Here is a 288358-nt window from a genome sequence, read left to right as displayed (position 1 = left end):
ATCATATGGAAACATCACCTTTACTTTATAATGAGGAAACAAGCTGAGAGCTCTTCCATGCCTTAATTCCTATTTCATTGTTATTTATGCTAAAGTATGACACTGTCTATCATTTATAATTTGACATCCTGTACAGATGTACAATCATGCCTAGCTTAATAATGAGGAGACATTCTGGGAAATGCATTATTAGGCAATTTTGTCACTGTGCAAACATCATAGTGTACTTACACAAACCCAGATCATATATACCCTACTACACACTTACACTATATGGTATTGCCTATTGTTCCTAGGCTACACAGCTATACAGTATGTTATGGTAGTAAACACTGTAGGCAATTGTAACATAGTAAGTATGTATCTAAACATATCTAAATATAGAAAGGTTGTAGTACAAGTATGGTAAAAAAGATAAGAAATGTTACCCTTATATAAGGTATTTGCCATGAATAGAGCTTGAAGGCCTAGAATTTGCTCTGGGTGCGTTTTGAGTTGAGTGTTGAGTGAATGTGAAGGCCTAGGACACTGCTGTGCAGGACTGTAGACTTTATAAACACATTAAATTTATTAATTTTTTTATTTCTCCAGAAAGAAATTAATTAGCTTACTGTAACTTTTTTACTTTATAAAATTTTTTAATTTTTCAAAACTTTGTGACTCTTTTGCAACATTTAGCTTAAAACACAAGCCATTGTATAGATACACAAAAATGTTTTCTTTCTTTATATCCATATTCTATGATCTTTTTACCATTTAACTTTTTAAAATACTTTTTAAAGGTTTTGTTAAAAATTAAGGCACACGTGCATACACACACACACACACATACACACACTAACCTAGACCTACTCATGAGTCAGGATCATCAATATCACTCACGTCATTCAACCTTTTGTCCTACTAGAAGGCCCTCAGGGCCAATAAGAAGCGTAGAGATGTAATCTTCTATGATAACAATAGCTTCTTCTAACATGCCTTCTGAAAGACCTACCTGAAGTTGTTTTATAATTAACATTTTTAATAAGTAAGAGGATTATAGTAAACAAAAAATCAATAACAGAATTTTTTTATTATCACAAAACACTATGTGTTGTACAGAATTATATGTGCTAGACATTTATACGACTGGCAGTGCAGTGGGTTTGTTCACATCAGCATCACCAGAAACCTGTGAGTCCTGCATTGTGCTATGACATTTGATGGCTATGATGTCACTATACAATAGGAATTTTTGAGTGCCATTAAAATCTGATGGGACCATTGACTTATATGCAATTCATCATTGATCAAAACATCATTTTGTGACTCATGACTGTACCTGGTCATTAACAGCTGCATCTGTGAGAAAATAGAGAGTATTTTAGTTAAATTTATGTCTTCTTAGATTTAAATTTTATTGTTTGTAATTATGTCTTTCTGGTGCACTGACTCATATAATCAACCGTCTAGATTCATATTCTCAGAATACTTAGCAGAAATTGAAATGTTATTACTGTATATTAAATGAAATTATTTTGGGGGAAATATTTAAATATTATATTATTTCTCTTGCACACTGGGTTGACCATTGATATTAGGGGCTAGTTTAATTATTTTATCTCTAATACCTAAAATCACAAATTCTCATGCAATTTACCCAATAAATTAGCTGAGTATATGTAGCTGATTATTTGAAGCTGTCAGTTTTCCATCCTGTTAAATTTGGTGATGATATAAGAGAATGTAAATGTATATTTTATATGAATATGGAATTGTGTAAGCCTAGGGATACCTCTCTATCACTGAAACTATTTTACTATGCAAAAATGGTTTCATTTAGTATGTATTTACTATGAGTTCACTATATTATTAGCCCCAAACTAGGTGTAGCTGTATTAGTAAGAACAGCATGAGAAGCATGTTATTTTTCTTCACTGCCTCCGAGTGAAATCTATAATGACACCAAAGCCATACTTTAGTTATTTCAGAGAAATACTATTTAGAAAGACAGTTCCATATTTTCAGGCAACTTAGCAGTTCAGATGCCTTTAGGCTTTTTGCATAACTGAATTAAAGAGCTAGAATGTATATGAAAGCTTAGTAAACTATGTTTGTAGTTTCACGGAACGGCCATAAGCAGTACCTCACCTTGTTGGGATTCAAGTGTAACCACTGGAGTGATCTCTTGTGATTAAATCACCATTCTGTTAAAGTACACGAGTAAAGATGGACATGTAGTTGGTATGGCATGTATGGGTTACAGCTTGGCTATGATGTTTGTCCACATGAAGTCTCTCCCTTTATATGTATCACATCCAAATGTACAATTAAGCTAGGATATAAAATTGAATTATTTGAGGAAGGAAATTAACTGCTAATAAAACAAAACTTCTACCTATGATTAAATCAATTCTAAGCCACTCTTTATTAGTGAAAAATTCCCCTTAAAAAAGCCAAAGCTTTTAAATTTGTTATACTGATGAGCTAACTCTATGAATCAACAAGAAATTTTTACAAAAATCCATGAACAACTAATAGTATTTAAAGATGTCAATGAAAGTGAAATTTTTAAAGGCAAAAATTCTCTATTTATTGCTGAAACCCTAATTAACATGAAATTATAGAAGTCTAAATAGCACTTGCTGATTCATCATCTGGGACATATTTTCCCCTGGCTATGTTTGCTACCACTGCTGGATGAATAGTCAATAATTATTATTTGGTATCACACATTTCATAGAAACTGTCAGAACATGCAATTAGTCAGGAATGATAAAATGGCAACAAAAGTGTTGGAAATAATGAATTGGTGATATAAGTCATTAATGTGTGATACATGTATTTCTTAAAACTTGTCATAGTCTATGGGTTATTAAATGTAATCATGACTGGCAAAGCAGATGAACTGTGATTTAGGGACTCTGAAATGTTTAACTGTCACTTGAAAATGAACTCACATTCTTTTGATTATCTTGGTCTTTGCTACACAATCAATCACTGCAGAACAGAACCCTCTGTATGAAAATCTACAGATCTGGGGCCATTATCTGAAGGCATTTATTACAGAAAGTTGTACAAATGCCTCAGCTATAATATGATTTCACAGCATGAATGGCATGAACAGTAAGTCTCCAGAGATGCTGTAAAACGTTTGTGGCAGCTGAGATCTAAATTTAGACACAATTGATTGCAAAACTTTAACTTTTCATAGAACTTCTAGCCTTTAGCACACCACTTAAGTGGTCAAAGAATGTTAAAAATAATTTTAGTTAAAAGTCATTTTTTATTTCCTGCAAATAAACATATGAGTGACAAACAAAAAGTGATGCCAAACATCCCTATTATTATCAGCACACCCTTTTGTGTTTTTCTGTTTTGTAAAGTCACACATATACAGCTGTATAGCTGTAATTTAGACTGTTCGGCTCCTAAAAATAGGACACTGCAATTCTCATTTTGAAAAAGGCTCAAGTTTACCAGCCATACCTATTGAAATCATTAATTAGTAAGAAGTGATAATCCGTTATGCTCCATTTCACCTTCGACTGTTGAAATCACCCCCTGGAGGTAACCACATTATAGTGATGGATGAAGTATTTGGAAAATTTCTGTGATCCAGAGCTTCTGGGAAGCAAAAGAATATTTTACAAATGTGTAACCAAAGAAGAGTGGTTTAACATAGTATTTCTTGTCTTCTAGTTCATATTACATTGACTAGAGGAAGATTACTGCTCATTTATGATTCTTGAAGGTGGTGACATCTGACATATATCTGAAATGGGAGACTGAATTTAATATTCATAATTAAGAGTCAACATTCATACTTCACTCTCCTGCTTGGCAACATTACACTGACAATACAGAAGAGTGGTACAGAACCTGCTGTTATGTAGCAGATTTTTAAATGAGCATATTTCAAAGCTCCCTATGAAGTAATGAATTAGAAATTGGCTTTGAATTCATCTTGATTGGCAGCTATTATTTGGTACATAGATCTCATGAGGCAGTAGTATGCAGTTATATGATAGCTACTAGGAACTCTGCATGACATTACATGGTGATATTGAAAATAATTCTAAGGTTTTTCTACTTAAATAAAAAATTTTTGAGGATTTACTTTCACATTTATGATGTAAAGCTGGAGCCTTCCAGTATACGGTGGAGAATGCAGAATTCAGGATGGAGTGGATGTGTTTTTGACCTTATCCAAGGGGATTTATTATTGGCAATACTAGGAGAATCTCATTGTACCAAGGCTTCATTTATAATAGAGTCCCATGGCATGGATCTTGTGGGTAGCATTACAGTATAGTTTCAGGTTTCTGGGAAAGAGCGGAGCAATTAGATATAGAAGAAAGTCACTTTTAACACGGTGTTTGGTTATGCACAGTGATTTCTTGTTAGAAAAGTCAATTGAGCTCAGCTATCTTGAGTATATTACAGGTACTTGATAAATATTTGTTTTGAAGTGTATCAGGCTGTAGCATATTTAGAATTCTGCCTCTGAGAGAGGCAAGAAGGTGATGTTATAAGATTTCTCAATTATTTTCCTTGCGGCAATCTCAAAAGGTTAGCCTTCTACTATAAAAATATTCACTTACACTATGCAGGTATCATTCATAAATCTGAGTTCTCCTTGCATTTTTATTTAGTTATATGTTAATTTTATTTTGGCATCCAGTACCTCTTGTCTCCAATCACTGAAGTGCAAAGTGCTAATTTTTTTTTATATTATGGGACACTACATCATTCAATCAATATTAGATAGTCCTGAAATTCTTTGAGCCAGGGTTTCTTCATTTGAAATGTCATAATAACTAGTTGTATTTTCAAAGTAGAATAAATTACAGCATATACAATTTTCTAGCACATAATAGATGCTATTCTATCTCAGAATCTATTCCCTCTGTGTCACTTTCACTCTTTCATAAAAGTTAATTATATTCCCCTTCAAACTTAGTTTTTAGAGATTAATGAAGCTCATGTCTTCATATCAAAATTTCTGCAAATTCTTGATTTTAGCTACTTCTTGTCCCTGCTTCAAACTTTAAGTTGTCCTTCTTCAGCCATGCCATAAGAATTGAACTCAAGTCCAGCTTTTTAATCAACTCCCTCTAATGTTTTTTATCTCAAAGGAAAAGCAAAATCATATTAAAACTGGAGCAAATAATGACTTGCTCACTATATTACTGCTTCCCTTACCATGGAAGAATTGAGGATTGATGGAAGCAGTATCTGTGATGTTCATGGCTGTATCTTCTTAATCATCAGTATTATCCTCCCCTGCACTGTGGCAGATAGGTACAAAGGAGTGACACAAAGATGCACTGGGCAAATGTTCCAGTGGTCTTAGGCAGTCATTGTTAATGAAGGCATGACATTAGTGTAAGTTTGATTGAACAACATATTAAAATTACTTCCACTAAGATAATAAAAGAGTCTGTTCAAATGTATGGTGTATATATTTATTCCTTTATAATGTTTCTTAAATCTTTCCTTCTGCTTTCCATCCCTAATGACAACAGTTTTGGTCATATGCTTTTTTATCTAATGCATGAATCACAAAATTAGTTTTCTAACTAGCTTTCATTTCTGTAGTCATATTCCCTTTTATTCATTGTACATGCAGCTACTGTATTAATTTTCATAAAATATCGTTTTTTCCTTATGCTACGTTCATGATCATACATCTTTGTAAGTTTCCTATGGATTTCAGCACAGTTACCCAGAATTTTTACTCAAGTGGCAGATGAAAAGGAACTGGAAGACCCTGAGAACATAGAATTAAACAACTCTCCTCAAACCCCATCCTATATCTTAAAATTCAAATTAAATTTTTATACCCTTCTCTTTTCTTTTTCCAAAAATGTGATTTTAGTGTGACAAAGACTCTCTCCTAGAACAAACTTTATTCGGGCTTTTCTGAACTTGCTTTTCAACTGGGTACTGTCTTTGGCTTGCTTAGCTCAATTTTGGCAGGAATCTTTTTCATGTCTCCTTTTAGTAGTTTTTAGCAGTACCCACTGACCCCCTCATTCCTTCTCCTTGACTTTAAGTCCCCAGCTGTCTTTGCTGTATTTGCAGTTGAGCCCCATTTCTCCCTTACTGTGATAGTCATAACACCTGTGAGTCATATTGCATAAAATCTCCCTTACCATTTTAGCAAGTGTCAGAATAATTTTTCTTTAACAGCAGGGAGTGCCAGTCATGTTAACCCACACCCTGGAAGAGAGGAGGTCAATATAACACAAGTTTGACCAGTCACAATGTTATTCTCAACTGCAGTTCTCTTTGTGAAGTAATATGGGTGTGAGCCCTAAGCCACTCAGTACCATGGCCTGCTACCACAATATAAAGAAGGTGATATTAGACAATGAAGATGTCACGTGGACAGAAACGGGGTCCAAGACCAGCTGCTCTCAAGTCCCTGTTTACAGTTCTCCTTAAGGTCAGCTCTATTCCTGCCCTTCCTGGTTGTGTAAGCCAGTAATTTGCCCTTTATTTTTTTTAGTACACTCAATAATGTTTCATATGCTTGAAGCCAAAATGTTTTGACACATATATTCACTCCAATGATACTATTCATCTACCCTGCTTTATCTATAACCTTAATTTCTTGATTACACTATGTACAGTTATGCCTTGTGTAAATCCACAGAACTTAGGCTTTTAATAACCGTTTACTAATTTCTCTATTCTATATGCTTTAAAATTAAGGAATTACACAATTTGTAATATTTAGAACTTTAATGTTCTAATTCATCCATCCATTCATTATTTTCCATGGGATCTTAATATATGTATCACTCTGTTCATTTTCTTTAATTTATTATTTTGCTGAACAGTATCTTGTGAGCATCATTGTGTCAACAGCAACATTTTATCGCATAAAAATATGGCCACTTATGTAATCCTCTATTTTAAATTATCTAGATTGTTTCCACAGATTCCCTATGCAAAACACAATCAAATAAAACAAAATTTTAGGTTTTCTTATTAGCACATTTCTTACATGCTTGGTTATTTCCTGATGATATATACATTTTGAATCTACATTTTAAAAAAATCCTTTTTTTAGGGGATACATTTTGCTAAATAATTCTTCAGAAATATGGTTCAAATTTATACTTCTAAAAGAATTAATTAACCAATCTTTAATTTTTTTCTCAAAAACTAGAACTGTTGTTTTTGTCATTTTTAGCTTATAGTTAATTGCATATAAAAGTAAAAGTGTTTTTCGGATTTTTAAATTAAACTTGTTCTTTGTTTAATTTTTATTCCTTCACATATAAAATTGTGTTTATCTCATTTTTGTGCCATTCTATTGTAGCTATCTTTTTCTAATTGATTCGTTAGAACTGCTAACATTAAGGAGGTTAGCATTTGTCATTGATGATGATTATAATGATGATATTTTGGAGTTATTAGCTTTTTTACTTATTCTTTCATATATACTGAAAAATTGTGTTAAATTTTGTTTGCATTTAACTTTTAATGAAAGGTATTTAGAAAATTGGTCCATTTTTGATCATCATTTTCCTATTACTGTTAATGTTGACCAACTTCTATATTTTGGTCCTTATTTATAGTACAGTGGAAGAAATAGTTCTACTTTTTAAAATGATTATCCAAATACATTTTGCTTTTATATATGCATGTATTATATATATTTATGTTTAAAGTTCTAGATTATCTATAAAGAAATATACAAACATTTGTCTTACAGTGTGGTTTAACTGAATATATGCCATGTTGTAGCAATTTGACACTAAGTTTAAACTTACTGGAAAAGCTTAGAAGTCAAAGTGAATGAGTAGAAAATTAATGTCACATTAAAATGTTAAGAAAGCCCTGTAGAAAGCAATTCTAGACATTTGTTATCTGGAGAACATCATCCTCAGCAAACTGACGCAAGAACAGAAAACGAAACACCGCATATTCTCACTCATAGGTGGGTGATGAAAAATGAGAACACATGGACACAGGGAGGGGAGTACTAAACACTGGGGTCTATTGGGGGGAAATGGGGAGGGCCAGTGGGAGGGGGAGGTGGGGAGGGATAGCCTGGGGAGAAATGCCAAATGTGGGTGAAGGGGAGAAAGGAAGCAAAACACACTGCCATGTGTGTACCTATGCAACTGTCTTGCATGTTCTGCACATGTACCCCCAAACCTAAAATGCAATAAAAAATTAAAAACAAAAACAAAAACAAAACAAAACAAAAAAAAAAAAACAATTTTTCGTTAAATTCTTTAAGTGATTTCAATACGTTTTTGGTATAAAACCAACTGCTTTTCCTAGTGTTTGCCAGAAGATGGCGCTATACTAATAAAGTATGATCTCAGTGTTCCAGGAAATAACAGCTAAATATTGTCAAAGTATTAAAATAAAAGCAGCTCCTAAAGCTTGACAAATAACTCTCTAATGATATGCTCATTTTATGTGCTCATATCTTAAAAAGAAAAGTTTGTTCTGCATTTGGAGGTAAAAGGAATAAAAAGTATTATTTTTTTCACATATTTTTATTGTTTTTTCTTTTCAAGTCATAAGACAATTTGGGTATAAGAAGGCTGCTCATTAGCGGTTTTTAAATTAGAGCTACATAACAAATCTGAAATAATTTTAAAGTCGTATGCTCATACAATACACACACACACACACACAATAACTTCTGTGCTAGGTTTGAAAAAATGGAACAGAAGAAAACAAAACCAAAACTTAAAATTGTGATAATTCCATGTAACTAACCACAAACATATCTTAGATATATTATAATTATTTATATTTTAAAACAGTCAACTAAAATTCATCTCAGAGACAGGTTTACATTGAATTTATTTACAGCAAGACCCAGTCATTCATCAGAATTCTGGCAAGCATTCCTTCAACCACTGATTTTAGTTAATGTCATTAAATATAGATGTCTTTTAAAAGACAGCCAATTTGGTATAAGGGGAAATGCCTCAATGCGTACTAATAATGAGATTTTGTTCAGCATAAAAAAATGAACCTTAATAAACTCCTTTCATTCTCCATTGCCCTGGCTCCAGAATTTTCTAATGAGTAGCAACAGGAGCTCAGCAACCACTAAGGCCTCTTAACCTGACAGTAATTGTGTCTAGTAAGTAGACAGACAAGAATATTCAGCAAAAGTTCAATTGAGGCATTCGGTATTACCTTACCAATTCTTACTAATGACTGGGAAACAAATTGTATGTCTTGAGCTTGTCCATGGGGCAATGGTTTAGGTTCTGTAGGGAAGAAAGAACCATGGACATAATATAAAACTTTACTAATGAGCAGAAAAAGCATTGGTACATATGTTACTTTGTTTTATTTTTGGTATGATCCTTTCAGCACCTTCCAAATCTATACAAATAGATAGTTGAAAAACAGGGCACTCTTTTCTTTCTTTTACTTTAAGTTCTGGGTTACATGTGCAGAATGTGCAGATCTGTTACATAGATAAATGTGTGCCATGGTGGTTTGCTGCACCCATCAACCTGTCATCTAGGTTTTAAGCCACACATGCATTAGGTATTTTTCCTCATGCTCTCACTCCTCTTGGCCTCTACCTCCCTGGCAGGCCCTGGTGTGTGATGTTCCCTCCCTTTGTCCATGTGTTCTCATTGTTCAATTCCTACTTATGAGTGAGAACGTGTGGTGTTTGGTTTTCTGTTCTTGTGTTAGTTTGCTGAAAATGATGGTTTCCAGCTTCATCTGTTTCCCTGCATAGGACGTGAACTCATTCTTTTTATGACTGCATACTCTTTTCTTTATAATACATAGCTGGATAGTTATGCATTATGCTTATTGAGTTCCTTCTATGGACAGACTATCTTTAAAGTATTCAGAACTGAAGGAGGCATTTAAAAGAAAGTAGAAAGCAATGCTTTTGAGAAATAGCCATTTAATTAGTGAGATTGAGTAAACATATTCAGGCAGGCAGTAGCAAATTAAAAAACATTTAATAAAACTAAGTAATATAATATAAAATAATTGTGGGATTGATTAGTGCCTGTTTGATTTTGGATCAGTGCTTTTGTTAGAACTTTTTTTTTTAAGCCTAAAATTTTCCTGTTTAAGACTGATAACAATCTTACTATGTAGATACTGTTATCTTTTCTTTTTGATAAATGAAGAAACTAAGTCCTACAGAGGTTGACTAATCTACCCACTCATATAGCTAATAAGCCACGGGACAGGATTTGGATTCAGATCCATTCTGTCTCCAGAGCCTGAGCAGTTTCCACTATGCCAAACAGAACTCCAGAACCTTTTCAAGACACACCTAGCTCCAAGCTTGAGCGTACCCTCATTTTGTCTGTCACCTAAAGTGAAATTTTAGGTTGCCTGTCTTGACTCTCTTCAAATAAAAATCCCTCAGAAAGTTTTTCAGAGCCAGAATTGAGATTGATTTCTGTGATTCATTTGTCACTGTGAAAAGAGATTAGGGCTGAAAGAAAGTGACTCATATGATGGCTTATGTTCACTGCTGCATGACTGGCAGCTTCTAGAACAGAGAAACAGACTTTTCCTTTTCTTTGGGGAATAAGCAGCATAAGGAAGTTTTATTCAGCAAAGACGATGACAATTTTCCTTTAAAGTGGACACTAATTCTCCCAGGAGCATTGGATGGTAATATTACTGTGCTCATAAAACTTCAAGATAGCCTTTTTGAAAAAGGAGTGCATTCTTTTTTTGCTACTGTTTACGTTATTTTTATCTCATCTAATAATTTCTACAAAATTATATTACATTAGGCTTTTAGAAAAGATAATTTGCTCTCTGAAGACTCTGAAACAGAACAATAAAATACCTCTTCCCTTGATTTGACTCATTCCTTCAAATATTGCTGATGAAATAAGTTAGTTTTCAACTGTCCTCAGATTGTATATGTGATTTGAAATTTCTTTTGAATTTACTAGTTTGTTAATTATTTCTAAAAGAGTATATTATTATTAGAAAGTGTTTTATTTTATCTAGATTAGTAGTTTCTAATAAATGACGTCAAAACCAGTTTGGGGTAATAATTAGTGATTACTCTAGAAACTGTATCTAAGTCACTGACCAAAGCATCTGTTAATGAAGTTGTAGTTAAGAAATGCAGAGGCTTTTCAAGTTCTGAATAAATCTATATTGAAAGACAGAAACTCTGAAAAGTTGAAACAAAACTTTGGAGTCACATAAAACTGAGCACAGATCACAGTGATAAGTTAGATGTGACTTAAATTCCCTCAGCTTTGTCTTCTGATCAATTTCTGTAAAGACTTATAAAAATTTAATGAGATTACATATGCGTGTAGGGGGTGTTACATATTTGTATGTATCTACAATATTTAGCTTAGTATCTGGTACTTAGTAATTGCTCAAATGGTAACTTGTTATTTTACTTTTTTTTTGATGTTTTTCAAGTCTTTATCTCCACTCCTTTCATTAAAGATGTATTCAGTTTCTTATATTACACAGAGAATGGACAATTATCTGTTGTCACAGTAATGCTGTGTAACAAACAACTAAAACATTGAGTGACATACAGCAATAGATGTTTTTGCTTACAAGTCCTTGATTTGTTGTTTCAGTTGATCTAATCTGGGCAGAACAAATCTCTACTGTTGGGAACAGACTTGTATAGGACTATTTCAGTTGGGTCTTCTTGTCTCTGATTCGTATATTCTCTCAACCTTCAGCTAATCAGCCTGGGCTGGTTCTTTTTCAAGAAAGAGAATGAGGAAATGTGCAAGGTCATTGAGGCTGAGTTTTGGAACTGGCACATTGTCATTTCTTTATTCTTGGTGGCCAAAGTCTCTACCTCATGAAGGAAGAAGCTGAAAAGTCACAAGATGAAAGATGTGGACAGAGAAAAAGGTAGAAAATTCTGGCTTTTTTTTTTCAATTAATCTTCCATAATGATGAGAAGATGAGGTAGGACTTCTTCAAGATGTTTTATTAGAGTTCTCCAGAGAGACAGAACCAATACTATATATTTTGATCTTATATATTGTTTATATATTATATTATTGGTTCTGTCTCTCTGGAGAACCCTGTTTAATAAAACATTTCTTTGAAGCAGTCCCTTTTTCTTAGTCACCTCATTTTACAGATAGATAGAGATAGAGATAGAGACGTATGAGAGGGGATTTACTAGGGGAATTGGCTTACATGATCATGGAGGCTAAGAAGTCCCAGAATAGGCTGCCTGTAAGCTGAAAATCCAGGAAAGATGGTGGCTTGGGTCAGTCCCAGTTCAGAAGCCTCAGAACCAGGAAAGCCAATGACGTAAACTCTCAGGCTGAGGCTGAAGGTCTGAGAACCTGGAGACCATTGGTGCCAGTTTCAGAGTTCAGTGGCTAAAGAACCTGGGGTTCTGATGTCCAAATGCTGGAAAAAAGGGTGTCCCAGCTCCAGGAAACAGAGAAAGAGAGAAGTGGAGGGAGGAATTTGCGTTTTCTCTTCTCTTTTTGTTCTATTCCATCCCGTAGCCAAGTGGAATGGATGATGCTTGCTCATATTGGTTGAAGGTGGCTCTTCCTTACTCAGTTCACTGATTTAAAAACCAATCTCTTCCAGAAACATCTTCACAGGCACTCCTAATGATTCTCCAGCTATCAGAATATGCCTTAATTAAGTCAAGCTGACACCTGAAATTAACCATTACAGATGCTAATCAGTTTTTTGACATTTAAAAAAATCTGTTACTTTGGAATTCTGATGACTTTTAGCTCCAGAATTATTAGAGGAAATTAGTATTTTAGATGAACAATAATAATAACAGCTAATCATTATTGACTATTACTATGTGTTAAATAAATTGGTATTTCACATGCCTTCTCTTATTTACATTTCAAAGGTGGCTCTTCAAAGTAGATATTGTTATCATCTCTATTTTAGAGGATAGTGAGTCTTCGAGAAATAAGTTGCTTATTCACAGTCAGATAGCTAATCAGTAGCAGAATCAATATTTGAAGCCAGGTTGGTTAGACTATAGAAATTGCTCGGCAAATATCCTCCTTTATTAATTCTATTTATTGGCTCTTGCATGTGTCAGCCAAAACAAAGAAGCAAACACTAACTAGTTAGGTAATTTTTACTTTGTATTAAATACAAATAAATTAGTTAATGTCAGAAGCAATAATTTTGAGACATAATTATTTTATGTCTAATTACCACACCAGGTAAGCTGGAAGATACCTTGGAGGGCTGCTTCCTACCTTCTGCTTTCAGAGCCTGTATTCTAATTGGTAGCCCTGCTCCCATGGCAGAATGAACCAATTAGCTAAGTTTCCATCCAGCTTCTTGCTAAAATGTCAAAAGTAAAACAGGATTCATTTAAAGGCACACAATAGTAATTGTGGTCTATTTAAAATAAGACACCATAGCCTATATTTTTAATTAGAAGACTGAAAAGATTCTTATCCTTGAAATTTTAACAGATTCTCAGTATTTTCTTCATTTTATCAGTGTTGTGATGTGTAATATCACCTGAGTGATGGAGGCATTTTTGGAGGGTTTTTGAGTACATGAAAACACCTTCACACAGAATAAAAATAATTGGCTTGGATACATGTGCACAATACATAAATTGAAGGATAACTGTTAATCTAAATATTCTTTAAATCATCCTTGGTTTCTCTCTTTCTTTGATTTCGGTTGCCTCTCCCCCTCCTTCTGGTGCCATTTTCTTAGTTTATGTTTGTAAATCTATATATACACTATCTTTACTTTTTCCTCTTTTTTTTTCCATTGTCCCTGCCCCTGTCATGGTTCTGATTTTCATGATCTTTCCTTTAGGGTGATGCAATAATGTTCAAACAGACTTTCTTTAATGCCTCTTGTCTTCTATTGTCTTTACTGCCTCACCAACACTGATTCTAATTAAAATGTCAAGAGAAACATCCCCAATTTTCTTATTTTAACATGGCTTTAAATACTATTGATTAGCCTTATTTTTCTAGAATTGTCCCTCAGATTATTAGGTATCTCGCAGAGGTATGTCTGAGGGAAAAATCCCTTTTCCAGTACAATCAAGGTTTGGTGACAATAGGACATGGGTAGGGAAGTAGAGCTAGTGAAGGAAAAAGTGACCTGACATATAATTCTAATTAGGTATACAAGGTCTTGACTGTCACTTGACATACCACAATGGAGGGAACAGATGCATGCTGTAGGCCAGGTGAGCTGGAGACTAAATTCAGAGAAAATGTAGTATTTCTGCATAGGAACTATGCAGTGGTCTATGAGCAGTCAGCTGGAGAGGCACCAGGCAATGGTATCAAAGTCGCTTTCCCCAAAACTTTAATGAAAAGTTATGAACTTTTTTTGATGATCTCACATACACACACACACACACACACACACACACACACACACACGTGAAGGCTGGTACAACATCATAGTGGATGGTTCTATGCTATGTTTATGTGATCAGGTCTCCATTCATTATTGACTTTTTAGAGCAGTTCACTCATTGATTCTGTTCATCTGATTTCAGTAGAGAAGTTGTGTATGTGGAATTTCTTTCCCATTCTTGTTGGGGTTGGCACCAGTGGGGTTCACGTCAGAAAATGACAAAGATCAAAGAGAAAAGACATAATAGCAAGGAAGCTACTCAAATGTTCAGTGAAAAATGTTCAAGCTCAGTAATAAACAAAACATTGTAATTAGAAATTAGACATTTTTTGATTGATAAAATTAACAAATATAGTTAATGTTAAGAACAAAAATGGATGTGTGCGTTATCTGTAATTTTCAGAGAATTCTTAATTATCCATTGAGGTTTTAGAGAGCTTGACTTTAGTACCATCTTTTATACTGTTTGTGACTTTAGTACAAAATGTCAAAATTTGGTGTATGTATATATATTTATATAAAATTTGAGACGGAGCCTCTTTCTGTCACCAGACTGGAGGGCAGTGGCATGATCTTGGTTCACTGCAACCTCTGCCTAAAGAGTTCAAGCAATTCTCCTGCCTCAGCCTCTCAAGTAGCTGGGACTACAGGCATGTGCCACCATGCCTGGCTAATTTTTGTATTTTTAGTAGAGATGGAGTTTCACCATGCTAGCCAGGCTGGTCTTGAACTCCTGACCTCATGATCCTCCTGCCTTGGCCTCCCAAACTGCTGGGATTACAGGCGTGAGCCACAATGCCCAGCAAGGTGATACATATTTAAAACTTAAAAATATCCATATAATCCATATACTTTGACCCAAGACTCTACTTCTAATAATTTATCCTATGAAAATAATTGAAGATGTTTACAAATATGTACAAATAAGACATTTATCACAGCATTATGAACTGTAGTAAAATTTTGCAAAATAGCTTGAATATACAACAATATGAAATTGGTTAAATGAATGTTGGTACACCAAATGCAGCAGGCTACTATTAAAACGTATAAGATATTTAACTTTACAGAGGGAAATAATCATAAAGCTTTGTTATGAATATAACAGAGCAGATTAAACAACTGTGTCCTTGTGATAATTTAAATGTATATGTATGTATATACATGAAGAATCCTGAAAGTCTATATTAAAAAATGTTCTTAGTGATTATCACTGTGGGTGAGATTATCCAGGATATTAATTTTCTTCTTGGTGTTTTTCTATATTTGAAAATATTCCTCAAGGTTTATATTTGCAACTAAAAGAAAACCTGTATGATTTATGTTTTGAATTATTGACTAATGTTTTATGTTGGTTGTCTTCTTAATGAATATAATTATTTTTCTTTGCTTGTGCTTATCTATTGATTTTTATGAAGAATTGTTTTCTATTAAAACATATCTATATGTTGCTACTAATTCTTTGAATGACAGTACCACTATTTAATTATTAACACAGTACATCTAAGTAGTAGTATTATTAACATATGGCATTTAAGTAATACCATTAGGATGGAAATTATTCCCAGAAAACACAAAGATATTAGGAGTAAAGAATAGCTACAGAAGAAGTTATAATAATGCTGCAGAGGGCTCCTTAGCTAGCCTCCCAAGTCTCCCATCAATATCTGAAAAATCAATTTTCTTACCATCAGATTTCTTCTCAGTCTTAACACTAAGACTGGCTTGAAACTGGATGAGTTCAGAGGTTTTGGAGGATTACCTTATCAGAGTAAGTTTATCCAGTTGGTAATATGTGAATGTTTACAACAATATATTCATAAACTTAAAATCATAAAACTGAACAGAAAAGTTTGATATTTATGAATTTAAAGACAAGTTATTAATTAACTGTTTATTCAGTTAGAATATTCACATGGATAAATTTTCCAGGATAATTCTAGTTGTTCTGAGTGCCTCTCCATTCAGCAGTGTCTTCCATACAGAAAAGCTGTACAAAGGAACAACAGCAAGGTAATTTTATCAGGTTGTAATTGGGAGACAGGAAATTTCCCTTGAGCTTCTCATGGGACTTGTGACAGAGGTGGCTTCTTTACTCAGCAGCTGCACTCAAACCTCTTGTGGGAGGGAGAGCACACAGGAGGTAGGGCAAGTGGTGGCAGGAACAAACCCTGTACCAACCTGCAGCACCCTTTGGTGCTGGCGGGAACAAAGCATGTACCAACCCGCAGCAGTGTCCTGGGGTGGCCCACAACCTCTGAAGCGGCAGAGGACATGTGTTACAAGCAGTACTGTTTTAGCTTTGCTGTCAGCTGATGGCTTAAGTGTTAAAACTGCTCAGTGATTAGACAATGTGACAGCTTTTTTGGGTTCCTGCACCCAGTGCCTCCCAAATTCTTGTCCAGCATCCAGGAAGAATCAGTTCATATGAATAGATTGAAGGGTGGTGGGCTTGTATTGAGTGATGGAAGTGGTTCTCAGTGGGATGTGGAGCTGGAAAGGGGATGCAGTGGGAAGATAATATTCCCCTGGAGTTCAACCATCCCTAGTCTCCAGTGTCTAGCTGCCTCTTCTGCTCTTGACATTTAGACACTTCTCTTCTTCTCTGCCACTCTGTCCTTCTGCCAGTGGAGTTTGGGGTTTGTATGGATACACATTGTGGGACATTGTGAACTAGAATAGTTTTGGAAAAGGCAACATTAAGGCAGGAAAACAGGAGTGCATATTCACATTTATGGTGGTGGGCCCACACTTGACAGCAGAACCCTTGCCAGGGACCCCACCCTTTCTGCCTAGTATTTCCCTGCCTTCTTTCTGTATTAATTGTAGTTACATCTAAAGATGTATTCAGCTTTGAAACAAGGTTAGTGGTTTGTAAGAGGAACCTGGAACTCAGATTAAGCATGGCTACCGAGGATGCTGTCCAGCTTTAACGAGTTTTCAGGAGACTGTTAAGAAAATAGCAAGATAAATATTAAATATGCAAAGCCACTGAAGCCACAGCTTCTGATAAGTTCTTGATATGAAAGTATTTATAAATAAATTTGAGAGGCAAGTCTATATTTCTTTAAAAATTTGATTTAAATTACTCATTTCAACAATATTTTTTAGAAATAGTATAGTCAAATTAACATAATTGAACTCTTAACTAGGTTAAACCAAGGTATAATTGTACATTACTATCAACATTTAAGTCAAAATCCTAATCTGTTATCAGGAAGCTTTATTAATTCTGGAAACATCTCATCATCCATGATTAACTTACCATATTAAAGTGATCAGACATACAATTATGCTAAACACAAAATGCTGGGTAAATTTTCTTATTTTTATTATTCACAGATATTAAGACACAAAAAATATTTTAAATTTTATTACATCAAGGCATATAGTCTAATGTTTTTGTAACATTTTGAAAACTCATAATTGAAACTTAAATAGGGAAATAACCATAGACATTTAAACAAGTTTTCACAATAAAAAGTGTAAATTACAAATGTCTTTATGTTATACTATAAATGACCATAGTTCTCTAGAAATATGACCCATTAAAGGTATTATACTATGATATTCAAGTATTCAAGTAAATGTTTATGGGTACAGTATTAGAAAACTAATCAAAATAGTACAATATTCATTCTTATGCAGACACAAGGTAAGATCCATCAATCCTTCCAAAATGTCTTAAGATTAAGCTATTCCATTATTCATTGAAGAAGACAATTGTGAACTTCCAGTTTGGACTTCAAATGGGTGAATAGAGGCTATTAAATAGAATTAAAACTTTCAATAAATTGTAATCAAATGATACAAATTGCTGAAAATTATATAATGAAAGTCAGAAGTTCCATTACATTCATTTTCCTTTTAAAGCTTTAATATGACTCTTTATTATTCAATATCCTGCTAACAACAAGAAAGAATTCATGAGGCCAGTATGCATCTAGTGTAGACTTGGGCTTAAACAGGCCTTTATGGCAAGGAACACTCTCTGTTATTTCAGCATTTTCTATACCACAACCAGATGGGCAGCTTTGCCATCCACTGTCCCTGCTGCCCTCTTTGAGCTCTCAGCTAGCTCATGCCACTTTTTAATATCCTACCATGGACACTGACACATTCTATCACCCATCACTCAATTAAAATTTAATAAGCTACCTTTACCTGTAAGACTCAGTAAGTTGCCTATATAAAAAGGAAAAGCTTGTAGATTATATTTCACATTTTTACAGGGAATAAAGGACAGTTATTATACCATTTATATAATCATTAATGATTCTATTTATGGAAGTCCAAATAGTGGCAGACCAAGAGGAAAGATCTTTTCATATATTCATTCATTCAATAGATACACACATACATACACACTCATGAATTTAGTAATTAAGTACCTACTGTATATTGGGCATAGTGCTACTATTGGCAATGCATTGAGGAACAAAACCACACTATTCCTACCCTTTGGTAGCTCACGTTCTGAACGACAGAGGCATTAATCAAATAATATAAGAATAAATATGTAATTTATAGCTGGGTTAAGTGCAATAACAAAGAACATAGTTGTGCTATGACAGGATGTAATTGGAAATTTGAACTAATTCGGGGCATGATGACTGAACTGAGAGAAGAATATGTAGATACTCACTAGGCAGCAGTGAGAGGGATGGGGGAATGAAAGTGCTCTAGGTAAAGGGACCAGAAAGGGCAAAATCCCTTTGAGGAGTGCATGTGTAAGTATCACCTCTGCTTCAAGCTCTCTGAGAGTCGGAGCCAGAGGTCATGGTGGCATTCTTTACTTTACATCCCACCATTTTCCCACACATGGCACCAACTCACCAGCTTGGTCAATGAATCTATGCCATAAGACCGAGGGACAAGAAGAAACAAGCAAAGCCAAACAACACAAACAACGAACAGAATAAACCAAGTTATTTGTAAAGTAACTATGATAAATAAAAAAGGCAATTTCCTAGCTTCTTTAGGTAAAGATCTTTAACAATTTAAGCACTCATAATGTGATGCTGATCATTTCTAACTATTTAGCAATAAATCAATTAGATGGTGTACTCTAAAAGATTTTTAAATTTCTGAAGCAAAGATCTATTTAACCTATATGGAATTTAGATATTATTGATAATATGATGATTAGCATAAATCTTTTTGGATACTTAATATTGCTTTGACATTTTCACACATCAATTTCTTTGCATAAACAAGTTTTAATATAGCGAGCATAAAGCATAAAGAAAAAAAGGTTAGAGAAGTCTTATGGCCACAGGAGTTAACTAGTTTGCTTTATCTGTCAAATGCTTTTTTTATCTTTCGTGGTATTATGCTCCAAATAAATAGTAGACCTTGATCATGATTATTCCCTCATGCCAGACCTGGAATGCTCTCTATCACAGTTACAGGTGAGACAGTCCAGAGTCCAAGTCAGAAAACAATGCATTTTAATCTTGAGAAACAGGTAGTTTCTGGAAAATGATAATCAGCAGTGATTCTTTAGGCAAGATAAGAAAGATAAGGAAAAGAAAGAAAGAAAAAACAAATGCTTCAGAAATACTATAGTAGACAGACAAATGTTTCCATCTGGTGTGTGTATCTAGTATCTATCTATCAATCTATCACTACATTTTCTGGCAGTGATATCATATGTGGTATCAATAACCTGCCATGTTATTTCCTAGGGAGAAAGAATATGTATAATTATGTATAATTATAGTGAGAAATAACATGGCAGGTTATTGATACTACATACGATATCACTACCAGGTACTATATTGATACTCCATACAATATAACTTTTATCTTCTGGGTCTGAAGATAAAAGCGATAACCATGATTATTTTTACCCTAATCAATGTTGTATGTCTTACCAAGAGGTAAAATCACTTTATAGATAGACAATAGCATGAAGTTCAAGGCTGCCTGAGTTCTAATCCTAGGACATTGATAAAATTATGTAATTCTTTTGAATATTTTAATTCTTCATCTGTAAAATGGAGGTATTGCCTCATAGGGGAGTTGAGAGAATGAAATGTTATAGGCTATGTATATATATGTACATATTTTTACATATATAAAGTATTCCATTATCATGTATAATATTAAGTACTTTATAAAATATATACAGGTACATATACACAAAATTATGTTTCTATACTTATCAAGTGCAACTTGATGATGCATAGAAAAAAGACAAAGTCTAGATATCATAATCGGACTAACCAATGGTACGAATATTTTTGATTTCCCGTATCATCAGCCTTATGTAACCTAAAACATGATGACACAAATTATCATCTATTACACCAAAAAGATTCCTCACTCTTTATCCGTTACTGTTTTTGGCTTGGAAACAGGTCCCTCATGGCCTTCCTCTCTGGGCGGCTCATTTATTCATTCTTTCTTGGCCATGCTGTTTATTTCCTATTAGGTGGCTGTGTCACTGTACCCAGCGATCTTTCCCAGGACTCCCACTGGCTTGTATCCCAATATTGAATCAAATTCTACCATTCTTTCCTGGATTCTAACTGAAACCAGGCTGTCATTCCTGAGGAATCAGTGATAAAGGTTGGGATATAATGGATAAAAGAACAATGTATAGAATGTTTTTTCTCAAGTTCCCTTGTAAGTTCTGCTCCCTCCTTGTGGCTAGGGTTAGAAGGCTTCCTCTTTATCACATTCAAAATGTTAGTTACCTCCTTGCCCAACAATCCAGGCCAAATCAAGCTCCTGCTATTGAGATGGAAAAACACTTTCTACTCACTCCTGCCTAAAGCATGCTTCTCGGAGACATCGATCTGATTTTTTCCAACGTGTTTGACCCTGGGAATATCTATTCCCTTTCACCTGTATGGTCTGGTCATGTGGTTCTAACATGACAGTCACATAAAATCTGGTCAGCCAATCTTAAAAACACCATGTGTGTTAATCATAACCAGGCCAGGTATGGATTGCCAAGCTTAATTCAGTTCATTTTCATTGTCTTCTCTTAAGGTTAACAATGTTTTAGGATTATAGTAAATTATTTTGGCATCCACTCAACAATGGGTCATAAATTTAGATGTCTTTAGGAGTTTGACAAACACTGTAAATGCAGAAGTTATGTAGGACAATGTTGTACTGGAACCAGAAGCATCAACATCAATCATCTTGGAACTTATAAAAACACATATTCTCAGGCCCCACTGAATATGCAGCAGATCAAAAACTTCAGGAGGGGTCCAGTTATATGTTTTAACAGTCCCCACTGGTGATTCTGAATCATGCTTAAGTTTGAAAACCACTGATATCAAATCATGGGGACTTGTGGGTGACAGTAAACTAGAAAGTGCTAATGCTTTAAAATCTAAGGTCTGAGTTGCCCCAAACAAAATAAAAACACCACATCTGACAGGAGAATTTGTCCATGAAACACTAGTTCATATATGCAGATTTAAAGGATTAGAAACCTTTAATTTCTAAAATGCCTCAGGTTTTAGTTGGTAAATTTTGAACTGTCTAGAAAGCACCTTCCCTGTGGTTATCCATCTTGCTACGTTCAATTATTTGTTCTCTAAATAGCACAGTCTTTACCACTGAGATCCTTTAGAGTCAATGGGACAGTCTCATAAAATAAGAATACTAGACCATATTTGCGTATTCTGTGGAATAGAATGATCTGTCTCAATCAGTTTTCTTATTAAATTGAAAATCTATAAGGCTTATAAAAAGTCTTGCTGAATCTGTAGTCCAACATATTTGCTTTACAGATAAAGAAAAGGAGGTTGGGAGAGGCTGAACAATGTGCTGAAGATCAAACATTGAATCCATGTAAAAGAGTTTATGTTGTAGTTATCAGAAGAAATCAAATGCATATATACTACACACTGGAAGAGCTGTATTCTCTTTGAAATTAATATTCAAATTTATAAATTATGAATATATAACATATATGAAACAAAAATTCTCAACATATTCTCTGTGAAATTATATTTAAGGCTGGGGTGAAAATGATTCAATGTAAAATAAAGTGATTTGCTCTACAAAAACGTGGTATGTATGAGGAATTCTTTAAGTATTCCTATTCTAATTAATACTTTTTGAATATATGCAGCATGACAAAATAACTCAGTTTTATTTTCTCTGTCTGATTCTCTTATACATGGATCATAGGTTAGAGTGCCATATGTACTTAAATCTGCCTTTACTAAATGACAGATTGATAAGAGAATGGTTCTTGTTTGCCAGGGTCCTGTGGTATCCCACTTTCCAGAGTTCTTGGCACGCTGTCAGTTTTCAATAAATAGTTGTTGAACAAATGAAAGTGAAGAGAAGCTATTTATTTTTCTTGCCTACTCACATCCCTTTTTCTGAAATTATGCTCCTTTAGCCTTAGCTGAGTATACAGAAATACCAGTATGTCAACCCTTTCCATCATGCCTAATGGAATGCATACCTGAGAGAACCAGGGATAAATTGGGCCAATTACTTCTCTGTCTGGAAATATATAATTGGCATATAGCAGCATTATGAATCTGTGTTCAGCACTTCAACTGGGTGACTATTAGATTGACTATTTTCTGTGAATTTTTTTATGGTCAAGTGATGATTAACCACTTATAATCTCTCAGGTGATTAGAATACTGCAGTCAATAAAATATGCGCTTATGCTTGTATTTATAAGAATGCATAGATTACAAAATAATTACATAAATCATGTTAAGAAAAAATTAGTGTTATTAAGAAAAACAAAGCAGAGCAAGATGATAGATTTTAAGCAGGGTAGTCGGGGACTGACTCTGAGCTGATAACATTTGATCAGAGACTTGAACGAAGTGAGGAGCAAATCATATGGAGAGTTGGAAGAATAATGATCTAGGAAGAAAAACATCAAGCACAAACACTTGAAAGCACAAAGATGGTGGAGTGGAGTGAGATAGATTATAATAGGAGATGAGACTAGAGACATATTTAGGAGCAGGATTGGAGTGCCAAAGTAAGGACTTCAGAAATTGTTCTAAGAGCTCTATTAAACATTTGAAGGTTTTTTAAAAAAGGTATGACTTATGCTGTCCAAAGGTTGTTCTGTGTGCCAAAAAAAAAAAAAAAATGGAAACAACAAAAAAAATTAAGGTGCTAATGCTGGTGAAGAATTAGATAATGGCTTAGCTTTAGGTGATAGTGGTTGATAGGGTTTGGCTCTGTGTCCCCACCCAAATCTCATGTTAAATTATCATCTCCAGTGTTGAAAATGGGGCCTGGTGGGAGGAAATTGGATCATGGAGCAGAATTCCCCCTTGCTGTTTTCATGATAGTGAGTGAATTCTCATGAGATCAGGTTGTTTAAAAGTGTGTAGTACCTCCCACTTTGCTCTCTCTGTCTCCTGTTCTATCATATGAAGATGGTGCCTGCTTCTGCTTCTCCTTCTACCATAAGTGTGAGTCTCCTGGGGCCTCCCCAGAAGCAAAAGCCTGTACAGCCTGTAGAACCAGGAGCCAATTAAACCTCTTTTTAAAATAAATTACCCAGTCTCAGATAGCAGTGGAAGAATGGACTAATGCAGAAAATTCTTACCAGAGAAGTGGGGCATTGCTATAAAGATATCTGGAAGTGTGGAGGTGACTTTGGAACTGGGTAATGGGCAGAAGATGGAACAGTTTGTAGAGTTCAGAAGAAGACAGAAAGATGTGGGAAAGTTTGGAACTGTCTAGAGACTTGTTAACATGTTGTGACCAAAATGCTGATAGTGACATAGACAATGAAGTGCTACAGGCACTCAGTGCCAGCCCTTGAAATTAACTTTTTGAAAAAATTTTACAGATTCTTGGGCAGAGGGGAGTCATCTTCTCTTAGATGAGATTTTTGACTTGGACTATTGAGTTAATGCTAGAATAAGTAAAGACTTTGGGAGATTGTTGGGAAGCCACGATTGTGTTTTGAAGTGTGAAAAGGACATGAGATCTGAGAAGGGTCAGGCACAGATTAATATATCTCGGCTCTGTGTCCCTACACAAATCTCAGGTCGAATTTTAATTCTCAGTGTTGAAGGGGGGCTTGGTGGTAGGTGATTAGATGATGGGGCAGACTTCCCCTTTGTTTTCATTGTTATAGTGAGTGAGTTATCCTGAGATCTGGTTATTTATGATCATGTAACACCTCCCACTTTGCTCTCGCTCTTCCTCCTTTCCCGCCTTGTGAAGACGGTGTCAGCTTCCCTTTTGTAAGTAAGTTTCTGCCATGATTGTAAGTTTCCTGAGGCTGTCTAGAAGTAGAAGTCTGTACAGCTCATAGAACTTTGGGCTAATTAAACCTGTTTTCTTTATAAATTACCCAGTCTCAGGTATGTTTTTATGGCAGTGTGAGCATGGAATAATAAAGTGGTGGATGTGTTAATGCCTAGATTCAAAATATATTCTGTAAGTAGAGCTGAGAGAATTTATCGATGGTTTAGATGTGAGGTGTTAGCAAATTTACTGGGTGAATCTATAGTAATGAATACACTTGGGGAAAAAACAAGTTAGCAGGAGGTGAAATGGGCAAAAGAATCAAGAGTTTGGTTTTCAGCATGCTAAATTTAGGATGCCTATTAGACATAGAAATGAATATATTAAGTAGATATCAGGATATGTTTCTAGAGTTCAGCAGAGTGATTTATCAACACTGTTTTACTGGATTAGTGAAGACATATGATGTTTTAGGTGAGTTCAGGAGTGATTCAGAAGGAAGGAAGTATAGACAGTGGACATAGAAAACTGGTACAATGAGTTTTTTTGAAAGGAGATGGAGAGAGGTTAAAAGCTATAAGGGGATTGTGAGTCTAAAGAATTTTTAAGATGGAATATTTTAAAACATTATAACTTCAATATATGTTCAACTATGGGAATAATTTAGAAGAGTATAGGAAAATGATGACACAAGAGAGAGGGGATAATTGTTAGACTAATGTCTTGAGAGTGGAAGTGATTTTGTTTACTAAGGAAGTGGGTGGCTATAGACAGGGAACAGTGTATCCATTGTAACAAGAATGGAATCAGTATATATGGAGACAGACACAGGACAGTTGGTTAATATGATGGTACAGTAACATATGCTTTTCTGATTGCTTTTATCGTTCAGTGAAAGATGAGGTAAGTTTATCAATTGAGAGTAAGCTATGAGGTGTTGGGGGTTTCTAGAAAGATGAGGTATAACATTGTTCCCTCCAAGTGTATAAAAGCAAATTAACTAGGAAAATATCTCGTGCACAAGAGAAGACTGAAGGAAGTGTAAACCTAAAATCTAGAAAGAAGATCAAGTGTTACAAGACAGACGGAGAGGGTAATCTTGGTTATAGCCCCACAAAAGGCTCATTATACTGTTGGCCACTGGCAATGTCTCTGTTGCAAAAATCCTTTTCCCCTCCCCGCATTTTTTTCTGAAGCTGGTTTGAAAATAGCTTGCAACCATTATTGATTCTTGATGAAGACACTGAATAAAGATAGAAGACATTAGCTTCATATACCTAATGTCTGTATTTGGTTCATGGCAGTTCCTTTGAAATCTTCAAAGCCTTTCCTACTCAGTCAGTGAAAATTATCTCCTCAAAAAGTCAGAAAACAAAGTTAATTTTCAGCTTTAGAACACAGTCCTAGAGGACACAGACTGAAGTTTATGTCATTAAAAGGTAATTTTGAAGAACATGAGATCAGTCAGTGTCTGTTTGTTTCTTAATTCCCTTTCCTTTCTACACTAGACAAAGATTCCACTCGCCCAGGAAAATGGAGAAAATTGGGTATGAATACTTCCAAACTTCTTACTAGCTATGGCATTCCTAAATATTTAAAATATTTGCAGAGGCAACAGACTAAGGGCATCCTACAACAAGCTGTAGCCAGCCACTCCAACGAATGAGTGGATCAAAGCCTTATTACACTTGCACATTGCATGCTTGTATCAAAATATTACATGTACCCCATAAATAATACAACAATTATATATTCATAATAATTTAAAATTTAAAAAATTTAAAAATCTGATTACACCTGTAAGCCATTTCCAGCACACGTGTACTGTGATACAACTGTCTGGAAGTTCTGGTAGAAGAAAGGGGAGGGCACAGATACTGGTAGCAGTCCACTGGAGAGTTCTGAAAAGAATGAGTCATAATCCTTACACATAAACTTCTGGCCTGAAGATTGTGATTCTTTAAAAACAAAGAAGAGATGAGGGCCATAAAGGGGGAAAGAGAGAAAAAGAAAGAGACGGAGAAAACACTTTATGAACTTATGAAGAGATAAGAGCGTATGGCTTCTTATTCTCATTTCCTCCTCTTCAGATGCCTCTGTTTCGGGATTGGACAAAAGAGGCTTTCCTTCCTTTCAGAAAGTACATTGATATGTACTATACTTTTCCATTGAAAAGAGAGAAATGAGAGCTGTGTGAAATCAACTAGCTTTCAGGTGTATCATAATATCAGCTTTAGAAGTTTGCTGAGTAAGTTGAATGACTGAAACTTTAATGACTAGTGTAGCTTAAAAAGTCCTGATTGGGAATGTCCTGTATCTTTGATTTGCTTCTGCTGACATGGATTTGAGCCTTTTCATGTTGAGTGTGACTTTTTATTTTGGGGGGACTTAAATGAATTTATACAGCATTTGAAACCTCCCCAAACAATTTATTAATGATCTTTACAATGGAAATTTTAGGGTTTTTTTTCTGAGATGTTTTCTCTGGGCTATGAAGTAATTCAAGTGAAAATTGTATTAAGAGAGTTAAGTGCACATGCTGCTGCTAGTGCTGGAAATAAACATCCTTCAAGGTCCATTATCAGTAAAAGAGAGAAGGAGGTATTGGGGATGGGACTTCTCTAAATAACGTGTACTAGATGGCTCAAAATAAATACATCACATGACTGTGTGGGAATCAAGTAAGAAATAAACATAACTGAGTCACTACAATATTGGTCCCAATTTGGAGATGATAACTGTCCTGAGAATTAAATCTACTTAGTACACAGATTCATCAGAGAAAATCTTGTTGGTAGATAAAAGAGAACAAATTTAACAAGTAAATAGAAAGAAACATTTATATGCCTATTATTTTGTAATGATTTCTTGTAGTATGTGAAGTAGAAACTTGAATAATTTTATATGTAGCAAAATTTTTAAAAAGTGATGGACCTTGGGAGGAATGTAATTGTGATTTCTGGGAATGTGGTATATAAAACTGAGGATCAAACATACATACTGGTATATAGTGAGATGATACAGGAAGAAGAAATATGTGTATTTGGATGATTATCGTAAGCAGAAGCTGAAATAAAGTTAGAGAAGAATATTCAAGATTCTTTAATCTTGCTGTTCAAAATATATTCAGTATTTTGAGAAACTTGAAGATTTTGTCGTATTCTCCCATTAATCATTAAAATAAGAAATGAAATTTAGAAATGTTTTTATATGCAGTCTGTCTAGATAAGCCACAGCAATTTAACTGTCTATTCTTCTAAACTGTGGTAGCATGTCTTGTGTTCTGTTAATTTGGTGTGAAGATGTAGACAGCCTTCTGTTCTTTTGTTTACAGAGTCTCTTAACTTTGTGGCTCCCCTGACACTAATTTTTTTTTTTTTTTTTTTTTGCTAAAAGGTAACAGAGATACAAGTGCAAACATTTATTTAATTTGTTTAGATTTGTAAAAACCATGCTCATTCTCTAGTCCTTTGGGAATATGAACCACATAAGAACATATGGTATAATCTATTATTTTCTCAACTCTAGTTATGTGGAAATACATTGTTTAAATGTCAATGAGGAAATCTCAGATTGCCCCTCTTAGAACAGTGATTTCTTGGATAGCACTTAGGTAAGTTTAATACAGGTACATTTAATTTTCTTTAAATAATTCATCAAGATGGTGATTTTCAATGTTTTTAGAGAGTAGGATTTGTTCAGAATTCTCTTCTACTCTGGTAAGTTCAACTAACCTTTCAGTTATTGCCATTGGGTATATTATTTTTTTAAATATCTTTGTAGTAAACTCTAAGTGATTTAAAAATATATTCAGCTTGCTACCAGTCATATTTTTCACCACCACCAATAGTCTAAATTCCTAAATGAAAAGTACTTTTTAAAATGTGACAAGTCAGAGAATATATTTTTAAAGCATATGAATTTATTCACATTCAGTTTATATTTAGACGATTATTGTTGACAGAATGGTTTAATTATTTTAGATGGTATAAAAGTGACTTCTGAACAGGGAAAGAATGGATGAATCATGCCATGCCAAAGTTTCTGAAAACAAAAAATTTATTTATTTTTTTATTTTTACCAGAAACCAAGTCCAGAAATATGGATTTAAGGTTTACCTATATGTCCAATACAGGGTATAAATGAATATTCCACTTATTTAGAAGATTTTACTTCAATCTGCTGGCAAGTAGTTGAGAACAATTTTGAAATGCTGGTTGATTTTTTCCATTTTTTTTTCAGCTTCTTTTCTTCTAAGATGCTAATGTTGTTCATGTGCTTGAATACACACACACACACACACACACACACACACACACGCACTCTTCCAGGGTGGGTGAATTATTGTTTTTTCTCCTAATTTATATCTTTTTTTTTTTTTAGACAGAATTTCGCTCTTGTTGCCCAGGCCGGAGTGCAGTGGTGCAATCTCGGTTCACTGCAACCACTGCTTCCTGGGTTCAAGCGATTGTCTTGCCTCAGCCTCCCAAGTAGCTGGGATTACAGGCATGTGCCACCACACCTGGCTAATTTTTTTGTATTTAGTAGAGATGGGGTTTCACCATGTTGGTCAGGCTGGTCTCAAACTCCTGACCTCAGATGATCCACCAGCCTTGGCCTCCCAATGTGCAGGGATTACAGGCATGAGCCACCACACCGGGCTGTATCTTGATTTTACTGCTATTTTTATCAGAAAGTCTTAGGTGAACTCTTGGGGTACTCATATTTTAGGGATCTGTACTGTTTTAGTTAGAAAACTAATACCACCAAGAATCTCAAATGTGTTAGGATTACATTATCCTTCCTCTGTGTTCTTGAATAGGCCTACAAGGCCTACTGATGATTTTTGAAGAGATCTTCTATTTGTCAAAAACTACATATGTCCTATACTGTTATCATAGAGTGTCAAAAAATGTGACACAGCGTGGAGACTTCTAGCATCAACTCTTTGAAAACTGGCCTACAAACATTTTTCTCATGCAAAACCAGCACTATTAACATTCAGGATACAACATATAGTTGAATTAAGAGAAGAAAGTTATGAAAGAATATGTAAAGATATGTATTTTAAAGAAACTAGAATGGATGTTTACCATTTCTAGTGGTTTACATGTATTATATCACTTATTAATAATGCGTTTTTAGTCTATTAATTCGGCAAATAGACTTAAAGACTGTGACCCTACCTGAAGTTTAATAATGAATTTCCTGTGGGTTCAAGACATTTTATTCTAGGCAGTTACTTGCTCAGTATTTCACAGCAAAAGATAGACAGCTCTAAATGCTCATGGCTTCCTAAGCAGTGTCTCCAGCCCCTATTTCCTTCTGAAGCCCCAGATTTTCAGTGATTGCTTCCACTTGTCTATTATATGGGGAACAAAAACGCAGTAAATTCGTAGTGGAGCTAATCATTTTGAATCTACTCTTACAATTTTGTGTATTTCACATCTCACAAAATATATACTTTGTTTTCTTCCTCCTCTTCACCACCATATTAAACAATGATAAATCTTTTTGATTCTGCCTCCTCAGTATCTCTCAGATACAGTCAGTATCCCAACTGCCTCTACTTTTTTTTTCTTACTCTTAGATTATAGCAACATATCCCTAGTTTCTTTTCCTGCCTTTAATTTACAGTCTTCCAGTTTGTCAAAGTTATTATTTGAAATGCCAGTCTGAACCTGATATAGTGTACTTACAACCCTTCCATGGTTGGCTGTTGCCCCTATTATGACATCCAAACACCTTAGCACAGGACACAAAGTGATTGGAGATCTAGCCTTTGCTGACTCTCCACTCTCATTAATCTCATACATAGCTCAGCAGAAGTCATTAGGAGGATGGTTTATGTTATTATAATGCTGTCTCATCGATCTTATATGGAAGATAGCTTTCCACTGAGTGTCTACAGTAGCCAATGTTCTAGTTATTAAGAAAAAAATGGGCGGATACCTAAACATCTCAGTCAAAATTCAAGGGTGAGATAATTTTGCTGATGGAATTCTCTTGTGTAATAAATAATCCTTTAGTATTAAAGGATATTTTTTGCACTCATGGTAGTGAATATTTGAGTTGCTTCATTTAGCAATTATGAAAAAGCTGCTATGAACATTCTTGTTGAAGATTTTCAGCAGGTTGAAATTTTTATTTTGTTCGGGAAATGCCTAGGACTGGAAGTGCTGGGTAATAGTGTGGATTTAATGTTTAACTTTGTCAGAAGTTGCCAGTCCTTTCTCAAAGTAATTTACACTCCTTCCAGGAATTTATGAGTTCTAATAGCTTTATATCTTTTCCAATTTTTGTTGTTATGTTATTTAAATTTTAGGACTCTTAGACATTATTTATTAATATCTCATTGTAGTTTTAATTTGCATTTCCCTAAAGACTAATGATTGAGCGCCTTTTCATGTGCTTTTTGGCAATCATATTTCTTTTTTGTTAAGTATCTGTTTAAGCCTTTTTCCCACTTTTTATGGAGTAGTCTGCTTTTTTATTTCTGAATGGTAGGATCTATCTATCTATCGATCTATCTCTCTATCTCTATCTAAAGTGAATTTAAGCCTTTGTCAGTTATATGTTTTCCACATATTTTCTACTTATCTAATTGTCTTCATTGTATCTTTTTTGATGAACATACATTTTTAATTTTTATGAAGTACAGTTGAGCATTTTTAAAATTTTGTGCCTTTTCTTTCTGTGTCTAGTCTAAGAAATCAAGATTTAACTCTAAGTCATAAAGATATTCTTCTGTTTTCCTCAAGAAGCTTTAGGGCTCTAGCTTTAAATTTTAGGTTTATGATCCATCTCAGGATAATTTTTATATATGTTATAAAATAGTGGTTGAGTCTCACTTTTTTTCCACATGAATATTCAATTATCTCAGAACCATTTGCTGAAAAGATTTTCCTAATTTAATTACTTTGATACATCTGTTGAAAATCAATTGAATGAGATTTCTGCTTCTGCCTGGCATGTAGAAAAATGGAAAGAGTGCCCTGTCCATTCTAACAACTATAAGTAGCTAAATAAACCATAAAATCTTAACTTTTTGAGCCTATCAAAGAACTGAAGTAGCAGGGCAATCAGGTAACATGAAGCGAAGGTGGAAATGGCCCATCCAGGGATAATGGCACAGTGACTTATGTGTGGCAGAGTGTGGGAGAAAGAATGGCGACCAGATAAGCAGATAAGAGTCAGTTAAAAATGTAACATATTTGAGGCCAAGAGTGGGTTGGAATGTCAGATCTTAATTTGTCACAGATATCTGTTTCTAGGTGTCGTGAAATTTCACCCAGGGCATGTACATGCAGACTCTAGCCAACTTAGTGACTCAGAATGGTAGTCTTGGTTTCCCCAGCTAAGCAGAATTTATGTGCTCTGTTTGGGTTTCACCTCTGTGCACTGCTGTCTAGAAAGCGTTTCCAGGAAGAAAGCCAGTGTGATTGTTAGGCTTACTTACGTCTTTTCTACCTGTGTTTTTGTTTCATGTCTGCTCTCCTTTGAAAAGAATTACCTTATATATTTCATAGTTTTACAGTTGTTTTGGCCAGAGGACTAGTCTGGCACTGGTTACACTTTTATGGCCAGATAATATTCTATTCAAGATCTTCTGCTTGTTAGTGGAAAAAAGGACACAGATGCACAAACATTCAAACACACAATACAGAGAGGAAAAGTTTTTTTAAAGTGAGTTGATTAAGTAAATTTCAATCTTAATATAACTACATCAAAGATGGATTCTGAATTTGAAATGTTTCTCTTTAAAAATTTTATTTTAATATATTTAACTTAACTTTATCTCTTTATACTGCATATTCTCTGCCTTATGACCTTACTTTTTCTTTTCTCTTGATAAAGTATTTTAAACTATACAGCAGTAGCCAATGAGAGATATGACTAGTCCAGGGTCCATCTCCCAGAGTGTTAATGGGACCCCAGTCTATATAAAGAATGTGAGTAAAAATCTGTTGCATAATTCATAGGCTTTTGTGAGGTATAGTGATTTTCTGATTACGATTTGTAATTATGGGTAGAGAAATATTTAGATTTTTTATTGTTCAATCAGTGAACAATAAATGTTTTCAAAGTGTCCAGGCACCATACCTTCCTGTTCAGGTCCAGAAATAATCATTTTTGGTTTTTATTTTCAAAAGTACTATTCACGCACCATTTAATTTCTGTTACCATCCCATAATAAGATAGTTAACAATGCTTTTCTATCTCACAATACTATGCTCTTTGAAACGTATTTGTATTGAAACAATATAGGTCTTTTTGCTTCTGCAGTTAGTTTTTTATTTCTATTCATGTAATACTGATTACTCTGTAATAATGATGGTCTGTTATGTATTGTGCTGCCCATAGACACTGGCTTACAATGATTCCCTCAAAGACTGTTGCTGTGTTCAATTCATAATGACCACAATTGCTAGTCTTACCCAGAGTATGCAGGGAAATCTGAATAAGAATTCATTTTCACTTTAAATTTATCTTTCAAAATTTTCTAGTATAATGGTAGAGCAATGCAACCTTCAAACATGTATTATTTTGGCTGTAATCATTGCATTCGCTACATTTCTAGAAAGTGATCTTTCAAGGTGGACTGGACCTCTGCCTTTACATCTAGTGGGCTGGGTACGCAAGAGACCCAGGGAGGGAGAAAGAGTAGTGTCATTAGTTCAAGAAATATTCATCTGTGTCTGGCATAGTGTAAGACTGACCCAGGAGCTTATAATCTATGACATTTATCAGAAAAAGAAAGAACCAAAGAAAGATTGATATTATGGGCATGAGTCTCTAAAGCTTTTGCAGAAGACAGTGCTTCACATGTGGCACAAAGCCTGCTACTAAGGGCTGGAGTGATCTCCTTGAGTGTCAGCAGAAAGGGGACATAGGGTAAAAGTCATCTGCTACCCTCTAGGTACTACTGGACTAGAGGTGATACTCTGGTTGGAACAAGGACAAGAGCTAATGCATGAGTACGCATATGTCACGTGTGGCTCAAGCCCAAGGCTCAGTGATGGTCCATCAGCAACCCACAGCCTTTAACTCATCCTGTCTCCAATGTGAGTGAGAATCATCAAGTTAATGTGCCCACACCATTATGGTAGCTCCCATGGAATAAATACCTTGCCAAACAGCTGAAACAGTCTTTACAGACCTGAGGCTCAACCAGAAAGACCACATAGATTGAGTGAGTGCTAGAGCTTCTCGGGGCATCCAGTTGAGTCTATATACTGAATAGAGGGTTGTAAAATGTTTCAAAAAAGTAAAAAATTATGTGGTGGGGTTTTTGTCCATGCTCGGTCTGGACAACACTGAGATGGTGCTGGCGGGTTATCTCATCCCAGGAATAGGAGGAGGACTTAGAAAATGTTGAGGAAGGCACTTGGAAGCATGCACTTCTTACAGTGTGGAGTCTAAAGCAGAGGCCTAATGTTCATATCTAAAGGCAGTACTGAGGCAGACCTGAGTTAAAATGCCTAGGACATCGAAACTTTCAAAGTCGTTTAATGAAATATTTTTTTTAATGGAGATAACCTAAGCTGATCTAATTAAGAATGACTTGTATTTTTTAGCATGCAGTGTGACTATAGTTAAGTACTCATAATAATTTAAGAATTAATAAAGCTGTATATATACACATATGAACTGATTCTTTTATTTGAAACTTTGTAAATTAAGGACATTGTCTCCTAAACTAAGTGATAGAACACTAAGGAATATTGTATATAAGAAAATTTTTTTCCTCTATAATATTATCCACAAAAGTTGGATGCTATAAAACAACACATTAATTTATTTGTCCTAGATTAATTTCCTTGAGTTTGAAGAAATAGGAAAGAAGGGCTAGTATTCCTGACTTTGTGAAACAGATATTTGATTACACTATTCAAGCAATCTATATGTTCAGAAGTTTCAAGGAGCTTCAGTTTTCTGGAACTATTCACAATTCTGTACAGCATGTCCCTATATCTCTATATTCTGGCATAATTATTTTTTAAAGTTAATAACATAATTTTAAAAAACTCTGGATTTCCAGACCTTCTAAATGCTAGAGATTGCATGTTGCCAAGAGTAAAAAAAAATTCTCATAAATTCATCTTTGGCTAAAATATATAATTTTTCTCTTTTAAGATCTTTTCATTTTAGAAAGATGGAAAAGCCTGAAATCTTTAGTTACCTTTGAACCACAAGTATTCTTGGGTTTGTAACTACCATTTAAATAATGTGAAATTGCATATATCCTGCATCTACGTGGAGCCTAAATAAACTGGAAAAAGTCAAAAATTCAGTGAATGTAATTTAATACTATTCACAGAAACCAAACTAAACAAACAAAAAACATAGAAAAATATATAGAGACAGCAGTAGATATTTGAAATAAGTTAAACTTTCCCAACCCCGCACGTAAGGAATAAATTGAGTGAAATTGATGGTGTATTTGGTCCTAGATTAAGATGAACTGAAATTTTTTTTAATTGCATTTTAGGTTTTGAGGTACATGTGCAGAACATGCAAGACAGTTGCATAGGTACACACATGGCAGTGTGTTTTGCTTCCTTTCTCCCCTTCACCCACATTTGGCATTTCTCCCCAGGCTATCCCTCCCCAGCTCCCCCTCCCGGTTGCCCTCCCCTTTTCCCCCCAATAGACCCCAGTGTTTAGTACTCCCCTCCCTGTGTCCATGTGTTCTCATTTTTCATCACCTGCCTATGAGTGAGAATATGCGGTATTTCATTTTCTGTTCTTGTATCAGTTTGCTGAGAATGATGTTCTCCAGATTCATCCATGTCCCTACAAACAACACAAACTCATCATTTCTGATTGCTGCATAATATTCCATGGTGTATATGTGCCACATTTTCCCAATCCAGTCTATCATCAATGGGCATTTGGGTTGGTTCCAGGTCTTTGCTATTGTAAACAGTGCTGCAATGAACATTCGTGTACATGTGTCCTTATAGTAGAACGATTTATAGTCCTTTGGATATATACCCAGTAATGGGATTGCTGGGTCAATTGGAATTTCTATTTCTAAGGCCTTGAGGAATCGCCACACTGTCTTCCACAATGGTTGAACTAATTTACACTCCCACCAACAGTGTAAAAGTGTTCCTTTTTCTCCACATCCTCTCCAGCATCTGTTGCCTCCAGATTTTTTAATGATCGCCATTCCAACTGGCGTGAGACGGTATCTCAATGTGGTTTTGATTTGCATCTCTCTGATGACCAGTGATGATGAGCATTTTTTCATATGATTGTTGGCCTCATATATGTCGTCTTTCGTAAAGTGTCTGTTCATATCCTTTGCCCACTTTTGAATGGCCTTGTTTGTTTTTTTTCTGTAAATCTGTTTGAGTTCTTTGTAAATTCTGGATATCAGCCCATTATCAGATGGGTAAACTGCAAAAATTTTTTCCCATTCTGTTGGTTGCTGATTCACTCTAGTGACTGTTTCTTTTGCCGTGCAGAAGCTGTGGAGTTTAATTAGGTCCCATTTGTCTATTTTGGCTTTTGTTGCCAATGCTTTTGGTGTTTTGTTCATGAAGTCCTTGCCTACAGTAATCAAAACAGCATGGTACTGGTACCAAAACAGAGAAATAGACCAATGGAACAGAAAAGAGGCATTGGAGGCAACACAGCATATCTACAACCATACAATCTTTGATAAACCTGACAAAAACAAGCAATGGGGAAAGGATTCCCTGTTTAACAAATAGTGTTGGGAAAACTGGCTAGCCATGTGCAGAAAGCAGAAACTGGACCCCTTCCTGACACCTTACACTAAAATTAACTCCAGATGGATTAAAGACTTAAACATAACACCTGGCACCATAAAAACCCTAGAAGGAAATCTAGGCAAAACCATCCAGGACATAGGAGTAGGCATGAACTGAAATTTTTAAAGTTCAAAATTCCTCAGTGTAAATGAGTCTGATGCTTGTCAGAAGTCATTAAGAAAATCTGACTAATTCTAGTGATCTCTTTTTTTTAATTTTATTTATTTTATTGCATTTTAGGTTTTGGGGTACATGAGCAGAGCATGCAAGACAGTTGCGTAGGTACACACATGGCAGTGTGCTTTGCTTCTTTTCTCCCCTTCACCCACATTTGGCGTTTCTCCCCAGGCTATCCCTCCCCACCTCCTCCTCCCGGTTGCCCTCCCCTTTTCCCCCCAGTAGACCCCAGTGTTTAGTACTCCCCTCCCTGTGTCCATGTGTTCTCATTTTTCATCACCCGCCTATGAGTGAGAATATGCGGTGTTTCATTTTCTGTTCTTGTGTCAGTTTGCTGAGGATGATGTTCTCCAGATTCATCCATGTCCCTATAAACGACACAAACTCATCATTTCTGATTGCTGCATAATACTCCATGATGTATATGTGCCACATTTTTCCAATCCAGTCTATTATCAATGGGCATTTGGGTTGATTCCAGGTCTTTGCTATTGTAAACAGTGCTGCAATGAACATTCGTGTACATGTGTCCTTATAGTAGAACGATTTATAGTCTTTTGAATATATACCCAGTAATGGGATTGCTGGGTCAAATGGAATTACTGCCCAAAGTAATTTACAGAATCAACACTACCCCCATCAAGCTACCATTGACTTTCTTCACAGAACTGGAAAAAACCACCATGAACTTCATATGGAACCAAAAGTGAGCCCGCATAGCCAAGTCAATTCTAAGCAAAAAGAACATAGCGGGGGGTATCACACTACCAGATTTCAAGCTATACTACAAGGCTATAGTAATCAAAACAGGATGGTACTGGTACCAAAACAGAGATATAGACCAATGGAACAAAACAGAGGCACTGGAGGCAACACAACATATCTATTGATCTCTTAAACCTTAAGAATATTACAACTGTACCCAGTGTCCCTGAAATATGCAATATACAGTTCTATAGAAAGTATAAGCAACTAATTTATAGTGATTATGAATTAGAAAATGCAAAAAACTTTTCAAGTAAGAGATATGACCCATTAAATGATTCCTGAGCTCAAGTGGAGCAAGAATGCTGGACCTATACATACTGGTTATGTATCCAGAAACCAGAAACGTTTTTTAAATTCACCTCACACGTTTTAATCTAATTATCTCAATTCCATTTCTCATACATGCATTTCTTATGCTTCCATAGGGATTTTAGGAAATACTAAGGATCTGGGAGTCAGATAAACCATTATTTCTCAACTTTAGTACTACTGATATTCAGTGCTGGATAAGTCTTTGTTGTGGGGCTGTCCTGTACATTGTAGAATGATTAATACTGTTCCTAGTTTCTACTCACTAGATGCTAGTAGTGTCCTGGCCTTCTTCCCCTTATTAAGACAACCAGAAATGTCAGGAGACATTACCAAATGTCTCTCGGCAACGCATTCCTCCCAGCTGAGAATAAATGCTATGCATCAAAATTATACAGGGTTTAGCTTCATTGTTGACATGGAGCAACTGCAGAATTTTTCTGCTTCCCCAGAAAAATAAATACTTTAATATGTGGGAAGAATAAAAATGATGTAATTGTATACATTCCACTGATTATATCCATAATACATACCAGTAAAAAACTTAAGACTGACTACAGCACACAAATATATATCATTTAATCCAGTATCATCCTGCATACTGCAGTTGTTTATTTCCTACTAAGTTTCAATTTGTAGCCAGCATTTTCAATTAAACTATTTCACTGAAAAACCAGCTAATTACTGACATAATTATGACTTCTCTTGAAAATTAAGTTCTAGCAAATCTGTGCCCCAATTCTCAAAAGAATAACTCATTAGATGTTGCCCTCTTTAGATATGCCATGTGTTCTCTATTTTATCACACCTGACCTATTTTTAAAATTTGCATTACTTTACCTACATAGTCCTGTAATCATTTGAATTGAAAAATAAGTCAGAAAATTTAATGTTGAATGAAAAGTTCAATTAAATTTAAGGAATACTGTCTAAGCTCTAAAAATAAAGAAGAAAAAGAAGAGTATTAGTGGAGAGGAGCAATTCGTATGAGGAAGAGAAAGATTGATTCATTATTTTCTGCAATCCAGTGGACCTTGGCATTACATATTGTTATAGCTGTTAGCAGTAAATTCACTTATGAGGAAATTATTTGGACTTTTCAGAATGAGTTTTGAATTTTCAGTCAGATAACAGACAATGTAAAAATGGTATTATCTGTCTTAGATGTCATCTGTCTTGAGTTAATTTTTGTATATAGTGTAAAGAAGGGGTCCAATTTCAACTTTCTGTATATGGCTGGCCAGTTATCCCAGCACCAATTACTGAATAGGGAATCCTTTTCCCGTTGCTTGTTTTTGTCAGGTTTGTCAAATATCAGATAGCTGTAAGTGTGCAGTCTTATTTTTGGGTTCTCTATTCTGTTCCATTGGTTTATATGTCTGTTCTTATACCAGTACCATGCTGTTTTGGTTACTGTAACCCTTAGCAAACTAATGCAGGAACAGAAAACCAAATACCACATGTGGTCACTTATAAGTGGTAGTGAAATGGTGAGAATACATACAGATTAGAGGGGAACACCACACTGGGGCTCTTTGGAGAATGGAAGGTGGGAGGAGGGAGACGATCAGGAAAAATAACTAATGGGTACTAGGCTTAATACCTGAGTGATTAAATAATCTGTACAACAAACTCCCATGACACATATTTATCTCTGTAACAAACCTGCACATGTACCCCTAAACATTAATTAAAAGTTAATAAAAATAGCATTATCTGGACTGCATTCTTAGTACTGAAAAGATCAGATAAATCAAGTTGTGGGCCAGACACATTCTATCAAATAAGTTGAACTATAGGTCAATTCTCCATGGCACCTTAGGAATTTGCATTTTTCTCTGAAAATTTATAGGGATGATTATATTACGAATGTGTATTATATAGCTAGTAATAAATCCAGTACAAATTGCCATAAACAATGAGTCATCTCCTTTTGTTATTTTATTTTAGATTCCAATTGTGAAAAAACTGTGGCTAAATAATATACTCTCTTTATAGAACTGTTTTGAAACCTACCACAGGTATTTCTACCTAAGTAGATATAGAGTTGTACCCTGGGGACTATCGAGTATAGTTTGGTTTCATTAGTTCCATTTTTTATTCGTACTACCCTGGAAAAATGCCTTCCAAATTACCATAAACAGAGATACTTTAGAGACCCAAATTGACACAGAGCGATTGCTTCAAATAAGCATAAATGTAGTATTTAAAGAAAAATTTTAAATATAATTCTTTATGGATCCAAAAATTCTGGGAAAATAATTTTGTCTTTGAGAGGTGATTCTGTTGCAACTTTTCAAATAAAGATAAATTCTTCTCTATAAAATATGTATTAGTCCCTGGATGCATTTTACTTTTATTTAGCATGCTATTTGGAATTATTTTATTTTTATTTATTTATTTTTTTGATGCAGAGTGTTGCTTTATCCCCAGGCTGGAGTATAGTGGCGCGATCCCAGCTCACTGCAACTTCCGTTTTCTGGTTTCAAGCAATTCTCCTGCCTCAGCCTCCCGAGTACCTGGGACTACAGGCATGCACCACCATACCCAGCTAATTTTTTGTACTTTTAGTAGAGACAGGGTTTCTCCATGTTGGCCAGGATGGTCTCGATTTCTTGACCTTGTGATCCGCCCGCCTTGGCCTCCCAAACTGCTGGGAATACAGGCATGAGCCACCATGCCCATTCTGGAATAATTTTAAAAACACTTTGTTATTTTCGTCTAGCTATAAAATGTAAGCAAATAAAATATATATCAAAATGCTTCAAAATATTAATTTTAAAAATAGTTGAAAGCAGAAGTAAGTAATAGTTGGTAAGTCACTAATTCATTGTAATGAATATTTAAAGTAAGAACACTGTTTACCACCCATAAGAGTTTTTGTTTGATTTGTTTTAAAAATCAAATAGGGATATTGGGAGTAACCCATAAAACTTTTAGTCAGAAAAAATATTATAGTTCCTTTTTGGAGTCAAACAAGACATTGCAGCAGGAATCAATGTTTTAATAATTTTTAATGTATGTAGATTTTATAGATAATCCAGAAAAATAATATTATCATTTAGATTAGTTATTTAGTAGTTATAATTTATAGTAGAATAAAAGCTCTGTAATTTTTTATTAAAAGTTTTAGTTATAAGAGACCACATAGATGGAAAAAAGGTATAGTGTTTAATATGGTATTTTCTTTTTTCCCCTCTGATATTGATATGTTAGTATTAGTTGGCAGTAGATTCTCCTTAGATAACATTCACTTGAATAAATAAGGTTTTTTTTTTTTTTTTTAAGGTAGCAATAACTTGAAGGTAGTCCACAACTGGCCTTGGTTTGGTTCATTAGTGTCTGGGTTGGTAATTTCTTCGGATGGTGAGTAATCACTCCAGCATTTAAGGCATAACAAAAAGAAAAATATAGGCTAATAACATGTCTTCCTTTTTATTAAGGCTGTAAAAGACTTTTTAGTTTTCCTTTTGTGTTCCATAAGGCAGCACCATGTCATATGGTGTTCCTGGCCATAGAGGAAGTTAGAAAATTTAATATTTGCATTGATCAACTTTTACAGTAATAGTCAAACAGGGAGGTTGGGAGGAAGTATTGAGCACAATCTGTCTAAATAATAATTTAATTTAATTTGATTGTGAAATGATGTATCATATAAATGGAATGGAAGATAAAATATTTTTAAGAAATCAGTTTTCTCCAATATACTCCAATCACAATTCTAGCAGGGTTTGTCTGTGGGAAATTGACAAGTTATTTCTAATGTTTTCACAGAAAATCAAAGGCCATGAATAACCAAAGCAATCTTGAACGAGAACAAAGCTGGAAGGTTTATATACCAGATATAAGATTTATTATTTAACAATAGTAGTTAAGGCTAAAGTATTAACAGAAGGATAGAGAAATTGAGCAATGGAGCAGAATAACTATTTGAGAAATCACATGTATATGATCGCTTGATTTATAACAAAGGTGACATGGCAGTGCAGAGGGGGAAAAATGGTTGTTTTACCACATGGCACTGGGTTAGTGAAAGGTCTAGGTAGAAATAAAAATAAGTGGCAAATCTCTACTTATACCATACACGGCAAATCATTTCAAGGTGGACTGCAGATTTAATATTAAAAAGAAAACAATGATGCTTTCAGAAACTATTAGAATCTCTCTCTCTTTCTTGATGTCTCTCCAGATTTCTCTCTCTGCCTCTTGCTTTTATGAAGTACCTGAGAATAGTCCCTAACCATTTTGTTAGGAGAAACTAGATTTAGATCCTTGGAAGTTGTATAATTAATTGCTTGTGTTATGAGAGTTGGGTAGGTCTGAGAGGAATGAGAGGATAAAGTGAGTCTCTAAAATCAGCCTACTGATTGCATGTAGGGAAGTTGCCAGCCATCTCCCTGCTCTTACTCCCATTCCATGTTTAAGGAATTATACAGAAGGAGATTTTGTAGAACTTGGGCAGCATCAGTTGGTAACAGATGTCTGAAGTAGTCATTTGTTTAAATAATCTAAGCTTTTATAATTGTCTGCTTAATTTAAGCAATATGTTCAAAATAACATTTATTTCTGGCCACTGCTTTTCATGGTTAGGATACAAGTGTATGGATTTTTCAAGTGTCTGTTTTTCCAGAGATTTTCTTATTCCAGTAGAATAAATACCTAAGTTTAAATGTGCAAATAATGAAATCTTCTTTTCTCAGAGGGATTCTAGGACAAAGTGCAAGATGGAAAATGATGGGTGTCATTTCGGGTGACAAAGCTAGACTGCAATGAGTTTAGGGACAGGGTAAAATTCCTTTTGGGCTGAGGGATCAGAGGTGATATTGTGGAGAAACTGACAGTTTACTAGGAATAGGTAGTCAGGATTTAGATGTAGTTTGAGGCATTCCTGACAGTGAAAAGACCATGAGCAGAGTGATACAGGCATGAAATCAATATATTCCAATCATCAGATATAATTTAAATAATCAGTAAACTGGCTAAAATTATTATAGGGAAAGCCCATAGCTTACAGTAACAAAATTATAGAAATAAAGTGGTATAAATTTAATAAAGAAGAAGGGTTTAAACTATCTACAACCAAATGCCATCCTGGAATTTCTGTGATTAAACTGCTGGAAAACAAATATAGGTTTGCATCATTCACAATTGTTAAAAAATGATACATGATTTAGAAATTATTCTCTCAACACCATAAGAAGCCTCAATACAAAAATTCCATACCTAAAATAAATATCATAATAAAAATTACACATAATCTTGTATAGCACATATGTTTCAATTAGTGTGACTATGAACTCTAGTTTCTCTGATAAGAAATCATCCAGAGAAGCTCAAAGTCAAAGTAGGTTTCATGGGACAAATAGGCGTTTTATATTGTCTGACACTCATCCCTGCAGTAATTTAATTTAATTTTATCTGAACTAGGTCATTTTCTACAGATATCAACTTTCTGTTGTGTACTGTTCTCCCTTGACATCCATGTTATTTGACGTTGTAATTTTTTCTCTCGTTATAAGCAGTGTTTATTCCACCTCAATTTGTAAAATGAAGAGGTTTTACTTCTGTTATATTGCAGATAAATAATAGCAATGATTGCCTAGTTACCTATACTAGTCTATTTTTAATACCCATAGGTATAAAAAGAAATTTTTTCTTTTTATATTTCATTCAGAAGCATAAGGACACATTTATTTATTTATAGCATTATATCAATCTTGTTTAATGTAAATCTTTATGAAGTAGGTCAAAAAGAAAAAACTTGCTAACAAGTATGAAGATAATAATATATTGGTTTAGAAAAGACTCAATAATATGGAACCTCATCTATCTCATTGCTAACTTCTTTTTTTGAGACAGAGTCTCCCTTTTGTTGCTCAGGCTGGAGTGTAGTGGTGCAATCTTGGCTCATGACAACCTCTGCCTTCTGGGTTCAAGGGGTTCTCTTGCCTCAGCCTCCCGAGTAGCTGGGATTGCAGGTGCGTGCCACCATGCCCAGCTAATTTTGTATTTTCAGTAGAGACGGGGTTTCTCCATGTTGGTCACACTGGTCTCAAACTCCCAACTTCAGGTGATCCGCCCGCCTTGGCCTCCCAAAGTGCTGAGATAGCAGATATAATCCACGGCACCTGACAAACTTATTATTTTTCGTATTTTTAGTTTTTCCCATCATTGTTAGATAAACATAACTAGGACAGAAAAATTCTGATGTTGACATCTTATAACTAGGGCAGATTGATGCAGTTTATTGGAAGTATGTGGAAAAATAGGTTTATCAGAATTTATCTTGGAGGCAGAGTCTGACATAGAATAAAATGTCATTTGGAGTTTCAGATTTTGCACACTGTCCTTTTGATCCTTCTATTCTTTTTGAGAAGCCATTAATAGGCCAGAAGATAGATATAATTAAAAAATTAGAATTGGATGAGCACAGCATGTAAATAGAATTTTTTGTATTTTGTAGTAAGACGCATCCAAATTTCTGAAACTCTTGTATTCTTAAATAGCGTTTTGTTTTCCTTTGGTTCAATAATTTTCTTTTTTCTTTGCATAATTTTTAGTGTACATAGCACTTAATCATCTCTGAACTGTTTCTGAGAACAATAAATTTATTCCAAATATGTTTTAACTTTCAGAATTTATCTTTAGAGCCCCTCTTTCTCATCATCCTGGGATTTTGTTTACTTCTCTCCATGCAGCATTCTTGGTGTTCTGGGTCTTTTCTTGATTTACTTCTTTATTTTGTTGAAATATATACTTTAGAAGCTTCCCAATAAAGGATACACGGGAGATTAATCTTTTGAGAACTTGATAATTGCATATTTAAAAATGTACATATTCTACTTTCTTACTAGATTGAGAGTACAGTTCAGTATGGACTTCCAAGTTGAAAATATAGTGACTGAAAGCATGTTACATTGGTTCCATTGTCTTTTTTCTAGTGTGACTGCAGAAGAATCCAATGCCATTTCTTTCCTCAACTTTGTTACAGCATGAATTTATTTCCATCTCTCTTACTGAACACTTGGTGAGTATTCTAAGGAGAAATCTCACATCCTTCAGATATCCTTCTAGAATGTTTTGAAATTATTTTCATGCTCAAAAGTGATTTTTTGGTTTGATCGTTTTGCTTTGAACTTACTAGTTGTTTATGTTTAACTACTAGGCATGTTGCAACTCAGAAGTGGGTAAAAATCCAACATCAGAATAAGTGACTGAAACACAGCAGCCAAGATGCTACCCAAAGGGAATAACCATTAAGCCTTTTATTTACCCTCAGATATTTATAAAGCATTATGACTCTGCTAAGTACTGGAGATTCAGATGTAAAATACATAGTCCTGATTTCAAGAAGTTTGCAATAGAGTATATGTGTGTGGAGGGGTGGGGGAAATACAGGTTAACCAGTATAATTGAATAGTGTAAATGCTGTCATGTGTGGTATAGACCTAGAGTGTCAGCAACTCACCCAGAATGGCTGTAGGAAGTTAGAAAACAGAGCTATCACAAATGAATATCGATTCTGAGTTTTAAAGCATATGTATAATTTAACCAAATGAAATTGTAGTTTTGGGCCTATACTGGAGCAACAGGAATCACTACAGAATTTTGAGCAGGGGAAGGTCATAGTAATATTTCTACTTTAGAAATAAAATGTATTTTCTTAATTTAATCTAATAACATTAAAGGGATTCTAGGAACATGGTGTCTGAACTCAGGTCTGTAAAGGCCTCTCTTTTAGACCTTTCTTGGAGTAAGACCATAGAAACGATGGAGTGGAAAAATTGATGTTAACTGGAATTAAGTAAGTTTACTAGGTACCCTTAGTTGTGGTTTTCTTTGTTAGTGTCCTGTCTGGGTTCTTATGACTTCTCTAATTGGTGTCTTAGTCAGTTTGCAGTGGTATAAGTGAATACCACAAACTGGGTAGCTTAAACTCCAAACACTTATTTTTCACAGTTCTGGAGCTGTAAGTCCAAGATCAGGGTGGTAGCATAATTAGTTCTTGGTGAGGGCCCTCTTCCTCTTTTACAGACAACTCATTTCTTGCTGTATTCGGAAACTGCAGAGAGTGAGAGGGAGCAAGAGCGAGAGAGAGAGAGAGGAGAGGAGAGAAGAGAGGGAGATTGAGAGAGAGAAAGAGAGCTCTGGCCTCTTTTCCTCTTATGAGGATGCTAATCCATAATGAGGGCATCATCCTCATGATTTTGTCAAACGTGATTACCTCCAAAAGCCTGTGCTTCAATACCAGTACTTTGGGGATTTGGGATTCAACCTAAGAATTTATTGGGGGTATATAAGCATTCAGTCCAAAATATCTGGTTTTGAAAAGTTCTCAGTCATCATCTCTTCAAATATTTCTTCTACTCTTTTATATCTCTCTCCTCCTCTTGAGTCTCCAGTTATATATATGTGAGAACATCTATCAATTTCCCTGCTAATTTCTGTAGTGCATTTAAAAATGTATTTTTGATATTTTCCTTTGACCATTTTTACACATAATAGAGAGCAGATTACTAACTTGTGGTGTAGTCACACAATTTAGTACTATCCAAAAATGTAATGAGTAAACAATAGCCATCGCCACCCTTATGTGAAGATTTTGAGATTTAACCTGAATTTATCTCATACACTTGCTGTATGCACATAAAAATGCATATGATATAATTTCATGTGTATAAGACTGAAGAATGAACAAAAGTTAAAACCTATAGATGCATTTGATTATTCATAGGTGGTACAACAAAGATAAATGAATAGAAACAATGTGCATGGGGTGGTGGTGGGTGCTGCGAAAGGGATATGATGGAGATGGGCACACAACTGGCTTTAAGGAAAGATCCATTTCTTAAGCAGAGGTTGGTGTATAGGTGTTCATTATATTATTCTTACTGAAATGAATAGAAATAGTGTAAGCATTATTTTGTCTGTAAGATACATTTTCTCCACACAATTAAGGATAACAAAGAAACTGAGAGCACAGTATGTTGGATTTCTTGTGTAAGAGGTAGATAGATCAAAACCCAGCAGAAGACAAGAAATAACTAAGATCAGAGCTGAGCTGAAGGAGATTGAGACACGAAAAACCCTTCAAAAAATGAATAAATCCAAGAGCTGGTTTTTTGAAAAGATCAACAAAATAGACAGACCACTAGCCAGATTGATTAAAAATAAAAGAGAGAACAACCAAATAGATGCAATAAAAAATGATAAAGGGGAAATCACCACAGATTCCACAGATATTCAAACCATCATCAGAGAATATTACAAACAACTCTATGCGCATAAACTAGTAAACCCGGAAAAAATGGATAAATTCCTGGACACCTGTGTCCTCCCAAGCCTAAACCAGGAGGAAGCTGAAACTATGAATAGACCAATAACAAGGTCTGAAGTTGAGGCAGCAATTAAGAGCCTACCTCACAAAAAAAGCCCAGGTCCAGATGGGTTCACAGCCGAATTCTACCAGACACACAAGGAGGAGCTGGTACCATTCCTTCTAAAACTATTTCAAACAATCCAAAAAGAGGGAATCCTTCCCAAATCATTTTATGAGACCAACATCATCCTGATACCAAAACCCGGCAGAGACCCAATGAGAAAAGAAAACTTCAGGCCAATATCCATGATGAACATAGATGCAAAAATCTTCAATAAAATATTGGCAAGCCGATTGCAACAGCAAATCAAAAAACTTATTCATCACGATCAAGTAGGATTCATCCCGGGGATGCAAGGCTGGTTCAACATACGCAAGTCTATCAATGTAATTCACCACATAAACAGAACCAAAAACAAAAACCACATGATTATCTCAATTGACGCAGAGAAGGCATTTGACAAAATTCAACAGCCCTTTATGCTAAAAACCCTCAATAAACTCGGTATCGATGGAACGTATCTCAAAGTAATAAAAGCTATTTATGACAAACCAACAGCCAATATCATACTGAATGGGCAAAAACTGGAAGCATTCCCTTTGAAATCTGGCACTAGACAAGGATGCCTTCTTTCACCACTCCTATTCAATATAGTACTGGAAGTTCTAGCCAGAACTATAAAAAGAAATAAAGGGTATTCAAATAGGATAGGTGGAAGCCAAATTGTCTCTATTTGCAGACGACATGATAGTATACCTAGAAGACCCCATCACCTCAGCCCAAAAACTCCTGAAACTGATAAGCAACTTCAGCAAAGTCTCAGGATATAAAATCAATGTGCAAAAATCAAAAGCATTCGTCTAAACCAATCACAGACTTAAAGAAAGCCAAATCAAAAACGAACTGCCATTCGCAATTGCTACAAAAAGAATAAAATACCTTGCAATACAACTCACAAGGAACGTAAGAGATCTCTTCAAGGAGAACTACAAACCACTGCTCAACGAAATCAGAGAGGATACAAACAGATGGAGAAACATTTCATGTTCATGGTTAGGAAGAATTAATATCGTGAAAATGGCTATACTGCCCAAAGTAATTTACAGAATCAATGCTATCCCCATCAAGCTACCATTGACTTTCTTCACAGAACTGGAAAAAACCACCATGAACTTCATATGGAACCAAAAGAGAGCCCGCATAGCCAAGTCAATTCTAAGCAAAAAGAACACAGCGGGGGGCATCACACTACCGGATTTCAAATATACTACAAGGCTACAGTAATCAAAACAGCATGGTACTGGTACCAAAACAGAGATATAGACCAATGGAACAAAACAGAGGCACCGGAGGCAACACAACATACATACAACTATACAATCTTTGATAAATCTGACAAAAACAAGCAATGACAAAAACAAGGATTCTGTGTTTAACAAATGGTGTTGGGAAAACTGGCTAGCCATGTGCAGAAAGCAGAAACTGGACCCCTTCCTGACACCTTACACTAAAATTAACTCCAGATGGATTAAAGACTTAAACATAAGACCTGGCACCATAAAAACCCTAGAAGGAAATCTAGGCAAAACTATCCAAGACATAGGAGTAGGCAAGGACTTTATGAACAAAACACCAAAAGCATTGGCAACAAAAGCCAAAATAGACAAATGGGACCTAATCAAACTCCACAGCTTCTGCACGGCAAAAGAAACAGTCACTAGAGTGGATCGGCAACCAACAGAATGGGAAAAAAATTTCGCAGTCTACCCATCTGACAAAGGGCTGATATCCAGAATTTACAAAGAACTCAAACAGATTTACAGGAAAAAAACAAACAAGCCCATTCAAAAGTGGGCAAAGGATATGAACAGATACTTTACAAAAGAAGACATATATGAGGCCAACAATCATATGAAAAAATGCTCATCGTCACTGGTCATCAGAGAGATGCAAATCAAAACCACATTGAGATACCATCTCACGCCAGTTAGAATGGCGATCATTAAAAAATCTGGAGACAACAGATGCTGGAGAGGATGTGGAGAAAAAGGAACACTTTTACACTGTTGGTGGGAGTGTAAATTAGTTCAACCATTGTGGAAGACAGTGTGGCGATTCCTCATGGACTTAGAAATAGAAATTCCATTTGACCCAGCAATCCCATTACTGGGTATATATCCAAAGGACTATAAATCGTTCTACTATAAGGACACATGTACACGAATGTTCATTGCAGCATTGTTTACAATAGCAAAGACCTGGAATCAACCCAAATGCCCATTGATAATAGACTGGATTGGAAAAATGTGGCACATATACACCATGGAATATTATGCAGCAATCAGAAATGATGAGTTTGTGTCGTTTGTAGGGACATGGATGAATCTGGAGAACATCATTCTCAGCAAACTGACACAAGAACAGAAAATGAAACACCGCATGTTCTCACTCATAGGCAGGTGATGAAAAATGAGAACACATGGACACAGAAAGGGGAGTACTAAACACTGGGGTCTATTGGGGGGAAAAGGGGAGGGCCAGTGGGAGGGGGAGGTGCGGAGGGATAGCCTGGGGAGAATTGCCAATTGTGGGTGAAGGGGAGAATAAAAACAAAGCACACTGCCATGTGTGTACCTTCGCAACTGTCTTGCATGCTCTGCTCATGTACCCTAAAACCTAAAATCCAATAAAAAATTAAAAAAAAAAGAGGTAGATAGGAAGGAGTGAACCCAGCTGTGATAGAGGAATATGAAGAGGAAGAAGAGAGGGAAGCCTCGAGAAGGAATGAGTTACGAAGCACAGAGGCATCATGCACAGTGGTCTGCACAATGAAATAGAAAGGAAGAACACTGACTCCATTACTCCATTACAGAATAAATATCCTATGAAAATGCTATGGAAACAGCCATGTCATTCAGGTATGTTTTGAAAGCGGAAGTCAGTGGTATGAGCAGGCACAACATAGGATGGTAATATTTTGGAAAACCATAGATGGGAGGTATAAACTAGTTGTGAAATAAGATAAACACATTTAATCTAGAAATCTTTGGCAGGACAATGTTCAATTGCCCTGTGTTTAGATTGAGGAAAAGTGACCATTTCTGTGATCAAATAAGAGAAAAAGTGACCACAAAGTGAGTGGTTATCTCTGTGGGGAAGGATGAGTTTTTGGCAATTTTCTAAGCTGATGAGTTTGGGCCTCTGACTTAGGCATTTATTCCTCATGGTCCTAATGGCCTCATGGTGCTAGTGAGGTCGTATTTCTGTTAGTGGCATATTTCTTTGAATTTGTAATCAATGCACATTCAATGACCTTAGATAATTTATGTTGGGAAGTTGAGGGCAGGGGAGGGAGCACATTAGGACAAATATCTAAGGCATGCAGGGCTTAAAATCTAAATGATGGGTTGATGGGTGCAGAAAACCACCATGGCACATGTATACCTATGTAACAAACCTGCACGTTCAGCTCATGTATCTTAGAACTTAAAAAAAAAATTAAAAATAATAATTAATACTGTCTCGGTTCTTATCTAAGCTCTGTGGGCATCTCTGAGGGCATAGATGATTTGCATACTCTTTTGCCCTTTCATAGCTCTTCATTTGAAAAAGGAGGTTGGGGGAGGTAGATCATCAATAAAAGTCTCCCCTACCTCTTTACTTAGCTAAATCTTGCCCACCCTTCATTCAGGTTTTAGTTTATACATGACTTCATGAGGGAGGCCAATCTTCATCTCTCATGTCTGATTTAGACACTTCCCTTATGTCCTCTAGTATTCTGTCCTCTGTCAGAACACTAATCATACTCAACTGGCTTGCTGGCTTAACGATATTTCAATATTTAGTGAAAATCCTCTAGATAACTTAAAATGTCGTTCTCCAGTAGCCATGAACTTCAGCAGCTCCAGGAAACATTGTTCTCAAATGTTTTATTAATGCCCATCTTTGCACAATGCTGTATTAGGACAACTTTCTCATATACCACTTGAGAAGGTTTTCTTTTATGATTGACAGCTGAAGCCTGACAAGGGCCAGCCAACCAGTCAACACTGACTCATTCAAAGAAGAACTTCATCTTAAGCTGTTGAGAAGCAGAGGTGACAGCAGTGTGTTTCCACACGATTGATATGTTAAGAGAAGGCAAGTAGGATATTCCCCCCAGCTAAGGCAATAAAACTACTGAATACTGAAACTGTCAGGCTAAGCTAAGCAGGAATAGCCTGGGTCAGCATTTGGTGATGTCTCTGAGGAATACCGTCTGTAGAACAGCTATTTAAGAAGTAAATCAGCAACATGACTATCTTGGAGTCAGTTCTGCACTAGGCTTCTGGTTCAGAAAAAGCCATACCAATGGAAATGCTGCCTTAACAATGATTCTTACTTTTGGTCTGTCATACTTGTGATTATTATTCATCACAGGAGACTTTCCCATGCAGCGTGAATCATTCTCTGCAGTCCTAAAAGTGGGTGTATTCAAACTGAAACCTTTTAGGGGCAAGCAGTTTACAATTCAGTCAGTAAGAGCAAAATTTATAATTCATCCACTTCCTCCACTCTCCCAACACGTTATGAAGATGTTCTGAAGTAGGAAGGCTGGGCAGAAAGGTCACTGTCTTATGCCAGGAAGGTAGGGTATCGTATAAAAATTATAAATGCCTAACAAATGCTGAGAAGGAACAAAATTCACTAAACTGGATATTTGATATCTTGCGGAAAATAAAGTTGAAGTGAGCTTTTCTTCCGAAAGAGTGGACAGAGAAGTTTTAAAATCACCAAATACAGGCTGGGCACAGTGGCTCAAGCCTGTAATCCTAGCAGTTTGGGAGGCCGAGGTGGGCGGATCACGAGGTGAAGACATCGAGACCATCCTGGCCAACATGGTGAAACCCTGTCTCTACTAAAAATACAAAAAAATTAGCTGGGCATGGTGGCATGTGCCTGTTTTCCCAGCTACCCGGGAGGTTGAGGCAGGAGAATTGCTTGAACCTGGGAGGTGGAGGTTGCAGTGAGCCGAGATCGCACCACTGCACTCCAGCCTGGTGCCTGGTGAAAAGCGAGATGCTGTCTCAAAAAAAAAAAAATCCACTTATTAAGATATTGCAAATGGATCTTAAATATGGGGGGACTTAGGAAGATGGCGCTATAGGACCAACTCAGGATTATAGCTCCCAGTCAATCCGCAGAGGGTGAGTGGATGCCGCATTTCCATACAGATCTTTATTGTCCACAGACTAGGAGATTCCCAGGTGTAAGAGCCCCATGGGCCACAGGGCAGTTTGGGCTGGCACGGAAATTTGGGCCGGTGTGGCTGTTTGGTTGCCCTGTTAAACCGGCAATTGGAGATTTTGGAAGGCAGATTAGCACATTCATCTGATTAAACGAGACTTAAACAGAAAGCCAGCCCAGGAGATTCCCAGGCAGCAAGGGGTTTGAGCCAGTGCAGTGGGTCGCTGCACGGAAATCACACAGATCCCGGCGCTCTTGTAGCAGGCGACTGGAACACCTGGGAGATAGTCAACTGCTCAACTTAAAAAAAAGAAAAAAAGGGCACTGAGGCAGGGAGCAAGGTGATCAGGCTCAGCGGGTCCCACCGCCACAAAAACAAACAAAACAGCAATTGGAAACACTCGATATTGAGAGTTTCATGGCAAGCACAGCAGAACCGAGGATGGTGAAGCTCAGAGGGGGAGGGGTGTCCACCATTACTGAGGCACTTAACCCCTACGGAGATACACTGCCATTGCTGATGCAGCCTGCCGTTGCCAAGACAACACATCGTTGCCGGGGCAACCCGCAATAACAGAGAGAGTCCGCCACTACAGAGGTGAGCACACCCATATAAACAGGAATACAGGGAATTACACAGGACAGCAGGGCAGAGCCCACGACACCAGCGCAGAGCCCACGGCAGCAGGGCAGAGCCCACGGCAACAGGGCGGAGCCCACGGCCGCTCAGCATAGCCACTGCAGGCAAGCAGTGATTAGACTGCCCCCTTGCTGGGTAGGACAGTGCAACGGATACTCATAAATGGAGCCCTAACGCCCTGGGACAGAGCACCTGAGGGAAAAAAAAGGGGCTTTATGAGTTCTGCTGCAGCAGACTTAAACGTCCCTGCCTAGCAGCCCTGGATGAACAATGGAGCTCACAGTTCAGCACTTGAGCTCCTATAAAGTACAGATAGTCTCCTCAAGCAGCCCCCTGACCCCCGTATATCAAAAGAGTCTCCTCACAAAGGACTGATCAGACTGACATTTGGTGGGCATCATTCAGGGACAAAGATAGCAGAAGAAGAATCTGGTAGCAACCCTCACGGTTCCGCAGCTGCTACAGGAGTTCCCCAGGCAGGCAGGGCGTGGAGTGGACCTCAGCAGTCCTGCAGCAGTGGGGCCAGACTGTTAGAAGGTAAACTAAGAAACAGAAATACTTCATCATCAACAATCTGGACGTCCACTCAGAGACCCAATCGGAAAATCAGCAACCACTCAGATGACAGGTGGATAAATCCACAAAAATGGGAAGAAACCAGTGCAAAAAGAGGAAAACACCCAAAACCAGAACACCTCGCCTCCTACAAAGGACCAAAACTTCTCAGCAGCAAGGGAACAAAGCTGGACAGAGAATGAGTGTGATGAAATGACAGAATCAGACTTCAGAAGGTGGGTAATGAGAAACTTCCATGAGCTAAAAGAACATGTTCTAAATCAATGAAAAGAAACAAAGAACCTTGAAAAAAGATTTGAGGAAATGATAACAAGAATGGACAACTTAGAGAGGAATATGAGTGAATTGAAGGGGCTGTAAAACACAACATGAGAACTTCATGAAGCATGCACAAGTTTCAACAGCTGAATTGACCAAGCAGAAGAAAGGGTATCAGAAGTCGAAGATCAACTCACTGAAATAAAATGAGAAACCAAGATTAGAGAGAAAAGCATAAAAAGGAATGAACAAAGTCTCCAAGAAATGTGGGACTATGTAAAGAGACCTAATCTACATTTGATAGGTGTACCTGAATGTGATGAATAGAATGAATGCAAGCTGGAAAATACTCTTCAGGATATTATCCAGGAAAATTTCCCCAACCTAGCAAGGCAGGCCAATATTCAAGTCCAGGAAATACAGAGAACACCTCAAAGATATTCTGCAAGAAGAGCAACTTCAAGGCACATAATCGTCAGATTGACCAGGGTTGAAATGAAGGAGAAAATACTAAGTGCAGCCAGAGAGAAAGGTCAGGTCACCTACAAAGGGAAGCCCATCGGACTCACAGCAGATCTCTCGGCAGAAACTCTACAAGCCAGAAGAGAGTGCGGGCCAATATTCAACATCCTTAAAAGAAAAGAACTTTCAACCCAGAATTCCATATCCAGACAAACTGAGCTTCATAAGTGAAGGAAAAATAAAATCCTTGGCAAACAAGCAAGTACTCAGAGATTTTTGTCACCACCAGGCCTGCTTTGCAAGAGCTCATGAAAGAGGCACTACACATAGAAAGGAACAACCAGGACCAGCCATTCCAAAAACATACCAAATGCTAAAGAGCATCAACAAAATGAAGAATCTTCATCAACTAATGGGCAAAACAGCCAGCTAGCATCAAAATGGCAGTAGCAAATTCACACATAACAATATTAACCCTAAATGTAAATGGGCTAAATGCACCAATCAAAAGACACAGACTGGCAAATTGGATAAAAATCCAAAACCCATTGGTGTGCTGTATTCAGGAAACCCATCTCACAGGCAAGGATACACAAAGGCTCAAAATAAAATGATGCCGGAAGATTTACCAAGCAAATGGAGAGCAAAAAAAAAGCAGGAGTTGCAATTCTCATCTCTGATAAAATAGACTTTAAAGCAGCAAAGATCAAAAGAGACAAAGAAGGACAGTACATAATGGTAAAAGGATTGATACAACAAGAAGAGCTAACGATCATAAATATATATGGACCCAATACAGGAGCACCCAGATACATAAGGCAAGTTCTTAACGACTTACAAAGACACTTAGACTCCCACACAATAATAGTGGGAGACTTTAACACTCCACTGTCAATATTAGACAGATCAACCAGACAGAATATTAACAAGGATATCCAGGAATTGAACTCAGACCTGGAACAAGCAAACCTCATAGACATCTACAGATCTCTCCACCCCAAATCCACAGAATATACATTCTTCTCAGCACCACATCACACCTACTCTAAAATTGACCACATAATTGGAAGTAAAGCACTACTCAGCAAATGCAAAACAACTGAAATCATAACAAACAGTCTCGCAGACCATAGTGCAATCAAGTTAGAACTCAGAATTCGGAAACTAACTCAGAACCGCACAGCTTCATGGAAACTGAACAACTGGCTCCTGAATGTTGATTGGATAAACAATGAAATGAAGGCAGAAATAAAGAAGTTATTCGAAACCAACGAGAATGAAGACTCAACAAACCAGAATCTCTGGGACACATTTAAAGCAGTCTCTAGAGGAAAATATATAGCAATAAGTGCCCACATGAGAAGAGTGGAGAGATCCAAAATTGACAACCTATCGTCAAAATTGAAAGAGCTAGAGGAGAAAGATCAAAAAAACTCAAAATTTAGCAGAAGACAAGAAATAACTAAGATCAGAGCAGAACTGAAGGAGATAGAAACACGAAAAACCTTCAAAAAATCAATAAATCCAAGAGCTGTTTTTTTTTGAAAAGATCAACAAAATAGACCGACCACTAGCCAGACTGATAAAAAAGAAAAGAGAGAATAACCAAATAGATGCAATAGAAAATGATAAAGGGGAAATCACCACAGATTCCACAGGAATTCAAACCATCATCAGAGAATATTACAAATAACTCTATGCACATAAACTAGTCAACCTGGAAGAAATGGATAAATTCCTTCACTTGTGTCCTCGAAAGCCTAAACGAGGAGGAAGCCGAAACTATGAGACCAACATCATCCTGATACCAAAACCCGGCAGAGATCCAACAAGATAAGAAAACATCAGGCCAATATCCGTGATGAACATAGATGCAAAAATCTTCAATAAAATACTGGCAAACCAATTGCAACAGCAAATCAAAAAGCTTATCCATCATGATCAAGTAGGCTGGTTCAACATATGCAAGTCTATAAACGTAATTCACCTCAGAAACAGAACTAAAGACAAAAACCACATGATTATCTAAATTGACGCAGAGAAGGCCTTTGATAAAATTCAACAGCCCTTTATGCTACAAACCCTCAATAAACTCGGTATTGATGGAACGTATCTCAAAATAATAAAAGCTATTTATGACAAACCAACAGCCAATATCATACTGAATGGGCAAAACCTGGAAGCATTCCCTTTGAAATCTGGCACTAGAAAAGGATGCCCTCTCTCACCACTCCTATTCAATATAGTACTGGAAGTTCTAACCAGAGCAATTAGGCAAGAAAAAGAAATAAAGGGTATTCAAATAGGAAAGGAGGAAGCCACATTGTCTCTATTTGCAGATGACATGATGGTATATCTAGAAGACCCCATTGTCTCAGCCCCAAAACTCCTGAAACTGATAAGCAACTTCAGCAAAGTCTCAGGATATAAAATCAATGTGCAAAAATCACAGGCATTCCATACAACAATAACAGACTTAAAGAGAGCCAAATCAAGAATGAACTGCCATTCACAATTGCTACAAAGAGAATAAAATACCTAGGAATACAACTTATAAGGAACGCAAGGGACCTCTTCAAGGAAAACTACAAACCACTGCTTAATGAAATAAGAGAGGATACAAACAGATGGAGAAATATTTCATGTTCATGGTTAGGAAGAATCAATATCATGAAAATGGCCATACTGCCCAAAGTAATTTACCGACTCAACGGTATCTCCATCAAGCTACCATTGACTTTCTTCACAGAACTGGAAAAAAACACCTTGAGCTTCATATGAAACCAAAAGAGAGCCCACATAGCCAAGTCAATTCTAACCAAAAAGAACACAGCAGGAGGCATCACACTACCAGACTGCAAACTATACTACAGGGCTACAGTAATCAAAACAGCATGGTACTGGTACCAAAACAGAGATATAGACCAATGGAACAAAACAGAGGCATTGAAGGCAACAAAACATATCTACAACCATACAATCTTTGATAAACCTGACAATAAAAAGCAATGGGGAAAGGACTCCCTATTTAATAAATGGTGTTGGGAAAACTGGCTACCCATGTGCAGAAAGCAGAAACTGGACCCCTTCCTGACACCTTACACTAAAATTAACTCCAGATGGATTAAAGACTTAAACATAAGACCTGGCACCATAAAAACCCTAGAAGAAAATCTAGGCAAAAGCATTCAGGACATAGGAGTAGGCAAGGACTTCATGACCAAAACACCAAAAGCATTGGCAACCAAAGCCAAAATAGACAAATGGGACCTAATGAAACTCCACAGCTTCTGCTCAGCAAAAAAAACAGTCGCTAGAGTGAATCGGCAACCAACAGAACGGGAAAAAATTTTTGCAGTTTACCCATCTGACAAAGGGCTGATATCCAGAATTTACAAAGAACTCAAACAGATTTACAAGAAAAAAACAAACAAGCCCATTCAAAAATGGGCAAAGGATATGAACAGACACTTTACAAAAGAAGACATACATGAGGCCAACAAACATATGAAAAAATGCTCATCATCACTGGTCATTAGAGGGATGCAAATCAAAACCACATTGAGATACCACCTCACGCCAGTTAGAATGGCGATCATTAAAAAAATCTGGAGACAACAGATGCTGGAGAGGATGTGGAGAAAAAGGAACACTTTTACACTGTTGGTGGGAGTGTAAATTAGTTCAACCATTGTGGAAGACAGTGTGGCAATTCCTCAAGGACCTAGAAATAGAAATTCCATTTGACCCAGCAATCCCATTACTGGGTATATATCCAAAGGACTATAAATCGGTCTACTGTAAGGACATATGCACACAAATGTTCATTGCAGCACTGTTTACAATAGCAAAGACCTGGAACCAACCCAAATGCCCATCAATGATAAACTGGACTGGGAAAATGTGGCACATATACACCATGGAATATTATGCAGCAATCAGAAATGATGAGTTTGTGTCGTTTGTAGGGACATGGATGAATCTGGAGAACATCATTCTCAGCAAACTGATACAAGAACAGAAAATGAAATACCCCATATTCTCACTCTTAGGTGGGTGATGAACAATGAGAACACATGGACACAGGGAAGGGAGCACTACACACTGGGATCTATTGTGGGGAATAGGGGTGGCACAGCGGGTCGGGGGAGCTGGGGAGGGATAGCCTGGGGAGAAATGCCAAATGTGGGTGAAGGGGAGGAAGGCAGCAAAACACACTGCCACCTGTGTACCTATGCAACTATCTTGCATGTTCTGCACATGTACCTCAAAACCTAAAATGCAATTAAAAAAAAGATATTGCAAATGGTGATATATGAACAAATGTGTTAAGTAGCAATTTATATGTGTGTGAAGGGGACAAAATATTATATGTAAGTGTTTAAAATTGTCATTCTCCTCATTCAGGAAGATTTCTATATTTGTGTCCTTGACTCTTGAATTTTATTGTTGTTCATATCAGATAAGGAGGAGACAAAATGATTACTTCTGAAACTGCACTGCCAAGCAAATGACAGGTGATGAAAGAGTCCTTTCAAGGAGGATGGAGAAACGTTGGCACATATTCTAATCTGAAAAAGACTCCCCTGATGGGTGTCAAGCAGAAAAGAGTTCTCTGCAGGTTTGGAGCAGTAGGCAGGAGTGGAGGAATACCTGCTTAGACAGAGAAATGTGAGAAAATATGCATGGCCAGAAAGGGATGTAGCAACAGAGAGATTTGACAGCATAGATACTGTCTGCTTGGTTGCATAGATACTGTGAAAGACACAATTAGTGGCATCACTGTACACTGCGGTTAACATTACTTTTTAGTACGTTTTGGATGTCAGATTGATGAGTTTCAGCTTGTTTGTTCATGAATCAACACTTTGTCGACACTGGCTTAGGGGAAGTACTGTTCTATTCAGAGATGACATTCAAAATAACGTATATGAACAGAGACCAGTAAGACAGTTACCTGACCAATTAGGATGGAGGCAAGCCTTCATGTAAAATGCTATATAGCCGCTTGCGACCAGTTTTAAATTTCAGGTTACCATTGTCAACTCTTAAGAGTATTGTTCTTAATTACTTTAAACAGAGTCAAACAGAATAATGAATACTTTTATTTTATATATCACATGATCCATATTACCATTTTCACAATCTTTAAAAGTTAGAGGCCACGGAATTAAATGAAACTGCATTAAACCTTTGGACTATAATGCTATATTAGGGTACTTCATATAATTTAGAAAAAATTTTAAAGAAGCTAGAGACACAGAGGGTAAGGCTTAAATATTTAACCCTGATTATTTTTCCAGTATTAAAAAAAGCAAAAAAAAATTTTAAGTTATTAGAAATATAATCATTAGACCAGTTCAATAGCAAATGAAGATTTATCAACTTTTATTTGTTATTTTATTCAAGTTCGTATAACCTTTAAATAAGGAGAAATTGCTTTAGATTGTTCATTGCATAAAGATTTAGAAGAAAATAATTTTCTCATTATTAGTCGATAACAAATCTGATAATTCTTAAAACCTAAATAATTTTGAATGGAAACTTCTCATGTAGTATTGCAACACCTTAAAATGAAATATTAGTAAAATAAATTTTGAGATATAACTATGGGTGTCATGTATTCCTGGAACAAATTTGCAAATTAATTTCATGGTAGAATAGGAATTACTAATAGAGTAGGAGGAATCACTAAAAAAATGCATGGTTATTTATAATACAATTTTGTACCATTTTTTCCAAAGATACTAGATTCAGTGGATTAACATAGATATTTTGGGCCCATACTGTTTGCCTGGACTCTTACTAAAATTTAATTTATTTTAATAAGCAAATAGTGGTATTACAATGTGCAACTTTTTTGTAGAATGTTAGAAAACGATTCTAAAAAATACTTTATGGCAAGTTACAGGTAAGAATGGGGCTGTTTTAAAGGTAAAACATAATTGGAGGAATCCAATTTAATATTTTTGTTTCTCTATATCCATGTCTGAACTCTAAAATTCTGTGGATATATAATTTGGCCCTAAGTTGTAATTAGTTGATCATTGTAAAAGGGTGGAAAACAATGACAGGGAAATAATTTTTGACATTTGCTAACATTTACATAGGTTTGGTTATTTTGCCAAATTCCACAATTTGTTGTTATCTCAAGACACATGTAACTGACATTTGTACAAGTCACCACTGGATAATGTGTATGTAAAGTGAACTGTTAGGTATAGCAGAGAGAGCAGTTCTCCACAAAGCTATCTTCAATAGGTTAAGGTAAACAACTCATTAAACTCTGAAATCCATAAACAATGTAACTATAAAAAGAAATTTCCTTATATAGCAAGAATATAAGACACACATTCAGTTTATTTTATGTTTCTACTTACCTTCTCTCATATATATATATATATAATCCATTTGGATGTTTGTTCCCTCCAAATATAATGTTGGAATGTGATTCCTTCAAAGTTAGAGGTGGGACCTGGAAGAATGTGTTGGGTCATGGCAGTGGATTCCTCCTGAATGACTTGGTGTCCTTCTCATGTTAATGAGTGACTTCCTCCTCTGAGTTCGCAAGTTGTTTAAAAGAGTGTGGCACCTTAGGCCCCTCTTGCTTGCCCACTCTCTCTCCATGTGATGCACCTTCTTCCCCCTTCACCTTCTGCGGTGACTGGAAGATTCCTAGACCTTCACCAGAGGCTGAGCAGATGTTGGTGCCATGCTCTTGCAGTCTGCAGAACCATGAGCCAAATAAACCTCTTTTCTTTATAAATTACTCCAACTCAGGTGTCCCTTTACAGTGATAATATATGAATTAATACAGTATATAAACAGCAATGAAAGGCATTTTTGATTATATTACATTTTGATATTACATTATTGAATTTTTTCTAAGCCACAGTAAAGCCCTCATCCTATTAAATACTATTAGTTACTTGCTAGCTGCAGACCACAAGTGATATGTTGAAGTCACATATGAAGTCATACTTCTATTCTTATATTTAAGTACCAATCGTTTATTTTTTTTATCAAGGCCAGGGTTTAGTGGTAGCTTAATGAAAATAATATATCATTAGCTTTCATTTTCATTGAAAACAGGTAATTTCTAAGAACAAAATTGACCTCGACTAAACTTAATGCAAAATATAAGTCTGATGAGTTTTACTTGCTCCATATAATAAGATTTTTCAAGACTCATAACATTTCTAAATTCAATTCCCAGATTCTCTTCAATCTCAATCTTAAATCAAATTCTAACTGTAGACTAGGCATACTGGCTCACATCTGTGATCCTAGCACTTTGGGAGCCTGAAGTGAGAGGACTGTTTGAGTCCAGGAGTTTGAGACCAGCCTAGACAACAAAGACCCCAACTCTTTAAAATATTTTTAAATATAAAAATCAATAAAAGTAAAAAATTCTAACTTTAAACTCTAATAATTTTATGGTTTTATGAAATTAAGAGAGTGCCAAGTCAACTCCTTGATTATCAATTCAAACTGAGATCTCTTGCCTAATTTATTTTATGGCTTGAATATTTGGAGCATTACTTGGAAACTTTTGGTGAGGTAGGAGCTCCTGGGATAGAGTCTGGCCCCCCTAGATAGGTCATATGGAAAACTCAGTCTTCCCTTTCCCTTCTAGATATTCTTCCTTTCTGTTAAAATTCTGCCTCACTTTCCTACTCCTCAGTCACTTTCAAGGAGACGATTGGGTCCCATATATCTTTGGTTATAGCTTTTGATATCAAATGAGGGGAAAGGACTCTAGTGTCTATGACTATTTCCAGCTATTAGTAGAAAATAGCTATTAAAGAGAAGAAGACTTTGTTCTTCCTCTGTCTTTTACATCTTTTTCTTTTCTGTAAATGCATCCTATGGTGGAGGAATTCATTCTCCCCTTTAATGCTTACATGCTGTTACAGGAAGAGATCATTGCAGGTAGTTATTCATTGACATTTCTTTTATAATATAGCTCTCAGATACAGTTTTCTGACTGGAAAATGAACAATTTATTTCTTATTGATTAAATGAGTTTCACTTATTTCTTATAACTGACACAAATATGAACAATCTCTATTCTACAATAAGTTGTAATCTTGCTGTGCACAATTCGTAATTTTTCCAGCATACACAAAAACAATAAAGGAGGAATATGTATACATTTAATATACTCTAAAAATATGAAGAAATAGATATCACTAAAGGTGAAAATTATATGCCAGCATAATGCCAGCAATATCCTAAGTCTTACATTAGCTTTGGGAAAGCTTGGTCTGGAAATACCACTGTTGAATATGGTCATAGGAGGCAGAGGTAGTTAGAAGAGTCAGAGTCAAAAGCAAAAAAGACAAATGCAAATCAAAAACATAGTGAAAACCATCTCATGCCAGTTAGAATGGTGATCATTAAAAAGTCAGGAAACAACAGATCTGGCAAGGCTGTGGAGAAATAGGAATGCTTTTACACTGTTGGTGGGAGTGTAAATTAGTTCAACCATTGTGGAAGATAGTGTGGCAATTTTTCAAGGATTTAGAACGAGAAATACCATTTAGTCTATCATTCCCATTACTTGGATATACCCAAATGATTATAAATCATTCTGCTGTAAAGATACATGCAACGTATGTTTATTGCAGCACTGTTCACAATACAAAGACTTGGAACCAATCCAAGTGCCCATCAATGGTGGACTGAATAAAGAAAATGTGGCACATACACACCACAGAATACGATGCAGCCATAAAAAAGGATGAGTTCATGTCCTTTGCAGTGACATGGTTGAAGCTGGAAACCATCATTCTCAGCAAACTAACACAAGATCAGAAATCCAAACACCTCATGTTCTCACTCATAAGTGGGAGTTGAACAATGAGAACACACGGACACAGGGAGGGGAACATCACACACTGTAGCCTGTTGGGGGTTGGGGAAAAGGGGAGGGAAAGCATTAGGACAAATACCTAATGCATGTGGGGCTTAAAATCCAGGTGATGGGTTGATGGGTGCAGCAAATCACCATGGCACAGGTATCCCTATGTAAGAAGTCTGCACATTCTGCACATGTATCGCAGACCTTAAAGAAAAAAAAAAGGAGAAGGCAGTGGAGTCATTGAAAAAGTTTGGAAAGCGAACTTGCTGGAGTACTTGAATTTGTGCAAGGCAAACTATAGACCTTCAAATACTTAAAGATGCTCTATTTCTAGATATTCTTGGAGCAGTATTCAAGTAGTTGCCACTGTTGAGATACTTTATATATAAACCTTTTTGCTAGGTCAGTCCTCTTTAATAATGTTTTCATTTAGAAACATTCATTCAATACATTTATTTAAATACATTTCAAGAAGACAGTTCCACCTTGACCAAGTATCTGTGCAGCTATCAAAAATGTTGTCATTGAAACATTACTCATACCTAAATTTTGCTTGATTTGCATAGAATATACCTGTAGGCATGGTTGAATTAATTTGAGAGGTTACTAGCTCAACGATTTTTTAGGTAGATTGTTACTAACTAAAATGAACAATATATTTTGAACAGCTTGATATTTAAACCATTTTAGACAAGAACAAAAGTATTTTTTTTTTCTTTCTGAAGTACCTAAGGCAATGCTAGGAGTAAAGAGTTAGAAATAGCAATAAATATAGTAGTATAGTCAGATGTATGGAGAATCTGGAAGCCAGAGGTTGCATTGAATAGCTTTCTTTGAAGCAAGGAAACCTGTGAAAGCTACAGGTATTGTTTAAACAAACGGGTTTTAAAAATTTGATGCAAACAGGTATCTAGCAAGCTGCCAAGTCTTGGCGTTTGCACTCTTTAAAGCCATGGCCTGTATTTTGATCACTTTTAGCCACCAGCTGGAGTGGCAGTACAAAACCCCAAGTCCCTAAACTGTACAGAGCAGTATGTCCCTGGACCAGGCCCACAAAACCAATTTTTCTCACCAAAGCCTCCAGTCCCATGATAGAAGGGGCTGCCAGGAAGTTCTCTTACATGCCTTGGAGACATTTTTCCCATTGTCTTGGTGATTAACATTTGACTCTTTGTTAACTTATGCAAATTTCTGCAGCACACTTGAATTTCTTCTCAGAAAATCTTTTTTTCTGTCACATTGTCGAGCTGTAAATTTTCCAAACTTTTATGCTCTGCTTCCTTTTTAAATGTAAGTTCCAATTCCAAACCATATCTTTGTGAATAAATAAAACTGAATATTTTAAGAGCACCCAAGTTACATCTTGAGAGCTTTGCTGCTTAGAAATTTCTTCTGCCAGATACCCTAAATTATTTCTCTCAAGTTCAGAGTTCCACAGATCTCTAGGGCAGGGGCAAAATGATGCCATTCTCTTTGCTAAAACATAACAAGAGTAACCTTTGTTCTAGTTCCCAAGAAGCTCCTCATCTTCATCTCAGTCCACCTCAGCCTGGACTTTATTGCCATATCACTATTTACATACTGGTCAAAGTCATTCAGAAGTCTCTATGAAGTCCCAAGCTTTTGCACATCTTCCTGTCTTCTGAGCCCTCCAAGTTTCTAGGAAGTTCCAAACACCCCCACATTTTCTTGTCGTGTTCTGAGCCCTTCAAACTGTTTCAACCTTTGCCTATTACCCAGTTCCAAAGATACTTCCATATTTTCAGGTATCCTTATAACAGCACCCCACTCTACCAGTACCAATTTATTATATTAGTCTGTTTTCATTACTGCTATGAAGAAATACCTGAGAATAGGTAATTCATAAAGAAAAAAGGTTTAATGGACTCACAGTTCCACAAGGCTGAGGTCTCACCATCATAGTGGAAGGCGATGGAGGAGCAAACACACGTCTTACGGGGTGGTAAGTGAGAGAGCATGTACAGGGAAACTGTCCTTAATAAAACCATCAGATCTCATGAGACTTACTCACTATCAGGAGAACAGCATGGGAAAACCTGCCCCTGTGATTCAATTACCTCCCATCGGGTCCCTCCTATGACACATGAGGATTATGGAAGCTACAATTTAAGATGAGATTTGCATGAGAACACAGTCAAACCATATCAGATTTCTTGTCATTCATGCATTCACTGGAGTAGCACTTTCAATTTTTTTCAAAAACTTTTCCTTTGCATTCACAACTTGGCTAAGTGTTTGACACAACAGATTTACCTTTTTGTCTGTCTCAGTTTTCAACAATCATTAATCACTTAGCTGATTATTTATCAATAAGCTTTTGATATAAAAATGAGAGACATGCCACTGTTCCTTTCACTTGAACACTTGGAGGCCATTATATTGTTATTAATTTTCATTATTTCAATATTGTTGTGTTTCAGGGAATAGGGAAACCCATGGATAGGGATCTACATGGGGGAACAGCCAGTTAGTGAAGCAGTTATTACACACACAACATTTATCAATTAAATTTGCCATTGTATATGGGCTTGATTCCTGGCACCCAAAAACAATTACATAATAACCTAAAAGGAATAACAGATATAATCACAATAAAAAAGTTTTAAATATTTTGAGAATTATTAAAATGTGACACAGAGACATGAAGTGAGTATGTGCTGCTGGAAAAGTGGAGCTAATAGACTTGCTTGATGCAGGTTAGCCGCAAACCGTCAAAGTGTAAGAAGTGCAGTATCTGCCAAATATAATACAGTGAAGTGCAATAAAATGAGGTATGCCTGTACACAAAATATACTCCAGCCATTATTCCTTTTTTGCACACTAGGTGATGGTGCTATTATTTTATTTCCAGCCTTTTCTCTATTTTCCCAGCAAAATTGACAAAGTGCTGTAAAATTTCAGGGTCATGCTGACTGTGTTTTGTTAAGAACATCTTTGTAGGAAACCAGCCTTCTGTTCTCAGGAAATATTGAACATAGAATTGCTAGAGCTCAAAGCTAGTGTGATTCAAAGATTACCTAGCCTAGTTCTTATATTACTGGTGCTTATTCTTCTCCCCTGTGCTTTTATCAATTTTGTATTTATTTCATTCCACCAGCAGACACTTATGGCACTATAAAGAGTACAATCATAGGTCACCTAACGAAGAAGAAGATAGTTTCTGAGAAATGTGTCATCAGGTCATTTTGTCATTGTTTGAAAATCATAGACTGTACTTGCACAAACCTGGATGGTATAGCCTACTATCTACATAAGCTATATGGCATAGCCTATTGCTCCTGGCTAAACACCTCTACAGCATGTTACCTTACTGAATACTATAGGTAATAGTAATACAAAGATGAGTATTTGTGTATGTAAAAATATTTAAGCATAGAAAAGGTACAGTAAAAATATGATATAAAAAATTAAAAAGAAGTGGACTTGTATAGCGGACTTACTAGGACTGGAAGTCGTTCTGGGTGAGTCAGTGAGTGAATGGTAAGTAAATGTGACGGCCTAGGACATGACTGTTTACTACTATAGTCCTTATGAACAACGTACACCTAGGCTACACTAAATTCATAATTTTTTTCCTTTCTCGATAATAAATTAGCTTACTGTAACTTATTTTATAAGCTTTGAATTTTTTGAACTTTTTTACTCTTTTGTTATAACATCTTAAAACACAAAACACATTGTACCGTTGTACAAAAATATTTTCTTATAATCTTACTCTATAAGTGCTTTTATTTTTTTAATTTTATACTTTTTAAACTATTAAAAAAAAAAAAAACTAAGGCACAATAGCTGCCACAGGTGGCATGTGCCTGTAGTCCCAGCTACTCCAAAGGCTGAGGTGGGAGGATTGCTTGAGGCCAGGAGTTGAAATCCAGTCTAGACAACATAGCAAGACTCCATCTTTTTTTTACAATAAGAAATCTAACCCAGCTACTTGGAAGACTGAGGCAGTGGGTGTAACACTTGAGCTCAAGAATCTGAGCCTGTAATGAGCTACGGTTATGCCACTGCATTCTATTCTGGACTGCAGAGGGAGACTGTATGCAAAGGAAACACATTAGCCGAGGCCTACACAGGGTTGAGATCATCAATATTACTGTCTTCCACCTCCTTATCTTGTCTCACTGGAAGGTGTTCAGGGGCAATACCCATGCATGGAGCTGTCATCTCCTATGATGCCCTCTTCTGGAATACCCCTGAAGGACCTGCTTGAGTCTGTTTTAAGATTAACTTAAAAAAATAAGTAGGAATATACTCTAAAATAATGATGAGGTGTATAGTATAATAAATACATAAACCAGTAACGTAGTCATTTATTATCATCAAGTGATATGGTTTGGCTGTGACCCACCCCAAATCTCATCTTGAATTATAGTAATCCCCATGTGTCAAGGGTGGGACCAGGTGGAGATAATTGAATCATGGGTCAGTTTCCCCCATACTGTTCTTGTGATAGTGAGTTCTTATGAGATCTGATGGTTTAATAAGGGCTTCCTCCTTGGCTTGGCTGTTATTCTCTGATTATCTCTCCTGCCACCCTGTGAAGAGGTGCCTTCTATCATGATTGTAAGTTTCCTGAGGCTTCTCCAACAATACGGAACTGTGAGTCAATTAAACCTCTTTTCCTTTTTTTATTTTTGAGACGGAGTTTCACTCTTGTTACCCAGGCTGGAGTGCAATGGTACGATCTCAGCTCACCGCAACCTCCACCTCCTGGGTTCAAGCAATTCTCCTGCCTCAGCCTCCCAAGTAGCTGGGACTACAGGTGCATGCCACCACGCCCAGCTAATTTTTGTATTTTTAGTAGAGACGGGGTTTCACCATGTTGACCAGGATGGTCTTGATCTCTTGACCTCGTGATCCACCTGCCTCAGCCTCCCAAAGTGCTGGGATTATAGGCATGAGCCACCATGCCAGCCTAAACCTCTCTTCTTTATAAATTACCCAGACTTGGGTATGTCTTTACTAGCATGAGAACATACTAATACACCTCGTATTACATACTGTACATAGTGATACGTGCTATGCTTTTATACGACTAGCAGTGCAGTGGGTTTGTTCACACAAGGATCCCCACAAACATGTGAATAGTGTGCTGTTCTATGACATTATGACAGTTACTATATCACTAGGTGACAGGAATTTTTCAGCTCCATTTTAAGCTTATAGGACCACAGTTGTATATATGGTCTGTTATTGATGGAAACATCTCCATGTACATTTATTGCTTAAACAGCAATGTCCCTTAAAACCACTCCCAAATTAGTCTCATTAAGTTTATATGAGTCTCAGTCATAATACCCCCAAAGATCACAGTGATTATGATATACTCTCTGTGTTTTTATCCTTTTCTTCCTTTCCCTATATTTACATCCACAATTAACTTATTCCAATATTTAAATTTATGTCATGAAACCATCAGTATAGGGCTCTGAAGTGAGGAATGGCTACAGTCTTTGAGTGGCACTCAGCTGACTATAATTTTTAATGATTAAATGATCATAATAACAAGTTAAGTGCATGTGCTTAAGAGTATAAAAAGTTAAGTTGTGGATAACCTGCATTTATTGTTATTAAAGATAGAAGACAGGGTTATGAAATTTTAAACAACGTAGGATAATATTCATGAGAAATGAAGTGTAATAAGGGGTAATCTAAAATGATTACTGATAAATCATTTTAAGACTGAAAATCATTTAAAGACTGAAAATCATCTCAATGAGATGATTCAAGAATCAGAAAATTACTTTGGATTTTGGTAGAGTTGGCAAAATGACGTATCTATTTTGCTTAGTTGGGTTTCACTATGTAGTGACTATTAGTAAATTAATTATTTTTATATTTAGAAATTCAACTAAGTATTTAAAAGCTAAAGACATAGGAACAATGACAGAGTGAGAGAGTGGTAAAGAAGAGAGAAGAGAATGAAGAGGAACCAGGTGCGGTGGCTCATGCCTCCAATCCCAGCATTTTGAGAGGCCGAGGTGGGCAGGTCACCTGAAGTTGGGAGTTTGAGACCAGCCTGACTAACATGGCGAAACCCTGTCTCTACTAAAAATACACAATTAGCCGGGCGTGGTGGCACATGTCTGTAATCCCAGCTGCTCAGGAGGCTGAGGCCAGAGAATTGCTTGAACCTGGGAGGCTGACGTTGCAGTGAGCTGAGATCACACCATTGCACTCCAGTCTGGGTAACAACGGAAAAACTTCATCTCAGAAAAAAAAAAAGAGAGAGAGGGAAGAGAGGGTACCAGTAGAAAAGAAGAGAGGAGGGAGAGAGGGAGAAAAAGAAGGATTGCAGATGCAGAATGCTGAATAACTTGATTTATATTCACTCAATTGTTTTTAACGATCAAATGGACCAAACAAAAAAAAAAACAACAAAAGTCTGATGAGTGTTTAAGGTTTGTACTTTTTAAATGTTTATTCTTGGAGTTTGCAGTCATACGCAGAGGAAAAGTCACAAAGGCCAGAACTAGCTATCAATTTCTAAAATAATTTAAAAACCTGTGAGTATACATCACGCTATAAACTCTCAGGAAATTGGTCTCTCATTTTGCAGCTAATTTTTCTCAGCTAATTTTGATGCTGAATTAACATTTTCTTGAACTTCTATGTAGAAATGCCATCTGCTTTATAAACGTAAAGCATGGAGAAAAGCTCTTCAGTCATTCCCAATGAACCCCTATCTCATTATTTATATATTGTAAATATATATGTGTGTATATGTACATATGTTTATATATAAACATATGTACATATATTTTTATATGTACGTTCATATATTTATCTACATATATATATTATATACATATATAGACATACATATACATATATTTATTTGTTACTCTGTCACCCAGGCTGGAATGCAATGGCGCTGTCTGAGCTCCCTGCAACCTCTGCCTCCTGGGCTTAAGCCATCCTCTGAAGTCAGCCTCCCGAATAGCTGCGACTACAAGCATGTACCACCACACTCAGCTATTTTTTTTTTAATTATTTTTCATAGAGACAGGGTCTTATTTTGTTTTCTGGGCTGACCTCTTGGGCTCAAATGATCCTCCTGCCTCCACTTCCCAAAGTGCTAGGCTTACAGGCATGAGCCACTGTGCTCCACCCCTACCTCATTAGTGAATCATTAATGAAAAGTATTTATTTCCGCCCCACCTCATTAGTGAATCATTAATGAAAAGTATTTATTTTTTCTCTATTAGGAAAGGAGAACTATACAGAGAGGAAAATATAATAAAAATATCATGTTTCAGAAATGCAGCCATTGACTGACTTACTATACTATGATAACCCTTGAGTTAAAGATAAACAAATAATGTATTTAACTGGGAAGCATTTTCTTTTGGTTAAGACTTTTAGTATCATTTAAAAATCAAGGCTTAGTGGACCCTGAGCAAAAATTAGTGGATCAAGGCTGTCCTTCATAACTTCTTAGTTTCTGCTGTCTGTTCTCCATTAAATAAGGTCTCTTCTCCCTCCTTTCAGACCCTGGCTGCTCTAATGATTCCAAGGCAATTCTACACCACCTTTGTAGGACTTATGTGACTGTAGGGTATTATCTGCCCCGTGTCTATTAGTTGCTCAAGGCTACAAGCTCCTTGAGGACAGTGCCTACTTGTTTACGATTGCATATTTAATACCTTTAACCACTGTGCAGTGAAGGCAGACTCCCCAGTTCTGGAATGCAAGTTACACCACATAATAGCAGAGTGTCAATGAATTTTTCATAAATTAACTTGACCCAACACAACTTACACCAACCATGCCATAATTTATTAATTATTTATTGATCACCTGCTTGAGTCAAGTGCACTTCCCAGAAATGAGGACAGCTTTGTGAATGAAATTGACCATGTCCCTGACCTCATGAAACTTGAATTCTAGTAGGAACACATATGAACAAATAAAGATATAGTTATACAAGTATAAGAATAAATAGAAGACAAAATAAAAACATAAATTGTCATCAGGGTAATATTTCAGTTAGATGGTCAGATTAAGTTGAATGATCCTATTTTTCTGGATTTCCGGATTTACTTTCCACTAATGCCTTAGTTGCCTATCTTATTAGGTGACAAGTTCCACATATTTGGTCTAAAATTTTCTGTTGTTTCTTTTTGACTCTCCTTTGGCTAAGGTCACCTTTAGCTATAATACAAACCTCCATTACATCTAGTTTGAGCTGTCTTCAGGACAGCATTTATCTAACTGGAAGGGGAAAGGACTCCAATGATGAAGTATGTAGTGGTAATCTGTTTGTGGATCTACCCAGTATCTCTGCTTCCCTTTTTGTGAGACCTCCACTTCTCTTGTAGGGATGTGCTTTACGTTAAATTTAACTATAGCTTCTCTTAAGAATTGATGCCATTCCATCTAATCCCTGTGCCAGTCACAGAGTGGGGCAATTATACAGGCTAAGATAATCACAGTAGTCTATCTTTCTGATTACAGTGATTAGTATGAAGATGGCCTAGCTCAAGTTAGGCCAGAACCATTCAGGATTTTAAAACTAGAACAAGTAGGTAAGAATTTCTTTTTTCTCTGATCACAGAGTCCTAGGGTGTTACGTTATTAAAGTTATTCATAAAACAGAATCCATTCTAGGCATTCCTGATGTTAGGTGTTTGAACATAGAGAACTAGGAGTTTACACTTACTGGAAGAGTTGAGGAGTTAAGGTTAGAGACACCACCACTGTCTTTTTCCACTACGGAACTGCAGCTCTTCCAGAATTGGGGATAGTCTCTGGGAATTTCCCACCAATTGCTGCAGTCTGCTGCAGTAAAATGGCAAACCAGGGTGCCCATATGAATCTTACTTTGTTCATCTGTACTCCTTCTCTCCTACCACCCAAATTTTGTGTGAGTGCTTCTCATGGACGATTTAACACCCATACTATACAACAAAGGAGATTCTTGGAAACGTATTGCCTAGATTTTCTTCTGTGTTTCAGAGTCCTCAAAAAAAAAAAGATAGTGGTAATGTAGAATTGTTAACGCAGAATGCAGCACTGTGTGGTCCTTGTAACTGGGCTGGCCATTACCCCTCCACTTGGAAATAAAATAAACTGAGTTAAGCAGTGAGAATAGAAAAAGGGAGAGGAAGATAAGGCAGAAACAGAGAGAGAGAGACCCAAGAGTACATATTAAATTAGGAGGGAGTTCCTGTCATTTTAGGGGGGATGGCTAAGTCTTTTGAGTCTCTTTTAATGTATAGATCACCCCCATTTTAAATTTTTTCTTATATTTCATTTATTGAATAAATGAAGTTGATTTTTGACCTTGGGCTTTCCCAAATTCTTGGATCTGTTGCATCCCCAGGGGATAGTTTAACATGCTTCTCTATCCTTTGTGTTTGAAATTGGATCTAGAGGCTGGATTCCAGTTATTTTGAATTTATTTGGCAAAACTACTTCAAAGCTTTAATGTGTTCTTTCAAAAGACATAAAATATTTGGTCATCTGTCTTTTTGTTATGGTAGAATGGATATTTAATGTCTATCACATTGACTTCATCAAGAATATGTGTGGCCAGGAACCATGGCAAATGCCTAAATTTCAAGCACTTTGGGAGGCCAAGGCAGGTGGATCACCTGAGGCCAGGATTTCAAGACCAGCCTGGCACACATGGCAAAACTCCATCTCTACTAATGTGTGTGTGTGTGTGTGTGTGTGTGTGTGTGTGTATCTCCATATATAGTGTATATTATATTATGTATTATATTATATTTGTGTGTGTGTGTAATATATATATATATATATATATAAATTAGTTCAGCATGGTGGCACAGTCCTGCAATCCCAGCTACTCTGGAGGATGAGGCAGGACACTCGCTTGAACTCAGGAGGTGGAGATTTCAGTGAGCTGAGAGAGTGCCACTACACTACAGCCTGGGTGATGGAGCAAGATTCAGTCTCAAAAAAAGTAAATAAAAAAGAAGAATATTTATTTGTTCATATGGCAATTTCTTAAAGAAAACCTCTCATATAAAAAAGGAAAATATGTAATCACAAAAATTAATTGCCTACAATCTTCCAAAGGACAATATTAGATTTTTAAAGTATAACTTTTGAAGTACTGTTTTTCAAATACCTCAGGAAAGAGAAATATTATATATAGTCATACACACATGTGTAATTCAGACCATGTCAGAAAACCTATACATAAGATGCTCTCATTAATCCTTCCTTATTATTTATTTGATCTTAATTTTCACAGCCTAAATTTTAGTTTCTTAATAACTGTTAGTGAATTTGTGACAGGAAATTGTCTGGAAGATCTAATGATCTAATGATAATGATAGCCTAGAAAGAGAAATTTTTTCTTTCACTATAACTATTTGTTGCGTTCAATACACCCAAAAGTGAGTATGTTTGAATACACAGAACATTTTTGTATTCAATAAAAATATTTCAATAATAGCCCAATAAAATAGTTCTACAGAAATGTGCTACACAGTCTTAATTTCACTAAAGAAACAACATTGCGCTTAAACCATTCAAGGCAATGTTACCAATATAGAGGATTTTATTTATTTAAGATGATATAAAACTTTTATTTATTTAAGTTTTATTTATTTTATAATATAAATTTTTTTTAATTTTTTTTTTTCATTTCTTCATTTTTATTTATTTATTTATTTTTTTAAATTTTTTATTTGATTATAGGTTTTGGGGTACATGAGCAGAGCATGCGAGACAGTTGCGTAGGTACACACATGGCAGTGTGCTTTGCTTTTCTTCTCCCCTTCACCCACATTTGGCATTTCTCCCCAGGCTATCCCTCATTGGCAACAAATTTTTTTTAATTTAAGATGATATAAAACTTAATTTGGGGGCAAGTTTTTTATATAGTTTGGATATTCATCCCTGCCTGAATCTCCCCACAGTGTTAGAAATGAGGCCTGGTGGAAGGTGTCCGAATCACAGGGGTGGATCCCTCATGCATCACTTGGGCCTTCCCCTTGGTGCTAAGTGAGATCTAGCTCTGAGTTCACAAAATATCTGGTTGTTTAAAAGTGTGTGGCATCTCCCCGCCACTCTCTCTCTCTTGCTTCTGCTTTGGCTATATGATGCGCCACCTCCCTTTTTCCCGTCAATCGTTGAGTAAAACTCCAGGAGACCTCTTCAGAATGAGCAGTGTCTGTGCCATTCTTCCACAGCCTGCAGAACCATGAGCCAATTAAACCTCTTTTCTTTATAAATTGCCCGGTCTCAAGTATTTCTTTATAACAATGCAAGAACAACCTAATACAGTGATCATGGAGAATTTATTGCAAACTATGTGGTAGACAGACTCTTTTTGTTCTTGTTACTCAGTGAAATTCTTTTTTTTTTTTTTTTAATTTTTTATTGGATTATAGGTTTTGGGGTACATGAGCAGAGCATGCAAGACAGTTGCGTAGGTACACACATGGCAGTGTGCTTTGCTTTTCTTCTCCCCTTCACCCACATTTGGCATTTCTCCCCAGGCTATCCCTCCCTACCTCCCCCTCCCACTGGCCCTCCCCTTTTCCCCCCAATAGACCCCAGTGTTTAGTACTCCCCTTTCTGTGTCCATGTGTTCTCATTTTTCATAACCCACCTATGAGTGAGAATATGCGGTGTTTCATTTTCTGTTCTTGTGTCAGTTTGCTGAGGATGATGTTCTCCAGATTCATCCATGTCCCTACAAACGACACGAACTCATCATTTCTGATTGCTGCATAATATTCCATGGTGTATATGTGCCACATTTTTCCAATCCAGTCTATTATCAATGGGCATTTGGGTTGATTCCAGGTCTTTGCTATTGTAAACAGTGCTGCAATGAACATTCGTGTACATGTGTCCTTATAGTAGAACGATTTATAGTGAAATTCTTAATCATCTCTTAAATTATCTACCGACAAGAAATCCTGGAAGTGGTCAATGATCGTAACTAAAAGTAAGGATCCTACTTTAAGGACAGCGGCATCAAGTATACCACTTTGAAAATGATTTTTTTGGTTTGAGATTTTTGTAATGATTGTGTGTTCATATCCTAAAATTGTTCCATAGGACTCCTGGGAAATAAACATTGTCATTTAGGGTCTGCTGTAGCCTTATTTTAAGGGTTCCCTCTCAACAGTATGTAGCAAAATTAAAAAAAAAACAGACCACTAACAGGATATCTCACTATCTGTTGATATTCAGAGCAGCAAAGCTTAAAAAGGATTTTGAAAAGGATGTTAGAAAGCAAGAATTTCTAGCACATACGATGACTAGCCTATATAGTTGAGTGCCTTATAAATCACCTAAAAGGGCATTGACGTGTTTCGAGAGATTAACTTTTATTTAACTTCTTATTAAGAAGTTTTAAAATCAAAGATTAAGCTGTAAGATGATGATAAATTTATCTACTAGTGAATCTTATTTATAAAGCCAAGCAATAGCACATTTAAGAACTTGTAAATTTAGATTATCCTCAGATGTGAAGACATTAACACTACGCTATGATTCAACAATTAGCATATTACAGATATGTTACTTTTCAGATATTTGGATGCAATAATTTTTTTGACATTTGAACAATAGTAATTTTTTGTCATAAAGTATATATTTCAAAATAATTTAAATTTTCAATATGTGGTAATCTCATTTTTTTCTGCCTTTTTCTCCCTTTCTGGACAAAAACCCAAAATATGAATTGATTTATATTTAAAAGTTGAAAATAACGCTTACATAGTTGCTAATCAGCAGGTTTTTGCTTTCTCGTGAAGAAGAAAGATAGTTAGCTTTCACTCAGTATCCTCATGTCTTCAGGCTGTTGCATTGTTCACTGGGCTAGAGCATCATGCTCTGGTTAAGCTGACATTTAGGTAAGCTTCTCAAGGGAAGTGTACTTCCCAGATACAAGGAGATTTATGTAACCACATGGCAATAAAGCATGTGTAAGGACAACTTAGGAAGCCCACGTGTGGGTGCCATTCATTTGAGTTAAACAGTTACTAAAAATATTTACTGCCTTGTGAATTGAAAACAAGATACTTGAGTTGGATGAAAATATTGTCTGTCTGAATATCATAAACAGAATTTGAAGCTACATGGGCTAACAAGTCTGTCCTGAACTGAGTTTCTGGGTGGTAGAGCCTAATTAAAACACTTGTTTACTTTTTATTAGGTAGTGAATATATTTGTTTTTAAGCTTAGATTTCAATTTATTATATGGTTTGCTTAATAAAGTCCCACATATTTTTACAATATAAGCTAGTTCTTTCGAAAAGAAATCATCTCTATGGTTAATTTTTAGATTAAAAATACTTTAAAACCATAGGGATTATATTTAATTCGTAGTGCTATGCTGAGAAATTATTTTTCTATTATGTTTAAGGTAATGTAATTTACTGAAATTTGAGTTGGATATAATTTTTCAGGAATCAAACTCATATATGAGGCAAGGTACTAAAAGAACATAATGTAGACATCAATCTAAATAAATAGAAAAAGTTTAAAAATTATTTCCTTATAGTAACATATGATCAAAATTGGCAGTTTGACATAGTCAAAGAATTAACCAATTATCAATCAGTCAAATAGACAAATGGTTCTTATAGTCTGAAATCTGTTAGGCAATTCTGTGGCCATAAATTATTACAGAGTTTCCAAATGAATTTCCAGACCCTAAATCAATAAACACCATGTTTGTGACCATCAACAATTGAAAATGGAGAATGAGATAACCAATATAGGCTTTATTAAAAGGGCTTCGCCATAAAGGTTATGAAAACAGGCAATATATGACTGCTTAAAGCTACATACGCATGTCTGAGGGTTCTCAGCAGGGATTATGTGTGGGTTTAGTACCATTTACAATTTATATCAGCAAAATAACTTTTGAGTAAATGGAATAATTTGTTTTAGGAATAAAATAATTATCTTATTGCATTATATTGCTTCTCTTTGGTGCTTATTATCATAGGGAAAAAAACAAAGTTTGGGCTTTGGCCCAATTCTAAATCCATTTTTCTCTGAAACAAAGATTCTGTGTTATGGAGTGAATTTTAGAATGTTGACAAAACAAGCAAACAAAAATCTAGAACAGTGTCATCTCTGATCACATAACAAGTCTCAACAAATCAGAGACATGAGCAACTTCACTAAATAATGCAAATTTTCTTTAACACAAATTATCATGGAAAGGGGCAGCTCAGGAACAGAGTGAAAAGATAAAAATTAAATCCTAGAAAAATGTACATGTGCTGTTCTGAGATATGGAGCAAAGAGCTGAAATTATTTCCTGATAACTTGGCTTCACCTGACAAAATCATCTAGCCAGAAAAAGAGAATTAGAGGGTGAGAGACAATTCATTGTAATATTCTGTTCACTATCAAGAGTCAAAAGTGAAAATAGCAATTTTAGTCTCCTGTAATTTTTAATAGTATAATAGTATACTTTATTTTTCTCTATGTAATAGATTCTCTGCATGCACTAAACAATTCCATTAGAAAAATGTTAAAAATAAATGATATAAATTACATATTGTTATTATTTCTGTATTTATGCTAACAGAGTTGTTACTGATTATGGATTTTTTTTTTTGGTCTATGACTGTAATCATCTACGATTTCTATCTTTTTGACAAGAGGCCAAGGACAATTTGATGCCACCATTTCTTCTGGATCAGTTACCATTAGTGACCTATAAATATGGTGAAATAAGTTACTATTACCCTGAGGCAGCAAGGATTTTTAGGACTCAGGCTGTCTTCCTGTCCTTTGTCCTACCTCACCTGAGTGGAAGGGAATGCCTCAGTACATTTTGTGACAACCTATATAGCTTGATGGGTTAGTTTGCTCACTGGGTAATACAGTTACAATAATTTATACCTCATGTTGTCCTACAAATGCCCTGGCTCTGGACTCCACTCTACTTACACTTCTTCACATAAACTTTCAAGGCCAAAATGTTTCTTAAGATATTCATAAGCAACTTCCACCAAAAATGATAGTGCAAATATTCATTTGGGGTGAGAGAGTATCTAGCTTTCTTTTTTAACCTTTTCAGAAAAAATTGTCTCACTGTGATTGCAGTGAAGTTAAAAGTTGTTATCCAGTTGGTGCTAGCTATCACATCAAAAAGATTTTATTTTGGACCTGGATCATTTCCATTCCAATAAATAAATCGACAAGCACATTTTTGTGTTTCTGTCTTTTTAAGTGTGCATGCCATAGTTTTGCTAGGGTTGCTTAGCAACCACAAAGTAGTGAGCTAGCAGGATTGAAGAGGGCAATAAAATAAGCAGTTATATTTACATACTTAACGGTGAGAAGGACCATGTTGGTATGGTCAGCCTACAAGCCTATGAAATTTACAGCATTTATTGTTACAGTTGTGGGAAAATTTTATAACAGTGTCTTTAGTCATCAAGACCAGTTGTATTACGGTGCTGAGGAATACCATCTGCTGATTTCTTACATAGTTATTCATTATATTACCACCCTGGCTTTGTATAGATTATAATGAGCAGTTTACTGTTAAAATCGATGCTATACAAGAAAGATTTAAGTTCCCAAGCATCCTTTTTCAACATTTTAAAACTTATCGGAGGATTTAGTTTCTTTTTCTTCTTTTTTTTTTCATGAATTTTATTTTAATTGTTAAAGTGGAAAACAGTGGGTGTACTATGTTTTAAGAGACACAACAGAAACTTTTGTCTGTATAAAGTCAAAGGAATAAAATATCCAGCTCACTTACAATAGCAAGTATGCTACAAATATATGCTAATTGAATAGTTATAAGTTTAATTACTTTGGATCAGAAAATTATCTCTTATTTACATCAAGAAATGCACACTGAAAGTTTTAGAAGGACATGGTCTAAATGCTATAAATGAGTCTGATTTGGGGGCCACTAATAAATCCATTTATTCAATCATCTTTTTTTTTTTTTTTTTTTTTAGCATTTCTAGTAGTTATATTTTGAGGAATTAGAAACTAAATATACTATACAGTAGTTTGATAATGGCTAACATTAGTTTAGGATATGAATAAATACTTGTTAATTTGAAATTGGTAGAATAACCGACTAGCATTTCAAAGTCTTACACATGAAAATGTCACCAAATGTAGTTTGCAGTCAGGGAATTTTTTGGAATGTTTACATAGAAAATTATGTATCAAGCCTGTCAGACAACCATATTACTTTTACATATTTAACAGAATACACATCAATCATCTTTTTTTTAAATTATACTTTAAGTTCTGGGATACGTGTGCAGAATGTGTGGGTTTGTTACATAGGTATATGGGTACCATGGTGGTTTGCTGCACCCATCAACCCATCATCTACATTAGGTATTTCTCCTAATGTTATCCGTCCCCTTTGTCCCCAAACCCCAACAGGTCCCAGTGTGTGATGTTCCAACCCTTATGCCCATATGTTCTCATTGTTCAACTCCCATTTATAAGTGAGAACTTGCAGTGTTTGGTTTTCTGTTCCTGTGAAAGTTTGCTGAGTGATGGTTTCCAGCTTCATCCAAGTCCCTACAAAGGACATGAACTCATCCTTTATCATGACCGCATAGTATTCCATGGTGTATATGTGCCACATTTTCTTTATCCAATCTAACATTGATGGGTATTTTGGTTGGGTTCACGTCTTAGCTATTGTGAATAGTACTGCAATGAACATGTATGTGCATGTGTCTTTATAGTAGAATGATTTATAATCCTTTGGGTATATACCCAGTAATGAGATTGCTGGGTCAGATGGTTTTTCTAGCTCTAGATCCTTGAGGAATCACCACACTGTCTTCCACATGGTTGAACTAATTTACACTCCCACCAACAGTGTAAAACCATTCCTATTTCTCCACATCATCTCCAGCATCTGTTGTTTCCTGACTTTTGAATAATTGCCATTCTAAATTGTGTGAGATGGTATCTCATTGGGGTTTTGATTTGCATTTCTCTAATGACAGGGATAATGAGCTTTTTTCATACGTTTATAGGCCACATAAATATTTTCTTTTGAAAATTGTCTGTTCATATCCTTCACCCACTTTATGATGTTTTTTTTTTTTCTTGTAAGTGTGTTTAAGTTCCTTGTAGATTCTGGATATTAGCCCTTTGTCAGATGGATAGATTGTAAAATTTTTCTTCCATTCTGTAGGTTGCCTGTTCACTCTGATAATAGTTTGTTTTGCTCTTTATTTTAATGAGGTTCCATTTGTCTATTTTGGCTTTTTTTGCCATTGCTTTTGGTGTTTTAGTCATGAAGTCTTTGTCCATGTCTATGTCCTGAATGATATTGCCTACGTTTTCTTCTAGAGTTTTTATGGTTTTAGGTCTTACATTTAAATCTTTCATCTATCTTGAGTTAATTTTTGTATAAGATGTAAGGAAGGGGTCCAGTTTCAGTTTTCTGCATATGTCTAGCCAATTTTTCCCAACACCATTTATTAAATAGGGAATCCTTTCCTTATTGCTTGTTTTTGTCAGGTTTTTCAAAGATCAGATGGTTGTAGATGTTTGGCATTATTTCTGAGGCTTCTGTTCTGTTTCATTGGTTTATATATCTGTTTTCGTACCAGTACCATGCTGTTTTTTGTTGTTGTTGTCATTGTTGTTGTTTTAATTGTAGCCTTGTAGTATAGTTTGAAGTCAGGTACCATGATGCCTCCAGCTTTGTTCTTTTTGCTTAGGATTGTCTTGGCTATATGGGCTATTTTTGTTCCATATGAAATTTAAGGTAGTTTTTCTTTTTTTTCTAATTCTGTGACACTAATTCTGTGTCAATAGTAGCTTGATGGGAATAGCATTGACTCTATAAATTACTAGGGCAGTATGGCTATTTTCATGATATTGAATCTTCCTATCCATGAGCATGGAATATTTTTCCATCTGTTTGTGTCCTCTCTTATTTCCTTGAGCAGTGGTTGGTAGTTCTCCTTGAAGAGGTCCTTCACATCCATTGTAAGTTATATTCCTAGGTATTTTGTTCTGTTTGTATCAATTGTGAGTGGGAGTTTGCTCATAATTTGGCTCTCTGTTTGTCTATTATTGGTGTATAGAAATGCTTGTGATCTTTGCACATTGATTTTGTATCCTAAGACTTTGCTGAAGTTGCTTATTAGCTTAAGGAATTTTGGGGCTGAGACAATGGGGTTTGCTAAATATACAATCATATCATCTGCAAACAGAGATAATTGGACTTCCTGTCTTCCTTTTCCGATACATTTCTTTCTTTCTCTTGCCTGATTGCCCTGGCCAGAACTTCCAATATTATGTTGAATAGGAGTGGTGAGAGAGGGCATCCTTGTCTTGGCCAGTTTTCAAAGGGAATGCTTCCAGTTTTTGCCCATTCAGTATGATATTGGTTGTGTATTAGTCCTAAATAGCTCTTAGTATTTTGAAATACGTTCCATCAATACCTAGTTTATTCAGTGTTTTTAGCATGAAGGGCTGTTGAATTTTATCAAAGACCTTTTCTGCATCTGTTTTGATAATCATGTGATTTTTTTAGTGGTTCTATTTATGTGATGGATTATGTTTATTAATTTGCATATGTTGAACCAGCCTTGCGTCCTAGGGATGAAGCCTACTTGATCTTGGTGGATAAGCTTTTTGATGTGCTGCTGCATTTGGTTTGCCAGTATTTTACTATTTTTGCATCAATGTTCATCAGGAATATTGGTCTGCCATTTTCTTTTTTTTGTTGTTGTGCGTCTTTGCCAGGTTTTAGTATTGGGATGATGCTGTCCTCATAAAATGAGTTAGGGAGGAGTCCTTCTTTTTCTATTGTTTGAAATAATTTCAGAAGGAATGGTACCAGCTCTTCTTTGTACCTCTGTTAGAATTCAGCTGTGAATCCATCTGGTCCTGGGCTTTTTATAATTTGGTAGGCCTATAAAATTGCTGACTCAATTTCAGAACTTGTTTTGGTATTTCAGGGATTTGACTTCCTGGTTTAGTCTTGAGAGGATCTATGTGTCTAGGAATTTATCCATTTCTTCTAGATTTTCTAGTTTATTTGCATATAGGTATTTAGGGTATTCTCTGATGGAATTTTATATTTCTGTGGGATCAATGGTGATTTCCCCTTTATCATTTTTTTATTGCATCTATTTGAGCCTTCTCTGTTTTATTCTTTAGTTGTATGTTTGTATGGCTAGAGGTCTATTTTGTTAATCTTTTCAAAAAACCAGCTCCTTGATTCATTGATTTTTTTGAAAGAGTTTTTTTTGTGTGTGTGTCTCTGTCTCCTTCAGTTCGGCTCTGATCTTAGTTATTTCTTGTCTTCTGCTAGCTTTGGAATTTGTTTGCTCTTGCTTCTCTATTTCTTTTAATTGTGATGTTAGGGTGTTGATTCTAGAACTTTCTTACTTTCACCTGTGGAAATTTAGCACTATAAATTTCCCTCTAAACCCTGAGGTAACTGTGTCCCAAAGATTCTGGTATGTTGTGTCGTTGTTCTTACTGGTTTCAAAGAACTTATTTATTTCTGCCTTAATTTTCTTCTTTACCCAGTAGTCATTCAGGAGCAAGTTCAGTTTCCATGCAGTTGTGTGGTGTTGAGTGAGTCTCTTAATCCTGAGTTCTCATTTTATTACACTGTGGTCTGAGAGACTGCTTGTTATGATTTCCATTCTTTTGCAGTTGCTGAGGAGTGTTTTACTTTTAATTATCTGGTCAATTTTAGAGTAAGTGCTATGTGGTACTGAGCAGAATGTATATTCTGTTGATTTGGGGTGGAGAATTTTGTAGATGTCAATTAGGAATGCTTGCTCCGGAGCTGAGTTCAAGTCCTGAATATCCTTGCTAATTTTCTGTCTCACTGACTTGTCTAATATTGATAGTGGGGTATCAAAGTCCTCCACTATTATTGTGTGGGAGTCTAAGTCTCTTTGTAGGTCTCTAAGAACTTTATGAATGTGGGTGCTTACGAATATATATGCACATGTATTGGTTGCATATATATTTAGGATAATTATCTTCCTTTTTCATTGATTCCTTTACCGTTATATAATTCCCTATTTGTCTTTTTTTAAATCTTCCTTGGTTTAAGGTCTGCTTCCTCAGAGACTAGGATTGCAGCCTGTGCTTTTTTTGTCTTTCATTTGCTTGGTAAACATTCCTCCATCCCTTTATTTTCAGCCTATGTGTGTCTTTGCACCTAAGATGGGTCTCCTGAATACAGCATACCAAAGGATCTCGATTCTTTATATAATTTGCCAGTCTGTGCCTTTTAATTGGGGCATTTAGCTTGTTTACATTTAAGGTTAGTATTGTTATGTGTGAATTTGATCCTGTCGTTATAATGCTAGCTGGTTATTTTGCCCATTAGTTAATGCATTTTCTTCATAACATTGATGCTCTTTACATTTTGGTTTGTTTTTGCAGTGGCTGATACTGGTTTTTCCTTTCCATATTTAATGCTTCCTTCAGGAGCTCTTGTAAGGCAGGCCTGATGGTGACAAAATCCCTCAGCATTTGCTTATCTTTAGAGGATTTCATTTCTCCTTCACTTACGAAGCTTAGTTTGGCTGTATATGAAATTCTGGTTTGAAAATTCTTTTCTTTAAGAATGCTCTTCTGGCTTGCAGGGTTTCTGCAGAGAGATCTGCTGTGAATTTGATGGACTTCCTTTTATGGGCAACCCAACCTTTCTGTCTGGCTTCCCTTAACATTTTTTCCTTTATTTCAACCTTGGTGAATCTGACAATGATGTGTTTTGGAGTTGCTCTTCTCGAGAAACATCTTTGTGGTGGTCACGGTATTACCTGAATTTGAATGTTGGTCTATCTTGCTAGGTTGGGGAACGTCTGGATAATATCCTGAAGTGTGTTTTCCAACTTCACATTCAGGTACACCAATCAAATGTAGGTTTTGTCTTTTCAGATATTCCCATATTTCTTGGAGGCTTTGTTTGTTCCTTTTCATTCTTTTCTCTCTAATCTTGTCGTCAGACTTCATTTCATTAAGTTGATCTTCAAACTTTCATATTCTTTCTTCCACTTGATTAATTCAGCTATTGATACTTGTGTATGCTTCACAAAGTTCTCATTCTGTGTTTTTCAGCTCCATCAGGTCATTTATGTTCTTCTCTAAACTTGTTATTCTAGTCAGCAATTCCTTTAACCTTTTATCAAGGTTCTTAGCTTCCTTGCATTGGGTTAGAAGATGCCCCTTTAGCTTGGAGGAGTTTGTTATTACCTACCTTCTGAAGCCTACTTCTGTCAGTTCATCAGACTCATTCTCCATCCAGTTTTGTTCCCTTGCTGGTGAAGATTTGTGATTCTTTGGAAGAGAAGAGGCATTCTGGTTTTTGGAATTTTTAGGCATTTTGTGCTTGTGTTTCCTCATCTTTGTGGATTGTTTTTTTACCTTTGGTCTTTGCTGTTGGTGCCCTTCAGTTGAAGTTTTTGCATGGTCATACTTTTTGTTGATGTTGATTGCTTTCTGTTTGTTAGTTTTTCTTCTAATAGTTAGGCCCTTCTTCAGTCAGTCTGCTGGAGTTTGCTGGGCTTCCACTCCAGACGCTTTTTGCCAAGGTGTCACCAGTGGAGGCTGCAAAGCAGCAAAGATTGCTTCTTGCTTCTTCCTCTGAAAGCTTCAGCCCAGACAGCACCCACAAGAGGCCAGCCGGAGCTCTACTATATGAGGTATCTGTCAACCCCTGCTGGGAGGTATCTCCCAGTCAGGAGGCACAGGGGTCAGGGACCCATTTGAGGAGGCAGTCTGTTTCTTAGCAGAACTTGAGCACTGTCCTGGGAGATCTGCTGTTCTCTTCAGAGCCAGCAGACAGGAACCTTTAAGCCTGCTGAAACTGCAGCCACAGCTGCCCATTCCCCCAGATGCTCTGTCCCAGGAAGTTGAGAATTGTATCTATAAGCCCCTGACTGAGGCTGCTGCCTTTCTTTCAGAGATGCCCTGTTCTGAAAGGAGAAATCTAGAAAGGCAGTCTGGCCACAGCAACTTTGTGATGCTGGGGTGGGCTCCAACCAGTCCAAACTTCCTGGTGGCTTTGTTTACACTGTGAGAGGAAAACTGCCTACTCAAGCCTCAGTAATGGAGGACACCCCTCCCCGCACCGAGCTGGAGTGTGGAATTCAGACTGTTGTGCTGGCAGCGAGAATTTCAAGCTAGTGGATCTTAGCCTGCTGGGCTCTGCAGAGGTGGGTTCTGCTGAGAAAGACCACTTGGCTCCTTGGCTTTAGCCCCTTTTTAGGAAAGTGAACAGTTTTGTCTCACTGGCATTCCAAGCACCACTGGGGTATGAAAAATACATTTGCAACTAGCTCAGTGTCTGCCCAAACTGCCCAGTTTTATGCTTGAAACCCAGGGCCCTTGTGGTGTAGGCTCCGAAGGGAATCTCCTGGTCTTTGGGTTGTGAAGACTGTAGGAAAAGCATAGTATCAGGGCCGGATAGCTCTATCCCTCATGGCAAGGTCCCTTATGGCTTCCCTTGGCTGGGGGAGAGAAGCAATGCCCCACCCTGCTTCTGGTTCCCATCTGTGGACTGTGCTGACTGTCTTACCAGTCCTGTTGAGATCAACCAGGTACTCATTTGGAAATGCAGAAATCATCCACCTTCTGCTTTGATCTTGTTGGGAACTGCAGACCAGATCTGCTCCTATTTGGCTATCTTGCCAGGGAATCACTCAATCATCTTTTGAAAGCTTATTATTTGTTATTATACACTGACCTGATCATTAGGGGACTAAAAAAAGGGTTTTTTTTTTTGCTGTCCATAGAATCACATTATAGTAAAAGTGCTAATATCAATATATTTTAAACAGGTGCTACTGGGGAGGTACATACCCAACAGATTGATAATGTAGAGGAAGTGATAGCTTGCTTTGTCTGCCAGAATCTGGGTAGACCTCATAGAGGAGTTGTTATGTTCTGGGTATTGAAGGATTCAGTAGGTAGAGAACGAGGTGAGGGAAAGTATACTCAATGACACTGAGTGCATTTATGTGTGGATGGATAATGGGGAGCTGGGCTCAGAAGCACTTTTAGAGGACAACCACTTTGCCCCAGCTGTTTGGAAGTGATACTGGGTCCTGTGGAATGGGAAGACACACAACCAGAGAGGTAGATTCAGTCCAGCTGGTTTTGCAAAGAAATTTATTATGAAAAATTTAGAGTGTTTTAGGCTATTCATGCATTGCTATAAAGAAAATACCTGAGATTGTGTAATTTATAAGGAAAAGAGGTTTAATTAGCTCATGGTTCTGCAGATTACTGACATCTTTCAGCTTTTGGAGAGCCCTAACTGAGCTTTTATTCATGGCAGAAGATGAAGCAGAATCAGACACATCACATGGCAAAAGTGGGAGCAAGAGACAGACAGTGGTGGGAGGGAGGTGCCATATACCTTTAAATGAACAGATCTCGGGAGAACTCACTCACCATCTGGAGAACAGCACCAAGCCATGAGGGATCCACCCCCATAAAACAATTGTCTCCCATCAGGCCCCACCTCCAACACTGGGCATTGTATTTCAGCATAAGATTTGGGTGGCAACAAATACCCCAACTATAGCACAGAGTGAAACCGTCAACATAAATAATGGGTCTAAAGGGCCTAAGCTTTCTCTAGGCTTCCCTCTAACTTGTGGGCTTTCCTGAAAGTGTTATTTGTGCATCACCAACTACACAAATATGCTGAATGCTCACACAAAAGAATTTGTACTTCATACAATTTCTGAAATTCAATTTGCAAAGGTTTTACATATTGGGTGCCAGATATATTATTGCCACAGTTGTCATCAGCTTAAGCAAGGAATCTTCCTAAAATCTGTCAACTTCCACATCTCACATATCCCCCTCTACATGCTCCCCATAGCTTCTAGTTCAAAAAATACATAGTTAATAGCATATTAGAAACTTAGCAAGATTTGAAAATCTTTTTCTTATTAATTTCACACAAATTTCCTAAATTGTTTTCAGAAAACAACATATTTGGGAGAAATAACATTTGACCATCTCCCTGGGAAAACAAGATATTAGATGTGTGATACCCTCCAGAAAACATGTTGTTTGGATATTCATGTCTGTCTGTATGTATATATATGTCACCCAACTTAGAAAGCCAGATTTAAATCTTCTGTGGCTATTCGACTTCCCAGGTTTACTATTTCTTGTATCCAGTAAACGTTTGGAAACAGTATCACTATCACTGTGCACTGAGGGTATATTCAGAGTAAGTTAGCGCTAACAAGCTGGATATGTGAACAATCAAATAGAAAAGATCCATGTAAGACAGAGAGTCATCTGAAAGCTATTGACATGGCAAAATGAAGACAGGCAACTGCAAGCAATTGAGCAGAATAAAATCGATGACAAGAATACTGTGAAATACTTCACTACTTGACTCTGAGTGACACGACCATTTATTCCTGGGTAGTGACAGAAACAGGTGAATCACCAACAGATTCCTTTAAACAAATGTAACATGAAGTCAGAGTCAAGAAACAGAGCCATGGGCAATAGGACTGCAGCCACCTCACTCCTATACCATGGAAGCCCTTTTACCATCAATGGGAATTTTATCAATTTGCTAGCAAAGGTAAAATATAGAATATTGGCATACCATTATGAGTTCTAAAAGAAGAGCTTTAGGAAGAAAGTGGATGGCTTTATACACTACTCTGAGCAATTCATGTTTCCAAGTTTGAATCCTGTATCTGAGAAGGAAATGGATATGGCATCTGCTCTCTCACATGTTTAATTTTTTGTGAAACCTTTTTAGTTTGAGATAATTGTAGACAAAGTAATAATACAGGAATCTTCTCTATTTTTTACCCAGTTTTCTCCAAAGGTAACATCTAGCAAATCTGTAGTACAATATATGAGTCAGGACACTGACATGAATACTATCAACAAAGAGAACATTTGTGTCACCATAGGAGTCCTCATGTTAACTTTTCATAGCCAGACTACCTTTACCTCTGCCCCCGTCCCCATTTTAACCCTTAACAACCACTGATATGTTTTTCCAGTTTTATAATTTTGTCACTTCATGAATATTACATAAACGGAATCATACAGCATGTGTGCTTTTACACTGACCATAATTATCTGGAGATTCATCCAGGTTGTTGAATGTATCAATGGTTCTGTTCTATAATATGAATGTACCATTGATTATGTAAGCATTGAAAAACACCTTAGTTTCTTCCAAGTTTTAGTAATTATGAATAAATCTGCTATAAACACTGTGTACAGGCTATTGTGTGGGCATAAGTTTTCAACTCATTAGGGTAAGTACCAAGGAGTGTGAATGTTAGATTATATGGTGTGAGTTTGCTTAGTTTGTAAACATCTTTCAAAGTGGCTGGGCCATTTTGTATTCTCACCAATGATGAATGGCAGCTCCTGTTGTTCTGCATCCTTACCAGTATTTGGTGTTGCCAGTTTTTTATGTTAGCCATTCTAATAGGTAGGTAGTGGTATCTCATTGTTTTAATTTCCAATTATCTAATTACATATAATGTTGAGCATCTTTTCATATGCTTATTTTTCATCTCTATGACTTCTTTGGTGAGATGTCTGTTCAGATGTTTTGCTAAATTTTTAACTGAGTTGTTTGTTTTCTTATTGCTGAATTTTAAGAGTTCTTTGTATATTTCAGATATAGGTCCTTTATCAGATATGGGTTTTGCCAAGATCTTCTCAGAATTTGCCATTTGGCTTTTCATTCTAATACTATCTTTCACAGAGCAGTTTTTAATTTTAATGAAGTCTAACTTAAGAATTTTATCTTTCATGTTTATCCTTTTAGTGTGATATCTAAAATGTCATCACCAAACCCAAGGTCACCTAGTTTTGTTCCTATGTTGTTTTCTAAGAGTTTTATACTTTTCTTTCTTACATGAAAGTCTCTGACCCCTTTTTCACATAATTTTTTGAAAGGTGTAAAGCCTGTGTCTAGATTCATTCTTCTTGCATGTGAATATACAGTTTTTCCAGCACTATTTGTTGAAATGACTGTCCTTTCTCCAATAAATTTCTCTTGCTCCTTTGTCAAAGATCAGTTGTCTCCTTTATCATGGAATAAACGTCTCTGTTCTTTCATGAACAACTCACTTTCTTGAACCGTAGCTTTGTCCTAAGTCCTGGAGTCATCTAGTGTCAGTTCTATGATTTTGTTCATCTCCTTCAATATTGCATTGGCAATTTTTGCTTTTCCATATAAACTTCTGATTTTCTGTATAAACTCTCTGTATAAAGAGAGTTTAAACTGATTTCTTGGATACCTTTCTGCCACTCCATTACTGCCTGGTGAATGTAGAAGTCCAGTTTCACCATTAGGTCTTTGTTGACATCTGAGTTATACTTGGACTACTCACAATTTCTATGTAAATGTGAGAGTTTGGTTCCCCATTTGTTTTCTACTAGCATCATTATGGTGCATTATTGTGAATTCTGGGTGCTGGAGAAGGTCCTGGCTTTTAACTGAGTCTTCTCTGATATCATTCTGGTATATGTGTTTATTACAGCCTCATGAATGTGGATGTCTAACGTCTGTACTCAGCCTTTGCTGACATGGAAAGGGGGACACAGTTTTGTTCTGTGGTATTTGGCTGGAATAGAGTGACTATTGTCTACAAGCTTTCTGCCTTTGCTAGGTTGACCCTTGCAGTCATACTTTTTGGGGGCTTTTCTTTCTGTGGCTGTAGGTATTTTTGCATTTCTTGTTTCTTCACTTTAAGTCTAGGCTACATGAGGCAAAAAGAAAACACAGAGATCTTACCACCATGTTGTTCCTTGGGTCTTGAGGTCCCTAAGCATTCTTATTTCTTCTTTCTGCCTTTCAGATTCTTCTCATGTTTGCTTTATGTGTATGTTTGTCCAGAGTTTAGGTCAGGAGGAACAGGGAAATGAATGTCCACTCCATCATATCCTGGAAGAGGATGTCTCTCTCTCTCACTGTATGTTTAAAATGCTGCATATTTACCATTTGAGAGACAAACAGGGACTATAAGGAGAATATTGTATACTAGGGAATTCCAACTAAATAATGAAAAGGCACCACTGGATAATTTTGGAAAAGAAAATTGGTATGACCAAACAGTATTTTATACAGTTTTTTTGGGATAGGGTTTTAGTCTATAGGAGCAATTAGAAGGAGAAGTAATAAGAAGCCAGTTATAAAGCTGTTACAGTAACTAGATTAGAGTAGTTGGGATGGTGAAAAAAGAAAGATTGAGTTCACATTTTATTTTGTTATTAACAGCAATAACAAACATGTACTGTGAAGTGCTGTGAGCAAGGTGATGGCATAGATAGTGGACATTACAGATGAAGAAGATGGGGGGTCCTTTTTTAAGGAGTTGAAGTCTAGCAGAGAAGAGATGAGTATAAGGATAATGGAAAACTTGTAACAGGTCAAGAGATTGAACTGTGAATTGACAGAGAAAATGATGGCATAGTCCAGTATTGAAAAATTGTGGGGAAAGAGTAGTTTTTTAGAGGAAGATCGAGTTTTAGATGTGTTAATTTTAATGTGAAGTGAGATATCCTAATACAGATGCTCTGAAAGCAGCTGATTGATGAAAGACTGGAATTTAAGTTAGAAGTAATGATCAGAATTAATGTACAGCTTTAATAGAAAATTTTTCCTCAAAGGCAGTTTTGTAAAAGTTCTTGATATGATAATTTTAAAACAGAAGAGCCCTACACCATGACTTAGTGAAACTTTGAATAGAATCCATCATAGGGTGAGAAAAGCATGAATTTTGGATTCAGAATTAGCTGAGTTTAAACTCCAAACATTGCCTACTAGGATTTAGTTTTAGAGCTTCAATTTCATCTGTTAGATGGGATTCTATTACTAAGTAATTAATGTTATTATGTGGTTTATAATAATGTGGTTTATGACATGTGAGTTAAAATGCCTGAAACATTGAAAGAACTTACAGGTATTGATTCTCTTCCCCTTTATTGACCTTAAGTTTGTTTTGGAAGTAAATGCCACATTCAAAATTCATTTTAAGTTCTTTGAAAAATCTTCAAACTTCTTTCCACAGTGGCTGAACTAATTTACGATACCCCCCAATAGTGTATAAGCCATGTAATAAACCTGTACGTGTACCTCCTAAATCTAAAATGAAAGTTGAAGACAAAATTCAAAAAAACAAGAACCACAAAATTTGTACTTTGCTTTTTATATTTTCTTTGACGTGGTTCCCATTGTTGTTGTTGTTTTTTTTTTACTATTGATTATAGTTTCAAACATAATAAGAGTGAAAATTTTATTCACTGTTTTTGGGTTTTAATTGCTCATTACATGACAATGTCAAGCTATATAATTTTACAATATCGATATCAAATGCATTACTTAAAATTGCAAGTAATCACAGACGACACAGTACAACTTTTGTTAAGGCTGAGAGCTGATAACTCAAAGAATTTTGTCCCAGCGAGATGTCAAGTGAGCTAATAGCTTGAGCAAGAGTTATGCAAGGAAGGCTTTTATGAGATGGAGGAAATTCGCATTGCCTCTATTTTCTCTATCTTGTCACCTCTCATCCTCCCTCCAAACCAGTAAATCAGGCTTTTATCCTTTTATTGGTTGACACTGTTTGATATAATAAAACATTCACGTTCTCATCTACATTTCGCAACTTCCAAAGCCATGTCATTGGATTTTGGTCAATGTGCATGGAAATGATGTAAACTGTTTTCAGACAAGGTCTTCAATAATATGCCATTCTCTCTCTCACTCTCTTCTTTTACTGTAACAAACTTGGAGGCCATTTGATTAAAATGGCATTATACAAGATGAGTGAGGGCTGCCAAACTGGATGAGTTCAACGGTTGACCCCTGGAAATGGCATGTTTAACAAACGAACCTTTATTGGGTTAAGCCACTGATATTTGGGAGTTTATTTGTTACCACACCATATCTTGACCATCATTCACTAATACATGTTCTCACAACCCCACCTGTTCAGCTCTTATTAAATTCATTAGTGCCTTCCATCTTTCTTCTGCCCTCAATTCTTTGACTTCTTGGTGTTCAGCAGTTACTCACTGTCTCCTTGAACTACTTTTCTTTGGACTTTCACAGTGCACTCCTTCTTCGCTTCCTTCGCTTTGCTCCTTTTATGGTCACCTTGTAAGTGTTAGAGTATCCCTGGTCTGCATCCTTTATTATCTCTTCTTACTTTAATATCTAGTCCTATAGCTTTAAATAACAGCTCTATGTCTATGACTTTCACATTTGTTTCTCTAATTCATGCCTTTGTATCAGTTCTAAACTGGTGTAGCCAACTTCTAAACTGAAATATCTGCATGCATGTCAAAGTTAATATTGACATAGGAAGTCTTTAGTTTTTATCCAACAAAATATTTTGTTTACGCAAACCAAAACCCTAGAGGTCATTCATTGATTGAGCTCTTTGTTTGTCCAAATCATCTCTCAGTCTGTGTCCTATCCTTTATGAATGGCCATGCTCATGAACATATTCACTGCTGTCACCCCATTAGAGCCTCCACCCTTTCTCACCTATCTTGCTGTGGTTTCTCTCATGTTTATTATTAACAGCAACAGCATTGCTTCTCCTACTTGGCTATAATCCATTTTTCATTCTCTAGCCAGGCTACTCTTTTTTTAATGTATAAGTAAGTTCATGCCATTCTCTGTCTTATAATTCTACAGTTATGTATTACCAGACTTAAAATGGAATTTCCTTATGATCTTCAAGTCTCTGACCATTTGCATTCTACCTACCTCTCCTTCACCTCTGCCTCAATCCTCTTTATCTCCTGTACTCCAGCCATACTACATCTTTATTTTTCTCAAACACACTTAGCTGCTGTTTTTTATTTCCTAGATTTTTTCCAATCACCTTCTTCCTGTGTCAGCCTCCTTGAGGTTATTCATGTTTCAGACTCCAGTTTCACCTGCTCAGAAAGTGCCACAGATGCTTTTAGTTTTACTTTCTTTTCCTAATGTTTTTATAATCTTCACAACATTAATAATTATTTAAAATCATCTTGTTTATTTATATGTCAATATATCTATATTATTTCTTTCTAGTTTCCCTCCACTGTGGTCTGAATGTGTCCCACCTCCTTTCCAAATTTATTGCTGAGACTTAGTATTCAATATGGTATTAAGGCGTGAAGCCTTTGGGGAATGATTAGGTGGTGAGGACTCTGCCTTCACCAATTGGATTAATGTTCCTATAAAAGAGGTCTGAAAGGCTTGTTTGTTGCTTCCCCTTTGACCATGTGAGGATGAAGTAAGAAAGCAGCATCTGTAAAGCTGCCCTCACCAGATACCAAATCTTCTGGCACCCTCATTTTGAACTTTCAAGCTCCAGAATGGAGAGAAATACATTTCTCTTGTTTATAAATTTCCCAGTCTAAGGTATTTTGTTATAGCAGCCCAAATATAGTAAGAAATTGGTACTGAGAAGTGGGGGTGTTGCTATGTGTGTGTGTGTGTGTGTCTGCATATGTGTGTGTGTGTGTGTGTTTAAATGTGGAGGTGGTTTTGGAACTGGGTAATTGATAAAAGTTGGAAGAGTTTTGGAGTACATGCTAGGGAAAGCCTATACTGGTATGAACAGACTGTAAAGGGCATATCTGGTGGAGGCTCAGAACAAAAAGAGAGCTGTAGAGAAATCCTCAATATGCTAGAGATTACCTAAGAGGCAGTGAACAGAATACTGGTAGAAATATGAACATTAAAGGCTATTCTGATAAGGTTTCAGATGAAAATGTGGAACAAATTATTGGAAACTGCAGGAAAGGCAATTATTGTTTTAGAGTGACAAATAATTTGGCTGATTGTGTTTGTGCCCTGGTGTTTTGTGGAAGGAGAAACTTATGAGTGATGAAATACGATATTTGGCAGAAGAAATATCTAAGAAAAATGTTAAAGGAGCAGCATGGCTTCCCTTGACTACTTATTGTAAAATGCAAGAAGAGAGAGGTAATTTAGAGACATAACTTAACAAGCGAAAGGGAAGCAGAACTTGAAGATTTGGAAAATTCTCAGCCTTCTCAGCCTACCTTGTAAGAAATGAGAAATAATGTCTGAAAGACTGCCTCAAGGCTGCAGATGAAGAGATCAGTATTGGTCATCCCTGTGCTACTCATCAAGGCAATTGAAGAGTTATCCTGAAGGCATTTTGGAGATCTTTAGGACTGCCATTCTCATCACAGAGTCAAAGTTCCAAAATGTTGAGAACAGAATGGTTTCAAAGGAGGGATGTAAGAGTACCTGTGGGACTGCAGGGCTCACTGCCAAGCACTGACTCAAGTCTCTGTTCACTGAATTCAGGTGTAGCACTCGCTGTCCAGCCACCCCAGGTGTGGCTTCAGTGGACCCAGGTGTGGTGTGAGCCACAGTAGCTGTCCTTCTTGGGGGAAGAGGTGATAAAACTTGGCCACATACACATGGTGCCAACTCTTCTAGTATATATATTACATGAGCTGTGGGGGTATATTTGCCTCCACCTAGGTTTCACAAGGTGACCTGGAGAGCCTCAGGCCCCAAACAGAGAATATCCACAGTGGTGGGCTTACTGCAGAGCTTCCCAACTAGGGCAATGTCTAATGGAGCTGTAGGGGCAAGGTCACCACACACCCCTACTCCTACAATATCTAGTGGAGCAGTGGGTAGTGGAGCCCCCTCCAAAACTCCAAAATAGTAGAGCCACCGGCATGCAACTTTAGCCTGGAAGAGCCACAGACACCTGACATCAACCTGGCAAACCAAGGGAATAGACTGCCTGTAGTCTTAGGAACCAAACACTACTCGAATTTGTCTGTAAAGCAAGACATAGAGTTAAAGACAAGACATATTCTCAAGTTTTAAGATTTAATGTTATTTGCTTTGCTAAATTTTGGACCTACTTGAAATATTACCCATTTTTTCTTTCCTATTTCTCCCTTTTGGAATGATATTGTCCATCCTAGGCCTGTCCCTTGTCCCACAGTTATATTTTGGAAGCATGTAACTTGTTTGATTTCATAGGTTCCAGCTGGAGAACAAATTGTGTCAGGATGAATCATACTTTGAGTGCTATCCAAATCTGATTTAGATGATATTTAGATAAAACTCTGGACTTTAGACTTTGGAGTTAATATTGAAATGAGTTAAGATGTTGGAGTGTTGGGATGGAATAAATGTATTTTGCATGTGAGGACATGAACTTGGGATGTTCAATTATGGAATTGCTATAGTCTGAATGTGTCCTCCCAAATTCATATGTTAAAACATAATCCCCAATGTGCTATTAAGAGATAAGGGCTTTGGGAGATGACTAGGTCATGAGGACTCTGACATCATGAATAGAATTAGTGCCATTATGAAAGATGCTTGAGAGAGTTTGTTCAGCCCATCTTCTTCTACCATACAAGGATGCAACAGGAAGGCACTATCTCTGAAATGGTGCTTACCAGATACTGAATCTCCTGGTGCTTTGATCTTGGACTTCCCAGCCTCCAGACCTGGTAGCAATAAATTTATGTTGTTGATAAATTACCTAGTGTAAGGTACTTTATAATAGCAGCCTGAATGAACCAAGATACCCTCTAAGAATATGTAACCTACATTGATGTCAAGAAGCTTGCCTGCCTCTTATAATCATGTATCTCACTTTCTGAAATAGTGCTTAATGCACACCTAATACTCAATAATTTAATAGGTAAATGGATGAAAGATTGAATGAATGAGTAAATGTCATTATCTTTGGCAGAGGGCATTTAGCATATTAACTTATGTAGTTCCATGGAACAGTTTCATGGGCTGCATTTTGAGGCTTCAATTTTTTAAAACCTCTTCAAGATAACTGTTTCTTATTCATGTCATGCAATATTAATTGTTGTGGCAGAAACATTTAATCAAATTCTCAGTAGCCTCCTCTCCTATGGGCAAAAATAAGTACTCTCCTTCTTTGTGTCTTCTCATGTTTTCACGCTGTGCTATCATGGGTTTTCTGACATCAGAAATCTCAGGGAATCTTATTACATAGCTCCTTACTGGCAGTGACTGTGTTTCAATACACCCCAAAGGGAGATACTGGGTAAGAACCATAAGCACCTTGCATTCTTGTCCTCAGGAGACTGATTCCTGAATTGTGCATGAAAGAGTGTTAAGTAACTCCAAACGGGAAATCTGTTTAGCTAGGAATTTTGTGTGTTCCACAATTAAAGCTTCTTTCTTAAGTCTTTTTTCCTATGTCATTTCTATCCAATATTTACTAAAGAAGAAAAAGTGCTTAGAAAATGAATACAACAAATCTGAATGGTCTTCCCTTTGTCATCAAAATAAATGTTTATTCTTTTGCCATTTCCTTTCAGTAATTGTTTTTTTTACTTTGAAAATGAAATACTCAGTAAGAGATGAATAAGCCTAATAGAAGTTGGGAATAGGAGGTAAAACATTTTTTGGGATGAGTGACTTTATTGTTTTAAAATAAAATGTTTAGAATAATTTATAAATTCTACTCCTCTGGACAGGGAGAGAACAATGCTGTGACTCATGCATATTTTTCCTAATATCTGTCTCTAACAAATGGTTTTTTTGTTTGTTTGGTGACCTTTGCTGAGAGCCTTTGATAATAAGGTTAAGAATTAAGACATCATCAGACAGTGGTGCACAGATGGGCTTTAGCTGATACTTCTGAAAAAGAATATCTTCATCCTCCAGCTATTTATCCATAAATCCAGGCCATCTTTCTGTTCTATAAATAACTTACTTTTTAATGCTACTCCTACTTTTTGCCATGATTAAAAATTGTCCTGCTATTCCTGTCCTCTGAGTAATTGTATAAATAAAAGGCACGAGGTGAAGTGACTGAAATCAGATCAAACATGCTGAGTTTTGTAAGGGTCACTTTAAGTTTCAGGTAAGCTTCTTTACATTGTACCACCACAAGTCTGAAAATGAATTAGCTACTGCATTGAGTCACCTGTGGAAATTAAGTTTCTGTGTTTGTGCTATCTCTGGGACTTGAGCAATAGGTTTCATTTTAGTTAGAGGAGACTATACTACCAGAAATAAGGTTCTCTCTACCATTTTCCCCCCAGAGCTATTTCAGGTGATCAAAAATAACTAATAACAGACTTAAAGAAAGCCAAATCAAGAACGAACTGCCATTCACAATTGCTACAAAAAGAATAAAATATCTTGGAATACAACTCACAAGGAACGTAAGGGACCTCTTCAAGGAGAACTACAAACCACTGCTCAACGAAATCAGAGAGGACACAAACAGATGGAGAAACATTCCATGTTCATGGTTAGGAAGAATTAATATTGTGAAAATGGCTATACTGCCCAAAGTAATTTACAGAATCAATGCTATCCCCATCAAGCTACCATTGACTTTCTTCACAGAACTGGAAAAAACCACCATGAACTTCATATGGAACCAAAAGAGAGCCCGCATAGCCAAGTCAATTCTAAGCAAAAAGAACACAGTGGGGGGCATGACACTACCGGATTTCAAACTATACTACAAGGCTACAGTAATCAAAACAGCATGGTACTGGTACCAAAACAGAGATATAGACCAATGGAACAAAACAGAGGCGTCGGAGGCAACACAACATATCTACAACTATACAATCTTTGATAAACCTGACAAAAACCAGCAATGGGGCAAGGATTCCCTGTTTAACAAATGGTGTTGGGAAAACTGGCTAGCCATGTGCAGAAAGCAGAAACTGGACCCCTTCCTGACACCTTACACTAAAATTAACTCCAGATGGATTAAAGACTTAAACATAAGACCTGGCACCATAAAAACCCTAGAAGGAAATCTAGGCAAAACTATCCAGGACATAGGAGTAGGCAAGGACTTCATGACCAAAACACCAAAAGCATTGGCAACAAAAGCCAAAATAGACAAATGGGACCTAATCAAACTCCACAGCTTCTGCACGGCAAAAGAAACGGTCACTAGAGTGAATCGGCAACCAACAGAATGGGAAAAAATGTTTGCAGTTTACCCATCTGACAAAGGGCTGATATCCAGAATTTACAAAGAACTCAAACAGATTTACAGGAAAAAAACAAACAAGCCCATTCAAAAGTGGGCAAAGGATATGAACAGACACTTTACGAAAGAAGACATATATGAGGCCAACAATCATATGAAAAAATGCTCATCGTCACTGGTCATCAGAGAGATGCAAATCAAAACCACACTGAGATACCATCTCACGCCAGTTAGAATGGCGATCATTAAAAAATCTGGAGACAACAGATGCTGGAGAGGATGTGGAGAAAAAGGAACACTTTTACACTGTTGGTGGGAGTGTAAATTAGTTCAACCATTGTGGAAGACAGTGTGGCGATTCCTCAAGGCCTTAGAAATCGAAATTCCATTTGACCCAGCAATCCCATTACTGGGTATATATCCAAAAGACTATAAATCGTTCTACTATAAGGACACATGTACACGAATGTTCATTGCAGCACTGTTTACAATAGCAAAGACCTGGAATCAACCCAAATGCCCATTGATGATAGACTGGATTGGGAAAATGTGGCACATATACACCATGGAATATTATGCAGCAATCAGAAATGATGAGTTTGTGTCATTTGTAGGGACATGGATGAATCTGACGAACATCATCCTCAGCAAACTGACACAAGAACAGAAAATGAAACACCGCATATTCTCACTCATAGGCGGGTGATGAAAAATGAGAACACATGGACACAGAAAGGAGAGTACTAAACACTGGGGTCTATTGGGGGGGAAAGGGGAGGGCCAGTGGGAGGGGGAGGTAGGGAGGGATAGCCTGGGGAGAAATGACAAATGGGGGTGAAGGGGAGAAGCAAAGCAAAGCACACTGCCATGTGCGTACCTATGCAACTGTCTTGCATGCTCTGCTCATGTACCCCAAAACCTAAAATCCAATAAAAAATTTAAAAAAAAATAACTAATAAACCAGGAAAGGAAATAAAACTACTAATATCACCCAAGGCTGTAAAGAAATTAGAGGAAATTATCTAATTAGTCAGCAAAACTGAAAACAAATGTTTGAACATGTCCACTCTCAATCTTGTATATATATGAATGCACGTGTGTGTATATGTGTGTGTGTACTGAATATTTCTATCATATGTGCAAATTTGATCTTTGAAAGAGGCAGAATCACCAAAAATCTTTATGATTTGCATTTAGAAATTCCAGTTTAGAATGTTCTACCCTTTTCCAAATCTCTATCAACCTATACCCTTAGTTGTGTGGCATCATTTTATCATGTGAAACACTTTTAATTATGCTCTTGCACTTCAGGATTAAAATGCAAAAACAGATTGATTTAGGCTGAGATAATAATATAAAATATTCTACATTAATATTGAAGACACTTGAAGATAAATCATTTCACATGTGTTCAGTGACAATTACATGATGAATATATTAATGGTAGTGTTTTCTTATTTTGCACTGATGATATTAAGATGAGAGGTTAAGCAACTTTTCTAAGATCACAGAGTCAGAATTATTGGAATAGAAAATCAAAGCTAGACCTATTTGCACTACAAGGGCCCTGGGCCTTATATTATTGCTTTGTTTTGCATGGATAGAAAATATGGAACAACTGTTGGAGGAAGAAGAGAGAAGAGAATTAAAGGTGAGCTTTTGATGCTTTACAATTTTAAATAAATGTTGTTATTCATTGAAGCTATAATTACATATTCTTGGCAAATATTGGATATTTTAAGAAGTCTTAGGAACTGTTTAACATATGATATATATATATATATAATTGATCACTGATATGTTGCTATGTATGATATGTAATATATATTATATGAAATGTGGTATATATCTTGTTATTAATGATATATATATTATTTATTTAAAGTAACCGAGGATATGTGTTCCATTGAGAAATAAAGTTTATAAACTGTAATTTGTCTTTTAAAGACAAATTAAGATTTTAGTGCAACATGTTATACAAGATGGCCCCAAATGTAGTTGACTTTTTATTTTCAGAAGAGCTTAATACATTGAATATTGTAAGTGCTCATTAGTTCACTCTTTTTCACCATCTGTGGTCCTTGCACACACATATATTTTCATATATTATTTAAATAATTTATTTAGTATGTGTTTGTATACACATATGCATTTTTCTAACCCATTGTAAGATAGTTCTTCACTAGTGGGTCTATACCTGATATCAAAGGTCAGGTTATATCCTTTTCATTGGTGTTTCCTCACTCATTTTATTTTCCTTTTGATTCCTCATCGTACTTGTCATTATTGGTTTAACATTCATCTTTTTTGGCAAAAAGTCATTTTCTGGAAAATAAGGCCATGACTGTCTTGATCACTGTCATATCATCAGCCTCTAACAAAAGGAGTGATATATAGTAGGAATTTAAGAAGTATTTAATGAATTGAATTGGTATTAAAATGAAGTATTTCTCTTGTAGACTGTAACTGTCATGGTCAATTAAAACTATACATATACATGTATATATGTATATATATACATATGTTTATATAATATTTAATATATAAATATATGTATTTAATATATGTTTAATAAAATATTTTTATATATTAAATATATGTATAATATATAAATGTATATTTAATATATAAATGTATATGTATATATATTTAATATGTATAAATATATATTTCATATATAAATGTATGTGTATATATATTTAATATGTATAAATATATATTTAATATATAAATGTATATGTATATATTTAATATGTAAAAATATGTATGTGTGTGTATATATATATATATATATTTGGATGGAGTCTTGCTCTGTCCCCCAGGCTGGAGTGTAATGGTGCAATCTCAACTCACCACAACGTCTGCCTCCCGGGTTCAAGTGATTCTCCTGCCTCTGCCTCCTAAGTAACTGGGATTGCAGGTGCCTACAATTGCACCCAGCTAATTTTATATTTTTAGAGATGGGGTTTCACCATGTTGGCCAGGCTTCTTTCAAACTCCTGACCTCAGGTGATCTGCCCATCTGGAGCCTCCCAAAGTGCTGCGATTGCAGGCATGAGCCACCACTCTCGGCCTGTATTTTCAAACAACATCCTAGAAGCCAATGTTGAACAAGTAAGTGATCTATAATGATGTAAAGATGTTTCAGAAAGTAAGTTGCTGAAATTCCAGTTTTGCTTAGGACTAATTTGTGCTTATAATGCTATTTATTCTCTTGGAAAATACTTTTGAGCACCAAATATCTTCCTGGCATTTTGTTAGTGGTAAGAATTGAGAGGAAAAATAACATAGACTAATTAAGGGATTAATTCTTCAGGCAGATCAGAAAACCTCTGTGAAGATGCCTATTACTTAGACCAGAGGTCTCCACAGTTTGGGTTATGTATACTCATAGAGTATTTAGAAAAAGTCTGGGTCTCTTTACATATTTAAAAATTGCCATTAAGATTTTGTCATATGTTTAAAAAAGTAAATAATGTTATTTCAGGCATATTTTAAATGTTAACACTTAAAAAATAAAAAATATTGCATAGAACCTTTACCTTTATAATTTCAGTAGACTCTAAATACCGTAGCACTTAAAATTTTTTTTTAATTTAATTTTAAGTTCCAGGATACATGTTCAGGACATGCAAGTTTGTTACATAGGTAAACTTGTACCATTGGTGGTTTGCTGCACCTATCAACCCATCACCTAAGTATTAAGCTTCACATGCGTTAACTATTTATCCTGACAGTCTTCCTCCACTCCCCCTCCCCGCCCACTACAACAGGCCCCAGTGTGTGTTATTTTCCTCCTTATTCATGTATTCTCATTGTTCAGGTCTTACTTATAAGTGAGAATGAGCGGTGTCTGGTTTTCTGTTCCTGCAATCATTGCTGAGGATAATGCCTTCCAGCTCCATCCATGTTCCTACAAAGGACATGATCTTGTTCTTTCTTATGGCTCCATAGTATTCCATGGTGTATATGTATCACATTTTCTTTACCCAGTCTTTCATTGCTGGGCATTTGGGCTAATTCCATGTCTTTGCTATTGTGAATAGTGCTGCAGTGAAAATGTGCATGCGTGTATCTTTGTAATAGAATGATTTATATTCCTCTGGCTATACACCTAGCAATGGGATTACCACAGCACTTTTATATGCACAACTAGCCATTTAAAAATTCATTAGAAAACTCTTCTTTCAATAAAGTGTTAAATAATTTCTTTCATTTCTTAAATTATATTGACATTTCATTTGCCTTAGATAATTTTATAATAAAGTAATAAATATTTATATATATTTTTTGAGTTAGGGTCTTGCCATGTTGCTCTGGCTAGAGTACAGTGGCATGATCATGGCTTACTGTAGCCTCAACCTCCAAGGCTCAAGCAATCCTACCATCTCAGCTTCCCCAGTAGCTGAAACCATAGATACACACCATCACAGCCAGCTAATTGTTAAACTTTTAGTAAAGATGGGTTCTTACTTTATGCCAAGCTGGTCTAGATCTCCTGTGCAGTCTGTCCAGCTCAGCCTCCTTAAGTCCTTAAGTCCTAGTATTACCTATGACCCCAAGATTCTGAGTGCTAAAATGTTTCTTCTGAACTGAGGTATATTTGTAATTATAATTAATACACAATTGATCAAATTAACATATATATATAAATCTTGACAAGTATAAATGTATAAAATAAAATTTTAAATTTCTATATATCATATAAAATACAATTTTTGTTATAAATGCAACTATTAATTTTTTAAAGGGACTATATTTTTCACATAGTTCATATGCTCAAAAATAATTTTTTCTTAGCCATAATTAAAAAATAAAAAACATAATAAATGTTAGCATGAATATGGTGAAAAGAGAACATTTTTAGACTGCTGGTAGGAATGTGAATTAATACACCCACTGTGGAAAGCAGTAGGGAGATTCCTCAAAGGACTAAGAGTAGAACTGCTATTAAAATTCCCCAAAGTAGAACTACCAGCAATTCCATTACTGGGTATCTACTCAAAGGAAAAGAAGTCATTATATGAAAAAGACAAATGTATATGCATGTTTATGGCAGCACAATTTACAATAGCAAAAATATGGATCCAGCCTAAATGTCCATCAGTCAAAGAGTGGATAGAGAAAATGTATGTGGCATATGTACACCATCAAATACTACTCAGCCATAAAACAGAATGGAAATAATAGCTTTTGCACCAACTTGGATGGAATTGGAGGCCATTATTCAAAGTGAAGGAACTCAGAAATTGAAAACCAAATGTTGTATGTTTTCATTTATAAGTGGGAGCTAAGCTATAGGATGCAAAGGCATAAGAATGATATAATGAACTTTGGGGACTCAGGGGCAAGGAAGGGAGGGAAATGAAAGATAAAAGACTATATATTGGGTACAGTGTATACTGCTTATATGATGGGTGCACCAGCATCTCATAAATCACCACTAAAGAACTTAACTGTGTAACCTAAAACCACTGGTTCCCCAAAGCTATTAAAATAAAATTTAAAAAATGATCCGTTTAAAATGTTATAAGGCAGGATTGAAAATCCATTCTATTCCATTCTTTCATTTTTTTAAAATAGATGAACACATTATGTTTTCTACTTAACTTTGGAAATTATACATACATCACATATTTTTCTGAATTACTTTTAAGTTGTTATTATTTTTGATACTGTATCAGCTGATGATTCAATTATGTCTTGCATATTTGATGCAAGCAAAGAGTAGAATACAATATGACTTACAAATTGCACCCTGAAGGTAGACTCAACCTCTTCTTTAATTTCTGGAGAGAATATCAAAAATTCACCAAAATTATTCACCAGCAGTTGTCATTTTACTTCATAATGTAGAGGCACCTTGTTTAACCTGATTTACTCAGGAAAGGTTAGAAAAATCCAAATATTGTTAGTTTCAACATAACTTTTCTAATAAAATAGTTTTGGTAAGACTAGTTTATTTTAAATGTTTTGAATGAATTATCAAACCTTTGGAGTTACTGATTTTGTTTATTTAATTTATGAGAAATATTTGCTATGAATCCTCATTGGAAAAGCCAGTTCTCTTTGTGAACTCACCAATCAAATTAAAATTACTTATTATTATTAAAATTCTAACTTCATTTCTCATTTTAAATAAACATGTTAATATAATGCCTGTGACAATCATCTTGAGTCTGAATTCTAACTCTAAGATGAATAGATGGAGGAGGTCTAAACTTTTTCTTTTGTAGGTTGTACCATAGATGAAATAAGGTTCCGTTGCTTTTAATGTTTCTTACCAACGTTCCTTCTGTTTTTTATTCATAAGATTGTCCCACAGGAGAAATGCATGAAAAAAGTTGGAAAAGAGAAATTGAGTTACATCCTAATTGTAGTATTTTCTGGAGCAGATCAATTTTAGAAAGAGAACATTGACTTGGAAAGCTGAGGAATAATTATTCTAAAATGGTTGTAAAGTTTACTCCTTTTATCTTTGTTTGCAAACTTCCAGGATAAGTGACTTGCATAAAGTCACATAATTTATTGGGTTGGTGCAAAAGTAATTGTCGTTTTTACAGTTAACAAAACCACAATAACTTTTGCATCATCCTAATATAAATGAATAAATTAATATTAGAACACAGGTCTAATTAAAAGGTTCTGCCATGTTGTGTTCTGTGAAACAGAAAACAATTAAATGGATAACTACAGAAAAATTTTGGATATAAGATTAGGAGATAATTGTCTCCCTCCTTTCCTCCCATCCTTCCTTGCTTCCTTTGCTTTCTTATTTTTTCTTTCTTTTTTTATTTCTTTCTCTCTCTCTCTGTTTTTTTTTTTTTTTTGCAATGTGCACTGTAAAAGGAAAATTAAAAGGCAGACATGGCATGAAGCCTAATTGCAAGATTTTTTTCAAACATCTTAACTTTAGGAAATAACATCTGAATTTAAATCCCTTAAAATTGTCTACGTCTTTGTTTCCAAGTCTCTGTATATCTGCAGGGCTGTGTACAATCTAGACTGCACATGCTTGATCTAAAAACATCTGGAAGTAACACCTGGGACAAAGCAAGATATCCACCATAGTCTTCTCTCCTTAGTGTGTTAAGATAGAGTTGGTCCCCAGAGTAGCCTGCCATCACTAACTCTGAGAGATGGTGGGCTAATTTTGATAGAAGAAGCAGAGGTGGTGGTCAGGAGGAAGGTGACTCATTGTCATTGTATCAGCAGGCCTTGATGATTGGAAATATCAGAGGGCACAGCCTGAAAAAAAAGGGTTAATTAGAATCTATAATGGGATCTTGGAAATCAGTATGTATGTATTGAGGAGAAAATGGTATGCTATAATCTACCATACACTGTATGTGAAACCCAGGCTCCAAATTTTCCAGCCCATACAATGCCCCATGAAGTTTCTCTTAGTTACCTTTTAATTGCAATTTAAATGTATTCTAGAAAAAAAATGAAAGAAAAAGTAACTAAGGAAAAGTGGAAATGTAAAACTTTGTCTTTATTAATCTTAAAATATATTTTGATCAACTTGCTATTCTTAAAATTGACTGATCTTCCCTCCTTTGCCTTTTCCATGGATTATAGGATTATTTCTAGGGATGAGTGATTGGTGTTACATTTGGCTACTAAGCTGAATGCTGTTTGGCTTCTACCTTTAAGCACTGAATAAGAAAACCTCATATTTCTCAGTGTGTGATTAAACTGAGATGACATCCTAAACCTCCTCATTACATAAAACCTTAACTTCTCCAGAAGCAGCAAATAGAGATGCCAATAGCATATGTTACTTCTCAGCCATATCCTGTAGCCTTTATTCCAACATCTTTTTCCAAAGTTGCCCCTTTTCTGAATCCCTTGAAAGCAATCAAGCAACAAAACAATGTGTAATGAAAGATTTTTTTAACTCATTTATGCTCTAAGATTTATGTCATTTTGATAAATAAGTAAATAAAAAGACAAATGGGAGTGGTGCTCTCATGAAAAGCCCATGCCTCTGCCCATGGACTATGTGACTTGGCCTGGAGCTCTGATTTTATTTATAGACTTCTAAGCAGAATAATTCAAGAATGTCTCTTACTTCAGGTCTTGCAACTTGGACAGCTAACAAAAAGGAAGTTAACAAATAAATTTGTCAGAACATGATTCTCAGTTTCACTTATTTCTAATTAAAGGTAAGCTGAATAATAAATTAGGAAAACAGCCTATAATCAGAGGAGTGACCCCAGTGAGACCTTGTCATTAAAATTTTAGTGTTGAGCCTGCAAACCTCTTTTCCTCTGATTAGGCAATTTACTCCATTTTCACCTTTCTGTCTGCCAAAACATTGAGTGGCAAAACATTTTCTAATTCTCTAGACTCACAAAATGTTGTTTTGAAGAAAAGTAAAACAGAATGAATTATGTTTTTAAGCTATCATAATATAGTCAGAAAAAAAGAGGAATTTATAGATAATATTGTAAAGAGGCAAAGGCAGCAGATTTTATTTAGGTGAGCAGAAGGTCACAAACCCCTGCTGAGGATTGAAAGCTTGAGGTACATGCCTTTGTTCCTCAATGTATGTGGATCAGAGTGTACTGATATTAGTTAACAACATGTCAGAGGGGACAAACTGGGGCTGTATTTTCACTATTTTTATTATTGATCAAGGTCAAAAAGTGACTGTGTGATGCCTCAATTTTTACATCTTTGTGTTATGAATAATTCTTTCCATTACCTTACAAGTTTATTTTGATGCTGTAATGATGAGACAGTGTTTTGAAAGGTACTAAATAAATAAAAAGATATTCTCTAACTTTTAAATTCTGACTTCGATATTTTAAAACCTAGCTATGTTGGGGCATTATTATTATTGAATGTAGTCAACAAGTATTTAATGAACTTACTGGTTAAAGATAATACTGATTCAAGAATTCTAGAGCAAGTGCAATTATTGAGTAATTTGTATTTATATCTTTCATGAAAATTCCCAGAAACTACGTTTTATTTCCATTAGGGGTGATTGGGGACATTAGAAAGGACTCTATATTTCCTCTCATCTTATTTTCTAGGCCTATATAGGAAGCTACACTCAGAAACACCAAAAATTATAGATTATAGAATCTCTCAGATGTGTTTTCTTCTCTGTTGGTTTAGATGAACTACAGCTAGGGTGTTTATCAAAAACATGATCACAGTTTGATTGTTAAGTATAATAGATTTTCCAGTCATTTTCCTTAATAATGTAAATAAAATCCCCTAGCATCATACTGGTTAATCTGATCAGATGCCAACCCTCAGCTTCTAGGGGACATTCCACTGGCTGTGAGGAGTGAACAATGAAGGAGACAAGGCCAACTTGTCATAGATACAAAACACAAATAATGAGCAAAGATGAAACACAGTTGAGAAATATGACAAAGATATCAGAGGGTCACCTTTCCTTGGACTAATAACATTCTAAACTGTTCTACAAAAGCTTTAACCTTTCCAGGAGAGGTGGCTATAAAAGAAGTGTTGTTTGTGACCCTCATTCATGATGATTCTATAAATCAAGAAAATATCTTCAACAATGGAAATGTCATACCTGCTTATGAGCCATGTTTAGTAGAGTTTGTTTTTCATGCTTTTTTAATTAAGTAATTTGTTCACCTCTAACCTGGCTTTGGATACCATAAATAAAGCATTAATATTGTGAAATGTTAAGAAGACTTTTAGAGTAGCGATTTTGATATGTTAAAATGTAAAATGTAATATTTGATGTTTTGTGAGTGGTTCTTTCAGATGCAATTTTAATAAGAAATAAGATGCAAACATATAGTATATTTAAAAATTAATGAACATTTTAAGAGGGTAATTTTTTGGGTTGTAACCATAAATTGCCCACCTATCAATTGCTTCAAGAAAGCAATAAGTTCTGGTGTTCTATTACATAGAAGGGTGACTATAATTAACAATAGTGTATTATATACTTTGAAAAAAACTAAAAGAAATTTGAACGTTCCCACCACAATGAGTGGATAAATATTTGAGGTTATACATATGCTAATGATACCATTCTAATCATTATGCAATGCATACATGTATAGAAACATCACTGGGTAATGTCTTAAGAGAAACAGAAAATGGAATAGGCAAACATTTTAAAAGAGTTAAAGCAAAATTATTAATGAAGAAATTATAGACATAGAATATTGGCAAGAAGATAACACATATTATGAAATTATAGATACCAAAGGATGGCATTCCTTATTAATCCTGCTTGCTCTTTCATGATTAAATCTGATTACATTTCTTCAACACCAATGAGCTTCACCTTTAACATACGCTTTAATATACACTCAGATGTTGGTGAGAAGACAACTACAAAGGAAAATTTAAAAGTCTGTAAAATCAGATAAATATGTTGCTATGACAGAATTTAAATATATAGAGACAGACAAACAGAGCATTTAGGGTAAGTTATACCAGCAGTGGCATAAATTTGACACCCTCCACTAAAAATAATATTCACAAAAAAAGAACGATCAATATCTACAAAAAATGTGTTTAAATTCTAAGAAACCAAAATGCAAATGTGCCAGCCAATACACGAAAAGCAATAATTTACTTACGATTAGAAGCCACGCAGGAGAAAACACAGCAAAGAAAAGGGACTCTGAATAGGAAATGAACCCCCAAATATCAGTTATCCAGGAAAGTTCAGTGAGTGCATTTCAGGAAAGCAGTGTAAACTAAGATGATGTGTGAAAGCTTCAATTCAGAAATGAATATAGAAAGATTATAGAACGTTTAAGTGTTACAGTTCAGCCTGGGCAAACAAACTGTTGTACTAACCAACTGATGCTCTTTTCCACTACCAAGCCCTGCAATATAGAAATATTGCTGAAACTAGAATCTGACTGAAAAGAATAGGAGTAAGGAAAGAAAACATCCAGAAAAGATGGAACAAGAGAGCAAAGCAGGCAGATCTCAAAAATACTCATACCAAATTTTTGAAGCCTTCATAATTTTAATACTAATAACACAATACTATTGAAGCTATTATTGCCCAGTTTCCTCTATTATCATTGTAGGAAAACCTATTTTGCTAAAATATAAGCAAAATAAAATGATTAAAGTAAAATCCCATCCAACTTACAAGGAAGAACATAATAATGATTAGAACAAAATTCCTATGAATAATGAAAAATGAATGTTTCAATATGATCTAACAGGACATAAGAAATATAAGTGGAAAGAGAATCAATCAATTGGACTTAGATCAACATAAATGAGAAAAAAGATGATTGGAGAAAAGGAATATATCTAAGGTGATCTGACAAAACTTGTAAAAGAATTAAAAATCAAATATAAAGTCATTTAGGAAATAAACCCCTGACAAAACTTGTAAAAGAATTAAAAATCAAATATAAAGTCATTTAGGAAATAAACCCCTAAATACAATTAAAGAAAGCAAGCAAATACATTGGGTAATGTCTTAAGAGAAACAGAAATGGAATAAGAAAACATTTTAAAATAATTAAACCAAAAGTATAAATGAAGAAATGATAGACCCAGAAGATTGGCAAGGAGATAAAACATATTATGAAATGATACCACCTGTAAGAAGACAAAGCAATGAGAAAAAACAAATCATAAAATTCAAAAAAACGTGCAATAAAACATGCTGAACCTATATATTGAAAGAATGTGCAATGTACTTTGGGAAAGCAAGTAATAGGCTAATTTGAAATAAAATCTAGTAAATTCTTTGTGTTTAAAATAAAAAAAATACTTTGGAAATCAGTCTGAAAGTCCAAGTTACTAATAAAAAATGAAAAGTAAAATCATCACATTTTGATATCATCATTTTTGTTTAAGAATATTGAAAACCATTTTTAAGATACTCAAAGGAAGAGCAATGTAAACTAAGAATTTTATATCTACCTAAACTGACCCTCATGTGTTAAAAACAGCAAGCTGCTAAAATCATTGAGAAAATAAAGAAATGATGATTTCATAAGAACCGCCTTTAAAAATGAATAAATTGACCTTCAGAAAACAAAATTGACTGGAGAGCATCTGCATAAATTGAAGTAGCGAGAACTGTGTATGTATATATATTAACCTGTAGAATTAAGGCTAACTTATGGATAAAAGGAAGACAGTATAATATGTAAAGGGCACATATTCTAAAAACATAGCCATGGTATGACTAAAATTGAGGGGAGAAGCAGGCAATATATGGAAAGTAGAATAGGCTCACCTATTATATTCCCTTATAGGAATTAACAAGGAGTAAAGGAATATTATTAACATTTAAATGCCTGAAAGACAGAAGAGAAGGATAAGAGGGGTTTCTAGTTAATTTTCATTTTGCTTATAGTAGGGATATCAATACAGAATACTTAAGTGTATCATGTAAAGGCACAGATATAAACTAGTAGTTGGAAGGAAAATGCAGACCTTTCCAAAGAAGAAAAAATATATTCCCCTTACCCCCACAAAGGCAGCAAATAAACTACATAGGGAAATACACACAGTAGGACGGAATGTGCCCAAACATATCAACAAAGCTAAAGGGATCAAATAGATATGTCATGCAACAGTAAATATACGGAAACTGATACGTATATTTGCTATACTGACATGTAAAGTGTTCTTTGAAACTGTATTATCTCACATAAAGAGAGACACGGCATAATGATAAAAGAGTCCATTTATCAAAAAGACATAGCAATCCTAAATGGTTGCACACTAATAACAGAGTTTCAAAACCTATGGAGAAAAAAACCAAATAGAACTCAAAAGACAAATGGACAAATCTGAAATTTCCATAATTACTGGGGATTTCAGCACTCCTCTTCCAGTAGTTAATAAAACAAGCAGACAAAAATTTAGAAAGACTATAGAAGACTTGAACATACTATTGACCAAATTGGCTCAGTCCTCCAGTAATGGAAATAAAATGAAATATTAGAATAGTCAAAACAAAATAAGACAGGTCAAGAGTTGAACAATAATAAAGAATAGATATGAAAAATGAAACAAATAACAATATGGTAAAGTGAAAACCAGCTATATCAATAATATAGTAAGGGAAAAATACTCTAAACATAACAGAAATGTTTAAGATTTGAAGATTGGATATAAACCAAGCCTCAATGTGATGATATATACAAGAAATATATTGCCAACATAAAGATATAAGCAATTAAACATATAAGTGTAAAAATCTATGTAATACAAACACTAGCCATAAGAATGTGGCTATATTATATCAGACACAGACAGAGAATATTATAGTAGACATAGAAGAACATTGCATATTAATAAAATAAAATGCCAGTTAGATCAAGTTATTGATGGTATTCATCAGACTTTCAATATTCTTCCATATATATGTGTATGTATATATACACATATACACATGTATATATGTACAATATACTTTGGGAAAGCAAATAATAGGCTAATTTGAAATAAAATCTAGTAAATTCACATATATGTATATAAAAATATATAATACAAACACTAACTGTATATATTTTCTCATATGTATATATATATATAGTGTGTGTGTGTGTGTGTGTGTGTATGTATATACAACTTGTATCGAATACAGATACTCCTTGATTTATGATGGAATTACATCCAGATTTTAAAAAAGATACTCTTTGACTTATAATGGGATTACTTCCAGATAAAAATCTCTTTATGTTTGATAATACAAAAAAATCCTAATTTAAAATGTATTTGATATTTTGATGAACAAATTACAAAGTGAAAAAAATCTAATTCAAATCATCACAAGTAAGAGACCATCTATATAAATAATTTACAGTTCAGTAAAGGGACAAACAATAAAATGATGCAAGATTAGAATATACACTGTACAAAAAACTTACAGGAGTGTCCAACAATTACATTAAATAATGCTCAATGTTAACATTTAACAGAGAAATTTAAATTAAAATCACAATGAGGCCGGGTGCGGTGGCTCAAGCCTGTAATCCCAGCACTTTGGGAGGCTGAGATGGATGGATCACGAGGTTGAGAGATCGAGACCATCCTGGTCAACATGGTGAAACCCCGTCTCTACTAAAAATACAAAAAATTAGCTGGGCATGGTGGCACGTGCCTGTAATCCCAGCTACTCGGGAGGCTGAGGCAGAAGAATTGCCTGAACCCAGGAGGTGGAGGTTGCGGTGAGCTGAGATCACGCCATTGCACTCCAGCCTGGGTAACAAGAGCGAAACTCCATCTCAAAAAAAAAAAAAAAAATCACAATGAGCTAATGTTTTAAATTCTCTGTAACAGACACAATTCAAAAAATTGACAGTGCCTGTGTAGGTGAGGAAACAAAGGAGCTAAAATATGTTATAGATTGCTGTTGTTGGTATAAAAACACTTTAGAAAATGTTTGGTAACACTTGGCAAGTTAAAAATACTCTTATCATGTGACCTAGCAATTCCTAGTTATTTGCCCAAGAGAAATGAACATATGTGTTCATAGAAGCAGGATTATTAATAACACAGTGTACTCTCAACCTGGAACCATCCAAGTGACCATTAACAAGTGATTAAATATATAAATTGCTTTACATTCATACAATGGAGTACATCTCTACAATAATAACCACTGATATACTCAACAAATGGGAGGGATTTCATAGACATTGTGGTGAGTGGAAACATCCAGACACAAAAGGTGACATTCTTTGTCATTTCATTTAAATGAAATTCTTAAACTGCTGAAACTAAACTACAGTGTGTCATATTACAAGAACTCTAGTGCCAACATGTAAAGGTTTTCCATTAGCTAAAAATGGGCATCTATGATAATAACTGCAATTGATTGCAAACACATCAAATATGTTTATATATAAGACTTTCAAATGACAACAAAAATAATTTGTTTATAATTTGGAGAAGGCTAAGGAACAAACTTGTGAATGCTTTTAAACAAAAGAGAAACTATCAAGGACTTATTCTGCCTTTCCTATATCATCGGTACTATATAATCACTAAGAAGAGGTTCCTTTTCACAGAAACGTTATAGCTAATACATAAAGAAAATGTGATCGAATTAGTGACCATTTTGAAAACACTACAGAAATAATGTGTTTTGACACTGAGCATCAATGACTGCTAATATCAAACACAGGCAAACAGAAGACAGCCAGATGTTATATTACTTATGATGGATCTGTGCTCTGACATGTATGAAGTATCCTTGACAAAAAAATAGATCTGAATAGGCACCACCTCTCTATTTATCACATTACAGAAAATATAGGTAACACAGGACATGTTAAATGACCCCGGAAGACTGCTATCAGAAAAATTAAACCGTGGAAAACTACCAAAAAATACTGTTTCTTCCATACGTAGATTGCAAGAATAAAATAATGTTTGGGAGAATTTATAGATTAAAAGAGACTTAAGAGATATTTCTGTCATTTACAATGTATGAACTTTACTAGGATTATGATTTGAACAAATGCTTTGTTAAAATTCTATGTGGCAGGACAATCAGGAAATATGAATGGTGGCAGAATATTTATTCATGTAAAGAAATGTTTGTGAATTTTAAAATTATTCTAAGTATATTGTGGTTATATTTTTAATGTGTTCTTAGTTTATACAAAAACTACTAAAATACTTATATATATTATGTTATTTTATATTATGTTAGGGATTTGCTTCAGAATAATTTGGTAAGTGGTGTTAGTGTGGTGCTGGTTATAGCTGAAACAAGATTGTCTATTAGCTGCCAATTATTAAATCTTGGTTAATAGGTAGTTTGAGGTCTTTTACACAATTTTCTCTACTACTGTATATATTTGAAATTTTTTACAGTAAATTGATTTTTTTAGAGTAATATGTCACTCTATTCCTGAAGTCAGGCATGGATTTCAGTTGGTGAATCACTGAGCACCGTCAAAGCAAAGTGCTAGCTGACAGCAGCATGTACAACGATATAATTCCAAGTGGATGTCCAACAGATACTTGCAGATTTTATTCACTGCTTTCCCTTGACTTTTAAGCAATGACACATTTTGCATCACATAGTTCTCATATACAGATTACTATTCATAGAGAGCTGATCTGAATTGTTTAAAAAAATGTGTTATGTCTTTGTTGATATTTCAAAGATGACAGAAGACATAAATGCCAAACTTATTTCTTCTTAGTGATCAGTATAGTCAATATGATCATTGCCTTCTTGAAATAAAATTTTATCCATTTTAGTAAGACATTCTGTTCATTCTGACTTAATTGCTTTTTTTCCTTTATACCATCTTGAAATATAAGTGTTATCTAAGAGTTTACCCAGGCAATCTTGTTGAATATACACTGTGAGACAACACAAGCCAATGAAGAAGTCATTTCAGGAACATTCAAAAAGGTTATTGTGGAGATTCAACATGACAGAAAGGCTGTCTTTGGCTATTTACTTTTGGGCAGGGAGGAGGAGGATGGTAGAGATTTAGTGGGTTTTCATTACTGAGACCCAGCAATGATCAGATACTCTGTAAATCACTGCAGAAGGAAAGAGTAAAATACAGGATAATTAATAGTGCCATATATTGAGGAGACAGTGAATATAAGCATAAATATCTGTTGTAAATTATATTTAGATACTCCTCAATTGTTTCAATAAATATATTGCAGTGAATAAAATTAGCATGAGTATTGTGTGAGACTGTGGTGAGGTAAAAAGCTGATTACAGTTGTTTGAGGAATAATCAGGAGTTAAGGAGGTCTATCCTGAATAAACGAAAATAACCTAATGAGTCAACTTCTCAACCAAGAAGATATAGTTTCTATGGATATTTATTAAGTTTGCTTATAAATACCTACACCTAAATATATTATTATTGTGAAACTTTCAAAAATTCCCTCAGGCAGAAAGGATATTTTTTCTTTGATCCGTCAAAGGTAATTGCCTATTGCTATTTAGCTTTGTTCTATTTTGTCTTATATGGTATTTACTAACTCATCAAGTAAAGATGAATTCTTTGTATGTGTAATACAGTTCTTCAGTACTGTACTAAATGTCCAAGGAAATAAATTTAATCAAAGAAATTTTATACCTATGAAAAGAACTCCTAATTTTAAGGTCTCCAGAGAGAAGATTCTACAGATTTTCTTAAAGTAAACAAAATAGCTAATGTCTGTTTATCTAGCTATCTTGTTTGCACTGACACCCAATAACAGTTGGCAACTACTTAGTTTAAAAACCTGTAAGGAAGGCTGCTAGTTGCTTACTAGCCATCTATCTCCTCTTTTTCAGTAACTGAACCTCTGTGGTATTTTGGATAACAATGTGCCCAGTGGTTAGCAACTACCGCTATAACTTTCTCCTGCATAATAGGGTTTGCATGGAATTTAAGTAAAATTCTGATACAGCATCTAAGAAAACTCACTTCATTCTTTCCTTCATTGACTATGGACATGATGGTTGGAGCTCCAAATATATCTGTAAGGTAAACTTGAGAACAGAAGCCAAATGCTAAGGATGGAAGAGGACAGAGATAGAAGGAGACTGAATTCTAGCTTATATTGCAGTTACCATACCTGATCTTGACTACCTACTGTTAAAATTTGTATATATAAAAGAAAAATAGATACTGAGTTTAAGGCATTGTGTTGGCAGGGAGGAAGGGTTTGACTACCCATTAAATGAAATTCCTCTGTAATATGCCCCACATGTATTTTAAGATATAGTAAATCAATTATATTTTCCTTAGAATTATTACTTCTAGCTCTTTAAACCTTAACTTGATGATTAATTTACTGGCTATTAGCATTTCTAGGACTGTTGCAGAATCTATCCATATTTTCCATTTTGATGATGGCTCTGTAAAAGACATAAAAGTACCAGGAGGCTTTCATGTAGAGAAAAGAAATGTGTAAGCTTATATAATGAGCATTTTTTTCTTATTATGATATGGATAGCTAGTCATGTTATTTGCCATTCAAAAATACAAGAAACGTTGCGTTGTTCTTAAAGACTGAAAGAAAAACTAATGCAACATTTTTGAAGATAATAACATCAAAAGTAACTATGCAATTTCTCTAAATATACATTAGGCCTTAAAGACTGAAAATGAACAACATGAATTTGGCTCCTGGTTGCAAATCTCATATTTTTTTTCCAAATTGGAGCCAGATGTTTGTAAATATCTGTCCTCACAGAATATTCCCAAAGATTTTTATATGTGTAGTTTTTTTTTTTTTTTTTTTTTTTTTTTTTTTTTGCTGTAGTTTGAAGTGAATTAGATTTCTTTTCTATACTGAATGCAATTAAACTACATTCTGGGCATACATAATTCAGACTTTTAGAAAATTAATCCAAGTTAGCCAGTTTATGGATTAGTTGGCATTTAATATATTTTATAAAATAATCTATTAGAGTTTACAGAAAGCATTAAAGAGTAAATAAAATGCAGATAAGGGGGTTAGGGAAAGAAAAATTTCTATGCACTTGAGATGATAAAAAGTAAACTTAGAAAAGAATCAGCTTTATCAGTAATGCCTGTTCAAAATGATTTGCTTTTTATGGTTCAAAGTTCACTATAAAGGATCTTTGAAGAGTCAATAACATCTGTTAATGATTTTCATATTTTTAACAAGGATGATGTGGTTCTATTAGTGGTCATGCTATTAGGTTTGTATATTTAAGCATACTTTAATCCCCTATTTCAAGATATACCTTGGGCTTCATTTTTTTCATTTGCAAAATAGTTATCAGAATAATCCTTCTGAACCTGCCTCAACAACCAATTTTCTGAGAGTATTTTGTTTTTCTCTGGTAGGTACTTCCATGAAACTATCTTTTATTCTCCTAAAAATATTGGTGTAAAGTCTTTGGAAGGAAATGAAAAGAGTAGATAAAATGAGAATTGAAGTTGACAGCTGGGGACCTAAGGGGATTCAGGACTGTCTGCAAGCTACAGGAAGGAGGAAGGAGTTCTCCTTCCAGAACAAATGTGAGATGAACTTAATGTTTTCTTGCAGTTTGTTTTCTGTTTCTAGTCTTCAAAGTTGGAAAAGTTTTCTGTTTTCCAATTGCAAAGAATTGGCCTACAAAATTAATGAATTATAAATTAAAGTACATAGTTGTAGTGTTTAGTTTTATTTTTGAGTTGTGCATTTTATAACACAGGTTATTTACTCCAAACTTATTTGCTAAAGTTTCTCAAGTAGTGTGCCATGACTTACACATTTACCACGGTTGTCCTTAAAATAGGACAAATTTGAACATCTACGTTTATTTTGAGGCACCAACATTTATTTCCTCAAGTGTTGTGCCATGACTTGCACATTTATCACGAGGAAGGGCATGTAGCTGAAGCTGCCTTCTTCAGCTTTCAGGCAGCAATCTTCCATTTACCGTTGGCAGATTGTCAAATGCACACCTGAGTTTAAAATTTGGGGATAATTCGGAAAAAATTGCAAGGTGTCTATCTTTAAGATGTCATATTATTTACACTTATATAGAGGCAAATTAAACCTAAGAGTAATCATTAAACAAAATAGTTCCTGGGATCTGCTATACTCAATTAAATAAATCCAATTCATTTTTCTCCAGTTCTACATCAGATTGTTGGGGAAGAGTGAGGACTTCTGGATTTGGAGCTTGAGATCCTGGATTCAAGTTCCAACTCTGCAGCATATTACCTCTACCACTTTTGAGGTACTGCTATGTCTCAGCATAATTCTTATCTAAAAGGGAACGATTGAATGTTGAATGTGTATAAATAGCACACTTTCTGTGTTCCCAATGTTCAAAAGTTCACAAGTATTTTGTTTGTATGTTGCTACCATGAATCAATATTAAGTTTGATGTAACATTAACCTTAACATTTCCAAACACTTTCTGAGTTACACTTTAAGCCTTGGCTCTAAATGCATTATTGTGAAGTAATATCCATGTGCTAATTTTCTCATTAATTAGTATGCCCTTAGCATATGGCACCATATGCTGCAATGTTACAAAAAATTACCATGGCATAACTTTATTACTGCAAATCATAACATTGACAATGCATGATTTAGTAAGCACAGTGATATTTAACAGAACCTTCAAACAATTATTATAGCATATTTAGTATGTACTTCATCATATCCTTGTATGTAGTTTTAAAGACTGTAACCAATTTAGTTATACTAAAAAACCATGTAAGGCATGACAAATATGGTCAATAATTGCTGTACATATGTACTTTCTATGTGGTATTTAAGAAATGTGTGTATTACTATTTTCATGTAGTCTGGTTAAAATGATGCCCTATAAAATATAAGATCACCCCAATCATAGAAAGAAATAGAATATACCTTTCTAAAAATGTTTAATTACAATTTTGTGCATATCCTAGAATTACTTAATATCTATGTAAACATATTTTATTAAAAACCCATTTGCCTATTAATTTCTTTTCTTGAAATACTCATTAGACTTTTTCTACAAATATAGGCTTCCATACTCCTGCAGGGGACTGCCACTTTTTATCCTTGCTTTTTAGACATAGATGTATTCTGTTAAAATTAATTGGATATGGTTTCTAATTAGCAAATTGAAAAGTTTGAAGTGACAAGAGTAAACGATCACATTATATCACTAACCACCTGATATGGTTTGGATGTTTGTGTCCTCCAAATCTTATGTTTAAATGTGATTCCTAATGTTGGAGGTGGGGCCTGGTGGGAGATGATTGGATTAAAGGAGCAGAACTCTCATGAATGAAAGCATATCTCTCATTAGTGAAAGCAGATCTCTCATGAATAAAAGCAGATCTCTCGGGAATAAAAGCAGATCTCTCATGAATAAAAGTAGATCACTCATAAATGAAAGCAAATCTCTTATTAATGCACCATCCCCTTGTTGATAAGTGAATTCTTGCTCAGTTAGTTCACAGAAGATCTGTTTGAAAGAGTCTGGGACCTCCCCTGTGTTTCTCTCTTACGCTCTCTTTGGTCATGTGATGGCAGTTACTTTCCTTTACCTTCTTCCACCAAGAGTAAAAGTTCCCCAAGGGCTCACCAGCAGCCAAGAAGATGCTGGTGCCATGCTTCCTGTATAGCCTGCAGAATGTGAGCCAGTTAAACCTCTTTTCTTTATAAATTACTCAGTCTCAGGTATTTATAGGAACTCTAAAAACAACCAAATACCATCTGCGATCTTTTCAACTTGTAAGTTCTTTCAGAGTTTGTTGCTTCAGTTACATGAGCCTGTTCCCCAGGTGTAGTCACTTACATACCTCCTGTGTATCTATATATTATAATTTATCCAGCTTTAAATATTTTTCTAGGGTAAAATATTGTTCCTTTGTATGTTTCTATATCCTAAGGGGAGGTGGAACTCCATGTCCATAAACTTTTAATTGAAAAATCCTTAAAACAAAGCCAAAGATTCTTTTAAAACAATATTTTTTTAAACAGATGGAAACAGTCTTAGGAATAATAAAATTTACCTGGTCAATTTTACTTTTGACAGGAATAAAATCCCGTGAGATTCAATGAATCGTCAAGTTACACACCACGGAATGACAGATTTGGGACCAGAATAGATCTCATGTATCTAATGGTGTTCTTTGAACTGCATCCAAGTATTCTTGTTCAATAAGAAGGAATGTGGAAGAAATCAAGTAGGTAGGCATGAATATTTATTATTAACAGAGAGTAAGGGATCCAAAGGTTCTGAGGTGTTATCTCTTTTTGACACTTACTGCCTATTATTGGAACTCATCTTTTGAATAAGGTATGAGAATGGCAGTATATTCTCTAAATTTTTGTCCTTTTTAAATAAATTGTTTAGCATTCTCTGTTACACATTGATTTTGTAGAAAACATAAAGGTTCTGTGTCATATCAACCAACATTCTATCAGTTATGTTTATATAAATGTACATGACTAAATTGATAATAAAAATTTAAAAGCTAAAAGTAGCCGTGATTATCCTAAAATAGGACAGATTTGAATATCAATGTTTATTTTTAACTAAATGATGATTGACACAATGACAGACAAATAATCTAATATTATAGACTATAGGAATAGGTGTACACATGTGCAGTGACTCTTGATTTTTGATAAAGATGTAGCTCCAAATTATAGGACAAGAGTGGTCTTTCCCCGTGAATAGTGCTGGGTCTAATGTACATACAAAAACAGAGGAAAATCCTTAACAATAGTTGACACACTAGACAAATTTCAATTCCAGGTCTATTCTGTATCTAAATATAAATGATAAATAATAAGACTTCTTAAAGGTAATAATAAATATTTTTATGAATGATTACAATATAGGACACAAACAATGCTAACAATATTAGTAATGCTTTCATTAAAATTGAGAATTCCCATTTATCAAAAGACACTATTATTAACAGAGTAAGAAGTCAAGTGAAATATACCTATTATATTTCAGTAGGTAAATATATTTTCAATATATGTAATGGTTAGAAGTTTCATGTTCAATATACATTAAGAGCTCCTCCAAATGAGTAAATATGAGACAGATGGTCTGGTAGAAAAATGTATGAGAGAACTGTACAAACTCTTCACACAATAGGATATCAAAATGGCCAATAAATATAGTAGAAAATGCTTAACTTCATTCCACAGCAAATAAATGAAATCTCAGTACAATAGCCTGCATATCAACTATAATGACTGAAATTAAAAATACTAATAATACCAAGTGCTCACAGTAACGTAGAGCAATCCTATTTCTAATGAGACAATAACTTGTTAAATCTTTCTAAAGCTTAATATATATGCACTCTATAACCTAAGAATTCCATTCCAAAGTATACTCTCAACAAATATGTACATATGTGCACCAAAGGACATGCACAAAAGTGTCAGAGAAGCATTATTTTTTTCTATATTTTTATTGTGGTGAAATAACATTAAATTTACCATGATAACCATTTTTAAGTGTAGAATTCAAAGTATGAACTATATTTAGATTGTTGAGCAACTGATCTCTAGAAATTTTTCATCTGAAACTCTATACCGATTAAACACTCTCTCTTCCATATGTCCCTCCCCGCCACGCTTGGCAACTACCTTTCTGCTATTTCTATCCCTCTGACTAATTCAAATATTTTGTAGGAGTAGAACCATATAGTATATGTCTTTTTGTGACTAGCATAATTTGCTTAGCATAATATGCTTAACTTTGGTCCTGTTGTGGCATATGATAGGATTTATTTTCTTTATTAGGCGAAGTAATCTATTGTGTGAACATATCACATTTTCTTTGTGTATTCAATTGTTGATGAACATTTGATTTGCTTCCACCTCTTGCCTATTGTGAATGATAATGCTATGAATATGAGTGTGCAATTATATCTTGGAGATCCTGCTTTGAATTCTTTTGGTAAATACCCAGAAGTAGTATTGCCAGATCACATGGAGCTTCTATACTATTTTTTATAGTGACAAAACCATTTTACATCCCCACCAATAGTGCACAAGGGCTTCAGCTTCTCCACATTCTTGCTAATCCTTGTTCTTTTCTTTTCATTTATTTTTTTGATAGCAGCCATCCTAATAGATGTGACATTATAACCTCATTGTTGTTTTGATTTTGTTTTTCCCACAATTAGTAATGTTAAACATCTTTATATTTATTAACTATTTGTATATCTTTTGGATATTGCTGATTCACATTCTTTGCTCATTTTTAATCAACTTTTGTTGTTGTTAAGTTGCAGAAGTTTCTTATAAATTCTGGATATTAGTCTCTTATCAAATATATGATTTGCAAATATTTTTTCTTTGTAAATCACCGTTTTACTCTGTTGACCGTTTCTTTTGATGCACAGAAGTTTTTGAGTTGGTTGTGGTCTTGTTTGTCTATGTTTGCTAACAGCAGCATTATTTTCACTAGCTCCAAAGTGAAAACCTCCAAAATACCTGTTAGTGGATGAATAAATAAAGGGTGGTATATTTATATCCTAGAATAATATATAACAAGAAATATGAAATAACTGCTGGTAAATCAATAGTATAAATCTATTCCACAAACATATATTCAGTGAAAGAAACCAGCCAACATCGTGTACTGTGTGCTTCATTTATTTAAAGTTTAAAAATAGGAAAAATTAATCAAGTCTCTTATAATTCACAGAGAAAATACCTTTAGTGATAAAGAAAGGGTTGCTATTATAAAAAGGGCATGAGGGAGGCTTCTGGTGTGGTTGCAATACTAGCTATTTTTCTTGACTTTGGTGATAATCATCTTTGTATACTTATTTTGTGATAATGATTTGATCTCTGCACATGTGAATTGAACCTATTCTGTGTGTCTATGCTTCACTGAAAAATATTAAGAATAAAGCTTATCAAGAAATGAAAAGTTGAGTATTATTTCCATAGCCTGCGCATAAACTCTGAAGCTCTAGTCCTTTCCTTGTTTAATACAATTTCCAATTCAGACAAACTTTGATTTCTCTGTATCTATTTTTACAACCACACCTTATATAAAATTAATCCTATTGTTGATATCTATTACTATCAGCCAATTCACAGTATCACAGATATTTGTAGCACTCGGAAGAAAGAAAAATTTGAAACATTCCTAGAAAAAATTTTGTTTAGCTGCATTTATGTCACTTGGAGAAGAATATAATCATTTCTCTGCTAAATTACCTACACAGATAATTTAAGGCCTAGAGTACAATTAAATTAGCTTTGTAGACATTTAATCACAGGAATACAATATACTTGGAGATTTGACAGTGAGTTGAGAGCCTTATTTGCAGCCTTATTTCTAAAAGCTTCATTAATTTTAAGCCACATTCTGGTGAGTTTGGCTGCCTAGTTGATATTGGGAAAGGAACTGAAGGAAATGGCTTTTATTTACTCTGATCCATCTATATCTGAAATGGAATTATGATAATATTCTTTAGTATATTTTTTATCTCCAGGCATCTAGAAGTGATTTCTCTGAAGCAGTACCCAGACAAAAATCAAATAGATGATGTTTTTTAAAAAATGTTCTATCTCAAATAAATAACCCAAATGAACAGAAGTTTATTTAAGGAGCCTAAAGACAACATTTAGGTCATCAACTAATATATGAATAAATTGCGAATACCTAAAGCAACTATTTCTAAGCAAGATGAATTATATATTGGTATAAATACTAATGATATGGATGGAGATTTTTAATTTTTGATGAGTTCAAAGTAAATGGTACTATTCAACTTCTCTCAATAGTTCATGTTTGCTTCTATGGATAATATTTATATTTGCTATTTTTGTGGCAAGTAATAGAAATAATTATGAGCTTAATATAGTTTGTGCAGTCCCACATTTTGTTGCCTTATATTTCACTTGAGTTCATTTCATCTGCTAATACATACCTTGTATTTTTCTTCATTTCTTTGTTCTTTACTGCAAAAATAACATTTTTGAACAGATAAATACAATGGCACACAATCAAGGTAGAGTATAACAATCTACATGTTGATGCTGTATTAGAAACATCTTTTTGTAGAAGTGATAAACAAATAATTTTCTTAACAAAAATTACAACTGGCTTGATATGTGTAATTGTAAATATCTGAGGATATTCATTTATTTAAATATCTGAGGTATTTAACAAATTCTTAAATATGGCATTAAGAATTTTGTTAAATAACATATATGTTGGCATTGACATGTGATACAAATTTAAATAAACTGTATGTAAATCATTGTGTAAAATCATTTTTTACAAAGTCTTAGGACTGCAAATGCATTTAATGATGTTATACTCTACCATTTTACTGAAATGACAGATTTTTAAAACTCATTCATCTAGCATATTGCCAACTGTAAAAGTACTTGAAAGACAATGATTAAGGAAAAGTAAGATATATATCAGAGGCAAATTCTATCAGTTTCCTTCCTCTGCAATGCTAATAATAGAGCTTTAGATCAGTGTTTGATTATGTTAGTAAGAATCTGGATAGGCTCTGTGCCTTTAATGTACTCCTCATATTACTTGAGGGGATTTTAATTTTTGCTTAAGTAAAAATATAATTTTTTTTTCACGACTGGTTCAAAATGTACTTAAGAAGTTAGGATATTTGTAGTCAATTTATCAAAGAAAATTTAGTATAAGATTGCTGAGTTGGATATAAAACTCTTCAATTTTGAGTAGTTTATAAATTTTGGGGTCTAGCAGACAAGTTGTTTCCAACTTTATCAGACAAAATCTGCAAAATTAGCAAGTAACCAAGTCTGTGACCATTAATAGCAAAATGAACCAGGCACATTCTCCTGGACAATGCTTGCTTAGCTTTTGCCTTTGTATAAAACTGAAAGGATGCATGACTGACCCACATTATTTGCCCTATTACTAAGTTTTGGAAAATTTTCTGTTATAAGGTAGATATGCAGCTTATCTTCATACAATATAGAATTTAAAATGGACAAATAGAGTTTTCTCCACTTAAGAATATTTGGGCAGAAGAGGTAAAATTATTCCCTAATTCAAGTGACAGGCTGCAGGTTATTAACTACCAAGAAGGAAGAGGTGTAGTTTTAAGAGGTGCAGAGAGAACTGAGGGCAGTTATACTTCAAGTGATGCGGTGAAATTGACTGTAACTAATAGAGTGTGAAATAGTCTCCCAAAGAACATAATGAAGTCCTGAAGAAAACAGTTGAAAGCAGGAGTGGATGGAGGTCTTGAAAATACAAGCAAAGAAAATCACTGCATTGGAGGTTGATTTTAAGTTGTTACAAAATGTTGCTGCATCTAATTTTATTATTTTTATTCATGACTGGCCATGTGTCATCTTAGTGCTGATTTACCTAATTTATATGTACTCCAGAAAACAAAATGGAATCACAGAACCCAATGCTTATTGGATTCTGTAAATACCAATAAGTTACAGCAAATATTTGCTACTTAGATAGAGTGTTGTCTGGAGACATGCATTATGGGGAAAGTTGCTAAGCTGGTTTTCTTAACTGATCTCAACACTGATTTGGGGCATTATTGATATTCTTGTCATGTAACTTATTAAACATAATGGATGGCATAATAGTCTTGTGCTGTGGACAGTTACTCCTGAGGGTCTTTACTAAGAGCCTAAACTACTTCAAAAACCAACAGAATTAGATATAAATAAGTTTCTGTTATAAACAATATATATTAATGAAAATAAACTCAGTACACTATAATAAATATAGTGAAAATAATAGGAAGACACTCCTAAGTGTTAAATAAAAGCAAATTTTATATTAGAGGTAGACTTATTTGTATTTATTATTAGCATTTCACTAATATTTCCTTTAAAATGATTTCTGTCATATATCAGTATCTTTTAAAAAATAAATTTTATTATCAGACTATTTTTTCATCCTAAAATCTATTTTTTAATTAAACTTGTTTATCTCCCAAGCATGGGTTTAATGTATATCAGCTAAATTTTTTCAGAACTACTTAAAACACACATAGTTAAAGGTGAATAAATCATTAATACTATGAATGTTTCTGTGATCGATGAATTTCCTCAGTTTATCTATATTTAATTCTATTTGACCAATGATGTTGCAATTTTGTAGTAATTTCAGGAAAGTTGCTCTTGTTTCCATGTTTGATTTAGTAATTAAGCTTGTATTGATTAATATGACTATATACATATAGTCTTTTAAATTTATGTGGTATTGAAATACATTTTTTGGAAGTTGAGTTTTGTATATATGTCTTTTTTATATAACTAATACTCTTTTTTATTATACTTTCAGTTCTAGGGTACATGTGCAGAACGTGCAGGTTTGTTTTTGTTACATAGGTATACATGTCCCATGGTGGTTTACTGCATCCATCCCCTCGTCATCTACATTAGGTATTTCTCCTAATTTTATCCCTTCCCCATTCCCCCACCCATGGCTGTCCTGCCCCTAGTCTCCCACCCCCCACTATTACTCTTTATAAAAATTGTGATAGTCATGCTCATAAAAGTTTGATCTATGGCATCTAAAAGCAAACATACTTTGAATTTATTTTAAAAGGCCCTTTTAATATTATAGCACAAAGGTCTGTGCCTATTTGCAGTGCTCCACGGTGCATTACAGTATTAAGGCTAATTTTGAATACAAAGAGTTATGAGTGGAGTCGTGAACCATTGGACTTAATACACATCATTTTTTTAAATTTATTTTTTATTGCATTTTAGCTTTTGGGTACATGTGAAGAACAAGCAAGATTGTTTCATAAGTACACAGATGGCACTGTGACTTGCTGCCTTCCTCCCCATCACCTATATCTGGCACTTCTCCCCATTTTATCTCTCCCCAAATCACCACCCCCCGCTGTCACTCCCCTGTTTCCACCTGACAGACCACAGTGTGTGATGCTCCCCTCCCTGTGTCCATGTGTGCTCATTGTTCATCACCCACCTATGAGTGAGAACATGTGGTGTTTGGTTTTCTGTTCTTGTGTCAGTTTGCTGAGAATTATGGTTTCCAGGTTCATCCATGTCTCTACAAAGGACATGAACTCATAGTTTTTGATGGCTGCATAATATTCCATGGTGTGTATGTGCCCCATTATACCTGGCCATCATCGATGGGCATTTGGGTTGATTCCAGGTCTTTGCTATTGTAAACAGTGCTGCAATGAACATTCGTGTGCATGTGTCCTTATAATAGAACGATTTATAATCCTTTGGATATATACCCAGTTAAGGGATTGCTAGGTCAAATGGAATTTCTATTTCTATGTCCTTGAGGAATCACCACACTGTCTTCCACAATGGATGAACTAATTTACACTCCCACCAGCCGTGTAAAAGTGTTCCTATTTCTCCACATCCTCTCCAGCATCTGTTGTCTCCAGATTTTTTAATGATCACCATTCTAACTGGTGTGAGATGGTATCTCAATGTAGTTTTGATTTGCATTTCTCTAATGACCAGTGATGATGAGCATTTTTAACTATGTTTTTTGGCCGCATGTATGTCTTTCTTTGTAAAGTGTCTGTTCATATCCTTTGCCCACTTTTGAATGGGCTTGTTTTTTTCTTGTAAATCTGTTTTAGTTCTTTGCAGATTCTGGATATCAGCCCTTTGTTAGATGGGTAGATTGCATAAATTTTTACCCATTCTGTTGGTTGCTGATTCACTCTTTTTTTTAATGTTCATCTTTATTTATTTATATATTTTTATTGCATTTTAGGTTTTGGGGTACAGGTGAAGAACATGCAAGATAGTTGCATAGGTACACATGTAGCAGTGTGATTTGCTGCCTTCCTCCCCTTCTCCTATATCTGGAATTACTCCCCATGCTATCTCTCCCCACTCCCCACCCCCCCACTGTCCCTCCCCTATTCCCCCAACAGACCCCAGTGTGCAGTCCTCCCCTTCCTGTGTCTATGTGTTCTCATTGTTCAACACCGCATATGAGTGAGAACATGCAGTATTTCATTTCCTGTTCTTGTGTCAGTTTGCTGAGAATGGTGGTCTCCAGGTTCATCCATGTCCCTACAATGGACATGAACTCATCGTTTTTGATGGCTGCATAATATTCCATGGTGTATATGTGCCACATTTTCCCTAGCCAGTCTATCATCAATGGGCATTTGGGTTGGTTCCAGGTCTTTGCTATTGTAAACAGTGCCACAATGAATATTCGTGTGCATGTGTCCTTATAGTATAACAATTTATAATCCTTTGGATATATACCCAGTAATGGGATTGCTGGGTCAAATGGTGTTTCTATATCTAGGTCCTTGAGGAATCACCACACTGTCTTCCACAATGGTTGAACTAATTTACACTCCCATCAGCAGTGTAAAAGTGTTCCTATTTCTCCACATCCTCTCCAGCATCTGTTGTCTCCAGATTTTTTAATGATCACCACTCTAACTGGTGTGAGATGGTATCTCAATGTAGTTTTGATTTGCATTTCTCTAATGACCAGCGATGATGAGCATTTTTTCATTTGTTTGTTGACCTCATATATATCTTCTTTTGTAAAATGTCTCTTCATATTCTTTGCCCAATTCTGAATGGGCTTGTTTGTTTTTTTCTTGTAAATCTGTTTTAGTTCTTTGTAAATTCTGGATATCAGCCGTTTGTCAGATGGGTAAACTGCAAAAATTTATTCCCATTCTGTTGGTTGTTGATTTACTCTAATGACTGTTTCTTTTGCTGAGCAGAAGCTGTGGAGTTTGATTAGGTCCCATTTGTCTATTTTGGCTTTTGTTGCCAATGCTTTTGGTGTTTTGGTCATGAAGTCCTTGCCTACTCCTATGTCCTGAATGGTTTTGCCTAGATTATCTTCTAGGGTTTTTATGGTGCCAGGTCTTATGTTTAAGTCTTTAATCCATCTGGAGTTAATTTTAGCGTAAGGTGTCAAGAAGGGGTCCAATTTCTGCTTTCTGCACACAGCTAGCCTGTTTTCCCAACACCATTTATTAAACAGGGAATCCTTTCGCCATTGCTTGTTTTTGTCAGGTTTGTCAAAGATCAGATGGTTGTAGATATGTTGTGTTGCCTCCAAGGCCTCTGTTCTGTTCCATTGGTCTATATCTCTGTTTTGGTACCAGTACCATGCTGTTTTGATTATTGTAGCCTTGTAGTATAGTTTGAAGTTCGGTAGTGTGATGCCTCCCGCTGTTTTCTTTTTGCTTAGAATTGACTTGGCTATGCAGGCTCTCTTTGGGTTACATATGAAGTTTAAGATTTTTTTTTTTCAGTTCTGTGAAGAAGGTCATTGGTAGCTTGATGGGGATAGCATTAAATCTGTAAGTTACTTTGGGCAGTATGGCCATTTTCACGATATTGATTCTTCCTAACCATGAACATGGAATGTTTCTCCATCTGTTTGTGTCATCTCTTATTTCGTTGAGCAGTGGTTTGTAGTTCTCCTTGAAGAGATCCTTTACATTCCTTGCTAGTTGTATTCCTAGGTGTTTTATTCTTTTTGTAGCAATTGTGAATGGCAGTTCATTCTTTATTTGGCTCTGTTATTGATATATAGGAATGCTTGTGATTTTTGCATATTGATTCTATATCTTGAGACTTTGCTGAAGTTGCTTATCAGTTTCAGGAGATTTTGGGCTGAGACAATGGGGTTTTCGAGATATACAATCATGTCGTCTGCAAATAGAGACAATTTGGCTTCCTCCTTTCCTATTTGAATATGCTTTATTTCTTTTTCTTGCCTAATTGCTCTGGCTAGAACTTCCAGTACTATATTGAATAGGAGTGGTGAGAGAGAGCATCCTTGTCTAGTGCCAGATTTCAAAGGGAATGCTTCCAGTTTTTGCCCATTCAGTATGATATTGGCTGTTGGTTTGTCATAAATAGCTTTTATTATTTTGAGATACATTCCATCAATAAACTAAAATCCCTAGTTTATTGAAGGTTTTTAGCATAAAGGGCTGTTGAATTTTGTCAAAGGACTTCCCTGCATCAATTGAGATAATCATGTGGTTTTTGTGTTTGGTTCTGTTTATGTGGTGAATTACGTTTATAGACTTGCATATGTTGAACCAGCCTTGCATCCCCAGGATGAAGCCTACTTGATCATGGTGGATAAGCTTTCTGATGTGCTGTTGCAGTCAGTTTGCCAGTATTTTATTGAAGATTTTTGCATCTATGTTCATCATGGATATTGGCCTGAAGTTTTCTTTTCTTGCTGAGTCTCTGCCGGGTTTTGGTATCAGGATGATGTTGGTCTCATAAAATGATTTGGGAAGAATTCCCTCTTTTTTGATTGTTTGGAATAGTTTCAGAAGGAATGGTACCAGCTTCTCTTGTATGTCTGGTAGAATTCGGCTGTGAACCCATCTGGATCTGGGTTTTTTCGGTGGTAGACTATTAATTGCTGTCTCAACCTCTGCCTTTGTTATTGTCCTATTCAGGGCTTCAACTTCTTCCTGGTTTAGGCTTGGGAGGATGCAAGTGTTCAGGAATTTTTCCATTTCTTCCAGGTTTACTAGTTTATGTGCATAGAGATGTTTGTAATAATCTCTGATGCTGGTTTGTATTTCTGTGGACTCCTTAGTGATATCCCCTTTATTGCTTTTATTGCTCCTATTTGACTATTCTGTCATTTCTTTTTTATTAATCTGGCTAGTGATCTGTCTACTTTTTTTGATCTTTTCAAATAACCAGCTCCTGGATTTATTGATTTTTTTGAAGGGTTTTGTGTCTCTATCTCCTTCAGTTCTGTCTGATCTTAGTTATTTCTTGTCTTCTGCTAGGTTTTGAGTTTTTTTGATCTTGCTCCTCTAGATCCTTCAATTTTGACTACAGGGTGTCAATTTTAGATCTTTCCTTGCTTCTCATGTTGGCATTTATAGCTATATATTTTTCTCTAGACACTGCTTTAAATGTGTCCCATAGATTCTGGTACGTTGTTTCTTCATTCTCATTGGTTTCAAAGAACATCTTTATTTCTGCCTTCATTTCATTGTTTATCCAGTCTACATGCAAGAGCCAGTTGTTCAGTTTCCATGAAGCTGTGTGGTTCTGAGTTAGTTTCTGAACTCTGAGTTCTAATTTGATTGCACTGTGGTCTGAGAGACTTTTATGATTTCCGTTCTTTTGCATTTGCTGAGGAGTGATTTGCTTCCAATTCTGTGGTCAGTTTTAGAGTAGGTATGATGTGGTGCTGAAAACAACATATATTCTGTGGATTTGGGATGGAGAGTTCTGTAAATGTCTATTAGGTTTGCTTGTTCCAGGTCTGAGTTAAAGTCCTGGATATCCTTGTTAATTTTCTGTCTCGTTGATCTGGCTAATATTGACAGTGGGGTGTTAAAGTCTCCCACTATTGTTGTGTGGGAGTCTAAGTCTCTTTGTAAGTCATTAAGAACTTGCTTTATGTATCTGGGTGCTCCTGTATTGGGTGCATATATATTTAGGATCATTAGCTCTTCTTGTTGAATTGATCCTTTTACCATTATGTAACGTCCTTCTTTGTCTCTTTTGATATTTGTTGGTTTAAAGTCTATTTTATCAGAGATGAGAATTGCAACTCCTGCTTTTTTTTGCTCTCCTTTTGCTTGGTAACTCTTCCTCCATTTTTTTATTTAGAGCCTTTATGTATCCTTGCATGTGACATGGGTTTCCTGGATACAGCACACCAATGGGTTTTGGCTTTTCATCCAAAAAAGCCAGAATCTTTTGATTGTGGCATTAAGCCCATTTACCTTTAGGGTTAATATTGTTATGTGTGAATTTGATACTGCCTGTTACATGTGAATTTGCTGCTAGCTGGCTGTTTTGCCGTTAGTTGATATAATTTCTTTATTGTTTCAATGCTCTTTACCATTTGGTATGTTTTTGGAGTGGCTGGTACTGGTTATTACTTTCTATGTTTAGTGCTTCTTTCAGGAGCTCTTGTAAAGCAGGCCTGGTGATGATGAAATCTCTGAGTACTTTCTTGTTCGTAAAGGATTTTATTTCTCCTTCACCTAGGAAGCTTAGTTTGGTTGGATATGAATTCTGAAAATTTGAAAGTTCTTTTCTTTAAGGATGTTGAATATTGGCCCCAACTCTCTTCTGGCTTGTAGGGTTTCTGCTGAGAGATCTTCTGTGAGTCTGATGGGCTTTGCTTTGTGGGTAACCTGACATTTCTCTCTGGCTGCCCGTAGCATTTTCTCCTTCATTTCGACCCTGGCCAATCTCATGATTATGTGCCTTGGAGTTGCTCTTCTTGAATATCTTTGTGGTGTTCTCTGTATTCCCTGGACTTGAATATTGGCCTGCCTTGCTAGGTTGGGAAGTTTTTTTCGATAATATCTTGAAGAGTATTTTCCAGCTTGGATTTGTTCTCTCCATCACATTCAGGTATACCTGTCAAACCTAGATCCGGTCTTTTCACATAGTCCCATATTTCTTGGAGACTTTGTTCATTCCTTTTTACCCTTTTTTATCTAATCTTGCCTTCTCGTTTTATTTTATTGAGTTGGCCTTCAACCTCTGATATCCTTTCTTCTGCTTGGTCGATTTGGTTTTGCAACTTGTGTATGCTTTGTGAGGTTCTTGTGTTGTGTTTTTCAGCTCCATCAATTCACTTACATTCCTCTCTAAGTTGTTTATTCTCGTTAGCATTTCATCAACTCTTTTTTCAAGGTTCTTAGTTTCTTAGCCTTGGGTTAGAACATGTTCTTTTAGCTCAGCAAAGTTTCTTATTCCCCACCTTCTGAAGCCTGTTTCTGTCAATTCATCACACTCATTCTTCATCCAGCTTTGTTCTCTTTCTGGTGAGGAGTTGTGATCCCTTGTTGGAGGAGAGGCATTCTGCTTTTGAGTGTTTTCATCCTTTTTACGTTGGTTTCTTCCCATCTTTTTGGAGTTATCCACCTGTCATCTTTGTAGTTGTTGGCTCTCAGATTGGGTCTCTGAGTGGACATCCAGTTTGTTGACGATGAAGTTATTTCTTTCTGTTTCTTAGTTTTCCTTCTAACATTCGGGGTCCTCTGCTGTAGGACTGCTGAGGTCCACTCCAGGCCCTGCTTGCCTGGGGATCACCTGCAGTGGCTGCAGAGCAGTAAGGGTTGCTGCCAGTTTCTTCTGCTATGTTTGTCCCAGAAGGATACCCACCAGATGTCAGTCTGAGCTCTCCTTTATGAGGTGACTCTTTGGATATATGGGGGTCAGGGAGCCGTTTCAGGAGACAGTCTGTCCTTTATAGGAGCTCAAGTGCTGAGCTGTGAGCTTCATTGTTCATTTAGAGCTGCTGGGCAGTACGTTTAAGTCTGCAGCAGCAGAACTTATAAACTTTCTTTTTTTTCCCCCAGGTGCTCTGTCCCAGGGAATTAGGGCTTTATTTATAAGTTTCTGTCATGCTGTTGCCTTTTTTCAGGGCTGCCCTGCCCAGTGAGGAAGCAACCTAGTCACTGTCTGCCTGCAGAGGCTTTGCTGAGCTGCTGTGAGCTCTGCCCAGCTGCCATGTTAACTTCTCTGCAGTCCTGTTTATACGGGTATAGTTAGAACTGCCTCAGCAATGGTGGCTGCACAGGCTGGAGTGCAATGGCTTGGTCTTGGCTCACTGCAACCTCCCACTTTCATGTTCAAGTGATTCTCCTGCCTCAGCCTCCCAAGTAACTGGGATTACAGGCACCCTCTACCATGCCCTGCTAATTTTTGGTAGAGATGTGGTTTCACCATGTGGCCAGGCTTGTCTCGAACTCCTGATCTCATGATTTCCCTGGCTTGACCTCCGAAAATGCTGGGTTACAGGCCTGAGCCACCATGCCTGGCCTACACATCATTTTATAATTTTTTTGGCATTTTTTTTTTAATTCAGGAATCCTCCATTTCCTCAGGGTGCTCAGTAGCTTGGAGTCCTGCAGCAGATTCTTCTTTTCCATACTGAGTCATTTTCAGTGTCATCTGGAGTTTCAGAATCAGATGAATCCTCCCATCATCAACATTAGCAGCAGCAGCAGCAGCCTCTCCAGCTGTATTGCCTTCTTCATCATGATGTACTTCACTGAAGCCAAATTCACAATGTCATCTGTATCTTCCTGAAAACTGACTATTGACACCTGGCTGATGTTGAAACTCCAGTTCTTCCTTAGTTTTCTTGTCTTCTTTCCCCTTTTCAGAAGTAAGATGTTGATTTTTGATCTCTTGCAACAAGACTGTCAGTATGTTCTTTCTTTTCTACACCCATGTCTTAAGATGCTTTCTTTCTTCATTACCTAAGTTTGCTAATTGCCAATTGCTAGATCCAAGATTGTTGTCTGTGAAAACTTAACACTTCACCCTGTAAGGGTAGGACTCCCTTGGCCATGGTTATCATTGTGGGGTCTGGATGGGAAATGCTGTATCTACTTCTGGTTCTTAGCAGTGTCACCAGCAGCTTGCACTCTGCCATGACTTGAGCTGGGCATTCCAGAATTGCTTTCACAACTCATTCATTTTTAAGTCATTATAAAAAAATCATGTAAAGGAAAAGGAAACACTTCTATTAGGTGCAAATTCTCTAATTTAATATTAATATTAACTACTCAAGGCATGTGAAAGCATTGTTTAGAAATATTTTACCATATAAGAAGGATCAACCATAAAAAAGTCTTCCCTTTTAAAAAATGTTGTTATTTAAATATATAGCTATAATCTCATAATTTTTGCATTCAATTGTGATGCAGATGCTTATATTTCATTCATCTACACAAACATAGACATGTATGCTCATTGTTTTTATTAAAGTAAGAAGTACAATATTAAAAGTATAACGTATATAGGTGTTTTCTTCATATTTAAATGTTTTTCTATTGTAACATACTTTTAACTTACTGCAGGTAATTAATCATAAAATATAGCTGAGCAGTTTCCAAAATTTGTAATTATCACTAGAGGAAATCTGACTAATTTGAGATGACTCACCAGAGAGATGAATAAATTTAAGTCTGTCATAATGTTATATATCTATTAAAATGTTTTTAAAAATTCACTGAACACACATTTTAAGTAATGTTCAATTATTAATAATAACCATTAAAATGTTAAAAAATATTCTAAATATCTTAGGGACTTCATTCAAGTTATAAATTAATTCTGAAAGATTATCTTTAAAAATGAATGTAATGAAAGTAGCCTCTGAATTATAATACTTTAAATAAGGCATTGGAATAGCCAATTATTTTTATATCTATTTGCAAATTAAAAGTTATAATGCAAAAACAAATCTGGGTTGGGCATGGTGGCTCATGCCTGTAATCCTAGCACTTTTGGAGGCTGAGGTGGGTGGCTGATGAGGTCAGGAGAGACCAGCCTGACCAATATGGTGAAACCCTGTCTCTACTAAAAATATAAAGAATTAGCTGGGCATGGTGGTGTGTGCCTGCAGTCACAACTACTCGGGAGGCTGAGGCAGGAGAATTGCTTGAACCCATAAGGTGGTGGTTGCAGTGTGCCCAGATTGCACTGCTAGACTCAGGCTGGGTGACAGTGAGACTACATCTCAAAAAAAAAAAATCTGTGGAATAATTATTAAACAGATTTTAATGGTTAGGGATACTCTTAAAACCAGAGTGTCACTAGAACACTCTGTCACATATGAAGTTATAGTGTCACATATGAAGCAAACGCTGCTTTCTAGCAGCAATAGTATTAGTTATAGGTCTGTACTTCATGGCTAGGCATCATTAATTAATAATTGAAGAGGTGCCATTTGGAAGTCGATTTTACTATAACATAGAATGAGGATAGTATTTCTTGATTTTTTTTTTCTCTGAAACGAGAACATTCTATGTGTTTCATCATTGGTGAAATAATCCAATGTGATTAAAGATACAAGTATTGTCTATGAATGATTTTGTATGTAGGGTTTCAAAATGGAATTCAGAAAACACAGTCATTTTATAAACATTTACCTAGCATCTAGCATGTGTACTGTATAAGCACTATGTACCACAAGAACTAAAAATGAAGCCAATATTCTGTCTTCATACAAAATGTATTTAGCACCTATATATATAAAATAGCTAGAAGTGCTATAAAAACAAATGATAAAATAAGTAGATTTATGAACTTATCAGAATAAAATTGTGAATATGTAGTTTGAGAATCAACAGTCACATTTAAGCATATTCACTGATTATCCATGTTTTAAAAAATTTAACAGTCTTCTGAATATCTTGTTATTATAGAATGTATCAATCTACAGCACATATATATTTACATTTAAAAGGGGTGAAGCTGTTATAATTTTTATCAACCTAGATAAAATTAGATCGCATTAAGCCTCAGCATGGTAAAATTTTAATTCTGAGGATTAGTACCACCACTGAATGTGCCTGAAAGCATTTGTATTTCCTTAAACTGAAAGTAATAAAATTTATTTTACTTCCAATCAGATGATTTTCTTTTACTTCCAAGAAATCGCAGACTCTTCAAAGAAGCAGGATTCATGATAAAAATAAGAGGAAAAACGTTCTGTAATGAACAGAGATCAACTTAAAATTGCACAAAACATTTTTACCTTATTTGTTTATTTATGATTAAGTCTCACCCTGTCTCCCAGGCTGGAGTGCAGTGGCCTGATCTCAGCTCACTGCAACTTCTGTCTCCCAGATTCAAGCAATTCTCCTGCTTCAGCCTCTCGGGTAGCTGGGACTACCAGCACACACCACCCCGTCTAGCTAATTTTTGTATTTTTAGTAGAGACAGGTTTCACCATGTTGGCCAGGCTTGTCTCGAACTCCTAACATGAAGTGATCCACCTGCCTTGGCCTCCCAAATTGCTGGGATTACACCATTCCTGGCCCCTATTTATTATATTTTTTAGGAGTTTTGTGAGTTAGCTCTTAAGTAAAGTTATGACTAAATAAATAATATTTTAAAAAGTAATAAACATAACTTTCACCACATCCTAATAATTTTTACCACATTTTACTATTATCTATGTGTTTGAGGCTATCTATGTATTTCTTTCCATAATGAAAGTATTATGTAATTGCATGTTCTGTATTCAGTGGTGTAATATTGAGGTATTCTCACTTTTTCTAAGACCACCATTGTTCTCTAATCACATTAATAGCGTTCTTATTCATCTTCCTTCTTCTTCAGCTTCTGTTCTCCACACAGCAGCCAGAATGATCTTTCTGAAACATAAAGCATGCCTTGTAGACTTCTCTAATTAGTCTTCTTTTTTTTTTTTTTTTTTTTGAGACAGAGTTTCGCTCTTGTTACCCAGGCTGGAGTGCAATGGCGCAATCTCGGCTCACTGCAACCTCCGCCTCCTGGGCTCAGGCAATTCTCCTGCCTCAGCCTCCTGAGTAGCTGGGATTACAGGCACGCGCCACCATGCCCAGCTAATTTTTTGTATTTTTAGTAGAGTCGGGGTTTCACCATGTTGACCTGGATGGTCTCAATCTCTTGACCTTGTGATCCACCCGTCTCGGCCTCCCAAAGTGCTGGGATTACAGGCGTGAGCCACCACGCCCGGCCCTCTAATTAGTCTTCTAATAGCTTCACATTGCACCAAGAATAAAACCAAAAATTGTTACACTGGCCTCCCAAACTCTGCATAGTCTCTTTCACACTCAGCTTTCCATAGCACTCTCCCTCATGCTCACTGTGATCCAGACACACTGGCCATCTACTGTCTATGAGATACACCAGCCCTTTCCTATTTCAGCTTCTGCTTCTTCCTCCAGTTTTGTTTCCAGCCTTCCAGAGTGGCTCCTCCTTTTCTTTCAGACTCCTTGCAAATATCATCTATTCAAAGAGTTATTCTCTGATCCTCTAGCCAAAGTTGATTTCTATCAGTTATTCTCTGTCATCTCCTTTTGCTTTATGTCTTTATTAGAACTTTTTACAACTTCTAATTATATTGTTGATATCTACCATCTATTTTCTTGCTTACTGTCCATATCCCACAGTAGGATGTAGGTTTCATGAGCTCAGACAGGCTATATCTCTTTTTCTATAATACCATTCCACTGACTATAGAAGGGCAGGTGCAAAAGTGTTTGTCCTTAGAAAGCAAGAGAAGAAAGGAAGGGAAGAAAGAAGAAAATAGCAGGATAAAAAAATAGCTCTTACTACCATTAGCTTTACTACTTTTCTTACAGATCAAGTTCAACAAATCAGATCTTTTGTTGGGTCAGGCTGAGCACTGTAAAATATTTTTTATTTAGTGGTACATTTGGAGCCAAATTATTTCTTCATTCTGAATTTTTAATATTAATATTCTGAACATTAATAAATAATTTGCCTTTAGGAGCAAAAAGTTATCTCTAGAGGAAAAAATTCATAACAGAGGCTGAAGCTATTTCATTTTTAAATGTGAACAACAGATTTAAATATTTACAAATATAACTTTTAGAAATACCTTTTACAGACAATCACAATGTGCAACTATTAAAGTAATAGTTAAAGTAAATTAGAGTAAATGCTATCGGACTGACAGAAGTGGAGGTTAACAGACTCAGAAAGAGTTAGGGTGCGCCTTCAGAATGGTGTGGTACCAGGAATCTTTGGTTATGTTAACTAGCTGAGTAATGAATCTCAAGATATTTTGTGACCCTCATTCTCCATAAAACAGACTGAACCAGCTAAATTACTTTTTATTTTCTAATCTGCTAATATAGCATACTGATTTTTAAAATACATAATATGAGCAGAACATCCTGATAATAGAAAAATATATATTAATTTCTTTCTCTACTAATACTTCTTCTACCAGGACCTTCTTCTCTACATACGGATTTATGTAGAGATGAATGCAGACATATGCAACATTGGGCACTCGTTTTTATCCCGTGTTCCTATGCACAGGCCACAAAGTCCCTTCTATTTCATTGTGATTATTAATTTAAAAATGGAAGATCTAGTGTTCTGGATCACCTCTTCTTTCCATATCAAGTAACTTACACATGTGAGGGAGATCATGGCAGACGTCATCTTTCCTAAGACATTTAGAGTTGACTTCAGACTTGCACACAGAAAATCACACACGCCTATTACTTGGGTGAGAATTAATTTCTGAAAAAAAATTATTTATTTATTTATTTATATTATTTATTTATTTTTTATTGCATTTTAGGTTTTGGGGTACATGTTCAGAACATGCAAGATAGTTGCATAGGTACACACATGGCAGTGTGTTTTGAAAAAATTTTATTTAAAAGTTATGTGAACACGAGTTGTGCAGTCTAGTTTTGAAATAACATGTAAATTTTCCATCTTTTCTTATGCCCCTATCTAGGTCTTTATGCTACTCTGTTTAAAAAGTAAATCAAAACTACATTGAGATACCATCTCACGCCAGTTAAAATAGCATTCATTAAAAAATCTGGAGACAACAGATGCTGGAGAGGATGTGGAGAAATAGAAACACTTTTACACTTTTGATGGGAGTGTAAATTAGTTCATCCATTGTGGAAGACAGTGTGGCGATTCCTCAAGAACCTAGAAATAGAAATTCCATTTGACCCAGCAATCCCATTACTGGGTATATATCCAAAGGATTATAAATCGTTATACTATAAGGACACATGCACACAAATGTTCATTGCAGCACAGTTTACAATAGCAAAGACCTGGAACCAACCCAAATGCCCATCAATGATAGACTGGACAAGGAAAATGTGGCACATACACACCATGGAATATTATACAGCCATCAAAAACGATGAGTTCATGTCACTTGTAGGGACATGGATGAACCTGGAAACCATAATTCTCAGCAAACTGGCACAAGAGCAGAAAATCAAACACCTCATGCTCTCACTCATAGGTGGGTGTTCTCACTCATAGGGGTGGAGAGTTGGGGAGAGAGAGCATTGGGAGAAATGCCACATATAGGTGATGGGGAGGAAGGCAGCAAATCACACTGTCATGTGTGTACCTATGCAACTATCTTGCATGTTCTTCACATGTACCCCAAAACCTAAAATGCAATTTAAAAAAGTGGAAGGTAAAAAAAAAAGTAACTCAGTTGAAATCAAACATAATTTTCACCTTTATTATATTAAGTATTAAAATGCTGCATACATTTTCTCCAAAAATAGCAAGCTTCTTAGAAAAGCATTAAACATGTTTAGAATTGATGGAAAATACAAAAGAGGCTGAGCGTGGTGGCTCACGCCTGTATGTAATCCCAGCACTTTGGGAGGCCCAAGCGTGTGGATCACTGGAAGTCAGCAATTCAAGATGAGCCTGACCAACATGGAAAAACCCCAGCTCTACTGAAAATACAAAAGTTAGCCAAGCATGGTGGGGCATGCCTGTAATCTCTGCTATTCAGGAGGATGAGGCAGGAGAATCACTTGAACCCAGAAGGTGGCGGTTGTGGTGAGCCAAGATCGTGTCATCATACTCCAGCCTGGGCAACAAGAGTGAAACTCCATCTCAAAAAAAAAATACAAAAGAACAGTAGTTCTCTGCTGTTTTCAAATTTTTCTGCTTTTTAAGAACTTTTGCCTAGGGTGAAAGTATTTGGTGCTATTTGAAGGAATTTACCAGTAATACATAACTTCTAAACTTCTAAGTAATTTAGAAGTTATGTATTTACCAGGAATACATACTTCTAAACTTTGCTTCTAAAACAAAGCCATCATTGGGAAGAATAGTAGGAAAAATGCAATTTTATAATTGGAGGTTTTTAAAACAATATATCTGAGTTCTCGAGTTATGTTTTAATTGTAAGAAACAGTGAATTATTTGTCATAATTTGGTTAGCAGATTGCCTATAAATTTATTCTTAAGAAGATAGCATGATGGCACTATAATTTAAGCAGCAGCAAGTTTCAGATTGTTGATATCCAAAAGTGTAATTGATATTATTTTCATTCAGTCATGCAGTCATAAGTAGGTAAAATTATCAGAGTACTGGCTCAGGAATCAAAATATTTAACTCTGGCACAAACTGGCTCTGCATCTTTAAGCTAAACAGATCAACTTTCTGTGCCTCAGTTTTTAATCTGCAAAATAAAAGTGTTGGATTTAATGACCTCTAAATAATTCTCTTTCAGCTTTAAAACTGGAGTATTTCATTAATCTCTTGCTTCTCTTTTGGAATAGCTTTGACTCGAGATACACATTGAAGCACTTAGGCTGATTCAGACAAATTGTGTCTATATCTCTTTATCTATCTATCTATATATCTGTCTATCTACATCTATCCTATCAAGTCGGTGCAAAAGTAATTAAGGTTTTTGCAATTATTTTTGTACCAACTTTATATATATATATATATATTCTCTATCTATTCAACCATCCATCTCTCTACAAAGACTGAGACAGAGAGTACCAGAGAAAGGGGGAAAAATTGCAAAATATTAGCAACTGGTGAATAGAAGTAAAGAATTTTCAAGTGTATATTATAACATTCTTGCAACTCTTTTAAAGGCTGAAAATTTTTTAGAATAAAAAATATGAAAAAGAATAAATAATCCTATCAAACAAAAGACAGAAGAGCAAAATTTCATAAAAATAAAAATATGTCACTTGAGAATTAATTTCAAACACTTCTCAATGCCTGACTCTGCTAAGACTTGGAAGGACATTGTTATGAATTACATGTTTCTGTCTTTCAAAGTTCATGTTGAAACCGTGATATAGTTTGGATATTTGTCCCCACCCAAATCTTATGTTGAATAGCTGGAGGTGGGGTCTGGTAGGAAGTGTTTGAATCTTGGTGGCAGATCTTGGATGCTTGGTGCTCTTTGTGAGAGTGAATTCTCATGATATCAAGTAATATAAAAGTGTGTGGCACTTCCTGCACCCCCTTGGTCCTGCTTTCACCATGTGATGTGCCTGCTCCCTCTTTGACCTTCTGCCAAGATCGTAAGCTTCCTGAGACTTGCCTAAAAGCTGAGCAGATGTCAGCACCATGCTTCCTGTAAAGTCCATAGAGTCCTAAGCCAATTAAATTTTTTTCTTTATAAATTACCCAATCTCAGGTGTTTCTTCATAGTAATGCAAGAAAGGCCTAATACAAACCCTAATATGCAATGGAATGACATTAGGAAGTAGAATTTTTGGCAGTTAATTATGTTTAGATGAACTCAGGATGAATCTTCCATAATAGGATTAGTGCCCTTATAAGAAGACAAATATGTGATGATCTATTAAAGATTGCCATCTGCAAACCAGGAAGAGAGCCATCACCAGAGGCTGAATCTGCTGGCATTCTGATCTTGAACTTTCCAGCCTCCAGCACAAAAATACATTTCTGTTGATTAATTACTCTGTCTTTGGCATCTGGTTATAGTAGCTTGAGCTGACTAAGACAGACATTCACATTTCTTACTATTGGAGTAAATCCATATGATGGGTCTTACCATACTCCAGCTGTTTATATAAGAAGAAAGAGAAGTAAGCACAGTGTCAGGACATATCCTGCCTTGTCCTTTGCCACATGTTGACAGAAGAGATAAAGGATCCAGAACATATGAGATTTACATTTAAATAAGCATGGCTATAGTTATAAACACAGCCCCATTAATACTCAACAATCCTATTTGCATTGTCATCTCTCAAGGAGGAGTGAGAAAGAAGATGGGAGTAATGAAAGCAGAAGTTGGCCAGCGCAGTGGCTCATGCCTGTAATCCCAGCATTTTGGGAGGCCAAGACGGGCAGATGACTTGAGGTCAGGAGTTTGAGACCAGACTGGCCAACATTGTGAAATCCTGTCTCTACTAAAAATACAAAAATTAGCTGGGCGTGGTGGCAAGTGCCTGTAATCTCAGCTACTGGGAGGCTGAGGCAGGAGAATCACTTGAACCTGGGAGGTGGAGGTTGCAGTGAGCTGAGATGGCACCACTGCACACTCCAGCCTGGGCAACAAGAGCAAAACTCCATCTCAGAAAAAAAGAAAGAGAGAGGAAGGAAGGAAGGAAGGAAGGAAAGAAAGGAAGGAGTGAGGGAGGGAAGGAAAGAAAGCAGAGACTACCTCCTCACTGTATAGCATCAGCATGGGTAAATAATCTATGTGTTACATTAATGGCATGGCAAGTACAGTAATCTGATGGATATGCAGTATATGTGAATATCACTTGAAAAGTTACTTAACTTAAAACCTTCTGTAACTCTCTGTTTTCTACCCCAGTGTATTAGTTTATTCTTGTAGTACAAAGTCAACTTTAGGTTTTTATTTTCAACTAAAGCTATTCTGGCAAGTTCAATTCCCATATTATGTGCCCCCACTGTCTTTTATCCTCACCTCTAGCTTCTTAATATTTCTAATTAGAATTTATTTATAAAATATATTTCTCAGAGGTTCTGAAGATTTCCGTTTTTTGCCTTTGTGAAGTTTTAGGAAAAGACTGTTTTTCCCTCTGGCTTAATTCTACTTGGAAAAACATCCTTAGAGACAACTTGAACTGCACATTTTACGAAGTCTCTTTGAAAGTTTGTTGTTGGTGAGATTGATAGTTATAGATTATAAATGTTTGATTGCAAAAGTTCTGTATTTTTAAAATGGAATAATTTACAATGATCAAGTATGCAATTATAACTACCTAAAACAAACTTGCAGAGGCAGTTTCTGATATCTTATTATAATCAATTTATTAACATTTTGATTTCTCAAAGGAATGTTTTGTGCTCAAGAAGTACATAGGTTGATTCTAGGGAAAGAGAGCTATTCTACAATACAGGAAAAGGTAACATGCTCTGAGTATAGCTAGCTAAGGAGTACTACTTAACATGTTGAATATTCTGCAGTGGGGTTTTGTACCTAGGTAAAAACTGTTGAGTCAAGAATATTTTAAAAACTGAAGGAGATTAAATAAATTGTAACATAACCAATGCCAGTTTACATATTGACTCAAAAATCATAATTTTCTGTATTAAACATTTTGAGAGGATTACTGTCAGCCAAGGTCTATACAGATCATTGGAATAAAGACAGTGATGTAGACGATGATTCTTTTAAATAACTGGAGTAAAATTTCAACAGTGGGATATTCCACATTGGAGAAAAAAGAATAATAAAATACATACCCTCTAAAAGTATATGTTAAAAATAATCTATGTTGAGAAGTACAATTGCAGAATCTGAGGACTAAGTTGTTATGAGCACAGGTTGGTAATGTTGGAAATGACCTACATTTTATGAGTGTAAGGAGATTTCTGAAGTTGCCTAAAGGGTCCTCAGAGGTAATAAATATAAAGAGGCACTGGAGCTGGTGCCCTCCTTTAGTCATAGATTGGCATGGTTTCTGAAACTCTGAATCTTGGGAGCTCATAAAGACCAATGTACGTGGTCTAGGGGACAATATCTTCTAACGTATTATCTTGTTTGACATTACATACAACCAGTAATATTTAAAAGCAAGTTTTAGTAGTTGAGTTTTACATATCCAGACCCAAGAAAGTCTTGCTATTTTTATTTATTTATTTTTTCATTTAGATTTTAGTCGTTTATTTCTACTGTGTCTGGCACAAAATTCGCCACTTAGATTTGTGTTAACACTTTCTCAGTAACTTAGAGGCTTTCAACAATCATGCAAACAAAGCATCAATTTAGAGTCCACAGCATCCTATGAATGGAGCCCAAATTCTTTCAGCAATTTAATTCTTGATGATTGTGTGTTACTATTCCTTTTATAGAACATTTAACAAGCTTAATGGATGTAATTAGCAATATCTGAATGCATCTGTGTACAAGTGAATTAAAAAAAATTTTTTTCAGCATAGTAAACTCAACCAAAAGCCAACTAAAACAGGTAGAACCAGAGTCAGAATCTCTTAATGGCAAGACCTAGACATGCATATGTTTTAAAATCTCTGTGAGCGATTCTGAAAGCTTTCTTGTGTTCAGAAACTTGGCTTTAGAGGATAGAGAAGTGCATTTCTCATGCCAGGCTCTTAGGTTCATTTCTTTTGCTGTTGTCTTAAATGGCTTCTTAGTTTTTGAACAAGAACAGAAAGCTCTGATGGCAACAACTATGGTTTCTTGGAATTCTCTAATGTTATCACAGAGAGCAATGTAGAGAGTTCCTCAATAACTGCTTGCTACATTTCATTGCCTTTCTCAAATTTTCACTGTAATAATTACATTGTAACTAATTTCTTCAAACCTATAATATAGTTTTCTTTTGTATTTTTCTTTGGATTAAGTTTCATGAGTGAGATTCATAGTTTTTATGGCTCTTGGTGCATTTCATCAAATGGATTTCTAAAAGTTACACCAATTAATAGTGCCATAACAATGTAAAATTACAACAATTTTATTGCACTCTTAGCAGAATTGGTTGAGTTTTTATCAACTTAATAGAAAAACATCTCACTACTTTAATGCACTTTTTCTCACTATCTAGGTTGAGCAGTCTTATGTTATTGTCCAAGGTTGTACAATTTCAAGGGGACGGGATGAACATTCAGACCTACAGATTCTAAATCCAACTTCAATGCTCTTTCTGTTACATAAGGAGAAAAATTGCCACCCCCAGGTATTTCACATCATTTATGTTTCAGCTTTCAATTAGCCTGAATACTAAATTATTCAGAAAGCTTCTTTCCTTAGTAATGCTCTTTAATATTTATATTTTTTTATAGTGGTTTAACTTCTTTTTGGAGGAAATTTAGTAACATATAAACTTTGCATACACTGAATGTAAGTGTTCTTCAGGGCCGCATGGGACATGCCTACTATGTGTGAAAGAAAAAACTGAATATTTGGTGGCAAAATAATTAAGTTGTGCTGGACCCAGTAGCTCCTCCTTCCCCATTTTCTTTCCATTCCTATTCCTAGCACTTTAATTATGGTCTAGTTTTAAATTTAAACCACTCCACTGGAAGTTTTTGTGTACCCCTCCAAATTATCTTAACTGAACATCTTACTACAACCATGATATGGTGCCCTGTTCCTTGAAGATGTCCCTCAACCTCACAGGTGCAATCTGACAGTGTCTCATCTTGTACAAGGGCTTTTTCTGACTTTCTGGCCCATGTCATTTTTGAAGACACAGCTTGGAATTCCTAAGGGATCTTATGGACACTCATGGATAGACAGCTATGAGTGGGTTTCAATGCTGATGGTCCTATCTTCCATCAGTAGGGGGCAATATTTACTGGGAAAAATTTATTCCCTATTGTCCTCTGCGTTGCAAGTTCTGACGTGAATTTCATAAACCTCACAATATCTGGCAAGATCAAATACTATGTCCCAGCCTAATGGGTAATGAACAAGGCAACTTTCATTTACTTTTTCTATTTTCCTTCTAACCTCTTCTTACCCTCAACGTCTTGGATGGGATTACATTTCTTACCTTGCAAGCCTTTGTCTATGGCTCTGCCTTTGAGGAAACTCAAGTTAGAAGCAAACATATAGAGAAGAAGTTCAATTTTCTCCAAATTTAGTGCACTATTTTAATGGTACTGAATAGAGACCCAAAGGACCAAGAGAGAGTGCTTAGTAGTGAACCTTTAATGAGCCTGGTATTCATCAGACACAGAACTTTAAGGAGAACTGGCCCCTAAAGTTTCTGTCCATCAGGATCACAATTTGGCAGGTTTCCTGGCCCAGCATTAAGAATCTAGAGAGGAGCAGATTGTGGATGAGACTTCTGTATTCTCTCCTGCCCCACAGTCACCTGCTTCCTGTCTTACCCCAAGCCTGCTAAGGTTGAACTGTCCAACTGAATTTAATGGAAAGCCCTAACTCTGAAACTGTAAATCTCAGAGCCAAAAGCAAAGCTAGTAATGAGCCCTAGGTGGTATGCCCATTTGCTTCTTTGCTTTGTAAGTTAACCGTGACCAAAGAATTTTATCTTGTGCTCTCACTATGCATTTTTAAACCTGAATTTGCAACTAAATTCTAAATATATTTTTCTTTTGTGTATGTTTTCCTATGGTGTACTTAGTTAGTTATTAAATTACTTATTTTTCCTTTAAGGAATCTGAATGCAGCTCCAAACTTCCACTCTACTGACCAAAATAATGTCCAATTTCATTATGAGCAACAATTGTAGTATGTGCAGTAAGGGATTATGTTCATTTTGCAGACTCACTTTAATTTTGGCCTAAAAAATATAGTTTTCTTTATCAGAGATAATGATTGCTATCAGTGTTTAGATTGCTAGTAAAGTACAAAATAGCATACAGTGAAAATTACTTTTTAAAAGTTTCATTTGATTTTTTAAAAGATTTGTACTGGTAATGAGTATGAAGTTTGGCTTATTAAGAAAAAAATGTTATACAATTAGCTGCAAAATACGGAAGTAGATTATTAAACTAATGTTATTTTAAAATGGACAAGATGACATGCTTTAAACAACTTTTACTGGGTCAAATGGAATTTCTATTTCTAGATTCTTGAGAAATCCCCACACTGTCTTCCACAATGGTTGAACTAATTTACACTCCCAGCAACTGTCTAGAGTGTTCCTATTTCTCCACATCCTCTCCAGCATCTGTTGTCTCCAGATTTTTTAATGATCGCCATTCTAACTGGCATGAGATGATATCTCAGTGTGGTTTTGATTTGCATTTCTCTTAATGACTAGTGATGATGAGCATTTTTTCATATGTTCGTTGGCCTCATATATGTCCTCTTTTGAAAAGTGTCTGTTCATATCCTTCACCCACTTTTGAATGGGCTTTTTTCTTGTAAATCTGTTTTAGTTCTTTGGAGATTCTGGATATTAGCCCTTTGTCAGATGGGTAGATTGCACAAATTTCTTCCCATTCTGTTGGTTGCTGATTCACTCTAATGATGGTTTCTTTTGCTGTACAGAAGCTCTACCCAAAGAACTATAAATTGTTCTACTATAAAGTCACATGCACGCTTATGTTCCTTGCAGCCCTGTGTACAATGGCAAAGACCCGGAACCAACCCAAATGCCCATCAATGATAGACTGGACAAAGAAAATACGGTACATATACACCTTGGAATACTACGCAGCCATAAAAAGCGATGAGTTTGTGTCCTTTGTAGGGACTTGGATGAATCTGGAAACCATCATTCTCAGCAAACTGACCCAAGAACAGAAAGCCAAGCACTGTATGTTCTCACTCAGAGGTGAGTGTTGAACAACGAGAACATGTAGACACAGGGAGAGGAGCATCACACACAGGGGAAAGTTGGGAGGGGTAGGGGAGAGACAATGGGAGGTGGGGAGGGAGGGAAGGGTAGGAAGGGATAACATGGGGAGAAATGCCAGATAGAGTATGCACCAAAAGTAAAATAAATTTAAAAAAACACAACTTTTACTATTATTTTCCTTCCATTAGATGGACATATCTAGTGTTGGTAAGGCTTATTAAAAAGTGAAATTAGTGTATTTTAATGTATTTTTCTTTTCTTTTTTATTTGAACACTAAAGCACCCTGAAGGTAGACTATGATGTATAAGCCATGTCAAGTTGAAAACTATATTTTACACATTGGCCTCTACAGCAGAGACAAGAAATTTGCTAATTAATTTATTGGTAGCTTAATTGCATTTTCAGTGTCATAAGCCTTAAAAATTTAAGTATTTCTCTGAAAACATATGCAAATTTAAATTATATATGGATTTATTGATTTTCAGTAAGAAAATACCATAAATTGAAATATATTACTATCAAAGGTTATATTTAATTTTTTTTCTTGCACACTGCATTTTTGCATCTGTCCTTAGGCGAAGTCAACACGTTATTATCCTGTCACTTGTTGATTCAGAGTCTTACTAAACCTAAATATTTTTGACTTTCAAAACAGAAATTGTCTTTGAATTTTATTCATGGGTATTTTATAGTGCTTCTTCAATGTGCGTATTAGCTATCCTTTGATCATTTTCTCTTAAGATTCATACACATAAAATAGATTCTAAGCTTGAGGGTTGCATAATACTAAATTATACAATATTTAAATTCTTATGGAAATTCTTCTCAAGTTTTTTATCTCAACTGCAATGAACATAACACAACTAGCCTTAAACTTCATACTCATTTCCCTAATGTGATTTCAATTGGCAGTAGAGCATAGTGCTTATGAAAGTAAAGTCACACTTTCAATTCTGGAGAGACCTTTTAACTTTGCAAAGAAAGAAAAAGCTATAATTGACAAGTACCAACTTCATCATCAGCTCTGAAGGTATAAAAATATACCATAGTTTATAAAAAATAATGCTGAGAGGACAAAAATAGCGTTATGTAACCTATTTAATTTACTGAGAAATTGACACTGATTGAAACTGTAATACTGTCAGAAGTAGTCTGTTCACCATCTGTTTCATTTGTTTGATTACATTTTTGAGCCCCTAGAATTAGCCAGGATCATATCACTAGTAATGACCAAGGGGTTATGAACAGAAGTAAACAGAGTAATACATAATTTCAGATAGTGCAACTCACATGGTGGAACCTCTGCTAGCCTGCGTGGACTGTGGAGGACAATTTTGCTACAGAGTTTCCTAGAGGCACACCAAATTTTGTGTGATAGGAAAATAAACTTTTGTTATAAGCCCCTGAAATTGAGGGTTGTTAGTGCAGAATAATCAAGGCTGCCCTGAAAAATACTGACAGTGAAACCAGAACTAGAAAGCTTTTATAACAAAAATCTAAAATACAAACAGAAAGAAACTGATATCAAAGCCTTAAAAAGATGGTAATCCATATTATGGGGTAGTAAAATGTTTGGCAAAATACAAAAACCCTTGCATTTTGCAAACCCCTGCAGGCTTTAGGGAGACAGATCATACACCTAAAACAAAACAAAGTTTAAAAGTGAAAACACCACTAATAACAACAAAATGTGTGGCTTTAGGAGAAGAGAGATTGAAAAATTTATGATTTTGTGTAGTTGTAAATGACTGTATTTGGCAGGATTTTATGAGACAACGGGTTCAGATGGTGGTTTGCTGGTTGGAAAGCAAATAGGTATATTCCACAAAATCTGGGTTGTTCAGTATTGAGAAAGTCATTGTTTCCTTATCCCCAGCAATAACAGATAAGATGGAGAAAACTTTGAAGACTAAAAATCCAGTAATATCTTTAAACTGACTTAACTGACTTAGGGCAAAAATCTGGAATGCAGAAAAGCCCACAGCCTCAAAATTTCCTCTCCTCTCTTACGCGGGGTGCAGTGGCTCATGCCTGTAATCCTAGCACTTTGGGAGGCTGAGGCGAACGGATCACGATGTCAAGAGATTGAGACCATCCTCCCTAACAAGGTGAAACCCCGTCTCTACTAAAAATACAAATATTAACTGGATGTGGTGGCGCTTGCTTGCAGTTCCAGTTTCTCAGGAAGCTGAGGCAGGAGAATCGCTTGAACCCAGGAGGCAGAAATTGCAGTGAACCGAGATCATAGTGAGCCGAGATCATGCCACTGCACTCCAGCCTGGTGACAGAGTGAGACTGTCTCAAAAAATATATATATATTTAAAGTAAAGAAGATGTTGAGGGCAAAAAAGTAAACAGTAAATCTGAAATTTACCTTGGAAAGGCTGTTGTGCATATGAACATACTGGAATTGAGTATAATAAGATGGCTAGTTTTTGAGAGGTATTATATCTTAAGGCAAACATCTTAAGACTAAGATTCAAATCACTCTCAGGTGCTTTGATTTTAGATTAAGCAAATTAGCTGAGATACCTCCTTCACAACCAATTGCCCTCTTCAGACACGGGCAAGGAGGATAAAGACAGGCTCAAGATCCACAGAGAACATTGGATAGTTGCTCCTCCCACAGAATATGATTAGTGATAAATTTTGGTAATTTTTCACTCTCATGGCATGAAGACCTTTATAATGACTGTCCAGCGGGAATGCAGAATAGATTTAGGTGACATTACAAGTATATATAGAGATGTAAAAAAGCAAATAAAATAGTCAGTATTCCCACCTCTCAGGGTATTATATTTTCAGTTTCTTCGTAAATTCAATAGATTACATTACTTTCTGTCTCCCATTCTTCTTCTAAATGGTAGTGATTTTATAGAAGCTTTATTATGAAGCTTGATTGTGAACTTGTATTTTTAGTTCATAGGTCTCCAACACCAAGCACAATCATACCTTGACTTTATGTAGACACTGCTGAATGTCACTCAGAGATAAGTCTTTGAACTGGATGTATTGATAGGAATCTCAATCTTTAAGAATTTCATATCTTAAATCATTCTTAGAATGTTTGCTCAAGTTACATTTCTCTAATTTTTCTTAGATGCTTGTGCCAAGAATATATAAAAAAGAAGCAAGTGCATTTCTAATCTTGGCATAATAAAAAGAGAGTTAAGAAGATATCCAGTGATATTACTTTCCATCCTTGCCCCTATTGATCATAGTTCACTGATACCCAATGCAAATGATATCTCTATGTTCCCAACAGGTGTGTAGGTGGATCTGGCTTTCCAAACTTAGGAATGGATGGTCTGTCATTGAAATCACATTTTAAATGACACAGGAGAGTCATTCTTTTTAAAAATATTGTTTGTGTTGTAACAAATCTCCACTTAGCTTGTTGGTTAAATTACATTTCTAATAATTGCTGTTTAAAGTGGCACTGACTGAGCCTGCATATCAATAATTTAGGGGCTTTTTGAACCGTCTTTGATTGGCTGGGCCTCAATATTGATTTCAAGCAATAATAGTACATAGCGGTCAAAATAGGGATATGGAGTATGACTGACTGAGTTAATGTCTCAGGTTCACCATTCACTACCTGGATGAGCTTGAGCTAGTTACTGAAATTGTCTGTACTTTAGATTTTTCACCTATAAAAATGTACAGACTCTTGTTAACTACTTACATGGTTTTGAAAATTAAATGTTATTATATATAAAATTGCTTACAAAATGTCTGTGATGTACTAAATGCTATACAAGTGTTTGCAGCTTTTATCACTTAGGAACATTTTTGTTCAATGTAAAAGAACTTATTCCCACACAGTAATTTATGTTTGTATGTGGACAATTAAAATATTTACATGAATTAGATTATCTGGAGTAAATGTGATGTCTCTACAAAAGTGATTCTAAAATGTACTTTTAATAATCTTGTATTTGTTTTAACAACTTCACAAAGAAGTTTAAACTGCAATGTAATAAACACATTTCTTGCCGCCACTCTTACATTGGTTAGGGCTGATTAGCCAATTGTTTCTGTTTCAGTCAGGAAAGGCCTTGTAATGCTACAATAACAAAACTCCTTCTTTTATTTCTTGTTTCCAATGTTCTCTGTGGACCTGGACAGCAACCTCTTTCTATATGGCCATTCAGTAATGTAGAATCATTTAGAAACTGAATGTGCAGCCTCTTTGGTCAGAGGAAGAGAAAATAGAGGATCACACCTGTGTCAGTTTTTCAGTGACACAAATCGCTCTGTTCTCACCTGATTATGGGAACATTATTCATATGGCTCTCCCTGTCCGTTACCTGCAAAGAAGATGGGTCATAAGAGAAGGACAGGGTTTATTTGCTGACCATTGTATCTCTGATTTAGTATAACTTTCTGTCTTCCAAATATATCTCCTTCCTTCTTTCACAACATGAGATCTTTCCTCAAGGGAGACAGCCAACAAAGTTAAATAGGAAAGGAAAACTTTATTTGAGGCTATAGTAGAAGGTCTATATGGACACTGCTTTAATGATTGTATTTTTTTAACAGACTCTTTTGGGAAAAAAAAAGAACAGTGATAATGAAAAATATCACAGAGAAGGTGTGAATGGGGAGAAAGGAAAGTAAGACTATTTATAGCAGATTCATATATATAATTTTTCCATGAGAATAATGCAAAGTCTAAACCAGCATGTATTTTTGATACTCCTATTGTGTGCCCTCTTTAAAAGAATATTTGCATTGCACTCAAGCAAAGTCTTCTATAAGAAAGATTTTCTTTAGGGAAGATGGAGAATGTCAAAGTTGACTATAGCTTGCTGGTGCTTGTGTGATAGAACTTTTGTGATATGATGTTTAAACTCTTCCTTCTATTCACTGAATGGTAATGGCAGACATGACTAAAGCTTTAAAATTTTTAGACTATTATATGCCTTACAATGAAAAATGCATAAAAAAATCTTACCTTCTCCTTTGGAAGGCATTTTATTTTGTTAAAATAAATCCCAACTGATTATGTGTCTGGGCAATGATATTTAAAGATTACCTTTAACACAATATCTGTAATAGTAAGATGTTATTACCACCATACTAAAGTATTTAATAGCTTCTTTGCCTAGCTATGAAATCTATTATATCATGTGTGGAGAAAGAATGGGTGCTTTCCTCCTAAGATCAGGACAAAAACAGGGATATCCACTTTAGCCACTTCTAATCAACACTCTAATAAAAGCTCTATCCAGAGCAATTAGGAAAAATAAAGAAAACAGAAAACAAATTAAAAGTATCCATAATGGAAAGGAAAAAGTAAAACTATCCCTATTGACAGGTAACAACCTTGTGTATAGACCTTGTGTATTGATGGATAACATGACTTTGGAACCCACATCCCCCCAAATACTATTAAAATAATAAATAAGTTAAGCAAGTTTGCAAGATACAAGATCAATATAAAAATCAATTTTATTTCTATATATTGTAAATTAACAATCAGAAAGTAAAGAAAACAATTCTATTATAAAAACATGAAAAATAAAATACTTAGGAATAAATTTAACAAAACATGAAAATTTTTACACTGAAAACTAGAAAGCATTGTAGATAAATTTAAGAATTTCTAAATAAATGGAATGACATAGATCCTTGATACCATAGATTCTCAGTATTATTAAGATGGGCACTCTCTCTAATTCAGTCTACTAATTGAGTATGATCCCTAACAGCATTCTGGCTGACACCATGCAGAAAATGCTAATATAATAATAAGATAGGTATAAAAATGCAAGTAATCCAGAATCAGCCATATTTCATCTCAATAGACTGCTGAAACATGCTAAGGATGGATGAACCGTAAAAACACGACGCTAAGTGAAATAATCCATCTATAAAAGATCACATATTTTGTGGTTTTATTTATATAAAACACTGTATTAGGCAGGACAGGGAGTGGCTGCTGACTGATAAACAATTTTCCTTGCTGGAGTAATGAAAGTGCTCTAAAATTAGATTGTCGTGATGGTTGCAAAACTGTGAAATACTGAAATCACTTAAGTACTTATTTTAATGGGTAAACTATTTAGTATGTTAGTTATATCTCAATCAGGCTATTAAAGAAAGAAAAGCAGCTAATTTGTGTTACCCATTCATTAGTCATTTTGATGCTTATTACTTTTTTATGTTAATTAATTTTAAATTCCATAGTATATGTGCAGGATGTGCAGGCTTGTTGTTACACAAGTAAACATGTCTCACTGTGGTTTGTGGCACCTATCAATCCATCACCTTGGTATTAAGCCCAGCATGCATTAGGTGTTTTTCCTGTTGTTCTTCCACCCCCAACCCTCACAGTCCCCAGTGTGCGTTGGTCTCTTCCCTGTGTCCATGTTTTCTCATTATAGGTGAGAACATGTGGTGTTCGGTTTTCTGTTCCTGCATTAGTTTGCTGAGGATAATGGCTTTCAGCTCCATCCAGTCCCAGCAAATGACATAATCTTGTTCTTTTTTATGGCTGCATAGTATTTTATGATGCATATGTATTATATTTTCTTTATCCAGTCTATCACTGATGGAGATTTGGGTTGATTCTATGTCTTTGCTATTGCCAATAGTGCTTCACTGAACATACACATGCATGTATCTTTGTAATAGAATAATTTATATTTCTTTGGGTATGTTATTAGTAATGGGTTTGCTAGGTCAAATAGTATTTCTCTTTTTAGGTCTTTGAGGAATTGCCATGCTGTCTTCCACAATGGTTAAACTAATTTACATTCCTACTAATGGTGTAAAAGTGTTCCTGTTTCTCTGCACCCTGCTGGCATCTTTCATTTCTTGACTGTTTATTAATCACCATTCTGACAGCATGAGATGGTATCTCCTTGTGGTTTTGATTTGCACTTCTTTATTGATCACTGATGTTGAGCTTTCTTCCACATTTTTTGGCTGCATGTATGCTTCTTTTTAGAAGTGGCTGTTTATGTCCTTTGCCCACTTTTTAATGGAGCTGGCTTTTTCTTGCAAATTTAAGTTCCTTGTAGATTCTGAATATTAGACCTTTGTCAGATGGATAGATTGTAAAAGTTTTCTCTCATTCTGTAGGTGGTGTTTTCATTCTGATTGTAGTTTCTTACACTGTACAGAAGCTCTTTAGTTTTATTAGATCTCATTTGTCAATTTTTGCTTTTGTTGCAATGACTTTTGATGTTTTTGCTATGAAATCTTTGCCTTGCCTATGTCCTGAATGATATTGCCTAGATTTTCTTCTAGGGTTTTTATGGTTTAGGGTTTTACATTTACATCTTTAATTTATCTGTGTTTTTGTATAAGGTGTAAGGTGTAAGATGTAATTTTTATATAAGGTGTAAGGAAGGAATCCAGTTTCTGTTTTCTGCAAATGGTTAGTCAGTTCTCCTAGCGCCATTTATTAAGTAGGGAATCCTTTCCCCATTGCTTGATTTTGTCAGGTTTGTCTTTGTTTTCAAAGGATTCAATCCTATATCTAGAAAATTCTATTTTCTCAACCCAGAAGCTTTTGAAGCTGATAAGCAACCTCAACAAAGTCTCAGGATACAAAGTCAATGTGCAAAAATCACAAGCATTGCTGTACAACAAAAACAGACAAGCAGAGAGCCAAATTACGAATGAACTCCCATTCACAATTGCTGCAAAGAGAATAAAATACCTAGGAATACAGCTAGCAAGGGAAGTAAAGAACCTCTTCAATGGGAAGTACAAACTACTGCTGAAGAAAATTAGAGAGGACACAAACAAATGGGAAAACATTTCATGCTCAGGATCATAAAGGATCAGTATCATAAAAATGGCCATACTGACCAAAGTAATTTATAAATTCAATGTTATTCCCATAAAATTACTGATATTTAGCACTTTCGAGTGACTAAACCAACTACTTTCATTAAACATGATTTTTTGGAAAACATATCAAGTGTGAGCTTTACTAGCAACATAATGATAGAAAAGAAAATTGAACTAATTAATGGCTAATACTAAGATATTCAGTGGTAATAATAAAAACAATTCTATTTTAGTCCTTTGTTTTGCAGAGGAAAACACTGAAGTTGTGACATGTGAAATATGTGCTTTTTAATTACAACAAAAGCAAAAATTGACAAATGGAATCTAATTAAACTAAAGAGCTTCTGCACAGTGAAAGAAATTATCAACAGAGTAAACAGACAACTTACAGAATGGGAGATAATTTTTGCAAACTTAACATGTGACAAAGGTCTAATGTCTAGCACCTATTAGGAACTTAAACAAATTTACACAAAAAAAGCAAATAACCCCATAAAAATGTGGGCAAAGGACATGAACAGATACTTTTCAAAAACAGACATATATGTGACCAAAAATTATATGAAAAGGAGCTCAACATGACTGATCATTAAGAAATGTAAATTAAAACTGCAATGAGATATCATTTCACACCAGTCAGAATGGCTATTATTAAAAGTTGAAAATAATAGGTGCTGGCAAGGTTTTTGAGAGAAGGGAATGTTTATACACCATTGGTGGGAGTGTAAATTAGTTCAGCCATTGGGGAAGACAGTGTGGCCATTCTTCAAAGACCTAAAGACAGAAATTCCATTTGACCCAGCAATCCCATGACTGGATATATACCTAAAGGAATATAAATCATTCTATTATAAAGAGATGTGCCACATATATGTTCATTGCAGCACTATTCACATAATAAAAGTCATGAAATCAACCTAACCTAAATGCCTATCAATAATAGACTAGATAAAGCAAATATGATACATATACACCATGGAATAATATGCAGCCATGAAAAAGAAACAAGATTATATCCTTCGTTGGGACATGGATGGGGCTGGAGGACGTTAACCTTAGAAAACTAACACAGAAACATGAAACCAAATACTGCATGTTCTGGACACATAGAGGGGAGTAACACACTGGGTTCTTTTAGAGGGTGGAAGTTAGGAGCAGGGAGAGGGTCAGAAAAAATAACTAATGGGTATTAGACTTAATACCTCAGTGATTAAATAATCTGTACAACAAACCCCCATGACACAAGTTAACCTATGTATAAAACCTGCAGTTGTACCCCTAAACTTAAAAGTTTTAAAATGTGTTTTCTTATTAAATAATTTTTTCTTCTTTAAGTAAATTGTGTTTTTAGTTCAGTGACAATGTTTGTAAGCTAGCATTGTTAAACGTATTCTTCTAATTTTTAATTGTTTATTTTGTTCCTTATGCCCGGAAATGCACAAAGCAGGAAATTTCTGTAGATATTAGTTGAAAATGTAAAGTTATCTGAAAATTATAGCCTATTATAGTAGTTGAAAGTAAAACAAAAATATGTTTTTTCCATTAATATGATACCAGTTAACTGTCTTTGTGGAGAGTAATAGAGTGATAGTAGTCTTAACGCATGAAAAGATAAGGAAATACGGAAACTCCATTGATCTAACACATATTTATTAAATCATTTTATGTGCAAGATGCTGGGCTAGTAAATGTAAAAAAATAAAGGTGCACAGGTGTTGTTTTTGAGGAAATACTATATAATTTGAGAGGCCAAACATACACATATAGGTAAAATGAAAATTTGACTGTATTTGACAAGTGTTCAAGTGTAAAATGATATGCTGACAGTTGAGAAAAGAGATAGATGACTACAGGTAGGGATAGTTTACGAAATTCTCAGAGAAAGAGGTGAAGGTTTGAGCAAAACATTGAAAGACAATATTCCTTATTTATGAATACTAAAACTGAGGCTCAGAGAGTTAAATGACACACTGAAAATATCTGTAATAAGTGATAGATCTGTGGTAAGTGCAAAAAAAGTTTTCAAACTTCAAGTCTGAAATAATCCTCTGTGATTTCCTACCAGCTGGAACTTTCTATCAGTAATTTATTAATGTACATTCATGCACAATAAAACCTTCAGCTTCAGCATTTAGAAATAGCAGCTGCTGAAATATTATATGTGATTTTTTTATTACAAGAAATTTTATTTTATTTTTTATGGTACATGTTCATCAGTTTTTTTCTTCTTTTTTATTGCATTTTAGGTTTTGGGGTATGTGTGAAGAACATGTAAGATTGTTGCATAGGTATGTGATTTTTAAAGGAGAGGCACTACTGCTGAGAACTCACACTAAAGGAGGATGAGCCTGTTAGTGTGGAAGACAGGTCCCAGCTAAAATCACCCTGCCATACCAACTGACAAGAAGCAACTATTTGGCATGGTCTTGAAGCTCCCTGCCTAGAGGCTATGTTTTTCAGGTACTATACCTCTGCTTACCACAAGTAACTGAAATTCTAAAGTTACATAAGCACATCAGGGAGAGAAATGAAGAGTAGGGCTGTGTATCAGACTATGGGTGGGGAAAATATAAACCTTCTGGATCATCTGGAGGTACTTATTGGGTGCCAGATACAGCAGGTGACAGAAGTATGCAATTTTACTGCATGTCATAAGAAAACAATGAACCAAAGAGACAGATATTCCATGTTTCTTGATGAGAATAAGATATTGTAAAAGCATATATTAATTGCCCAACAAATTAATATATGCGTGTAAGTCAATTGCAAATAAAAATCTTAATTCTTTTCAATTAAAATTTAAAATTTCTATGGAAAAAATAAATGAGGTGTCAAAACAGAGATATAGACCAATGGAACAGAACAGAGGCCTTGGAGGCAACGCCACATATTTACAACCATCTGATCTTTGACAAACCTGACATAAACAAGCAATGGGGAAAGGATTCCCTGTTTAACAAATGGTGTTGGGAAAACTGGCTAACCATGTGTAGAAAGCAGAAACTGGACCCCTTCTTGACACCTTACACTAAAATTAACTCCAGATGGGTTAAAGACTTAAGACCTAACACCATAAAAACCCTAGAAGAAAACCTAGGCAAAACCATTCAGGACATAGGCACAGGCAAGGACTTCATGAATAAAACACCGAAAGCATTGGCAACAAAAGCCAAAATAGACAAATGGGATCTAATTAAACTTAACAGCTTCTTCACATCAAAAGAAACAATCATGAGTCAACTGGTGACCAACAGAAAGGGAAAAAAATTTTGCAATCTACCCATCTGAAAAAGGGTTAATATCCAGAGTCTTCAAAGAACTAAAACAGATTTAAAAGAAAAAAAACAAACCCATCCAAAAGTGGGTGAAGGATTTAACAGACACTTTTCAAAAGAAGACATATATGAGGCCAAAAAACATGTGAAAAAATGCTCATCATCACTGGTCATTAGAGAGATGCAAATCAAAACCACATTGAGATACCATCTCACGCCTGTTAGAATGGCGATCATTAAAAAATCTGGAGACAACAGATGCTGGAGAGGATGTGGAGAAATAGGAACAGTTTTACACTGTTGGTGGGAGCATAAATTAGTTTAACCATTGTGGAAGACAGTGTGGTGATTCCTCAAGGACCTAGAAATGGAAATTCCATTTGACCCAGCAATCTCATTACTGGATATATACCCAAAGGATTATAAATCATTCTATTATAAAGACACATGCATACATATGTTCACTGTGGCACTGTTTACAATTGCAAAGACTTGGAAACAACCCAAATGCCCATCGATGATAGACTGGACAGAGAAAATGTGGCACATAAACACCATGGAATACTATGCAGCCCTAAAAATTGATCAGTTCATGTCCTTTGTAGGGATATGGATGAATCTGGAAACCATCATTCTCAGCGAACTGACACAAGAAGAGAAAATCAAAAACCGCATGTTCTCATAGGTGGGTGTTGAACAATGAGAACACATGGACAGTGGGAGGGGAGCATCACACACTGGGGTCTGTTGGAGGGGACTCAGGGAGGGACAGCAGAGGGTAGGGAATTGGGGAGGGATAACATGGGGAGAAATGCCAGATATAGGTGAGGGGGATGGAGACAGCAAACCACATTGCCATGTATGTACTTATGGAACAATCCTACACGTTCTGCACAAGTACCCCAGAACCTAAAGTGCAATAAAATATATATATTAAAAAAAGAAAAGAACCAGAAACATATAAAAAAGGAAAAATGAGAGGTTCTTGCCTGTCAAATATTAAAATGCACACTAACATTATAATAGTCAAATTAATGTAATGCTGATCCCAAAATAAGAATAACCCATAGCACAATGTTTGAATGAAAAAATAATTACAGACTTATCTTTGTTAATTTCTGAGTACTGAAGCTGCAGGTGTATCTTTTCCCCTCCTTCTTTATACTTTTCTGTAATGTATGAAGTTTTAAAATAAACAAGCATTATCTTTATAATAAAACATGAATATTTTTATTCAATTAAAAAGAATTAGTAATTAATAGAATTAAAGACATTAAAGTGTATGTATGATTTTATACAGAAAAAATTATAGATGTAATTACTATTCAAATAAGTTAAAATATAATAGATATGACTATAATATTAAAAACATTTGATCAAAAACCATATTAAAAGGTAAATGACAATTTGGAAAATATTTTAAACCCTTATAACTGACAAAGTATTAATATTAACTTCCAAAAAGTACTTGTACATAATTTATAATAAGAAATACCAATGAAAACAGGTACATAATATGTACAGGAATTTCAAAGAAAGAAGAAATAGAAATGGGCAAAAATAATATAAAAGGTATTTTTAACATCACTAAATTAAAAAAATGCAAAGTAAAGCAACACTAAAACAGTGTATTTTTGTTTATCATACCCATTAGATTAAAAGGAATAATGATATCTAATAAAAACAGAAATGGATACTCTACTTCATGGCCTTTGTGAATTTAATTAATGTAAACTCTGGGTCAACAGTTGATAATGACTCTCAGAACCTAAAAATGTTCTTATCCTTTGGTCAAGTAATTTCTCTTTTAATATTATAATAAAAAAATTAGATCACTAAGCAAAAATATATGTACCAACATGTATATGACAATTATATTTAATACTCTTGGAATATAGCATCAACCTAATATATGACTATGCAGGACTATCAAATAATGTAAACTTACTTCATACAAAGAATATTATGCAGTAAATTAAAATGATGCTATAAACAGAGATGCCTATTCTAGTTTCCCTACAGGTCCCTTGATGGGCTTCAGAAAATTTGCTAATCCCATGATAGCTTATTTAAACAGTTTGTAAAAGTATATGTGCAATTAAAGAGACAGGCTCATAGCATTAGTGCCTTTATTTGGGTTTCAAATAGTTCTGTGGCCCATTGTTTAAGGAACCCTGAAGGTAGTGTTCATAATTTATTGTCAATTAACTATCATTTTATTATCACATAACAGTTCTGTGTATAATGTATATACCCACATATATTAAATGTTCATTGGTAGATTGTAACTTTTCATATTGTTTATCTATTTTGTCTATTTTTTTCCAGAAAATACTATATTAACTTTAAGATTTACAGATAGCTAAGCCTAGACCCACAAGATGGCCATATGAATTTTTTTTTAACTGGGGAGATACGTCCATTTATACAAGTATTTGCTTGCCTGTTTTGTGAATATACAAACTTAAAAAAAAATTCTGAGTAGTTGCCTCATGTATAGTTGGCCAAAGTTTGGTGATTTTAAAGAGGGATTGTAAGTCCCCTGCTCAAATGGATGTTTAGCCAGCCTCCATTTGTAACTGAAATTTCATTAAGACATTATTTTGGTCCATTAATTATCTTCAGAAATTCCTTATTAAAATATATATGACTAGGGAGGAAAGCAAGGGTTTTTAACTATAGTATTTGCATGACTTAAGGCCTTAGAGAAGCTAGCAAATTTTAGGAGGTAGAAGTCTTCCAGTGCATGCAGCAGATAAAAACATTCCTGAGGTTAGGAGAACTCAGAAGACCAGGATAGGCAGACATTTCTTTATTAGTGTAAATTAGGACTCTGCAAGGAAGGTAAGCACCAAAGAGTTGGACAACTCTGAAAGAAAAACTATAATTGATTTGCTGAGACTTTAAAGTGACCTTGAAGTCATGGAGATAGACAGGATCATCAGCCTATTGAAGGTCCTTTCAGTCCCATGATGAAAATTTAAGAAGACTCAGCTGGGCACAGTGCCTCACGCCTGTAATCCCACCTACTCAAGAGGCTGAGGCAGGAGACTCACTTGAATCTGGGAGGCGGAGGTTGCGGTGAGCCAAGACCGTGCCATCTCACTCCAGCCTGGTCAAAAAGAGGGAAATTCTGAAAAAAAAAAATTAAGAAGTCTCATTACAATTTTTATTTTTTCTCATATTTTATGAGGATATTAACAATATTTTTTATTAAGAAATGTATACATTTGCCTTTTAAATAACAAATTTCTCCATAGAAAAGAACTGTGTAACTTAACATATTATGCCCCTAAATAGGTTCTACACAATTTATATGACCTGAATTATATTAATATTTATTGACCTATACACTGAGTTTTCCCTAGTAATTAAAAAAAATGTGTTATCTAAAATAGATATTAATTTTACTATTTAGTTTAATTCCTAATAGTACATGAGAATAAAAGTCTATTGTTATGATGCTCTGGGTGCCAGGAAAGATTTTCACTCTTTCTATTTAGTCAGAAAAACTGAAAAGTATTTAAATTTAAATCTTGATGCTCTTTTTTTTTTTTTTTTTTGAGACGGAGTTTCGCTCTTGTTACCCAGGCTGGAGTGCAATGGCGCAATCTCGGCTCACCGCAACCTCCGCCCCCTGGGTTCAGGCAATTCTCCTGCCTCAGCCTCCTGAGTAGCTGGGATTACAGGCACGCGCCACCGTGCCCAGCTAACCTTTTGTAATTTTTAGTAGAGACGGGGTTTCACCATGTTGACCAGGATGGTCTCGATCTCTTGACCTCGTGATCCATCCGCCTCGTCCTCCCAAAGTGCTGGGATTACAGGCTTGAGCCACCGCGCCCGGCCGATGCTCTTTTTTATGTTCTTTTTTCTTTATTACTTCGTGCCATTCTAAATACAGAACTTTCATCTGGTACTATACTTTTCTCTTTTACAGCTGGACAGGCTAGACTTATGAATGGTCTGTACTGAACTCTTAGATAAAACAAACAAGTCTTCCAGTTCTTATGCACTTTATATTATATTCTCAAGTAGTTTTAATGTTACTAATATTATTAAGGGTAAACTTTTAAATGACATTTCAGATTATTTTTGTTTTAAAAGAACTATAAATTTGCATTTCCATATCCAATATTTGTAAAAAAAAACTAACATGAAATATTGCAGATAACAAACAAATAACAAGAATGCCAAACCTAAGACTAACTTTTAGAAGCAAGAGACCTGGTTATTAGCAATAATTCTGATATTAACGTTCTATGGGTCACAAGGTGTCATGAGTCTATGACACCTTGTTTATATAAATTTAACTTGAGTATATAAAACATAGAGGTTTCCAACTTCTATTCCCTTCACCTTCCGCTGTGTTTCGACAGACTCTTTTGAGGATCTAGTAAAAGCTGAGATTATTAAATACACAAGAAACTTCATATACAAATAATCAGGTCAAGTTTCATGCCATGTGAACTATGTGGTCAAACAGGGTTCGTGCTTAGAAGGACCTCTCAATTGCATTACTGTACTCTTGTTACTTTCTTGGAATTCTTAATTTTTAAACAAGTAGCCCCATATTTTCTTTTCTCTTTTTTTCACTATTGATTTGAATAAACTTTCCTCCCTCCCATTTTTGCTGTGCACAGGATTCTACAAATTATACAGATGGTGCAGCCCAAAGCTCATGGAGCTTTCGTCTAAATGGTCTCTAAGAAAGAAAAATATATACTTCAGATCTGCTCCAATTTTAATATACCATAAATCTTTATTGATGTCCATGGTTGCTCTTGAACTATGGGGAGAAGAGATCGAAATCTTCTTTAACCCCATCTGAAAAAGTGTACTCTGTGTATCAGAAAGCATTTGGTCTCTGGTTCAAAGAAAAGAATTTTTCATAGGAATGGCTTCATTTCAGAAAATTCTATTAGTATGATAATATTCTGTTAATCATTTTTATTAGTTTTGAATCAGAGAGAATTTCTCACTTATAATGATACATTTCAGGATAACTGATTTGTATAGCTAGTATTAGAATTAAAGTAAGAGGTCATATTTTTTCAAAGAGCAAATTTAGATGATGAACAATGTCTGAAGCTATGTTAGTCTATTATCTCTAAGAATCAAATCCTGAGAAAGAATGTTTTAAAAAACAGAATGCTGTTGGGCTTTTAATGATTAAATGAGCAATTTTCTTTTTAAAACATTTATTCTACTTATTTCCAACCATAAGTCTCAATCACAGAAAACTTGCACTGTATAAAAGTGTGATGTAAAAATAACTCTTCATTCTGAAATGTACTCCATAATTGGAAATGGGAGACAGAAGCAACTTTTCTTTGAATTATGCAAAAACAAGTATGAAAAGTGACTAATGCATCTATGGTTTGAGATTTTTATTATTTTAATTTCATGAGTGGTCCTAAAATTCTAGCTGAGTTAATAATAAAATACAGAATTGCATACAAGAAAAAAACGAACATCAGGAACTCATTTGATTGTTAAACTTTCAGACGTAGCCGAGGAAAAGAACACATAGTTGACAGGTTTGGAGGAGATGAAAGGAATCTGCCTCTGTCCATTGCTCTGTGCTATATTATGTGGTGCATTTCAATGAGCTTTAGGGACAGATGATGTTCACAGTTTGAAATCTAAACCTAAATCAGGAGTGGTCATATTACCAGGGCTTGGCACTGTCAACGTGAAAAGTGGTTTGACTACTAATGTTGTAGGAATAAAAGAAATTTGAATTTTTGTCTATCCTTCAGTACTAGGAGTTTCTTAGAGGTTTTTAAGTAACTTTTGGAGTCATGTTTATAATAATGGCATGGGGATTTTTAGATAGAGAGTTTATTCTCTAGCTTATCTATATTCTAGAGTCTTAATTTTTCCTGGATTTTACCATTTTAAATTTAAACTTATATTCTGTAAACTTTTATATTTCTACTTTTCCAAGAAATCTTTATGCTTAAATAAATGACTCAATTACAGATTTCAAAAGTTGTTTCTGAATGATGATTGGATAAACTCATCAAGTTATGTTTGTCACCTAAATTCTGTTAAATCTAATGCAGAACTGGTTTTTCAAGCTGATTGTTCAATCATAAAAAAAAATCAATGACAAAATCTATTAAACTGAAGTGAGAAATAGTTCAAATAAATTTACTAGAAAAAAATAATCATTGTAGTAATCATTAAGAAAATATTAACTTCAATGCGTTGATCTACTAAGAAGCCAACTTCTTATAAATTTCATTTCTTATAATCCTCCTACTAGGAAAGGGATAAACTTAAGTGTATACCCTTGAGTTCATATGCATATTTCCACATGTTAGTAGAGACCATATCAATAAATATTTGTGATTGGCCATTTGATGAGAAAATTGAGACTTTACTATTAAAACAGTTGTATGAACTCCTCTTCCCTGAGGCAGAATTAATAGACTTACAATTCTGTAATTCAGAAACATTAATGTTCACCACTTAGAGGTTTAGCTCTTCTTATAATAGAAACCCATTTTGGAAAATGCTACTAACTACTTTCAATTGTCTCTCTTTGTTTAAGCAGAAGCATATAATTAAATGCAATATTTGAAAGTGTAAATATGCTGTGATTAGAGTACTCATTGTTCTCTATTTTCATAAAGTAAAAAGACAAATGAAAGGAAATATTCTTTTTGAGGTGTTAGTTTTTTTCTAGTGCATACATTTTGAGACACTACAACTCTAATATCTAACCCAGTCTTCAAAAACTTTAAAGAGTAAGAAAATGAGAAGTAAATATATATAAAACAATTTATATGTAAAATTACAGTTTATATGAAAGCAAAAGCTGTTATATGGGCACACATTTGATTGGATTAGAGACGTGAAGTAGAAAAGATATAAAAAGAGGTTGTGAAATTTCAAAAAATATCTGCTCTCTGTTTAATAAATGGTAATTCAGTGTTGTACAATGTTTATTTCTATTAGTAAATTACAAAGCATTGCATTAATCTTCCATCTAATTATATATTCTTAAGTATCATATATATTATGAATATACACTTCAAATCAGTGTTGCAGGATTCTAAAAGAAACTTTAATCTAATAGCAATCAGGTCTAATTAAATCAGGTGAAAATTTATTTGCCTTTCTATTATTTTTTATTCCTGTTTTCTCACTAAAATCTAGGTTTATTTATGAAAAGAATTTGCTTCTGAAAGGTAAATTTAAATACGATCTCAGAAAATGGACTTTAGATGAACAGTAGCTGAAAAAATATGTTTGTATGTGAAGTGATGCTAAAAAAGATTCATATAACTTTGTTGGGTTAAAAGGAAAGCTGAATGAATAGACTGTCGAGAAAATTATTGGCAAGGTTTTGTTATAGTCATGCATAAACCTGCTAAAAGATCCAGATTTATCATTCTCACTGAAGACGAAGAAGTTTGAAGATACACGGTATTAAAGCAAGCTCATGTTCATTTGTCATTGATTTCTGTTTAGTCCGACTATTTTCTGTTTTAGAAAAATGCTAATTTGGTAACTGTAACTATATTCTTTAAGTATTACTAGTTGTAATTTCAAACCCCACAAAACAACAGTACTGTTCTTTATAGAGCCTTGGATATTGCTATGGTTTTCCACTGATCAGCGTATACTCAGATTTTTAATTGTGTTCTTTCTCTAACTTGATCTTCCTGATGGAGTAACAGAACAATTCTCACACAGTACAACAGATTTCCAAGGTTTTATGTCTTTATTATTGAAAATTCTGAAGTTTGCTGTGATAATTTTTATATTTATGGTTTATTTTACAATGAAACTAAAAAATATCTTATAAACATTTTTAGGATCATGTAGATTACATCTTATAAGATCGCCATCCCAGTTTTAATAGCCATGTTTGAAGATGTTAGATGGCATTTTATGAGCTCACTATTCCTAATTTCAATACCCTTGTTTGAAGATTTTGTTTAAATCCTGTTCATACCAGGCACATTAATTTTCTGTGGCTGAGGAGTACATACTGAACTAGGTTTAATGTAAAAATGAGGTAAATGATGAATTGAGGACTAGTAAAAACCAAATGGTATCACAGTGATCTAGTAATGAAAGTTTAGTAAGACATGGGGGAGGGTGGTTGATCACAGCAGTGTAGACAAAAGAAACTCAAGAAAACATGAGATGAATAGCTGTGACCAGTCATCACATGTATGTTCATTTCTATGGTTTTACACCTTTATCTGTGCTTAATTTATAAGCCAGTTTTAAGTTCTTTTTTGTTTGAGAGCTATAAACAATTTCATGTTGAACTTACATGCATTCATATATTTAAAATGCAATAATAATTTTCATCAACTACTGGTGAATCCTTTATATTCTATTTTATCTTACTGGGGCTGTGTATTACTAAAGTTTGGAAAGGTTTTCATACTCTTATAAATGGAGCTTATTTTATCCTAATTTTGGAACTGGATCTCTCATCTTCCTACAGTCTGAGGCATCAATTCCAAATTCTCTGTAAATCCCAAAGTTAAAATGTAGAACATGAATAGGGCCCAAAACAAAGGTGGTGAAAAGATTGCGTTTAAGCCAATTAGAGTGCGTTTGTGAAACATTTTGACAATCACTGCTGCGTTTGTGAAACATTTTGACAATCTCTGTATTTTACAAGAATGGGTTTCTAAATATTTTGAGTAGATTTTTCATTAATTTACAAATATATGTGTGTGTATATACATATATACATAACCTGGGAAAATTACTGGGATAAATCCATACATCTATACTGTTTAAAAGTTGGAAGTTGGAGATACAACTAAATTATTTTTATGGATAAGTCAAGGTAAAGAGCCAATGTGAATTATGTCACAGCCTCAAGATATTCTAGAATCAAGCAAGGTCATTATATATAGTTGTGCAGAATGCATCCTGTACAACCCTAGTGATCATCCTTCATATCGGCTGTGCTAGAAATATGACTCCTCTGGCTAAAAAACACTATGCATAGATATTTTGATTAGACATATCATTTTTCTATTGCAGGTGAAACTATTTTCATTTTAAATTTTTCATAAAAAATTAATGTTTTTTACAATATTATATTGGAGGCCTTTCTCTTTGGAATTGCTGAGCTTCAAAAATCAAACTCTTCAGATTGGTTTTAATTTATAGTCACTTTGTACCTCTTCTGGTGTGAGTAGTACAACAGAGGTGAATTTCAGTTGTTATATGAGCTGATAAAGTTTGGGCATCATGGTGACAGATTCTACTGGTTCTTTTCACAAATTATTTCATTTAATTTGAATCCTCACAAAAATTGTGATTTTCAGAGAATTTGGGTGACTTGCCAAAGTTAGTTTAAATAGCAGATCAGTCAAGCCATAAAGCATGTGATTTTGCCACTTTGTCACATTGTTGAAAAAAGAGTATCTCCATGCTAGTAAAAACTCAGATCATTTTAGTTCAGGAATGATTAACAAGTATTCACGATTAACCTGCAATCACTCATAAACCCTCAGAGCCTGTGTTAGCATGATGAAATTAATCTTTCAAAATTACTTTTTTTCTTCTTTGTAGACACATACTATCCTCTTGTGGAATAAAAACTGTGGCAGAGTTTGGATCTTAACTAGGTACATTCTATTTCACCCCCAAATTATTAATGATGTAAGGGAAATGTTACCCCATAATTATGTTTCAAAACATTTAGAGATTATTATAAAGTATTCCATATTTGGTCTGTTAATGTCTGTGGTGAAATTAAAGCACTATAAATTCAGGTATCTGAAACTTAGTGGCTACTATCCTCCTTAACCTTTGGGGAATTTCCAAACTTTGCTGATTTCACTCTGTTTAAGACAAAGTAGTCATTTGCATCTGATTTTAGAAAGTTTGAGTACTAGGAATTATTCTAGATCACTTTATAAAAGCGAATTATATTAAAAGTGAATTATATAAGCTTGCTAATTTTATTTATATTTATAAATATAAATATATTCATAAAATATATATACTTATATTCTATTAAAGGTAAATTATATAAGCTTGCTAATAATTTTGTTTATATTATATTTATAAATATAATTGATACATTTATAAATTATTTTTTTTTGAGACAGAGTTTAGCTCTTGTTTCCCAGGCTGGAGTGCAATGGCACGATCTCAGCTCACCGCAACCTCCGCCTCCTGGATTCAGGCAGTTCTCCTGCCTCAGCCTCTTGAGTAGCTGGGATTATAGGCACGCACCACCATGCCCAGGTAATTCTTTGTATTTCTAGTAGAGATGGGGTTTCACCATGTTGACCAGGATGGTCTCGATCTCTTGACCTCATGATCCACCTGCCTCAGCCTCCCAAAGTCCTGGGATTACAGGCGTGAGCCACCACTCCCAGCCCTAATTTTTAAAAATACTTATAAAAATATATTTATAAAATACAATATATTTTATTTATTTTATATTAAGGTGAATTATATTATGTAACCAGCTAATAATTTTATTTATAAACAGATGGAATAGAATAAAATTAAGCATACCATTACTACAAACAACAGAAGCCAAGAGGGCTAATCATAGATGCAATGTACCTATTATTCTTAGAATATAGGGCTAATGCTAATTCAGATACAACTGACTTAAGAATATTTAGTTTATAGATATTAAAGATGGCAAGATATTTACCTCACATTCTAAATCCAGAGCAACATTATTTTATTAAGCTACATTTTAAAATATTTAATTGAGGCATTTAACAAAATGATCAGGTTCTTTAATGGTTTTAGAAGTGATATTGTTAGGTTAACAGATCTTGTTTATTTTTCTGTTATTCCACTTATTGAACGTATATACTGTACATTTGTACAGGTCACTGGGGAATAGGATGTAAAGAGGAATTATCAAAACAATCTCATAGGTCAAAACAGTTGAAGAAGTCTTAACTTCAATTTTAAAACTTACTACAGAGCAACAGTAATCAAGACAGTATGGCACTGCTATAAGGACAGACATATATACATGAAAGAGAAATTAGATTTTGGAAATTTCAAAGTGTGTCAAGACCATTCAGCAAGAAATGAGTAGTCTTTTCAACAAATTGTGAGACAATAGATACTCACATGGAAAAAAATGTACCTGGAATCCTACCTCACACCATATAAAAATATTAACTCAAAATGGATTATGCTTGAGGAGAGAAGAGGAGAGGAGAGGAGAGGAGAGGAGAGGAGAGGAGAGGAGAGGAGAGGAGAGGAGAGAGTAAAGAGGAATTTGTCTTGCAATTTGGAATCAGCTTAGCCACAATAGAATAGGGCACCAGGTAGTGTCCTGAGACCTTCATTCCAGGCCAATTCCCAGGCATTTCTAGTCACACCATGGACCATAAGGTAATCTGCTGCCTTGAAGGGAAGGACCTCTTGTTCTAACAAAACTCATCACCTGCTGACTAAAGAGTGCTTGGGTCTTTGATAAACACCAGTGGTAGTAAGGCAGTTTTTGCCATGAGCCTTGGGTGAGACCCAGAGCCATGCAAGCATCCCATGTGACCCAGGACATTTCTAGCTGTGGTAACCACAGAGACTCTTTCTGCCTGAGGAAAGTAGGGGGAAGAGCAAAGGAGACTTTGTCTTGAAGCTTGGGTACCATCTTAGCCACAGGGCAGAAGAGTACCAAGTGGACTCTTGGGGTCCCTGATTCCAGGCCTTGTTTCATAGACAGCATTTCTGGACATGCCCTGAGCCAGAAGTGAGTCCAGTGTCCTGAAGAGAGAGACCCAGATCTGAAAGCATTTACCACAAGCTGATGGAAGAGCCCTTGGACCCTCAAGAAACATTGGTGATAGGCAGTATTCACCATGGGCCTGGTGGGTGGAGGTGGGTATACAGTTTCCTATAGAGAGAGACTTCTTCTGCTTGAGGAAAGGAGAGGGAAAAGTGGGAAAGACTTTGTCTTGTGGCTTGGGTATCAGCTCAATTGCACTAGACTAGAGCACAAAGTACATCCTTAAGCTTCCTGATCCCAGACTGGCTCCTCGATGGCATTCTTTGGACCCATGTGGACTGGAGAGGGGGTTGAACTCTCCACCTTGAAGGGGAGAGAATAAGCCTGGGAGGATTCACCACGTTCTGACTGAAGAGCCCTTGGCCTTAAGTAAACATCAGTGATAGGCAGGGAGTGGTTGCTATGTACATTGTGTGAGAGCCAGTGCTCCGCTGGCTTCAGGTCTGACACAGCACAATCCCAGTGGTGGTGGCCACAGAAGTACTTGTGTCACCTTTGTCCCAGTTCTAGACAACTCATTAGGAGTGTGAGATTCATTTGTTTGGAAAAGTAAGGAAAGAGAACTGGAGTTTTCACCTGATAATTGAGGGAATTATCTCAGATCTTAATTAAGACCACCAAGGTAGTACCTCTAAGAGTCTACAAGACTCATAGTGCTTCTGGGCTTGGGGTATCCCCTAATGCAAATACAGCTACAGTGACCAAAGGCTTAGATAACAACACGCAATACCCTTTGAATACTTGGAAAGCATTCCCAAGAAGGATGGGAAAAAAGAAGCCCAGACTCTAAAGACTACAATAAATACGTAACTCTTCAATGCCCAGACATTGATGAATATTCACAAGCATCAAGACCATCCAGGTAAACATGATCTAATCAAATAAATAAAATACAGCACAAGTGGCCAATTTCAGAGTGACAGGAATATGTGACCCTTCAGACAATTCAAAAAAGCCATTTTGAAGAAGATCAATAAAATTCAAAATAACACAGACAGGCTATTTGAAAATACACAATCAGAGGAAATAAGTATAAAAAAGAATAAAGTATGACTATAATATCTAGAAAATAGCCTCGAAAGAACAAATCTAAAAGTTACTGGTCTTAAAGAGAATGTAGATAGAGACAGTGGGGCGGCAAGTATATTCAAAGGCATAATAATAGAGAGCTTTCCACATCTAGAGAATGATGTCAATAATCAAGTAAAAGAAGGTTGTTAACCCAAATAAGTCTACCTTCAGAAAACTAGTAATTAAACTCTCAAAGATGAATGACAAAGAAAGGATTATAAAAGTGGTAAGAGAAGAGAAACAAACAAAAAGCATGCAAAAGAGTTCCAATTTGTCAGTCATCCAACAGCCAACTTCTCAGTGGAAACCATACAGGCGAGGGGAAAGTGGAATGAGATATTTAAAGTACTGAAGAAAAGAAACTTTTATCCTAGAATGGCATATCCAGTGAAAATATCCTCCAAACGTTTTTCCCAGACAAACAAAAGCTGAGAAATGTCGTCAGTACTAGACCTGTCCTACAAGAAATGCTACAGGGAGTTATTGAATCTAAAAGAAAAGAGCATTAATGAGCAATAAGAAATAATCTGAAGGAACAAGACTCTCTGGTAATAGTAAGCTCACAACACAGGATATTATAACAGTGTATTTGTGTTGTATAAACTATTCATATCTTGAGTAGAAGAACTAAAAGGTGAATCTTTAAAATATAATAACTACATAATTTTTTAAGACACAGCATACTAAGATAGAAATAGCAAAAAGTTAAAAAGTGGGAGATGGATAAAATGCAGATTTTTAAAAATTACTTTTACTTTGCCTGTTTGTTTTTGCAATCAGCGTTAAGCTGCCATTGGTTTAAAATAATGGGTTGTTATTTGCAAGCCTCGTGGTAACCTCAAATCAAAAAACCTACAATAGAAACGCATAAAATAAAAAGAAAGATATTAAAACGTACACCAGAGAAAATTACTTTCAAAAAAAGGAAGCAAGGAAGGAAAGAAGGGAGGAAGAGAAGACCACACAACAACCATGAAACAAATAACAATATGGCAAGAGTTAGTCTTTACTTATCAATAATAACTTCGACTATAACTAAACTAAACTCTCCAACCAAAAGACATAGTGTAGCTGAATAGATAAAACAACACCACACAATCTGTGGCCCACAAGAAACACACTTCACTTATGAAGACACACATAGATAGAAAATTAAGGGATGGAAAAATATCCCCTGCAAATGGAAGCTGACAAAAGAAGAAATAGTTATACCAGATACAACATTTCAAGAAAAGAACTATAAAAAAAAACAGATAAAGAAGATCATGATATAATGATAAAGGGGTCAATTCAGCAAATGGATGAAGTGTAAATATATATGCATCCATCACTGAAACACATAAATATATAAAGCAAATATTATTAGAGCTAAACAAAAAAACCCTAATACAATAATAGGTGGAGATGTCACCACTCTACTTTCAGCATTGAACAGATCTACATATCTTCAAGTCAGAAAATCAACAAAGAAACTTTGGATTTAATCTTCACTGTAGACCAAATAAATGGACTTAATAGCTATTTATGGAACATTTTACACAATGGTAGCAGAATACTATTCTTCTCAGCACATGAACTATTAATAAGGATAGATCATATGTTAAGTCACAAAACAAGTCTGAAAAAATTCAAAAATAATCAAATTATATCAACTGTTTTCTCTAACCACAATGTAATACTGCTAGGGTTCAATAACACGAGGGTCTTTGGAAAGTATACAAACACACAGAAATTAAACACTGTATACCTGAATAGCCAGTGGGTTAATAAAAATTTAAGAAGGAAATTAAAAAGTTTTTGAAAGAAAAGAAAATGGAAACATAATTTACAAAACCTGTGGGATAGAGTGAAAGCTATAGTAAGAGAAAGGTTTATAGCTATAAAAGCCTACATCAAAACATAGAAAAACTTCAAATAAACAATCTAGCAATGTATTTTAAAGAATTAGAAAAGCAAGAGCAAAACAAACCCACAATTAGAAGAAAATAAATAATGAAAATCACAACAGAAAAAAATGACAATGAAATAAACCCAAAAGATTAACAACGTGGAAAAGTTGTTTTTTTGAAAAGGCAAACAAAATCAACAGATCTCTGTAACATGAAGAAATCTAAAACCTGAATAGATTTTTTTAACAAAAAGTAATAAGAAGAAAACTGTAATATAAAGTCTCCTAGCAAAGAAAAGTCTAGGATCCAGTGGCTTTGCTGCAGAATTTTACCAAACACTTAAAATCTACCAACCCTAATCAAATTAATCTAAAAAATAGAGAAGGGGAGACTGTTTACAAACTCATTTTACAAGGCCAGTATTCGTCTGATATCAAAAGCAAAGACACATTTAAAAAAAAAGAAAAAAGAAAACTACTATCCAATATGCCCCTAATGAACACTGAGGCAAAAAAAATCTCAACAAAATATTAGAAAATCGAGTTAAACAACAGACGTTAAAAATATTCCTCATCATAACCAAGTGGGATTTTTCCCAGGGATGCAAGAATGGTTTAACAAACACAAATCAATCAACATGATACATCGTATCAATACAATGAAGGCTAAAACTGTGATCATTTCAATAGATGCTGAAAAATCATCTAATAAAATTCAACACCCGTTCATGATAAAATGCCTCAAAAAACTGGGTATACAAGTAACCTACATCAACACAGTAAAAGCCATATATGACAGACTCAAAGCTAAAGTCATACTGAATGGGAAAAAAAATGAAAGGCTTTCCTCTACAATCTAGAACGAGACAACGATGCCCACTTTCACTCCTGTTATTTAACACAGTGCTGCAAGTGCTATTGCTAACTCCAGCAATCAGACAAGAGAAAAAATAAAGGACATTCAAAAAATTGGAAAAGAAGTCAAACTATCTTTGTTTGCAGATGGTACAGTCTTATATTTGAAAGAAACCTAAAGACTCCACAGAAAGTGATAGAACTGATAAACAAATTTAATTTAAAGTTTCAGGAAAAAAATATCAACACACAAAATAAGTAGCATTTCTGTATACCAACAGTGAACACTCTGAAAAAGAAATGAAGGAAGTAATCCCATTTACAATAGCTACAAATAAAATAAAATACTTAGGAATCAACCAAAAAAGTGAAAGATCTCTATGATGAAAACTATAAAACATTGAGGCAATAAATTGAAAAGAATGTAAAAAAGGCAGAAAGTTCATGGACTGAAAAAAATTAAGTTTTGTTAAAATTTTCATACTACCAAAACCAAACTACAGGTTCAACGCAATCTCTCTCAAAATACCAAGGACATCTTCACAGAAATAATGATAATAATAATAGTAATAATAAGAATAATAATAAAAAATCTTAGAATTTACATGGAACCACAAAAGATCCAGAAATAACAAAGCCATCCTGAGCAAAATGAACAAAACTGAATGAATCACATCCTTGACTTTGAATTGTACTCTGGAACTATAGTAACCAAAATAGCATGATACTGGCATAGATCAACGAAACACAACAGGAGAACCCAGAAATAAATCCATGCAGAAGAGTGAAACTAGACCTCACCATATACAAAAATTAAAAAAAAATGGATTAAAGACTTAAGTCTAAGACATGAAATGGAAACTACTAAAAGAAAATAAATTTTGCTTTTCTGCCACAGAGTCTCAGCCAGCACCATTATCTGGAGGCTTATGATGTTCATAATTCATAGACGTGAATTCCAACTGATATGGTTTGGCTATGTCCCCACCCAAATCTCATCTTGAATTATAAGTCCCATAAACCCCGTGTGTAATGAGAGGGACCTGGTGTGAGGTAACTGAATCATGGGGGGAGTTACACCATGCTGATCTCATGATAGTGAGTGAGTTGTCATGACATCTAACGGTTTTATAAGAGGCTTTCCTCCCTTTGCTAGGCATTTCTCTTTCCTGCTGCCATATGAAGAAGGACGTGTTTGCTTTCCCTTCTGTCATAATTATAAGTTTCCTGAGCTCTCCCAACCATCCAGAACTGTGAGTCAGTTAAACCTCTTTCCTTTATAAATTACCTAGTCTGAGGTATATCTTTATTAGCAGCATGGGGATGAATTAATACAATAAATTGTTACTGATAAAGTGAGGCACTGCTATGAGGAGACTTGAAAATGTGGAAGTGACTTTGGAAATAAGTCACAGGCAGAGGTTGGAACAGTTTGGAGGGCTCAGAAGAAGATAAAAAAAACTGTGGGAAAGTTTGGAACTTTCTAGAGACTTAGAGGGCTCTGAAGACAGGAAGATGTGGGAAAGTTTGGAACTTCCTAGAGACTTGATGAATGGCTATGACCGAAATGGACATATTGGACATTGATATGGACAGTGAAGTCCAGGCTGAGGTGGTCTCAGAGGGAGACGAGGAACTTATTGGGAACTGGAGTAAAGTTGACTCTTGCTATGCTTTAGCGAAGAGATTGTCGGCATTTTGCCCTGACCTAGAAATCTGTGAAACTTTGAACTTGAAAGAGGTAATTTAGAATATCTGGCAGAAGAAATTTCTAAGTGGCAGAGTATTTAAGAGGAAGCAGAGCATAAAACTTAGAAAAATTTGCAGCTTGATGATGTGATAGAAAAGAAAATCCCATTTTCTGGGGCCAAATTAAAGCCAGCTGCATAAATTTGCATAAGAAATGAGGATTCCGATGTTAATTGCCAAGAAGTTGGAAAAAAAAAGTCTCTAGGGCATGTCAGAGACCTTCAGGGCTGCTCCTCCCATCACAGACTCAGAGGCAGAGGAGGGAAAAATTGTTTCTTGGGCTGGGCCTAGAGTCCCCCGTGCTCTGTGCAGCCTCAGAGCATGGTGTGCTGTGTCCCAGCTTCTTCAGCCATAGTTAAAATGGGCCAAGGTACAGCTCAGACTGTTACCTCAGAGGGTGCAAGCCCCAAGCCTTGGCAGCCTCCATACGGTGTTAGGCCTGTGGGTACACAGAAGAAAAGAATTGAGGTTTGGAAACCTCTACTTAGATTTCAGAGGATGTATGGAAAGCCTGGATTTCCAGGCACAAGTCTGATGGTAAATCTCTGTTAGGGCAGTGTGGAAGGGAAATATGAGGTCAGAGGCCCCAGAGTCTCCACTGGGGCAATGCTTACTGGAGTCATGAGAAAAGGGCCACCACCCTCCAGACCCTAGGATTATAGATCCACTGACAACAACTTGCATTGTGCGTTTGGAAAAGCCACAGACACTCAACACCAGCCATTAAAGCAGCCAGGATGGGGACTGCACTTTGCAAAGCCACAGGGGAGGAGTTTCCCAAGACTATGGGAGCCCACCTCTTCCATGAGTGTGAAATGGATATAAGACATCGAGACAAAGGAGATCATTTTGGAACTTTAAGTTTTAATGACTGCCTTATTGAATTTTGGACTTGCATGGGACCTGTAGATCTGTGTTTTGGCTAATTTCTCCTGTTTGGAATGAGTGTATTTACTCAACGCTTGTATCCGCATTGACTCTAGGAAGTACCTAACTTGCTTTTAATTTTACAGGCTCATAGATGGAACGGACATGCCTTGTCGCAGATGAGACTTTCGATTTGGACTTTTGGGTTAATGCTGGAATGAGCTAAAACTTTGGGGGACTTTTGGAAAAGCCTGATTGTGTTTTGAAATGTGTGGACATGAAATTTGGGAGGGACCAAGGACAAAATAATATGTTTTGGCTGTGTCCCCACTCAAATTTCATCTTGAATTCTAATTTCCATAATCTCCACATGTTGTGGGAGGGACCAGGTGGGAAGTAATTAGATCATGGGGCCAGGGATTTATCCTTCCGCTACTTTCATTATAGTGAGTGAATTCTCATGAGATCTGATGGTTTTAGAAGGGGCTTTTCTCCCTTTTTCCAGCACTTCTCTCTCCTGCCACCATGTGAAGAAGGAACTGTTTGCTTTTCCTTCCACCATGACTGTACATCTTCTGAGGCCTTCCCAGACATGTGGGACTGTGAGTCAATTAAACCTCTTTATAAATTACCCAGTCTCAGATATTTCTTCATAGCAGCCTGAGAATTGACTAATATACCAACACAAACATAGTATCTAAAAGGAGACCCAGTTTGCAGCACAAGAGGTATAAAAATGAGCTTAAAACTGAATACTTATTTCAAATACTCAAAACAACTATTTCTAGTAGGAACTTTTTTCTTTGTTTTTCAGATATGTCCTAAGAGTTTCTGAAGTTACTTAACTGGTTCAATGGGAATTTAATCAAGTTCTGCTTATATCAGAATTTATGATTTTTATTCAATGCTGTATATAGAATTTTTTCAGTTACCATCAAACACACTCATGTAAGTAAATTCTATTAGAAAACATGTTTTTCAGTGGGTCAGAATATTCTGGGACTTTAGGTTAAAAATACATAAATGACAAAGTTGAAACTCAGGTTAAAAATATATAAATGACAAAGTTGAAACTCAGGTTGCTATTTTTTTATTTTTAACAGGCACGTGCATGGTCCTACTTCTGTTCATTGAGTCGTTTTTGTTGGTTTAATTTTTAAATAGTCTATAAATTTTCCTCTGGAATAGTTATTGGCTAGTGTGTCAGCCTTGGCAGTGTTTTCTGGGTGAAAAATAGTTTATAGCATTGCCTTTTAATAGTGAGAACCAAATGAACTACAAACCTAGGCAGTGAATAATCTTAGCACATAGCACTCGAATGACATGAAGTCTGAGAAAAATGTGTAGGAGAAACTAAGTCTTACAGGGCTCCACAGCTCAGAGGTAAAAATATAGAACATTTGGGATTGTATAAGACTTTCTAGTGTATGGTGATTATTGAGTGTTTATGATTGGTTATGTAGTGGATGTGTAAATAAACATATCCTGTTGAGTATAAGATGCCACAGGAGAGAATTCATGAAGATGAAAGCCCTAGGAATTGCAAAAAATTAAATGATTTAACTTTTATATTTGTCTATGGGCAGTGTTACTGTAATTACACACAATTAGGTCTGATGTTTTGAAATACTCTTCAAGAACAATGAAAACATCACACTAGAAGTCCAGAGGTTATCAATTAGATGCCTGTTGACAAGTTATTGGAAACACATTTTTTGTTTTGCATGACAATTTTTATTTGATTGGCTATAGTCAGGATACACATTCTCCCACCTGCTGTAGTTCTCACCAATTTCTACTGTATTCATTTATGAATATATTTTATCTGGTCTGTGAATAGGGTTGAGTTTGTTTACTTCAGTAACTTTGGCATATCAATGTGATGCCATTTTATTTTATTTTTTATTTCTCTATAGAAACAAATGTAGGTAATTAGACTGACACATAATATAAGCAGAGCTCTTTTGTTTGTTGATTAGTAGTCTTTTGAGTTAACGTATCTTTGTACAAAATAAGCCAATTGCATTAACAGTATACTATTCTCCCAGCATGGCTATGAAAACATTGGGATATATGATGCACTTGTGAAATGCATGCTTATTCAAAAATTTATTTTAAAAAAAGTTTACAGAAAACAATGTTAAGCAGAACATAAGGAAGGTTATAAAATTATAGATAAAATTATTTTTCTTTTAAAATATATCAGATCAAAATTTTTAGTAGAAAGTAATTAAAATTGTCAACTATGTTATATTATCTCTATATTTCTCTACTTTCTTGATTATCTTTGGAGACCAGATTAAGCAAAAAAGAAAGATCAATTTGCATAAAGAAATACAAAAATATTTATTCCATAAAAATGTAGAATGATGGTGGTATTAACAGAATTTTTTTTTTTTTTTACTTTTTTTTTTTTTTTTTAATTTTTTATTGGATTATAGGTTTTGGGGTACATGAGCAGAGCATGCAAGACAGTTGCATAGGTACACACATGGCAGTGTGCTTTGCTTTTCTTCTCCCCTTCACCCACATTTGGCATTTCTCCCCAGGCTATCCCTCCCCACCTCCCCCTCCCACTGGCCCTCCCCTTTTCCCCCCAATAGACCCCAGTGTTTAGTACTCCCCTTTCTGTGTCCATGTGTTCTCATTTTTCATCACCCACCTATGAGTGAGAATATGCGGTGTTTCATTTTCTGTTCTTGTGTCAGTTTGCTGAGGATGATGTTCTCCAGATTCATCCATGTCCCGTTTGCAGATTCAACGAGAAGAGCTCCAATCCTGGGTTGTTCTCACAGCGCCATCTTGAGTCCTCCTCCCTAACAGAATTTTTTTAATTGGAAAGATTTAAAGAATTCATAGCTCAAAAGGCTGTGAAAGCTAGGCTTCTGGCTAAATAAGATAGAGATAAGCTGTAATTTTAATGTTTTTTCTATGTGTATTCTACTTGAAAATAGTAAAGAATTATCTATGCCTCTTCTGGGGAGTAGATAAACTCTTGAGCTGTGAGGTTTTCTCTCATATATAGTACACAGCCTTGGGGAAAATTCACTCTTCAGTGGCACTGTTACTTCCAGTTGTGCTCTCTGTCTCGTCAGCAACCTAGGCTGTAAACAGCTTTTCCATGATGTCATTCTAAAATTATTTACATAGAAAATAATCTACAGTATTTTAATACTCTTTGTAAGGGTGCATATCATAAATTAGAAAGATTGACAATTATCAATTCAAAGAGAAATTAGAGTATTATGATATTTCAGAAAAGATACAATTGTCAGTGTTTCCATTGAGTATGCTAAGATACGTTAAAAAGCAAGTAAAACCCTTTTTTTTTCAGTCCTTAAAATTTTTGTATTCTTTCCTATTCTTTTTGTTTTGTTTTGTTTTTTTGGTTTTTTTTTAGATGGAGTTTCATGCTTGTTACCCAGGCTGGAGTGCAATGGCGCGATCTCGGCTAACGGCAACCTCCACCTCCTGGGTTCAGGCAATTCTCCTGCCTCAGCCTCCTGAGCAGCTGGGATTACAGGCACGCGCCACCGTGCCCAGCTAATTTTTTGTATATTTTTAGTAGAGACGGGGTTTCACCATGTTGACCAGGTTTGTCTTGATCTCTTGACCTTGTGATCCACCTGCCTTGGCCTCCCAAAGTGCTGGGATTACAGGCTTGAGCAGCCGCGCCCAGCCTATTATTTCCTATTCTAAAATAAAAACAAAATCATTAATTTGATGATTGAAATTAATTACATCTTTACTCTCTCTCTTTTTTTTTTGAGACAGAATCTCACTCCATCACCCAGGCAGGAGTACAGTGGTATGAACTTTGCTCACTGCAACCTCCACCTTCTGGATTCAAGCAATTCTCATGCCTCAGTCTTCTGAGTGGCTTGGACTACAGGCATTTGCCACTATGCCCACCTAATTTTTTTTATTAGTTTTGTTTATTTTTTAAATTTTTTGGTAGATATGGGGTTTTACTACGTTGACCATGCTGGTCTAGAACTCCTGACCTCAAGCTATCCATCGACCTTGGCCTCCAAAGTGCTCGGATTACAGGTATCTCAAAGCCACTTCGGCCAGCCACATCTTTTATTCTTTAGTGTATGAATGCAAATGAAAGATGTAAATATCTTTTGATGGCACAATGTGGAAGATAAATTTTATACTTCATTTAAAGAGTATTAATACCCCAAAATTCCTAATTAAATGCTTTTGCTTTCTCAGTCATTAGTGAAAATAATTAGTGAGCAGAGAAATATAACACCCTTTTCTTTGGGTTGATTTTCATATCCCCACGAAAAGATTGAAGTCTCCCCAGTGTGATCAGCCTCACAGTTTGAGAAACACTGTCCCAGTTAGGTGGAAAATCAGATAATTGCAAGAACAATTTGCAGTCCCCAGGTGATTTTGAAAACAGAAGTAGACTGGAAGCTATATTATTATGTAAAGTGACAAAATATAATTACTGCATGAGAGGGCTTTGCTTTTTGAAGCTGCAGTCTTTAAAAATATAAAGGTGAAGCGAATCACTCTCAGCTTGCTTTCTGTCTCTGAACCTATATCTGTGTTTAGCCTCTTTGATCAGACTGAAGTTGAGAAATAATGCTCCTTTTTATAAACTATGTTAGAAGTCACAATAATGAAACAACATATGTGGCAATCAATCTTTTGGAGATCTGTATTCCACAGTAGCAGAAACACTTTGCATATTGTTGATAATTTTGGTGAAAACACATTATGTCATAAATGTAAAGTGATCACAAGGAATTTTTTCTTAAATACTTACTGGCTATTCAATAACAAATCTATCAATTATATTGAGTATTTTGAGTTGACATTTCACTTCTAGTTTGGAATTAAGCTATTTTAAGACAGAAGTCTTCTGGTTCAGCCTGTCCAATCATGGACTTACTCCTGTCATCATTCCTGTCATGTAGCTTTGACTTTGGTATTTATGCATGGATGAAGTTGTTATTTTGCAAGGAGTTGAGCAATAACTTCCCGAGGAATCTAGGGGAGACTCCACCAGTGTTTTACATCTGATATTTCCTACTTCAGGAAATTAATATTTTCTAATTTAGATTAGAAGCTGCATTACTAAAGATTGTTTGTAGTGATTCAAAGTGACACATATGATTTAAAGGCACGGTCTTTCAAGTTTGACATGGTAAAATTTTATTATTATTTAATTTCTAATACACTCTAACCTTCTCTAATAGTCACAGTATATTAACAAAAGCTGTTTCATTATTTGAACTTTTAATAATTTAATGGAAAATTAAATGCATTGTTTTAGAGGCAACTTACAAAATGCAGTAAAATATTATTTTTAATGGAATAAATAATGACTCCTCAGTTCCATGTCTGTCTTTAGTGTAAGTATTTATTTGCAAATTTAACAAACATGCTTTTCAAAGACACATAGAACCTCGTCTTCATATTGAACAAACTGACAAAATTTGGTGGTGGTTAGAATGAGATAGCATTGTAGAATTACAGAATTAACTCAAAAAGTATTACTATAAATAAATATGAGATAACTTGAGTTACGTGAGAAAAAATAACTCTCACATTGTTTATATTTTATTTTTCTTTTATTCATATGCATAATTTAAAGAGTTAAAATGTCCCCAAAGTCTTAGAACCTCAAAACTACATTCGCACTTTTCCATCTCTCTTCAGCCTAGAATCTGCGGAACCTGACATTTCCAACTCTTTGCAACTTCTTGTATTTAGTTCTGTATTATACATAAAATACTTGATAATTCTTGATTTTTAAAAATGTAGAAAAGATACAATTTTAGTTTGAAGACAAGGGTTTCTCTCTTGTATCCCCTGCTCCTCACACTCTCCTCCCTCTCTCTCCCAGTATAGTTATATTACAATTATTTGTCAAACCAGTATTTATATTATTGTGACTTTGTAGATATTGTTCACATAAATCTTGTAATATGTTTTTACTGCATTTTCTTTCCTGTATAATTGTTTGGCTTTTATTGATGGTGTTAATAGCTACTTGTTTTTCCCTTTGCCTGGTTGTCTATACCTATTACTTGTCTTTTAGAGGCTTTTGAGGCTCTCCTCAAATATTCGGTCATGCTAGCTATCCATTCATATTTGAGAGTGGGGCATTAAAATGAAAATTGAAAACTTCGTATAGAACTTAGCTTAATGGGCCAGGTGCGATGGCTCACGCCTGTAATCCCAGCACTTTGGGAAGCCAAGGCGGGCAGATCACAAGGTCAAGAGATGGAGACCATCCTGGCCAACATGGTGAAACCCTGTCTCTACTAAAAATACAAAAATTAGCTGGGTGTGGTGGTCCAGGCCTGTGGTCCCAGCTACTCGGGAGGCTGAGGCAGAAGAATTGCTTGAACCCAGGAGGTGGAGGTTGCAGTGAGTCGAGATCGTGCCACTGCACTCCAGCCTGGCGACAAAGTGAGACCCTGTCTCAAAAAAAAAAAAAAAAAAAAAGAACTCAGCTTAATGATTCCTCACCTTCACCGTAAGTTGATCAGATGTAAACCCATTTATTTGTTTGAGAGCTGGTATTGGATAAAGTAAGGCCAGCTTTCATAAACAAATAAATCCTAAATTTGTAAAGGCTTAAATGCAACAGAAATTGTTTTACTATTCATGTCTCTGGTTAATGGATTAATGTTCTCTTTTTAGAGATACAAAACCAGATTTTCTTCATCTTGCAATCCTACTGGCCACAGGATGTTGTAGTACCCGCTATGGGACAAAGGCAAAGAGCACTTACGTGGAAGAGGACATACTACTTTTTCCATCCTGGGCCTGGAACTGACACATGTCTGGTCAAACTAGAATGGCCAGAATGGCCAGTACAAGGCTATACATATAGTACAAATTGAGATGGGAAATGCAGTTTCAGCCTAGGTAACTGGTTCCCAATGACAACTCCATGTGATGGAAGAGTATGAATTTTGTTGGCAGCTAGCTATCTCAAGCACAGGAACTTTCCCAAAGTGTCAGCATCTGTAGGTCCTTGCTCAGGGCTGGCCTATTTGCACATTTAATAAATTAATAGTCTGTGCTTCTTAAACAATCAACATACAAACATATGGTAAAATACAGATTCTGATTCCAGATATCTAGTGTAGAATTTGAGTTTCTGAATTTCTAACCAGGTCCCAGGAGTCATGAATTCTGCTAGTCCATGGACCATACTTTGAATAGCAAAACCTAAGTTACAACACTCTTCCTTCAGCTATTCCTTTTCTTTGTTAGTACAGAGCTTTTGATGACATTTGTCCAGAGAATACACATCATCTTTAATGCAAGCGTATATGAGGATGCTCTTCTGGTTGAGGGTAGGGGTGAGGATCTGTAGTTATCTACTGGCTTCCTATGCAGCTTTTCAAATAGACTTCCTATCATCAGCAGCCCTGCTCTCCTACCTTCAGAGAGGGCTTCTACTTCCTGAGCTTTGTAGAATTCTTTGGTGCACACCAACTTGTTTCTTTTAGACATGTAAGGGGAAGAAAATAATATATTCTCTTTATCCTCACAAGGCTTAAGGCTGACACCCCTATAACAAAAGAAAGACTAACAAGAGAAAAGCATTTCGCTCTATTTAATGTAAGTTTTATGAGACACAGGGGCTTCAAAACCAAAGACTAGAAAACTCAGGGAAAACTGTCTTTTGTTACGGACAATCATGCAGGAGTGTGATTGCAGACAATAAATAGTAATAACAATTATAAATTTAAGTTAAACAATGATAATAAATAATAAAAATAATAAATTGAGAGAACTTTGAAAACCCTGTTTTTTCAGATTCTTCTTGGCTTCTGGGTAGCAGGACTCCTCTGGAATAAGGATCTTAGAACCTGTTTTCAAGGCAAGTAGGTAAGAGAGTCTTGTATGACAATGTGTCAAGGGAAAAAAGTGGGAGAAAGTCAAAGAGGGACCTTTCTGCTCCTGTGTTTTCCTCAATTTGTTTTCCATTTTAAATACTTAGTATGTCAAGGTGCCATATTTTGGGGGCATCATGCTCTGAGTCCTGAGCTACTTAGATTTCTATTATATCTGCTCTCATAGTTACTACTAACCTAATTAATTTATAACTTCCAAAAGTCTGTTGACATCTCTTGTTCTAAACTCTGTAGTTGAGTACTTAAAAAAAAATAGATAATTACTTGATAAAAGAAAACAAAAACTAGAACAGCTGATTCTTATTTTGGCTACATAATTTTTCACTAATAGCCTCAATGAATTTTCTTTCATTTGTACTGCATTATCCTGAGTATTTGATTGTCTGTTATGAATGTCGGATCACTATCAATCTTTTTTGTTAGCAAGATTCCTTTGTCTTTGTAGTTCCAGGTTAGATTTTGCCATTAAGAGAAGTCACATGAGGCATAGCAGTCAGAAATAAAGAGGAAGCTATTATTGTTTGGACTAGCCTCCGCGGTCGGATGAGCAGGCAGGCAAAAGCTTTACACTGCTTTCCCAGCAAGCTCTTCAGAACCAACGACTTTCTGGCTGCAGGCTGAGGGGGCTGGGAAAGCTTCTTAAAGATTTTTAAGAATTGCAAAGCTTCCAAGCAAGCTTTTTGTTTTTTTAATTGAGGTAAAATTTAATTACTGTGAAATGTATAATTTGATGAGTTTTGACACATGCACACACCCATGTAACAACAACTCAATCACGACCTAGAATAATTCTATCACTCTTCAAAGTCCTCTGGTGTCTCCTACCAGTCAATTTCTACCCCACAGGTATTCAAACTTTGAATTACCATATAGATTGGATTATTTTTAACTTTGTATAAATAGAATAATACAGGATATACATCTAAATCTAACTTCATTTTTTTACCTTGATGTTTTTGAAATTCTTCGTGTTGTTACACATACATCATTTTCCTTTTATTATTAAAATTTTATCTATTATATTAATATCTCATAATTTACATTATAACACTTCTTTAATGCACAGGTATTAATATTCTGGTACAACTTCTCTGGACATATATTCATTTATCTTGGTTAAATATTTAAGAGAGTAATCATTTAGATAGAGGATAAATATATTATTAGCTTTATAAGAAGCTGCCAAACAATTTTTTATCTCTACCAGCAGTGTCTGAGAGTTCCATTTGCTCCACATTTTCAACAAATTTAATGTTGTCCATGTTTAACTTTTACCTAATCAAGTGTGTATAAAGTTGTCTCAGTGTGATTTTAATTTACATAATTAGAAGACTAATTATATTCAGTCAGTTGTCATATGCTTATTTGTTATTTACATATCTTCCTTTTAACGATTTGCTATCCTTCATGTACAGTAGAACTTGCTGTTTTTTAGCATGCAGTTCTGTGATCTCTGAGAAATGCATAAAATCACGTAACCACCATTGAAGTCAACATATAGAACAGTAGTGTCACCCCCTCAGAATTTCTCTGTGCACTGTTTTGCTACTCAATCTTCATGCCCTAGTCACGGATCTGTATTGTGCCCCTGTAGTTTTCCTTTTCCAGAATATAACATAAATTAGTCATATAATATATAGTTTTTTGGGACTGCCTTCTTTCACTTGACATAATACATTTGAGATCTATCCATGTTGCTTCATGATCAGTAACCTGTTCTTTTCATACCCAAGTAGAATTCTGTTGTATAGATGTATCATAGTCTATTTATTGATTCTGTAGGTGAGAGACAAGTTTTTTTTTTTTACCTTTGGAATTATGAATAAATGTGCTAGAAATATTTATTTATAGTGTTTAATATAAATGTAAGTTTTTATTTCAACTCGAGTGTAATCCTACAGTTAGAATAAATTGCTGGGACATATATTAAGTATGTTTTACTTTATAAGAAACTCTAAACTGTTCTCTATAGTCATTTCATTATTTTGTATTACCACCAGTCAAGTACAGCAGTTCCGATTGCTCTACACGCTCACTATTGTTTGCTATTGCCAGTTTGTTTGTTTAAGCCTATCTGTTTTCATAGGTCAATAATGGCAGATCATTGTGCTTTTAGCTTGCATTTCCCTAGTGACTGAGGATGCCAAACATTTTTCCATATAATTAACTCTTTGTCTGTGAGAAATGTCTATTGAATTCTTTGCACAGATTAAAAAATTAGGTTGTTTGTTTTCCTATTAATAAATTTTTGATAGTTCTTTGAAACTCTTAAAATGTCTTTTTGAGAGCAAAATTTACTACTTTTGATTAAAGTCCAATTTACCAATGTTTGAGTGAATTGTATTTTGTTATCTTATCCAAGAAATCTTTGCTTAATCAAAGATGATGAAGATTTTTCTTCTATGTTTTCTTCTGGAATCTTTTAGTTTTACTATGTCTATGGTCTATGAGTTAACTTTTTTATATGGTGAAAGGTGTAGTTTGAGACTTTTCTTTTTTTTTCTAGTTTTTTTTTTTTAGCCCTCCTCCCTTTTCTTCCCCTCCTTCTTTCCTTTATCCTTTTCTCCTTCTTCTTTTTTTTGTCTTCATTTTGTTTGTTGATTCCAGATTTTGTAGTGCCATTTTCTAAAAAACGTTTTCTCAATAAATTAACTTTTTCTAAAACGTAATTTACCATATATATGTGACTCTATTTCTGGAATCCCTATCTATTCTATTGGTCTGTGTCTGCACTATGCAACAGCATGCCACAGTAGCCATGTGGGACTGGCATTTTCCTCACTGAGAGGGTTTTAACTATAAATGTAACATCTTTCACCAATGTAGGACAGTTCAGATTAGCTATTTTTTTTTAAAATACCTATGGGCAATTTGTGTTAGTCAAGGGATTGGGTTGTTTCATCTAGTTATTTGAATTCATGATCAGAGGGTTTTTAGAATATTCCATTGTTATTATATTAATGCCTCTAAAGCCTGTGGTGGTAGCCCCTCTTTTATTCCTGATATTTGTAACCTTCATCTTCTCTTTTTGTTTTTTTTTTTAACTTTTCTAGAAACTAGTCAATGTTAGTATTTTTGAAGAACTACCTTCTGTTTTAACTGATTTTCTATATATTTTTTGCTCTTATTTTTGTTCATTTCTGTTCTTAATTAAGCACTTCCCTCTTATTTCTTTGGACTTGAATTTGAGGGACTATGTTAACTTCTCTTCCCAGGTGTTAACTTCTCCTTCAGGGTCCATAAGTGACGTGGTTTCAAAGGCAAGAACTTCCTAGCACTATGCCTCTATCCACCTCCCCATCCAGGAGCCTAAAGTTCTTTGTCTAACTTTCCTGCACAAGCTAGGTAGACAGCCCAGGTGAGCTTCCTTCGTTTAGATAGTCCACCAAAATCTCCTAGGTAGGAGGCTTTGATTGTAGGCCAGGCAACCAATCCAATATCAGAGTTGAAGATCAGTCACTCCAGAGGAAGTCTGGAAAAGCTCTTCTCACTGGACGAGAACTTAAATGGGGTAGGAGTAACTCTGGGGTTAAATTCCCCCTACTCTTTTACCTATATGGATTTTCCTCTCTGGGATCCCCTCCCATGGCAGCATGGGAGCCTTCTATCTCTCTCTCTCTCTCTACCTGTGCAGACTCCATCTCTAGATCCCCTCCCATGACATCATGGGAGCTATTTCTCTCTCTGTCTCTCTCTCTCTCTCTCTCTGCCTAATCACTTTCTGCAAAACTCTCTGGGTCCCATACTTACTTAAACAAGCTCACTATGCTGCCAGGTCCTCCTCTCCATTCTTGAGTGAATGAGAGCCCAAGAACCTCAGGACACATGCAATCAGGGAGGGTTCCAAACCTCCCCCCCCACTCCAACGTCCCATGACCATGGTTACAAATTGTTCTTCTTTTCCTAGTTTATTAAGGTGGAAGATTAGTCATTGATTTGAGACATTTTTCTTTTCCAATATAAATATTTACATTTTCCTCTATGCTTTCTTTTAGCTGCATCTCCTAAATTTCAGTATGTTGTTTTCTTCATGCAATTCAAAATATTTTTTAGTCTACCATGTGACTTCCTCTTAAATCCATGGGTTACTTGGAAATATGTTATTTGATTTTCAAATATTTAAGTGTCTGCAGATATCTTTCTGTTATTTATTTCTAGTTGAAATCCACTCCTATCTGAGAACATACTCTGTATTATTTCAGTTCTTTCAAATTTCTTAAGATTTGTTTTATGAGCCAGAATATAGTTTATCTCTGTGACTGTTCAATGTAAACTTGAAAAGAATGAATATTCACTTTTGTTGGATGCAGTGTCCTATAAATGTCAATTAGGTTAAGTTGTTCAATAGTGTTGTTCAGGTCTTCTATATCCTTACTGATTTTCTGTCATCTTGTTCTATTGATTACTGAGTGGGGAGTGTTGAACCCTGGTGATGGTATTAGGTGCAGTAGACTAGGTTACTCTGAGGAAAATTGAAAACTATTAGAGAATTTTGGGGAGTGCAGAGATATAATGTGCCATATATTAAAAAAAAACTGGCTGCTAGAAAAATAGATTCAAGAGAATTGAAGATTGAATCAAAGACACTTGTTAGAAAGTTATTTCGATTGCCCATGTGAGAAAAGAAAAAGATAACATATACCATGGTGGAAGTTGTGACAATAGTTGGATTTTTGATATTCTACAAAAATAAAGTCAGCATAATTTAGAAATAAATTGGATGTAGATTGTGAGAGAAAAGAAATTCTAAGATGAAAGCAAAGTTTTTGTTTTGAATAATTGTAAAGGCAATGCTATTAATATTAATAGGTCAGGGGAATGTTTTGAACAAAATGGGACTTACAGGAATTTTGTAGCTATTCAGTGTGGGAAGCTAATTTGAAATTCAAGAAATCATTAGGCTATATGAGTCTGAAGTGTCAAGGAAAGGCAGGGGCTGAGACGCAAATTTGAGGATTATCAGTATATATTAAAAGTTGAATCTTGAGGCTGAATGATGCGAACAGATATTTTAAAATGAAGAGAACTACATGAACAGAGCTCTGAGGCTCTGCATGATGAAGAAATTAGAGAAACAATTTTAATAAGGAAATGATTTATTGCATCTCATGTTCCTTGAAAGGTTAAACATAATGATAATTGAATAAAAGTTACCCCTAGATTTAGCAACATGGAGTTATTGGTGACTTCAGTAAGAGTAGGTTACTTTTACTATATTTGTGAGGACAAGGATCCAGTTTGTACTGGCTTTAGGGGAGAATTAAAAGATAGTTGAGAGAGCCAATAAATTAACTATAACATGGGGTTATTGGGGACTTCAATAAGAGTAGGTTACTTTCACTGTATTTGTGAGGACAAGGATCCAGTTTGTACTGGCTTTAGGGGAGAATTAAAAGATAGTTGAGAGAGCCAATAAATTAACTATAACATGGGGTTATTGGGGACTTCAATAATGGTAGGTTCCTTTCACTGTATTTGTCAGGACAAGGATCCAGTTTGTACTGGCTTTAGGGGAGAATTAAAAGATAGTTGAGAGAGCCAATAAATTAACTATAATATGAAGTTTGGGGAAAGGAATCAAAGAACTTGTAAAATCAGAGAAATAATGCATATTAATATGGTAAAATACAGGATATGGTAGAAAGACAAAGACAATTATAATTCAGGAGAGAATGAGGATATTTGAGGAAGCAAAACTTGAGCAGGCAAGAGGTAATGGGTTCACCACCGGGAAGCAGGCTTTTTTCCAAGGACAAAGTTTAGTTCACAGCAACAGACGAGAAGACAGGTGCAGGTAAGTAGGTAAATACAGTAGTGGAAATTTGTGAAAATTATCTTCTGATTGCTTCTATTTTCCCAGTGAAATGAGAATCAATAATTTCCACTGAGTGCACATGTGATGGTACTATGGTCTGAATGTTTGTGTCCCTTCTTAAATTTGTGAGTTGGAATCCTAGTTCCTAAGATGATGGTCTCAGGAGGTGGGGCTTTTGGCTGGTAATTAGGCAGGAAGGTCGCAAAATGGCACTCCCACGTATGGCATTAGAGCTTTTATAAAAGAAGGCCAAGGGAGCTTGGTGGCCCTTTCCACCATATGAAAAACATGTAGAAGTCACCTTCTAGGAACTGGAAAGTTGGCCCTTCCCAGAAACCAAATCTGTCAGTGCCTTGATTATGGACTTCTTGGTCTTCAGAATTGTGAACAATGAATTTCTGTTATTTATAAGCCACTCAGTATATAGTATTTTATTACAGCAGTCCAAGTGGACCAAGGCAAGTCTTGTGAGATTTAAAAAGAAGAGGGAATGAATGAAATACTTATCTGGAGGGGTAAGAGATTAAATGGCCTAGGGATTTGTCCTGTGTGTCCAGACAGCATTACAGGCCATTTTAAGAGAAACTCTTATCAACAAATACAACCAGTTTGCATGGCCACTGCTTTTCTCCATCCATGGATACAGAGAAGAAATAGGTGGATAATTGAGTTTTATTAAGGACCAGGGGATTATTAAAAGGGGATGAATGGGAAAGTGGCAAGACAGTTGAGAGGATAAGCAAGTGAGGGATTTGAAATATTGATTCTAAATTTCAAGCTATAGAAATTGGATAATAACATGAATAGTGTGAGTGCTTGTGAAAATTTAGTAAGATAAATGGATTTTAATTCTAGATGGGGTGGAAGAAATGGGGAGGAGGACTAGAGAGCTTGAGCTGAAAAGATATAAAGTGATGATTGAAGTGTGGCAGGTTTGAAACAGAGACTACAGATGGGTTACATTGATTGGTAAAGACAAGGTTTACAGTATGAATATGGTCTGAGTGACTGTGGTGGAGTTAGAAAAAATTAATTTGGAAATTTAGAAGCCAACATATGAAGAAAATTATCTTTGTTATTTGATATCAACAGAAAATATAGAGGAGTGATTTTGAAGACAGTAATTGTGAGTCAGGTGTCAAGTCTTCAAGGGATGAGTAGAAAATGACTCATTTGAGTCATTTGAACTTAGGGTTTTTAGAGAGAATACATTGGAATTGACTATTAGAATAAGATGAATATCTACTACATCTTCAGGCCCAGTAGTTAGAGGTGGTAAGAAAGGAGACAAATAGGAGTTAACTAAGCTGTGTGAGAAGCCAGAGGGCATTAGAGCAGGAAAATGTCAGCAATACTCAAAAAAGTTTGAGAATACAGTGAGGTCTAAAGACCAAAACATAGAAAGGTTTCAGAGTTCAGAAAGGGAGAGAAAACAGATAGAAAAGAGGCTATAGAGCATTCCAGGAATTAGAATGTGGAGAGTGAGAAATAACCCAGAGACCTGAGACTCCTGGTGATTAATATAAAAAGAGACAAAGTTTAATTATTCTGCATATGGCAATCCAATTTTCCCAGCATCATTTGTTGAAAAGGATGTCCTTTTCCTAGTGTATGGTTTGTGATTTTGTCAAAAATCAGTTGGCTGTAAGTATGCAACTTTATATCTGTGTTCTCTATTATATTCTATTGATCCATGTATCCATTTTTATATCAGTACCATGCTGTTTTGGTAACTATAGGCTAGCAGTGTAATTTGAAGTTAGGTAGGTTGGTATGTAAATTAGGATAACCTCTATGGAAAGAAGTATGAAGAGTTCTAACAGAACTAAAAATGAAACTACTATTTGGTATAGTAATCCCACTACTGAGTATTTACCTGAAGGAAAAGAAGTCATTATATGAAAAAGTTACCTGCACTTGTATTTCCATCACAGCCCTATTCACAATAGCACAGATATGGACTCAGCCTAAGTGTCCATTAATGGATAATTGGATAAAGCATATGTGGTAGATATACATAATGGAGTATTATTCAGCCATAAAAAAAGCATGAAAGAACGTCTTTTGCAGCAACATGGATGGACTTGGAGGCCTTTATCTAAAGAAACAAGTCAAACACAGAAAGACAAATACTGCATGTTCTCACTTATAAGTAGTTGGCAAGTAACACATGGACATAGAATATGAAATTATAGATACTGAATATTCAAAAGGTTGGAGGTCTGTGAGGAAGTGGATGATGAGAAATTACTTAATGGGTACAATGTACATTATCCCAGTGATGGATATACTAAGAGCCCAGACTTCGTCCATGATCTAATTTGGCTTTGTTACCACCCTAATCTTATCTTGAATTCCCATATGTTATTGGAGGGACCTGGTGGGAAGTAATTGAATTATGAAAGCTTGTCTTTCCCATGCTAATCTCATGATAGTAAATAAGTCTCATGAGATCTGATGGTTTTAAAAAGGGGAATTTCCCCTCACAAGTTCACTTCTCTTGTTTGCTGCCATATGAGATGTACTTTTCACCTTCCACCATAATTGTGAGGCCTCCCCAGACACATGGAACTGTAAGTCCACTAAACTTCTTTCTTTTGTAAATTTTCCAGTCTTAGGTATGTCGTTATCAGCAGCATGAAAACAGACTAATACAACCCCTTAACTAAATTGCACTTATGCCCCTTAAATTTATACAAACAGAAAACAGAGATAAAGGTTCCAATTAATTTAGGCCCGATGATTCCAAATAGATAGCAATGAAGTTCAGGGAAAGAGGAAATGGAAATAGAGGTTGGGTCATATTAAGAGGAAGTTCTGGACTGACCCTCACTGGTGGAGTTCTACAGAAGGTAAGTCTCACTTTGAATATGTCCAGAAAATTTATGAAGGAAATGAAATAATGTACCTGGCATGAGAAAGAAAATTTAGGTAATGTATACTAGAGAAATCCCTCATACTATACTCATACTATATAAATTACACATCTTTCAGTTTATATTTCATATATTTTCTTTACAAAGGTGAATATTATATTTCATTGAGAAATTATATTTTCTACATGTGGCTAATTTACAACATTTATAATTTAATTTATAACATTTTATAAATTATTTTATTTTATAATATTTGTGGATGATTTTGAAAATGATATGACATTTCTAAAGTTATGTAATCTTGTATAAAATTTAGGCTGAAAATCTTCCAAAACCTAAATCATAACTGATCCATCAGTGTCTGCTGTGTAGTTGGTTATTAAAAAATAAATAAATCATAAATTCTGAGAGCAAAGTTAATATCAAATATAAGGGCTGTGGCAAGAACCAGACCAGCCTCTCTTCTTCTGATTAACTGAGAGAGAGTGATTTAAAATTTATACTATCAAGCAAAAGGCAATTTCTGTATTATCCCCAGGCAGTTAGTTACACATTGGTGAGAACATGGCTGTGCTCCAAGTCTCTCTGTTATACACACTTACTTTGAAATTGTTAGTTCATTTCATCATCAATCACCTACTCTTTCATTCAGGAAACAAACTAGCAATGCAGTTCATTTGTGGAACACTTTTCGTACTTCACAAAGTGTGAAACTGAATTCTTCACATTGCTAAATTCAGCTTCATTTTTCACAAGGGAATTGTAGACATGTGTAAGGAGAATTGCCAAAGTGCTCAACAGAGGATGAACATAGAAATTATTTTCTCGATTCTTCTCTAAGCACAGTACTCTGAAATGATGATTTTTAGTTGTAAACTGTCTTTTTGTTTTCTCCTAATGTAAAGAAAACCCAGGGTTTAAAACCAGGTCTTCTAAGCATTTAAGACAATGAAATTAATATATTGCAAAAAAAAAAAAAAAAAAGCAATCTCTCATTTCCTCTTTATCATTTGTAACTGCTTCTTTATTCAGTTTTTTAACAGGGATTTCCGAAGCACACAGCACATAGCACACACATAAATGAAAGATTATGTAAATTCTAGAATGCTCAGGCAAGGGGAGATGGCTCACGCCTGTAATCCCAGCTCTCTGGGAGGCTGAGGCAGGCAGACTATGAGGTTTAGCGATGGAAACCATCCTGACTAACATGGTGAAACCCCATCTCTACTAAAAATACAAAAATCAGCTGGGCATGGTGGCACGCACATGTAGTCCCAGATACTCGGAGGCTGAATCAGGAGAATGGATTGAACTGGGAGGTGGAGGTTGCAGTGAGCCAAGATTGCGCCACTGCCCTTCAGCCTGGTGACAGAGCGAGACTCCGTCCAAAAGAAGGAAAATTCTAGAACACTGGAATAAAAGGTAGAACATTTTAATTATGTAAAACACTTTCTATCATTTAGAAGCTTGGCTCTTCTCATTATTAAATGGGACTTGTTTAAAAACATTCCAAATAAATTATATGCTTATAAATTTAGTAATCAGTTTGACAAAATTTGAAAAAGAATACATTCAAGTCATACTTTGGTGTGTAGGGGGAAATGTTTCCAAATAATCAAATGAGGAGATTTTTTTTCTCCTTAACAATTGCTTTATATTGAAATTCTTTCCCATATTGAATTGTTTTTTCCTTTGGACTGGTGATCTAATTGTCTGCTGGCATATCCATTATCTTTTATGGTCACTTCAAATAGCAAAAGGATTCGTTTCATATAATTTTCATCACTTCTTCTCTTGGACTTGCAACTAGTTCTCCCTAATTGCTTCATTTTAATAGCCTACATATTACACTAGAAAGCTCTAACACCACATTGGTGCAAGGTGACTGTGACTGATGGAGAAGGCAAATTAAAGACCTTGAAAATGATATTGTGTACCCCAAAGAAAACTGCTTTCCTTGGGGAGAAGCATGAACAAACAAAGTCTGAAGCAGCTAGAATATGGAAAGGCATTATAGGGAGAAAGAAAAACAGAAACGTTTTTATTGAGACTCATGCCATTATTGCAAACTTCTGAAGTTGGTTTGTCAGCCACATATGTGAGATTACGAAACATGTTTTCAAGGGCAGAAAAAAATGCTTTTTTAGCATATCTTTCTATTTGAATAGAATATATATCAGTAGTCACATCTTCCGTGATTCTAAATTATAGAGCATAGTGACACTTTTGAGGATAATAGTCACATTAAAATAATTCTAAATTCCTTTAAGACTATAGCAACTTCAATGAAATATGTCCTTGTGAAATCAACACAAAATTTTTTTTTAAGACTGTGAACTAATAAGGGTGTTTGATGCTGTGTAGACATGAGCAAAGTGCTGTTATTGGGTTATTTTTTTTACTTTTCCAAAATTTCATATACTCTTTCCTTGCGTGACTTGGATAGTTCTATGGCTCAAAAGAATAAATCAGCTTTATTTGCAAGCAAAATGCCTTAACATTGGCTGTACCAACTGGAAGTCAAAGGATATATCAAATATTCAAAGCTATAATTTTTTGCTTCTCAACAATTCCATGAAAATTTCTATTTGATTATTCAAAATAGGAGGCAGAGCATTTAATGGTGGGATCTATTCTTAAAGCAAGATCAGAAACTTTTTAGCCTTGACTCCTAGGGGAAAACCAAAAGTATAGTTGGAGGAGGAAGAGAAAAAGGAATGAAAACAAAATCAGAAAAAGGGAAGTACGACAGCAAGAAAGGTGGGAAAAGCAAATGACTTTTTCAGTATGTTAGTAAGTGAATGACACAAAGGTATCATGATGAAACATGAAAGAGTGCCATTGAGATCATTTCATGCACTTGTATATGACACCAGATCATTCACCCACAAACTTTTATAGTGGGACCAGTATTAGCAGACTCTGCTGCATCAATCGAAGGGGCTTGGTTTCTAGGCTTTTAAGCTTCTGTTTGAGAAACAACTACACAAACAAACAAACAAAATGTCCTAAGGTAGGTGAGAACAGAGCTTAATACAAGTAAAAATGCAATTGACATCAATGACTGAAAATCTAATTAGAGATAAGATAAAAAAGACACAACTGGGAGCTGGCAAAGTTAAAATATGGAATTTAACCAGCAAAAATGGGAGAAGATTGAGTCTAAAAAGCATGATGAAACAAATAAGCACTCTTTAAGATGGAAAGACTGCTTTAAGCAAAGCATGGGATAGCATAGAAATTCAGTTGTCAGAGTTGAAATTTATCACTTATATTTCATCAGCAACTAATTCTTATAAGGAACTAGAGAACTTAAAAGAAATTTAAAAAAGAATGCTTAATGAGAGGGAAGTGCAGAATTTATTGGTCTCTCTGTAGTCATAATATCCAATGGCTTAGGTGATCAGGAAGAGGAATGTGTCAGTTTAAAAATTTGCAAAACAGTGAATTACTTGATATATTTAGAAGAAAAAGTGGCAAATCTTTTCTAATTCAAGTTTTAAAAGTTTTTTTCAGTTCAAACAAAGATCACTTCTAAGTTACTGTTAAGAATTACTTAATATGGCATACTATAATTTACTGGAAAACAAAAAATAAACAAGCTAATTCAATTTCTTAATCAAGTATGTAACAAATATCAACTATGTAATCAACATATTTTTAGAAGGATAAAATAAACTATGTTCTTAAACTCAAAGAGTAACAGGAGATGCATAATTTGTTTTACTGGAAAACTGAGTCAAATATTTTGAAAATAAGTTAAAAAATATTATTTGATGGAGTGTTAAAATCTCCCACTAGTAGGTCATTAAGAACTTGCTTTATGTATCTGGGTGCTCCTGCACTGGGTGCATATATATTTAGGATAGTTAGCTCTTCTTGTTGCATTGATCCTTTTACCATTGTGTAATGCTCTTTTTGTCTCTTTTGATCTTTGTTGGTTTAAACTCCATTTTATCAGAGACTAAGATTGCTCCCCCTACTTTTTTTTGCTCTCCATTTGCATGGTAAATCTTCTTCCATCCCTTTATTTTGAATCTATGTGAGTCTTTGCACATGAGATGGGTCTCCTGAATACAGCATATTAGTGGGTCTTCACTTTTTATCTAGTTCGCCAGTCTGTGTCTTTTGATTAGGGCATTTAGTCCATTTACATTCAATGTTAATATTGTTATGTTTGAATTTGATCCTGCCATTTTGTTACTGGCTGGTTGTTTTGCTCATTAGTTGATGTGGTTTCTTCATTTCATCATTGTTCTTTACCATTTGGTATGTTTTTTCAGTGGCTGGTACTGGTTATTCGTTTCCTTGTTTACTTCTTCCTTCAGGAGCCCTTGTAAGGCAGGTCTTGTAGCAAGGAAATCTCTCAGCAATTGCTTTTTCATAAAGGATTTTATTTCTCCTTCACTTGTGAAGCTTAGTTTGACCAGATATAAAATTCTGGGTTGAAAGTTCTTTGCTTTAAGGATGTTGAATATTGGCCTCCACTCCCTTCTAGCTTGTATGGTTTCTGCCAGGAGATCTGCTGTGAATCTGGTGAGTCTGATGGTTCTTCCTTTGTGGGTGACTTGATCTTTCTCTCTGGCTGCGGGATTTTTTCCTTCATTTCAACCATGGTAAATCTGATTGTTATGTGCCTTGGGGTTGCTCTTCTTGAGGAATATCTTTGTGGTGTTCTCTGTATTTCCTGGATTTGAATGTTGGCCTGCCTTGTTATGTTGGGGAAGTTCTCCTGGATAATAACGTGAAGAGTGTTTTCCAGCTTGGATTCGTTATCCCTATCCCATTCAGGTACGCCAATCAAGGGTAGATTAGGTCTTTCCACATAATCCAATATTTCTTGGAGGCTTTGTTCATTTCTTTTCACTCTTTTTTCTCTAATCTTGCCTTCTCATTTTAATTCATTGATTTGGTCTTCAATCTCTGATATCCTTTCTTCTGCTTGATCAATTCAGCTGTTGAAATTTGTGTATGCCTTGCAAAGTTCTCATGCTGTTTTTCAGCTCCATCAAGTCATTTATGGTCTTCTCTAAGCTGATTTTTCTAGTTAGAATTTCATCTAACCTTTTTTCAAAGTTCTTAGTTTCTTTGCATTGGGTTAGAACATGTTCTTTTAGCTCAGAGAAGTTTGTTATTACTCACCTTCTGAAACCTGCTTCTGTCAATTTGTCAAACTCATTCTCTGTCTTGTTTTTTTTCCATTGATGGTGAGGAGTTGTGCTCCCTGGGAGGAGAAGAGGTGTTCTGCTATTTGATGGTTTCATCATTTTTGTGCTGGTTTCTGGCAATTCCTCAAGGATCTATAAATAGAAATACCATTTGACCCAGCAATCCCATTACTGGGTATATATCCAAAGGATTATAAATCATTTTGCTATAACACATATGTTCATTGTGGCACTGTTTACAATAGCAAAGACTTGGAACCAACCTAAATGCCCATCAGTGATAGACTGGATAAAGAAAATGTGGCAAATATACACCCTGGAATACTATGCAGCCATAGAAAAAGATGAGTTCATGTCCTTTGTAGGGACATGGATGAATCTGGAAATGATCATTCTCAGCAAACTGACACAAGAAAAGAAAACCAAATACCGCATGTTCTCACTCATAAGTGGGTGTTGAGCAATGAGAACACAGGGTCACAAGGAGGGGAACATTATGCACTGGGGCCTGTTGGGAGATGGGGAGGGGTTGGGGAGTGATAGCAGAAGTTGGGGGGTTGGATAGGGGTAACATTAGGAGAAATACCTATTGTAGATAACGGGTGGATGGGTGCAGCAAACTACCATAGCATGTGTATTCTTATGTAACAATCCTGCACAAGCTGCTCATGTACCCCAGAACTTAAACTATTTAAAAAAATACTTCATCCTAGAATGGAATTCAGAATAAGTGAGATCAATCTAGAGCTTCAAAAATAATTTAAATATAAAAATATTAAAATAATCTCATTGTTTTTATCCTATATTGATGTGGTCCACAACAGATTACTCAGGGCATTACATTATAGAATGCCCATTATTTTGTTGTGGCACAAATTTGCAGATAATTCTAACTGTGTTTGCTGAGAGAGCCCCAAATTATCTGAATGTGTGATTTATATGAATTGATTTGAATCCAGAATATAAGCAAGGTGAAACTCAAAGCTGAATGATATAATAATAATAAAAGCAATTGTTCTCAGTTTGAATTGTCCTTTATTTGTTAAATTAAAAAAAATGCATGGGTTACATTTTGAAGCATCAGTAGTGAAAATCCATAACTGAACTACATAAATTACAAATTGATTTAGATGAACCAGGTCTGGCTCTAATGTCTAGCATACATGATATGCTAAAGGTGTTTAATGACCCATGCACAGATGCAGCAGTGAGAGAATTTAACAGAATTGGCATTGGCTTTTATTAGATCTCACATGGTCAGATAGCATTTATCTGATGTGAAGAATGGACTCTGAATTATCAAGTCAACAGATGCTTTTTTTTTTTGATGTGGTAAACCTCTTTGTATTTATAATAGAATAGCTCACTGGAGAACATTGCAACCTCTAAAATTTTGCTACAAGGTGAGAAAATACCAGGCAGAGACATGTTATTAAAAAGAGAAAATATATCACTTTGAACCTAAACACTTGTTCTTAACACATGATGCCTCTTAGAGCAACAAATAAGATGACAGCTGTATATGATTTATAAAACATTTTCTTGTTTAGGAAAACAAAGTGATAAAATTGAGTTGATGGATGTAGTAGCTATGAGACAAAATCATTCTCTGTCTATGTTAGCCATATGCAATAAAAACTCTAAAATAATGTCCTCAATTTTTTAAACTCAGTAGCTGTGCTATTTATATTATTCAGTCATTTGGCAAGTAAATCTTTCAATACTCAAAATCTAAATTATTACTGTTGATAGTCAGGAAATTGAGAATTATTATTGCTAACTCATAGAAAGGTTTCAATTGTGTGTGCGTGTGTTTAATGTAAACTAAAGGAATGTTGTGGTAGGTAGAAAAATGGTTCTCCAAACATGTCCCTGAAACCTGTAATATGTTACCTTACATGGCTGAAAGCATTTAGTAGATGTGCTTAAATTAAGGGTCTTGAAAAGAGGATATTATCTTAGATTATCTGGGTGAAAGTAATGTGATCATAAAGGTCCTTATAAGTGAAAAAGAGATTCAGGAGAGGCAGCATCAGAGAAAGAGATGTGACAACAAAAGTAGAGGTTTGAGTGATTTAATTGCTGGCTTTTATTGAAGATGGAAGGGGCCCATGAGTCCAGAAATAAAGATAGCCTCTAAAAACTGGAAAAGGCAAGGAAACCAATTTTCCCCTAGAGCGTCCAGAATAATGCATCCCTGCTGACACCTTGATTTTAGCCACTGAAAAATGTTTTTTGCACTGTTTTAAGCCATTAAACCACTAGATTTGTGGTAATTTATTACAACAGCTAAAGGAAACAAATATGGTCATTTGCCTTATGGCTATTGTTATATTTGCATAAAGAAGTATCTCATATTTCTCATCATTGTCCTGCTGTACACGGGAATAGTGGAGAATCATCACAGATATGTGCACTTAAATGTTTGATACATCAAGTTCGACATATCAAGTCTAAGCTTAGGCAATGCTTGTATGTACCATAATATTCTGCTGAGAAAATGCTCAACACTTTTTCTGAACCTGCTGTGGAATGCTACCAGGAGATTTTTTTTGTTCCTGATTTTTTGTGTATTTTTTACTTCGATAAATGAAAGACATTCTTTGTGGTCAACAATTGAACGTAGAGTATATACCAACAACATTCTCCAAGTTGACACTTCAACAACAAATAACACCTGTTTCTGATGGATGCATGTTCTTTGAAAAACAATGTTTCTTCTACCCTTAAAACCATCAACTTGGAAGTAACTTAAAAGCACCAAAGGTGTAAGTATAAATATATACTTTCTGTGGTTTAAATATTAGATTGCAATTAATGAGTGAAAATAAAATTTCTTTTTTAAAATTATTGTATAAGCTTCATGCCACTTGACAATAAAGATGAAATGATTAAAAAAAAAAATAAGATGAGTGCTCCCTGAAGTTTGCTAAGAGAAGTTATTCCTAGGAAATTCATGGAAAAAAATGGACTTTATATATTTGGAAATCAGTGCATGCTGGCTTTGCCCTCTTTAACCTTCACAATAGCATAGTAAGTCCCTGTTAAGGCTGTAGGTAAAGAATCTTGTCCAAATGTAACTAAGCTTTTCTTTAAGATATTTAAACATGAGACACTTTTATTTATTGACTCTAAAAAAGTGTTGAGCTAAATGATAATCAAACTATTCTCTAAAATTCATGGTAAACAATATAATGTAGTCATAAACTTGGAATTCCAGAAGGCTTCCTTAAAATTATTGTGATAAGATGTAGTAATTTCGATCAGTTCTATCTTGAAATTATCTTCTTATTCACATTCTAGAGTTGTAAAAACTGAAACACAGGTGGGTTACATACCTCTTCATGATTATCTTATATCTGAATAATGAAGACAGAATTAATGGGAATAAAACCAGTCTATGCCCTTGTATGCTCTAATACCTTGTTTTTTTGTCATTTTGAAGTCTCTGTTGTCTGTCATCCTATATTTTTTGAATCACATGAGTAAAAAACTTTCATTTTATTTTAAAGCAAACAAAATTCCAGGGAAAAGTGAAAAGAAGCATATTGTGTTTCAAGTGATTTGTATGTCCCCTGCAATTGTCAAAAGTAGTCCTTTTCATACTGTAAATTAGGGAATGTGATTAATTTGTTGTGGTTTTGAATAGAAAGTTAATACCAAAGCAGGCAGTTATAATTCATACACTCTAACATAATCAACAATCTGATGGTAACATTTTCTCTATGTGTATTGTAGAGCTGAATTTTCAGTCTTTATGCAATTTCTGTGATTTCTAATTCAGCATTTTAGAATCCTAATCAATTATTTACTTAGCATTTTTACTGTGTTCAATTAATACTTAATTGGTCAAGAAAGGATAGCTAGTTAGAGTCCAAACACTCTATGTTCCAGATGTGAAAAACAGCAACTTTTTATATAAGCAATTTGCATATTTTATGTGGTTCAAGGCAATGACAGCCATATCCTCCTTGCGGGAGGCAAGTACGGATGGCAGCCTTGAGTCTGTTTTCATTCGGGTCCATCAGATTAAAGTGCTAAAGTATAGTAATGGCTATGACAGTTAAGATTGTTTTGCACCAGGTGACTTTATTATTCTTGCAAATATGAAGCTTAAACATTGTACTATATATAGAAAGTTCAGGGAAATTTGCAATAGTATAATACAGTACTTGTTAGTAATAAATGACCATTTGTATAAGATAAAATCATAATGTTTTATAAATACATAATAAAGATACTTTCCATATAAGTTTTTATAAGACTTATGGTGCCACAAGCAGAATTGCTGAAAGTGACCCCACATGCTCACTTTGTGTTGCCTGCAGATTAGCTACCTGAAAGTAGGAATTCCCTTACCAAATTCATCTTCCCATAGGCCTGGGGCTTCCTCTCCAGTTGAGGGATTTCTTGAGATCCAAGATCTCCATGTGTTGAAATAATAGTATTTCCAGAATATCTTTGGAAATAGATGAACGCTAAATTCGTCAATTTATTTATTCCTTCTGTGATGACACTGTTTCCCTATACTTGTTATATAAAAAAAGGAGACTCATAGTAGAGAGGACTCAATGATTTAACAGGCTCAGAGATTGAACATTTTTCTCTGTGGAATGATAGGAGGATAAGGGGCTCCTAAAACTTTGCTTGCTGACCTTGGTCATACATAAATTTTCTCAATAAAGTCTATTCCTTAACTCACGTTATTCTGAAATTCATCCAGACTTCCGTTGCACTACAGATAAAGATGAAGAAAGGATATAATTTGTATAGCAATACGCTTTGTGATTGCTCAAAACTTAAATTATGGTTTCTGTGTTGAAAAACATACTGACTTTTTAAAAATAAATGTTATTGTGAATAAGGTATAAACATGTTGTGGTATACATAAGATAGTAAAGAAATTACTATATTGAAGCAAATTAACGCATCTGTCATCTTAGATAGTTACCCACAGTTTTCTTTTTGTGGCAGGAATGACTAAAGTCTGCTCATTTAACATCAATCTCTTACACCCTACAATTTTATTACCTATGATCCTTATGCTATATATGAGATCTCTAGACTTTTTTCTCTGTATATTTAATTTTTTTTTGTAGATTCTACATGTAAGTGAGATCATGCACTATTTTTTTTACTCTGCCTTGCTTATTTCACTTAGCACAATATTCTCTAGGCTTATCCAGTTTTGGCAAATGGCAAGATCTCATTTTTATTAGGTGTGAATAATATTTTATTGTATATATGTACCACGGTATCTTTATCCATTCATTCACTGATGAAAACTTAGGTTGTTTACATATCTTCACTATTGTGAATAAGGTTTCAATGAACATGGAAATGAAGGCATATATATGAGGTGGTTATTTCATTTCCTTTGGGCATATGTCCAAAGAGATTGCGGGGTCATATGGTAGTTCTCTTTTTAATTCCTTTAGAAGTCTCCATACTGTTTTCCATAATGGCTATGCCAATCTATATTCCCACTGATAGTGTGTAAGAATTCTCTTTTCTTTACACTCTTGCTAATATGTGTTGTCTTTAGAATTTTTGATGATAGCCATTCTAATGGGTGTGAGATAGTATCTGATAGTGGTTTTGACTTGCATTTTCTTGACGATTGATGATGTTGAATACCTTTTCATATAACTGTTAGCTATTTTATGACTCCTTTAGATAAATGTCTATTCATGTCTTTTGCCAATTTTTAATGAGGCCATTTATTTCTTCACAATTTAGTAATATAAATTTTTAATATGAACCATATGTCAGATATATGGTTTGTGAATATTTTTCCCAATCTATAGGTCATTGATTCATTGTGTTGATTTTTTTCTTTGCCATACAGAAGTTTTCAATTTTATGTAGTCTCCTATATTTATTTTTGCTTTTGTGGTCTGACCTTTTGGTGTCATAACCAAAAAATTGTTTTTGAAGCCAATATCCAAGGGCTTTTTTCCTATGTTATTTTCTAGGAGTTTAATAGTTTTTGGTCTTAAATGGACCAAAGTCCATTTAAGTCTTAAAGACAGGTCTTCCATCCATTTTGAGTTAATATTTGTTTATCATTTAAAACGAAGATTGAATTTCATTCTTTTGCATGTGAACCTTCAGTTTTCCAAGCACCTTTGATTGAAGAATTCTCCTTTTCCCATTGTATTCTTGTCAAAAATGAGTTGACCTTATATGTTTGAATGTATTTCTGGAATTTTAATCTATTCTGTTCCACTGGTCTAGTTGGAAAACGTTCTCATTCAAAATGGAGGAAACTGGCCTAAACAAAGCTGCCCCAAGCTTGCCCATGCAAGTCTGAAACCCAGCTGGGCAGTCACTAAATCCACAGTAATTTTAAACCAGGGAGTCTGTTGCCTCCAATTGTGTTTTTCTTTCTCAGAATAGTTTTGGTTATTCAGGTATTTTATGGTTGCACACAAATTTTAAGGTTTTTAAAAATTTCTGTGAAGAATGCCATTATGATTTTGATGGGAATTACACTGTATCTGTATAGTGCACTGGGTACTATGATTACATGAAGAAAATCAATTCCTCTGATCCATGATCATGGGATAGCTTTTTATTTATTTTTATCTTCTTCAGTTTCTTTCATCAATGTTATATAGTTTTCAGTGTAAGAATCTTTCATTTCCTTACTTAGATTGTTCCTTGATATCTTACTTTGTGACACTATAAAACGGGATAATTCTCTTGAATTCTTTTTCAGTTAGGTCATTATTTGTGTATTAAAATGGTACTTATTTGGTATGTTGATTTCATACCCTACAACTTTACTGGATTCACCTACTAGTTCTAACAGTTTTTTATATAAAAGTAAATCAATAAAAAAGATAGTTTCTCATTTTTTTTAGTTGGGGGAAGATGAGGCAGTTGGCCTTAAGTGAAGACCAACATTTAACAATAGCACTTTGTCATATTATTCATGGAAAAGAAATATAAAATAAAATATGACAACTGTAGATTCAAGCAATTTTATGACATACTTCCTTTCATTGAATAAAATCATTCAATATTTTAAGTAAATATTTAAGCCTTGTAAAATCCTCTTCTATGCCTTATATACATTATTTTAAACCTTTTAGATTAAGCCCATAATGCTAGCTATATGAAATTACAGTCAGATTTTTAAAGGACATTATTCAAAATGGTGCTATGCTATATGTAAATGACCAAGTGTAATGTGCTGTTTGTCATGGGTGACTGCACAGTCTGATTTGCCTGGGACAGTTCTGGTTTCTGCCTATTGTTTCAGCAATCATCTAGTTTAACATTTGTCCCAGATTTTCATTTTTTAACCAAGATTTTTTTTCAAGTAAATAGTTGTTTCAGAATAAATAAGGATAAGTGTGATAAAACAAAAACATCTTATTTCTAGCTTTTTTTCATGGTCTCATTGTCTACTTCTTCTTTTTTTCTTTTTTCTTTTTTTGAGATGGAATTTCACTCTTGTTACCCAGGCTGGAGTGCAATGGCACTATCTCACCTCACCACAACCTCCGCCTCCTGGATTCAAGCAATTCTCCTGCCTCAGCCTCCCGAGTAGCTGGGATTACAGGCATGCGCCACCATGCCCAGCTAATTTTTGTATTTTTAGTAGAGATGGTGTTTCACCTTGTTGACCAGATATCTCGATCTCTTGACCTCGTGATCCAGCTGCCTCGGCCTCCCAAAGTGCTGGGATTATAGGTGTGAGCCGCCACACCTGGCCCTCATTGTCTACTTTTAAATTTGGGTTATTTAAGAAGATTGCACACAAAAATGGAAATGCTCCATTTACGCATTTATATATTGTATTATTCCATTTTCACACTGCTATAAAGATACTACCTGAACTGGGTAATTTATAAACAAAACAGGTTTAATTGACTCATAGTTCTGAAGCCATCAGATCTCATGAGAACTTCCCACAGTCATGACAACAGCATGGGGAAAACCACCCCCATGATCCAGTCACCTCTTCCCTGGTCCCTCCCTCATCATATGGAGATTACAATTTGAAGTGAGATTTGAGTGGGAGACCAGAGCCAAACTATATATCATTCCTCCCTTGGCCCCTCCCAAATCTCATGTCTTCACATTTCTAAACCAATCATTGCCTTCCCAACAGTCTCCCAAAGTTTTAACTCATCCAGCATTAACTCAAAAGTCCAAATCCAAAGTCTCACCTGAGATAAGACAAGTCCCTTCCACCTATGAGCCTGTAAAATCAGAAGCAGGTGTTAGTTACTTCCAAGACACAGTGAGAGTACAGGCATCAGTTAAATGTTCCCATTCAAAATGGAAGAAAGTGGCCAAAACAAAGCAGCCACAGACCCCATGCAAGTCTGAAACCCAGCTGGGCAGTCATTAAATTTTAAAGATCCAAAATCTCCTATGACTCCAACTCTTACATCTAGGGCATGCTGATGCAAGGGGTGGGCTCTCACTGTTTTGGACAGCTCCACCCTGTGCCTCTGCAGGTATAGACCCTCTCCTGGCTACTTTTATGGGCTGATGTTGAGTGTCTGTGGCTTTTCCAGGTGCATGGTACAAGCTGTAGGTGGATCTACCATTCTGGGGTCTGGAGGATGATGGACTTCTTTTCACAGCTCCACTAGGCAGTGCCCCAGTGGGGACTTTGTTTGGGGTCTCCAACCCACACATTTCCCTTTCACACAGCCCCGCAGAGGTTCTCCATGAGGGATCCAACCCTGCAGCACACTTCTGCCTGGATATCCAGGCAATTCCATACATCCTCTGAAATCTAGGTGGAGGTACCCAAACCTCAACTCTTGGAAGCTCAACACCAAATGGAAGCTGCCAAGACTTGGGGCTTCCAACCTCTGAAGCAATGTCCCAAGCTGTACCTTGGCCCCTTTTAGCTATGGCTGGAACTGGAGTGACTGGGATACGGGGTGCCATGTCCCAAGGTTGACCCAAGAAACCATTCTTTCCCTTTTAAACCTCCAGGCCTGTGATGGGAAAAGCTGCCTCTAGGATCTCTGAAACACCCTGGAGACATTTTCCCCATTGTCTTGGTGACTAACATTTGGTTCCTCACTACTTACGCAAATTTCTACAGCCAGCTTGACTTTCTTCCCAGGATTTTTCTTTTTTTTTTTTTCTGTTAAATATAACGGCAAAACTCACAATTACTTTTGCATCTACCTAAACCACATGATCAGACTGCCAAATTTCCAAACTTTTATGCTCTGCCTCACTTTAAAACATAAGTTCTAATTTCAAACCACCTATTTGTGAACGCCTATAATTATGCTTTCAGGAAAAGCCAGGTCACCTCTTGAATGCTTTCTTCCAAAAGCCCTAAATCATCTCTCTCAAGTTCAAAGTTCTGCAAATCTCTAGAGCAGGGGCAAAATGCCACCAGCTAAAGCACAGGAAGAGTGACCTTTGCTTTAGTTCCCAATAAACTTGTCATCTCCATCTGAAACCACCTCAGCCTTGTTTATATCATTATCAGCATTTTGGTCAAAACCACTCAAGTCTCTAGGAAGTTCCAAACTTTCCCACATATTGCTGTCTTCTGACCCTTCCAAGCTGTTACAACATCTGCCTGTTAATATTTCCAAAGTTACTTATACATTTTCAGGCTATCTTTATAGCAGTGCTCCTCTTCTGGTACCAGTTTCTTGTATTAGTCCATTTTCATGAAGAACGATATGATAGATGCTATTGTCTTGGCTCCATTAGTGTAAAAGGAACTTAAAAAATAAATTTTTCTAGTTTTCTTTTAAATAGTGTCTTTAAATGCTTCTTTTTCCTATATATTAATTGACTGAAAATATAGATGTAGAAGTTCAATTTGTTAAAAGTGAAACCGTTACCATGCTGTTGGAATTTCAGTAAAAATTGACCATAAATGATAACTATTTTAACAACTTGGCAAAGCAAAGCTTTGTAGTAAAAAATATTTGAACTACAGTAAACCTATGGAGCAGGAGTATAGTTGGAATTGGTTTTTGAATACATATAAGTTTTAATTATATTCAAATAAGTTGCATGTTCTACTAAGGGACATAGAAGCATGAAGTTGTAAACATTTATAACTTTTGCCTATACACACCTACAGTAAATAAACTAAAAACATTATGGCAAAACTGATGTCGTATGAACCCATATACAAAAGCTCAGCATGGAAGTATATGTAGCCTTTCTTTTCACTTTCTATAATACTCCATGTTTCAGGTGTAGTTACAACTTGTTTTATGAGTCTTGCCTTGTGAAAATATTTATTGAAAAAATATAGTCTGATTGGAGATGAAAGGCAATAACTGAAATGTCTTATGCTTTATAGTAGTTTTTTTTTTTTCAAATCCAGGGACTTCAGCATGAAGAGAGATTTTCATAATTTAAAAATAAGTGAAGACTCTTCAATAGAATGTGTTAACAATTTCATATTTGTTAACTATAAAATGCTATATTGAGAATAAGGATAGGCAGTTTTATCAAAAATATTAAGACCATATTTAAAATGTATTTATATTAACATCATTGGCATCATTAGATATGACTAAGAAACTGAATAAAGTATGTAAATATAAGCAGGTGAATTTGTTTGCATTATTTTTAAAGGCTTAGAAAATTAATAAACACTTTCAAAAATTTTCTTTAATGTAAATAAGTATGTAGATATATTTAAACATTTTAAAGAAATATGTTTATTTCAAAAATATTTTAAAATATAACTCTGTTAAGGTCTACCAATATAATAAAACCAATGGCTAGTCAATAAAATTTTTTATAAAATTATATTTTATAATTATTTTAGTAACCCATTCACTATAAAACTTTCCCAATTTGGCTCAGTCATTATTTTTACAAGAATTGCTTCTGTAACATTCCTTCTCTACTCTGCTGCTGGAGCTCCTACTAATGAGTGTGATGGATTCTACCACTGACCAGTATACTCCCAGACCCCTTCTTTCTTTTACTCTTTCATTGAAAAGACCAGAGCCAAAGCTGCTAAATATTCACTCCCTAAGCCTCTCTTAAAGGTAAGGCTTGCCAAGTACAGTTTTAAAGATGAAATGTTAAGTGGAATTGTGTTGTTGGAACTTTTGGGAAGTTCTTTCTTTCATGATGAAAAGAGAGACCCAGTTGGTGGTTTTTCCATCCTTCTTTCTGCTACAAAATGAAATACAATGAGAAGAGCTTTAGCCTTCATTTAGATTTTAGTAGGAGGTCAAGATAACATCGGGATGCATCTATGACGTCTCTGAGACACAGATCTGGTGATTGTTAGCTGCCCTGCACCAAATTTATAATTATGTGATAGTACAACCTCAGCTTCTTTAAACTGAATCCGTGGAAACATCGAAGTGCTAATACTTTACTTAATTGAAACAAACATAGAGTATGTGGGCAATGAAAATATGTCAACAAAGATAAATGAAAATGCCAAGTAAAATAAGGCAATACATCTGTCTCTGGGTATCTGTTCACCAGGAGGCATAGTAACAAGAGACAGTACAATTTTTCGCTTGGCACATAAAAATTTTTGAAAGGATGAAATAGAGGAATCTTACATCAGAGTATTTCACTAGAGGGGAAACGCAGGGAGGGTATTTCCTAGTGTTTCCCTCCTCCTGCTTCCCATGAGATCACATGATGCAAAACACATATGGAGATAATCACCTCTTTCCCTTCTGTGTGATGATGTCCAGCCTCTGGGTGGCCAGTCACTAAGCACTATCCTATACCCTGTAGTATGTTATATGATCCATGTTTAAAAATGGAATGGTAATGCTGTTCTGAAAGGCAGGATGTGGACCAGGAGAAAGAGGAAAGGAAGTAGTTGGAAGAATATTCCCAACATAGAACTTCTTCATTTAAAATTCCAAAGCTTTTTCTGAGACTTCTCATACTTCTTCCTATTTTTTACTTTAGATGATAGAACTTACTTTTAAATAATGCCATGATGCTATATTTATATGATTCGTTTCTTTGTTATCTTTTACTCTAATAGTTTGTCAACTCCATGAATTTTGTCATCGTATGTTAATAAATTGCAGCCATAGTGTTTTGCCCTACCTTCTCAGATATTAGTTTTTGAACCAGATTCATCTTTTGGAGATTTGGTCAGCTTGGACTTAGTCATGTTAGAGATAATTACAGGTGACAAGGATGATTTTTATGTAGTATTCTGGTGGTTAGGAGCATTAAATTTAGAGTATTTTTGAATTCAAATTCTCACTCTGACATTTATAGTTGTGTGACATGGTGAAAAATTTTGAATAAATGTAAAGTTGTTTTCTCATCTACCAAATGATTCTACTGATAATATCTATATTTATGGTTGTTGTAAGTAATATATACAATGACATATATAAATCATTTTTATGGTGCCTGGCACTCAGTAAATACTTGCTAGTTACTTTAATCAGTTCCAGCTGCTATAACAAATTACCATAGATGAGGTGGCTTAAACAACAGAAATTTATTTCTTGTGATTTTGGAGACTGAAAAGTCCAAGATAAGGTGCCAACAAACATGGTGCCTGATTAGGACAGTCTTTCTGATTGCATAACACCTTCTTCTCTTTGTGTCCTCATATAGTAAAGAGCAGAGAGAGAGAGAGAGTGAGAGAGTGAGAGAGAGGAGAGGAGGGAGAGAGAGAGAGAGAGAGAGAGAGAGAGAGAGAGAGAGAGAGAGAGAGAGAAAGCAAGTTTTCCTGTCTGTTCTTATAAGGGCACTAATCCCATTCATAAGGGCTCCACCCTCATGACCTCATTAACTTCCAAAGGCACCACCTCCTAATACCATCACATTGAGGATTAAGATTTCAACTTGTGAATTTTAGGGGGACACAAATGTTTGGTTCATAACTATGGTGTTTGTACCCTCTGCGTCTAATGAGAAGGAGACTAAGCATTCTGTCTTAATGTGTATAGCTTTTAACACAAGTGAAAAAAAAATTGAAAAAATGAATGAGAACTTGTTGTGAGGCAATTAATACATGAACAATAGAAGGATGCTGCTACCACCTCTAGGCCTTCTGGACAAAGAGATCAGGCAACATAAAGGGTGAAGTCACATGATTACAAGCTGCTATCTTGAAGGAGTTGCAGCCACTGCCTGATCTTGATGACAAGATGATAATAAATGGACAACAAATACTCTGCTTTCCTCCATCTTTTCACCTTCTATCCTCCCATTCGATGAGTCCAACTAGAACTCAAGTGATAAGAGAAACTTAAAAATCCAGCTCATGTTATCAGCTTGCCTGTTGTACAGGGCAAGGAAAAGAATAGATCTGAAGGCAAATAGGCACAGACTCTGGCCTGTATTAGTTATTATTGTTAGAATTATTATTGCCAAGATTTCATCATTTCTCCATTCTATTATATATAATTCAAAGGATTTTTCTTATTTCCTTGGGATCACCTACAAATTACTTTTTATACTATTTTAAAGTGAAAACCATACTTACTAGTTTTAGTATAACCCATGTTGCAAAGTGCCTCTCTCATGGAAAACACTCCTGTTCCAGGAATAAATGAGATTGAATCTATAAAACCATATTACTACTTTATAATTAAACCTTGACCAGTTCAACTGCTTAGCAGTTCACCTACATACCTCTAATTTCATTTTACACTTCCCCATTTTAGAATAAATTATTATTTTTATGCAAAGCAAATGAGTGTTTCATTTCCGTTACTGATTCTTTATATCAGAGAAATTGTTTGATGAAGGGTTATTGTCAGAATAGTTTCTAACATTTTTTTCTCTTTATGCTCTTTAGCAGTTGTTACAAACAAATGATTCCTTATATCCAGATACTACTCCATGTGTGTTTTTCAAAAGCTAATTAATTTTAACCTTAGTAATATTTTCTTAATCTCATTTGAAATATTATCTGTGAATTTAAATTCTGTTCATTGAACAAATAGGAAGTTTCAAGAGTACTTCCCTTCCCCATCAAATACTTTCTAACTCATAAAATTTTATGTTGCCTTCAAAAAGCAAGCCTTATTTTTTAATTTTAAATTTTTTTTCAGAATTTACTCAAACATAATTTATTTTCAAATGCAGTACTATTTGTACGTAAGACATTCCACTATAAACCCTCTAACTCTCCAGGTTTTAAATGAAAGTCTGACCTAAAAAAGACACATTTGAATATATGTCATCTGAATATATTACATTTGAATATATTACATCTGAATATATTACATTTCTCAAATTCCTCAGCTGTTCATAATAAATAGTGGTTGTGTGCTTAAAAGTTTTACAGATTGAGAACCTATTTCATAACGTTATGGTCAGCATAGTACACAGTCCCTCTGGCATTTAGACCCCCTTTATTTTACTCACTGCACAAATGCATTAGTTATAATTGTGAGGCTCTTGTGTTATACACCAGATACAGAATTTCAAGGATAAAGAGGTAGAAATAAATAGGAGTTCCAATTTCTTCTATTAAATTGGAATTTATAAGACTGATATTTTTTAGAACAACTACAACCCATATTAACGCATTTATTATAAATGAATCTCCCTCTAAAGACTTTCCAATTCCCTTCTTTATTTCTACTGGGATATTTATAGTACCAGGTATGTTTTGAATATTTCCAGAAAATTGTCACTGTTGCAAACATTACTGGTAATTAGTGATATATAGTGCAACATCTTTCATCATCCTTTTACCATTCCAGTTACCATAGCTATATTTATAGGATAAAGAACAGAGAATCTGAATATTGCCTAGGTGCAAAGCTACGGCTAAGCAAGAGTGTTTCAAGTAAAGCCAGGGAGACAGTAATTAAAGACAAAATATAAGGCCAAGGCAAGGTCATGGATAGAAAACAGATTTTGATTTTTTTTTTCTTAAAGTAAAAATGAACCAAGAGGAAAAATCTAGAATGTAAGAAATGTGTGTAGTAAAAATCAGTAAAATGTTCAAGAGCAAAAGCATGAATATTATCAGTAGAGCATGTAAGGGTCTATGTTGTAGGTTGCTCTGGAATTTTTTTTTTTTAGCTTTCTCTAAGTTTGGTTAAAATTTTATATATTGATGAGCAGAAGTTCTGCAGAATGATGATATATTCTGTGTCCAGCTGACATAATGAAGATTTTGTGAAATCACATGTATTTGTAGTGTAATTTATGTGGATTCTGCCAAGACCAGGAACTGGTTCGTTATTCTGTTGCTACGGGAGGAGAATCAATCCAATTCTTAAAGAACCAATTGTTTTGTTTCGTTCTTACTCTTTGTGGCTCATGTCCTCTGTAGAGCTGTCCGATAGGAATAGAATGTGAGCCACATATTTAATTTTAATGTTTCTGGTAGTCACATGGAAAAAAAGTACAACAAATAGGTGCTATTAATTATAATACACAATGTTTAATCCAATATAAACTACATATTACAATTTAACTATGCAATCAACATAAAAGTTATTAATGAGGTATTTTACTTTAAAAAGTACTAAAGATTCTGTGTAATTTTTCACATTTTAGTAGTGACTCAAAGTGGGACAGAGTCCAGAATTCTGTGACGAGTAACTAATGGAAGAGGTAGGCCATCTCTGGGATTAGTGGTTCAGGAGTTGTTTGGCAGATTGTCAAGTTAAAAATGCCTTTTTAAGAAAAGCAGTTAAAATCTGCTGAAATTCAAAGAAACACAGTGGAGAGCAAGTCCTAATGATGTTAGAACATCTTTACTAATATTCTTTCACAGGCGACACTCCAAAATTATGTGAGCTATCTTGGTGTCTTCTGGTTAATCTCCTGCTTACTTCAGCTCGTTTAAGTTGCGTTCCTGTCAATTGCCACATTTGTTTGCTACAGCTGCAATAATCAAATACCACAGATTCAATGACATAAACAACAGAAATTCATCTTCTCATAGTTCTAGTGGCTAGAGGTCAAAGATCAAAGTGCTGTTGTGAAGCTTGTTTTCTTCTGAGTCCTCTCTCCCTTGCAAATAGGCATCTTTTGTCTACGTCTTTGCCTCGTGTTTTCCTCTTTGTGCACATGTCTGTGTCCTAATCTTTTATTTTTACAAAGATTCTAGTAATATCGCATTGTAGTTCACCTAGATGACCTCGTTTTACCTTAATTACCTTTTTAAAGATTCAATCTTCAAATTCATAGTCACATTCTTATGTGATTAGGACTTCTACATAAAAATTTTGTGGGGGACACAATTCAGTCAACAACACTTAGAAAAAAAGTCTTGACAAATATACTCTCCATGGAAGATACTGAATTTATGCCCGGCTTTGTGGGTGATTTTACTTTTGAAACTTGATTTTTTTAATTGAGTGAAAAAACATGTCTATAACACGTATTTTAAAAAGAAGGAAAATGTCAAGAACTAATTATATTTTATAATACCATTTTTTGAAAGATATGCTGACAAACAGATATGGCTCCAGAAAAAGCACAGTAATTGGGAAAGTTGTCAAAAGTGTGGCCTTTCAGGGGTTGTTAAATTATCAACCTGGACAAGAAAATAAGGACAAAAAGTAAAAGTAACCATCGGCTATTTGAAGGCCTGCCATCTTAATGAAGTTATTAGATTATGAAAAAGAAGATCAAAGGGAAGGAGATATAAGAAGGCACAATTTAGTTCAACATGAGAAAATATTTTATGCCTAAGAATTGAAGCTGCCTTGGAGTAAGTCATTCATAAAATCAAGTGTTCAGAAAATGAATTATCATAAATCAGAGATTTCTATGACTATTTTATATTCATACATTCATTTTATAAATAGCTATTGAGAATCTTCTATGACTTTTTGGTACTGCTTTAGGTAACAAGACTTCATCATAAAAACACATGTTTCAATAAAATTGCTTAACTAGTATAATTTTAAACAAATTGAACTAGATAAACTTAAATGTCTACTCGTTCATTTTGTGATTTCATGAACTTAATCTCTTTTTTAAACAACATTTTTTGGGTAATAATATACATGCAGTAATCTACATTCATTTAAACTCTACAATTTAATGAGTTTTATAGTTATACATGTCCCCTAAACCACTGTATTGAGTACAGATTATTTTCAGAACTTCCAAAAGATTACCTGTGCTTCTTTGCTGCTTATTCTCCCTGGGCTCTGGCCCAAGAGAGGATCTAATCTACTTTTTATCATTATAAACTTGTTGTAACTTTATGCAAATTGAATCATACAGAAAGTACCCTTTTGTATCTTCATTTTTTTTCATTTGGCATAAAGATTTTGAAATTAATCAATTTTTAGTCACACTAAGAAATTTCTTCCTTTTTAAAATGCTGAATGGCATCCCATTACTATATAGAATTATAACAATGTGTTTAGTCAATCAAATGTCAATGGACATTTAGATTGTTCCTTTTTTTTTCTCCTGTTGACTAAGCCACTAGAGTATTCATATGCAAGTACTAATTTTGACCTATGTGCTAATTTCTGTAGGCAAATACCTAGGAGAAGAATGACTCAGTATTATGGTAGCTAAATTTGTAATATTTTTAAAAAACAACTTCTAAAATGTTTTCATCCATAGTTGCATCATTTTATATTTCTGACAATCAGTAAATGAGTGTTGCAGTTGATCCTTGGCAAACTAGGTACTGCCAGTTTTCTTAATATTTGCAATTCTGATGAGATGTTGTATTATCTCACTGTGGTTTTAATTGGCATATCCCTCATGATTAATGATGTTGACTATTGTATAAAATTCTTATCCACATGTATATATTATTTAATGAAGGAGCTGTTCAAATATTTGTCAGTTTTTAAATTTGAACTGTTTGCCTTCTTACTGTTTATTCTGTTAATATAGATGTATTGCATATATTTTCTCCCATTTTGCAATTTGCTGTTTAGTTTTCTCAGTGGGGTCATTTAAACAGAAAAAGGCCTAAAATCGGATACAGTAAAATTTATAAATTTTAAAGATTTATATTTTATTGACCTACCCATTTTACACAATTTTCTCTTGTATTTTCTCATTTTATTTTTGCTTTTATTATTTTTAACTAACACAACATAATTGTACATGTTCATGAGGTACAGTGTGATATTTCAAAACGTATAAAATTTGCAATAATCAAATAATCAGAGTATTTAGCATATCCATCACCTCAAATATTTATCATTTCTTTGTGTTGGGAACACTGAAAATCCACTCTTTACCTTCAATGGCAAAAACCACAATTACTTTTGTGCCAATCTAATATAAGATAATGTAATCTGCAAATGGACAGTTTGACTTCCTCCTTTCCAATTTGGATACTCTTTTATTCTTTCTCTTGCCTAACTGCTCTGGCTAGGACTTCCAGTACTATGTTAAATAAAAGTAGTAAAATGAACATCATTATCTTGTTTCCAGTTCTTAGAAGAAAAGCTTTCAAAAATTTTCCATTTTGTATAATATGGGCTTTTGGTTTGTTATATATGGCCATATTTTGTTGGGATATGTTCCTTCTATACCTAACTTGTTGAGAGCTTTTATTATAAAGAAATATTGAATTATATAAAATTCTTTTTCTGGGTCTATAGAGATGATTCTATGGTTTTTGTCCTTTGTTCTATTGATGTGATGTATTATGTTTATTTATTTATATATGTTGAATCATTCTTGCACCCCTAAAATAAACCCCATTTGATCATGATGAATGATCTTTTTAGTGTGCTTTTAGATTTATTTTGAGAGAATTTATTTGAAGATTTTTGCATCTTTGTTTTTACAGGGATATTGGGCTAAAGTTTTCTTTTTCTGTTGTGTTCCTGTCTGGTTTTGTTGTCAGGGTAATGGTGGTCTTATAGAATGAGTTTGAAAGTATTCCATCTTCTTTGACTTTCTGCAATGATTTGAGTAGGGTTGGTAATAGTTATTCTTTAAATGTTTGGTCGAATTTGGCTGTGAAGCCATTAGGTCCTGGGTTTTCTTTAACAGAAGACTTTTTATTATTGCTTGTGTCTTGTTGCTTGTTATTTGTTTGTTAGATTTTCTAATCATCATGGTTCATTAGTAAGTTATATATATTTAGGAATTTATTCATTATTTCTGGATTTTCTAATTTATTGACATGTAGTTGTCATAATAAGCCTCTAATAATCTTGAATTTCTGTGGTATTCATTGTAAAGTCCCCTTTATCTTGTCTGATTTTGTTTATGTGGATCTTCTCTTTTTTTTTTCTTAGTCTGGCTATAGATTTTTACAAATTTTGTTCTTCTCAAAAAACAACTTTTTTTCATTTTTAAAATATTTTTATCTCAATTTCATTTATTATGCTCTAATTTTCATTATTTATTTTCTTCAACTAATTTTAGTTTGATTTTCTCTTTCTAGTATTTTACAATGTACTGTTAGGTTGCTTATTTGGTCTTTTTATTTTTGATATATTAATAAATGTTTATTGTTATAAACTTTTATATCAGTAAGTGCTTTTGTTGCATCATATAGGTTTTGGTATTTTGCATTTCTATTTTTATTTTGCATTTTCTTTTTAATTTTATTAACTCACTGGTTGTTCAGGCACATGTTGTTTAATTTCTATGAATTTATGCAAGTTCCTCTTGTTATTGATTTCCAGTTTTATTTCATCATGGTCAGAAAAGATATGTGATATTATTTTAATTCTTTGAAAAATGTGCTGTGATTTGTTTTGTGACCTAACACGTGGTCTATCCTGAAGAATGCTCTATGTGCTATTGAGAAGAATGTATTTTCTGCATTTGTTAGGTGGAACAGTCTGTAAATGTCTGCGAGATCCATTTGCTCTAAATTGAAGTTTAAATTCAATGTTGTTGGGTTTTTCTTTTTCTTGTAGTTCATGATTTTCTTTCTACATCATCTGTCCAGTGTTGAGAGTGGGGTGTTGATATCTTCAAATGTTATCGTAGTAGGGTATACTCCGTCTATAAACTTAGTAATAATTGCTTTATATATCTGTATGACCTACTGTTGGGTATATCTGTATATATACACACGCATATTTATATATGTATGTGTGTGTGTGTACATACATATAAAATTGTTAGATCCTCTTGCTGAATGATCTTTTTGTCTCTTCTTACATTTCTTGTCCTAAAGTCTGTTTCATCTGATATAAGTAAAGCTACTCCTGCTCTCTTTTGGTTTTCATTTGTGTGGAATGTTTTTCCATTCCTTCATTTTTACAGATGAAGTGAGTTTCTTGTATGCAGCATATGGTTGGGTAATTTTTCTTAATCCATTCAGCCAGTCTGTATCTTTTAAACGGGGAAGTTAAATTGATTTACATTCACGGTTATTATTGATAGGTGAAGACTTGCTTCTTTCATTTTTTAAGTTGTTTTCTGGTTATTTTGTATATTATTTATTTCTTCCCCTATTATTTATCATTGCATTTACAGTTTTCTGTAGTGTTAAGGTTTAATTCATTTTTCTTTCTTCTTTCAGTATCTGTTCTCCCAGTCATTTTTATACATTCCATATTTTCATGATAGTGATTATTGTCTTTTTACCTCTAGATATAAAATTTCCTAGAGCATCTCTGGTAAGACCTGTCTAGTAGTGATGAATTCCCTCAGATATTGCTTATCTAAGAAATACTTTATTTCTCTCTCATTTATGAAAGATAGCTTTGCTGGGGTCATCGATATTTTCTTTTAGAAATTTTATAGTTGTTCATTTACAACTATTATTTGATTTGTGTTAACATCATTTTTAATTTTGTGTAGGTAAAAGTTAATACTTAATTTTTTCTCAAATGTTTGTATAACCAGTTTTTGTAGCACTATTATTTGTAAAAATATCTCTTTCCTCATTTGAATTAATCTATATTTAAACTTTTCACAAGTACTATAGCTTTGCAGTAAGTCTTGAAATCAGTTATTGTTTTACCACCTACCAAAATTTGTTTATTCACTCATCTATTGATGGACTTTTGGATTATTTCCACCAGTTGGCTATTATGAACAGTGCTGCCATAAACATTTCTATACAAGATTTTTTGTGGAGATATATATATATATATATGGAGATATATATATGTGTGTATATATATTATGGAGATATATATATCTGTTGCCAGTCTCACTCTGTTGCCAGTGGCATGATTTTGGCTCACTGCAACCTCTGCCTCTTGGGTTCAAGCAATTCTCCTGCCTCAGTGTCCCAAGTAGCTGGGTCTATAGTGCATACCACCACACTCAGCTGATTTTTGTATTTTTAGTAAAGATAGGGTTTTGCCACGTTAGCCAGGATAGTCTCCATCTCTTGACCTCATGATCCACCTGTCTCACCCTCCCAAAGTGCTAGGATTATAGGCGTGAGCCACTGTGCCTGGCCATGTTTTTATTTCTTTTGGATATATACCTAGGAGTGGGATTGCTGGGATATATAGTAATTATATGTTTAAATTTTAAGGAATAGCCAAACAGTTTTCCACAGTGGCTGCACAGTTTTACATTTTCACCAGCAAGGTACAAGTTTTCCTATTTCTCCATATCCTCATCAAAATATATTACTTTTTGTTTGTTTGTTTTCATTATAGCTCTTTGAATATGTGTGAAATATTATTGTGTTGTGGTTTTGACTTGCATTTTCTTAATGAACAGAAATGCTGAATATCTTTTTATATGCTTGCCCACTATTTATCTATTTTTATTTAAAAAAGGGGTCTAAGTTCTTTGCCTGTTTTTTGATTGAGCTACTTCTTTTTTTATTGTTGAGTTGTGTTTTTATGTGTTCTGGATATCAACTCATATAACATGTGATTTACAAGTATTTTCTTCTGTTCTGTAGACTTTCTTTTCAGTTCCTTTACAATGTCTCTAGAGGCACAATATCACTAATTTTGACAAACTTTAATTTATGTATTTTTTCTCTGTAGTATGTGTTCTTAGTGTCAATCTTCTCTAAGAATCAATTGCCTTTTCTGAGGTCATAAGGAATTATCTGTTTTCTCCTAGAATTTTATAATTTGGGATGGTATTTCATTAAGAGCCTAATTGACCCTATTTTATTTAGCCATTATTTCATTTTGTGTGAATTTTTGTATATTGTGTAAGACAGGGGTCAAAGTTCATTTTTTTATATATGATTATCTGATTTTCCCACCAACACTTGTTGAAGAGGCTATTATTTTTTCATTAATTGATCTTGGCACTTTTGTCAAAAATCAGTTGTCCATGAATGTTTGAATTCATTTTTGGGCTATCATTTCTATTCCATTTGTCCACATGTCTATCCTTAGGCCTGTGTTACACTGTTTTGATTAGTGTCATTTTTTGGTAACTTTTTAAATAAAAAATATGTGTCTCTTAACACTATTTCTTTTCCCCATTGTTCTTCTCAGTCAGGGTCCCTTGCACTTCTGTATGAGTTTGAGAATCAGCTTTACAATTCCTACCAGGTGTTTGTAATTTTTAACAGGAATTGCAGTAAATCTGTATATTGCCTAAAAATATTGGCCGGGCATGGTGGCTCAAGCCTGTAATCCCAGCACTTTGGGAGACCGAGGTGGGTGGATCACGAGGTCAAGAGATCAAGACCATGGTGAAACCCCATCTCTACTAAAAAATACAATAATTAGCTGGGCATGGTGGCGCCGACCTGTGGTCCCAGCTACTTGGGAGGCTGAGGCAGAAGAATTGCTTGAATGCAGGAAGTGGAGGTTGCAGTGAGCCAAGATCGTGCCACTGCACTCCAGCCTGGCACCTAGCAACAAAGCAAGACTCTGTCTCAAAAAATAAAAAAAAAAAATTGCCACCTTAACAAGATTACCTTCTTTTGGAGATGGAGTTTCTCCCTGTTGCCCAGGCTGAAATGCAGTAGTACAATTTCAACTCACTGCAACCCTGCCTCCCAGGTTCAAGAAATTCTTGTGCCTCAGCTTCCCAAATTGTTGGGACCACAGGCAGGTGCCACCACGCCTGGCTAATTTATTATATTTGTATTAGAGATGAAGTTTCACAGTGTTGGCCAGGCTGGTCTCGAACTTATGACCTCAAGTAATCCATCAGCATCGGCCTCCTAAACTGCTTGGAACATTGCTTTGTAATCCATTGACATGAGATACCTTTTGATAGAATTGTCTTTTTTTTAATTAAAAAAAATGTTTTGTAGTTTTCAGTGTAAGTCTCTCAATACCTGGTTAAGTTTGTTCCCAAATATTTTGTTCCTTTGGGTGTTATTTTAAGTGGAATTACTTTATTAATTTGCTTTTTAGATTGTTCATTGCTGGTGTGTAGAAACACAGCTGAAGTTGTGGACTAGAGGTTTTCGTTCCAAAGGGAAGAATGCTTCTACCAGGAGTTAAACAATATGATTTCATTGAACTGGTGGTAAGACTGCTGCCTGATCACTTTGAACTCCTTGTGCCTCTGAATCAATAGACTAAAAAGGGGGTTATGATGTTGGTGGGGGTGAATGATCCTGACTATCAAGGGGAAATTGGACTAGTATTCCACAATCGAGTTAAGGAAGAGTAATATATATGAATATAAAACATCCCTTAAAGTAGATCTTTCAATTATGTGTATGAAATATATTGATCTATAGTTTTCATTTCTAACAAAGGATCTTTCTGGTTTTACTATCAAGGTTATATTGATTTTACAAGATTAATTAAAAAGTGTTTTATCCTGTTTACTATTCTAAGTTTATGTGAAATTAGTAATATTTCTCTCTTAAATATTTGGTAGAATTAATTAATAAAGTCATTTGGGTCATAAATTTTTAGTGAGTTAAAGTTTAAAATATAGCTTTAATTTATTTAATAGGTATATAGAAAATTAAGACTATACATATTCTTGAATGAACAGGTAATTTCTATCCTTAATTTTTAAAAATTTCACAGTGGTTTCTTATTTTGTTGATGTAATTCTATGCACAATGTTCTTTTATTTACCCTTTAACATCTAGGATGTCCTGTGATATTTCCTTTTTCTCGCCTCAATTGATTATTAAAGTCCTCTCACAGTTTGTTCATCATTTCATATTGCCAGATTGTGGCTTTTGACTTTCTCTATTTTTTTCTTTGTTCTGATGTTTATTGATTTTGGCTGTTGTTTCCGTGTTTCTTTTTTTCCATTCCTTTTTTTGTCTAGTATTATGTGACAGAATTTTAGTTGTTGGTTGTTAATTTCTTATAAAAGTTATATTGTAGCATTAGCATGGAACAATGTAAATTGTCTGGTAAGTAATGCTTTAACTGTATCCCATAGTTATATTTGGTTTTCATTACATTGAAAGTGCTTTCTGATTTTCACAGTAACATGTTATTCTGAGAAATGAATTATTTAGAACCATTTAACTTTTTACTACCTAGGGGTTTGACAAATAACCTATAGTGATTAATTTCTATTTTAAATATTTTATCCTCCTTAAATATATTCTGAATAATCAAAATCTTTTCACTCTTAAATAATTTTGTTTATGTCTAACATATATTTTTTAGTGCATCTACCATGTGCATAAGAAAATAATATATATTCTGCAAGTTTGGGGTATATGTTATATAAATATTAATTAGATCGTGGTGGGTAGTGCTATTTGGATTACTTATTTCTGTATTAATTTTTTGTTTAATTATTTTACTATATCTCAGAGCAGGGTATTAAAATTTCCTGCTTAATGGTAGAATTTTCTGTGCATTTAATTCAAATTATGCTACATGCACTTGAGGCTGTGTTCTTAGATGTTTATACTTTCACAATTGTTATGTTTTCCTGTTGAACATTCATCATTACAAATGTTTCTTTTTTTAAAATTTTTTTATTGCATTTTAGGTTTTGGGGTACATGTGCAGAACATGCAAGACAGTTGCATAGGTAAACACATGGCAGTGTGTTTTGCTGCCTTCCTCCCCTTCACCCACATTTGGCATTTCTCCCCAGGCTATCCCTCCCCAGCTCCCCCACCTGCTGACCCTACCCTTTTCCCCCCAATAGACCCTAGTGTTTAGTACTCCCCACCCTGTGTCCATGTGATCTCATTTTTCATCACCCGCCTATGAGTGAGAATATGCGGTATTTCATTTTCTGTTCTTGTGTCAGTTTGCTGAGAATGACATTCTCCAGATTCATCCATGTCCCTACAAATGACACGAACTCATCATTTCTGATTGCTGCATAATATTCCATGGTGTATATGTGCCACATTTTCCCAATCCAGTCTATCATCAATGGGCATTTGGGTTGGTTCGAGGTCTTTGCTATTGTAAACAGTGCTGCAATGAATATTCGTCTGCATGTGTCCTTATAGTAGAACGATCTATAGTCCTTTGGATATAAACGCAGTAATGGGATTGCTGGGTCAAATGGAATTTCTATTTCTAAGGCCTTGAGGAATCGCCACACTGTCTTCCACAATGGTTGAACTAAATTACACTCCCACCAACAGTGTAAAAGTGTTCCTTTTTCTCCACATCCTCTCCAACATCTGTTGTCTCCAGATTTTTTAATGATCGCCATTCTAACAGGTGTGAGATGGTATCTCAATGTGGTTTTGATTTGCATCTCTCTAATGACAGTGATGATGAGCATTTTTTCAAATGATTGTTGGCCTCATATATGTCTTCTTTTGTAAAGTATCTGTTCATATCCTTTGCCCATTTTTGAATGGGCTTGTTTGTTTTTTTCCTGTAAATCTGTTTGAGTTCTTTGTTAATTCTGGGTATCAGCCCTTTGTCAGATGGGTAAACTGCAGAATTTTTTTCCCATTCTGTTAGTTACCAATTCACTCTAGTGACTGTTTCTTTTGCTGTGCAGAAGCTGTGGAGTTTGATTAGGTCCCATTTGTCTATTTTGGCTTTTGTTGCCAATGCATTTGGTGTTTTGGTCATGAAGTCCTTGCCTACTCCTATGTCCTGGAAGGTTTTGCCTAGATTTTCTTCTAGGGTTTTTATGGTGCCAGGTATTATGTTTAAGTCTTTAATCCATTTGGAGTTAATTTTAGTGTAAGGTGTCAAGAAGGGGTCCAGTTTCTGCTTTCTGCACATGGCTAGCCAGTTTTCCCAACACCATTTATTAAACAGGGAATCCTTTCCCCATTGCTTGTTTTTGTCAGGTTTATCAAAGATTGTATAGTTGTAGATATGTTGTGTTGCCTCCAATGTCTCTGTTTTGTTCCATTGGTCTATATCTCTGTTTTGGTACCAGTACCATGCTGTTTTGATTACTGTAGCCTTGTAGTATAGTTTGAAATGTGGTAGTGCAATGCCCCCCACTGTGTTCTTTTTGCTTAGAATTGACTTGGATATGCGGGCTCTCTTTTGGTTCCATATGAAGTTCATGGTGGTTTTTTCCAGTTCTGTGAAGAAAGTCACTCCACTGTCAATAATAGACAGATCAACCAGACAGAAAATCAACAGGGATATCCAGGGCTTGAACTCAGACCTGGAACAAGCAAACCTGATAGACATTTACAGAACTCTCCACTCCAAATCCACAGAATATATATTCTTCTCAGCACCACATCACACCTACTCTAAAATTGACCACATAATTGGAAGTAAAGCACTTCTCAGCAAATGCAAAACAACTGAAATCTTAACAAACAGGCTCTCAGACCATAGTGCAATCAAGTTAGAACTCAGAATTCAGAAACCAACCCAGAACCGCACAGCTTCATGGAAACTGAACAACTGGCTCTTGAATGTTGACTGGATAAACAATGAAATGAAGGCAGAAATAAAGAAGTTCTTCGAAACCAATGAGAACAAAGACACAACATGCCAGAATCTCTGGGACATATTTAAAGCAGTCTGTAGAGGAAAATATATAGCAATAAGTGCCCATATGAGCAGAATGGAGAGATCCAAAATTGACACCCTATCATCAAAATTGAAAGAGCTAGAGAAGCAAGATTAAAAAAAAACTCAAACCTAGCAGAAGACAAGAAATAACTAAGATTAGACCTGAACTGAAGGAGATAGAAACACGAAAAACACTTCCAAAAAATCAATAAATCCAAGAGCTGATTTTTGAAAAGATCAACAAAATAGACAAACCACTAGCCAGATTGATAAAAAGAAAAGAGAGAAAAACCAAATAGATGCAATAAAAAATGATAAAGGGGAAATCACCACAGATTCCACAGAAATTTAAACCATCATTAGAGAATATTACAAACAACTCTATGCACATAAACTAGTAAACCTGGAAGAAATGGATAAATTCCTGGACCCCTGTGTCCTCCCAAGCCTAAACCAGGAGGAAGCTGAAACTATGAATAGACCAATAACAAGGTCAGAAGTTGACGCAGCAATTAAGAGCCTACCACACAACAAAAGCCCAGGTCCAGATGGGTTCACAGCCGAATTCTACCAGACACACAAAGAGGAGCTGGTACCATTCCTTCTGAAACTATTCCAAATAATCCAAAAAGAGGGAATCCTTCCCAAATTATTTTTTGAGACCAACATCATCCTGATACCAAAACCTGGCAGAGACCCAACAAGAAAAGAAAACTTCAGGCCAATATCCATGATGAACATAGATGCAAAAATCTTCAATAAAATATTCGCAAGCCGATTGCAACAGCCCATCAAAAAACTTATCCATCATGATCAAGTAGGATTCATCCCGGGGATGCAAGGCTGATTCAACATACGCAAGTCTATAAACATAATTCACCACATAAACAGAACCAAAAACAAAAACCACATGATTATCTCCATTGACGCAGAGAAGGCATTCGACAAAATTCAACAGTCCTTTATGCTAAAAACCCTCAATAAGCTCGGTATCGATGGAAAGTGTCTCAGAGTAATAAAAGGTATTTACAACAAACCAACAGCCAATATCATACTGAATGGGCAAAAACTGGAAGCATTCCCTTTGAAATTTGGCACTAGGCAAGGATGCCCTCTTTCACCACTCCTATTCAATATAGTACTGGAAGTTCTAGCCAGAGCAATCAGGCAAGAAAAAGAAAGAAAGGGTATTCAAATAGGAAAGGTGGAAGCCAAATTGTCTCTATTTGCAGACGACATGATAGTATACCTAGAAGACCCCATTGCCTCAGCCCAAAAACTCCTGAAACTGATAAGGAACTTCAGCAAAGTCTCAAGATATAAAATCAATGTGCAGAAATCACAAGCATTCCTCTACACCAATAACAGACTTAAAGAAAGGCAAATCAAGAATGAACTGCCATTCACAATTGCTACAAAAAGAATAAAATACCTTGGAATACAACTCACAAGGAACGTAAGGGACCTCTTCAAGGAAAACTACAAACCACTGCTCAACGAAATAAGAGAGGACACAAACAGATGGAGAAACATTCCGTGTTTATGGTTAGGAAGAATTAATATCATGAAAATGGCTATACTGCCCAAAGTAATTTACAGAATCAACGCTATCACCATCAAGCTACCATTGACTTACAAATGTTTCTTTTATCTTTGACAATACACTTTTTCTTGAAGTCAACTTTATCTCCAGCTTTGTATGTTTATTCTTTGCATGGTTTATCTTATTCGTCTTCTTTTTTATCTTCATATTCAGTTGCATTCCCCATATATATAATATTAATTACCTTTATTTCCTTTTTATTTAACTAATTATTTATTTTATTTACTTTTTTTTTTTTTTGAGATGGAGTTTCACTCTTGTTATGCAGGCTGGAGTGCAATGGCGATCTCAGCTCACCGCAACCTCCACCTCCTGGGTTCAGGCAATTCTCCTGCCTTAGCCTCCTGAGTAGCTGGGATTACAGGCACGCGCCACCATGCCCAGCTAATTTTTTGTATTTTTAGTAGAGACGGAGTTTCACCATGTTGACCAGGATGGTCTAGATCTCTTGACCTCGTGATCCACCCGCCTCAGCCTCTCAAAGTGCTGGGATTACAGGCTGAGCCACCGTGCCCAGCCTTTAGCCTTTTTTTTCTAATCTTCTTGTTTGATTTTATTGAGTTAGTCCTCGAACTCTGATATCCTTTCTTCTGCTTGATCAATTCGACTATTAAAACTTGTGCATACTTCACAAAGTTCTCGTGTTGTGTTTTTCAGCTCCATTAATTCACTTATATTCTTCTCTAATTTGTCTATTCTCGTTGGCATTTCGTCAAACCTTTTTTCAGGGTTCTTTGTTTCTTTGCATTTGGTTAAAACATATTCTTTTAGTTCACCGAAGTTTCTTATTATCCACCTTCTGAAACCTGATTCTGACAATTGATCACACTCGTTCTCCATCAGACCTTGTTCCCTTGCTGATGAGGAGCTACAATCCCCTGTAGGATGAGAGGCATTCTGATTTTGGGTGTTTTCATCCTTTTTGTGCTGGTTTCTTTCCATCTTTGTGGATTTATCCACCTGTCATCTTTGTAATTGCTGACTTTCAGATTGGGTCTCTGAGTGGACATCTAGATTTTTGGTGGTGATGTTATTTCTGTTTCTTTGTTTTCTTTTGGTGGGCGCCCCTCCCCCACAGAGCTGGACCTTCCCAGGTTCAGCTGTACTTGCTGTGAGACTCTCAACCGTCAGTGTTTCCAATTGCTGTCTTTCTGTGGGGGTGGGACCAGCCGAGCCCAATCACGTGGCTCCCTGCCTCGGAGCCCCCTTTTTTTCTTTTCCTAATTGAACCATTGATTCTCTCCCAGGTGCCCCAGTCACCGGCCGAAAATGTGCCAGCATCTATACAATTTCCGTTGCGGTGACCATGCCAACTGAAACAGCTGCCCTGAGATTTGTGGCGCTTTTCTGCCCGGGAATCTCCTGGTCTGGCTCTGGGCTCCAGTCCCCCTCCCAATCTGCTGAATGGGTGACTCTGCCTTCTAGGAGCGCCAAACGCCAACTAAAAGGGCACCCAATCCCCCATACTCCACACTGAGAACTGCTGCACCAGCCAAGAGAGTCACGCTGGCGACCTGTGGGGCTCCTCCGCTGGGAATCTCCTGGTCCATAAGCAAAAAAAATTCGTCTGGAAGTCTGGCATCCACTCAGTCCCTGCTCCTTCACTGGGACCTGCAACCCTGAGCTGCTGTTAGACGGCCATCTTGGATCTCTCTCTATTTATGTATTTCGTTTTTTTTTTTTTTTTCTTTTTTTAAATTGCATTTTAGGTTTTGGGGTACATGTGAAGAACATGTAAGATAGTTGCATAGGTACACACTAATACCTTGCAGTGAGGATATATCACAATCTGTCCTATTAATACTTATCGTACTATATAATGGGCTTTTAACGTGCTTCAGATTTTGACTATTATGCATAAAATTGCTGTTAAAATGGATTGACAAGCCTTCTGTATGCATGTATTTTCATTGTAAGTACATATGTATTTAAAATTTTAAGACACTTGATTGTGTTTTCCTCATATCCTATAGCTAGGATTATTGCCCCTCTGTACAAAATTAGGATTTCTGTTGGTGAGAAAGAAATGAAGAATAACTAGTATTTAGTCATTAAAAATGATAAACCATGGGGTATTTCACCACATGCTGATATAGTCTAATTGATGAGCTTTGAGCCACCATGGATATTTATTTTAAAATTGTAGGTACACCGTACGGAGATTGCAGATTATTTAAGCTGTAAAGCACCCTTAGAATTGAGATAATTGTCCCATTCTCATGTTATTTAAGGAAAAATCCTCATTTTCCTTGTTTATCAAACACCATCCAAGGGTGGTGGATAAATTTATACTGATTTGCCAGACCCTCTTTACTTTTCACTATTATTTTTTGATTGTCAGAAGCTCTCTTTAAAACAATCTCATGACAATAAATCCCAACTGAACATCAGATTGCACTTTATGTTTATAATATTTTAGAATGTTTGCTGATGATTTTCAGCATGTGTGTAGTTTCAGTATTGTCAGTCAATTTTCATTTGTTTCACTTTCAGTTCTCAGAGTGGAATTTTCTGAGTTTCTAAAAGTATGCGCTCTTTCAGGATACTATACTGTTCTATATGATACACAGATGGCTTGCAATTCTGTAGAACAGAAAATCCAGAGCGTGTTTTTGCCCATGATTTGGAGTCATCCCTTTTTCTCATAAGCTATACTATATTCTACTATATTGTTCTATTTTACCTTCTGAGTTTCTAGAGATGACCCTAGAGAAAAGCCAAATGAGTGAAGCCTGCCTTCAATCTATACTTATTTCTTGATTTATATTTTCTCTCTTTCCCTTATGAAAACCTTTACTGTGGAAATACTCTGAGGAGCCTTATCAACAGTAATCACTTTAATTATTATTCTATCAAAGGGAATTTGCTTTACCAGAGGTTAGACAAGTAAAGGAATAATAATAATGAAATTTTAGCACTTTTAAATCGGTTGGAGGAGGAATCCTTAAGAAAATCTAGTGCAAAAGAAGAGAAAGAGGATGATGCTTTTAGAAACATGACATTTGGGAAATTTCCCCATTCTGACTAAACCAATTCAAAAGAATGTCCTACACTAAGCCACTTACCTTGAATCTGTTTTTGCCTTAAAAATAAAAAGCTGAATATATGCAAAATCAAATGTAATGCACAGTCATCAGCTATTTTTATTTATCAATGAAGAGTCTTAAATCATCACTAGATTTTAATATCTAGAATAGTAGTTTAACTGATACAAGATAGTTATTCACTGTCTCTGGATTTAAGGCAACAGAAGGATTTAAGGCTGACTGTACATCAGATACAGTAGAATTACAAAAATCAGAATATAAAATAGAATTCAAATAATAATTTACTGCTTCAATCAAATTCAATTGTATTTTTTAATCAAAGAAGACTGATAAATATTAACTGATTACTTTTATATTATTTTTAAAAACCCATATGGATGTATCAATATGGATACCGCCGGCACTGAAAGATAGGGCAGAAAAGTTTATACCAGAAACCAATTCTTTAAATTCTGTTTACTAGACAATGGAGAAACTATCAATTCGTTAATACATGAGTTTCCAAATACCAGAATGTGGAAATTTATAAAGCTCCTGGGATATGTGTCACCCAGAGAAAACAAAATAACTTGTCTGGATACCAAATACAGAAGAAAAATACAAATTTTGTTTTAAAGTAACATACTATTTTTTTTCCTTTTTTTTTTTTGAGATGGAGTCTGGTTCTGTTGCCCAGGCTAGAGTACAGTGATGTGACCTCAGCTCACTGCAACCTCCACCTCATGGGGTCAAGCTATTCTCCCTGCCTCAGCCTCCCGAGCAGCTGAGATTACAGGCACTGCCACCATGCTCAGCTAATTTTTGTATTTTTAGTAAAGACAGGATTTTACTATGTTGGCCAGGCTAGTCTCGAACTTCTGATCTTGGGTGATCTGCCTGCCTCGGTCTCCCAAAGTGCTGGGATTACAGGTGTGAGCTACCACGCCCAGCCCATTATTAACATACTTGTTACTAATAACTAGTAATGTCATTAGTATGTTACTAATGTTTTAGTATGTTACTAATGTCAATTAGTTTGTTACTGTCAACATATTTTAGTATGTTACTAATATTTAGCATGTTACTAATGTCAATCTGGGATTCATGCATTTATTTCAAAATATATGTTGTTGGATTATCAGTGGAATCCAATGAACCAGCTATACAGTTTCCACGATGCGAACTCTTTCAATAAAAGTGGCATATAATATAGATATAAAATATAAATAACATACATATAAACAATATACATTTTGTTATGTATAAAATAGCTCAATAAACAAATGAATCACTAAATAATGTTTTTTTCTGTGTCAATATATATGATCACATATTTGGCTGATGGCAGAGAAGGTACCATCATGAGATTTCAAGAGTAAATAATCTGTTAGATATGCATCACTTCTTACTTTCTTCACTAATTTTTCCTGTGAAATGGTGCTGGTGTCTTCAAATCCAATAGAGAAATGCATGCAAAGAGAATTATTAGTTACATGTGGTGAAAGCTTAAAGGTTAAATGAGATTATACTCAATCCCTTGAGATAAATCTTAAAAAAGTCAATGGTCTTCACTGATGTCCAGCAAAAGGGGTCAAAACTACTCAGACCTGAGTTTTAGCAGTTTTTGGCAACTGTTTTGATACTGACAGAAAATCTATGTGTGGCAAAGAGAATGATACAAGGAACAACAGCATGGTAAACTACATCAGTGTTTATAAAACTACTGTCCATACCACTGGCATTAACTTCGTGTTCAATTTGTGTATGGAGTCTTTTTTGTGCCAAGATGGAGAACCTGGCTGAGAAGATATGTACCTGTAAAACATCCACTTAGAGGCAACACTTCACAGTGACTACAAAGAAAAAGAACAATGAGCAATAAAAGAACACTGTGTTTTGGGGAAACAGGACTGTTTTTGTTCCTTTTATTTAATTAGATGACTATCAAACTATGTTGGTAACTAAAAAATAGTAATCTGCCAGGAAAGAAAAAGAATGCTGATAGTAGAATTCTGCTAAACAGTATTCAAATACACTTTAATGAAAATATTTCTCAGTTCAGCTGACCTTCATACTTTTTACTGGTACAGAGAAAACATACAGAGTTTAAGCTGCAGTTTTCCCTAACTAGTTACAATTTATGTGTATCTTGGTTATATTTAGCTAATATTATAATTCATTGCATGTAGGATTCCCATTTGTCTGGGACCCATCTCTAAACTGATATTTTGAATTAATAGTTTTGAATTAATTGCCTGATATTTCTCAGGCATCATGATATAAAATAATCAGAAGGCTTGTGCTGATTCTTGAATTTACTAGCAGTCAAAATAGAAAATGTCTCTATTTCTAAGTGTCCTAGTTTTCTCACCTGTTATATGTGAATAATTTGCATTGCCTTCCCTGAAGATAAAATATCATTATAGATGGGGAAATGGCTTTTACACTGCAAAGTGATGTACAAATGTGAGGTCCTATCATCATCATCAACCTGCTGACATAAGCATCTCATTTCAGCCACTCAGTGGCTAAACAGAACTGTTTTCTCTTTTCTTATATTGCTGATAAACTCTCATGCATTGGGGATATTTTCAGGACTGTCACCTGTCATGCATGGGATTGGGACAAATGTCACACTTGATAGGATGTGGTTTAAAGAATTATCTGTGTGGTTTGAATCAACAAGGCAGAGAATGGAAGCAGCCCCAAGTTTCCCATCATCCCATGGAGAGTGATATTTGTTCTAATACTTCTTACTACCTCTGGATCACTTCATACAGAAGACATTCAAAGAAGGATCTCCTCAGGAAAAAATAAGCAGGCTGTTTGGCACAGACAATTTCTATTAGAGAGTGTTGCGTGCTAACAGAGTGTCTGGGAAAGTTAGGTAACCTGCACCTGTTCATCAAGGGACAGCTGAGAAACAAAGTCCTTGGGATGCTGCATGCCAAAGAGAGGGCACCACTGATCCTATGATAAATCAAGTTTGGTTTCTCCTCAAGCTGAGATATTAAGTCTGCTGAAATCCAGCTAGCCCTGGGTTTAAGGAATGTAGAGTGAGCCCTTAAGATCTGAAACAGCCCCGATTCTTGTATGATAAAGTCTCAGTACTCATTCTCTAAGAAGAGACTATTTTACTCCTAAATTCACCAAAACTAGGTTTGTAGGAAAGCATATCTGTCTTCTGCTTCCTGCCAACCTGTGTCAATTCTACCATCTTTGTAAGAGGTGTTTGGCATATAGGGTAAGAGTGTAAAAGTGCATGTACTCTGGAGAATGCTGTGACTCAAACCTGGCTCCTCTGCTTGTGTACTCTGTCATCTTCATCATGTTACTGTCTCTGGACCTCACTTGCAAAGTACAAATAACAGAAATACCTATCTTACAGATTTTTATATATATCAAATGATATAAAGATTTGACACACTGGGGAGAACATCTCCTATATATTATGTACTCAATAAAAGTTGCTATTTTTACGGACTTATACTAATTTGGTCACTAAGCATTTAAGGTCTTAAAAAGCAACACTTGCTGACTGAGGTAGGAACCTTCCATTCATTGATCACATAGATTGATTCCCTACTCTGTGCAAAGCATTTAATCCTCAGATAATTATATGCATATTTTATTTGCAGACAAAAAAAAACCTGAAGCCCTGAACAACCCTTTGAGGTTACATAACCACTAGCAGATGAAGGAGATCACAGGATCATCTGACTCCAAAACACTGGCTTGCTTTCTTATTCTATGTTAGAAGCTCTGTTCTTCCTTCAGTTTTCTGTTTCACTTCCCAGTGAGAATGATTTTAAACCATGCTAGTTTTCATGTGCATGAACAGAGGCACTCTAGGAGAGACATAATTACTGAGAAAAAGATGTGCATGTCTTTTATAATCCTTATATATCTATAAAGAAAAAGTTCCTTACAAATACACATATATATTCCAGTCTTTACAATTCCAATAGTAGATACTCACATAGAGACAGAAGCAGGCATTCTTTCATTCACTAATGTGGACCTGCACATAAGCATATTAGAAGGTGTCTGTCTGTGGGCTAGGTGCAGTGGTTCATTTCTGTAAACTCAACACTGAGAGGCAAAGATGGGAGGATAACTTTCAGCCAAGGAGTCTGAGACCAACCCAATAAACATGGTGAAAGGCCATCTCCACAAACAAACAAACAAAAAACAGGTGTGGTGGTAGATGCCTGTGGTCACAGCTACTCAGGAGGCTGGGGTAGGAGGATCGTTTGAGCCCTATAGGTCAAGGCCACAGTGAACTGTGATCATGCCACAACACTCCAGCCTGGGTGACAGAGTGATACCCTGTCTCAAAAAAAAAAAAAGAAAGAAAAAGGGAATAACAAAAAAATTTGGTGGGAGGTAAACTGGCAGATAAAGCAAAAGTTGATCATAGTATGTGAGATTATGAAACTCAAACTTGGCTGTTTAGACCCGATTGTCATGAAAAATTAGTTTTGAATCTAGTTTGCTGCTTGAATGCTGAGAGAAGTAGCTGACCAATAACTACAAGGAGTAAGAATCCAAAACTGGCTTCTGGGAGAAAGCATGGAGGAGTTCTGTGGAGGACAGTGGGGAAGAAGAACAAACATTGCTTTCCGATCTGTGAAGGTACCAGAAATTAACCAACAACAAAATCCCAGAAAACAAAATCAAGCCAACAGTAACAAAAAAAAACTCAAGTCTGCAGGCAGATACGGTCTGACCTGGGATCTAGGCCTATGTAATTTAACTTCTTTGAGTGACTTTTTAATGTGGGGGGAGGAGAAAGGAAATGTGAGCAAGGGCACAACACCTCTATGTGAGGAGTGGTGTGTGACCCATTCTCGCAATTCCAGTCCAGCAGGGCACAGCGTTTGCTAGCCTTTGTTAGGATCAGTGACGCATATACACCTGTAGGAATTCAGCACCTGCAGTCTCCATAATGGAAATTATAACCAGTGGCATCCTTGCAAGATTAACATGTCAGCTCACTTGGTGCTACATTGCAATACATATGGGACCCAGAGAATGACAGCTTTTAAGAAAATATAAGGACTTTCTTTGACCCACACTATCAACCACTGAATCAAAGTAAATGAATGGACTGGATTGGGTTGGTATTCCTGGAGCCCAGATACAAAGTAAGGCATTTTAAATTGGCTTGTACACTGACTATATACCCTGGCTTTTGTAGCCTGAGGGACCAATTTTTATAAACACACTGTACAATATGGTCATAAATATTCTTTGCAATGCATATATGTCTACTTGAGCCAAGGGTCAGAAGAGTCTTCTACTATAATTTAGAAGTCATCAATGGAAGGCTGATCATGAGGGTCTACGTCAGAGTCCTGAGACGATAAATAAAACTACATTTCAATCTGATTGATTTTTATAATAATCCTTCGTATTTAATTTAGTACAGCTAAAATCAATATTCTGAGAGGAACTCCATAGGCTTTGCCCAACTATCACAGGGTAACAGTGATAAATATATGAACACAGGAAGAGAAATTGGCAGCTATTACAGATGCAACTCAAGCCTCAGAAATCAAGAAGTGATAGGTAGGGCAGGATCTGTGACCGTGGTAGGTACGTAGCATGTTAACAATACTTCCTTTAAAATGATGGCTGGCCCCCACTATTAATATAAACATCTTCTCTCTTATTCTTTCAAATAATCCATATGCTATGTTTACAGTTTTATCTCCTGAGGCCCTCTTTTGTGAAATGAATATTCTATTTATTTCAAATAAAACTCTTTTTAAATTGTCAAATTATTTATACTAGCATATCCACTTATTAGATTTGTAATAGCTCTCCAGAGATGGTTGCAAACATGCATGAGATTAATTTAAGCATCTACTATTTTTCACACCTGTCAAAATAAGTTATATCAGGGAAAATAATACATATTTCTTACCTGATTAGAATTTTCAGTAGCATATATCATCTTCAGTGAGTACTAATTGCTACTAACTGGCATTTGATTGAAGTGATAAAAAGGTGGATTCCTTCCATTTCACTAACTGATTCAAGTTGGATTTTGGCCAAATCTTATAAGCTAAACATCCAATAATAAGGGAAGGATTAATTGAATCTCAGCACATCCATATGACAGAATAATGTGAAGCCATTAAAATGGTATTTTAGAAGAATGCTTATTAAAATTGGGAAATGCTTATAATAAAGTTACTATTACCACATGGAGAATAGAATCTACATTCATCAGTCTGGACTCTAAAGTCCTACATAATCTGTCCCCTGCTTAATTTCCTACCTTACACATCTGTCTCCTCTAGTATCACAATTCAGTATCACAGTTTATCCACATTGGTCTTTGTTTCACTTCTGGAACATACCCTGACTTTTCTGCTGTCAGAACTTCGCATTATCTGTTCCCCATGTCTGGAATGCACCTACCTACATCTTCACCTGAATGATGCCTTCTTTTCACCAAAGAAGTTCCGTCTGTAAGCACCATATTAAGTATAGTAATACACTAGACTAACTTTCTAGTATATCACGTTTTATCTTCTAGTATACTACTTGTTAACTGCTCATTATCTGATATCACCTTACTTATTTTTAGTTTACTTTTCTACATTTCCTACTAAAACGCAAGCTTCTTGAAAGCAGGGACATAGTCTATCTTTTTAAAAAATGTTTCATTACATAGTAGGTATATATATTTATGGGTTATATGCGATATTTTGATACAGGCATATGATGCATAAGAATCACATCAGGGTGGATATAATATTCATCACCTCAAGCATTTGTCCTTTGTGTTACACACAATCAAACGTTTATGTTAAAACATACGATTAAATCATTATTGACTGTAGTCACTCTATTGTGCTATTGAATACTGGATCTTATTTATTCTGTTTTTGTAACCACTAACCATCCCCACTTTCTCCCCACTTGCCCACTGCCCTTACCAGCCTCAGTAACCATCATTCTGCTCTCTGTCTCTGACATTGTCGATCTTGTTCACTGTTTTATTCCTAGTACCCAGAAAACTGCCTGACGCTTAAATAAATACACCTGTAATCTTTTTAAGTTTCAAAAGTAAAAAATCTCATTTTAGAATTCTTAAAAATGTGAAGAAGTAAACAGAGAATTCACAATAACTAATAATAACTATCTGGAGGTACTCATTGTACACCTGTTGGTGTATATTAAGGTGCAGACAAGTAAGTGTATAGCAGTTGGAGTTATCTAACTGCACTTGTGTTTTATTATCTTCTTTTCCTTATATTCTTCCCTCTTTTTTCTCTAGTAAATCAAAATAAATTTCCCTCCTTGACTCGCAGATAACAGTCTAGTGACAATTTCCTGGGGATCACTCTGCATAGTTTGTCAATGTATTTTTTGCCAATAATAAAAAAAGAAAAAGCAAAAAACAATACTCTCCCAAAGAGGAATTTTGGCACTTGTATTTTTCTGCACTTCCAAAACGTGGAGTAGAGCACAATGTGGAGATGGCGTTGAATGCTGTGGGGACAGACAAGAAACAGAAACAAACACCTATGTTCACGAGGAAGTGAGTTATCAGCTGAGACCGGAAGTATATCTAGATCAGCCACACTAGATTCATAAGGTCTGGAACCTGAAGGGTGGGAGAGGCAGGGAATTCTAAACAGAAAGAATTACCGTATGCTCACAGTCCCTGAGATGAGAGAACATTGAACTTTAGGAGAAATAAAAGCTATTCCATGTTTCTGAGGCATGATGTGTGAGGGGACATTTGAGGCATGGGATGTAGGCAGAAGCCAGATAAGGAAAGCTTCTTATTAAGAAGTTTACCTCGAGGGCAATAGAGGCTTTTAAGTGCTTCCAGCTCAGAAATATCATGATGGATTTTGTATTTTACAAAGATAATCCTAATTGCTCATGAAGAAAGATGGAAAGGGAAAAAATATTTGTATCTTGTGCATATTTGTGTGTGTGTGCGTGTGTATGTGTGTGTGTATACTTGTACCTAGAAGGAGAAGACAAGGAAACTTATAAGTGTCGTGGATTTACTTCAACCCTTCAGGCATTCATTAACAGGAAAAAAATGAATGAGTAGGTTGTCCTTGGTGGCTGCTTCTGTTGACACTCTTACTATTTGTCTTAAAAGTTACATTTACTAATTATTATGCCATCACCAAGTTAAGTAGAATGGGCTTCATGATTCACCTGACATAGTGGCTATCATAAGGGATGGTGAAAGATTTTTCTCCTGTATATCAGGACCATATACAGCTTTCCTTTTCTACATGCATGGTCTTTCCATATTCAAAAGCACCAGCAGGACCTCTACCTCCAACCCCATCTCACTGTGCTCCAGAGATGCAAAATATTCGTGCTCCTGGTGACTGTTGCACATGCTGACCCATCAGCATCAATCTTACTACACATGTGATCCATTGCAGACTGACTAAGCTTCCCTCTATGAGTTTTTCTCTGCATCATGGCTTTCGGAATTTATTTGGTATCTCTGGAATCCTGTCTGTCTTTGTTTTTTCTTACTTATTTGCATCTCTCCTTGACTCATTGTTATGAATATTCTTTACTGTTTTTCTAAGACTGTGTCAGCAGGGATTTAAAAGGGACAAGGTAGGCAAATCAGGGTGAGTGTGCAAGTCAGCATCGCGTCTTAGAAATTTACATAATTTTTCAAACTATAGATTGGGTTGGCCTATGATTTGTGGGCCACATATAGCCTTTTATAATCCACCGAATACTTATTGATTTCCTTCTCTATATAATTAGTGAGGGTCAAAGAAAGCAAAAATCTCTTTAAAAGAAAAGCCCATGCTTTTGGTCTGGTGTTGGCTTTCTCACAGCTAATCAAAACCTTCACTCTTTTCACGGCTCCTGTTTTGTGGTAGTTTTCTATGAATGTTATGACAGATTATATAAACTTTGTCATCATCATTGTTCACTAGAGAAATGCAAATCAAAACCACATTGAGATGCCATGTCACGCCAGTTAGAATGGTAATCATGAAAAAATCTGGAGATAACAGATGCTGGAGAGGATGTGGAGAAAAAGGAACACTTTTACACTGTTGGTAGGAGTGTACATTGCTTCAATCATTATGAAAGACAATTTGGCGATTCCTCAAGGATCTAGAAATAGAAATTCCATTTGACCCAGCAATCCCATTACTGGGTATATACCCAAAGTATTATAAATGCACAAGTATGTTCATTGCAGCACCATTTACAATAGCAAAGACCTGGAACCAACCCAAATGCCCGTCAATGATAGAATGGACAAAGAAAGTGTGGCACATCTACACTATGAAGCCATAAAAAACAAGTTTGCATCCTTTGTAGAGACATGGATGAATCTGGAAATCATCATTCTCATCAAACTGCCACAAGAACAGAAAACCAAACACTGCATGTTTTCACTCATAGGTGGGTGATGGTGATGAACAGTGAGAACACTTGAGCATAAGGAAAAGAACAACACTCACTGGGCAACGTGGGGGTGTGGAGGGGAGGGGAGCAGAAGGACAGCGGACAGGGAAGGGATAACACCGGAAGTAATGCCTGATGTAGGTTGGGTGGGGCACGGGGCAGGGGGATGGACAGCAAACCACCATGGCCTTCAGGATGCACGTTTGTACCCCAGAGCCCAAAGTACAATTAAAATTAAAAAAGAATTATGTTTCTGAGAATTTCAAATTCATGAAAAACAACAACAACGAAATTTATCATTTTGCACTTTTAGACATCAGAAATATGAAATGTGTCTTATGGGTTAAAGTGGAGATGCTCCTTCTAGAGACTCTAGGGGAGAATCTGTCCTTTACCCTTTTCGGCTTTCCGAGGCTGCCCACATTCACTGGTTTGTGATCAAGGCACTCTGACCTTGGTTCAGTAATCTCATCTTTTCTGAGCCTGACTCTTTTGTCTCTCTCTTACAAAAATTCTTGTGATTACACTGAACCCACCTAGAAAATCTAGGATAATCTCCTATCTCAAGGCTCTTTAGTTAATCACATGTGCAATATCCCTTTTTAGTTGTAAGATGACACATTTGCAGGTTGTGAGAATTAAGCCATGAACGTCTTGATTGCATGGGGGATGTTATTATTCTGCCTACTTTGGTTCTGTGTCATCGGTCAGATCAATTCAATAGGGAATTCATTTCTTTTACTTTTATGCTGTCATTTCCTCATATGTAAAAGGTAATAAGAGTTCTACAACAACTTAGGTTTGTTCTGAAGAGTAAATGCTTAGAAGGTTCTGGCACGCATCAGATACTTAAGAAGCTATTATTATTATTGTAGTGAATGATATAATTTTACAAATTATCCTCATGAAGTTACAAATTCTACAACCCACATATATTGATGGACTGTAGTAGGACTTATGAGGTGATATATGAGAATTTAATAATATATAATACCTTAGTAATTGATTCTAGGTATGTATATACTCAAATTATGAACTATATGGCTTTTGAATTACCCTTGAAAAGTCATTAGTATTTTAGCAACTCTAGCAGAAAATGAACAAGTTTTTTGGAACATTGGCTTCTTTTCCCATCTTTGACAAGGTAAAAATATCTACATTTGCATGTTTTTAGTCTAGTTTTTTTCTCTATGGTCAAGAAGATTCTTATGTTTTCTGTTGTGATCCTATATCCCCATCCACATCTAGTGAGTACCTGCTTTGTGTCAGCTCTGCCTTTGGGCTTTTTGTCAAATAGATTTTTTTTTTGAGATGGAGCCTTACTCTGTCACCCAGGTTGGAGTGCAGTGGCTCAATCTTGGCCACCTGCAACCTCCACCTCCTGGGTTCAAGTGATTCTCCTGCCTTAGCCTCCCAAGTGGCTGGAATTACAGGTGCCTGTCACCACGCCTGGCCAATTTTTGTATTTTTAGTGGAGACAGATTTTAACCATGTTGACCAGGCTGGTCTCAAACTCCTGACCTCAAGTGATTCACCCTCCCAATCTTCCCAAAGTGCTGAGATTACAAGTGTGAGCCACCGAACCCAGCCTGTGATGTACTTTTAAGATAACAAATAGAGGTAGAAACAAGGAGAGCATCATGAATTTAGGACAAAGAGTAGAAAGAGACACACACATATATTGAGCATCATTGGAAAGGGCCTGTGTACTCCAGAAAGTGGAAAGAATTGTGGCTAAAAAAAAGCAGTAGGGATTCAGAGTAGTAGTCAGGTCATGGAGGACAGACATTGAGGAAATCACTTGTAATTCAAATGAAAGATATTGCTAATGACAGAAGTATAACATTTGGGTAAAGATGTTGAGAGCAAAGACACTATGTTTCTTACCCTTTGACGTTATTTGAGAGGTGACAGTAAACAGCCTTTTTTTTATTGTTATTACTTTCAGTTGCTAGATTCTGTTTTGTTCCATCCAACTTCATGTTTGGGTTGGTCCTGTGAGGTTTCACTTTTGTTCGAATTCTACATTATCCAGTGCATGTGTTATATTCTCTTCAAGTCTCATAAACCCATTGAATGTCATTCATTCTCATCAAACCATTTACAGTCCATCTGTCTTCTCCAGCAATCTTTAATTTTCCCTATACCATTTTTCTCAGCAGAAGAACTGACCTTTCCTCTGTTTAAGTTCACTTTTTCCAACTGTTCAGAAATATTAATCTCACCTTCAATCTACAAACATGTCCTCTAAACACACCTCTACACCTTCACTCTACAAACGTCCTCTAAAACCATGCATCCTTGCAAGCAGTTGCCCTCTGTTTTCTCCCTTCTATAAACAAACTTTGTTAGAGAGCCTACAAAACCACTTATTTTCTTTCATTTCCTATTTTCTAGTAAACTCATTTGGATATGATTTCTGATTTTAATATGACAAACATGCACTTGTAATCATTAAATCCAGTGACTGTCCTTTATTTAGCTAGATTAATTTACACACTGTTAACATTGTTCATGCTTTTCTTCCTTCACCGTAGTACATTATTTTATTACCCGCTCTTCAGCTCACTGATCATTTTTTTTCTTGCTTTCTTCTACCTCTGTCCCAATAGTTGGCGCATCTCATGGTTTCATCTTTGCCCTTTAACTCATATAGACATAATTTGTGTGTGCTATTATTCTCTTATGCAGATTTTTTAACAGCAATGGGCATTCCTAAATAAGCAAAATTAAAAAGGCCAAAGTAAATTCGTTGCTAAAGTTTCCTGTGTTTCCTATTTCTTTAAATGAAGCCAATGACATTATTATTCATTGAGGTGTCCAAACACAAAAGCTCAAACATTTCTGATATGCCTTCCTTCAACCTCATGTCAGTTGGTTACCAAGTCATTCCTATCATTCTGCCTATGTTAAATATGAAATCCCTTTCCTCCACTCCATAGCTCTATCAGTGCTGACTTCTTTTCCCAATTGTCCCAACTGTCCCTGAACTGAAACTTCTTTCAATGTCTCATCCTCTACCTTCCTTTCCACAGATATGAGCACAGTATTTTCTACTTTACACTTATTTCAAATCTTGGACAGAAAAGAATGCTATGTAGAACCTTTATAATATGGCCACTGATATGAATAAATGTTTATGTACCCTTATTTTCTAATTAAAAAATATTATTATACTTTAAGTTCTGGGGTACATGTGTAGAACATGCAGGTTTGTTACATAGGTATACTCGTGGTTTACTGCATCCATCCCCCTGTCATCTACGTTAGGTATGTCTCCTAATGTTATCCCTTTCTAATACCCCCACCCACTGCTATCCCTCCCTTAATCCTCCCACCCCCTAAGGGGCCCCAGTGTGTGATGTTCCCCTCCCTGTGTCCATGTGCTCTCATTGTTCAACAACCTCTGATGAGTGGGAGCATGTGGTGTTTGGTTTTCTGTTCTTGTATCTGTTTGCTGAGAATGATGGTTTCCAGCATCATCCATGTCCCTGTAGAGGACATGAACTCATCCTTTTTTATGGCTGCATAGTATTCCATGGTGTAGATGTGCCACATCTTCTTTATCCAGTCTATAATTGATGGGCGTTTGGGTTGGTTCCAAGTCTTTTCTATTGTAAACAGTGCTGCAATAAATATACATGTGTATGTGTCCTTATAATAGAATGTTTTATAATCCTTTGGGTAAATATCCAGTAAAGGGATTGCTGGGTCAAATGGTATTTCTAGTTCTAGATCCTTGAGGAGTCACCATACTGTCTGCCACAATGGTTGAACTTTTTTGTTTTTTGAGATGGACTCTTGCTCTGTCACCCAAGCTGGTGTGCAGTGGCATGATCTCAGCTCACTGCAACCTCCACCTCCTGCTTTCAAGCAATTCTCCTGCCTCAGCTCCTGAGTAGCTAGGATTACAGGCACTCACCACCATGCCTGTGCTAATTTCTGTATTTTTAGTAGAAACAGAGTTTCACCATGTTGGTCAAGCTGGTCTTGAACTCCTGACCTCATGATCCACCCACCTTGGTCTCCCAAAGTGCTAGAATTACAGGCATGAGCCACTGTGCCCGGCTTTATTTCCAAATTTTTATGTAGTGGTCCTAATCACCAATGTGATCATGTTTGAAGGTGGGGTCGTTGAAAGGTTGATTGGATTTGGATGAAGTCATGGGGATAGAGCTCTGTAATGGAATTAGTACCCTTATAAGAGATGAAGGGATCAGAACTCTCTCTGGGAGATGTGAGGATGTAGGAGAAGGTGACTGTGTATAAGCCATGAAGTGGGCCCTTAGCAGAAGCTGACCATGCTGGCATCTTGATCTTGGACTTCCAGCCTCCAGACCAGTGAGAAATAAATATTTGTTAAACGTTTAAGTTACCCAGTCTATGGTGTCTTATTATATCAGCCTGAGAAAATTAATACAACCAGAGATTCTTTTTCTTAATTTGCCAAGGCACATCTTACTTTTAACTATACTAACTTATTTTTTAAAAGTATGCAGAGCTGGTCGGGTGCAGTGGCTCATGCCTGTAATTCCAGCACTTTGGGAGGCAGGGGTGGGTGGATTACAATGTCAGGAGTTTGAGACCAGGCTGGCCAATATGATGAAACCACATCTGTACTAAAAATACAAAAAAATTAGCTGGGTGTGGTGGTGGACACCTGTAATCCCAGCTACTTGGGAGGCTGAAGTAGAATCACCTGAACCCAGGAGGCAGAGGTTGCAGTGAACCGAGATGGCACCACTGCACTCCATCCTGAGCAACGGAGCGAGACTCCATCTCAAAAAAAAAAAAAAAAAGCAGAGTTGAGGGGTACCACTACTCAAACATCAATAAAAAACTTTCTAAAGCACACAAAATCATGAGTTCAGGCAGTGTACCCCAACTGTAAATGCTGGACAAAAGCTCTAATGGACAAAGCACTTGAGCACAGTAGCAAGAGTCTGGTTGACTCTGTGACACTCTAGAGGCATGGTCATAAACATTTGACAGCACCAATAGTGGCTCAGAAGGGGCTAACCACTGGCAACAGTGGGAAAAAAAATAGTTACTCCACATTTTTACAACCGGCATTGCCATTTCTGAAACCTTCCTCTTCTCTCCCTTTCTCTTTTCCTCCTCTCTTCTCTTTTCCCTAAGAAACATGCATAATATTTTTCCATTAAAGGACTTATAAACTGCCCAAGGGTCCTTTCTATGTATTATTCACCTAGACATTTCTTATTTCTTAATTTTTGCTCAATTCATGTACACAGGATAAGCAGAATACCTTCTGTGGCAGATTACTTACCAGGAATCTTCCCCTTTTATGTGTGGTAAATGGTATTTTTCAAAGATGGGTATATGTTATGTCTGTCTCCTATACGTTTCTAGAAACTTGCTACTCTCCCATTGAAAGATAGAGGTGAATTCTGCTCTTTTGGATACTGGACAGACTTGTGAGTCATGTATATCTAGGAGAGTGTGGTTATATATATATATATATATATATATATATATATATATATATATATACATGCACACACACCTATATGTGTATCTGTGTGTGTATGTATATAGTATGTGTATGTATACACACATATTCATAAGTCACACACTATATGACCTTAGAGGCTGTTTTTTTTTTTTTTTAATTGCATTTTAGGTTTTGGGGTACATGTGCAGAGCATGCAATACAGTTGCATAGGTACACACAGGGCAGTGTGTTTTGTTTGCTTTCTCCCCTTCACCCACATTTGGTATTTCTCCCCTGGCAATCCCTCCCTACCTCCCCCTCCCACTGGCCCTCCCTTTTTCCCCCTATAGACCCCAGTGTTTACTACTCCCTAGAGGCTGGTTTTAAAGGGGTGCAGAATCTATTTTGTTAGCTGAGACACTTATCTTTGAAGCCCTAGGCTTCCATGTTAGCAGTCTAGCTGTTGAGGCTGTCATGCTGTGAGAAGCCCAAAGTAGCCCACGTGGAGAAACCATAGGTAGAGACATCGAAATTCCATGCAGAGAAAGATAGAGAGAAGGTGGGGTGCTTTTTTTAACCTCTCAATGACTTTAGTCATTTGCTCTTATCTTACTACAATGACATGAGACATCCTGAGCCAGAATTATCCAGCTGACCCCAAATTCCTAAACCACAGTAAATGTGAGAGAAAAAATATTACCATTTTAGGCTAGTAAATTGTTTTTGGATAATTTGTGATGTATCAGTAGTAACTGGAACCCTGTCCCAACATAGATTTGATTCATGTGTCCTCTTCTCCATATTGAGAGTAAATGCTGTTTTGTCTAAATCATTTGAGGATTTTCTCTTTCTTCAACTCAGTTTAGGAATAAGAATAATTTAGTAGTGACTTAGTTATTGCCAATAAGACATGAGGCAACATTTGCTGGGGGACTTCTGGGAAAGAAATGACACATATAATTTAAATTGTACTTTCTTCTACCATATATTTTCTCTGAGAAACGGTGCTAATCTATGAAAAGGACACAGGCTTGCAGAATGAAAAGACAGAAGGAAGCTGGGTCTTTGACATTGTTGATCAATTGAATTAGCCAACTCTGGAAATGCTCTATCTCATGCATATTAGGGAATATATTCTAATTTATTTCAGAGACTTGATTTGAGTTTTCTGTGATTTGCCGTTAAATCATCATAACTTCTAGAACACCTCAATATAAATACATGTAGTCGTGAAGGTGTTATCATCATTATCACTTGCCTTATGATTAGGAATAGGATGCATGGAATAAGTAGAGAAAGAAAAATAGTGAGAACTTAGCAAAATAAGTGAAAACTGATAAAAATTTACCAGGCTGCAAACTGACCTGACATATAATCTGCTAGTGCCAGGATATCCAAAGGAAGGCAGTGTTTTTTAATTAGAAAAATCATGAGAAATTATCCAATGACTAGTCCCCAGGGCCGTGGCTTTTCAGAGGGTCTAGCATAATGGGAAAATGGGTAAAATGAAAGCATACACGGAGACAGCATTCTAATTCTGTAAGGTAACCAGGAACAGAGGCAAAATGAGGGAGTTACAGTGAATGAACTGGAGAAAACCGACTCAAGACATTCACCAAAGCTAGGCCGCAAGAATTGGGAAGAGCAATAAGATAGCCTACAAGTCCTGACTACACACAGGCTATAATAACTGATCTTAAATTCTGCTAATTCTGTGTTAGGAATTGTTACAAGAATTTCACATTGGCCAGCTCATTTAATTCTAAGCAAAACTCTGTGAAGCAGGTGCATTCATTCTTTTCCAATTTTCAGTTAAGGAAACACATATAGAGAGGCTTATATAAAGTTTGCTTATGGTCCTACGGCTAGTAGGTGCAATTCCGAGGCTTAAACCCCACACATTCCAGTGCGAGAGCCTATGCTTTAACCTTTGTGCTGTATTTTGAAGATATTTCCATGGTTGAATTTGTCAGAACTTTTCCTGTTTCTGTGAGGTCTGGCTCAGGAACTAGGAATGAATTAACCCTTCAGGTGGTAGATATCATGAATCAAACTGTGAGAAGATAAGGACTCTTACCTTATAAAGCAATTATAACATCCCAGGGAAATGTTCTTATTTTAAACAAAGCCATTTTGAATATAAAATTTCTTATCAGAAAGAATGACTATGTTGTCATAGGAATTCGGGTATTGACATGTCTCAAGTATGATTAATAAGCAATTCATAGATGAAATATTCTATGAATATAAAAATTATTTGAAGGCAAAGAGTGATTACTTTTGTTCTAATTAGTTTATAATGTCAGCCTGTTCTGACCTAAGTTAGCTCTGGCTAGTCTCAATCAAAATATTTTCAGGTACGATTCATGTGAAGTGTTAAGTTACTCTCAAATAGATAATATCATCTATAGTAGCATATTCAAATGCCATAATGCTCAATGAGTGTGGGAGCAATTAAAACTGAAGATGATTCAAGTGAATATATTGCTTGGCTTTAGAAAATGGTGCTGAGAAATGGATTCTTAAGAATGTGAGAGTCTAGTAAAAGAAAGAACAGAGAATGAACACTGACAAATAAGAGATACACATTGGCAGAAAGTATTAGAAGTCATAAAGATACGTGTAGAAAGGAAATTAGAGCAGCAAAATTAGAGAAAACTAACCCTGGCAATAACAAAAAATGTAAACATTTTTAGAGATAGGAATAAAGAGAAAAGAAAATAATCATGGTAACTGAAAAAAGTAAGTCCTTTACATTAGTGTATTTCTCACTCACATATTCACTCATAAACAAACTCAGAATAGGAAATCTATCCAGCAATTTCAGTGAAAGATGACAAATTCTTCAACCAAAGCCAAAAAGTAAAATGTAAAAAATTAAATTCTGAGTAATTTTTTGGAAAAATATTCTGATATCAGAACTTTATTTTCTTTTTTACTAAAAAAGAAAAAACAAAACTCTAGAGTTAGAAGTTACCCTTTAATTGCAAGTGTCATTTTACATTCAGCATTACATAATTTGAATAGTCTTACTCAATTTTATAAGCTGCCAAATATAAGGAGTTTGCTTTTAAATGGCCTCAGGCTTTAACTAGGCTAGGATCCTCTTCGGTTTGAAAGCACACGTCATCCCATTGAGCATTACCCAGAAATCTGATCATTATCTCAAAAATATCTCATTTTTATGGCCAGAAAAAATCAGATTGAGGAATTTCTGCCAGAAAATGTAATTGTGTCATCCAAACTGATGAGGTGGAGGGGGAAAATGTTGTAGCCATTTGAAAGACAGTTTGGTTGTGTGTTATGCAAAGCTAAACATAGACTTACCTTACAATCCAGCAATCACACTGCTGGTTATTTACTCAACACCCAAGGAAGGGTGCATTTGGGCCCAAAGATGTAGAAGAATAAATGTGAAAGCAGAATTGTGTCAACTCTTTTAAATTCCTAACATACAGTCATTGCATTTAAAAATTCTCACAAATGAAATCCTGATACAGGATGTCTCCAATGGTGTATTCTTCCATTTATTTAAGAATGAATTACTCCAGTCTTAAATTCTTCTGAATTATAAGAAAATGGCTCTTTTTTTATGAGGTCACCACAATCTTGATTATAAAATTTGACAAGGATATCACACACTCTGTAATTACAGAATAGTTTCTCTCATGACATACTTACAAAAATCTTAAATAAGATAACAAAGCAAACTCACAGAATGATTTAACATTAAAAAATAGTCAACGTTATTTACCATAAAAACTACAAAAAAGGTTAAAAAGGATTATCTCAAAATAAGTTTTTAAGATGCCTTTGCTTAATTCAATAACTATTCACAATTTAAAAACAATTATTAATATGTTACATGTACAAAGAATTGTCTTTTATGAGATACAGACTAGCTGCAAAAATCTAAGAGCCTTCATACTTGGTGGTAAAATATTAAAACATTTTCTTCCCTTCTACCTCTTTCTTTTTCCACTACTTCAGATAGTGCACAAAGGAAAAATCACTCCTACCATTACTTTTTTTTCTATTTATTTATTTATTGTACTTTGGGTTCTGGGGTACATGTGCAGATCATGCAGGATTGTTGCATAGGTACATACATGGCAATGTGGTTTGCTGCCTCCATCCCCCCATCACCTACGTCTGACATTTCTCCCCATGTTATCCCTCCCCGATCTCCCCACCCAGCCCTGCTATCCCTCCCTTGCCTACCCCCAACAGACTCCAGTGTGTGATGCTCCCCTCCCTGGAGTGTAAACTAGTTCAAGATTGTGAAATACAGTGTGGTGCTTCCACAAGGACCTAGAAATAGAAATTCCATTTGACCCAGCAATCCCATTACTGGGTATATACCCAAAGGATTATAAATCTTTCTGTTATAAAGACACATGCACACGTATGCTCACAGCAGCACTGTTTACAATAGCCAAGACCTGGAACCAACCCAAATGCCCATCGACGATAGACTGGACAAGGAAAATGTGGTACATATACACCATGTAATACTATGCAGCCATAAAAAACGATGAGTTCGTGTCCTTTGTAGGGACATGGATGAATCTGGAAACCATCATTCTCAGCAAACTGACACAAGAACAGAAAATCAAACACCACATGTTCTCACTCATAGGCAGGTGTTGAACAATGAGAACCATTACTTTTGTTCTACATCTCACTATAGGCTTTAGCCAGTACAATATAACAAAAAAACAAAACAAAAACAGAAAAATGAAGAAAAAAAGAAGAAAAAGTAGACATCATGTACAGTAGAAAAAAAATTCTTATAATTTGCATGTAAGTGGTTATATATTTAGAAATTTAAAAATCTATGAATTATAATAAATTTAACGAGATTGCTTTACATACTGTTTTGCACTGTGCTCACAGATGCTTTAGTAAGAAAGGTGAAAGCAGCGAACACACAGGTAGAACTCCGTGTCAGCATCTGGCAATATTTAGCTGTCATGAGACTTTCTGAAGGTTAGAATTAAATCAGTAGTTCATGTAAACTGTGCTGGTGTGCAATGTTAATGTCGCCCATATCACTGCAATGTGAGGGCAACACGATGCTTTACAGGGCTGACAGTACTAGAGTGTGTTCTTGTATTTTCAAATTAACATAAATTCTCTCTCATTTTAAATGCAGACATTTTATCACCAGCTTTTGTATCAGCAAGGGAGATTCTAGTCCTGGCAATAGCCTCAAGTCTGATTTCAACATTACCCAAATGGTGGTGATGTTCACTCTTCTCAGCAAATGAAATTCTCATCTGTTTTTAAAGCAATCTACAGAGTATTTATCTCTCAGTTGCTATAAAAAAGAGCTCCCAAGAGGCGGTATGAATTATTTTCACACTACCACAGTGAGGTTTAATGACATTTTTAATAAATAACAATATCCTGTTTACACATAATAAAGTATTACCATTTATAGGGCTTCTTGTTTAGATTTATAAAAATGTACTAAATCAGTGATGAAGATCATGATTTATAATTGTTCTATTAATAGTTCTGAAAGTATGGTAAGAAAGGTTAGTGACTGCTGCTGGCACTGTGGTAGCATAAAGTTAATGATTCTCTTGTCTTTTAGTGATGGTAGACTGTAGTTCATGTGTAAAACAATACCTCCAGGCTGTGCTTTAAATGCTGAGCTCATTTATCTCTCATCAGTTAGGTAAATGAGATGCGGAAATGCTCCTGGTTTCTAAATAACTTTTTATACACTACTGAAAGCCTTAAAGGGTACTAAAATGCCTTCTCTTGTTAATGAAATTTCACTCATATAATCTGTTCCTTACTCTAAGAGACTAATATTTTTTTTTAGCCTCCTGGCAGGCTGCTGATTTCACACTAAGTATGCCAATGTTTATAAAGTTCATTTTTACTACAGATTTACTTGTTTATATGAGGATAATTTCAAAGTATATGTATCAGAGTTACGTAAAGTGTTAACATTAGGTGTAGCTGAGTGAAAGGTATACTGAAACTCTCTATGCTGCCTTTTCAACTCTGGTAAATCTGATATTATTTGAAAAGAAAAATCTAAAAAATTACACACCAAAATACTCTCCTTTTACCCCCCCCCAAGATAACTATTCTTCTGATTAGTACATGTTTCTCTTATTTTATTATTATAATGTGAAATGCTTTCAAATTTATGTGTCCTCCATCTGTGACAAACGTAAGTTTTGAAATGTGTAGTCAAGAAGTTTATAAAGATTGCCACAAAAATAATGCCTAAAAAGTAGCTACAACCCAAATGTTCCAACTGCCACCCTACACTTCCTTCTCATAAATCACTATCAATACCATGGTAGTTGAAGACCGAAAGTAAATAACGTTGAGTTGAATGTCTCTGTGTAATCTATAGTATGATCCTCAAGGGCATCCTTACTGTGCTGGAGAGAGCACAATGTCTTTCATTCACAGTAAGACAGAAGATTAATTTTACTGCTGTCCCTCAACCTTTTCATGTTTCTTATTCCACAGACAAAAACTCTCAGGCAGAGAGACTCACACTAGAATTCACACCATCAGCTTTACCAGTCTCAGACCTTTAGACTCCAGTCTTTTATGATGGCATTGGCTCTCCTGAGTCTTCAGATTACTGATGACAAGCTGTGGGACTTAGTCTCCATAAGCCAAATACCTATAAAATTGTACGTGTGTATGTGTGTGTGTGAGTGTGTGTGTGTATCAGACAGGATGTACATAGATAGGTGAGTGTGTGTTTGTATGTATGCATATATATTGATATGATTCTATTTCTCTGGAGAACCCAGACTGATACTGAGATGATTAATAATTAAGTTATCATTAAAATAACTCTAAGCTTTTTTAATATGCCATTTAAATACATTTGAATGAAATGGGTCAAAGATTGTTTTGGATTTTAAACCAAGGATGAATTATAATTTGGTCTTTGTTATGATTTTCTTTGGAAAGGTGTTATGTCGTTGAGTCAGTTAAAAGTGAAATTTACTCATAATCCTTGGTCAAGGGTTTTATAACCCTTTCATCTTTGAATTACTTATAACTTATTTTAGAATTATTGCTCCTCATGTAACAGAGCTATAATTAATGAGTTTTACCAAGTCTGTTTCGTGAGTCTGTAAATCTAGGGGGACATATGTTTCCATATACCATCTGATGTTCTAAAAATGCTTGTCTAGGTTATTGGCTTCCCACCTCAGTCATTCTGTTCCCTTATGGAATTCTGAAATTATCATGTCTATAATTTACCGTAATTTCAATTATAGTAGGTACTGGTGGAATCACCTGACTTTTCTTATCTCGTTGCCTAAACATCCTTCTTAGGAATAAGAGCTTCTCAGGCCTGAGCTGAATTCCAGAATCCAGAGCTAATCTGAGTCAGGTAGGTGAGCCTGTATCAATAAGATATGAAATTGGAAACTAATGGCAGACAGGAAAATATGAGCTCTTGGACAAAGCGGGACCTTCAAAGATCACAAAACTAAATCAAAGATGGAGATACAGAATAAAAATTAAAAGCTGGCTTAGCTACAGCTACAGAGGACTTGCAATGATGTTCAGTGAGATTGATCAGAAAGCATCAAAGGTGCCTAAGAAACTCATTCATTAAGAGACTCCTTGACAAAGGAATCCTCTCATAAGACACTTGGGCTTTTACCTATGGACAGTGAAAGAGATAAGGTCTTGCTTTGAAAATAATTTTATTAAATATTGACCCTTCTAATATACCCAGCAAGACCTAATTGTGCATTAATTCTAACTTGCAGAAAGTTTTGTTTTTCAGAAACAGTAACATAAAGCAGTGAACATAAGTAAAATTTTAGGACAAACAGTATGTAAAGTCTACAAGCGTATATAGCCCTTTTAATAGTTTTCCTTATTTAATTAAGAAAAAAGCAAGAGTTATATTTCCTTAAGTAGCCACTTTCTTTGGCAACATGTTTTAATTGGTAAAAGAATGGTAGAATATGACAAATGTAGAAGATAATTTAGGCATAGAAACATGTTAAATGTTGTATCTGAAACTAAATTTATGAATTATTGATTTAGAAAATTTTGACATTGTGTTTAGGAATATTAAGCCTTTTAAGTAGTATTTCTTAGTTTATAGTTATTTACACATTCCAGTAAGGATGAAGATTTAGAAGAATATTGTTTAAAAATATAGATGACAAAGATATTAAAGTTGCACTGTTCATGTAGTTTTGGAATTCAGAGTAGGAAAACACCAATGTGAAATAGTAGAGTTTATTTCAATGTTTTAAAGTCCTGCAAGCTTCATTATGTAGCTATTAAAAAGCAATTTTTTGTTCATATTACTTTGACCATATCACCTTAGGCCTTCCAAGGGTGTTATCCTGCCAAGAAACAAATTAAGCATTTATTAGAGGGTCACTAAGGCATCATTACAGGAGTAATTGCTCACTATAGGTTCTCACCATTAGTTCATTTATTACTCTCTCTGTCTCTTACAAGCTTTATAGAATCATGGATTTTTAATAAGTCTTGCACTCTGTGGTGATCTCAGGTTTGGTGTTGCTCCTATAATTTGTTTCCTATTTGATTCTGACAGCTTGCTGTTTACAAAATGATAAGTTCTCCTTCCTACAAGAAAGCCTATAAAATGGCCTGAAAGATGCTATAAAATTGCTAGCAATGTAGAATATGAATTATTCACAATACTCATTCTTTGTCTTTTCTGTGACAATTACATTCCTTCTTGCCTTTATCATCTTATAATGTCCAAATTAAAGTAGATTATGTAGCTTTATAGTAAACCACAATGCCATCCATAGGCTTATTCTGGAAAGCTTCTACACTTTTCGTGGTATACCAGTATGGAAACTGCCTAACATGGAACTCCCTCCACCCCTCACTAATGGCTCTGCCACTGTGGCTCAGACAAGTGCCAATTTCCTGATGCACCACTATGTTCCTTTTTCCACTATGTTCCTTTTTCACTTTTCTGAAAAGGAAACTCACTGACTTTACTTTTACATATAAGGTTGTTATTATGTGACTAATTTTTATATGACAATAATCTCCTCATGAGATAGTGCAGCATCTTTTCATACAGATGTAAATAAATGTGATAAAACTAGTTTACACTCTCATTTTCTAAAGCATTAGCACTATTGCATGATAAACAGTGCCATTTTATATAAATATTATAATGTGTAAAAATGATGTTTTAATGGCTTCCTCTAAATTTCTTGGAAGATGGGGCTAGTTGCAATGTAAAAGGAATCCAAGCATAGACAACGTAATGGTTTTATCATTAAGATTCTGTATCATACAGTACAAAGAAACTCTGTTACGGTGCTTTGCACTTCAAGACATCAAACAGTTGAATACTGGTGGTATGCAGTTCTGAGTACTGCCTAAAGGATCTCTTTAAACGTCCGCTTCTCATTTTCAACTAGAAAACTAAATGCATGTGTATCACAACTTTCATTCAAATAATGTATGTGGTAGTCATAATTGTTATCCATCTTCAGTTATGTCTGGGTCTCCTTTCCTGCCACCTTGCATTTGAGAAGCTATATGGTCTAGGTTGAACAATTTGAACAATGATATGTGAACAGATGCGACTTGTATTATTTATGAACTGAGACTTTTGAACCAGCAATAGTCCATACATTTTTTTTCCTCTGCCACAGTGATATGGTTTAGCTGTGTCCCCACCCAAATCTCATCTTGATTTACAGTTCCTATAATCTCCACAGGTCCTGGGAGGGACCTGGTGGGAGGTAATTTAATCATAGGGATGGTTACCTTCATGCTGTTCTCATTATAATGAGTGAGTTCTCACAAGTTCTGATGGTTTTACAAGGGGCATTTCCCCCTTTGCTTGGCATTTCTCCTTCCTGCCACTATATGAAGAAGGACATGTTTGCTCCCCTTTCCACCATGATTGTAAGTTTCCTGAGGCCTTCCCAGCCATGTTGAACTGTGAGTCAATTAAACCTCTCTCCTTTGTAAATTATCCAGTCTTGGGTACGTCTTTATTAGCAGCTTCAGAACGAACTAATACACAGAGTGACCAGGAAATATTCCAGAAAAGATCTTCTTTCTCAGCCTAGGTCACAAAATAAGAATAACTTAGAGAAGAGCCCTTAGCTAACCTGCATAGGACATAAAATGTGAGGAAAGAATTAACCTTCAGTGCTTACATCATTAAGTAGTTTGTTGTACATCTTAACCTAGTATAAATGTATGTTCCCGTAAGGGGAAACACTTAAATATGTGGTATTTGCTTAGGATCTGACTGGTAGATAGTAAATAAATGATGACTGTACATTGGAAAGCAAGCAATCTGTGCTATGTAGTGGTGAACATGTTGGTAACATTGTTGCTGTGATAGCTTGGAAGGCAGGTGAATAGCTAATGAACCTTCAGCTTTGAGGGAAGAAGTTGAGATGTGCAGGATTAGGAGCATATATTGAATGCTATTGGTTATATTTGTTGATGTATTAAAAGAAAGAGATAAAAGGAGGAAATAATTGATCAGTTTTCAAGTAGAAATGAAAGATAATAGAGAAAAATCACAAAATTAGGGAACTGTAATGTTGCAACAGGCAGATGCTTCTCAATTACCAAGTAAATAAAGTAAAATAAAAGTGATAGAAGATATTTAAAATAATTTGAAAAATTATTGAGATGTCATAATATTGGATATTATTTCAATATTAATGAGATTTAAATATTCAAAAATAATAAAATATATAATAAAATGTTGCAAACAATTTGAATGCAAAGTCTATTTGAACCTCAGCCTTACTGCTCAGATCCAATTAATGCTGGGAGTACAATAATGATACTTAAAAACTTCATATGGATTAAAGTGGTGTGTATTAGGTCCATTCAATTGAACAAAAAAGCACAGGGAATAAAAGGTCAAAGGTATCTTTTCCCACTATATTAGATTTTCATTGGTTCTGTAACAAATGACTACAAACTTAATGGTTTAAACAGCACAGATGTATTCTTTTTACATCTTTCTTGGTCAGAAATATAACATTGATCTTATTAGACTAAAGTCAACGTATCAGCAAAACTGTTTTTTTAGAAGTTCTGGAGAAGAATCTGTATCCTGACTTTTATAGCTTTTAGAAGCTGACCTAATTCCTTGGCTCAAGGTTCCCTGTTAAAAAACCTACAGTGGCCAGTTGGGTCTTTCTCAGGATCCTGACTTCTGCTTCTATTCTCACATCTTTTTCTCTGACTCTGCCTAGCCTGCCTTCGTTTTTCCTTTGAGGATTCCTATGACTATATTGGTCCACCTGAATTATTCAGGAAGTCTTTCTGCCACAAGATCCTTAACCACATATAAAAAGTTCCTTCTGTTATGTAAGGTAACATGACCAGAGGTTCATGGAGTTAAGATGTGGATATCTTTGGGAAATAATTATTCTGCCTATCATAGTGAATAAATGATGAATGGATGTTAGAAAACATGAACTATCTTATGTAGTGGCGAAAATGTTGTGGAAGTTTTTGCTGTAACAACAAAACAGGACAATACCTAATGAACCTGTAGAGCTAGGAAAGGAGGTTGGAATTTTCAGCATTGTATCCAAAGAGTTATGTCCATTCCATATGCAAAGCACATTCACCTTATTCATTCCAATATTCTCAAAAATCTCAACTCATCACAGAATCAACTTAAAGTTGAAAAAAAACTCATCTGAATTTTATTAGCTCAAAGTTTCAGATCTCATTATCCAAATCATTTAACTCAAGTATGGATCAGAATCTGGGTAAACTCCATCCACAGAGAAAATGTGTATCTTTAGATTTATGAAACTAGAAAACAAGTTTTCTGCTCCTAAAATGTAATGATGGGACAGGAATAAGACACCAGTTATAGATACTCACATTCAAAAAGGAAGACAAGGGAAGAATAAAGGAGTCACCAATTCCAATCTCAAAATCTCATATGGAAAACTTGATTGAGTGTAAAGGCCTGAGAATAATCCCCTGAGACTACTGGTTCTGTCCTTATAATTGTCCTTCCTTTCTCATGAAGGGCAGCACAGTAGTTGAGTAGTTTTACCAGACTGTTTTCTGCTCTCAGAATTTTGGAAGCCAACACCTTTTCATTGCTTCATCTTTCTATTCCTTTCAGTCAAAGTTGCCTATGTTTCTGATGAGCCTGTTATATTATACTCCTCAAAATTCTTCCATCTTATGCTCATTGCCTAATTCCAAAGCCATGTCTACAGTTTAGGTATTTGTTACAGCAGCAACCCTCTTCTTGTATGAAAATTGGTTTTCATTTCCTATTGGAGCAAGTGTTAGTTCTCCTTTTAGTTCTTTAAGGATTCTCCATACTGTCTTCCATAGTGGTTACATTCCCACCATCAGTGTAAACGTGTTTCCTATAAAGGAAATATGAATGATGTGGTAAAACCATATTCATCACAGCATCTATTATTTTTTTATTATTAAATTATGACTATTCTTGCAGGAGTACGGTGGTATCTCATCTTGGTTTTAATTTGCATTTCCTTGTAATTTAGTGATGAGCATTTTTTCATATGTTTGTTGGCCATTTGTATATCTTTTTTTGAGAATTATCTATTCATGTTCTTTGCCCACTTTTTGATAGTATTATTTGTTTTGCTCTTCTCAATTTGTTTGTGTTCCTTGTAGATTCTGGATTATTAGTCCTTTGTCAGAGGCATAGATTATGAATATTTTCTCCCATTCTGTGGATTGTCTGTTTACTCTGCTTATTATTTCTTTTGCAGTGCAGAAGCTTTTAATTTGAATTAAGTCCCATCCATTTATTTTTTTGTTTTGCACTCACTTTTTGGTCATGAATTCTTTGCCTAAGAACATCTATAAGAGTTTTTCTGATGTTATCTTCTACAGTTTATGTGGCCTCAGGTCTTAGGTTTAAGTCTTTGATGCATCTTCAATTGATTTTGTATAAGTTGTGAGGTGAGGATCCAGTTTCATTCACTTCATCACATTCAGGTACACCTATCAAACATAGATCAGATCTTTTCACATAGTCCCATATTTCTTGGAGACTGCTCATTCCTTTTTACCCTTTTTTCTCTGACCTTGTCTTCTCGTTTTATTTCATTAAGTTGGTCTTCCACCTCTGATATCCTTTCTTCTGCTTGATCAATTTGACTGTTAAAACATGTGCATACTTCACGAAGTTCTCGTATTGTGTTTTTCAGCTCCATTAATACATGTATATTCCTCTCTAAATTGTCTATTCTCGTTAGCATTTCATCAAACCTTTTTTCAAGGTTCTTAGTTTCTCTGCATTGGGTTAGAACATGTTCTTTTAGCTCACAAGACGTTTCTTATTATCCACCTTCTGAAGCCTGATTCTGTCAATTCATCACACTCATTCTCCATTCCGCCTTGTTCCATCACTGATGAGGAGCTATGATCCCCTGTAGGAGGAGAGACATTCTGATTTCCGGCGTTTTCAGCCTTTTTGTGCTGGTTTCTTCCCATCTTTGTGGATTTATCCACCTGTCACGTTTGTAATTGCTGACTTTCAGATTGGGTCTCTGAGTTGATGTCCAGTTTGTTGGTGATGATGTTTTTTCTGTTTCTTGTTTTCCTTTGGTGGACGCCCCTCCCCCACAGAGCTGGACCTTCCCAGGTTCGGCTGTGCTTGCTGTGAAACTCTCAATCCTCAGCGCTTCCAATTGCTGTTTTTTTGTGGGGAAATTTCCCCTGCAGTGACCCACTGCACCAGCTGAAACAGCGGTGTTGAGATTCGTAGTGTTTTTCTGCCCAGGAATCTCTGTCTGGCTCCCCACTTCAGTCCCCTTTTCAATCAGCTAAATGGGCGACTCTGACTTCCTGGAGCTCCAGATGCCAAGTAAAAGGGCCCCAGTCCCGTATACTCCACACTGAGAACCGCCATGCTGGGGTGCCTGCAAAATAGCTGCGCTGATCAAAAGAGTTGTGCTGGTGACCCGTTGGGCTCCTGCACTGGGAATCTCCTGGTTCATGGGCAACAAAAATTTGTCTGGAAGAGTGGCGTCCACTCATTCTCTGTGCTTTCACTGGGAGCTACAATCCTGAGCTCTGCTAGTTGGCCATCTTCTCCTAACAAATTTTTAAGTGTATAATACATTTTTGTTAACTAAAAGCACAATGTTGTGCAACAGATCTCTAGAATTTAACTACCCTGCATAACTGAAATTTTATATCCATTGAATAGCAACTTTCCATAACCTGCATGATTGGATTTGTCACAAAGATCACTTATGTTATACTTCAGCACAGTCTAAAATAAGGTATCTAAAATAAACAAATACATGGTGTATTATCGATTTGATGTGCCATTGAATTATTTGTTGGTATTATGTCCAGGATTTTGTCTACACTCATCCAGGATATTGGTCTGCAGTTTGTTGTTGTGTCCTCATCTAGTTTTGGAATTGGGATGATATTGGACTCACAGAATGGGTGAGGGAGAAGTTCCTCCTCCTATATTCTTTGGAACAATTTTGGAAGGATTAGTACCAGTTATTTGTATGTTTGGAAAAACTCAACTGTGAATCTACCTGGTCCTGGGGTTTTATTATTTTGTTGGAAGATTTCTTATGACAAATTTAATCTCATTCATTATTGATCCATTCAGGAGTTCTATTTCTTTTTGGTTCGTGCTTGGGTGGTTTTGTGTTTCCAGAAGTTTATTCATTTTCCTAGGCTTTCTAGTTTGTTAGCCTGTAGTTGCTCATAGTAGTCTGTGATGTCTCCTTTTTGATTTTCTTATTTTGTTTATTTATATCTTCTATTTTTTTCTTGGTTGGTCCAACTAGCAGTTAATCCACTTTATGTTTTGAAAACCAATTTTATGTTTTGTTGATCGTTTGTATTCTGTTTTTGGTCTCTATTTCATTTAGCTCTGCTCATTTTGTTATTTCTTTTCTTCTGCCAATGGTGAGTGTGGTTCATTCTTGTTTTACTAATCCCTTGAGGAGTGAGGTTAGGTTGTTGACTTATTCTTTTCTAATGTAGGCATTTAATGCTATAAACTTTTCTTTTAGCACTGCTTTTGCTGTATCCCAGAAATTTTGGTTATGTTGTATTTCCACTTCCATTCATTTAAAAAATATATTTAAATTTAGTCTTTATTTCTTCATTGACTCAAAAATTGTTCAGGAGCATGTTATTTAGTTTCCATATATTTTTATAGTTTCTGAAGTTCCTCTTGGTATTAATTTCTAGTATATTCTGCTGTGATCTGAGAAGATACTTAATATAATTTTGATTTTTTTAAACTTTTTGAGATTTGTTGTAACCTTATATATGATGTATCTTGGAGAATGTTTCATATTCTTATGATAAAAATTTATATTCAATTGTTGGATAATTATAAAGTTGTAATTATTTAATCTATTTTATGTCAACTCTCATATAGGAAATGGATATAGAACTGTTTTCTTCCCTTTGTGGTCAGAGATTATATGATGAATGAGCCTAACTCTTAGAAAACTTGTATCACATCAAAAATAGTACTTACATTACATACTCTGCATGAGTCATGTCTAAACATTTCTTTGTAATGTATTTATTGAGGATTCAAATTAAGTGTTCCCAGAAAAGTTTTACCTAGGACCAATCATGTGCCCAGGGTTTTTAATAAATATTCCAAAGCAAAAATAGAATTTTATGCATAGAATTTTATTGACTAATATTGGAACTGAATGAAATAAACAAGTTTTCCTACTGGGAGTTTCCTCAATGCCTTTAAATGCTAATGTGTTGATATGTATTATAAGATACAGTGTATCATGTTTCTTAAATGTATTTCACCATGAAACTCCTAACCTCTTTTAAAAGCTCACAGAATAGTTGCAAAAAAAAATACACTGAGGAAAGGCCACCATATTCAATAAATGGTCTTGGGGAAATCGGATATCCATATGCAGAAGAATAAAATTGAACTCTCTCACTATATATAAAAACTAACTCTAGATATGTTAAAGAATTACATGTAAGACCTGAAACCATAAAAATTTTAGAAGAAGACCTAGGAAAAACTATTGTAGACATTAGTCTAGGCAAATAATTTATAACTAAGACTTCAAAATCAAATGCAACAAATTAAAAATAAACAAATGAGATTTAATTCAACTAAAAAGCTCTGCAGCCTGGCGTGGTGGCTCAAGCCTGTAATCCCAGCACTTTGGGAGGCCGAGGCAGTTGGATCATGAGGTCAAGAGATCGAGACCATTCTGGTCAACATGGTGAAACCCCGTCTCTACTAAAAATACAAAAAATTAGCTGGGCATGGTGGTGTGTGCCTGTAATCCCAGCTACTTAGGAGGCTGAGGCAGGAGAATTGCCTGAACGCAGGAGGCAGAGGTTGCAGTGAGCCGATCGCGCTATTGCACTCCAGCCTGGGTAGGGAGAGCGAAACTCTCTCTTAAAAAAAAAAAAAAAAAAAGCTCTGCATAGCAAAATAAATAATTAACACAGTTAACAGTCAACCTATAGAAGAAACTATTTGCAAATTATGTATCCAACAATAAACTAGTAACAAGAATATACAAATGACTCAACTCAATAACAAAAAAACAAAATAGCCACATTAAATAGTAGGCAAAAGACATGAGCAGACGTTTTACAAAAGAAAACATACAGACGCCGGGCGCTGTGGCTCATGCCTGTAATCCCAGCACTTGGGAGGCCGAGGCGGGTGGATCACGAGGTCAAGAGATCGAGACCATCCTGGTCAACATGGTGAAACCCCGTCTCTACTAAAAATACAAAAACTTAGCTGGGCCTGGTGGCACGTGCCTGTAATCCCAGCTACTCAGGAGGCTGAGACAGGAGAATTGCCTGAACCCAGGAGGCGGAGATTGCGGTGAGCCGAGATCGCGCCATTGCACTCCAGCCTGGATAACAAGTGCGAAACTCTGTCTCAAAAAAAAAAAAAAAAAAGAAAGAAAGAAAACATACAAATGGCCAACAAGAACATGATTAAAAAAAACTCATCATCACTAATCATCAGAGAAATGCAAATTAAATCCACAATGAGATACCATCTTATACCAATCAGAATGAATATTATTAAAATGTCAAAAAATAACAGATATTGGTGAGCTTGCAGAGAAAACGGAATGCTTGTGCATTGTTGGTGGGAATGTAAATACATACAGAAAGCAGTGAGATGATTTCTCAAAGAGCTAAAAATAAAACTACCTTTCAGTCTAGCAATTCCACTACTAGAAATCTGCTCAAAGGAACACAAATTATTGTGTCAAAAATATACCTGCCCTCTATGTTTCTTGCAGCACTGTTCACAATAACAAAGACAAAGAATCAACTATGGTGTTCATCAATGAATGATATGGAATACCACTCAGCCGTGGGGAAAAAAAAATGAAATCCTGTCTTTTTCAGCAACATGGTTGCAACTAGAGGCCATTATCTTAAGTGAAATAATACACAGAACAGAAAATTACCATATGTTCTCACTTGTAAATAATGTACACACAGACATAGAGAGTAGAATAATAGACATTGGAAGCTTATAAACATGACAGGATCGGAGGGATTTGAGGGATGAGAAATTACCTAATGGATACAATGTACATGATTCAGGTGATGGTTACACCAAAACCTCAACTGCACCACTAGGCAATGTTTCCTTGTAGCAAAACTGCATGTGTACCCCTTAAATATATAGCAAATAGAAAACAATAATAAATAATATTTAATAGGCCAAGTATTAGTTGAACAACTTCACATATACTACCTTTTTAAAGTTCTGTCATCTAAAAAAAATAAATTTTGCATATTTTCAAATATGCATGTTGATTTTGATATATAAATATTTTAAATGCCTTGAACATATTGCCACTCAATGGCTGTAGCTCATATTTATCCTGTGGCTTTGGCAAACTCCTGGCATGTAACCACATCCTTTTGCAAAGACCAGTTTGCAAAGTGCATAAAATGTTATCTAACTTGGTCTTTGCCATGACTTCCTAAAGCACAAGCTAAAGGAAGGCCCAGAAAGGCTCACTACTCCCAGTTGTAGAAGGCCCAGAAAGGCTCACTACTCTCAGACATAGAAGCTTATGAAGATTAAAGTTGAGATTTGCAATTAGGATCTCGTGGACAATGTAAGTAGATGCTCCCAATATCTGTGGAATGGTTATACTGTTCCTTTAGGGTACTCCTGCTTTCAAGTCCTCACAATTTTTCATTTTTTATCTTCCGTTCTCTCTCTTCTTTGTGTTTATGCTTATTGGCACTCCGAGAGTTCCCCTTTTTCTCCTTTTTTCCGTCGTTCTTTTCATCCTGGACCTTCTACAGAGACCGAATTGTAAAACATTATCTCTAGACATTAACATGGGAACAATAAGCACTGGGGACTAGTAGAGCAGGGAGGACAGCAGGGCTGCGAGGGTTGAAAAACTACCCATCAGATAGTACATTCATTACCTGGGTGATGGGATCATTTGTACCTGAAACCTCATCAGCAAACAATTTACTCACGTAATAAACCTGTACACATGTACCACCTGAACGTAAGTAAAAGATAAAAATAAACCAAAAAGACCTGCCAGAACCACATTATCTGCATCCTATAGTCACCAGTCAAGACTACATGTTAGTTGTTTTTTCTTGTTAATTGTTTTTTTTTTAATGGGTTTTGTTGAAAGCTATGAAGAAAAAGAATTTAAAAATCTTCCTTACTTGGTTCTACCATAGTTATCTCTTGGAATTAAATGCTACAGTATTTTAAAAACCATTAATAAGCAGAGGTTTTGCTCTTGAGCATGTAAAGGTGTTAAATAAATTCATCTGTGCTTCATAGAAAATCCCAGACTGAAGATACTAGTGACTTTTGTTTTGTATTATCCAAGATTTGTATATTACTTGCAATGGAGAAAGTGGGAGTTACCTACTCTGGTCTTTTCTCCCAGGACACCTTGCTCCAAACATTCAGAATAGCAGAGACAAAGTGAAATAGTAAAGGGAAGTGGGCAAGAAGGATGAATGAAATGAGTCTGAAGTGGTTGGGGGCTGGGGAGCTGGGAGAAGTATAGAAGCCCAGCCTGCAGTGGTGAAGGTGTCCTAGCTTGGAAGAACATCATAGCAAAAATAGAGGTGAGGAGCATCACATGATAGCTTTGGGAGACAAAAGTAACACCTACACATAGCAGGCCAGAGAAGATAGTTCCTGAGATTATCTGTAATGTTTCTTGTGGTTATTCATAGAGCATTACAAACATAATAGCTTAACAAATGAGTTTTAGAGATGGCCACCTGAATTCAAGTCCTGGATCTGTCAACGTCTAACTATATGATTTAAGCAATTAAGAACAACAACAAAAACTTATCTAAACCTCAGCTTACTCATATGGAAAATGAGGCAGATGGAAAATGTTTTTTAAAAACCATACGTAGGATCTGTCAATTGAATGTGGTCCTTCTTGTAAAGTGTTTGGCACTAAAAGTTCTAAAAAAAAAATACTAGATGAAATGATCGGTATTAGAAAGGCTATACATAAAATTCTGGGACTGTCTAAACATGTGCTTTAAATTTTTCATCGCTATTTCCAGTTGGAAAATCAGCTCTTACCTGCTGGTAGAAATGCTTAGTTGATCAATTAATTTTATAATAATTACCTCTCCTGCTGTAAAGTTAATGAAATAATGACCCAAGAGCAGATCTCAGGAACTGTTTTGAATTTTTTAAAGCAATTTATTTGATTCAGTCAGCAAATATTCATTAAATAATGTATACAAATTCTAAAACTCTAATATAAATGAAATTGGGTATTATACTACTTATAGTTTATATTTTGTTGAGGATACAATTGTCCCTCAAGAACAATCAGTTTTACCACTTTCATCAACACCAGTGGGCAAATTAGGCACAAACCTATGTAATTAAAAATAATTCATGAATTATAAATTTTTTTTTCAAATAATTATTGTGGCCCAGTGTAAAATAACTAGGTGTTATATTGAAACAATTAGAATTCTTGATCAATTATTCTTATGTCAATAATTTATCTTCTATCTTTATGTTATCACTGTTGAAGCTTTTATCACAAATAACATTTTAGAAGGGAATAATAGGAGTTCAATTAAAGTGTTAAACCAAACATTTGTATTTATTTCCTACTATGTTTCTGGTAGTGTAGGTGTAATATTTGAATATATTATATTTTTATTAGTCAGGGTTCTCTAGAGGGATGGAACTAATAGGATAGATGTATGTATAAAGGGGAGTTTATTAAGTAGTATTAACTTACACAGTCATAAAGTCCCACAATAGGCCATCCATACAGCTGAGGAGAAAGCAAGCCAGTCCAAGTCTCAAAGCTGAAGAACTTGGAGTCTGATGTTCGAGGGCAGGAAGCATTCAGCACAGGAGAAAGATGTAGGCTGGGGGGCTAACCCAGTCCAGCCTTTTCACATTTTTCTCCTTGCTTTATATCTTGGCTGCATTGGCAGCAGATTAGATGGTGTCATGACTTGGATAAGACTTTGGACTTTGGACTTTTTAGGTAGTACTGAAACAAGTTGAGACTTTGGGGGACTGTTGGGAAGGCATGATTGGTTTTGAAGTGTGAATATATGAGATTTGGGAGGAGCCAGGGGTAGAATGATGTGGTTTGGCTCTGTGTCCCCTCCCAAATCTCATCTTGTAGCTCCCATAATTCCACGTGTTATGGGAGGGACCTGGTGGGAGATGATTGAATCATGGGAGCCAGTCTTTCCCTTGCTGCTCTCCTGAGAGTGTATGAGTTTCATGATATCTGACAGTTTTAAAAACAGAAGTTTCTATGCAGAAGCTCTCTCTTTGCCTGCTGCCATACACATGAGATGTGACTTGCTCCTCCTTGCCTACTGCCATAATTCTGAAGACTCCTCAGGCATGTGGAACTGTAAGTCCAATGCAACTCTTTCTTTTGTAAATTGTCCAATTTTGGGTCTATCTTTATTAGCAATGTAAAAAATATTAGTCCATTTTCATGCTGCTTATAAAGACACATGGCTGGGGAGTCTTCACAAACGTGGCAGAAGACAAGGAGGACCAAGTCACATCTTACGTGGATGGCAGCAGGCAAAGAGAGCTTGTGCAAACAGACTTCTGTTTTTAAAACCATCAGATCTCAAGAGACCCATACACTCTCACGAGAACAGCATGGGAAAGACCCACCCACATGAATCAATCATCTCCCACAAGGTCCCTCTCACAACATGTGGGAATTACAGGAAATACAAAATGAGATTTGGGTGGGGACACAGAGCCAAACCACATTATTCTTTATATATTTTTATTCAGATACTGAGAATAGGCTCAGTGATTTACCTGGCATACTGAGAGTCACACAGTTGACGGTAAGTAGTGGTAAGTCATGGAGCTAGAATTCCAACCCACTCTGTTTTATTCAAAACTCAATTCTGCTACCTACTATGCCTTGATTCCCCCTTTATCATTATTGAAAAATAAGTTTTTAAAAATATTGAACCTCTTCAGTGTGCTATGTTATTAATAGCTCAAAATTCAATTCTTACCATATTATTTCAATATAAAATAATACAGTACTAATATCTACCACTTACTGTATAATTAATAGATAACAGGTTCTGTACTATGTGATTTAATATGCACTTTTAAAACTTAATATTTTTAATTACCATTTGAAGAGGTAGATAGTGGTTTTTATTCACATTTTACAGATGTAAAAAACTGAGCCTCAAGATGGGAATATATTATTCTTGGCTAGCAAATGGCATAGATATGATTTAAATCCAGAGCTTTGCTGGGCACGGTGGCTCACGCCTGTAATCCCAGCACTTTGGGAGGCTAAAGCCGGTGGATCACGAGGTCAAGAGATCGAGACCATCCTGGTCAACAAGGTGAAACACCGTCTCTACTAAAAATACAAAAAGTAGCTGGGCATGGTGGTGTGTGCCTGAAGTCCCAGCTACTCAGGAGGCTGAGGCAGAATTGCCTGAACCCAGGAAGCAGTGGTTGTGGTGAGCCGAGATCGTGCCATTGCACTCCAGCCTGGGTAACAAGAGCAAAACTCCGTCCAAAAAAAAAAAAATAATAATAAATAAATAAATAAATAAATAAGTAAATCTAGAGCTTTCTGACTCTAAAAGTATTTACCACTTTATTTTCTTGCTTGTTAGTTTCATGAAGTTACGTATCACTTAATAATTCTCACAATGAGAGAAACATATTCCCTTTTGGAGGCTGAGGCAGGTGGATCACTTGAACCCAAAAGTTTAAGACAACCCTGGGCAACATGGCTAAATCCCATGATTGTAAAAACTACAGGCACTGTGGTCTGTCCCTGTGTTCCCAGCTACCCAGGAGGCTGAGGACAAATGATCACCTGGGCTCAGGAGGCTGAGGCTGCAGTGGGTCATGATTACACTACTGCACTGCAGCATGGGCAACAGAGCGGGACCCTGTCTCAAAAAGACAAGCAAACAAAACAAACAAACAAACAAAAAACCTACACCAAACCAAAACATATTACAAGAACTGAGAGAGGAAGTTCCAGGCATGAAACAAACTGAATACCCTGACAGGTAGTTGCTAATAAGCCAAAATTCCTCAAATCAAGATTTTCTGAGCTGTACATTTGTGCTAAATTCAAAGACTCATGTTAAGAGGATTTGAGAGTTTAAGACACCCAGTGGATGACATGGCCCAGTGATTTGGAGTTTTGGTCATCTGTAAACATGTGGATGCAAAATGGCATACTCTAGAGACATGGGTAATCACCCGAACATCTGTATTAATAGGCTACTTGGTGCAGTAGTTAAAAAATTATGGAGCTGAACTACCTGGGTTCAAACCTCTTATAGGTAAGTGACCCTGTTTAATACTTCTACCTATTTATGCCCCAGATTTCTTTATCTGTAAAATTGGGATGATAATAATAATACAGGTTCACAGATGATTGTATTAGAATTAAATTAATAATGTCTGAAAAATATGTGGAATTATATATGGGACAAAGTAAGAACTATACAAATATTTGCTAAGTAAATAGATAAAAATAAAGTCTTCATTGGTGACCCAGAGTGGAAGTGGTCTCTCTGTCTACTTTCTTCTGGATACATTGGAGTCAACTCATGGACATTACCAGATTACCCTTCCTTTTAGTCACTTATTTACATACCTTTTTGTTATGGTAGGTTTTAAGCTTCTTAAGAAGAGAGATTATTTGTTTTTCCTACAGTCTCAGAATATTGCTCAATAAGACTCATGCATGAGGGAATCAATGACTCTCTAGAGGCAGGAGTGTGACTTCCATTTCTTTTCATGGGAGGCAACATTGATGATCACTGTAACAGTATTATGCCATCTGTCAGAATACAGTGGCAGTTAACACTGGTGGAAATTGGTACCTTCTGATATAATCATTTAGTGCTTTCTATGTATTTGGTAGGTGAAGTAGCCTACAAAGTTGTCTGTGTCCTAATCACTAGAACCTTACATGGCAAAGAGGACTTTGCAAATGTGATTAAATTAGAACCTTGAGATGGGAGATCATCCAGGATTATCCATGTGGGCCCAGTATGATCACAAGGGTCCTCATAAGAGGGAGACAATGGAAGCAGAGTTCAGAGAGGTGCTATTGCTGGTGAGAAACATGTGCCAGGGGATGCAGGTAGCCTCTATAGGCTGAAAAAATAAAGGAATAAATTCTCTCTTGGAGTCTCCATAATAAAATCACCCCTGCTCACATACTGATTTTCAGATTTTTGACCTCAAGAACTATGTATGCTACATTTGTCTTATTTCACACCACTAAATTTATGGCAAGTTTCTAAACAGCAATTGGAAATGTATAAAATCTGCTTCTGGAATAAAAGAAAAATTTTTTTAAAAGATAGAAAGGAAAGAAAGAAATAGTATGCTTTACTGTAAGTAAAATCTCTGGTTGGAGTGATAAAGGAGCCAAAAATTGTAAGACAGAAGAACTGATTATCACAACTGACGATGGGCAGGAAATAACATGAATTGTTGCAAACAAAAATTTAAAACAAGTACATTAAGTATTTTCTTCTTAGAAGTTAGTAGAAGTTTATATAAAAATTACTTTGGTATGAGCATGGTAATGTAATAAAAATAAAATCAATTTGGTTTATAAAGAAATTAATAAAATAAAATTAATTGATTATAAAAATGCAGGTGTCAAACCAAGTGCAGAGTTTCTTTCTATAAACACAATATTGGAAATGGTAAGTAAAAGTTTTAAATATTTATTGTAAACTATAATATGTAAACGTTTCTATTCATGCCTCTCTTCCCTTGCCTGCTGTCTCTGATACCCAATTTCAAACTGAAGCAATTGTGTTTTGGGTTGTTGTAAAGGGATAGCAAACAGAACAGTGCTGGAGGAGATGATACTGTCACTCTTGTTTTAATAAAGGGGACTCAGAAATGCTGAACAGAAGCTTTAATAGCATTCCTGGCAATAACCATCCATGTTCCCCATGTATTTTGAATCAGATTTAATTTGAATTAAATAGAAATAAAAACTCTTTACCATTGCACCCTAATGACTGTAATTTTCTCTCAAGCTGTTACTTACAGACACAGTATGCTGCACCTTGGAAAGAACATCCCTATGCTTTTTTAAATTGAGTCTCGAGAATACTGTTTTAAAAACTAACTCATGTTCAAAGGATGAACTTAACTTTAATACCATGAATTAATATTGAATATAAGCCTTTCTAACTTCTTCAAAAGAATAGAAATTTCCAATTTGATGGCTTCCTTTTGTTACAATAATTCTAGCCGGTCCATTGATATCACCCAGTTTGTCTTTTTCAGGGCTGTAATACTCCTGTCAGCATCTCTGTGTGGAGCATTTAACTCACCACATAGCTGTAACCCTGATTGCCAGAACCAAAATGTCTCTCCATTATGACTTCAAGGAGCTCAAGTGTCTGGTGCCAGATGGTATGCAAATTGGTCCCTTTCCACAGATACAGATGTCACCATGCCCAGAATTTTTTAGAGTGTCTACATCCACCCCTGCTAGGAGTATAATTTGGTGGAATAACTCTGGTTTACCTGCCAATGATCTGCAGGATGTTGACTCATTCCCAGATGATAGCTTTTAAAAATGCATCTTTATATTTATCAGAATGAGAAAGAACCAAGATTCAAAATTGAGGCTGAACATACATTTTTGAAATATATGTGCTGAATGAAACATATGCTAGGTGAAAAAAGAAATTTGCTAACAAATTAGGATGTTTGCTAAAATGAAATTCACCAAAATGAGAGCCCTAATTTATCTTTCCTCTTCTCCTTGTCTAGAAGAATATCAATTGTTCATGGCAAATAGACCAGGGCAACCTGTTGCTCCCATGCATCATTGATTTCATATGTAAAGGAAGGCAGGAATGAAAGGAAGAAGCATCAGTGTTAAAGTTACTTGACCTACCTAAAGATTTTTAGAATCAATAGCTGCATTTAAGCCCTATATCCTAAGTTTTCCCTTTGTTAACATCTAAAATATATGTCCACTTTTAAAGATATTTCTTTTGTTCCAATTCTATGCCATGGAATGCTGGAGTAGGATAATATTTTTTTTCTGTTTCCATGCCCTTTAAGATCATCCTATGACCTAACTGATTATTCAAATAATTATATATTCAAAAACAGGAAGAAAATTTTAGCCTAAGACTAATACACCTGGGAAGATAAATCAGCTCCAAAATAAAAGTATTGATACTACAGACCAATAAAAATAGTTTAAAATTGTTTACAATTTAAAATTCTCCATATCACTGACTCCTTTATTTAAAAAATATATAAAGTCTGAGAGTATTTTAGACACTCAAGCATAATTCTGGGAGTGAAATATAAGGCTACAATGGAAGCCTAATTATATTGTCTGTGTTCTTACCATTTCTCTAAAATATGCTGGACTTCAGTCTTTAGCATGGACAAATAAAATATATAATTATGCTTGTGCCAGGGTTGTAAAATTTGCCATCTCACTAAATTATTGCTGTGCCACCAAAATGTTTTTAGAAATTATCATAGAGAAAATTCCAACAACCATATCCTATACTTAAGCCAATAGATTGGTGTCCAGACATCTCTTAGTGGAATTTGTATGCTAGTTTAAATTTGAGGTAGAATATTTAGTATTTAGGAAGAAATGAAAAATTGTGTTTGTATGGAATCTATGAACTTAGTGCTATTTTATAAAGACCATGTCTAGGAAGAATTAACTCAATAAATATATTTTTTAATTTTATAAGCAAAAACAATGTTCTTTTATTTGGGTGTTTAATCTACTGTACATTATTGATACTAAAAATGATGTACTGTAAATACAGTATATTTTTTCAAACAGTCAAAACATATCTAATAAAATAAGTCAGAGTTAAGAGATTAAAAGAACAATGCTGGGCTCGGTGGCTCATGCCTATAATCCTAGCACTTCGGGAGGTTGAGGCAGGCAAATCACTTGAGGTCAGGAGTTCAAGATCAGCCTGGCCAACAAGATGAAATCCTGTCTCTAATTAAAACAAAATAATTAGCCAGGCATGGTGGCACATGCCTGAAATCTCAGCTACTTGGGAGGCTGAGGCATGAGAGTCACTTGAACTCAAAAGAAGGTGGAGACTACAGCGAGCCAAGATCCCACCGCTGCACTCCAGACTGGCAACACAGCAAGACTGTCCTCCTTCCCCAATGAAAAAAGGTAAAACTCTACTAATGGATTAGGAAAAACAAACACTCAAGTTTCTTGTCTAATTTCTAATTTCATATGAGCTAAAGGTAAATTATTTGATTTCATAGTAAGGCTGTAGGAAACTCTGAGAGTCTTAACTTATTTATCTGTAAATTGTAGAAAACAGCTGCCTGAGGAAGTTGATAGACACATTATGGTGTTAGACCAATCATGAGTACTTAGTGATTTTTAGCTGTGGTGATGTTGATGATGATGGAGTATCATAGATATCTAATAACACTCTATAACAAATGTTTTTGTCCATTTGCCTTTAATACATGATCATTCTTATTTTAAAATACCATCATCTTTTGGATGGTCTTATAAAAGCATCACTGATTTTTCTTTTTTTTTTTTAAATTTTTTATTGGATTATAGGTTTTGGGGTACTTGAGCAGAGCATGCAAGACAGTTGCGTAGGTACACACATGGCAGTGTGCTTTCTTTTCTTCTCCCCTTCACCCACATTTGGCTTTTCTCCCCAGGCTATCCCTCCCCACCTCCCCCTCCCACTGGCCCTCCCCTTTTCCCCCCAATAGACCCCAGTGTTTTTCTTCTTCAACTTGTAGCTGTTCTGCTTTCTTTGCCTCACTGTCACACATATTTTTGTGGCTTGTAGACTCCTTACGAAGTACGTGAATGTCCCCTTACTACCTTTCTTAATAGGACTTAGGCAGCTCTGGCTGAAAGTACATGTAAATTTACATTGTGCCCTCACTTTCTATGTCTTTTTTAATTTCACATTTTAGTGTCCTATTTTTCAGTACAGTACAGTTTCATGTTCCCTTTATTGTTCACTGGTGAAAATGGATATTCACTAAGTCCAGCCTCCAACTCCCATCAAGTTATCTTATAACTAATGAGTTATGCTTATATAAGAGAAAAAGTTTTTCCTAAAATCAAAGCATAAAAAAATTGATTTGGTTATCAACAATGGCATAATAGAGATATACTGTTCTTCAATTTGCCTAATATCATGCAAAAGGCCATTATGAATATAAAACAAATTAAAGGCTTGATGTTTACTTTTAAAAAGTTGGAAAAACTAGATCAATTCTTTCTACTATGTTCTGTGGGATTTGCAGTGTTACTGATTTTTAAACACTAGGGCCATCAACATCAATAAAAAAAAATTAGAGTTTTTAAAAAAGTACTTTGGAAAGCATAGTTAATATGCTGTGCTTATTATGCAAACAGAACTGTTCTTCTATATGGTTGTCATAGATTTCATTTGTCATTTGATATAAAGGCAGCAATTTGTAGTAAATGTTAGTATATGTTCCCCAGGCCACTTTCTCCTACCCACCCTCTACCATTTCAAGAAAACCAATACTATTCTGTTCAGAAAACTTAGAGGGTCTCTATTGTTTTATACCACCAATTGAAATTGATACAGATTATCAATACTTACTACTCTGTGTTCTTCTCTACCTCTCATATGATTACTATTGCATTAAAAATTGAGGCTTATGGAGGCAGCTGCTGTAAATTAGTAACAATATTATTTTTCTGTGCCTCTTAAAATTATGTAATTATGATTTAGATCCTCAACAGCCCATGTATAGAAAAGATAAGTTCTGCACATCTATATTGACATTTAAACAAATAAAAGTTTATGACTACAGAGGCTGCTAAGAAAGCTTACCTAGTTAAGGTCAACCTTGTGGGAAGAATCCATTTTGAACACAGTTATTTCTAGAAAAAAAAGACACTTTAACTTTTTTCTGTTGTCCTAAAATGGTAAACACAAAACATTCGAAAGGAGTGATTTTCTTTCATTTTGACTATTTTATGATTATTTTTGTTATTTTTAGTTCTGTATTTAGTTGTTTTTAGTTTCAAACACTGAAAACACAGGGCCTTTTCTAAAATATAGTGTCAGGTCTTTCACTGGGTATCATTTTTTTTTAGCATCTTGTCCTAGACGTTTTCTCCAGAGACAGTAATAATAGAAAGGAAAGGCAGTGATGGTGAAAGATGGAGGAGAAACACAATCAAATAAATTAAAAAAGTCACATCTTGTAATGAAGGTGATATGTCATAAACTAAGAAGTAAAATTTAGTTTCATGTATCAACAGTTCAGATGAATAAATAAGTAAACACACAACTTGAAACAGGTAAAAATAGCACGGAAACAGACAGGACCAACAATGGCAGTATACAGGTGTCAAGCCAACATTCCCATTGCGGTTAAACCTCAAAAACCATTGTATAGACATCTAATATATCATAATTATTTCCCACAAATAGATGAGCAGTGTGAGTGTGCAATAGAATTGAAAAGTGTACATTTTTACCTATTTAGCATGTTTATTTGTGTTTTCTGTAATTTCTGTTTTTAAGATATATTATACTATTTTTTAAAGCACTAAAACAGTAGGATGTTTCAAACATTTATGCCATGAATTTATTTTTGGTGCTTTAATAGGAATGACTAAATTAGCATATCTTTTATCTATTATGTTGTTGTATCTTTTGTGTTAATTTGATGTTTGAAATTTCAAGATTAATATCTTTTGAAATAATTTATCCATTAAACAATGCATATAATTTTTTAGAATGACCAGAATATAAGAAAAAAGCCATGAAGTTAGGGATGTATTCATGAAAGCCAAAATTACCTTCTGCAGACTTTTGTTTCTTCACTCATTTTTACACTTTACAGAAACTTCAGAGGCTGGGGAGATGGGTCAGGGAAGGCATATATACTTCAGGCTTGCAGTCATGGACAGAATTTGGTTTGATCTTTTCTATTTTTACAGTGATATTTTTACTAACTATACTTATCTCCTCTCAGTAAGCAGCTTGTATCTACATTTAGGATGAATCAATATGGGAATGCTTTAATAACTATCACCTTTGACAACTTCAGACTGAGGCTAAAGTCTGAAATCAGCTGCTTGTAGAGGTTATGTGATCTTCCCTTAGAATTTTTAGGAATACTTGGATAGAAAAATTTGGTTTGAAGAGAAAGGAAGGAAAATAAGGCAGGACAGAAGGAGGGATCAATAAAAGGAATAAAACAAAACCCTCAAATAACTGAAAACTATACTTTCTGTGGTAAGCCATTAAAGGAAGTGTTAGTTTTAAATGGTGAAAAAATATGGCACATCTTAGTTACAATTACAAGAACATCTAAAGATAAATCATATAGTAATTGAATCTGCATTTCAGGGAATATGGATATCTATAAGCCAAAATGTGTATTCCATGTTTCAATGTAGTTGGACAAAATACATTTGACATTTTAACAAGTAACAATCATTACTCTTGCTATAATTTTTCCATGTGTTTGGAACCACTTTAAATGTTTACATGTTTTATGTGGGAGCTTGGAATTATTTTTTATCCTCATTTTCACAAAAATGAAACTCAGTCTCAGCAAAATTAAAGCACTTCCCAAAGTTCTCACTGAGGAATTTCAGATACTTAGAAGCTGGCTTCAAACTGGGTATTCTAACTCCAGAAGTCCTGCTCTTTGCCACAATGATATAATTTTAGAAATATGTTCCTTTTACCTTAAAAATCTTATTTGAAATCTTCAACTTTGATATCTCATTATTGTAGGCACACACATCTGTAACCTCTGTATCTCTATACCCCAATGACCTACTCAGAATTTGATAAAATTTAAATGTAATTACTTTTTTCTATAAATGATATTCTAATAGCTGATGTGTTAAAAACATTTCATACCAAATTATCCTCAATATACTTCACTATAACATCGTGGCAGATATTTAACTCTTCCAAATGATTATAGCATTTAAGTTTGACTATTATCAATTTGATGCTGAATAGAATGTCCTGAATCTAAAGTACATATGAAATACTAGTTATTAAATAAATGGATTTGAAAGACTCACTTATGCATCCTAAATTCTAGGTTTCATATTTGTACACTCAAAATCTACTAAGAATATGCAAGCCTAAGATAGTATTTTCTCTTGATTCTTTTATTCTGTATTTTGCCACTAACAATGCAGACAAGGTATATATTACAGAAAAGGTGTCAATAAAACCTAAGGATCACGTGAAGAAGCTAAATATGTATTTACAAATTTACATATTCTTCCAAATATAGAATCAAAGTCTATGCAGTCTAATTTGGGTTTTTTCTTTTTTCTTTTTTTATTCAATATATTGGCTTCTGTTTTCTGAGACCACATGACTGCTTATAGTCAAAATTCCAGAATTGTTTGATTTCTGTTTGATTTTTTAGGGAAATAGGAAGAGGATGGACTATTTATGAATAACTGAGCAAACTGAATTTCACTCAGTGGAATTTTCTTGTGTAACCATATAAACAGGGTTATATTTGTTATAATGAAGAATCACAACAACAAAATTTGATGACTGATAATTTAGAAATATTAAACACCCCTGCCTTATGATATAATATCATTCATCTAAAAATTAATGAATGGCTCGAGAGAGACTTTCAAAATCATCAAGCAATTTCTTATGCCATTATGATACTATCTTGTGAATATGAGAATGACTAAGCAATGTATTGCCTTTCATGGAATAAGTAAAAATACAGCATCATTCTATCACCTCATTGTGTAGTTCAGTATGATATTAGAAATGTAAGTGGTTACAATTTACAATAGAATCTACATTTAAACTCAAAGCTTCATTTCATATGATGTCAGCAATTGAATGCGGACTAGTAATACTTCCAAGTATGACACATCTTAGTTGAAACATCTAAGAGTTTTTGTCACAGAGTTTAAGGCAGATGCTTTAATGATGTAGGCAGACAGTTTAACTGAAATCTCACCAAGATGTTGCTAAAAATCTATTTGGTTTTTATGCTAAAATTAAACTCTAGAGAAAACTAGAATATATACTTACCTACTTCTAGACAATAAGGCTTAGAAACAAAATTGGGTCAACAGCATTCAAGTAGAACTAGACTTTAAGGTAATATTTTAAGGAATAGTCTTTTCTCCATTTCTAAGGGAGAACTCATAAATGAAAGCATATAGATAGAAATATGTAGTTAGAAATATTATAGAACTATTTTTAGTCTGTAATGGAGGGGCCCTGTGTCAGAGACACCACACTCACTGTCAAAGCTGAGAACTAGGTTTTCTAGAATCCCCTTAAGTATATGGTGTTGGTTTAAGGTTTGCCAAGAAGAGGCACTTAGGTGAGATTTAGAAGCCATTACTCTTGGGAACCAAGGCATTACAGTCATGCCATTCTCCAACTAACTCCTTTTTGGTAGTAGAAGCAGAATGTAATGACTTCTTAGTCTTCTCCACAAGCTCTGCCTTCTCTACCTCCTCCAGTTTGAAGCCATTAGCAACTGTCTCTCCATGTCTTTGGCTAAGGTACGTCACACCTTCCCTCTAACATATCCTTCTACATTTGTTTAAGCTCAAATTCCTCTATTAAATTTTTCCATGAAAAATTGTAGTGGCTCTATTTCCTTGAATACACCAGGATTAATAAAATTTTCAGTACCATAAGTGCTTTGGTGAGTACAGACTTAAGTTGCGAAGTTAGAATTAATCATCTGATCTGATTCGATTTAAAGGGATAAATAATCTCATTTCCTGGTAATTATGATACAATGAAGGCCAATTTTTAAAAAATATGTATACTTGAGATGCTAGAAAATCTTTGGTGCTCAAAGTTAAAGCAGGTAGGAATGATGGAGTGGATTAATTTATATAACCTGTTCTCTTATTTCTAACTAGATCCCCTGAGAAAATCCAGAGGACAACCTCTTCAGCACAGCCTTGTGAGATATATTAGTGAGGGGGTTTGTTTCTTAGGTCTACCTTAATATGTTACCATACACTTGGTAGTTTAAAATAACAGAAATGTATTTCTCAGAATTCCAGAGGCTGGAAACCCCAAATCAAGACATTGGTAGTGCTGTGCGCCCTCTGAAGGCTCTAAGGAATAGTCTTTTCTGAACCTCTTCCTTCTACTGTTTGCTGTCAATCCTTGGCACTCCTCTGCCTCTGTCTTCTCATGGCTGTGTTCTCTGCATGTCTCCTCTGTGTCTCTTTTTCCCTGAATCTCTCTATCTCAGTACCCCAGTCATTGAATTTGAGGCCCACTCTAATCCAGTATGACCTCAACTTAACTCAATAACATTTACAAAGGCTGTATTTCCAAAGGAGGTCACATTTACAGCTCTTCAACATATATATATTTTTAATTCAACCCACACAAGGAGGGAAGCAACAGCACTTCAAAAGGGATGGCAGAGGTTATTCTCTACAAGCAAAGCACAGTAGTGGGAAATGCTGTTATTAAAATGAGATTACTACATATAATGAAATGATGGAATTTTATAATGGTGGGACCATACAATGCCACTTAATCACTACAGACAAGCTACGTAGAGTGAACCTCATACATAGCAGGACCAGAGTACTACCAAGAGAGGTTTGACCTACACAGATCTTGGACAATCTTTTGCTAGTGTATCATGAAATTCTCAGGATTGCCTTGCTGCCCTTTCACCTTATGCCATGATTGTAAGTTTCCTGAGGTCTTCCCAGACATGTGGAACTCTGAGTCAATTAAACCTCTTTTCTTTATAAATTACCCAGTCTCAGGCAGTTCTTTATAGCAATGTGAAAACACACTAATACAGTAGCCTTCTTAAGGATTTACATAGAGAAGGTTTGTAGTAGTCGTGGTCCCACCTGTAATTCCCAGCAATGAGCCTGTTTACAGGCCCAGGAATCTTTAAGAGAAAGAGAGTTTAGGTCCTTAATGAAGGGCTCTCTTACTGTGCAGTAAATAAATAAATACAATTTATTCTCCCAATTGCTTTTCTAACTCTCTCTAAATGAACTATGGTCATATTTTTTAGTGATTGTATATTGAAGAAAGGATGATTCTCAGTAGTTAAGAGTTTTATTGGATAATAGTTATATACTAATGCTAATTTTTGTGGTATGACATAATACCATACCATACTGTACCATACCATACCAAACCATAGCATACATACCATACCATACCATATCAGACCGTACCATAACATACAATACCATATCGTACTGTACCATACCGTACCATACCATACCATACCGTACCATACCATACCATACCTCTCCCCACCAGACTAAGTCAGGCAGCTGTGTCCCCCCCCACCACTTCACTCAGAAAACCCCCACAAAACCCAAAAACATTACTGGCTTTTTCCCCCAGAGTTCAAAACTATGAAAGATGAGATGGCCAGAAGGTCAATTTTGGCTCCTCATACCAATGAACTATTTGCAAATAGCAGGAATACTGCACTGACCGTAGAATTTGATCCCACTTTACACATTATATGTAAAATAAATATGGTTAAAATGGTGACTACAGATGTCAAATTGAAAAAGGCAAAGGCTATGCTGAATTTCCTGGTGAGATAGCTTTCTCTCTCTCTCTCTGTCTCTCTCTCTCTCTCTCTCTATATATATATATACACACACACACACACACACACACACGTACACATACATATATACACACAAACTCCCTATGAAGGCTGGAAAGCATTGCCCAGAACCCCCTTCTCTGTATGGTTCTGGGTTTGACTTTGCCAGTCAAAGGAAATTCTATGAAGGTTTATATGAAGTAGTAGCTAATATTCTCAGAAAGTTATGAAAGTATAAACAGCCATTCTGTAGACCTTCCATGAGCTCTCATTTTGTGGTCATGGTGGACATACTTGGCAGTTTGGAGATATTTCCATTAGCTCTCATTTATAGTTTTAATGAAACAGAGTAGAGGCATCTCAGATTTCTCCATGAGTCTTGGCTTCTACAGTCACTCCCATAAATTTTTCTCCTATTTTTCAGCTACCACCTTCCAGAAAATTCATATCAACTCTTTGACATTTATTTAAACTCTAATTTTTATTTAATTCCCTGATTCTGCTAAAATCTGTAGTAGTTCTGTGTTGCTCAGCAATACCAAATTGACAAAAGCTTTGAACTCTGCTCTTTGAGGAGTTAAAAACAAAACTGTTCTACTTGAAAGAAATTGAAGGAGTAATGAAAACATGCTTTAATTTAAAAATAGTGACAAGTGTAGTGGATTAAATACTGCCCCCTCCCCAAATTCATATCCATCTGGAACCACAATATATGATCTTATTTGGATATAGAGTCTTTGCATATGTTAATAGTTAAGGATCTCAAGATAAAATCGACTTAGATTTAAGGTGACTGGTGTTCTTAAAAGAAAAAGAGAGGGCAGAAAGACTCACAAAGAAAAGGTGATTTGAAGATGATTGAAGTAATGCAGCTACAAACTCGGGACACTAAGAATTACTGAGCGCCAACATCTGGTAGAAAAAAGCAAGGCAAGATTCTTCCTTAGAGCTTTCTGAGGGAGCTTGGCACTGCTGAAACCTGGATTTCAGGCTTTTAGTCTTCAAAACCATGAGCAAATACATGTCTGTTTTGTGAAGGCACCAGCATTATGGTAATTTGTTACAGCAATCCTAGGGAATAGTGCAGCCACTTTGAAACAAAGCTTGTCAGATAGAATTGCATATCAATACATGTATTGGTATAAAATACCCTCGTGCATCATGCAGCACAGAGTATGGAATAAATATTTGATAACATGAATTCTAGAACTTTTATATTGTGAAAATAATACAAAATTTATCATGTCTTCAAGATGTGTTATACAAAGGATTTCGAAAATGAAAGCAATCTTTTTATATTACATTGCACTAATGTATAATATACCACTGATCCAAGTATGCTCACTAAAACAGGAATGGGTAGAGTACAACCTGGGGTGAAAATTCAGCCACCTGCTTTTTAAATTGTTTTGTAAATAAAGTTTATTGGAACACAGGCACACCTATTATGAAAAAGTTGAATGACTGTCAAAGAGATGAAATGGTCTACAACGCTGAAAATAATTATTATCTGGCTCTTGAAAGAAAAGAAATTTTCAGCTCTTGTATTGAACTTTAATTTAAAAAACTATTTCATTACACATGGTTTGTATGAAAATACCTGTTAGTGTTTCAACATTATTAAAATCATAGCATGGTTCAATTGTGGGCTTTTCTTTTCATTGTTCAAGAGATTGCAAATTTGTCTTTGGAATTGATTTGTCATTGTCTCACAATCTTCATCTAATTACTGTAGTTGCAGATATATGTTTGTTGAATTCAGTTTGTTCGTTTAATCAGAAATGTGTCAGCTGTAATATATGGTTGAAATGTTGGTATTAATTATATCCTGAAGTGTTAATTATAGGTTTGCAATTGTACCATTACCACTAGGATAAGCATATTAATTACAGAGATACTTGATGAATCTGTTGACAGATATGTGCGAATAGAAGCTGTTAAGTAGACTTCGGTCTTGATATTAGTGCAAGGAAAATCAAAGATGCTTGCTTATTTATCAACAGGGATTTGGGGCCGAGACCTATTGGGGAGTGGAAGAAAGCTCATCATCAGACACCTGAGATTGTTCCTTGAAACATCATCAGACACCTGAGATTGTTCCTTAAGCACCACACACCACACAAAGCAAGATATCCAAGGGGCAGAACTGTGACAAGAATTAGGGCAAGGCACTTCAAATAAGAGAAATTTTTAATGGGAAAACAGAAGAAATGAAATTAAAATCTCTAGATGCAGAGGAAAAAATTGAGTCAAGCATAGGCTGACTTTATCTGTACCATGTTTCCACCCTAAAACAAACATACTGAACATTAGAATGACCTTTCTTTATCTGGTTGTTGTTGTTGTTTGTTTGAACAAGGTCTCACTGTAGTGCCCAGGCTGGAGTGTAGAGGTGTGAACTTTGCTTGCTGAAGCCTTGACCTCCTGGGCTCAAGTGATCGTCCCACCTCAGCCTCCCAAGTAGCTGAGACTCCAGCTGTTTGCCAGCATACACAGCTAATGTGTGTGTGTGTGTGTGTGTGTGTGTGTGTGTGTGTGTGTGTGTGTTTCTTAGAGAGGGGGTCTCATTATGTTGCCCATGCTCCCAGTCTCTGTTTGTTTTTTGTTTGTTGTAATATAAGCTTATAGGTCCTAAGACTCTAAAAGTGGAATTTGGGATTTGTATTGTATGAAACACCCAGTCATTTTGATAATCATGCAGGTTTGAGATTCACTAGAATATACTTATTCTAAACTAAGGCAAGAAAGAGTTAAAATTTTACCACAGCTATTTGGGGTTTGCTATCAGGACTCTCTAACTCTGAGCCTGACATTCTCATGAACATCCCAATTCTCACAATTCTTATTTCATATTTTCCTTGGACTGTATTCTTGTTTTAATAATGCATCTGATTTTTCCATCTGTGAATCCTTGTTTGGTTTTTGTCTTTTCTTTTTTTGCCTCATAAACTTTCAAAATTTCTAGACCTCTATATGGCAAAAGATACTGCTGGCTGCAGATAAATTTCTCTGACTCAGGTTGTTGGAATGGGTTTTCATGAAAATCCTGTTTGGGGGTTATCCTTTTGTCACTCTAATGCTTCTTTTTGCCTTTTCTTCTTTTTTGCCACACCCTACGTATTATGTTTTCTACAAATAGCTTATTCCTTCAAAACCCTCCACAGAGAATTCTGGGTTATTTGCAGACTAAATACATAGAATCTCCTTTTGAAAATGACAAACCCAGCCTCTTTTTTTCTTTTACTATAACTATTGATTCAAAGTTTCTTATTACATGCCTTGAATTCTTCAGCTGAAAAAATGCCAGGCGTGGTGGCTCATGCCTGTAATCCCAGCACTTTCAGAGGCTGAGGCAGATGGATCACCTGAAGTCAGGAACAGCCTGGCCAACATGGTAAAACCCCATATCTACTAAAAATACAAAAATTAGCCAGGCATGGTGGTGGGCACCCATAATCCCAGCTACTCAAGAGGTGAGGCAGGAGAATCGCTTGAACTTTTGGGACACAGCTTGCAGTGAACCAAGATTATGCCACTGCCCTCCAGCCTGGGCGACAGAGTGAAACTGTGTCTCAAAAAACAAACAAACAAACAAAAAAACAAAAAGAGATTATATGAAAACTACTGATTAATGTAGTTGTAAGTATAGTGTATTTGTGGTATATGTGATTTTACAAAGAGACTGCACATGTTTAATATATACAAACTGGGGAGTCTGGACATATGCATACACCCATGATACTATCACCAAAATCAAGTTAAAAAATGTATCTATCACCTTCAAAAATTTCCTTATTCCCTTTTGTGTTTTTGTGGTAGTGGTGTGTGTGTAAGAATACTTAATATGAGATCTAACCTCTTAACAAATTATGTTATTTTATTTATAATTAACACATAGTATTATAATTGTACATATTTGTGGGGTACAGTGTGATGTTTCAATATATGTCTACATTGTATACATGTATGTATATATGATCAAATCCAGGTAGTTCGCATATCTGTCACTTTAAACACTATTTCTTTGTAGTAATAATATTCAAAATCCTTTCTTCTATGTTGATATATACACTACATTAATATTAACTATAGTATCCCTTCTGTGTAGTAGAACACTAGAATTTATTCTTTCTGTCTAATACTGACTTTGTACTTGTTGACTAACCTCTTTCCGTCTCTTCTTCCACCTACTCTCTCCATCCTCTGGTAACCACTATTCTAGTCTCTACTTCTATGAGATCAACTTTTTTAGATTCCACATGAGTGAGATTATGTAGTATTTGTCTTTCTGTGTCCAGTTTATTTCACTTAACATAGTACCCTCTGGGTTCATATATCTTGCCACAAATGATAGGATTTCATTCTGTTTTATAGTTAAATAGTATGTCATTGTATATATGCATACCACACTATTTATTTATTTATAGTACGGAGGGGATCTTGCTATGTTTCCCAGACTGATCTTGAACTTGTGATCTCAAGAGATCCTCCCACCTCAGCTTCCCAAAGTACTGAGATTAGAGGCATTAGCAACTGAGCCTGGCTAATAACACATTTCCTTTATCTGTTCATCCATCAATGGGCACTTAGCTTAATTTCATATCTTGGCTTGTCCTCTTAACAAATTTTTTAAAGTGCACAATACTGTAATGTTAACTGTAAGTGCTATGTTGTATGGCAGATCTCTAGAATTTATTCATCATGTATAAATGGAACTTTATATCCATTGAGAAGCAACTTTCCATGTCTCCATCCCACCATTCCCTGGCAACCACCATTCTATTTGCTGCTTCTGTGAGTTTGACTATTTTAGATATCTCGTTTAAGTGAAATCATGCACTATGCACAGAAGGACACTTCTGTGAGTGGCTTTTTTCACTTAGCATAATGTCCCACAGCTTCATCTATATTGCTGTGTTATAGTAGAATTTTCTTCTTTTTAATGGCTTAATAAGATTCCACTGCATGTACTTGCCATATTTTAAAAATTATTCTTCTGCTAGTGAACATTTGGGTTGTTTTCATGCCTTGGATAGCGTGAATAATACGGAAGTGAATATGAGAGCGCAGTTATCTTTACAAGACCTTAATTCTTTTGGGCAGATATCCAAATGTGAGATTACTATGTTATATGATGATGACAGCTATATTTTTAATTTTTTGAGAGACCTCCATACGGTTTTCATAGTGGCTGTGCCATTTTACATTCCACTACAAGGGTGGTGTTTCTAGTGTACAAGTGTTCAAGGGTTCTAGTTTTTCTATATTTTTGCCAACATTTATCTTTTGTTTTTTATGAAAACCATACTAACAGATGATAATAGAATTGTGGTTTTGATTTGCATTTCTCTTATGATTAGTGATGTTGAACATCTTTTCATATATATGGTGACCATTTATAAGGCTTCTTTGGAAAATCATATATTAAAAACTCTAAACCTTCCACTTAAAAATCTGTTAGAAGTAAGAAATGAATTCAGTAAATTTACAGAATAAGAAATCAGCATACAAATATTAGTTGTGTTTTTGTATACTAGCAGCAAATGATCGAAAAAGGAATTAACAAAATAATCTCATTGACTATTGTGAAAATGTCCATACTACCCAAAGAGATTTACAGCTTCACTGCTATTTCCATCCAAATCTCAGTGGCATTTTTTACAGATATAGAAAAAATGATCTATGAATTGAAACCATACACACACACACAAACAACAAGGTAAAGTGATCTTGAGAAAAAAGAACAAAGCTGGAAGCATCATACTTCCTAATTTCAAATATATTACAAAGCTACAGTATTTACAATATGATGGTACTGGCATAAATACAGACATATAGACCAATGGAACATGAAAGAAATTCCAGAAATAAACCCATGACTTCTCAGTCCACTGATCTTGTTCAACAAGGATGCCAAACATACACAATGGTGAAAGGATAATCTGTTTAATGAGTGACATTAGCAAAACCGGATATCCACATGCAAAATAATGTAGTTGGATCTATAGCTTACACAGACATACACAACAATAATCTTAATAGACCTACAAATAAGGCCTGAAATGGTAAAACACCTAGAAGAAAATAGGGGGAAATGTTCATAACATGGGTCTTGGCAATGATTTTTTGGATATGCCACCAAAAATAAAAGCAACAAAAGCCAAAATAGAGAAATGGAGCTATATAAAACTAAAAAGTTTGTGGACAGCATAGAAAATAATAAGGCAACCCAAGGAAAGGAAAAAAATTGCAAACCATAAATCTGATAAGGAGTTAATATTCAAAATATATAAGAAGGGCCTATCATTCAATAGCAAAAATCAAATTACATAATTTTTAAAAATGTACAGAGGACTTCAAGAAACATTTACTTGAAGGAGAGATATATATTTTGAGAGAAATTTTAAGAAATTAATAAAAGAGTAGTTACCTTTTGCTTATAATGGAAAATTTCACAGAGAAACTAACATTTGACTTGGTTCTTACAGAATATCAGCAACATCAAAAGTAGTTTGAAGACAGATCTTTCAAGTAGAGTGACAGAAAGACCAATATGAAGAAAATAAGAGCTGCAAAAGTTTACAGCACATAATTAAACAAGTCAACAAATAAGATATGTTGAAAGGGAATGAAGAAAAAGTAGATTGGAACCAGATTAAAAGACATGCAAATGTATTTAAAAGTATTCAAAGCACAGTGAACAGCCAGCAGCATACTTTGTTTTGGAAAACGACTTTCTTTAATTTTAGAAGATGGCTAGAAAATGAAAGATACATTTTAGTATTACTATTCTTCAGTTATTTTTCACTCCTTCATCCTGGGTTATTGTGTTTTATGTTTTCTAAATATTCCACCTTTCCTCTTCACTTAACCTAGGTAATTGCTTAAAGTTCTTTAAATTTATTGACCTCAAATCTGATTGATTTTCAGATTTTGCATTATGCTTAGGAATAGAGTTTTGAGAGTCATATATTTGAAATTTCATATCATGATTATTGTATTTATTCATCATCTACCAGTTGTTCTCTTGCTGGTTTTATTACTGATCAACTACATATCTCAATTTCAGACAACTCAATCAGGGACAGCGACCTGCTCAATAAAAGTCTTGGAAGGACCAGAAAGTGTGGCCTATGTGTGGAACTTGGCCATTGCTCATCAGAGGCAGTCTATGTTCTCTCATCTGTTTGCACCCAGTTTACCACATTCTCTTCTCAACAGTAGAAGTATATTTCTCTTCATTTTTTACAGTGAACAGGATTTCCTCTCATGTCACAAACCTCTAATTTAGTTTACATCTCTCTCTTCAGCTGACTCTGATCAATGGTAGAGCTCCTCCGTGGCCTTTGGAAGCTTCATTTCAGGTATGAGGATACATCCCAGCAAATGAAGATGATAACAGTCAGTGTTTTTATTCTACTTCTGTTTTCTTAAGTGCAAGCATTGTTATGCTTTTTATAGACTGTTACTTAATACTAGGGAGAGCTGAAAACTGATAAGAAATGCAGAGAAGGCCGGGCACAGTGGCTCACGCCTACAATCCCAGCACTTTGGGAGGCCGAGGCAGGTGGATCACGAGGTCAATAGATCGAGACCATACCGGTCAACAAGGTAAAACCCCTTCTCTACTAAAAATACAAAAATTAGCTGGGCATGGTGGTGCACGCCTGTAGTCCCAGCTACTCGGGAGGCTGAGGCGGAGAATTGCTTGAACCCAGGAGGCGGAGGTTGCGGTGAGCCGAGATCCTGCCATTGCACTCCAGTCTGGGTAACAACAGCAAAACTCCGTCTCAAAAAAAAAATAATAATAATAATAAGAAAAAAAAAAGAAATGCAGAGAAGAATGTATTAAAACTTGGCGATGTTCTCCAATTTGATTCAAATTTCAGTATATTTGCCGAATGCTTTCTACATTTTGTGGTTTGGGATATGGCCATTTACAGATTCTGATGATCACCTTATTTCTTATATTTGTTTTGAGTTTCTGTTCTAAGCCTTGAAAAGAGAAATAATAAAAACATTTCTGTTTCATGGTTTTTAGTAGAAACTCTAAACTGGGTTTATCATAGCTAATTTTTATGTGATTCTCCATATATTAGAATGGGTATTGGAATACTTAGGTAATAAATAATTCTTAACATTATTAAATTTTGTATACATGCAGTAGAAATCAAACCTCTGATTGTCTTTATACTCAAAACATCTAAGCCAATTCAAACTAAAATTTACAGTGAAGGTACATTCTTTACAATGGGCTTTGATATATTTTCCAGTATAAGCAAAGCCATTATATTCATGGGAAAATTCAATTATACTGTAAAATATGTTTAAGTCAATCTGTTGCCCAAATTAACTATGCTAAAAATATAAAAAGGATTCTTAAGGGGAAATATATAATATGTAATTTTTGGAATAATAAGTTCAGGAATGTACATTATGATGTTAAATTTGAATAAACAACATATCTGAAGTTACATACACTGAGGGTAAGATTATTGTACTACAGAAATTAATGTTTAAAATGTGATTCTGGTCCTAGAGATTCTCATAACTGGCTGTTAGGAGTAATCTATTTAACAACCCAAGTCTTCATTTCATATTCTAGAAAACAAATGTGAACAAGACGTTTAAAAGCTTGATCCACTTTAGAGACTTTGTAAAGAGAATAAAGGAATTTCAGAATTTGTAGGACAATTATTTTTCTTAAAATTTTTTGACGGTGCTTACTGTCTTTCAAATTTATTATATTGGGCATCGAATATTGAATAGCACATACTGAAAAAAACTAAAATCAAATAACTGCACATTAGAGATATGACACTGTTCAAAATTAACATTTTATAATCACATGATTGCAAATTTAACTGAAATTCGGATGAAATTACTTTTATGTATTTTTCTAGAAAATACATAAAACTGACCAGAAATGGTCAAGTATTGGAAATTTCCTATTTTAAAGCTAATATTCCTAGAGAAGACATATTTTTTTCCTCTTTCTCACACACATAAACACAGATGCTTACATACACATTATACAAAATAAAATAAAAAAATACTTAACATCTGATCACCTGAAAATAAGTATTGTTATATTAAAGGGGATTTCCTTCTCATAATATATTTCTGTGTTTGCTTACTATCTATTACATTGGGATAATATTTTATGTAGTTATATATACTAATTTTTATAATTATGTCATGAACGTTATCCTATGTCAGTTAAGATTCTTGAAATATGACAAATTTTTTTTATTGTATTTAATAAAATAAATCATGGTAACTTTTAGTTGACTTTTTGGCTTAGTTTTTTTTTTTGCAATTGTATAACTTTATTTGATGCATTTGACGATCAGAGTTTAGTTCTCAATCACATTTTACATATATATATATATTTTATTGCACTTTAGGTTCTGGGATTCATGTGCAGATCATGCAGCATTGTGGCATAGGTACAAGCACATAAACGGTAAACTTTTGAAAGTGGTAACAGGTACATAGGTAACCAAAGTATGGAAGTTATTTGGTGAATCTTCATCCTCATTACGTTTTCTGGACAACTTCACATGGATATGGTGAGGGACATTCCTATTTTTTTGGCCCAGACAGCTTAATTGAGCCTGGTATC

At 35.3% G+C, this 288358-nt stretch overlaps 1 long non-coding RNA gene across 2 annotated transcripts; it reads right to left on the bottom strand.

The window, feature by feature from the left end:
• Positions 1 to 1036: 1036 nt before the first annotated feature.
• LOC118143800 (uncharacterized) lies at positions 1037 to 6333 on the bottom strand. Of its 2 annotated transcripts, XR_008473494.1 has the most exons (5): positions 6138 to 6333; positions 5185 to 5270; positions 3469 to 3606; positions 2131 to 2314; positions 1037 to 1341 (listed from the first exon to the last, which is right to left on the bottom strand). It is a non-coding gene; the product is annotated as an uncharacterized LOC118143800 (long non-coding RNA). The 2 variants fall into 2 exon arrangements; XR_013524287.1 differs by having other exon boundaries at positions 3469 to 3603; positions 5185 to 6333.
• Positions 6334 to 288358: the final 282025 nt, after the last annotated feature.

The sequence above is a fragment of the Callithrix jacchus genome, chromosome 11 (genome assembly GCF_049354715.1).
Source record: "Callithrix jacchus isolate 240 chromosome 11, calJac240_pri, whole genome shotgun sequence".
NCBI lineage: Eukaryota > Metazoa > Chordata > Mammalia > Primates > Cebidae > Callithrix > Callithrix jacchus.
The sequence above is the reverse complement of the archived record's forward strand: the minus strand, read 5'-3'. Positions and strand labels throughout refer to the sequence as shown.